The sequence below is a fragment of the Pinus tabuliformis genome, chromosome 3_1 (genome assembly GCF_031772625.1).
Source record: "Pinus tabuliformis cultivar Carrire ecotype Pingquan chromosome 3_1, CPIR1, whole genome shotgun sequence".
Classification (NCBI taxonomy): domain Eukaryota; kingdom Viridiplantae; phylum Streptophyta; class Pinopsida; order Pinales; family Pinaceae; genus Pinus; species Pinus tabuliformis.
In genome coordinates this window covers 241,844,968-242,133,325 of record NC_142301.1, presented here as the reverse complement: position 1 = coordinate 242,133,325, position 288,358 = coordinate 241,844,968, and positions in this window count along the sequence as shown.

Here is a 288,358-nt window from a genome sequence, read left to right as displayed (position 1 = left end):
GGTATCCCTTTGTGTCCTCTTTCCAATGCCACCAGTCTAACCCCAATTGGATTCTCCAATGAAGAGTTATGCCAAATCTCCCACAGTGACCTAATCATAGACTAATTCAGTAGAGCGAACTTGTACGACGTGCAACGTGTCCCTGTTTTGACCTTTGGCTCTGAAAAATATATACAGGAAACAACAATCTGTCCTCCTTCTGTACCTTCTTACAAAATTTCAATCCGATGCTTAGAAAGAAATTTATGATGATTTTCCCCAGGTCACCTGTTTGGAATGTAATTCAGGAGTCTACAAAAAGACCAACTTCCTTAGATCATATCTCCGTAAATATAGTGCGAAAAAATCTGAAATTTGGACCCGAGCTTCAGCATGACGTCTTCTCAAATGTTTTTTTTAGCTTCTGAAACGTCGCAAGAAAAAAGTTATAGCGAAAATGCCACGATGAGCTATTTGGAGCAGCGAAACCCTAGAATCCAAAGCTTTGATACCAAATGTTATGAAACCAGGTCAAGAAAAAGATAGAAAAGATAGATCAAAGCCTTAAAATTCAGCCTCTTCGAGGGGGCAACCTCCTTTACATTACATAAATGAACAATTCTTGGATGATTCAAATGAAAAAACCTCCTTTCTATATATAGGAGTCTAAGGAGTCACAATATAACCCAGCCTACCTAACAATAATAATATAAAGCCACAAAAATAACAATAGAGGGACTCTATGGAGCACAATAATAACAATATGGGGACAATAGGGGCACAAGAATATTAATAAGGGGTAAAACTACAATAGTAATGGGCTAAACACTAGTATTATAGGGACCCAACATGACCCCACCATCACTTTTCGCCTCACGTTGTTAAATCCCTTTCATCTTACCTTACATCCCACACACTACCCCGAGATCCGATGGCCCACATCACTCCTCGGACCTCATTTTCCATCCAAACTTTATCGGCTGGGGGTGGGGGGTCTGAAGTGGGAGGTTTTTGAAACTGCCATATTAAACTACTTTTCCCTCATTGTAGTCTTTCGAGACTTAAAATCTCGAAACAACTTACCACCTGAAGTTGCTCCCGAACACAATTTACATTTGACCATTTACCGCCACTCCAACGTTACTGTCCACGTCCGCTCCATGTCACTTCCTCTGTCCAATCAGTTGCCCCCTATCCGTCATTCATTTAACTCACAAGTCTTACAAATTTGTGCCCCATAGAACCCTTTATTAGGCTCGTTGGATAATTAATGAGGATTTAGTCGTTCGTCAAATAACCCAGCTCCATTTTTGTTCATTATAAGCCTTGTTCCTTCATGAATACCGTTACATAGTCTAATTCTAAAACTCAATTCTTCACCGGAGCTCTCATGCTTACAACCTAAATGACAGACTCATCTTTCAACCGAATTTGTCATTCTATTCATAACCAAGCCGACATCCAGGTCCCCCTATCTACTTTCAGTTATTCTATTTTTCTGTTATCACTGTGTTTAAAACCGATTCTTCCATTTCTATCACTTTCAACCTGTAATTCACTTAACAAGATGCCTCCTAAGGGAAAATAAATTACATAAATCCCAAATCCTCTTATTCATCCACAAGTTGACTTCCATCAGACTCCCCTGGTCGACAAATATTGCAAAATTATTGAGTCTTCCTCTTAATTTAGTTTATATGAAATTTACTGCTGGATGGAGGATCAATTAGTTGATTAGACAGATGAAATAAGACTTTGGGATTCCCACCTTCCCCACTACATTTTCCCTCAGATACATAGAGCACCTGAATTTGTAAGGAAATGCCATGACTCCTATGATCCCACTCAAAGAGCAATCATTTCACCCACTAGAGAAATCCTCTATTTCATCAATGTTGAGTCCATTGAAAAGATGCTGCAAGCCCCAACTATTGCACCAACCCATGCTTTTTCTCATGAAAGCCTGATAGAAGCTTATCAAAAGCTATATTTTACTAAATATCCTAGACTCTTGAACTTTTCCTGTGTATAGATAGTCCTCTACCAAAAATAAACTCTCGCTATGATTCATCCATGTTCCATGACAGAACCAAGCAAATCACCACTATTTTTTCCTATCTGCTTGGTTAATGAAGCCATTCTAGTTTTTTGTCAAACTTTTTTGTTGATTCCAAACCCATTGTTCTCTATAACTTTAGCCAAAAACTAGCTGAAGCCATACATGAACAATTTGTCCAGTTTAACACAGAAGAAGCATTCAAGTATGCTTCAGTATTTGTATACCTTTTTATATATTTTTAGGGAGACAAATGTCCATTCACCTTATAGAAGCTAGATGAGGAAGGCAACCAACAATCAGTGATCTTTTTGACTTCAATGGGAATGAAGGAGAAAGAAGAATTTACATATAAATAGTTCATAGAATTGTTTATTCATCTAGCTATTAGTCTTATGAGCAGCACTCCAGTACCAAGAATCAATGATGAAATTGTGAAAGTGTTGCATCTAGTTGATCAAGCCACAATAGGAGATTGGTATCTTTACCAAAAATATACATAAATCAGGGTTTATGGTTGTGAGCTTCCACCCTACAAACTACCCAAGTACCTCCCCATCAGAATCTTTGCATTGGAATATATTAGGAAGAGGTTAAATGCAGATGAAGTACACTTTGTGGCTACAAAGAAGAAATCAAAATTCAAGCTAAAAGCTCAAGTCAGTCCATTCATTTTCAAAACTAGAGTAGCGGGAGAAGAAGTAGATATGTTATTAAAGGAAATGAAGTTTGGTCTCAGTTTCACTTGGTCTTATGACACAATGGGAGTGATTTCTAAACGCAGGGTTGAAAATAAGTTTACTTCATATCACCACACAACCAGAACTGAAATAGAGAAGCACAAAAATCAGTTGGAATGGAAAGAAAACACCAGTCAAGAGGCTAAAGAGCAGGAAGTTTCTACTTCAAATCTACAAAATCCACTTGCATAGGAGAAGTTAGGTAAACGAGGAAGGGAAGAACATGATCCATCCCCTGCAACTGAAGCATCAAGCCAGGGCTTTAGGATTGTGCATAGAAAGAAGAGACATAGGATCTCTGTGATTGTTGGTGAAACAAATGAATCTCAGAAAATAACATTTTATGGACTTGGAGATACTTTTCTCTATACACAATCTGGTGAACAATCTACCTAGTCCCCAACTCATTCCACCACTTCTCAGGAACAACAGGTAATTCAGACAAGTGGAAGCATTTAGAAGAACAAGGAGGAGGACATCTTTCATTTTTTTGGTGAGATTAAAAGGAAGAATGAAGAATTGAAATTGAACAACTATACCAAATTCTGGAAACATTCCTCCAGCTCTCAAGCCAAAATTCTTTCAGTATTCAACTCTAAGAAGGGAAAGATACAGATGGCTTTCCTGCAAGCTCAAATTCCATAGCCCAGGACTCAGGAAAATTATCAGAAGCAATCGTCATTTGATTTTAATGTAAAATATGTACATCCAGTTGACCAAATTGAGATGTATAAATGGACTGGATAGATGATTTCTTCCACTTTAACTCATACTGCCATGATTTTGTCAAAGTTGCTTGTTACCTTGGCCAATACACAGTCAAAAATAAAGTTGGGAAAAGTTTCCTCACTGGCAAAGGACACCATGATCAAATCCTTGGAAGATCTAGTGTTGAAGATGGGGTATGATCCCTCAAATATAAATGCTGCAGAAGAGCTTATCAATAAGAAAAATGTTGAGCTCTCACCATTAAGGAAGCAACTCAAACTACCAACTTCTGAGGATCCAATGACCAAGGAGATTGAAGAAACCGAGACTCAGAAATCTAGCATGATGAAGCTCATCATGGAACAAAATCTGCAAATAAAACAGATGGAGGAGAAAATGGAAAAATTGGTCATAGAGAAAGAGGAAGCTGTGAAGAGGACTCAAATTCCAATGGATGTAGTTCCACTTTCAATAGTCTCTATAACCAAAGTTTCTACTTCAGGCACAACACCAACTATAGGTACAACAGAAGGAGTTGAACAACTTGCAAAAGTTGTTCAAAATCTGTCCATTTAGATAGTTGAAACTAAGAAATTGGAGGATGAATTGAAGGAATTAAAACATATGAAGGAAGTTGCAGATAGTTCACATGTAGCCGAGTTACAGAGGAAAAAAATTCAAATTGATTTTTTGCAGAAGGAAATCAAAGAGTCTTACCTTGGAAACAAACTAGGTTTGGCAAAGGACATTCTATGGGAAGATATTATTGAATCATTCAAGGATATCTGGCCCTATATCAAGATGATCTTTGATCAAGAAGACTTGTTGGAGAAAGCTCGAGAAGCTATTCAAACTATCTCCAAGGAAATTGAGGACATGCCAGAAGTTGCCACTGAGCTAATCAAGTTTTTGAATTTTAAAGACAGCTATGAGCTTGAAGAATTAGGTATAAATGACAGGACAACAACCATACTAGAAGTGGAGAAAATCATCATAAAGAATAAACTCATTCTTTAGTTGGAGGAAAAATGCAACAATGTTAATATCATAGTTCAAAGATTTTTTAGTAGGTTAGAACCCTTGACCATCAAGGGTTTTCCCTCTATTCTTGTGATAAATGACAAATTAATGCCCATTGAAGATTATGTTCAAAAGCATACAGAGGTAGGCACCAGTGCAGCTTCAGTTTCAAACATAAGAGGTGCAACAACACCAAGGGTTGTGTTGAATGCACTAAGAGATTCCTTTTTCATTCTAAACGAAATCATGCATATATTTCCAGCAAAACCTACTTTTTCTAAGTATCCAGAGATGAATGAAGTTTATAGAAGGGTAACTAAGTTATCTATGCCAGATAAGAAATGTTGGGAAGAGTTAGCTGATTTACTTGACTAAAATGGTGATCGAACAACATTCAGTATTTTCAGGAATAGTCATCACCAGTTCAACAGTACTCAGTTTTTCCCGCAACAGTCATCAACAACTCAACACCAAAATAGTGACAGATCGACTATCAGTTTATATTCCTGCTTTTGTATTTATCTATTTTTGTAAAATAGTTTAAGCTATTTTCTCAGTTCTAAGATTGTATAAATAACTCTCTTCCATGAGTTATTAAAGGTTTCACCCTTGAAGAAGCATTTCTAAACATTAAATGTACTTGACTTTTATGAATCATTAATACAAAAGCAAAGGATTCTGAATTTTGATTCATACAGTTTCATTTTTACTATAAGTTTTTTGAATTTTATTTCACAGTGTTTTCTTCATATTCTTATGTTTTACAAAGATAATCAGGTAGGAGTAAATGTGTTTCAATTTATTCCTATAAGCTTATGAAGTGATCATTTATAAAGAGAATGAATTATATAAACTGTTTGTTTAGTTAATTCCCTCTAAATCATAAAATCATAGGCATCTTTTGTAAGCTTATGCACATTTCGTTAAACCTTTTGAACATGGTTTAAAGGTTTTCTTACTTATGATTATTTAATTTTCAATTTGAAGACTGTGATAGTCATATCAACTCTCTCTTTCTTCTCACGACCATACAAGCTATGTCACTGTGTGAATTTTAATAGCAACCCTCTGTTTATATATTAATACTATTCAAAAGGTTAGGCATCATTGTTTTAAAAATGTTTCATACATTGATCCTCCAAATTAAAACATAATCCCCAAAACAAACATCTTAGATGCCCTGGAATGATAGTTGACCATTATCATATTAGAGATACAATAGGGCCGAACCAATGCACCGATTGCAACAGAGTCAAGAGTTCGCTTCGGCAAGATGTCACCATGAGGTGCATGCACACCATCACGGACAACTAAGCTTGGCATCAAATCACCACATTCACCATCACAAGCATGTCAAAGAGTTGGTCTCATCACAATGGACCGAGTGTCAGTGATGTCATGTAAGTCTTGCTCAAGCCATGTTGTCTCACATGAGTACATGTGCATTGTAATGTTGAGTCATGTCAAGTGTAAGTCAAGAGTCAATGGTTGGATGTAATAGTCATAGAGTAGGTGAAGAGTCATGAGGGTAGTTGAACTATCACAAAGGGGAATGTCAAGGTTCACCCCACCCTTGCTATAAATAGTCCCTCATAACTCATTGTAGAGGCTTTTGGTCAACCAAGCTTTTGATGAGACTATCTTGGAAAAAACTTGGATAGTATTGTAACTCACCTTGGCTTCTCCACTGTACAGAGCTAGTACATCTCCTTGGAGGAGCAGGCAGATGTGGATGTAACGATTCACTGATGGGGCTAGCAGGTTTACAAGGATGTATTGTATGATTGGAACTTACACTTTTATCTAATAAGAGCCAACACATTTTCATGCATATGTTGTTATTGTAGTTGGACTGCTCCGGTTTCCTTAATGATATATGTTGTTTAACTTACATATTTGTGTATGAACTGATTCACATGCAATTATATGAATCTTGTTGCAAATGTGTTGTGTATGTTGTTAATGCTGTCACCGTCTGTGTCAACTACTCTGTCAGACATCAGACAAAGCTTTCACATGACCCTTTCTGTAACAACCATTGCACTCATTTAGACTGACCCATTAGTGATGTATGTGTTATCTTACCTTGTACGTTGTGACTACCACATCCGAGTGGACTGCTCCGCTGGAAGCTATGTATGTCCTTTTGTGTTATGTGTTCCTAGTTCAGTTGGGACTGATCCTTTTCAACCTGGAACTCACCTTCACCCTTATCTCCCCCGTTATATGTTAGTACCTCTCAGAAACCTTCCTTGTCTCACTGCATCAGTGACACCCTTGCTACTGACAGAGTTATCTTACTTGCCTCTGTGCAACATCGCAGTCAAGGCATTACCTTACGACCCACTACTAGGACTACTACACCAAACAGTTTGAGGTCTAATTAGGAATTCTTACCAGGGAGATCCCCTTGACATGTTGGCAGGTTCAGCACTGTCAACAACATGAAAAACATTTTTTCTCGGTCCCAGAGGGAACCAATCAACTCAACTGCACATGCAACAGTCTACTCAGAAAGGAGGAAAAAATGTGCATTTCTGGGAGGGATTTGTGCAAGTTGCCCAAAGGGATTACATAATTTCTAGGCAAATCAGCTGACTACTGCCCAGGATTGCTCAATTTCTTGGCTGAGCAATCCTGGTAGGAGGAATCGCACAATTTTTCCAGTGAATAATAAGATGTAGATTTGCGCAATTCTGGAGCCCAACAAGCTGCTAGACATAATTGCGCAATTTCTGGAGGGAAGGTTGGTTCCCCTAAAAAATTATGCAATTTCTTGAGGGAGTTGCTTGACCTATAGCTACACCAAGTCCGGTGAAACAACTTGTGAGGGGGATGCAACAAGCTTTGATGGACAGACTGTCATTCTGGAAGAAATTCACTAAAGCTTGTGTACTTGACAAGACAAGGCATGATGCTGTCAAAAGGTTAGTAGGGAGGCTTCAAAACAAAGCTAAGGAAAAATTTTGGAGGGTGGTTGTACTGCTACAACAGGGTACTAACTCAATAGGGAAATATATCTCTTTGTGAGGAGGTAATCTAGGGACCTCAATTGGAAAAACATCTGCATATTGTTGCAAAACAGCGTAATTTTGAAGTAATTAAGTTGCCTTATATTTTGTTTCTCTACCAACTTCCTCATTCTTGGAAACTTGTATTGTAAACAATATGCATCCTTTCTTGTTGTCACATTTGGCTTCCATAGCAGTGATCAACTCCACTGATATGGGTTTCTTCTTGCCTTGAAAGACTCTTTTTGTTCCTTTCTTATCCAAGCATTTTATCGCTTTCTCGTAAAAATCTACCTTGGTCTAGTGTACGTACAACGAATCCATACCCAATAATATGCCATACCCACTTAATGGAAACACATTCAAGTGGGTTGTTGTGGGCATGTCAACGAGATCAATTGCACATGACTTTACCCAATGGATGATTCTTCTCCTTGTTCCCATTTCCAATTGAACCAGACAAGGTTCTTGATGCAATTCCTTTCCCAATCCAAACTTATCAACAAGCTTTGGGCTAAAATAGCTATAATTAGAACCTAGATCAATAAAAATAGAAGTAAATTTCTCTTGTAGCTTACCTTCCATCTCAATGATGGATGCTTGGTGATCTGCTTGGTGATTGTCCACTGCTACATAAATACTTGGTATACTCCAAGCTATTTCACTCACAATACTTATAACACCCTCCAGGGTAAATGTCCATATAAAGAACAGAATAGGAACATAAATACAATAAACATATTAGCCATCAAAATCCATATATACATCAATACATTTTCACATGAAAATGAAGGGAATGAATTTTTCATTAATGAATGCAATGAACCAACCAGTGATGGGACTACCACATTCCACCTGACCATAGATTGACTAAGCCAAGTCTCTCTTCAGCCAATCACCCTCGTGCCATATTCCAAACATGAATGTGGGACTCATAAAACACATCAAAAACACCAATCAATGTGGATGCTACCGAAGTTCTCCACCAACACCATGAGGAATTCGAGTGCCTCCTAGTCTCTTAGGCTTTATCGTGCATCCACAATCTAATCCAAGGATCACTATGTCCTACACTGAGACATATTCTCCAAGATTTACCATGCATTCCATCCAGAAATCACTAGGCCCAATGGAGATAAAATCCACCTCTTGGCTTTACTGTATATCCTGTCATTCACCAACAAGGATTCCTAGGCCCACCAAGGCACACAATTTGGCTTTACCACAACCCATTGTCTAGTTCAAGGGTTACAAGGCCAATAGCTTCATGCATGCTCAGTCCAGTGCGGGGACCACTACCACCATGTGTTTGTAAATTCGCAGATCCACCCCACTCACCTCCGAATCCAATCTGGTAATCCCCCACAAACCACATGAGAGAACCCATCTCATCAAAGCTATGAGGAAATTGCTAGGCTAAAAATATTGTCACACCTGGAAAGAACCATTCCATGGCAGAAAGGAAACACATGCAATCCCATGCATGCCAAATTTAGCAAGGAAAATGCACATGCAAGTTGATGCCTGTAATGAAGCTTATTGTAGCTGCTTGGTTCTCCCTTTCCCTGCTTGATCTTTGCTTCCTCTTGCCTTCTTTTCCTTTCTTGATTCAATGCCAAAGTGCTCCAAGAAATCTCTAACTGTCCAAGAGTACGAGAGAGAGAGAGAATAATGAGAGAAATCCAAAGCTAATGTGACAAAAGGTTACATAGACTAAGCTTTAGTCAAGGGCCTCCCAACTAATCCTCAAAAGCCATTTTATTAATGAGGCCTCTATTTTCTTCTTTTTCCATTATTTTCCTTCAATTTCCTCCTCACATGCAACCTGTGACCTTTCACCTTCCTTTTCTCCTAATTTCCATTATTTCATAAATAAATGTGCCAAAATACCTTTTTGCCTCTTTAATGCCTTAGCCATTGCCTTTTCCAATTTCCTTAGACATAAACAACCAAATCAACACCTGCTAGGATGTCTTGCCCATCGTTCGGCTTGGAATACGTGTCCCATCATCCGTGGTATTTATATATTTTTACATGGAATTTTCACTAGGGCTATTACAGAACCCTCCCCCTTAGGGGAACACCATCCTCTATGTTCAATGACACCTATAACCAACATGACTGGTGAAATAAAAACATACTGCCCATGGAGATTTATAACATAGCTCGTTGCAGTAGTTACAATGAATGACCCACTCAAAATGAAAACATCATGTCAACATGACCAGATAAAAACCATACCACATATTGGAGCTTTATAACACATCTTATTATGGTATTTACAATGATATACACATATACAAATTTGCTTAACCAACAAATAAATGATACGATGTCTATATCAATTAACAAGGGAATCAAGAGGCTCACACCTCCACCCTCAAAGTAACACTAGGATTCACCTCCTTCCCAGGAAGTACAGAATCCACTGCAAATTCAAATATGCAACCAATGTCAAGCACTATAATCCTGTGACACTTGTCCTCTCAATGAACAGTTACTGACTCATTGTTGTAGGACACACTCCCACTGTGCATTTTATTCCATCTGGCAATGTTAATGACCAAAACAAATACATCTGTGACATTCCCTTCTCTGCTACACAGGCCCTCGGGAATCCGGCCACCCCTTCTGTGTTGTCACTCAGCTTCCAAGTTTCGTGACACACCCATCCTGGGTAGTCCATCCATTGGAAAGGTTTCCTTACATCAAAAAATGCAAAAACCAAGGCATATACCTACCTCAACACATCATACTAGTCATAGCATGCTCATGGAAATTAATGGACACTATTAGGTACCAGTGTCCCACAATGGCCCTATTCCTGAAGTGCTTTACCAACATACTGCTTCCTATTTCAATTCCTTCGTTGCTACTACAAATACTTGCAGTCAATTTCGGCCACTCAACCGAGCATGTTCATGCATTCTTGTACCAAGCACATAACTTCTATTAGATTTAAAATAAATTGAAATAAATTCACATGATACCTCATTGGTAGCTCGTCAATAAGGTATATTTGCATTCTTATTCGCTTCCTGTCACAACAAGTCAAACTAGCATATTTGACGAAATCAACATGTATACACATATCACATCAGGTTAGCTCAAAATATAACCATCAAAATCATAAATGACATGTAACCATCATAAACCAAAATCATATATCACATACATAATAAAACTGAAATACAATACCGATACTTATCCTTCATCGATCCTTACTTCTGCCTTTGTTATTTATCTACACACATCAGATCGGTTGCCACACCCAACAACCACCCAGTGACTTCTCCTTAACCAGGTGCAAATATACATAGTGTGCATCACACACATACAACCACACATGCCATACAACACCATGCAACACATGCAACTACACCTAGTGTACGACACAACACAATATGTACACCTACATCCGATGTATAACGCAATACATGCACTTACACCTGATGTACAACATAACACAAATACGTGCCTAGAGTGCAACACAATGAATGCATATGTCATGATACCATGACTACACAATGCACATACATAATACCACATTCCCACAACACAACATGTATGACATGCACATAATACAATACATGCATCAGCACCATATGTATAACATGTACATAGTACCACCTGTACACTGCACCACCTGCAAAACATGTGCACAACATCACATGTGCATGACGCCACCTGAAAAATGTGTACACAACGCCACATGTACATGACACCACTATACAACGTGTACACAATGCCACATGTACACAATACGACACACACAGTGTTTATGTGACACCATATGTACATAGGATGACATGCACGACATGTACAAAACATTTCATGCTCATAGCACCTTATGTACACCATGTACATGGCACCACATTCTCACAACACCACTTGTACAATCACGCACATAACACCATATGCACATAGCACCATATGTACAACATGCACGCAACACCATGTGTACATAACATTGCATATCCAAAATGTACATAGCATCATCCATACATAGCACTGCATATCCAACACGCACATGGCACCATATGCACACATGCCACATATACATCATGAAGACAGTATAATATGTATACAAAACCCCATATGCAATATTTGCACAGCCCTATTTGTGCCATCCTGTACATAACATTACATAAATAATATGTACACATACTATGTATACACAACACCTCAAGCGCACACATCATAGATGGAACATGTACAACATATACAATGTATGCACAACAATAGTACCACACATCCAAAACCACAATGTCCTTACCAAGAAGTCTTGCTTCCGGTATCTCATCCATGCTTATCCTAGCATGCCGCAAACCACACTGCTTTCACTTTGCGATGTATCCTTCAACATTACATGTCATAACATAAACATAGGCATAACATAAGTATACAATACCAAATCATATCTACATGATACTGACCTCATACATTTTTCATGACTACTCTTCCCAAGTGATTCCTCATAAGACCACGAACCTCTTCATGTCATTCTCCTACATAAGAAATCATTCATCCACAAGAATGATCCTTGACAACCCTGTCAGACAGTAACATAAATACATGGATACGTACAAACATATATAAATGTTCTCATAAAACAATCATGATCCTATCAGACAATGACATACATATATACATGTATACATATATAAACGTCAACATAATCATTATCATAAAATAATTACCTGATAGAATAAGGTCTAGCTTAAGAGAACTTCCTTATTTATGCATAAGCATTGAGAGAAATAGTTCCCAACATAGTCAAAGCATATGACACCTTTGATCCATTTACTTTACCTTTTCTAGTTACATTTCTTGTGTCTGCATTGCTACTGTCCATTTACCACAATGGACGCAAACAATCCAACCGAATGTCATAATCTTACCTTCTGTTGCACTTACTCATGCACAAAGCTTCATCTGCGTCTTATATCAATGGTTGGGTACTAGACATCTCTCCCGATTTCCATCAACTTTCCTCTTTCCCAACCAATTCCCAAGAATGAAAACATAAAAGGTAATACAAGAAACAAACAAGAAGAAGACCATAAAAACCAATAACAACATGACTCTGCAAACAAAGTGGTATGGCCATACACTAGACATAAACAAATCCGCAAATCAAGCTCAACAATTCATAAAAGACCGAAAACATAGGACTAACAACAAACATCATGACTCAATCCCCATGGTTCCCAGGGAAAGCTCAACCCGAGCCTTCTTGAAGATTTCATGGTAACCTCTCTTGCCGCGCAACTCCCTGCATCATGATTTCATTAACACATAACTATTAGTGCATAAATAAACATAACACTACAACAGTTATCTCATCTTGTTCTGCCAAGCATGTTGCTTGCAGCTGAACACATCCACACCATCTCTCAAGGGACTCCAATGTTTTAACAGATCCACCTGTAACTAAAGACTAGCTAACATACCTGTCAGGTACATGTTCATGAATATAGCACATATCCACATAATGTCAGACAAAATCAAGGTTAAGAAGACTTCATGTGTGAAAGCACTCATTCATTCAAAATTAGGGTTTCCAAACATAGCCAAAGCAATTCTTGCCTAATTCCTTTATTTTACCTTTTTGCTTTGTTGATGTCACACCACCCAACTGTTAGCTATATAAACACATCAACTATTACCTTGTCATGTTAATACCAAGCATGTTACCTTGCAACTGCTCACACATGTCAACCACATGTTCAAAATATCAAGACAATCATATCTATTAATTTGAAATCAACTGTTACCAAGACTAACAATATTCATGTCATAATCCATAGTCAACTCATAGTCATCAGTCATAATACTACAAATATCACCTACTATACTCAAGTACATATATTTTAGTACAATCATATTAAAGCAAGATCATTTGAACAGATACTCATATTAAGAAATTCATCAATCATTCAACCACTTGCAAACATAACATGTTAAATAAATCAACTAGGCACCAAACACTGAATCACCAAATAGACGTTGTAATCAAATAACTAAGCACCAAATATGCGACATAAGGAAACTCATACCTTAATTTATATTAGGGGAGGCTATCTTGTCTACATAATAAAGCTAGGTTAGCATGATACAACTTCACAACATATCAACTCAAACATAAATCATGATATCTCTAACAGTAACTAACTAACATGTTCATGTCATAAGCTCATAAGCATTTTTCTTTCGTGAATAACAATCACATATGTATGATAAATCTAGATTAGTACGACACCATATAAAAAATATGTCGGCTCATAACTAAATATTGCAACCATAACCACCTGCATAGGCCAAATGAGGTTAGAACAATACATATAACATCAAGATCTTCAATGCAATGAACATAACCATCACGCATTTGACCAATCCAAATTACAACATCATGATCTTAATGAAGTAACCCTAATCATCAATTATATAGCATATAACAATAATAAGCTATATATCACGCTCATCAACAACATATAACCTAATCATCAGGTTATCTAATATAAAACAACAATAGCAATGCATACAACTACAAGTTACTATCATTCTTGACTATCTTACTCATGTGCATATAACTACACTAATTAACTAACATCTATCATGAATCTAACCATAACATCAAAAGGCATGTTCATAATTTAATGTATATAACCCTAATGCATATAATAATCATTAACCTACATACCTGCATGCCAAACACACAAACCTCTATGGCGACATGTCCTTACCTCGAGGTCCAATGTTGCAACTTCACTTGATGATCTACATCTCCTCCTCTATCTTAGCCAACATATTAGCATCATAACATCCAATAGCACTATGATGACCTAAATTGCATACAATGACTTCACAAGGCATGTTTGACCTACTATACATGCATAATCATTAACAACACCATACATGCATAACAACTACATATACACACATAAAAAATGAGTACCAAACCATATACACATCATTCCTGCTAGAGTCTAGTCATGAATGCATGACCATATCAACTACACAAACCATGACCTCATGCATGGAAACAACCATTACTCCATTGTACACATTGCAATCCGCAACCAACAATATGCATAAGAAATGCCAAACCAACTACCAATATGCATAACCGCATATAGTAGAACATAATCGATCAGTTCTTGTAATCAACCTACAAGACTCATTCATGTAATCAAAATATTCAAAAATGTAACCTAACATACAAGGATGTAATTAGGTATCATGAAATCAACATGTAAGCAACATATAATACATACACAGTTAGTCACATGTCCCAAAAATCAAGACATCAAGTCTTTTAATTTGAAATCATCTTTCACCAATACTAACAACCATGTCATAGTTCGCAATCAATTCACAATCATAGTCATAATACTAAAACTAGCACCCACTTGCACGCAAGTGCATATCAATTGTCTCAACACATATTGTGTTAGTACAACTGTATTAAAACAAGAGCATTCCTTGATACATTTTTACAAGCACAAACACATATCACACATTTAATCAAGCATTTAAACAACCTATAAGCATACCCCCTTACTATCCATGGTCCTCACTAAGGTAGAAGGAGAAAGCTACTATAATGGCCCGATATCCAATGTCCAGTTATGGAAATGGGATCTCCAAAGCTCTATTAAATATAACCACACTTGAAAAGAAATTGATTTTTATCTCTCATATATTTTGTATGAGATTAAGTCAAAACATTTCACTTATTCCACTTGTAACATAATAACTAAAAACATACCACTTTTCCATTTCCTTACAAGCAACTTTTCAAAATCCTTGAATGCAACCTTTCAAATTCCTTATACGAAACTCTTCAAATTATTTGCATGCATGTAGGCATAGATAAGCTACATCCATATTATCATACTACAATACTATCCCATCCAAAAAAAATAACATTTTCTTCAAATAACTACCATACATTTACATTTTCTTCAAACAACTACTATACTATTACATTTGCATGTAAACATTTCTTCAAACACTTTACATGCAAACTAATATAGCAAAGTATTTTCATACAAGTAAGCATATATCAACTACAAAAATACTATTATACATCAATACTATCCCCAACCACAAACAACATACTCATTGGGGCATTTTATCACACAATTTGTATGCAATTAATCACTAAACCGTTTAAGCATTTCATCAAACACTTTGCATGCAAACTAATATAGCGAATGATTCAATGCATATATCCTAAAATGTAGTAGTAAAATTTATGGAAACTGAACCATATGATCAATGGTATTTTCCTTCACTATGTTAAAGTTTCAACTTCTGAGATTTCATAAATGAAAAGTTATAACAAAATACCAACACAATCCTATTTGGTGCACAATTCTAGGAGTATCCAGAAAGCTCGACTTCCACCGTTCATATCTCCTACAATAAAACGAATTAATGTATGAATTTTTTATCAAAATATCAGTGGGATTTCCCCTCACTGTAGAAAACATTTCATCTCCTGAGAGTGCCCACAAGAAAAGTTATAACAAAAATGTCAGCATGACTTGTTTGAGGCCTGATTTTAGGAGCATTCAAAAGGCTCGACTCCCTCTACTCATATCTCATAAATATTGCGACCCAATATCTGAAATTTATACCACATAATCAGTGTTATGTCCCCTCAATGTGGACTTATTTTCAGCTTCTGAAAGCCTACAGAAGATAAGTTGTTGCAGAAATTCCAACATTACCTATTTAAAGGTGTATTCCGGAAGGTCATCTTCCTTAGATCATAATTCCTAAAGTGTTGTGAACTAATATCTAAAATTTTAACCACATTATTAGTTGGATTTACCTTCAATATGGACAATTTTTCAACTTTTAATATACCACAGAAGAAAAGTTATAATAGATAAGAAAGAAAGGTTTAAAATTTAAACCTTTGTTATTCATTTCACCTATGATAGAGCCCGTTCAATCCAAGTGTTTAAACCATTCTCTAATACCACTCCGTAACACCTCTGGGGTAAATTTGCATTAATCAACATAATAGGAACAAAAATACAATAAACATATCATCCATCAAAATCCATATATACATCAGTACATTTGCACATGAAAATCAAGGAAATGATTTTTTCATTAATGAAGGCAATGAACCAACAAATGATGGGACTACCACGTTCCACCCGACCATATATTGGTTGAGCCAAGTCCCTATTCAACCAATCACCCCTGTGCCATATTCCAGGCATGAATGTGGGACTCATAGAACACATCAAAAACACCAATCAATGTGGATGCCATCGGAGTTCTCCGCCTACACCGTGAGGAATTTTAGTGCTTCCTAGGTTCTCAAGCTTTACCATGCATCCGCAGTCTAATCTGGGGATCACTAATTCTTACACTGAGACATACTCTACAGCTTTACTATGCATTCCATCCCGGAATCACTAGGCCCAACGGAGATAAAATCCCCTCTTGGCTTTACCGTATATCCCGCCATTCAATGGAAAGGATTTCTAGGCCCACCGAGGCACACAATCTGGCTTTACCAAAACCCACAGTCTGATTTAGGGGTTACTAGGCTATTGGTTTCGTGCATGCTCAATCCAGTTCAAGGACCACTACCACCATGTGTTTTTCAATTCGGAGATCCACCCCACTCAGCTTCGAATCCAATCCGGCAATCCCCCCCAAACTACATGAGAAATTCCATCTCATCAAAGCTATAAGGAAATGGAAAGGCTAGGCTGAAAATATTGTCACACCTGGCAAGACCCATGCCATGGTAGGAAAAAAACAAATGCAATCCCATGCATGCCAAATCTAGCAAGGAAAATACACATGCAAGTTGATACTTGCAATGAATCCTGTTGTAGCTGCTTGATCCTGCCTTTCCCTACTTTATCTTTGCTTCCTCTTGCCTTCTTTGCCTTTATTTCTCTAATGCCAAAGAGCTCCAAGAAAGCTCTAAGTGTCCAAGAGTATGAGAGAGAGAGAGAGAGAATAATGAGAGAGCTCCAAAGCTAACCTGACAAAAAATTACAATGACCAAGCTTGAATCAAGAGCCTCCCAACTGATCCTCAGAAGCCTTTTTATTGATGAGGCCTCTATTTTGTTCATTTTCCATTATTTTCCTTCAATTTCCTCCTCAAATGCAGCCTATGACCTTTCACCTTCCTTTTCTCCCAATTTCCATTATTTTCATAAATAAATGTGCCAAAATACCTTTTTTCCTCTTTAATTCCTTAGCCATTGCCTTTTCCAATTTCCTTAGCCACAAATAATCAAATGAACACCCCTAGGATGTCTTCCCCACCATTCAGCGTGGAATACGTGTCCCATCATCTGTAGTATTTATATATTTTTACATGGAATTTTCACAAGGGTTAGTCCAACATTTTGCTGATGCATTAGCTGTTGGAAATAATACTGAGAGGGGGGAGGGGTGAATCAGTATTATCTAATTCTTTTAATGAACCTTCGTTATTTGATCTTTGAATTATATTTGCATGTCAGTACCATAAAATAATGTGCATGAACAAAGAAAACAGATAGTCACACCAAAGAACACAAGATGTAAGGTGGAAACCCAATGTGGGTGAAAACTGCCTGCTGCAATATGTCTCTATCTTCTTTCAAATTAGAAACTTCTTTTACAATGGTTTTGTACTGGTGCAGTCCTTTACCAGTACGCAGGCTACAACCTGTAGAGAGCTACAACTCTCTCCCGTTTTCCAGTCTCTCCTGGAAGGGAGCTACAACCCCCTACTTCTTTTCATAAAGCATCAGATGATCAACAAGTACATAACAGTTACAGTCCACTACAGATATCAGATCAGCAATAACAGAAGTAACCCAGAACACCTTATCAACAGAGAAATTCAATCAACAGAATATCTTAAGACAGAGACACAGTTTTTCCTTCTGTGGCCTGCGACCAGATGCAGTTAACCTTCTGCTCCCCTACGTCCACACGCAGATATCCTTCTGCTGCGCTGCGTGCCCACGCACTGTTCCTTTAACTGCTCTGCGTTCTGTTGCTTCAGGGACGCATCCAGAAACACTATCGCGCCGCGTCTTTCTGCTACAGGGACGCACCCAAAAACACTATCGCGCCGCGTCCTTCTGCTACAGGGACGCACTCAAAAACACTATCGCGCTGCGTCCTTTTGCTTCAGAGACGCACCTGAACCTTGATCGCTCTGCGTCCCCACGCAGATCTCCAGTCACTGAACTACGTCCCAGACGCACCTGAACTTCGTCTGCCCTGCGTCCCCACGCAGATCTCCAGATTCTGCACTGCGTCCCGGCGCGCTTTCCTTTCACTGTACCTGCGTCCCTTCGGGTATGAATGATTTCAAGACTTTAAGTGTAACCCAAACAGTCAGATCTACAGATCTGATCTTGCGCCAAAGGGATCTCAGTCCTTCAGTAGATTCGCCTTTTAGATCTAGACCAGATCTCACCCAATAAGATATTCAACCAAAGACATGCATAAACCAAATGATCTCCTTTGCTTTATATAGGCAAGCTCCTCCTCAAATCATGGAATAATACCACGAGCCGACACCATAATAACACAATACCGTCGGCTAGATACCAAGAGTAAAACACAAGAAACCCCCACGTGAGCTTTTCTCTGCCTTGAAATGTGTGCACTGGGTGGACGCACCTCCTGAATGGCTGGCCTACATCTCTGGACGCGGTCCCTGCAAGGTGTACCTGCGGGTACGCACCTTCTGAACTGATATCCTGCGTCCTTCTTATTTTTCAATAAAATGAGAGCCTTGTCATGGGAGTTGCCATCAAGTACAACATCTGTAACATATAGCCATACCAGAGAACATAATGCAACAATCTCCCCCTTTGGACTTGATGGCAACCTTACAATCTTCAGCTTCATTCTCCCCCTTTGACATCAAGGGCAAAGGGGTATGCTCCCCCTAAGATCATGCTCCTCCTGAAAATGAACCAGATCTGCAACAAAGAACCATAATCCACCATGAAAGAGATAGAGACATATTGCAGCAAGATCTCCTTCTGACCATCCTCCATAATGCCAACAATGCATTATATGCTCCCCCTGAACCTGTGAGCCAACCATGACTGAACCTGAGTCTGTTCTGCTGCCCTTTCTTCATATACGCGAATTTGCATCCTGTAACTCGCGTATATACGCGACTTGTCTTCATTATATCAGCGTATGCAAGATGGAATACTGAATTTCATCACTTTCAGATTCCCCTGTGTCTGTTATGTCCGCTATCTGAATTATGCCACACCTTTCTATCTCTGTCTTCTTCAATTCCTGCAACTGTGATGATGTATGGTCCTTTTGTTTTGAATTTTGAAATCTGCTCCTGCATTCCCTTGCTTTATGCCCATAGTTGTTGCATGTATAACATCTTACATTTTTCATGTTCCTTCTATCACAATCAATTGCTTTGTGTCCATATGCATTGCAGGCAAAACAATATCCTCTGAAATACCTGGGATGCGATGATCTGTCTTGAACCATTCTACTTCTACATCTGGCTGCAACATGTCCAAGATTATGACATACATAACATTCGACATTTTTTAGTGGAGGAAATAATCGTCTATCATAGTTAGGAGTAAAGGATCTTCCTTGAGGAATTTCTTTCCTTGGTTGTTCCTTGTTGAGCATTTCAGATTTCTCATTAGAGTTTCTTGCCTCATCTTGTGAACTAGATTCACCTTCAACATATTCATGAAAGCCAAGACCAGTCTTGATAGCAGGAGACCTTTGACTATTAAGAATATCATCCAAGACTTTAGTACTATCTTGAAATCGTAAAAGCTTATCCTTTTCTTCTATTTTACCTTTCAATATATTTACCTCAACTTGATGTTGTTCTTCCTTTTTCAGATATTGATTCCTTAGGTCTTCTTCAGCTTTTCTTCCTTCTTCCACTTGTCGCTTTAGTTTGATCACTTCATGTTCTTGATCTTCAAGATCTTCTTTGTTATGTTCTCTTGATTTTTTAAGATCTTCTTTTAGAGAGAGGGTCCTTGATTTAAGTTTCTGAATAGTTGTACTTTGATCCTTTACTATATCCTGCAATTGCTCCCTTACCCTGATTTCTGTCTCCAATTGTTCTTTTAATTTGGAAACTTCTTCAGTTTCTGCATTCTTCTCTTCATGTGCCATGAGACTTTTAATATCTTCGCTATTACTGGATGAAGCATTCTTCTTCTTATGTGCCATGAGACTTCTAATATCTTCACTATCATTGAATGAACTTTTAATATGGGTATAATAGCTTCTACCATCTTCTTCAGATATCTTTCCTTTGTTTTGAGGACATCTAGCAGCATAGTGACCAACTCTACCACATAGAAAACATTTGAAAGGTAGCTTACCTTTGAACCGTCCAGTTCCCCGTTCAAGATTCTTGACAAAATTTACCTCATCTTCTTCCTCTGACACTTCGAATGCGGCCTCTGGTGGTACCTCTTGTCGCATTTCAAAAGCAGTTAAGATCCCATGAAGTTGTGACATGGTGATTTTCTGCACATTCTCCTTTTCTTCTATGGCAGATACTTTAGAGTCAAATTTAGCAGACAGAGATCTCAAAACTTTTTCAACTAAGACAACTTCCTCAAATTCTTCACCCAAATCCCTCATACAATTCACAATCTCATCCATACGCAGGAAATAATTAGCTATGCTTTCATTATTACGCATCTTAAGAGTTTCATACCGGATTCTGAGAGTTTGAAGCTTTGCTCTTTTTACCTGATCATCTCCTTCATAGCTTGTGATGATTTTGTCCCATATTTCCTTAGCTGATTTGAAATGCATGATCTTCATAAATTCTGATTGAGTCAAACTACTTAATAGGACAGTAACAGCTTTGGCATTGAGCTCATATTGCTTTTTCTCTGCTGGATCTGTAGGAGTTGCTGATGGGAATTTGTATCCTCCTTCTACGATTCCCCAAACTTCTGCTCCAAGTGATTGTAGATATGCAGTGGTTCTTATCTTCCAGTGAGTAAAATTGTTCCCGTCAAAGACTGGTGGCCTGATGTGTGCCTCTCTTTCTGGATTAGCCATTCTGATGGATCTTTTCCTTCAAGCGATCAAGCTTCCTCAAAAGGACCTGCTCCAATACCAATTGTTGGAAATAATACTGAGAGGGGGGGGGTGAATCAGTATTATCTAATTCTTTTAATGAACCTTCCTTATTTGATCTTCGAATTATATTTGCATGTCAGTACCATAAAATAATGTGCATGAACAAAGAAAACAGATAGTCACACCAAAGAACACAAGATGTAAGGTGGAAACCCAATGTGGGTGAAAACCACCTGCTGCAATATGTCTCTATCTTCTTTCAAATTAGAAACTTCTTTTACAATGGTTTTGTACTGGTGCAGTCCTTTACCAGTACGCAGGCTGCAACCTGCAGAGAGCTACAACTCTCTCTCGTTTTCCAGTCTCTCCTGGAAGGGAGCTACAACCCCCTACTTCTTTTCATAAAGCATCAGATGATCAACAAGTACATAACAGTTACAGTCCACTACAGATATCAGATCAGCAATAACAGAAGTAACCCAGAACACCTTATCAACAGAGAAATTCAATCAACAGAATATCTTAAGACAAAGACGCAGTTTTTCCTTCTGTGGCCTGCGACCAGATGCAGTTAACCTTCTGCTCCCCTGCGTCCACACGCAGATATCCTTCTGCTGCGCTGCGTGCCCACGCACTGTTCCTTTAACTGCTCTGCGTTCTGTTGCTTCAGGGACACATCCAGAAACACTATCGCGCCGCGTCTTTCTGCTACAGGGACGCACCCAGAAACACTATCGCGCCGCGTCCTTCTGCTACAGGGACGCACTCAAAAACACTATCGCGCCGCGTCCTTTTTCTTCAGAGACGCACCTGAACCTTGATCGCTCTGCGTCCCCACGCAGATCTCCAGTCACTGAACTGCGTCCCAGACGCACCTGAACTTCGTCTGCCCTACGTCCCCACGCAGATCTCCAGATTCTGCACTGCGTCCCGGCGCGCTTTCCTTTCACTGTACCTGCGTCCCTTCAGGTATGAATGATTTCAAGACTTTAAGTGTAACCCAAACAGTCAGATCTACAGATCTGATCTTGCGCCAAAGGGATCTCAGTCCTTCAGTAGATTCGCCTTTTAGATCTAGACCAGATCTCACCCAATAAGATATTCAACCAAAGACATGCATAAACCAAATTATCTCCTTTGCTTTATATAGGCAAGCTCCTCCTCAAATCATGGAACAATACCACGAGCCGACAACATAATAACACAATACCGTCGGCTAGATACCAAGAGTAAAACACAAGAAACCCCCACGTGAGCTTTTCTCTGCCTTGAAATGTGTGCACTGGGTGGACGCACCTCCTGAATGGCTGGCCTGCGTCTCTGGACGCGGTCCCTGCAAGGTGTACCTGCGGGTACGCACCTTCTGAACTGATATCCTGCGTCCTTCTTATTTTTCAATAAAATGAGAGCCTTGTCATGGGAGTTGCCATCAAGTACAACATCTGTAACATATAGCCATACCAGAGAACATAATGCCAACAATCTCCCCCTTTGGACTTGATGGCAACCTTACAATCTTCAGCTTCATTCTCCCCCTTTGACGTCAAGGGCAAAGGGGTATGCTCCCCCTAAGATCATGCTCCTCCTGAAAATGAACCAGATCTGCAACAAAGAACCATAATCCACCATGAAAGAGATAGAGACATATTGCAGCAAGATCTCCTTCTGACCATCCTCCATAATGCCAACAATGCATTATATGCTCCCCCTGAACCTGTGAGCCAACCATGACTGAACCTGAGTCTGTTCTGCTGCCCTTTCTTCATATACGCGACTTTGCAGCCTGTAACTCGCGTATATACGCGACTTGTCTTCATTATATCAGCGTATGCAAGATGGAATACTGAATTTCATCACTTTCAGATTCCCCTGTGTCTGTTATGTCCGCTGTCTGAATTATGCCACACCTTTCTGTCTCTGTCTTCTTCAATTCCTGCAACTGTGATGATGTATGGTCCTTTTGTTTTGAATTTTGAAATCTGCTCCTGCATTCCCTTGCTTTATGCCCATAGTTGTTGCATGTATAACATCTTACATTTTTCATGTTCCTTCTATCACAATCAATTGCTTTGTGTCCATACGCATTGCAGGCAAAACAATATCCTCTGAAATACCTGGGATGCGATGATCTATCTTGAACCATTCTACTTCTACATCTGGCTGCAACATGTCCAAGATTATGACATACATAACATTCAACTTTTTTTAGTGGAGGAAATAATCGTCTATCATAGTTAGGAGTAAAGGATCTTCCTTGAGGAATTTCTTTCCTTGGTTGTTCCTTGTTGAGCATTTCAGATTTCTCATTAGAGTTTCTTGCCTCACCTTGTGAACTAGATTCACCTTCAACATATTCATGAAAGCCAAGACCAGTCTTGATAGCAGGAGACCTTTGACTATTAAGAATATCATCCAAGACTTTAGTACTATCTTGAAATCGTAAAAGCTTATCCTTTTCTTCTATTTTACCTTTCAAGATATTTACCTCAACTTGATGTTGTTCTTCCTTTTTCAGATATTGATTCCTTAGGTCTTCTTCAGCTTTTCTTCCTTCTTCCACTTGTCGCTTTAGTTTGATCACTTCATGTTCTTGATCTTCAAGATCTTCTTTGTTATGTTCTCTTGATTTTTTAAGATCTTCTTTTAGAGAGAGGATCCTTGATTCAAGTTTCTGAATAGTTGTACTTTGATCCTTTACTATATGCTGCAATTGCTCCCTTACCCTGATTTCTGTCTCCAATTGTTCTTTTAATTTGGCAACTTCTTCAGTTTCTGCATTCTTCTCTTCATGTGCCATGAGACTTTTAATATCTTCGCTATTATTGGATGAAGCATTCTTCTTCTTATGTGCCATGAGACTTCTAATATCTTCACTATCATTGAATGAACTTTTAATATGGGTATAATAGCTTCTACCATCTTCTTCAGATATCTTTCCTTTGTTTTGAGGACATCTAGCAGCATAGTGACCAACTCTACCACATAGAAAACATTTGAAAGGTAGCTTACCTTTGAACCGTCCAGTTCCCCGTTCAAGATTCTTGACAAAATTTACCTCATCTTCTTCCTCTGACACTTCGAATGCAGCCTCTGGTGGTACCTCTTGTCGCATTTCAAAAGCAGTTAAGATCCCATGAAGTTGTGACATGGTGATTTTCTGCACATTCTCCTTTTCTTCTATGGCAGATACTTTAGAGTCAAATTTAGCAGACAGAGATCTCAAAACTTTTTCAACTACGACAACTTCCTCAAATTCTTCACCCAGATCCCTCATACAATTCACAATCTCATCCATACGCAGGAAATAATTAGCTATGCTTTCATTATTACGCATCTTAAGAGTTTCATACCGGATTCTGAGAGTTTGAAGCTTTGCTCTTTTTACCTGATCATCTCCTTCGTAGCTTGTGACGATTTTGTCCCATATTTCCTTAGCTGATTTGAAATGCATGATCTTCATAAATTCTGATTGAGTCAAACTACTTAATAGGACAGTAACAGCTTTGGCATTGAGCTCATATTGCTTTTTCTCTGCTGGATCTGTAGGAGTTGCTGATGGGAATTTGTATCCTCCTTCTACGATTCCCCAAACTTCTGCTCCAAGTGATTGTAGATATGCAGTGGTTCTTATCTTCCAATGAGTAAAATTGTTCTCGTCAAAGACTGGTGGCCTGATGTGTGCCTCTCTTTCTGGATTAGCCATTCTGATGGATCTTTTCCTTCAAGCGATCAAGCTTCCTCAGAAGGACCTGCTCCGATACCAATTGTTGGAAATAATATTGAGAGGGGGAGGGGTGAATCAGTATTATCTAATTCTTTTAATGAACCTTCCTTATTTGATCTTTGAATTATATTTGCATGTCAGTACCATAAAATAATGTGCATGAACAAAGAAAACAGATAGTCACACCAAAGAACACAAGATGTAAGGTGGAAACCCAATGTGGGTGAAAACCACCTGCTGCAATATGTCTCTATCTTCTTTCAAATTAGAAACTTCTTTTACAATGGTTTTGTACTGGTGCAGTCCTTTACCAGTACGCAGGCTGCAACCTGTAGAGAGCTACAACTCTCTCTCGTTTTCCAGTCTCTCCTGGAAGGGAGCTACAACCCCCTACTTCTTTTCATAAAGCATCAGATGATCAACAACTACATAACAGTTACAGTCCACTACAGATATTAGATCAGCAATAACAGAAGTAACCCAGAACACCTTATCAACAGAGAAATTCAATCAACAGAATATCTTAAGACAGAGACAGTTTTTCCTTCTGTGGCCTGCGACCAGATGCAGTTAACCTTCTTCTCCCCTGCGTCCACACGCAAATATCCTTCTGCTGCGCTGCGTGCCCACGCACTGTTCCTTTAACTGCTCTGCGTTCTGTTGCTTCAGGGACGCATCCAGAAACACTATCGCGCCGCGTCTTTCTGCTACAGGGACGCACCCAAAAACACTATCGCGCCGCGTCCTTCTGCTACAGGGACGCACTCAAAAACACTATCGCGTCGCGTCCTTTTGCTTCAGAGACGCACCTGAACCTTGATCGCTCTGCGTCCCCACGCAGATCTCCAGTCACTGAACTGCGTCCCAAACGCACCTGAACTTCGTCTGCCCTGCGTCCCCACGCAGATCTCCAGATTCTGCACTGCGTCCCGACGCACTTTCCTTTCACTGTACCTGCGTCCCTTTGGGTATGAATGATTTCAAGACTTTAAGTGTAACCCAAACAGTCAGATCTACAGATCTGATCTTGCGCCAAAGGGATCTCAGTCCTTCAGTAGATTCGCCTTTTAGATCTAGACAAGATCTCACCCAATAAGATATTCAACCAAAGACATGCATAAACCAAATGATCTCCTTTGCTTTATATAGGCAAGCTCCTCCTCAAATCATGGAACAATACCACGAGCCGACACCATAATAACACAATACCGTCGGCTAGATACCAAGAGTAAAACACAAGAAACCCCCACGTGAGCTTTTCTCTGCCTTGAAATGTGTGCACTGGGTGGACGCACCTCCTGAATGGCTGGCCTGCGTCTCTGGACGCAGTCCCTGCAAGGTGTACCTGCGGGTACGCACCTTCTGAACTGATATCCTGCGTCCTTCTTATTTTTCAATAAAATGAGAGCCTTTTCATGGGAGTTGCCATCAAGTACAACATCTGTAACATATAGCCATACCAGAGAACATAATGCAAACATTAGCCTCTCCTTCTGTGATCCCCACCATAGGTCCAACACTTAAGTGGTTCTCAAACTTCAGACTTGGGTTGCGCTGACGTTGGTTGATGCACATTTTTCTTAACAACAACATTGGGATTTTGTTGAAACTGCCTAAAAAGTTCCTTTTTTCGCAGACCCCATTCTAAAGGAATGATAATGTTGATCCTATTTATGACTGCCATTAAGAGATTGTAAAAATGCATCCAATAAACAGAAATTAGCTAAAGAATTTCTTTAACCATTATAAGCCTACCTCCTAGTGTTGGCCATTTGTGCTCCCACTAGGCAATCTTCTTTTTAATTTTATCTACCATCCACTGCTAATCCCCCATCTCAGAGTTGTTAGGTTTCAAAATGAACCCTAAGTACTTGAAACCACCCATCAGATGCCTGATCCTAACACCAGAAAGGGCCACAATATGAAGTAACTCCTCCTGCCCCCACCACCCCCCCTTGCCGAAATGAGCTCTTAATTGTCTTTGTTCATCAAGATCCTAGAGGAATTTGTTGAATTTGGATAAAGTGTTGTGTATGTGTTTCCATTCAAAGAATTTGGACACACCGGCACAAAGGACATCATCAATGAAAATTGAGTGTGTCACTAAAATGTTTTTTGATACCTCATTGCCTTTGATTAAGACCCTATCCTTTGCCTATCGTACATATCTACTGAGAGCATATATAACCAAAATGAAGAGGAGAGGAGAAAGCATCCACCCTCGGTGTAATCCCCTGGAAACCTAAAAAACAGTTGGTTGACCATTAATTAGCACTGCTATATTTGCAGTTACACACACCATAATCAAGTTTATGTGACTGTGGGAAAAGCCAATCTTGTGTGGGACCACTATGAGAAAATCCCATTCAACACGGCCATAAGCTTTCATGAGATCTATTTTCATGAAACATGCGTTTAGATTGAGAGATTTGATGGAATGAATGATTTCCTATGTGATTGCCACTACATCTTGAATCCACCATATGATCTGATATAATCCTCTTAATTATATATGCAATTAATTTAGAAATCATCTGGCAGACAAAGTTACATAAAGAAATTAATTTCAATATAAACTTGCCCCATTCATAAGAAAAAATTAAACTACAACATATTTTTGACATAAAAGAATCTGTCTATGGGGAAAGTAGTTTTTCATTCCAATGGACAACACAAAAAAATTTGGAAAATCTCAAATGCAACAATTCGACTATAGCCCAAATTGTTCTCCACGATCCTAGACTCAGAGATAATAAAAATCTCTCATTATCAGAAACCAAATTTCTATAGCGACAATAGCATGCTATATTACCAAGCACTACTTGTAACTACATATAGTAACGATACTCGTGAGATCAAAAGTAATAACCATCATTAATGTAACTCACTATAGAAACGAATTGGTCTCAAGCTTTTCTTCTTCGTAAGATCTACCCTTACTTTCTATTTTAGAGATTTCGAGAGCAAGATCTGACCCTCGTAGAAATTGTATATCAGAATCAGAAAGAATGTAAAACCCTTCGATAGGGTTTTTAGGGGACATTCTCTTTCCCGTAATCTATCTGCATTTGAACAATGCCGAAGGACCACAGAGCACTGAAGGTATCTTGTTCTCCTATGACTTGAGAGTGTCACATTTTTCTTCTTATGACTTCTCTACCAAAAAATCCACCCATTTTTTGAACCGCCAGCATTATTTGTCAATTTCAAAATAGTTTGAACACCTCCCAACTGTGCCAAAGCAAGCGGCATTCCTGTTACGTAGCATGAATCTACCTTGGGACTGATAGAATCCCTTTTTTCTTTAATTTCATCATTGCATATCGTCTATTAGCTGGAGCGATATATCAATCACAACAACTTACTTCTCGTTTTATTAACTGCACCTGAAACCTAAACATTCTTAGTACAACAATTTAGCTTTCATGATCACAAAACACATCAAATTTTTTTATTATAATTCCTATTAAATCATATCAGATGAACAAAGAACGCACAAAGCAAATATTATCCCATTAGCAAACATGCATAGCTTCCTCCATTGCCTCCTTAGAAAGTATATGAAACTTCAACCAGATGAAGAGATTACGAAAGTATATGCAAGTTCAACCAGATGAAGAGATTAAGCGATATATAGGTGCTACAAAGCTTCAAAACTAAAATCAGTGTATAATGTTCAAAGGAATCGAATTTTGTAGGTAAATTTATTTTCAAGTGTAAAATTTAAGTAAAAGTCGTATCTTGATTTGACCCATTTACGAAATGGGCATATGTTAATTACATATAGCCATGCTTTCATATTATTTATCTAACTCTATATTGAACATGGAAGAAATTACAAACTTTTTTCATTTTGGGCAATAAACAAATAAAATATTTTAATATTAATCTATTTTTCAATTGCTTTATATACAACTTGACCATGGAAAATTTTAGGGTTTAATATTGGTAGGTGATTTAATTTCCCATCATTTTTCAAAAAAAAGATTAGCTAATTTCAACTTTTTCCAAAAAATATTAATCCAAATTTTATAGTTCAAAATTGTTTAGCTTGAAAATCACCAAAATTTTATATAGAGAATGGATAAAATTATTACAGATTTGAATAATTCCACAAAAATATTGCCCAGCATGTTAGGATTGCATATTGTGGATTAATGAGATTCACTTAAATTTTCTAAGCTTTAAAATAAATTTTCATCCTTAAAATTTTCCCAAAACTTTAATGAGCCTAACAGTTAAGAAACATGTTTTTTTATAATAAGTCACATGTTTAAATAAAGAGTGGGTTAAAAAATTAATAATTGTTTTAGAGATTTTATACTACTATCTTGACTTGATATAATTGCAAGAAACATGTTTTTTTATAATAAGTCACATGTTTAAATAAAGAGTGGGTTAAAAAATTAATAATTGTTTTAGAGATTTTATACTACTATCTTGACTTGATATAATTGCAATATTTCTTGCTTTGTAAAATGATTCAACTAACCACACTACAATTTGAATAAAAATTTCTACAATTTTAATTTTTAAATGTGTCTAACAAAGTTTATGGAAAATGGTTTTTAAATGTGTGACCCACAGTTTATGGTCATATCTTTGAAGATTTCTACAATTTCAGTGTTTAAATGTGTAACAAAGTTTATGGAAAACACATGGAGCTTTTGCTTGAATTTCAATAGCCAATAGCGTTTCCATTGCAATTGTGATCCATTCACGCTGCAGGATTATCCAACAATTTCCACGATTTCAGTTTACAGTTTCAATGATTGGTCACAATTTAGTAATTTCCAACTGATTTGTGATATGTACGTGAACATTTCTACAATTTGAGTTTCAGCTGAATTTTGACCGAAGATCATGGTTCCACTTTGCAAATGTGATATGTTCACACTATACGATATCTAACTTTTTTCTCGTAAGTATGTTAAGGTTCATATGAATAATGATGATACCTTGGAATTGAGAACGATGAAAACTAACATTATTAACTCCGCATACTTTCGTGTGTTGTTTCACACATGTCATTGAGGGCACTATAGTGTTGTGAATGTGCCTAAGACCATATAAGGCCTAGGATAGATCCTGACTAAAATGTATTTGTTTCTGGATTCCATTTTATTGGAAATTTTTGTGACGTGATTAAACTCATCTATTTTAAATTTTGAGTCCTTTTTCCCTATCCATTTTTGTAATTTGGTTAGACTTTTATAGCTCAAATTTAGTAGAACTCATGATTATGTGTTACTTTGGACATAAAAGTCTTATATGTAATTTTTTTAGAGTATAATTTCTAATTTGAGTAGTAGAGACTTATGCTGAATTATAATGACCGCTTAATACAAACATTGAAATATTTGATTTATAGTTGAGAGTAAAATGTTTTTTTGTTGTTGTTCTTGTGTGTTTTAAATACATGTCAATTGTATATTAACCAATGAAAAATTGCACACTTCCTTTATGCTTGGTACTTTAATTAAACTTAACCAAATATGTGTATTTAATTTTTGTTTTTACTGTATCTAACAATTTATTTATTAAAATTTAGTGAATATTTTATTTTTATTAAAAGGACATATGTAAACTCCACACTGAATGTAGAAGAAATTATATATCTTTCATATTGGGGTGTAGAATGCAATTTCTATGAATAAATAAATGAGAAAGATTACTCAATTAAAATTGGTTTGTATAAACTGAATTATCATACACTAAAATATATACATATTTTCCTAGAACAAGACATTTAGAGAAAACATATTTTTATACAGGATCATGATATATCCGTTAATCCTTTGAAATTTTTGATCACGATTGTATATCACTTACCAATCAGTTGAATTTTTGGCTTGACATTTTTTCTTTTCTCCTCGCATTTTTTTTATGGTTACTTTAAAAAAACATGTAATTTTAAGTTATGGAAATTATATGGTTTTAGTGATTTAGTCATTTCCCAAACACTAAATCAATCTTAACATTTAAGAATACAATTTAAACATAACATTACAAAGTCACCCAAAATCATATAACCACTTTCCACTTTTTCTTCCCCTCCTTAAAAGCTTTCTAGTCTTTCTTTTGCTTTGAACCACTTGTTTGCCATGGTTTTTTTGTCTATGTTTTCAAGGTACTATGCATATACATAAACCTTATTCATCATTCCAGGTTTGAACAACATCACTTGCTTTCAAAAATCACTGTGTAGACCCCCAAGACACTTTAGAAGTACATCTAGGTTTTTGGGAGAGTTATCCAACATTATTGTCATCTTCCTAAATTCTGTAGTATACTCTTGTACACTTTTTCATTATATCTTGCTGAAGTAATGATATCAGATCCACTGGTCCTCTACACATTTGTCAGGGTAGAATTAATACTTTATGAGAGTTTTGAAATCCTCCCACTTAGCTGTTAGAGGATCCCCCTCTAGGATAAGAGTTTCCATGTGGATTTCCCACCAAGTCAGAGCATGACCCTCTAATTTCAATCAAGGAATTCTCTTCTATATGGTGAACACTAAAATAAACCTCTAACTATTTCATCCAATGATTTAGATTTAGAGCATCTATGTCACCTTGACATGAATTGGTATTCACCTTTGCTTTCATCCTGAAGAAAGACTATGAATGATTCATGACACTTGAACTTAGTTTCTCTTTTTTAGGTTTCATAGATTCCTTTTATGGTTCTTTTGGTTCTTCAATTTTCCCTCCATTTTGATCTTTGCGTTAAAACCTCCATCTTCTTTGAATAGGCTGAGATTACTAGTTAGGGCTACCATGAGGAGGCTTCTATTACAATTTATAGTTATGACTTGCGCTTCCAACTGTAAAATCCTTTCTTCATCTAGATCTCAAGGGTTATCATAAAATAATTCATTAGCCATGGCTGAGGTTTTATGACTTTCTGGTTAAGTCAATATGATCCCATGTAGCTTCCCATAAAATACCCAAAGAAACATGGTACAATACCAATATGATCTATAAACTTCCATAGATATTCCACTTGATAGTTTGTTACAATAGATTTGTGGAAATAATCGAAATGTATATTATGCGTGGTTAATCCTTTTTAGGTTCCAGATTTGTTATTATTTTTTTTGTTATTATGCATGTAATAGATAATATGTAGAAAATAGATAGTGAGAAAATACAATCACTCACAAACCATTATGAATACCAAGATATGCTTTAGGAAACCCTTTTGGGGGAAAACCTAACTGGAAGGTGAGACTTATTTGCTCTCTTTTGTTTGGAATGAAAATGTTGTAAGTACAAAGGAGAAGACACTCTCTATGGAATCGTGTGAGGCCTACAACTTATGGGATGCTACAAAACACAAATCCTCTCTATTATGCTCTCTTTGTGGGTCTACACAACAACTTTTCTCTATTATGGAACAAAATGCAAGTAAATAGAATACAACTCATTTTCCTTGTAGTGGTCCAACTATAACATATAGCTATAGCCAACTAGGAGTTAAATTTGACACTTTCAACCCTCACATTAGTTACAACTCAACCCTTCTAGAGTATTTTACTTAGTTTCCATGTGGCTAGCCCATTTTCCATGAGTAATAGATGTTGACTTGGCTTGGCATCCTATCAAGTTATAGTGGTCAATAATAACAGGTAAATTTCAAGGAGGCTTAACCTTTGGCATCATATCAAATTATAGAGGTCAATCATGATAGGCCAATTTCGAGGAGGCATAATTTTTACAGCTGAATTTTGATTGATGCAATTCTTAGGCAATTGGAAAAGCCTTCAAATGTAGAAACATAATAAATAGATCACGTGTTAATTGGAAAAAATTTACCCACAAAACCCCAATTCTTTCAATTAAATCCCACTCATAAAATTACTCTTTTAATTTTTAAAGAGTAAATTGATTTCTTCACTTTTCTCACTTTAAAAACTAGGAGATAAGTAACCAATTATATAGTAATCCAATATAAACCCAAGGAAAAACATATTACCATATTTTAATTTAAAAATCCAAAAGAGTACTAATAAACTTACTAGTTTACTAGTTTAATTGACATGAGTGACATTGTAGGTAATAAACTTACTAGTGTAAAACATTGAAATGAGTAACAGTGTACGTAACTTAGGAATTTCAACCCTAAGGATTTCCCTGACTGAAGCTTTAGCCAAATTTTAGACTACTTCTAATTAAACATTGAAAATTTCAAAGAACAATCAACGCAAATATTTTCAATAACAGAAACAAGGGTCGCAATCCCGTCTTAATTTTTGATGGTTGGGCGTCTGGACTCGCAGGTGTCGCGAGTCGTGTATTTCCCGCGGGGTTTTGTTTCTATGCGTTAAGCTTTTACATTCGGTTTTCTTTCATCAATGGTTTTCTCTATCAACTGGTACTGGTGATTAACTATTTAAAAATCAAATCGGTCAAACCAGGAAGCTTCTTGCCCACGGTTGTATAACAGTGCACTGGAAATGACATTGTCAAACTATTTCACGTGGGATAAGGCTCTCCGATCCATGCCATTGAAGCGTTGAAAGCGACATTAATATTATTGGTTTGAATTTTGATCATATCGATGGCAATTTACGCATGCATTTTTGGTTTATGACGACTGCGAACAATTTCACAATCACATTGAAAAACTCAGGGACTAACACCTTAACTTGAAGAGCAAGAAAGACAGACTGCTCAAGAGCATTGTCATTCCGCAGTGACCAAATTAATTGCGGATATTATTTCAGAGCATTCAAAATAGAATGAAACACTTTTACAGCCAAATTTGCATCGTCGTATGTGATCATTCAGGAAGTATTACAAAGTAACCAGATGAAGTGGCATATTTCTATGTGGGTTTTTTTTTATTTTGTTGCGCGTAGTCTGGAAACAATAGAAATTACCATATGATTTAAAAAAAGAATTGGGAAAATTTTTGCTTCAGAATTTTAGGTGACTAAATTTGTTTAACAATGCTAAATCTATTTTGGCAAAATAAAAATAAAGACTCCCCCAATAGCAAATTTGTTTAACAATGCTAAATCTATTTATGCAAAATAAAAATAAAGACTCTCCCAATAACAAAAAAATAAAAAAATTATTGAACAAATTGTAACCTTGTTAAACGACGCCTAAAAAACATCCATTTGGCTCTCTAGTTCCTCTCGTTAACTGCACTTCACCTCCCTTGGATGAATTGGGTTGCATTCATGAACCTTGACGCTTTAAAATTTTTCACCTCTCTTGGATGAACTGGGTTGCATTCATGAACCTTGAGCCTTTAAATTTTTTTTGACATATTTTCATGAGTCTAGTTTTTTACATTATAGCAGAAAGAAAGAAATTATTTTAACTTCCACAAGGCCAAAACCATGATCATCTTTATTTCAATAACAGATTTTGAAAATATTTAAAAATAAAGAAAAAAAAAAAAAAACATAAAATAAAATACTGCAACATTTTCCTACAGAAGAAATTTTCATTGCAATCAAACAGAAAAGACCAAAAAATCTCCAATGTAATTCGGCTGCACTAGCGCATACCGTTCTCCACAATCCTAAACTCAGAGGACAATCAAAATCTCTTGTTATCAGAAACCAAATTTTTGTAACAACAATAGCATGCTATATTACCAAGCACTTGTAAATACATACATTAACGATACTCTTAAGATCAATGCCCATCCTTAATGAAACTCACTATACAAAGGAATTGCCCTCACATTTTATTCTTCATTTCAGAGATTTTGGAAAGACTTTTCTCTTTGTAAATCAGAATAGAGAGAATGTTAGAGATTTTGGAAACAATTGACCATGGTTGGTTATGGTTGAACATGATTGATATTATAAACCCAAATTAGTAATAAACCCAAGAGATTTATATTATGAACCCAAGGGAAACATAAACCCAAGGGATTATGAACCCAAGAGACTAATATTAAAAACACAAATTTGGTAAACCAAAATATATATATTACAAATACTAAAATAAACATGATTTATTTTCATGGTGAGATAATCCTTGTCACAATGCGACATTCAACCATGGTTTGCTATAATTGACAATGGCTAACCATCATTGATATTATAAACCTAAGGGAATAATAAACCCAAGGGATTGATATTATAAAATCAAAGGAAAAATAAACCCAAAGGATTAATACTAAAACCCCAAGGGATTATGAACCCAAGGTAATAGTATTAAACCCAAGGGCCTAATATTATAAACCCAACATTGTAAACCCAAATATAAATACTAAAATAAACATGGTTTATTTTCATGGTGAGACAATCATTGTCACAATGCAACATTCAACCATGGTTGGCTATGGTTGACAATGGTTGGCCATAATTGATATTTTAAACCTTAGGAAAAAATAAACCCAAGGGATAGATATTATAAACCCAAAGGATTAATATTAAAACCCCAACGGATTATGAATCCAAGGGAATAATATTAAACCCAAGGGACTAATATTACAAACACAACATTGGTAAACCCAAATATAAATATTACAAACACTAAAATAGACATGGTTTATTTTCATGGTGAGACAAACCTTGTCACAATGCAACATTCAAGCATGGTTAACCATGGTTGGCTATGATTGACAATGGTTGACCATGATTGATATTATTAACCTAAGGGAATAATAAACCCAAGGGATTGATATTAGAAACCCAAAGGAATAATAAACCCAAGGGATTAATACTAAAACCCTAAGGGATTATGAACCCAAGGGAATAATATTAGTTTGAAGGGACTAGTATTATAAACCCAAAGTATATAAACCCTAAGATAAATATTATAAACACTAAAATAAACATGATTGACCATCGTTGATTTTCATATTGAAACAATCCTTATCACAATTCCATGCTGGACCATGGTTGACATCATAATAAACCCTGGTTGACTGGGGAATAATAAACCTAACCGATTGAGATTATAAAGAGAAAGGAACAATTAACCCAAGTGATTTAGATTATAAAGATAAAGCAACAAAAAACCCACGGGATTAATACTAAAACCCCAAGGGATTATGAACCTAAGGGAATAATATTATAAACCGAAGGTATACAAACCCTAAGATAAATATTAAAAATACTAAAATAAACATGGTTGAATTAATAAACCCTAAGAATTAGTATTTTAAACTCAAGGGATTAATAAACCGAAGGGATTATTAATATTATAAACCCAAGGAATTAATAAATCCAATTGTTTAATATTAAAAACCCAACGAATTAGTGAACCAAAGGGATAGATATTAAAAACCTAAGCGATCAAGAAGCATAAAGGATTGATATTACAAACACAACAGATTCATAAAGCTGACCATAATTGATATTATAAACCCAACCTAATAATAAACCCAAGGGATTAATACTAAAACCCCAAGGGATCATTATGAACCCAAGCAAATAGTATTAAACCCAAGAGACTAATATTACAAACCCAACATTGGTAAACCCTAATATAGATATTAGAAACACTAAAATAAACATGGTTTAATTTCATGGTGAGACATTCCTTGTCACAATGTGACATTCAACCATGGTTGACCATGGTTGGCTATGATTGACAATGGTTGAGCATGATTGATATTGTAAACCTAAGGGAATAATAAACCAAAGGGATTGATATTATAAACCCAAAGGAATAATAAACCCGGGGGATTAACACAAAAACCCCAAGGGATTATGAACCCAAGGGAATAATATTAAACCCAAGGGACTAATATTATAAACCCAACGTATATAAACCTAAGGGAATAATATTAAACCCAAGGGATAAATCTTACAAATCCAAGGTATATAAACCCCAAGGGATTAATAAACCCTAGGGATTGTTAATATTATAAACCCAACCACATTACTAAATATGGTCTAAAAGCATCGATAATCATTAATAAACCTTATGAATAATATTACACCCTAGGAATACGAACCTGTAGATTAATGAACCCAATGGATTGATATTATAATCCCATGATAATAATAAAACCAAGAGATTAATACAAAAAAACTGAGGGATTATAAACTAAAGGGAATAATATTACACCCAACGGATTAATATTATGAACCCAAGGTATATAAAATCTAAGATAAATATTGCAAACCCTAGAATTATCATGGATGACCATGGTTGATTTTCATAATGAAATAATCATTGTCACAATGTGACGTTGACCCATGGTTGACCATGGTGAACAATATTTGATTTTCATATTGAGACAAAGTCTTTCATAATGTGACATTGGAACATGGTTGACCATGATTATAAACCCAAGGGATTTATATTAAACCGTAGGAGTAATATTATAATCCCTATGAATAATGTTTCACACTGAGACAATCATTGTGAGAATGTGACATTGGACCATGGTTGATGATGGTTTATTTGCATATTGAGAAAATCTTTGTCACAGTGTGACATTGCACCATGGTTGACCATGGTTGACCATGAATGATTTTCATATGGAGACAATCTTTGCCACAATGCAACATTGGACCATGTTTAATTTTCATATTGAGAAAAACTTTGTCACAGTGTGACGTTCAACCATGGATGACCATGATTATAAACCAAGGGGATTTATATTAGACCCAAGGATTAATATTATAAATCATATGAATAACATTACACCTTAGGAATAACAACCCTTAGATTAATAAACCCAAGGGATTGATATTATAAACCTAAGGGAATTGTCACATTGCGATGACGCTTGTCCCGCCGTGACATTGGATAGATCTTCGTACCATTCCAACATCACAATATTAAACCTAATGGATTATTGATTATTAAACCTCAGGAATTATTGATATTTTAAAACCAACGCGATTAATAAACCCAAGAGACTAATAATATTATGAACACAAGGAATTAATATACCCAAGGGATTAATATTATAAACCCAAGGGATAATGAACCGATGAGAATAATATTAAACCTTAGGATTTATATTATAAATCCAAGGGATTATAAACCCTAGATCAATATTATAAATTCGAGGAATTAAAAACCCTAGGATTATTATTATAAACCTTATGATTATAAAATTTTAGATTATAAACCCTAAATCCAATATTATAAACTAGAATATTAAACCCTAATTTATTCAATGTCATCATGCTATATTGAATAACTTGCAGTGTAGTGTGTCATTGTGACAATGATTCCTACAATGTTTTTCACATTGTGATGATGTTTGTCACATTGTGACGTTCGATAGATTTTCGTACCATTCTGATGTCACAATATTAAACCCAAGGGATTATAAATTCTTAAACTTAAGATATTATTGATTTTTAAACCCAACAAATTAATAAACCCATGAGACTAATAATATTATAAACTGAGGGGATTAATAAACACAAAGGATTGATATTATAAACCCAAAGGATAATGAACCCATGGGAATAATATTAAATGAAGGATTTATATTATAAACCTAGGGGATTATAAACCACACAGTTAATATTATAAACACAAGGGATTAAAAACCCTAGGATCAGTATTATAAATGTTACGACAATAAACTTTAAACCCAATGGATTAATATTATGAACCCAAAGGATAATGAAACCATGGGAATACTATTAAACCATAAAATTTATATTATAAACCTAAGGGATTATAAACCCTAGGATTAATATTATAAACCCAAGGGATTAGAAACCCTAGAAATAATATTATAAACCATACCATTATAAAACTTAAGATTATAGATCTCAAAACCAATATTATAAAACATAATAAACCCTAATCCCTTAATCCAATATAATAAATGAGAATATTAAACGGTAATTTATTCAATGTTGCAATGCGACATTGAATAAATTTCTACCAATGATTGTCACATTCTCACAATTCTTATCACACTAAGACATTGGATAGATTTCCATACCATTCCAACATCACAATATTAAACATAAAGGATTATTGATTATTAAACCGAAAGGGACTATTTATATTGTAAACCTGAGGGATTAATAAACCCAAGAAATTAATATTATAAACCCAAGGGATAATGAAGCCATGAGAATAATATAAAACCCTATTATTTACATTATAAACCTAAGGGATTATAAATCCTAGGATAAATATTATAAATTCAATGGATTAAAAACCATAAGAATAATATTATAAAACTTAAGATTATAAAACCTAAATGCAATATTATAAATGAGAATATTAAACCCTAATTTATTCATCACAATGCAACATTGAATAGATTACAATTTAATTTATAATTGTGACAATGATTGTGAGAGTGCTTGTCTTATTGCAATGATGCATGTCAGTATACTTGACTTATTCCAATGATGTTTGTGAGACTATGACATTGGATAAATTTTCATACCATTACAATGTGAGAATATTAAACGTAACATATTAGTAAACACAAGGGACTAATAATGTTATAAATTCAATGGATTAATAAACCTAAGGGATTAGTATTATAAACCGAAAGGATAATGAGCTCATTGTTTCACTATGGCTAACCATAGTTGACTATATGTGTCCATGTTCACCATGTCTAAACATCACAAACTATATTTTAAGTATGGTTGACAATTATATGTCTATGGTTGACAATTGTGTGACTATGGTTGATCTTGATTGACCATGGTTGACCTACATTTTCCATGGCTAAACCTAAGGTATTATAAAACCTAGGATTAATATTATAAACCCAAGGGATTAGAAACCCTAAAAATAATATTATAAACCACACCATTATAACCCTTAGGATTATAGACCCTAAAACCAATATTATAAAACATAATAAACCATAATCCCTTAATCCAATATAATAAATGAGAATATTAAACTGTAATTTATTCAATGTTGCAATGCGTCATTGAATAAATTGCTAACAATGATTGTCACATTGTGACAATCATATGAATGCAATATCAAATGGATATCATATGAATGCAATAAAAGTGTGAATGCAATATAAGTATGTGTTTCTCAAACAATAAATTTTGAATAGTTATATTAACTTCAATATAGAGTGTTGTGTGTATCACCTTATACACACAAACACAACAACTAAAACATAACATTTGACATTGACGTTAAGAGGATACAACACAAAACACTACAACACATCACAACGCAAATATATAGATTTAAGCTTCTGTTTATAATGTTCTACTTTATTAGATATATGAGATTTTTAACATGAGGTTGTCTAAAGTTAACAAATGTAATTTTATAAATGTCATTGGAGTATATAACTCTGTGTATAAGCATCAAATTTTAAGTAGTGGAATTGAAAATTAAATAGTACAATTGTCCAAGTCATCAATGTTAAATGTGGTTGGCTTGGAAAAGTGTGCTTGTATAAATTTTAGAACTTTGAAAATTAGTTTCTATTAAAAATGCAATTGTAGATTTATCAAACATGGAAATTTTTAAATGTAATTTTACAATTGTTATTATTTAAATGCATCTTCAGAGTGTGCTAAGATTTAAATTTTGAGATGGGAAATTTAAAATAAAGAGAAGCTCTACACATCCAAGTTTTAAAATGCAAAAATTAAATTTTGAAATGTGAGGTTGAAAATTAAATATATCAAAAGTTTTTACATAAAGAGTGCAGTAAATTTTTAAGGTAATATTTTGTTAGCAATTTTGTTATAAAATTATTATGAAAAAAATCACTTCATTAAAAAAATAAAAAATATTATTAATCTTTTAAGTTCAAAATAAATAATTTAAAAAACTGTTATTATAAAATGAATGATGGCAAAAATAAATTTAAAATTAAAATTTTAAAAACCAAAGCCATAGAAAAATAATAAAAAAAATTAAAAACTAAACCACAAAGCATGAGAAACACAATAAAAACACACACTCCTCCATGATAGCTTTGGCCATGGCTATCCATGAAGGTTGTGAGAAGGGGCAACCCCCTCTCAAAAAGAAAATGCTTGATTATATATCTATTATAGTTATTTTTTTCCTTTTTGAGGTTTACATCAACAATAATAATATAATTGTCTTCACCAATTACACTTCTTTGTCTTAACCAATTACACTTCATCTACTTGCTACTCCTATATGATTTGGACCTTCCATCAACTTTCGGGCTCCATGTACCTTGTCTAGCACAATATCTTACTCTTGTAAAAAGAATTTTCCATATATCTGTTTCATATCACAAGAGAATTAAATATTTAGTAGCAATTTTATTGTCAATTAATAAAAACAAAAACAATTACTTAAATATTCTTTCAAATCTAACTGTTATCCTATTGATCTATATCATGAATTGAATTACATTCTTGTGCACAACTTCCTTCTTACGTTTCAACTCTTCTCTGCTCTCCTCCTTAGTCTATCTGTTTCATATCATAAGAAATTTAAATGTTTATTAGAAATTTATCTTTATATAATAAATACAAAATACAATTAATTAAATATTCTTTCAAATCCAATTCAAAATAAATAAATGTGATACACAATAGAAATCTGGGCTTTATAAATTTCCCCAAACATTTCACATGAAATCAAGGGCGTTGTCCCTCTGGCAAAACCGTGAGCAGCACTCGGCAGAGGCAGAGGAGGTTATTGCAGAGCCTATTACCTTACGGGGTAACAGAGGCAAGAACAAAGAAAAAACCAGAACAGGGCCGCAGTTCAACATGAAGATGCCATGCCAAATTAAGTAACGACCCTTTTATGTGGATACCCTGTAACTTTTAACCACCTCACCCGCATTTTTTTTAGGGCCACGTGAGCAATGAGTTCTGAAAACTATAGGTGTGACTAGGTAAGTCTAATTAGGCATATAATAAATAACAAATGAATGGCCCTTATTACAAGCAGCTATTATAACAAAACTGACTGATGACTGGTTCATAATCTGATTGTGGGGCATTTCCTGTGGTAGACGTCTATACTTACCTACCTATGCTGGGCGCATTGCCTTGGAGTAAGCAAGGGCGCTGACCCTCACGCAAGTATTTGTTTCCATAGCTATGCCAACTGGGGTTGTGTGAGACCATATCTTTGAAATATATAGAAGCCTAATTACAGTGTGGGAGAACAAACTAATCCAGATAAACCCCAATTCTTTTAAAAGGTTTTCATAGATTTAAATTTTATCTGGTTTCTCTGAGAGAAAAAGCAAAAAAACGTATAGCCAAAAATATAACTCTACTCTATTAAAATCGAACATTATAAAAGAAAATAAACCTGTAACTATCCAAGAACATTGAATGAAAAGAAGCATTGACGATTATCCCCAGCTCTTAAATACAGTCTTAGAAATCCAAGGCATCAGAGATCATGGATTCTTTAAATTGGGTCTATGTTTACTTTACATGGAGTTGGAATACAAGGGAAAACTATAAGGTATTTAAACCTTAGTCTGTTTTATTTATGAATAAATTGTTAATTAGGGAAGCCATAATTTAGATTCTCACCTGCAATAGCAAAATCCATAGCATGCATTCCGCAATTATAGGCTGAATCTGTAATTCTGCCTCTGTACTCCAAACACAAAGCCAAAACAGGGAGTATTAGGAAAACAAATGTGCATAATAAAATGTTCCAACCACACACACAATTAATTCAGATGGTTCATTACAAAACCATCCTGAAATACAAATAAAAAATAAAAGGGTGCATACCTTGTCCCCTTAGGATCCCATGTTCTCTTCTCTTCTCTTTACCATCATCCTCCCTTCTAACCCCAACCAACTAGAGCCAACCTCCTCTCCCTCCTAACCCCAACAGGCTAGAGCCAATCTCCTCTCCTTCTCCACCCAGACTGAGAAAAGAAAACCAGAACCAAGCCAAAACAAAAATTCTAAAATAAAAGAAAAACCAAAAACCCAGAAAGAGATAGACACAGAAACAATTATTCAACTAAGCATGGCCATGCTTGAAAAACAACAAAAACAAAAAACAAGTGAAAACATTTAACAAATTCGGCTCTGAATTCTTCTTCTGCCAACCTAAAGAGCCTTGCCATGTGCAATCTCCTACTCACCCAACTCACAAATTCCAGGTAGTGGGATGGGTCTGTGGATTGTGAAGCTCCACGGTTAGCATCAGATGGAACAGTACCAAAGGTAAGGCCATAATCAGGGAAGCCAAGGTAAAAATTTGTGTTTGATTAATTGTATGTTAAACTATGAATGATTATGTCTTACAATTGTTTCTAGATGACATAAATTACATTTTACCTGAATCTTGCACATATGTCTAGATGACACTCTCGCTGACATGCGATTTGTCTCCTTTTCATCCTATGAATTGAAACCAACTTCTGATCACGCGACACAAAGAGAATATGAACAGGAGGCCATTACACAGCGACATTTATGACAAAGGCGCACAAGTAGAATCTTAACACCTAGTAGCATAATTGGAATGATAGGGCACCAAAACGTGTCCTCCAAATTTCAACATTCATACTTTTCATAATGCAAACAGACATCTTTTCAATGAGTGTTTGGCACTACTTTTTTAATTTATTTTTTTCTAATCTTTGATAAGTGGAGATAAATAAGAGCCACAGTAATTTTTTAATGAGCATTTGGCAAAAAATTAATTTAAATAAGATTTAAATACTTTCAATATAGGAGAGGTTATCACTTTCAATTTCAATCATTGATCAAGTGGCTACTGACATTTTTCACTTTACACTCTCACATCAGAATATTTAATTAACTTAGGCATTTCAAAAGATTTCATTGACCGAAGCTTTACTAAAATTTTAGGCTACTTCTAATTGAACATTGAATTTTTCAAAGAGCAATCAACAGGAATCTTTTCAATAACAGAAACAAGGGTCGCCATCACGTCTTAATTTTTGATGGTTGGGCGTCAGGACTCGCAAGTGTCGCGAGTCGTGTATTCCCCGCGTGCTTTTGTTTCTATGCATTAAGCTTTTACATTCGCTTTTCTTTCACTAATGGTTTTCACCATCAACTGGTACTGGTGATTAACTATTTAAGCTTCTTGCGCACGGTTGTGTAACAGTGCACTGGCAATGACATTGTCAAACTATTTCCCGTGGGGTAAGGCTCTCCGATCCATGCAATGGAAGTGTTGAAAGCGACATTAGTATTATTGGTTTGAATTTTGATCATATCTGTTAGGTGTATATTTCAGGTTTCAACTTACTCCCATCGCAATTTACGCATGCATTTTTGGTTTATGACGACTGCATTTTTGGTTTATGACGACTGCGAAACATTTGACAATCACATTGAAAAACCCAGGGAAACAGAGACTGCTCAAGAGCATTGTCTGTCATTCCGTAGTGACCAAATTAAATGTAGATATTATTTTCACAAATTAAGATTTCACTTTAGAATTTTCCACTATTTTCTTCTAGTCCAAAAAATTACACTAAAAACAACTCTAACGCAACATATTCCTGCTAAACAGATTTTCATTACAATCAAACATAGAAAAGACCAGAAATCTGAGATGTAATTTGGCTGCAGCTCATACTGTTCTCCACAATCCTAAACTCAGAGGACAATCAAAATCCCTTGTTATCAGAAACCAAATTTCTGTAACAGCAATAGCATGCTATATTAGCGAGCACTTGTAAATACATACATTAACGATACTCTTTAAGATCAATACCCATCGTTAATGTAACTCACTATACAAAGGAATTGGCCTAAACATTTTATCTTCCTTTCAGAGATTTTAGGAGCACTTTTCTCTTTGCAAGCTCTAGAAATTGTAGATCAGAATCAGAGAGAATGTAAAACCCTTCGATAGGGTTTGCGGGTAACCTTCTCTTTACCGGAATCGATCTGCGTTTGAGTGGTGCAGGAGGACAGCAGAGCAGCGGAGGTATCTTGTGTTCCTCAGACTTGGGAGTCGCGCATTTTTCTTCTTCTGAATTCTCTCCCAACGAATCCACCCTTTTTTCTGAACTACCAGCATTAGTTGTCAATTTTAAAATAGGTTTTTGAACACCTGCCAGCGGTGCCAAAGCAGGCGTCGTTCTATTTACCTCGGGACTGACAGAATTTCTTGTCTCTAGTTTTGCCATTGCAGGTCGTCTATTAGCTGGAGCCATGATATCAATCACGGCAACTTCCTTCTCCTTCTGTTGACTGCATCAGAAACCTAATTATTGTCAGTTCAACAATGCCGTTTTCACGATCACAGAACACATCAACATCTCTTACTGTAATTCCTATTAAAACGAATCAGATGAGCAAATAATACCCCACTAGCAAACATACGCACCTTCCTCTATTGCCTCCTTAAAAAGTATATGCAGCTTCAACCAGACGAAGAGACTAAATTATATGTAGCTGTTAGAAAGGCTCAGAACTAATTTATGAATAAATGAAGGCCGTGCATGAATAGATTAAGGGCGGGGATCGGACTTGATGACAAGGATTGCTCAACTAGAATGGGGAGTGGTTGAACGTAGAAAACAAGCGAACCGTTGGAACTTGTGCAGAGACGTCATTCTCCCTCACACAAGACAATTTCGCTAAATCATATTTTGCTTAATTAGACAAGAAACCGTGAACAAGAAAATTATAACATATAGAGGATCTTTTTCCATCTTGTCATTTTGATATTCAATGAACAAAATGGAAAAATAACGATTCCAATAATGTGATATTCAATAATCAAAATAAAATATATTCAATAATCAAAATGAAAATATAGAAATTTGGGTAGGAATTTCAAATTTGAATAACTTGTTAAATTTGATAGTTTAGGTAATTCTAAGACTTATTTTAGTCATTTTAACCAAAGATGTTAGACAGTTAGATTTTTTTTTGGGGGCTAACCCATAACAAACACGTCAAATTCTATTCCTGAAAAATCAATCATTACATTTTAATATACTTTGTATATCACTTATGGTGTCTAACCAGTTGACTTTTTTCCATGTACTTTTTATTTTTTATTATTTTAAGTATCAGAATTTTAATTTTATTAAAAATGGAAAACACCCACATAATACTAATGATAAAATCATTTAAAAAACACTTTCATACCATTTAAACTGAAGTTACTATGTCCCTAAAAGCATATCACCAAATTCTAACAAACAAAACCAACCATGAAAATATTAGCCATGTAAAAATATTAACAACTAAAGACCCTTGGGCATTATGGAATCCATTAATCCCATTCCATAGATTGTCGTTTTCCACTGTCCAATATATTCCCATTACGATGCTTAAACGCTATCGCTACATGAAGAGTAGTTAACAAATGAAGCGGACCACTCGCTTTACGTGCGTTCTGAGGTCTGAGATCAAAGAAGTACGATGTTTTCAAGTGATATTAACGGTTCAGTCTGATTCTGTAAGGGTTAACCAGCTTGTCATAGGGCATTAAATGCCCGGGTACATGCATGTTCTATAACAAAACATAATTCGTGGGCGATGGTTACATAAATTAAAAATAAAGGTGGTGTGTTATTTTGTTATAAAGCATGCATGTACCCAGACATTTAATGCCCTATGCCAAACTGGTTAACCCCGGAGGTTCAGTCTGCACCATTTACCATTTCATGTGAAAAATGAGGCCACACTTAATCACAAGTCGACGACTTACGTCTGGGAGAGTGGGAGCATTGGAATTGCGGAGGTCTGAGAACAGACGTACGACCCACTCGATTCACGTGCAAGGTCATACCGCAGATGCGTATGACGTTTTGAATGACATTGCCTACTTACCTTTCTCATTCATTTCAGGTAAGAAATGAGGCTAATGCTATTCACACGTAACTTGTAGTAGGTGGTTAAAAGTGGTTAGATTTGGATCAACTATAGTTTTAAAGACCAAAATTTAATTTGTTTTGATCTTTTCAAAGTGTTTAGACTCATTCTCAAGAGAAGGAAAAAAAATGTAATTTTTTAATTTTTAACAAGTAAAAAATATATTTCCAAAACCCACCAACTCACACTATGGATTGGGTTGGAGGATAGATTCAACTTAGACTATGGATTGGGTTGGAGGATAGATTGAGTTATGGGAAAAAATTATAATTTTATTCCCATTACTTTTCTTCTTCATCTAGAGATTGAAATCTTCTTTATTCAGGTTGCTTTTTATATTTTTTTGGATAGGTATACTTTTTCACAACATAAATTCTATCATAAACTTATGTTTAAATGATTTGAAATTTTTAATCATAAATTAAAACTGAAGTAGAATTGATTAATTGCTATCAGTGAATTTGATTATTAACCTTAAGTGCTGAATGTGGAAGACTCAAGGAAATAGTTGACTTAAGACTAAAATGATAAACTTAAGAAACATAATTAAGCTTGAATTTGCAGAATGAAACGAAGATACAAGAGAACAATATTGATTACGAAGTTCGTCCCTGATGGACTATGTCTTCGGGTCCGCTTTCAAGATGGGCGACCACTTTATTAGGATTGAATCCGAGAAGGTTTAATTACACAGCAAATGAACCAGACTGAATGTGCACGCAGACACTTCTGGTCTCTGTCAACAGAAAGCTCTCTGAAATAGCTTTCGAATGCCTGTCATGGTTCCCAATTCTGACTCACGATGCTCCCGTTACACTGAAAACAAAACAACCTATGACCTCCAGAAACTGCATACAAGAACTCTAAAACACTCCATTAACTCTTCAATGAGCCAAACTCTAGATGTACAACCCTGCAAATACACTCTAACCTCTACTGCCAAACTTTAGAATGCATGTCTCAATCTTGTCATGGTTGGACACCTTAGGGTTAGGTTGCCATGGCCTTCGAATTAATAATTGCATAAAAACAATTAAAAAACCAAAAATACCATAGTCTATCCCCCTGAACTGCTAGCGGTTATCAACTGACGCGCTGAACAAGCAGTTGTCATGTGACTAGGCTATAGGCTAACCACAGGCAAACACCGATGCAGGTCACCTTCAGCGGTTCCGCTAATGCTGAGCTTTGGAGGTTTCAATGTGACAGCTATCGGCAACAGTCACGATTTTCCTCCGCAGTTTTCTCTGCCACAATTAACCTGTAACCTCTGTCATTGTTAACACACCATTCACATGTCACAGTTGTTGTTTACATATCTGCCACGGTTAGACCCTGTCATCTCTGCCCAGTTAACACTCTGCTCAAATGCCCGCGGTTCTGACACAGTTTAAGGTTGCGGTTAAGGACCTGTGGTGTACTCCGCTGACTCTTACCCCATCATTAAGCCACCTGCTCATGTGGACACGGTTTCATTGCGGTTTGAGAGCATGATTAACTATTTTATTTGTTTTGTAATGTTTTACAAAGGTCCGAGAGTGGGTTTAGACTTAGGTTTAGGTGTTTAGGTTTGAATTACATGTTTTTCACCATAGCTTTTTTTAGGGCTAGGTTTTATTCATTAGGTGTTAGCATAGATTTATATAATGACTTAGGTTTAGTCTTTAGTATCAAAGACTTACACTTTTAAATAAACCCAGTACACATCGTTGTCACAAAATGACATCAACACTACATGACGAATCATGAACCAAAATATTGAATCAACACTACTGATGAAGACTGAACGATGTCGATGAACTGCATATTGACGATGAACTGAACCTGTGCAACTGATCTGATGAGATGCTCCTGGATCATTAGAGAATCTATCAATGTATTGGTGTATTCACCATTTTAAGTGTCACTTAATGTAAGCTCCCAACATAAACTTGGATTAATTATCTTTTTTAATCCCTACCTAAATTCATGTGTTAAGTGCGTATTTTGTCCTTGTTTATATGATTATTAACATGACATTTACTATCAATATTTAATGTGTTTAGATCTGTTCATCACCATAATGTAATTTCTTTAGTTATATTTGTATCCACTTTTCACTTTGCAGAAAATAAAACTACTCATGAGGTTTGAGTGTAAACTATAAATGTATTACAACCCTATCAACAAGATCAATCTAGATTCAATGCAAATGTGTGATTCAATTTCAAATTTAAAGGGAAAACAACCTCAACCCAAACAAATCATCATCTCTCTTTCTTTATGTTCATATAGTAGTGCCTCTCTCAAAAGCATCTCACATATTGAAAAATCTAATATGGTTCTAACATGTCTATGTAAACTTTTCTTACTATCTAAGAACATTTGTTTCCCTTTCAACCAACATAGTATATAGTTCATGACTTCCACATATATCACAATATATAGTTAGGGAAAAAACACATAATAAATACTAGAATGTAAATGCTTCAACAATTCACAAATCTGGTGTAGGTTTTGTTGGAAATAATACTGAGAGGGGGGACGAATCAGTATTATCAAGTCAATTATTTCCTTTTTCAAATTTAGATCATATACGCTACTTCAGTTAGTGAAAACCGCGTATATACACAACTATGTATAAGGAATCCCGTGTATACTATGCAAACTTATAATTTACTTTATCTGACACATGTTGATCATTAATCTGTGTATCAGAATCAAATAAACAGTAATCAGAAATAGTGAAACAGAGCAGAAGACAATCACACACAAGAACACAAGATACAAGGTGGAAACCCAATGTGGGTGAAAGCCACCTGCTGCAATTCATCTCTATCTTCTTTTTAATTAGAAACTTCTTTTTACAATGATTCTATACTGATGCATTCCTTTACTAGTACGCAGGCTCCAACCTGTAGAGAGCTACAACCCTCTCTCGTTCTCCAACTTCTTCTAGAAGGGAGCTACAACCCCCTTAGCTCTTGCACTAGCCAAGATACTAGTACGTAGGTTGCTACCTACAGAAGGCTTCAACCTTTTCTTTCTTCCAGGGACCACGTTTCATAAATTTTCAGACTAGATCCATGAACATTAATCAATCTTCAAGAATTTCTGCATCAAACAATCTCCTTTTCACCAATTAGAACTGAATCAAGTAGACACCTTTCTGACAGTTGTACCCAGAACACAGTAACAGTAATCACACACCAAATTCTGAACCCAGAACACTGCAGCAACAAATAGAAGTAGCTAGAACCCAACTCAAGAGATGTACACTACTTTAATAACCTGAAACCTGCGTGCATACGCTTCTATGTTTGGACCAACCTACGTATACGTTGTTTTGATTCACTGAACCAGCGTGTATACGCGCCTTCGCTTCACTGAACCTGTGTATAGATCTATAAAGGATAATTCACTTTTTCAAATATTCAGACACTACTTAACCCAAATTATCAGATTTATAGATCAAGCATGTGCCACATATAACAGATCAAAATCATACAAATATACTATTCCTCAAGCCTTAAGATTATGACCCTTCTCTTGCGCTAAGGTTCCTCCTTCATTCAGATCCAGATCTGCACCATAACCCCAATCACCAATATTGCAGATCTAGAACTCTATCAGATATTCAATTAATTCATATGATCCTTTGCCAAATGATCTCCTTCCTCTTTTATATTCTTAGGCCTTTCACAATACCACGGTCCAAAACCATAATAAAACAATACCATGGACCCACTACTTGGGATCAACACTTCTGACGAGATACCATGGTCCAAAACCATAGGTTCAAATACCAAGGACTAAATACCATGGACCAAAAGTAAGTTCTCCAACATATACGCGCTTTTCCCTGCGTGAAAGTGCGTGTATACACATACGTGCCTTTGTAACGTCTAACCCGCGTGTATACGCACCTTCGTCTAGGTGAACCTGCGTATATATCTTTTTCCTTCATTCTGAGAGCCTGTACTTAGATCTGTCACCAAAGTGAGTTTCCATCAAGGACAACACCCGTGCCATAGCTCTAAATCAATGCCACAATGCCAACAATCTCCCCCTTTGGACTTGATGGCAACCCCAAGATCCTCAAAGTCATTCTCCCCCTTTGTCATCAAGGGTAAAGGGTTGTGCTCCCCCTGAGTACATGCTGAAATATCTGCCCTGTTGTGATGACCATGCTCCCCCTGACTGTAGGCAAGATATGCAAAAATATGTTCTTCAAGAAGAACCATGACTTATACATCATAAAAGACCTTCCTATCACCAAAAGACTCAATACATACATCCATCATCCAACCAAGTGGGGATCATCCACCCAACCAAGTGGGGATACATCAGAAATTTACATATGAAAACCAAGTACATTACATCTTCATCTCAGGCATAGTGGGGAAACCAAAATAGGTCGTTACATTACCTTGACACCATAAAAGAGATACATGACTTAGAGACGAAATATCCATAGCAAGACTTATGAAAGTCACCAATAACTGATATCAGTAGCATCTGTCAATCACTATTCACATCAGCAACCATGTTTTCCTTCTGTTCTCCCTCTACATTTGTTCCACCTGAAACCAACAACAGTTGTGAATTTGAACCAAAATCTTCTAAGATAATGCCAACAATGCATCATTATAAGTTTATCTGCTCCCTCTGAACCTGTGCCAGATGGCCTCTATTAGACCCATATCAGACTATCTTCAACCAAAGCCTGTCCCTACTGATATCCATCAAGCCTCCATATATGCAACTGTATCTATATAAACTAGCGTATGTACATGGATCCTCTTCAGCCAACTTGCGTACAACCACTTTTCTCTAAAACAGACAAGTTTCAACAGCAGGATGAAGCATCAACTACTCCCAGCTTCTGTCTGAGGTATTCAAATGTCTCCCTGGGCAGTGGTTTGGTGAGTATATCAGCAACTTGTTCCTTAGAGGGAACATATTCCAACTTGACCTTTTGTTCAAGCACTTGTTCCCGGAGGAAATGATATTTGATAGGTATGTGCTTGGTCTTTGAATGCATAACTGGGTTCTTTGAAATGCTGATTGCACTTGAATCATCACATAAGATGGAAATAGGTGGTGTACAAGTGATTTGAAAATCTTGCAAGGTTTGCATCGTCCGAAGGAGTTGAGTGCAACAAGATGCAGTAGCCACATATTCCGCTTCAGCTGTAGATAGAGCAATCGAACTTTGTTTCTTGCTGAACCAAGATACTAATCTGGAACCCATAAATAATGCACCACCACTTGTGCTCTTTCTATCATCCATGCTTCCAGCCCAATCTGCATCCGTATAAGCATGAAGAGTGAGATTTGTATCTCTCGAATACCATAAGCCATAGTTTTGAGTTCCTTGAAGATACTTGAAGATTCTATTCACTACCTGAAGATGAGTTTCCTTTGGATTTTCCTGAAATCTTCCAACCATTCCCACTACATGCATGATGTCTGGTCGGGTACCTGTCAAATAAAGCAGACTTCCAATCATGGATCTATAGGTTGGTTGATGCACTGCTACTAATTCATCATTTGCACTGAGGCTGCATCCTGTCACCATAGGGGTACATACTGGTTTCGAATCTTCCATGCCATATTTCTTCAAGATCTGCTTGAGATACTTGGTTTGAGACAAAAAGATACTGCCTTCATGTTGTTGGATTTGTAGACCAAGAAAATATGTCAGCTCTCCAAGTAATGTCATTTCGAATTCTTTCTGCATCACCAAGGAAACGTTTTGACTCATAGCTTCTTCATTGTTGCCAAAGATAATATCATCTACATACACAACAAGTATTAGCAATTTGTCATTTTCATTTTTTATATAAAGATTGTTATCTGCTGATCCTTTTGAAAAACCTTGTTGATGAAGGTATTTGTCCAAACGGTAGTACCAAGCCCTTGGAGCCTGTTTAAGACCATAGAGAGCCTTTTTTAGTCTGCATACAAGATTTGGATCATTTCCAAGAATGAAACCATCTGGTTGCTCAATGTACACTTCTTCTTCTAAGTCTCCATTCAGAAAGGCTGATTTCATGTCCATTTGAAATACTTTGGACTTCTGAAAGCTAGAGAGAGCAAGGAACATTCTGATGGCCTCAAGTCTAGCAACGGGAGCAAAAGTTTCTTCAAAGTCTATTCCTCCTTGTTGAGCATACCCTTTACAAACAAGTCTGGCCTTGTTTCAAATCACTTCCCCATTTTCATTCAACTTGTTTTTGAAGATCCATTTTGTCCCTATGACATTATTATCTTTTGGTCTAGGAACCAACTCCCAAGTGTTATTCTTTTCGATCTGCTCAAGTTCTTCATCCATTGCCTTGACCCAGCATTCATCTTTGCATGCCTCTTTTACATTTTGTGGTTCAGTGGAGGGGAGCAAAGCCAAATAGCTTGAGGCTTCTGCAATTGTTCTTCTTGTTTGTCTACCTGCCTCTTTCTGCCCCAAAATTTGAGATTCTGGATGATTCTTCTGAACATACTTGGATGGAGTCTTATCTTCTGGTGCCTCTTGAGCTTCTTCTTCATCATAAGTCTGATTTGATGTTGAAGGATAGTCCTCATCATCTTCGAAATCTTCAGATCTTACTTGACTAGGAGTGTTTTCTTCTTCATCAATTACTACATCAATACTTTCAACAATTTTTCCAAGCCTTTTATTGTAACACTTGTAAGCTTTGCTGTGAGGAGAGTAACCAAGGAGAATGCCTTCATCTACTCTAGGTTCAAACTTGCCAAGATTCTCATCAGTATTTTTGATATAGCATTTGCTTCCAAAAATTTTGAAATATTTTACCGAAGGAGTCTCACCATACCAGAGCTCATGTGGAGTTTGAGTGTTGTTCACTCGGACATTCGTTTTGTTGAGAATAACAACTGCAGCAAATGCGGCTTCACCCCAGAAGGTTGCGGGAGTTCCAGACTCATCAAGCATATCACGAGCCATTTGTTGAACCGTTCTGTTCATCCTTTCTACTACTCCATTCTGCTGAGGAGTCCTAGCTGTAGAAAATCCCCTTCTTATTCCATGTTCTTCACAAAAATCAAAAAATTCATTCGAGGTAAATTCTCCTCCTCGATCAGACCTGAGGCATTTGATTCTGTGATCTGATTTGTTCTCCACCATGGCGTTGAATGATTTAAACTTTTCAAAGGCTTCGTCTTTGTGTTTCATAAGTCCTATCCAACACATCCTAGAATAGTCATCAATGAATAATATAAAGTATTCTTCTCCTCGAGGTGACCTTTTCCTAGAAGGACCACATACATCAGTATGGACAAGTTTAAGCAGCCTACTGGCTGATCCTTCCTTCTCAGGGAAGTTAGTTCTAGTTTGCTTACCAAACTGACATGATTTTCATATTGTATTGTTTGGAATTCTGATGTCTGGAAGACCACGAACTGTCTGGTATTTGCATGCTTTCCTTATCTGTGAGAAACTAAGATGCCCCAATCTTCCGTGCCATAGCCAGTGTTCATCATTCTTGCTTAGATAGCATTGATGTTGTCCTTCTTTGAATATGTATAATTTTTTTGGAGTTATTACGCCTTTGATCACTATTTTTCCTGTATCAAGATCACGAACACTACATCCATTTGATCGAAATATTACCTCAGTTCCTTGATCACACATTTGACTGACACTTAATAGATTATGCTTTAAGCCATCAACATACATGACATTTCCAGCTTTGACCCTTTCTTTCAACTGAACAGAACCTTTACCTTTTATGAGAGCAGGGGTGTCATTTCCAAAAGAGACCTTCTTCTCCTTCTCTAAGGCACTATATGACTGAAGTTTTTCTTTATCACCTATCATATGTTTCGAACATCCACTATCGATGTACCATTGATTTTCTTTCCCTTCCGCATATAAGGCTATACCACATCTTTCTGGTTGTGGTTCTTTTATTCTCCATGATTTGGCACTTGAGGCTTGCTCCTTCTGAGTTGTCTGCCGAAACCTGCTCCTGCATTCAGAATCTTCATGACCGAAATTGTTATAGATAGAACATTCTATTTCATTTTCAAGAGCAGAGAAGTTTTTGTAGGTCCTTTTCATGATCGCAGTCATACTCCTCTGTTTATGAGCTTCTCTAGTCATGATTGTCTTATAGGCAACACATTGAGGTACTTTGTGACCAAAGTTATGACAAGAAAAAAATTGGCCATTGAAAAAACTCTTGTGATTATCAAATCTACCAGCCAAATGATTGTAGTTCTTATTGACATCCATTCTTGAGGTAAATTGAGAAGGTTTTACCTGTGGCTGGTTGTAGCTTTTGTTTGTCCTTAAAGTAGATTGCCCCCAATTTACCTGGTAGTCTTTGTTCATTCTTGAGGTAAATTGTCCCTGATTTACCTGATGATTTCCATTGGGTCTTTGTTCACTTCTCCTTGCAGCATCAAGATAACTCTTGGAGGTAAATGGTTTCTGTGCTTGATTTGTTTCTTCATTATATCCCAGACCTGTCTTGATTAGTGGAGAGCGCTGCACTTTGATAATCTCATCTAAAGCGTCAGATCCTTTAACAAATCTAAGATTAAGAGCTTTTGTTTTCTCAATCTCTTTTCTCAGTCCCACAACTTCACATTCTAACTTTTCATGATGTTTTTCCTTTTCAACAAGTTGGAATTGTAGAGTATCTATGATCAAATTCTTCTCTTCTAAACAAATTTTGAGTCTAGAAATCTCTTCATAAAGACCTTCTTCATCTATAGAATCCACAAAATCATCATCTTCAAAAGCCATTAAAAGTTTATAATTATAGCCTTCTTCATCACTATTTGAAAGACCATCACTATCTTCATGAGTGTAATAGCTTTTCTTATTTACATTTTGTTTCTTGTTCCATCTAACAGGTTCCTTACCTTTGTCAAGCTTATCTTTATGAGGAAACTTGGCAGCATAGTGACCGACTCTTCCACAAGCAAAGCATTTGAAAGCTAACTTACCTCTGAATCTGCCAGCACCTCATTGAAGATTCTTGACAAAATTTGATTCTTCCTCTTCGTCTGACATATGTCCTGACTCAATGTAATCTCCTTTGCCTGAAGCCTTGAAAGCAACTTCTCTCATATCTGATGGTCCTCCTTTCCTCATTTCGTAAGCAGTTAGAATTCCGTGCAGCTGAGACATGGTAAGGTTACGTAGATTCTCCTTTTCTTCTATTGCAGAAACTTTTGATTCAAACTTAGGGGACAAAGATCTTAGAACTTTTTCAACCACAACAGCCTCTTTTATTTCTTCACCCAAATTTTTCATACAATTAACAATCTCATCTACACGAAGGAAATAGTTAGCCACACTTTCATCATTGTGCATTCTGATATTTTCATACTGAATTCTGAGGGTTTGAAGTTTTGCTCGTTTTACCTGTTTATCTCCTTCATAGCTCAGAACAATCTTGTCCCATATTTCTTTTGCGGATTTATACTGCATAACCTTAACGAATTCCGATTGAGATAAACATCCTAATAAAGTATTGACAGGCTTTGCATTTGTTTCATATTTCTTCTTACCAACCGAATCTGTAGGAGTTGTGGATGGAAAAGTGTACCCTGTATCTATGATATCCCAAACTTTTGTACCAGAAGATTGAGGATAGGCTGTGACTCTTACCTTCAAATAGACGAAGTTGGTCCCATCAAAAATTGGTGGCCTGATAGATGCTTCTCTCTCGTAGTTGCTCATGATGATGGATCTTCCTTCATGCGATCAAGCTTCTTCAGAAGGACCTGCTCTGATACCAATTGTTGGAAATAATACCGAGAGGGGGGCTGAATCAGTATTATCAAGTCAATTATTTCCTTTTTCAAATTCAGATCATATACGCTACTTCAGTTAGTGAAAACCGCGTATATACGCAACTACGTATAAGGAAACCCGCGTGTACTATGCAAACTTATAATTTACTTTATCTTACAGATGTTAATCATTAATCTATGTATCAGAATCAAATAAACAGTAACCAGAAACAGTGAAATAGAGCAGAAGGCAATCACACAGAAGAACACAAGATAAAAGGTGGAAACCCAATGTGGGTGAAAACCACCTGCTACAATTCGTCTCTATCCTCTTTTTAATTAGAAACTTCTTTTTACAATGATTCTATACTGGTGTAGTCCTTTACCAATACGTAGGCTCCAACCTACAGAGAGCTACAACCCTCTCTCATTCTCCAGCTTCTTCTGGAAGGGAGCTACAACCCGCTTAGCTCTTGCACTAGCCAAGATACTAGTACGTAGGTTGCTACCTGCAGAAGGCTTCAACCTTCTCTTTCTTCCAGGGACCATGTTTCATAAATTTTCAGACTGGATCCATGAACATTAATCAATCTTCAAGAATTTCTTCGTTAAACAATCTCCTTTTCACCAATTAGAAATGAATCAAGTAGACACCTTTCTGACAGCTATACCCAGAACATAGTAACAGTAATCACACACCAGATTCTAAACCCAAAGCACTGTAGCAACAAACAGAAGCAGCTAGAACCCAACTCAAGAGATGTACGCTACTTTAATAACCTGAAACTTGTGTACATACGCTTTTGTGTTTGGACCAACCTGCGTATACGTTGTTTTGATTCATTGAACCAGCATGTATATGCGCCTTCGCTTCACTGAACCTGCGTACAGATCTATAAAGGATAATTCACTTTTTCAAATATTCAGACACTACTTAACCCAGATTATCAGATTTATAGATCAAGCATGCACCACATATAACAGATCAAAATCATACAAAGATACTATTACTCAAGCCTTAAGATTATGACCCTTCTCTTGCGCTAAGGTTCCTCCTTCATTCAGATCCAGATCTGCACCATAACCCCAATCACCAATATTTCAGATCTAGCACTTTATCAGATATTCAATTAATTCAGATGATCCTTTTCCAAATGATCTCCTTCCTCTTTTATAGTCTTAGGCCTTTCACAATACCACGGTCCAAAACCATAATAAAACAATACCATGGACCCAATACTTTGGATCAACACTTCTGACGAGATACCATGGTCCAAAACCATAGGTTCAAATACCAAGGACTAAATACCACAGACCAAAAGTGAGTTCTCCAACATATACGTGCTTTTCCTTGCGTGAAAGTGCGTGTATACACATACGCGCCTTTGTAACGTCTTACCCATGTGTATACAGGCCTTCGTCTAGGTGAACCTGCGTATATATCTTTTTCCTTCATTCTGAGAGCCTGTACTGAGATCTGCCACCAAAGTGAGTAGCCATCAAGGAAAACACCTGTGCCATAGCTCTAAATCAGTGCCACAATGCCAACAGGTTTGTTCAAGTTCATCATAAACATATTGCATAGTTTTTCTTGGCTTTACACAAAACTATCTCAATGATTTTGTTTGGGATAAAAAAACTTGGATGTTCTTGATTAAGTTGATATATGAACCTACACCAAATGGACCTTTTAAATAAGAATCGTGATATTCTATTTTTCAATTTTCTAAATTATCAAATCCTTACTATGTTCATTCTCCTTTCCCTAATTTTATTCATCTTGAACTATTATACTCTCTCACTTTCATCTTCTTCTTTATAGAAACACTTGCATTAGTATGATGATACTTTAACTGTCAAATTCAAAATGTTCCTGAAATATCTTTCCCTCTACCTTAATGCAAGCCCAAGAGAAATGTTATGTATCCATTAACATAATTCATGTTATAGCCCTGAGGGTTAGCTCAATTGGTCAATTTCTAGGTACCTCACTGGTTGGGAGCTCATGGGGTCAATTCTTCTCGATGCCCTCGAAGCTAGGCTCTACTAGTTTTGACAATGGGATGTGACCCCTTCAGGTTGATCTACTCATATTTTTCACGGAAAAAAAAAAAAAAAAAAAATTATGAGATCTATGCAACAAGGATTATACTCTGAATACACATTTCCTTGCATCTTTTTCCATGGTTTGATAGATAAATTGAACAATCAATGTCCTCATAGTTGATGATCTTGATAGGTAACTTCCCTTCACTTCATGCTTGTATTAACTTTAGGAATTGTATAGGTCTTAGCCTATATATTAAGAAATGGATGGAATCCTAATACATCTATATGTTCCTAAATCCCTATAAAATAGGAAAGGCTCTCTTCATGGTTCATATAATGTTTTGATAGAATTAACACTCTTCAATAAAATGCGTCATCATTGGTTTATGACAATTTATTCTTCTCTTATCAGATTTACAACAAACATGGCTCCTATGGTTAAACATGAATGTTAAAAGACTAAAACATTGATTTAAAATTGTGTGCTCAATTATCATATGGATACAAAGAGAAAAATGCTCTCTGATACAAGGTCACAAAAAGGATTAATTATAACCTTCTCTCTAAAGCTTTACATTTCCATTTTTAATACTCTAAAATTCCTTCAAAGAGAACAAATATGACACGAAATTAATGATTTCTATTAATATTTAACATTTTAAAATTAAAATAATTCATTTTTCGAACTTGTAATTAGTTTACTCTTGTTAATTAAAGTATAAGTATTTTTCAACTTTTCATGATGGAAGGGTTGGATGAAAATAAAATCTTCAAATTAATATAAATATTAACCCTTCAAATTTTATCAATGAACAAATCCAAAGGTTTATACGCAACCTATTGCATTATTCAAGGCTATGTAGCCATTTCACCCAAAAATGAGGCCTTATGTGATCTGTACTTACCTTTATTCTTCACACAGGTTACTGTCCATATTAGTAGGATGGAAGGTATCGAATTGGATCATAGAAATATATTTAACAATCATATATTTTTCTTTTTAATATCCATTATTCAATAATTTCCTTTTTTGTTTATTAATGGAGAGGCAAATTATAACTCTTCTATGTTTCTTCTTTTTTAGTTGAAATCCAATAATACAATTCTTGCTGAGTTTGCTACTTTTCGTTACTTAAAATGGAGTTCCAAATGCATAAACTGAAAATCTCATGGGGCACCAGTCAATATTCATATTTAATAATCTGAATCCTCATTCCAACAATTTTTGGTGAGATTTTGAGCAAAAATGATTAGAAAATATACGTGGAAAGTAGAAGAAATGTAAAACATTTAGACTACATAGATTGGCATGGATGTGCCACATGGGTTAAAATACTTGCATTGTGAGAACAATATCAGTTACATTCATAATTACATAAAGTCAAATGAAATTCTTATAAGAAAAAACATGCATTTGCTACCACCTGATGGGAACTCACTATTGTGTTGGAGAATATGATGCCCAATATGTTGAGACATAAGAAAATTCAAACTCATAACTATAAACTCCCCTCCCACATTTACCCACTTTGACAAGATCCCCAGGGTAAACATGAGCTGAGAGTTACTATGGTATGATTCATCCTCCAAGTTCTAGTTACTAAAGTAGGGACGACTAACCAACAACTAACAACCATCCCTCAGGGATTACAGACCACTCGAGAGCCTACAAACCACCCTAGGTGATCAATCCCTAAGATGGAACTATTTTTCACAAAACAAACTCCCCAACAGCACCCAAAACAGTACATGCATGTGGTTGGGAGGCTATAACCACACCCATAAGCATGCCTGCATGCGGTTATGACCCAATTTCCTCAGTTTAGAGTGTGTGGTTGGGAGACCTATGCCACGTTTTTAGGAAAGCCTCCAGACCACTGCCCAAAACTGCTTATAACTTTCCATAATCATAATTAACATGATAACGAGGTTAGCCATACAAAAATTGAACAAGATCTTGACCAGAACATGTCGAGTACATGACACACATTTCGTCAAACATATGGTAAACATATATGTTACAGGTCATGAATGCATATCTGGTCATAAAATTTTGAACCTCATCTAAGAATCACTAAGAAGGCTCAATTCCCTTTCAAGCTAGTTGCGACAACACTTGTTAGCCCATGCATTCATCAACCATTCACTAAACTATCAAATCATAAACAAGAGTCATAACTATAGCACATCATATAATGAGGTATATAACCAAAATAACAACAGTGACAAATCATCCATAAAATCCTCACAATAACAAGTAATTGTGCTCATTATTTACATTAGAAGAATAAACCATATTAATTTATGCACAATCGAACCAAGTCAAGGACTTCTACGTACTACTCGACCATAGATCGGGATGAACCAAATATTTCTTTTAGCCAATCACCCCCATGCCATATTCCAAGCATGAATGTGGGACCTCATGGGATAAACCAAGAAATAATGAAACGGGGAATCCATATGTTAAACCACGTCGACCCTCAAGCTGCCATGATCTCACCAAAACTGGTCCTGAGATCACAAAACCAAACCAAGCTTGGATGCCTTGGAATTCCTTCACCATACCTTGAGTGATTTCCTTGTCTCCACCCACCTATCGAGGGCTTCCTGAAGAAAATCATCTCCACCCCCAACCCTATGGATTTTCTTGAGACCACCTCTCTCAGTTCCAAAACCTTATGGCAATCTAAAGCTCAACCAAGAATGAATCCCATCACACCATGGTTATCCAGGGAATGGCAAGGAAATGCTAAAACAACTATCAAACTAGGAAAACCCATGTCAATAAAAGAAAATGAAACAAATAAACAAATGAATGTACCATGAATTCACACTTTAACTTGCAAATCACACATGAAACCTGTTATCTCCAAAATCCTCTTGTTGAAGTTATTGATCCAACCTTCGCCTTGCACTCCCTTTCTTTCCCTTGCTTTCCCTTTGCTATCCTTTGCTTGCATTTTCTCTCCTCTTGGATCTCTCTCCCTCTCTCTCAATTGATCGAAGCTAAAACTGACAGAAGCTGTGAATTATTTCTCTGATGCCTTTTTATCATTGATGTCCCCTTTTTCTTCATTTTCCCTTCATTTTCCTCTAATTTCCCTTGCATGCAAATTTGTATCCCTTCACCTTCCTTTTCTCCTATTTTAGTTATTTCTCATAATTAAATTCTGATATTTCCTTCTTTGCATTTGTCAACGCCTTTTCCAATTTCCATATCCATTGATAAACCGCAAGTGATGCTCACTACAATGTTTGCCCAACATTCAACTTAAAATACGTGTCCCATGACCTTGGTATTATTTTTCCTTTATTATCCTCTATTACATGAAGCTTTAACCCAATTTTGTTATAATAAGTAATTTAATACCCAGTATTAATGAAAAATATTTTACGAGCATAGTCATATTAATTAAATAGCTGATAACTGTCGATGGGCATCAATCTATCATAAATAAAAAAACACTTAATTATACATATCATGTTGCTAAAAGTAAAAGAGTCGTAAAAAGTTACCAAAAATTTATCATTATTATTATTTTGTTGGCTTGACCCACAAGGCTTTGAACCTTGAATCATATTTCCTACATAATAGTTCATATAATGGCACTTGCTAATTCAACTGCACCCCATGGGCCAAATTATCACTATTATTAATTATAAAAAGAAGTATTATATAAATTAAACATACATACAATTAAAAAAATGTTATGAATTTCTTGGTGATGAAGATTCACCTGCACTTTACCATGGATATTCTTAATCTGTAAATGGTCTTTCCTACAACACCATGGGCCAATATCATGTCCTATCAATACCACATGCTCAAAAAACCATAACTCATTTCATATGAAATTTTTCTCATTAATCATTTTAATTAAAATGGAAAAATGGCGAGGATCATGGTGGAAAACCTAAAGCCTTCAACCATTTCCTTGTCTCTAAGGGATTTTCTGTTTCAAGATAATTCATTTCATCCAAAGATCCCTCATTTTGGTGCCATCATTGTAGATCTATTAATGAGGGGAATTTAATATGCCGCAAGGCTTTTCCCCTCTCCAAGGTGATGTTAACTCTTCAGATGTCTTAATATTTTTGGTCTTCGTGAGGCCACTCTCAGGGCTACCCTGTTTGTAGGTGAAAGCCACTAACTATGTCTCTACACCCATAGCCAGAATTCAAGATGAAACAATAATCCTTCTCATCTCAATGAAAATCTTACAAGTGGGTAAGTATCTTTAGGAAGGGATTTTCCTAAAATATTATGGTATAGAGAAGGACACATTAATCCTCCTAGTCTCAAGAATGAATAGAGGAATAGTCACAATCCTTAAGGATGCTCTAAATCCAGATATCTCAAAATTGACTCCAAAAGATCTCTTAGGGCCAGCCTTCATTGTAGAACAAGTACAAGATATTCCAAATCTGGAGGTGGAAGACTCCCAATCTAAAGTTTCTTGCTTTTTCTATGAGAAGAACACCATAATTTTTTGTTTTATTGGGATTTTGCCATGAAAATATGTTCTCCAAGAATGGGTGCATCAGACATTGTCCCTAAATACAAATTTGTGTTTTTTTGTTTGAATGGTTTCTTTGTGGTTTATTTCAAGAAATCAAGTGAATCGTCAAAGAGTCTTTAATTAAGGACCTCATTTTTGGGAATGCTCTGGGCTGTCCTTTGATCCATGATTTCTTGAATTTTGTTGGACATAATGTTTTCATTGATATAACATGTTTCATTGATGTCAAAGGGGATGCCCAAGGAAATAGCAATGTCATTCATGAATCAACATGATAGCTTTATCTCTTGTATGCCCTCAACGAGTGAAGTTAAAAGGTTTGAAGTTTCTTGAGTTTTTGACAAAGTTATGATGTCCTAATGAATCTATGGATGGTATGGTTGGATTCTCCTCTTCGCATTGAGACCTTTCCAAGGGTATGTCAAACTCTGAAAAACTCCTCATGGATGATAAGTTATGGCCATTTTAAGATCAACGTTAGTAAAATACCTAAACTATAGGGTAAAAACCCACTAACACCAAATTGGTTAAATAGTTTGCGTCTTCTAGGAAGCTTTATGGTTGAGTGGTAAAATTTATGGCAGATGACACATAAAATTGAATAAAGTTTACCATAGTTAATGGTCAAGCATATTTCTCAAATCAAATGGATTTGACAACTAGATGAAGAATTCAAAAGGAAGATGGTATTTCAACCTGCCTAGAGTTTAACCGCATTCTCTGTTAGGCCCCTATAATACTATTGATTCCCCCATTACTATTGTCACTGTATCCCTTATTGTTATTATTGTGCCCCTATTGTCCCCATATTGTTATTAGTATGCCCCATATTGTTATTGTTATTTTTTTTCCCTTATGTTATTACTATTATGTCGGCTTGATTATATTGTGACCCCTTAAACACCTATATATAGAAGGAAATTTTAGTCATTTGTATCATCCAAGAATTGTTCATTTGTGTAATGTAAAGGAGGTTTCCCCCTCGAAGAGGCTGAATTCTAAGGTGTTGATCTATCTTTTCTATCTTTTTGTGAGCTGGTTTCCTAACATTTGGTATTGGAGCTTTGGATTCTAGGGTTTCGCTACTCCAAACAGGTCATCATGACATTTTTGCATAACTCTTTTTTTGTGACATTTCAGAAGCTACAAAAAAAACCCATTTGATCTAAAATCATTTTGAACTTTGTGTCCAAATTTCAGATCTTATCTTGCTACATTTACGGAGATATGATCTGAGGAAGTTAAGGTTTTTGTAGACTCCCGAATTACATTCCAAAAAGGTGACCTAGGGAAAATCGTCATAACTTTTGTTTTGAGCATCAGTTTGAAATTTCATAAGAAGTTTCAGAAAGAGGATGGCCTTTAGTTTTCTGTGTATCAATTTCAGGTACTAAGGTCGAAACAGTGACACATGGAACGTTGTACAAGTTCGCTCTACTGAACTAGTCTATAATCAGGTCACTGTGGGAGATTTGGAATAACTCTTCCTTGGAGAATCCAATCTTGATCAGACTTATAGGGTTAGAAAGAGGACTGAAAGGGATACTTCAGGATGAGATTTCAGATATTTCAGATTCATAGTTACAGAAATACAATAGATTCAATATCGAGCTCTTACAAAGTGAAAAAAAGGTGTTTAGTTTTTTTTTTAAATTTTGCATAAGATTGGTTTGAAAAATTAGTTTGAAGGAATTCAAAGGGAATAGTGAAGAATTATTAGTATTAATTAATTCCCCGAAGAAAGAAAATGGAAACACCTAGTAAGAAACTTGAAAGCTCTAACATGACTCGTGAAGAAGAGGAAGAAATGCAACATGATATATCAAAATTACAAGACAAAGTACAACAAATTTCGCTCTCACTAAAGGTAAATGAAGCCAAGATGAATGGCGTGGACGCTAATATGAATGGAATGAAAGTTAAGATGGATGGCGTGGAACCTAATATGAATGGCATGCAAGTTAAGATGGATGGCGTGGAAGCTAAGATGGATTGCATGGAAGCTAAGATGAATGGAATGGAGGCTAAGATGAATGGCATCGACGATAAGATGGAAGAATTGAAGACAACTTTGAATAATTTGCTACAAGAAATGGTCAATAATGGTGAAAGGGTAGTAAAGGAAATTCATGATGAGAACAAAAGAAATGTTAACCATGATTTCATAGACTCTAATGTTGGATTTAAGACCCACCATGTTCCAAAAATTGATATGAGGAAGTTTGATGGCAAGGATCCCGGAACATGGATACTATAGATGGAGCAATTTTTTCGATCTCCATAATGTGAAAAACACACAAAAGGTACGTATTTCAACTTTATATTTGGAACCAAATTAGTTTTTATGGTATCGATGGCTTTTCTCTTGTAAAAAAATTGTCACTTGGGCAATTTTTACGGAAGAAATGATAGCACATTATGAGGATACAAAAAGCAACACCTTTTTTAGCCAATTGATAAATCTCAAACAAAAGGGTTCAATGATGGAGCACGTTGAGGACTTCCAAAAATTGAACGTAAGGGTAAAAGATATTCCAGAGGAGCATAGGATTGATGTGTTCATAGGGACTTTAAAGGATAATATCAACCATGAGGTTTGCCTTTGGGAGCTTGATTCATTGGAGAAGGAATTCAGGTTAGCGAGAAAAATGGAAAGAAAAATTATGGCAACTAGGAAGCCTACCACTCACACCTATAAAGATGGAAGTGTTGTTTCCCCTAGACTTCCACAACCTAGAAGGTTGACACGATAACAATTGGAAGAAAAAAGAGAAAAAGGACTTTGTTATAGTTGTGATAGCAAATACACTAAAGGTCATAAGTGTGTTGAGAATAAATTATTCTACATATATTGTGAAGAGGAGGAAGAAAAGGAACAAGAAATGTCAAAAGAAAAGGATATACTCCAGGAAAAAAACCCTAGATAAAGAAGAAATGAATCTGACCATATCTTGTAATGCATTGGCTAGAATTACCACTCCTCAAACTATCAAGATAGAAGGACATATCAAGAAGAAAAAGGTAATAGTGTTGATTGATTCGAGAAGTACCCATAATTTTATTCATTGTAAGATAGCAAAGGAATTGAATTGCTTCCTATATCCAGCACTAGAGTGTCAAGTGATGGTTGCAAGTGGAGGAACCGTAAATTGCTGTGGAAAGTGCCATAATATCAATCTATCCATGGGAGAATATGTATTGAAGAGCCCAATGCTTTCCATTCCAATGGGTGGTGTTGATGTTGTACTAGGAGTCCAATGGCTACAATCCTTGGGTACAATAGCTTTTACTTTTCAAGAACGTTTCATGAAATTTTGTGTGGAAGGAAAGGAAGTTGAATGAAGGGGTATTGCAAGGAAACCAAGAAAGATAATCAGCTCTAATAGTATGACAAAGCTTCTAAAGAAGGAACAACGAGGTGTAATTGCACAATTATGTTCGCTAGAGGTTCCCACATCAAAATCATCTATTTCTTCAGATCTCCAAAAAGTCTTGGACAATCATTCCAAGGTATTTGAGACTCCCAAAGGTCTCCCACCTATTCATGATCATGATCATGCTATTCATTTGATTCCAGGAAGTGTTCCTCCAAAAATAAGGCCGTATAGATATCCCTATGCCCAAAAAAGTGAAAATGAACGTATGGTTGCAGAAATGCTAGAGGCTGGTATAATTCAAACTAGTCAAGGTTCTTTCTCTACTCGAGTAGTATTGATGCACAAGAAGGATGGATCATGGCACATGTGTTCGGATTATAGGGAGCTCAACAAGCTCACTATTAAAGATAAATTTCCCATTCCTGTCGTTGATGAATTATTGGATGAATTGCATGGATCAATTTACTTCACCAAGTTGGATCTTCATTTAGGATATCATCAAATCAGAATGAATACTGAAGACATTTCGAAAACAGCATTTAGAACTCATGAGGGTCATTGTGAATTTTTGGTCATGCCTTTTGGCCTTACCAATGCACATTCTACATTTCAAGGTTTGATGAATTCCATTTTCAAACCCTTCCTTAGAAAATTTGTGTTAGTATTTTTTGATGATATACTAATCTACAGCAAGTCTTGGAAGGATTATGTTGAACATGTTGACAAGGTGCTCAAACTATTGGAGAAACAATTATATGCAAAAAGCTCCAAATGTTTCTTTGGAGTACAAGAGGTGGAATATCTGGGTCATATTGTATCTCATGAAGGTGTTAAGGTTGACCCTAGAAAAATTAAAGCCATTAAGGAATGGAAAATCCCCACATCCATAAAACATTTGCGAGGATTTCTCGTGTTGACAGGGTAATATCACAAGTTTGTTAAGGATTATGGGAGAATACAAGCACCTCTAACAACATTATTGAAGAAAGATTCATTTTCATGGACTCCAGAAGCAACAGAGGCCTTCAAACATCTTAAAGAGGCAATGTGCCAGGCATCGGTCTTAGCTACGTCGGACTTCACAAAAACCTTTATTGTGGAATGTGATGCTTCAGGAAATGGAATTGGTGTTGTTTTAATGCAAGATGAAAGACCCATTGGTTTCGAAATTCATCAAATCAAGGGAAATTATTTACACAAAGATATTTATGAGAAGGAAATGTTGGCAATACTACGCGCACTTAAGAATGGCAACCCTACCTAATGGGAAGACACTTCAAGGTAAAAATGGATCATGATAGTCTTAAATAATTTTTAGAACAAAGATTATCCTCTGAAGAGCAACAAAAATGGGTCACAAAGATGTTGGGTTATGACTTTGAAATCATCTTCAAAAAAGGGAAGAAAAATGTTGTGGCAGATGCACTCTCAAGAAAGGATGAGGATGTGGAAGCATTGTTGTGCACCATTTCTATTATCCAACCAGATTGGATAAATGAAGCAAGGGAGGAATGGAAGAATGACGAAGAAGTGTGGGCACTCATTCGAAAGATACAACAAGATCCCAGTACATTTGATACATTTAGCTGGAAAAATGATTCGTTATGGTACAAAGATCACTTATACCTATGTAAGAATTCCCAAATCAAACAAAAGATTCTTATGGAATTACACACTTCTCCCTTAGGAGGGAACTGAGGATTTTAAAAAACTTACCATAAGGTTAAGAAGGAATTTTTTTGGGATGGCCTTAAATCGGATATTCAAAAGTTTGTGGCGGAATGTTTGGTTTGCCAAAAAGATAAAGTTAAAACAATTAAGACCCCAGGTCTATTGCAACCTTTATCCATTCCAAGCCAACATTGGGAGGAGGTTTCAATGGATTTTATCACAAGTTTACTCAGGTTCGAAGGAAAGAGGGTCATCATGGTGGTAGTTGATAGACTTACCAATTATGCACACTTTTTTGCATTATCACATCCATTTAAAGCCAGTACAGTTTCTACTACATTTATGGAAACAATTCGAAAGCTACATGGAAACCCAAAGATTATTGTAATTGACAGAGATCCCATTTTCACTGGAAATTTTTGGATAGAATTATTTTCTTGTCTCAGTACTCAGTTAGCTCATATCTCATCTTATCATCCTCAATCTCATGGAAAAACTGAGATAGTAAACAAATGTTTGGAAGGATATCTTCGTTGCTTTGTATCTGATAAACAGACATAATGGGTCAAATGGTTGCCCCTAGTTGAATGGTGGTATAACACTTCCTTCCATACTGTAGCAAAAAGGACCCCATTTATGGAACTTTATGGATATCATCCACCATCCATCACATCATATTTAAGAGAAAATTCTAAGGTTCAAGCGGTGGAACATCACATCGAGCATCAACAACAAGTTCTCCAACTCTTAAAGGATAACCTCACTTTAGCGTAGCATAGAATGAAACAACAGGCATATCAACATCGCAGCAAAAGAAGTTTTGATGTAGGTGAATGGGTATTCCTATAGCTACAACCATATAAAAAAATGTCCCTCAAGAAAGCTAAGAAGGATAATAAATTATCACCAAAGTATTATGGTTCGTACAAGGTGTTGCAAAAGATTGGTACTATGGCATCCAAATTGGAGCTTCTTGCAGCTTCTTGAGTACACCCAGTTTTCCATGTTTCATGTTTAATGAAGGTTATAGGTGACAAGATCCCAGTTCAAACAATATTGCCAAAACTTGACGAGGAAGGAAAAATCATATTGGAACCAGAAGTAGTCATAGAAACAAGAACTCGAAAGCTACGAAATCGATCAGTTTCCGAGTATCTCATCAAGTGAAAGAACTTATCCGCTGAAGATTCCATATGGGAGGATGAGAATTTTAGATAGAAGCATCCAGAACTACTCAAGCATTGAGGACAACACTTTTCAGAAGGAGAGGGGCATGTTAGGTGCCTATAATACTAGTGATTCCCCCATTACTATTGTCATTGTATCCCTTATTGTTATGATTGTGCCCCTATTGTCCCCATATTGTTATTAGTATGCCCCATAGAAACCCACTATTGTTATTTTTGTGCCCTTATGTTATTACTGCTATGTCGACTTGATTATATTGTGACCCCTTAGACTCTTATTTATAGAATGGAGGTTTAGTCATTTGTATCATCCAAGAATTGTTCATTTGTGTAATGTAAAGGAGGTTTCCCCCTCAAAGAGGCTGAATTCTAAGGCGTTGATCTATCTTTTCTATCTTTTTGTCAGTTGGTTTCCTAACATTCTCTAGAAAATTAAATATGTGACATGTGGTAGAATACTAATGGGCATACACATGGAAAATCGTGGTTGGCTAGAAAGATGATGTGGTAATGATGTGGAGCACCTACACAGTTAGTTGTGACATGACAACTTTGATATATGGCGATTTGTGAATGGTCAAAGGTGATGATGTGGCATAGGAGGTGGATTGACAGATCATTAAGATAATGTCAATAGGGTGGTGTGGTACCACTAGGGACTACCACATGGTATGCACAATTGGAACATTTTTATTGGTGAAAGGAAAAAAAATGGGTGATACATGGCACCTCTCACAATCTGCCACATGGCATGATGACGCCATGCTGACATCATCATGAGAACAACCCTGGAACCATAAGGATTAAGTCATATGGTGTGGTCATATTACGTAAAAGGCTAAGTGTTAGTGTCACAATGAAGGTCACATGGTTGGTTATGTTTTAATATGGATTAAAACTTTGTTTGAAGGCATAATATATGTTAACTTGCATAAGACTTGATACCACTCGATTATTGTATATATATACGTTTGTGGGATCAAAATTGGATATAGAAAGATATCATGGAGAATGAAAGGAATATAAGTTTTGGGATTAGGTAACACTCATTGATTCTATGTTTGGAGCAGAGGTAAAATTTATCATTTGTAAAGGTTTTAAAAGTTCGACTATATATATAGGGGAATGAGAGTTTAACACCTTTTGGAGGCTTAAGGATCATCTATATATGGCATAAGGAGAGTTTAACATTCATGGTTATAGTTTCATAGCCTTCGTTCATTGATGATAATGGTTTGTAGTTTTATTGTTATGGTTTATTTCACTAGTGATATTTTTTTGTATGTAACATGGTTGATTGTATGATGTATATATTGAGGGGTGGATGCACTATGGAGACTGAGTCTCAGTAATGGAAATCTAACACATTTCCTCGTCATGGAGTTTGGTTGGTTCTAATTTTAATTTACCATAGATTGTATATGTTTTGCTTTCACCATGAATGTTGAGCCACACCAAACCTATGATTTAATTTCAAAGAATCTATGTCATCTTGATACATATTGATATTTACCTTTTCTTTCATCTTGAAGAGAGGCTATGAATGATTTGTGATGCTCAAACTTTACTACTCTCTTTTGGATTCCTTGGAATCCTCTAGCTCATCCTAATCCCCTAATTTCCATTTTGATGTGACCTCTACATTGGAACCTCCATATTCCAAAATAGCTCGAGCTTATTGGTTAGGGCTTCCATGAGGAGGCTCATATTATGGTTTATATCTACAACTTGTACTTCTAGTTGTGAAAACCTTTATTCAACTAGATCTTTAGGGTTATCATAAAATAATTCATTGGCCATGGTTGACATTTTATGAATTTCTAATTAAATCAATTTTATCCCAAGAAGCTTGATACAAAATACCCAAATAAAATTGTTTTGATACCAATATGATCTGTAAACTACCATATATATTCCACTATATAGTTTTTTATAACGGTTTTGCAAAAATAAACTAAAATATTTGATAAGTATGGTTAAATTATTTCTAGATTCTATATTTTTTATTATTCCTTTTGTTATTTATGCATGTAATAGATATTATGGAGAAAATAGAGAAAAATAATATACAAACACTCACAAAACATAATCAACACCATGATATGCTCTATGAAACCCTTTTGGGATAAAACCAAACTAGAAAGTGAGATTGCTTTACTTTATTTTGTTTTGAATGAAAATCACACAACTACAGAGAGGAAACTTTTTATGGATTTTCCCAAGACTTATGACTTGTGGGATACTATCGAAAACAAAACCCCTCTATTATGCTCTCTCTCTATCCACACTCAACTACTTTGCTGTATTATGGAACAAAATGAAAGGAAATACAATGGAATCACTTTCCCTTTGTCAAGGCTTAGAGTTGGGCATGCATTTAACTAAGTCACTTGCCATGGACAAAATCTCCATCGCACAACTTGTGATGAAGATATCATAGGAAATAAGATGAAAGAAAATGTTGAATGAGGGTGCACTACCATGAGGTGTCGAAAAAATGACACTTGGGGTTTCCATTGGGAACATGTGATCAGTTTGGTGGTATGATGATCATCAGTAATTGAACACCCAACTTGTTTGAGAAATGGAAAATAAAACATAAGATGAGTCCATGGGAGGCAACATGAGTGCCCCTAAGTGTGGCCCAAGGCACCCCTAGACAAGAGGTTGAATGAAGGAGGAAGTTGAAATGAGGCATGTTGGACGAAAAGGAGCGTGTCATGGTGGAATGAGTGATGGGTTGAATGTCCAAATGAGAAATTGAGATGGGCCAAGAGGTGTCAAAATGTTGGATAGATAAACCATAATGTATGTAGGACAAGTAGGGTGGCATGACATAAGAGTGCCAATCTGAGATAAGTGAAGGAATTTGGGTGGAAGGGCGAGGTTGGTCTGACCCAAAGTTACCAACCTATGAAGTGATCCAACTTATCATATGGAAGAATGAAACTTCATGAGAGGAGGGATGGTTAATATATATAGAGAAGCATCACATAATGGAATGAACAATCCAACAATCGAACACAAGCATAATCAAAGTCATTTGCGAAGGCTTGAATAGTGAGAAGGGTGAAGCAAGGGTACAAAGGAGCTGAGGAAGGGTCTTGGGGCATATGGTTGTGCATACTTGAGTGAACTAAGGTGCTAAAATAGAGTATGACGTGAATGGTGACATGGACTTGATAGGGTGTTAAGGACCCAATAGGGTGTTGATTTGACCCATCAGGGTGTTAGTGGGTGAAGGAAGGTTTTGTGGTATGTCATTTGAATTTTTGGTTACATATTCTTGCTGACATGTCCATTTTCTAGGGGATATATTATAATTGTGGTCTACTAATAAAATAAAAAGGTCAGAGGGCCATGCCTTTATGAAATTGTGCATGTGTATGATGACGTTGATGGTGAATTGATATATTTCATATAATGTCCATGTTTTTATATATGGAAGTTTAATTGAATCAGATGAGACAATAAGATTACTTGCACTATATCAAAGAGTTATGATATTCTGCTAAGAAATTAATGATATATAGATTATATTAGTGAACTTGCTATGAAGTGTAGTTCGAGTGGAATAACTATGTATTCCATGATCCACAGGTGAAACATATTGGTTTCACACACTCAAGGGATCGTGGTGCACCCAAAATGATCCTCGTAATCATAGGATTTCTTGGGGTTGTGACAGGTGGTATCTGAGCTACCATACATAAAATAAGATAATGTTTCTCTACACCACATGGAACTGGTATCAGAGCACACCATTCTACATATAGTGAGAGGAGATACCAATGTAGCTGGTGAATGGTTGTACCACATGAAGGTGGTATTAGAGTTGATATTTTTATTGCTATTTCTAAAGAAAGTGATGACAAATGAAGCAAGAGTTGAAGGAAGATTTGAGGGACAGTTTCCTTTTTGTTTGTAGATTATTGGGGGAAGGAGCTTTTGTAATTGATTTCTAGGAGGGAAAGGGTTTTTTGGCTATTGATTCTTGTTATAACTTGTAGTTGGAAAGGTTGAAGTGAGCCTAACTGTTATATGCCTAGGGGGGATAATATGGGGTACCAAGGGAGGTACCTAAGGTAATAATGTAATAATGGGATGGGCCATAGTAATAAATAAGGTGGTTAACCCATATCATGTAAGGGACCACAAGTAGTTAGTAATAATGTAATGGGCCCATGGTATTCGTTGATGGTATGAGAGAACCATGGTAATGACCCATGGTATTGTATGTATGAGGCCTATATAGAGGCTAGAGACTCCATGTCAAGGAATATAGTCAAGGATTATTGTATGAACATGCATATGGCTTGTGGAGTGTTCTCCTTCCTTAAGGAGTGAATGTATGGTGTTGCCCTACCTTAAGGGTTTTGACAATAAAGAATCATTTCTATCTATTTCTATCTTATTGTTTCTGGGTATATTTGCATTATCTTATATTTTTGGATCAGAGCTACAACAAGTGGTATCGGAGCACTTTCTTGGGCAAACCGTGGAGAATTTTTTTTATTTTTTGCAAGGTTTCGGGGGCGGCGAGTTTACAGATCAGATCTGTATGTTTTAGTGCAATATCTAGTAAATCTAATTGTAGATCTGGATTATTTGTGAAAAAATAGCCGATTTCAAAAAAAAAATCGGTTGAATCGGAGTCCGGATGAAGGAGATATCGCTGATCTAAAAATCAGTGGGGTTGCAGACAATTTTCAGGGCAGCGATTTTGTGGCGCAGATCTAGACGTTCTGGTACAAGATCTGAAAAATATAATTTCAGATCTGGATTCTATGTGAAAAAATACCCGACTTCAAAAAAAAATCGGTCGAATCGGAGTCCGGATAAGGGAGATATCGCTGATTTAAAATCAGCTATTTTTGCAGAAATTTTGGTGACGACGGAAGAATTGCAGCGCAGATCTAAAATTTTAGTGCCGGGATCAAGATTTCTATCACATGGGTAGATGCAGAATGATTGTTCCATTTCTGAAAATAGGTCATAATAGGGATTCTGAGCAATATTTACGAAATTGTGACAATTTCAAATTTTCGCCAAGTAAGTGAAATTTTTTCCAAACCTTCATGGCTTCTAGCAAGGAATTTTTTACAGGGAAAGATAATGGTCCTACTATTGAAGAATACGTAAAAAAATAGAAATCATTATGGAAAAACATTTGGAAATGGTGGGTAGTGGAGCAATTTAGAGAGGAGGCAGCCACATGGTGGGGATTACTTAACAAAACGAAGTGTTACAACCTGCCCGATGAAGAATTTGAAAAATTACTTTTAGACAGATGGTCTCATGCCAGAAAACAAGATAAGGAGAAACATGTGGGGCTATTTCACACTGGTATATCTTTATTGCAGGTTCATGGATTGATTCAGAAGGAGAAAATCGTTGTGTCTATAAATCGTAGTTGCAAGCAAAATCTTATAAGTGTTAATTTGGAAAAAAGATTGCAAGTTCCAGCAAAACACATTGAAACTGCACAGATTGATAATGAGGATGTTCAAGTGTATAAGGATTTGAAGATTTCTATGGATAAGTATGTGTTGCATGGTGATTTTTATGCTTCAGAGACAGATAATATGGATTTTGTTTTCGGATACCCATGGATGGAATCAGTGGGTACTATAAATATTAATGTGCAGAAGAAATTCCTAAAGCTCTGGTATAAAAAGAAGAAAATTACATTACACTATATTTCCATCAATAAACAGGTAGAGTCCACGGAGGTTGACGCAGAAGATGTTCCACGGACTGACATATCAGATGATGAGCCTTTGATGATCGACAATCAAACACAAACAGAGGCTGAAGCAGAAAAGGTTACAGGTACATCAGATGAGTCTAGCTCAGTGGTTGAAGTCATATTGGAAAAGAAGTCACCACAACGGGCACCACAACAGTGTGAATTAAAGAAAAAGCCATCGTGGGTTAAAACTTCAACATATCATCACCCACATCACCCCGCAAGACAACCGTTAAGATGGCAATCAACTAGCCACAAGGACAACAACCCCTGTATGATGGATAGCAAGGAGCCTAGATCCACTTACTACACATCAAAACAGAAGAGCTGCCACGGTCAACTTCCATCTCAAGCGAGTGAGGCACTAGCGAGATCGAGGGTTCACCTTCCTCTTAGATGGCTAGATGCACGTGCATGGTACGAGTGGACTACTCTTTTGAGTAGATCTTATTATTTGTGTTCTTCCCATGTTTCGGGGACGAAACATGCTTAGGGGGGTGGAATGTTATATACCTAGGGGGGATAATATGGGGTACCAAGGGAGGTACTTAAGGTAATAATGTAATAATGGGATGGGCCATAGTAATAAATGAGGTGGTTAACCCATATCATGTAAGGGACCACAAGTAGTTAGTAATAATGTAATGGGCCCATGGTATTAGTTGATGGTATGAGGGAACCATGGTAATGACCCATGGTATTGTATGTATGAGGCCTATATAGAGGCTAGAGACTCCATGTCAAGGAATATAGTGAAGGATTAAGGTCACATATGAAAGAAGAAGGCCACTATGGTGAACACTAGGACTAATCTAATGGACCATGATGGGGTGGTGTTGTCTGAGAAGGTCCAAGATATTAAGTTGACTTTAGCACAAATGGTACAAAGTATGGAAGGCCATGGAAAGGAGTTTGAAGAACCCTGAACATAAATTTTTGAAAGTAACGAATCTCTTGATGTACGTTCCCATTCCCTTGATTATTAAGTGAAACAATCATAGGATCAAGAGGATTGGATGAAGGACTTGGAATATTATATTAAGTCACTTGTGGAACTCACAAGGGATTAGGTTGATACCATTGTTATATTGAAGCAAGCCATAGGGAAACGTTCAAGCAGTTCAACTATGAAGGTGAAGTAGAAAGAAGCAGAGATGAATCATGGGACTAGAAAAACTAAGTGGTGGGAATTGTTTTGTTGAAAATAAAAACAAGAAATGTTAAAAATAATATCAAGAGAAATCCTAATTTAATTTGTCGTTGAACTAAATTAGGAATTAAATTGTAATTATATTATCATAACAACTTGTAGCAGTTAACTAAGTTAAGTTGACTTAGTTGGCTTAGTAAATTCGAGTTGGAAGTGTCTAGAGTCATGTAGAGCGATCCGTAAATTTTAGGTGCCTGGGTTGAGTTATTATTGATTTGTAATTATTTAATTCATCTTAACTGAGTTAAATTCAGTTAAACTAGTTCTAACTATTGGAGGAGCTAGTGAGTGGTCAAGTGAATTAAATTGGATTTAATTCACATACAATGATCAATCATATAATTGATAATTACTCAAAAATAACTCATGCATTTTAGTTTAGAGGAAGACCCACTTGAGATTAGAGTTTAGGGATAGTGTACGATAAGTTCTTAAATCATCTAAATTAAACTTATGGTGCATGCAATCAAAGGAAGGCCTATGGATGGATTGCGCAGTTATTAGTGAGTAATTTCCTAATTAAATATGGTATAATTCCCAACGGAACGACGCAAGAAAGTAGGGGCTTGGAAGGTAGCATATTTGGCTAAGTATTGGCTTGAGATGGTTTGTGAAGCAGTGAGATAGATTGTACTTGTACAAAGATTGTTCGAGTTGAACAAGAATTGTATTTTATTCTCAGATCTTCTGGTTAATGCAATATAAAAATAGCAGGGGTTTTTAGTTGTGGCTTTCCCCAAAACATTATTGAGTTATGTGTGATTGAAATTCTTCCTTTTGTTCTTCGTGATTTCATCGATCAATTTTTGTTTCTGCTGATGAGTAGAGTAGATTCAAGTCAATTGTTGTAGCATATCACAATCCAAAGTTTGAATCTACAATAAAATTCTACATGGTATCGGAGCTAGAATCACTATAGAAGAGGAGAATATGAGTTTGTTGTGCGGGTGAAATAGAATTTGTAGTTTCACACTTCAAAGCCAGGAGGATGTCTTTCTATGGTTTGTGACTTGAGTATGATGTTGAGGGTAGCTGGGATTACATAGCTTGGAAGGACATGATGGAGGCAGTGTTGGAAGAAACATGCTGAAGGAATACCGAGATCATGATATCCCAAACTCTCCAACATCCGATTCTAATGATCTAGCAGAATGGAGAAATTGTGTGGAAAAGGCTAGAAGGATTATCTTAGAAGGAGTACGAGATAATATTGTCTCGAATCTCCATGGTAAGAAAACTCCATTTGAAATGTGGAAGGAATTGATGGACCTGTTACAAAACAATAGTGACTACAGGAAGCTGGCACTGAAAGAAAAACTCAGAAAGGTCAATATGGAGAAGGGCGACTCAATTCCGAAGTACTTAACCAAGTTCACCCAATGTTAGGATGATCTTGGAAGTGTCGATGTTACTGCTGAAGAAGACAATCTAGTGAGCCTAACACTTCTAGGACTTCCCAAGGGCTAGCACATCTACTAGGAATCAGTTAATGGGAGGGAGAAGCTACCGGAGTCGGAGTCGTTGTGGTCTAACTTGGTGCAAAAAGAAAGCCAAGGGAAATAAGTCCCAAGGTGAGGAGGGTTGCAAGAAGAAAGACTTTTCCAACATCAAGTGTTTTCAATTTCACGAGTTTAGGCAATATGCCATGAATTGGCCACAAAAGAAATAAAGCAAGAAGGATACTGCAGCAATAACAACAGGTGAAGCTCTAGCTTCACAATTCGAACTTGATTTTTGCTATGAAACCAGCTCATGAAAAGATAGAAACGAGTGATCAATGCCTTCAAAATAAACATGTTCAAGGGCGCAACCTCCTTTACATTATAGAAATGAATAATTCTTGGATGATACAAACTACAAGACCTCCTTTCTATATAAAGGAGTCTAAGGGATCACAATATAATCAGAGCCAACATAAAAATAATGATGTAAGGGCACAAAAATAATACTAGTGGGCTTCTATGGGGCACAATGATAACAATATGGGGACTACATGGGCACAACGATATAATAAGGGGGTTGCACTAATAACAATAAGGGGTTAAACTAGTAGTATAGGGACCTAACATGCCCCTCTCCTTCAAAAAATGTTTTCCTCAACGCTTGAGTAGTTCTGGATGCTTCTGTATAAAATTATCATCCTCCCATGAGGAATCTTTAGCAGGTAAGTTCTTCCACTTGATGAGATACTCTAAAGTTGATCGATTTTGTAGCTGTCAGGTTCTTGTTTCTGTGTGTTGAAAATGCAACAAGATGATGGAGCTTAGTGGAAAGGAGTCACCTTCACTAAGTGGGCCCCCAGGCTATTTTTGGTGCAAAGTCTATTTTTAGACATATGGATCATGGTCTATGAGTTGCAGGATGCTATTTGTGGATGATTGGTCATGTTGGAAAAAATAGATGGACTTCTATTTTTAGACATATGGGCGGTTTCTATTTTTAGACTGCGAGGCTAAAAATGGAATAGTCGAATATTATTAGCTCATAATAATATTTGGATTATAAACATTATCTTATCCTCTTGGAGCACTTCAGTTCTAGCCATGGATGTGGCACATGCAGCTGTCAGAAGGAAATACGCTTTTCTTATGGGTCAGTTGAGCTATTGCATGATGGACTTCAGTTAGAACTCATGTGGTTGAGTTTCGATGGAGTTGATTGTGGAATTGATGGAGTTGTGTTCAGTTTGACTTGGTTAAACTAGTTGTATTTAGTCTAACTGCAAATACACAAGTGATGAGTGATGTGAATTAATTGTTAAATTAATTCACTAATTATTAACTCATAAAGAAACTAAAAAATACATCAGTTAACTCAATGCATGGACAGTTCAGTGGAGACAGGTGTTAGAGGATGAGATTGCTATCAGTTGTGACTATAGTTGTGCATGAGATCTTGCACAATCAATGGGATTGAGTAATGCCAATGAGGATTGCGTGGTTCAGCAAAGGAAATACGAGTTTTCTTCAACCATTCATCATTATTCTCATGCAGGATTGCGTAGTGGAGGCAGGGAAGCAGCGGGGGAGATTTGAACCTGTGATTGATTCAGATCTAAGCTAATTTGTGTGTAACAGGTGGAGATAGTACTGAGTACCTGTGAGGAGTATTGTACTATGTATTGTTACATGTTCTCAATCATTATAATATACAGATAGTGTGGGGTTTTCAGTTGTATGCTTTCCCCGGGTTACATACTGTGTTAATGTGCGCATGCGATTAATGTTTCATTGTTTTTAATTCCGCAAAATTGATGATCAACACAGAGAAGGTTATGCATATGCATGCATTCCGTAATAGTGTATAATCGGGATAATCTCTGTAAATAAGTGTCATATTATTCAAAATTTCTACACTGTGACTTCTTCAGGTTCCAATATGATTTTTGCTTCCTCGTCAAGTTCTAGCAATATTGTTTGAACTGGGATCTTCTCATTAGGTAAGGTCTCCATTTCTCAAGTGCATGTAGTCTTGCCAACATTTCCTTCTCATAAATAGCTTTGTGTAAATACTTTCCTTTGATTGGATGACTTTTGAAAGCAATGGGTCTTTCTTATTGCGTTAAAACATCACCAATTCCATTTCCCGAGGCATCACATTCCAGAACAAAGGTTTTTGTGAAGTCTGGCATAGCTAAGACCAGTGCTTGGCACATTTCCTCTTTAAGATGTTCAAAGGCCTTCATTGATTTTGGAGTCCATGAAAATTCATCTTTCTTCAATAATGTTGTTTTCGGAATTTCTTCAGTCTTCATTATGATTTGATGATATCCTGAATGAAGACCCAACTTGGTGAAGTAAATTAATGCATGCAATTCATCTAATAATTCATCAATGACAGGAATGGGAAACTTATCTTTAATAGTGAGCTTGTTTAGGTCCCTACAATATGGAAACATGCGCCATGACCCATCCTTCTTGTGCACCAATACTACTGGAGCAGAGAAAGAACTTTGACTAGGTTAAATTATACTAGCCTCTAGCATTTCTATAAGCATACGTTCAATTTCACTCTTTTGGGCATAGGGATATATGTAAGGCCTTATGTTTGGAGGAACACTTCCTGTAATCAAATTAATAGCAATGTCATGATCATGAATAGGTGGGAGGCCTTTAGGAGTCTCAAATACTTTGGAATGATTATCCAAAAAGTTTTGTGGATCTGGAGAAATAGATGATTTCGATGTGGGAACCTTTAGTGAACATAATTGTGTAATTACACCCCTTTGTTCTTTCTTTAGAACCTTTGTCATTTTGTTAGAGCTGATTATCTTTCCCAGTTTCCCTTCAAAACCCCTTAATTCAAATTCTTTTCCTTCCCCAAAAAATTTCAAGAAAATTTCTTGAAAATTAAAAGCTATCATACCCAAAGATTGTATCCAATGGACTCCTAGTACAACTTCTGCACCGCCCATTGGAATGGAAAGAATTGGACTATTAAACGCATATTCTCCCATGGATAGCTTGATATTATGGCACTTTCTAGAGAAATTTATGGTTCCTCCATCTGCAATCATTACTTGACACTATGGTGTTGGATATAGGAAGAAATTCAATTCTTTGGTTATCTTACAATGAATAAAATTATGGGTACTACCCAAATCAATCAACACTATTACCTTTTTCTTCTTGATATGCCCTTCTATCTTGAGAGTTTGAGGAGTGGTAATCCATGCCAATGCATTACAAGATATGGTCGGATTCTTTTCTTCTTTCTCTGGGGTTGGTTCTTGCTGTATATCCTCTTCCTTTGAAATTTCTTGATCCTTTTATCCCTGATATTTCATTGCTTGAACCTTCTTCTTCTTGACATGTCATTCTATCTTGAGAGTTTGACGAGTGGTAATTCCTTCCAATGTAGTACAAGATATGGTCAGATTCATTTCTTTTTTCTCTAGGGTTGGTTCCCAGTGTATATACTATTCTTTTGACGTTTCTTGATCATTTTCTTCCTCCTCTTCACAATCTATGTAAAATAATTTCTTCTCAGCACACTTATGAACTTTAATGTATTTTCTATCACAATTGTAACAAAGCCCTTTTGCTTTTTTTTCTTCCAATTTTTGTGGTGTCAACCTTGTAAGTTGTGCAAGGCTAGGAGAAACAACACTTCCATATTTATAGTTGTGAGTGGTACACTTCCTTGTTGCCATAATTTTTCTTTCCACTTTTCTTGCCAACCTGTATGCCATCTCCAATGAATCAGGTTCCCAGAGGCGAACCTCATGTTGGATGTTATATTTTAAAGTCCCTATGAAGACATCAATCCTCTACTTCTCTTGAATATCATTTACACTTATATTCAATTTTTGGAATTCCTCAATGTGCTCTACCATTGAACCCTTCTGTTTGAGATTTATCAATTGGCTAAAGAAGGTGTTGCCCTTTGTCTCCTCATAATGTGCTATCATTTCCTCCGTGAAAATTAACCAAGTGACAAGTGCTTTAGGAGAATAAAGCCCTCTATACCATACAATTTGATTCGCTTCTAAATATAAAGATGCAATACCTACCTTTTGTAACAGTTTCACTTCATGTAGATCAAAATACTGCTCCATCTGTAGTATCCAATTTACTAGATCCTTGCCATCAAACTTCCTCATATCGCTTTTTCTTGATTTTAGCATCCCGATCTTAAAACGACTGTCACTCTGTAATTTCAGATCTCCCATTTCTGAAATTGCATCCTGTGGTAGCTCTCTGAGTCCTCTTTCTAGTTCCGCCAGTCTAATGGAAATTAGATTCTCCAAGAAAGAGTTATGCCCAATCTCCCAAGATGACCTGATTATATACTTTTTCAGTAGAGAGAACTTGTATGAAGCAGCACATGTCATTGTTTCGACCTTCAGACTAGAAGCTAATATACAGAAAACTACAGGCCATCCTCTTTCTGTAGCTACCTACGAAATTTCCATCTGATACTAAGAGAGAAAGTTATAACAATTTCTCCAAGGTCACCTGTTTGGGATGTAGTTCAGGAGCCTGCTAACACCCTAACTTCCTTGGACCATATCGCCGAAAATATAGCACGATAAGGTCTAAAATTTAGACCCAAGCTTCAGAAATATTTTGGTTCAAATGGGTTTAATTTCAGAGTCTAAAACTTCATAGAAAAAAAGTTATAGCAAACATGCCACAATGACTTGTTTGAGATGGAAATATGGAGATTGCAAAAACCCTAACTTCCTTGGATCATATCTACGAAAATATATCGAGACAAGATCTGAAATTTGGACGAGAGGTTCAACCCGATTTTGGCTCAAACTGGATTTTTGTTTTAGATTCTGAAACTTTGTAGAGAAAAGTTTATAGCAAAAATTCCACGACGACCTGTTTGGAGCAATGAAACCCTAGAATCAAAAGCTTTGATACCCAATGTTATGAAACCAGCTCACAAAAAGATAGAAAAGAGAGATCAACGCCTTCAAAATAAGCCTCTTCGAGGGGGAAACATTCTTTGCATTACACAAATGAATAATTCTTGGATGATACAAATGACAAGACCTCCTTTCTATATACAGGAGTCTAAGGGGTCACAATATAATCAGAGCCAACATAAGAATAATAATGTAAGGGAAAAACAATAACATTAGTGGGCTTCTATGGGGCACAATGATAACAATATGGGGACTACATGGGCACAATGATATAATAAGGGGGTTTCACTAATAACAATAACGGGTTAAAATAGTAGTATAGGGACCTAACAATTTCACTCTCATTGCATGCATGGAAAGCACTGTAATGGGAAGCATGTGGTATCTCAACAATGGTTCCTCATTCCATATGATGGGGAATAGAGATCTTTTAAGTGACTTGGAGGAGAAAGACCTCAAGCAAAACATAGAGTTTGGAGATGATGGGAGGTACAGTGCGATTGACATCGTTACTCTTAATTTTCAGAGGGAGTTTGGATCCCCTCTAAGACTCACATATGTGATGTATGTTCGAGGACTAAATAATAATCTTGTTTCTATCCCAGTTTTGGAAGACTATGGTTATGATGTGTTTTTTAGAAAAGGAAAGGTTTTCCTTAGACACATCGCCATAGGACAGGTGAAACAATCAAGAACATGTATGCTCTTGAAGTACAAGATGCATGCAAAGCCTTGAGGAGCAAGGCAAAGGTTAGAGACTTGGTGGTTGAGAGGGAGCATGAATTACCTCTCAATGTGAAATGTCAAAAGAAACCTCAAAAGTAGCCTTAGCAAGTTGTGGAGAAGTAGAGACGATACCAAGTGGAGACATCCACTCAAGAAGAGATCTCCGGTAGGGGGAAATTTTGAGCTAAGTGGGAAGAGGGAGCACATGTAGCCATACCTCCAAGTGAGAGGTGGGGCGATGTGAAGCAATAGCCCCAAGAGTTCAGAAATTAGGCAGGATCCATTGAGGTGTTTTTTTTCTCGTGGATCATTACCTTGCTATGGGGGAATGTAATATTTAGTAGCAGGAGGATCGTTGTTAGTCATATATTGAGTAGTGTAAAGTAGTGTTGACAACAGAGTAGGAGGCTCAAGAGTAGAGTCAATAATATCACAATTTTCCCAATCGATAGTTATAGACACAGATGATTCAATTTATTTTATTTGGATGCTTTTTTATTGTAGATGTTGTAGTAGCAATAATGACAGTGACAAGTGTTGCATGCAGAACATTCCAAATGTACTAGATCAAGATAGAGTTGAATTCCTTTCTTATTGAGAGGTAGTGTTGAAAATAGCAACAAGAAAGTTAAAAATAACATCAAGAAAAATCCTAATTTAATTTGTCCTTGAATTAAGTTAGGAATTAAATTGAAATTCTATTCTCATAGCAACTTGTAGTAGTTAACTAAGTTAAGTTGACTTAGTTAGCTCAGTAAATTCGAGTTGGAATTGTATCTAGAGTCATATAGAGTGAAAGCTCAATTTTAGGGGCTCAGGTTGAGTTGTAATTATTTAATTCAGTTTAACTGAGTTAAATTCAGTTAAACTACTTCTAACTATTAGAGGAACTAGTGAGCGGTCAAGTGAATTAAATTGAATTTAATTTGCATGTAGTGATCAATCAGATAACTGATAATTCACTCAAAAGAAACTCATGCATGTCAGTTCAGAGGAAGACCTAGTTGAGATTAGAGTTCAGGGACGATTTACTATCAATTGTAGAATCATGTAAATTAAACCGATGGTGCATGCAATCAGAGGAAGGACCATGGATCGATTGCGCAGTTATTAGTGAGGAATTTCCCAATTAAATATGGGCTAATTCCCAAGGGAAAAACGCAAGGAATTAGGAGATTGGGAGGCAACATATTTGGCTAATTATTGGCTTGAGATGGTTTGTGAAGCAGTGAGATAGATTGTACTTGTGCAAAGATTGTTTGGGTTGAACAAGCATTATATTTTCTTCTCAGATCTTTTGGTTAATGTAATATAAAAATAGAAAGGGTTTTTAGTTGTGGATTTCCCTAAAAAAATATTGTGTTATTTGTGATTGAAATTATTCCTTTTTTTCTTCGTGATTTCATCAATCCATTTTTGTTTCTGCTGATGAGTAGAGTCGATTCAAGTCAATTGTTTTAGCCGATTACAATATCTAGTTTCAATCTACAATAAAATTATGCACTTTTGTTGGGATGCAGAGAAAATGCTAGAATAAATGAAAGGTTTTTCTAAAGAAATGAAAGTCAATGCAGTGACCATGTATCTCACAAGAATATTGAAACTTTGGTGGAGAACCCCAGTTGAGGACTTAGCAGTTGGTCGCATTGCAGAGAATATTGAGACATGGACAAAGCTAAAAGAGGCTTTGTATGCATAGTTTGGACTGGGGAATGACGAATTGGTGGAAATGGATAATTTGAGGTATATGAAACATACCAACAAGATCCAAAACTATATTAAGGATTTCTTAGGCCTTATGTTGGAGCTTAGGGATATGCATGATAAGGATAGGATGTATGCCTTTGTTAGAAATATCTATCCATGGGAAAAAAAGGGGAGTTGTGAAGCAAGAGGTCCAGTCTTGTAGAAACCATCGCCACAACAAAGACATTCCTTAATTACTAGGAATATTTTGAAGGATAAGGAGGAAGTGCAGATTGATAAAGGTAAGAAGAATAATAAGGATGCAAAGAAGGGGAATACTTCCAAAGAAGGAAAGCTAACAAGTGTAGCCAAAGAAAAAAACCCCATATCCTGTTGGATTTGTGGATAATATCATTTAGCAAGGAATTTCCAGATCAAGAAGAATGTGGCTACTTTGGAGCTATAAGAGGAGACTAAAGTTGGAACAGTGCAGGTAGTAGGGTCCTTGCTAGATTAGAGAGGGGACTTCAATATAACAGTAAGGATTGTCACCATCATTCAAAGTAAACAATATTTTTCTAGAGATATATATGGAGAGTTGAGCAACGCTAATTTAGATTATGTTCCCCCTTGACAAGTGGACATCATGTCTACTTTGACAAACAAGATATAGAAGAAGGATAAGAGGACAAGAAGATTAGAGTAGGTGAGAGAGACCACGATGGCAATAATGATTCAGAGGTTTGACCAAGGAGGCACACCTTGGAATGTTGAGGCTATGGAGAGAGATGGTACATTGACTTTGAGTGTGAGAGGTTGGAGATGGGAGCCTAATATTGAGAGGATTGTGGAGGAAGAAGAGTATAGGATAGGACTATATCCTCCTTTACTGACCTACATGAAGAGGAAGTATAAAGGGATGATTCCAAGAGATTATATTGGAGATGAGGGTGGAGGTCATCATGACCAACACTCCTTTTCATCTCATTGAGTCATGAGGAGATGGCTTGTTGTTGCAATTAGATGGCGAGTGGAGATCAAGAGGTAACCTAGGGTGTTGCCTCTATAACTACATATTGATGGAGTGATGATGTAAGGTTGAGGTTATTTCAATGTGAGACATGAGTTCTTTCGGAAATTGATGCAAGAATAAGATTAGCTATCTAATTAGCCAAGCCTCATGAGGGGATTCAACAAATACTAACATGCGAGAGAAATTCCCAAAGATTCAATCAGAGATATATCCTAAAGATGTTGCATCATGATGATGATATCCAATGGGAAATGATCAGAGGGTTGAAGTTGGACTATTGTCGGGATGAAAATAACTTTGAGTGGGGGAGGATGTTAGTCCCTAGAGTTGGGCATGAATTTAATCGAGGCACACACCATGGGAGACATCTACATCACACAATTCACGACAAAAATATCACAGGAAATGTGACAAAAGTGGATGTTGGGCAACAATGCGCTAACAAGAAGTGTCAAAAAACTGACACTTGGGATTTCCATTGGGCAAATGTGGGAGGATTGATGGCATGAGTGACCGAGCACCCAACTTTCCCAAGTGATGGGAAAGAAAACCCAAGATGAGTCCATGGAAGGTGACATAGTCCCTTTAGACATGCCCCCAAAAATGCCTAGACAAGTGTTCAAATGAAGGAGGAAGTCAGCTCAGGGAATGTTGAACAAAGATGATGGCATCATGGTGGAATCAATGATGGAATGGGTGTTTAATTTAGTATCCTAGATGGGTGGACAGATGTTGGACCAAGCAACCAGAATATTAATTGATCGAGTAGGGTGGCACGACATAAGAGTCTCGATCACGAAGAAGTGAGGGCTTTCGGGCGAGGTCAACATGACTCAAAGCACCAAACCTAGGAAGTGAATGAAATGTTATATGGAGAAATGAAACCACATGAGAGCAGGGATGGCTCATATATATAGATAGGAGTTACACGATGGAACGAGAAATCCAATAATAGACACAAGCACAACCAAAGTTGTTTGCGAAGGCATGAATGGTGTGAAGAGTGAAGCAAGGTAATGAAGGATTCAAGGGAGGGACTTGACAACTATGGTTGTATAGACTCGAGTGAACTGAGGAGATAAATTGTGGCAATGTGCGAATGGTGGCAGTGCCTCGACAGGGTGTCGACGAGAACTACCAGGGTGTTGAACCAATAGGGTATGTATTTAACCTAGTAGGGTGAAAATGGGTGAAGGAAGGTTATTTGGTATTTACTTTGTAGTTATGTCTATGTATTCTTATTGATCGAGCCATTGTCTCAAGGCTATATTGTAATTTTGTTATTTTAATAAAAGAAGAAAGCTGAAGGGCCATTCTATTATGAAATTGTGCGTGTGTATGGTGACCTTGATGGTGAATTTATCTTTCATATAATGTTCATGCCTTCATAAATGGAAGTTTAATTGAAGTAGAAGAAACAATAATGTTAATCGCATTATATCAAAGATATAATATTCCACTAAGTAACTAATGGTATAGAGATTATATAAGTGAAATTACAATGAGATGTAATTTAGGTGGAATAACTCTATACTCCATAATATAGAGGTGAAACACACCAGTGTCGCATACTTGGGGGATCACGGTGTGCCCAAAAGGCACCTCATAACCATAAGAATCCCTGAGATCATGACATCCTCATAGCGGATAGCGGTTTGGTTATCACACAGCTTGATAACCAACTAAGGTTTAAATTTGACCCATTCAAACCTCTACACAAGTTACGACTCAACCCTTTTAGAGTCTTCTTCATATTCCCCACGTGGCTAGCCCATTTCACATGAGTAATAGATGCTAATGTGGCACCCTAGAAAATTATAGCGGTCAACCATGATACGCCAATTTCTAGGAGGCATAACTTTTACATCTAAACTTTGATTGATGTGATTGTTGAACCGTTGGAAAGTTCTTCAAGTGTATAACAATTTCACATACTCACACATTTAAGTGGAACATTTTTATCCCCGAGAAAGGGTCATTTAAGATCTTAGACTGGCCCCAGAAGGTCTCACACCCTGATTCTCCAAATTGGCTCGTTTCTCTTATAAATTAATTCCTTGAAATTTTCCACTTTGAAAGTATCAACCTAAATACAAAATTGTTGCACCAAGAGGCACTATCCATCCCAATATGGGAGATATGGTGTAATGTATCAAGTCTTGTTATGTAAATAAAATAATAAAATAATAAAAATAAAAATAATCATACGTTAAAATAAAAATAACTTATTGACCCATGATATTAACCAATGGTATTGATGCATGGTATTCATGTGGAATATAACCTATTTAAAAGGGGAAAAACTCTTTAAAGGGGGGGAAACCAACCTAGATTTATCATAACTCTGAATCTACCAAGTGCAAAGAGTCTTGAGGTGCAAACATTTTTTTAGAGTGAAAATAGATTTCATCCCTCTAGACGCTTGGTAGATCTGAAGTTAAAATAAATCCAGGTTTGTATAATAATACAAACCAAATAAAAAATTATATTACCCAATTTTAATTTAAAAAAAAACATCAAAACAATGACAAATAAACTGCATAGTTCAAAACATTGAAATGAGTAACAATGTACCATTTAAGATACCATCACATCTAAGCATTTCAATTGAAAAACCCGTTTCAAACAACTTTTAATGAATAAAACTAGACTTGCCTCATTGCAGTGTTAGCCATATTGGATAGGAAATCAAATTCCATATGCGACTTCTACTTAAACATTGAAATTTTCAAAGAGAAATTAATGCAAATATTTTCTATAAATAACAAAAAAAAGGTTAGCCATTCCATATATCTTTCATGTTTGGGAGCAGGGATGGAATTTGATAGCCATTTTTCCCTTCATGGGGATTTTTGGCCATATTTGAAGTTTAATTTTTTTTAATGCCCATCACTAACAATGTGCTTGAAAGTGTGTAAAATGTATTTTCGAGGATTATTTTCTCATGAACACATCATTAATACCATATGGGAAATATAAGGAACTAGAAGCATATATATGGTTACAGAGAAAGTAGAGTGGGCTATGCGCGTCAGCAAAGGGAGTTCATTTAGATCAATTGAATTTGAGTTTTTTTGCCCCAAAACCAATTCATCTTTACATGTGTTGGTATCCTAAATTGTTTTATTTTCTACCCCATTTCCTTCAAAATCAACCTATGTTTTATCTCAATAAAATACCCTTCCTTCCTGCACTAGTACAAGATAGTTACCCATTCTTACACATGCTCATATTTTATATTAAGATTTATTTCAACACTTTATTAATAATTTTATATTGATTTCATGCATGTTTACATATCTCTTGTAACACATATTAATTTCCTAGAGTAATCATGGAACTCAATATTAATTATGAAGGAGTATGACTAATGTAGGTAGATTCCTACACTACCACGAGGACTGCCCGAGATTTCTGAGAAGCCAAATCTTCCATGAGGATGGGTCTCGATCCTTGACTCTTAGTTTAATTGTTGATGAATTGAAGCAGGATAACAGGTGGTGTGCAATCAGGGAATGTTTTCCAAAGTTAGGCTATGACTAAGTGAGATTCATGTGTATTATAACTGCTGGCCAAGTTTTGTATTTTCGGTTTCTAAGTTTGTTCAACCGAAAGGTATGAACAAGAAATGTCTATAATTAGTGAAAACGGCTAGAGCCTAAAGGATATATATAATATAGATATAGGTAGGAGGAGGCTGGTAGAGAACCATTGATTGTAATTTTGTTTATGTAATCCAGTTATCTCCTTAGCTCTGGAGCTGGACTCCTTTGTCATGTATATTTTCCTAATCAAGTAATACAAGAGAATTGCCATGATTTTCATACACAATGTCTAGTTTATCTTTGATGTATCTTTCGAAGTGTTGATCTTTTTCGTTCCTTAGAAGGGGAATGAGTTGGTTGGCTAGGGCCCAGCCAACCCAGCTCGTTTACCCCTCTCTGTTTCATTATTCAGAAAGAAGGTGTCGATATTTCATTTATAGCTGTGTGATGTTATAGTTTTAATCTTAATCTTTCAAGTTCTGATTTAAAATATCTTTTGTAGCTAACGTGTGAAATAGGTCCATGGTTTGAGAGTTAGTTGTTTTTATTTTTCTTATGAGATATCTTTCTTGCATTAATTTTATCCTCAATCTATGTTTTAACTAGTTTTTGATCTGATTGTGCAGAGCAATCTTTCCTACACCAGAATCATTCTTTTGCAGTGAATAGTGAATCACTTATCTACATATTGTTTCCAGTTATTATGCAAGTGAATGAATCCTTAATTTAGTAACTTTCTTCCGTATTAAAAGTATATCTTTAAAAGGATCTGGAAGCAGTTTCATAGAAATCATCATAAACATATTATACTTGAAAATAACATAAGCATATTTGAATGGATTAATAAAGTTAGATAACACCTACAAAACACTTAGACTACTGTTTTATTCTTTTGAAATGATTTTATTGCATGAATTTTATTTCCTTTGCAAGATTTAATGAATTGAAGCATTTCCTTTTTCACAGATAATTTACTATAGAAATTCATTTACAGTTGTAATTCCTTTCCAGCACATCTTTCAGTCTTTTCGAAAGTAATCTGGAAACTAGGTGAAGGAAGCTCTGCTTTGGTGCAAGAGCTGGTCTCTTGTCACAGAAACAGACTGCTCTAAGCCCTCAGGCTTAGAGAACCTTCACTAAGATATACGTCTTCAGTAAGGGAGGTCACATATAGTTTTTCACAGAGATATTGTACCTGCACTAGTGCAAGCATATTGTAACAGTGCAAGGACAGGTTGTTTGTGTGGAAGGAAGATTAGAAGGAAGACAGAATTCTGCAAGGGACCACTTGTCAAACTGTTAGCCATCCATTGGAAGATGAACATAGCATTTTGTTTCAACATTTAAGATTGTTTCCATTATGTGGAATTTCTTTACTTGATTTACATGCAAATTGTCTTTTACATTCCATCACTAGAGTTGCTTTGGTGTTAATTACCTTTTTGATTGTTTTTTTCCTAATTCTGCAAAGCATTTCCTTTAAGAAGTAGGATTAGAGATAGGAAAAGTTCATACCATTTCTGGAATTTCTTGTGCTTCATCTCTAAGTTTACAAAACCCTCAGGTTGACAATTAAGTGTTGAGGAGTTTGCTCAAGCACAATTCCTGCACCCAACATTTTGGCACCGTTGTCGGGGAGGCAATTTGAATTGGTAAGAATTTTCCATTTTTTTGCAATAGGGGTAAGTCTGCTATTATTTTTTTGCAGTGTGTTTCTACTGTTTGAAGGAATTTATAGGTGCCGATTTATTTTTTTGAAACTTGCAGTTTTTATTTGAATTTTGTTTTGTCATTTTTTGAAATGAATGCCTAAAAGAGGTAGGGGTCCGAAGCCCACTAGGGGCCAAAGAAACACTGAAAAATATGAAATCAAAACTCACATTGGGCCTTATTTTGTAGGCAGAAAGTCCAAACAAACTTAGGCCCATCACACAGGAACAGTCCACATAGGCCCTGGTAGCAGTGGTTCAGGTGTGACACAACCCATAAATGGGAAGAAGGGGACTATTGAAATCCATAGTCAACCTTCTCAACCTCTTAATAGCAGTTCGGGTGGAAGAACAACAATGGCATATATTGAAGACCATGCAGAAGGAAGTGGTGAAAATCAAGTAAATAGGAACAATCCACTTTCAGATTCCCGATTGTGGATCTTGATACACAAGTACAAATGAAAAACATTTCACCATCTTCTCTTCCTCGTTTTTATGGTAAGGTACATGAAGGCACAAACTGTTTCTTATTTGAGTTTGATATTTTGTATAGGAGTTATGATTATTCATCTAATGCCGAGAAGTTAAAGTTGTTTCCTACAACCCTCAAGGACGCAACACTCCACTAGTTCATGGGACTAGGAGGAAACATTATATCTTCTTGGGAGCAAATGAAGAGAGTGTTCTTGTCAAAATATCAGGAATATTGTAAAAATAGAGATATTCAAGATGAAATTTTTACTATTTTGCAAAATGATGATGAGACTTTAGAGGACTACTTGGAGAGATTCTTGTATATCCTTCAAAGGTCAAAGAACAAATTTGATCTAAGTACCATTAGAACCTTGTTCTTACGTGGGCTCACTGATGATGCTAGAAATAATTTAAATCTATTAGGACAAGGAGATATTGCTCAAAAGACTTTTGATCAGATCTGTGACTTGTGCAGGAAATTCTCGAGGAATCAATATAGATCCAGTAAAGGAATTCGGAATAAAAACAAAAAAATTAAATCTACTGATGCTATGATTATTGGATTAGAAAACAAAATGGACAATATGAAAATTCAAATAATGAATATTGTTAGTAAACAAATAGACTCTTTTAAGTTTCAACATAAACTTGTAGAAGAGCAAGAGATATTGTCTATTTTCTGTCCTAAATGTAGAAGAAAGCATCTGAGAGAATGTCCTCTAGATATTAAAGAAACTAATAAATGTGCAATTTGTACACATAACCATGCTATGGAATGTCCCTCTATACCTAGGTTGAAAGTTGTATTGGAAGGGGGACAACTTGAAGCCGAATCATTGCATGCTATGGGAGCAAGAAGGAATTGGCCTTAGGTAAGTGCAGGTATGGTTCCTGAATCTCCACCACATTTTTTGGTTATAATGCACATTCATATTCCTATCCTAACACTATTCACTCTGAGCATCGGCAGTAAGGGAATCAATATCAATATGGACAACCCCCCCAATCTTGGAAACAAGGATGGAGAGGGCCAAACCATTCACATCATTCACATAATTCCTATCATGCACCTATGCAATCATACCCTCCTACATATGCACCTTATCTAATGCCTCAACCATCATTTCCTCCGCTGAGTCAACCTATTCCACCATTATTGTTACCTCCACCATTTCGACCTTCTCGGTTGCCTGCTCAACCCTTACCCAACCCCAATAATAAAGGGTACAAATGATACATTCTATGGCCCCGCTTTCTTCATCCATATTTTAGACTATGCCAGTTGGAGTCAATGATCTCCAATTGAGATCAGGGAAGGTAGTAACCTTAGTGAATTAAAAGCATCCCATTATGATTATCGATGAGAAAGGAGAGGAGGAAACTCCTGACCATTCCGAAAAAGATGACACAATTCAGCCTATCCCTGTACATTTTGACCCCTTGTCATCTTCTTCCAACTGACCTCTCTATCTAGAGAGGTTAGCGGTGGAGAAGAAAGACCCCATTCCTGAGTCTAGCCTGGCTTCTGAGCTTAGGAACCTTTTCATAAGGGTACCTTTGCTCCAAGATATCAAAGAGATCCCCATTTCTACAAAAATCATTAGGGAACTCTATCTCAAGAAGCCAAGAAGGAGAAGATTGGAACCCCAAACCATTCAATTTGTTGGTAGAGCAGCAGAGTTAATGACAGGGTGTATGCACATGGAAAAATATACCGACCCCGGAAACCCTGTTGTTTCTATTCAGATAGGTGATGTTCTTGTCTCCAATGTACTTATAGACCTAGGAGCAGCCATTAATGTTATGACCAAGCAAACCATGGATCAACTTGGACTCGTCCATATTCATCCTACTCACACTGTGCTTGAACTGGCAGATAGATCTAAAATCAAGCTAGAAGGAGTATTGGATGATGTGGTCGTCTCGTTATATTCTTGGGAATATCCCACAGATTTCATTGTGCTTTATCCAAAGAACGTTGTGGGATGGAATCCCTTGATCTTGGTACAACCATGGCTTGCTACGGCCGATGCTTATATCATATGTCGTTCTGGTGATAAGTATATTTCCCATGGAGATTCCAAAAAGAAACTCACCCTATATCCACTCACTAGATCTATTTAGGAGCTCCAAGACACTTTATGGTCAGACTACAATAGTGATGAGGAGACTCAACCTATTTCCTTGATACATCATAATGTTGAGTCCTCACAGGAGGGAGAGATTCAAGACTTCCTAAACAATCTAGACACCATGCCTAATTTCGAGTCATTGAGTCAAATTTTTAGTCTAGATTTTCAGGAAGGATATGACTCTCTACCCCCACCATCACCATCTCTAGATACACCCTTATGTACTCTTGAGTCTGATACTACTCTTGTTAAGATTAGTCCATGTAAATCCTTGTATATCAGTTCGGACTTGGATCCTTCTCAGTGAGAGCAGCTTGTGAATTTGTTGCAAAACCATCTTGATGCATTTGCATGGGGTTATGAAGATATGAAATTCATCCATCCTGAAACTTGTACACACCATATCTATATTCAGGATGGAGCCTAGCCTTTCTGACAACCCCAAAGGTGAATGAACCTAGCTCTAAGAGACATTGTAAAAGAAGAATTACAAAAACTCTTAGATGTCGATTTTATCTATCCCATTTTTGATAGCTAGTGGGTCTCTCCATTATTATTAGTCCCAAATAAATATGGGAGATGGTGCATTTGTATTGACTACAAAGAATTGAATAAATCCACTCTCAAATATTACTTCCCCCTTCCTTTCATCAATCAGGTACTCGATACCCTCACTGGTAAGAAGTACTTATCTTTTCTAGACGACTTTAGCGGATATAACCATATACATATAGCACCCAAGGATCAAGACAAAACCACTTTTACATGTCCATAGGGTACATTTGCTTATCGAGTGCTTCCCTTTGGGCTACGCAATGCCCCAACTACCTTTCAGAGGGAAGTCTTGGCTATTTTTGTTGACCTTGAATGCATAGAAATCTATATGGATGATTTCTATGTGTTTGGTCATTCATTTCAGGAAGCCCTCAAGAATCTAGAAAAAGTGCTTCCTTGCTGCCAAGAAGCTCATCTCACCTTGAGTGACAAGAATGCAAATTGATGTGTAAGGCAGGAGTGGTTCTTGGCCATCTTATTTCTGACAAAGGTATCCAGGTTGACCCTACAAAAATAGAAGTCATTTTGAGTCTTCCTATACCCAAAACTCAAAGGGAAGTGAGAGGTTTTCTAGAACATGTAGGCTACTATAGGAGATTCATTGAGAATTTCTCAAGGATAGCTACCCCGCTTTTCTAACTTTTGGCCAGAGATAGTGAGTTTTCTTGGTCCACAACTTGCCAACGGTTGTTTGAGACATTAAAGGAAAAATTAGTTTAGGCACCAGTGTTGAGAGGACCAAACTGGTCCCCTCCATTTCATATTTCCTCTGATGCCTCAGATACTACTATAGGCGCAACTTTAGGACAAGAAGAAGACAAACAATCTTATGTTATTTATTTCATTAGTAAAAACTTGTCACCAGCTGAACTCAATTATACGATTACTGAGAAAGAGTTTTTAGTTGTAATTTTTTCCATTAATAAATTCATAAATTATATTATAGAATATGAAGTTTTTGTACATATTGGCCATTCCGCTATAAGATATTTGATAATTAAACCATTAATTATGGGTAGAGTGACTAGGTGGTTGCTATTATTACAGGAATTTAATATTACCATTGTTGATAAACTAGGAAAGTCAAATGTAGTTGCAGATTATCTTTCAAGATTAAATAATCCTGGTGAAGCAATTCCTATTGATGATGATTTTCCTGACGAACATTTTTTTGCTGTGTCAACAAAATCTCCATGGTTTACTGACATAACTAACTATTTAGTCACTAGAAAATTACCACCTCATTTATCCGCTCATGAAAAGCAGAATATCATTCAGAAAAGTGTTGCATATTCCTGGATCCAACAAGACCTCTTTTACACCAGAGCAGATCTCATTATCCATAGATGTGTAAGAGAGGAAGAGGTGTTTGATATCTTAAAATATGCCCATGACGAACCTTGTGGACGTCACTTTGTTGATAAGCGAACTGAATACAAAGTAGTACGAGATGGCTATTTTTGGCCTTCCTTGTTGAAAGATGCCAAATAGTATGTCAAGCGGTGTGATAGTTGTCAGCGAATTGGCCAACCTAATAAAACCAATGAAATTCCTTTATGTCCTCAGGTTATGCTTGAGCCTTTTGAAAAATGGGCCATTGATTTCGCAGGACCAATAAATCCTACATCATCAAATAAAAAGCATATTTTTGTTTGTACAGATTTTGTTACAAAATGGGCAGAAGTTAAAGTTGTTTCTTTTGGTACCAAAAGAGTTGTTGTTGATTTTCTTTTTACTTAAATCTTTACTAAATTTGTTGCGCCTAGATAAATTTTTTCTGACATTGGTTCACAATTTATTTATAATCTAGTACAAGGTGTGATGGAGCAATACAAAATACGGCATAGGAACTCTACACCGTATCATCCACAAGGAAATGGCTAGGTGGAGTCCACGAATAAGGTGATTGAGTCCATCCTCAAAAAGAAGGTGAACATGCACAGAAAGGATTAGGCTGACAAATTACCAGAAGCATTATGGACCTACTGAACCACTTGTAGAAACAGCTCAGGACACACACCATATGAGCTGGTGTACAGGAAACAAGTCCTTTTGCTGACAGAATTCCAGATCAAGACTTTCAGGACTGCAGTCTAATTGGGACTAGATCTCTCTAAAGCACAGTGGCGACGCCTTCTACAATTAAGTGAGTTAGATGAAATCTGAAGGGATCATGTTCAGCAAAACATCTTGGTTCAACAACAACGCAAGAAGTGGCATGACAAGTCCATTTAGAAGAAGCAGTTCCAACCAAGTGATTGGGTACTCCTTTAAGATTCAAGATTCAAACGTTTTAAAGGAAAATTCCATACACACTGGATGGGACCCTATGAGGTGGTCAAAGTGTTCGAAAATGGAGTGGTAGAAATCAAAACTATTGATGGACAGAATTATGTGTTCTTGGTAAACAGGAATAGACTAAAGGTATATTTTCAGCTCCTTACTAAAGGAGATTTTATGCAGCAAGTCCAACAGCCATTTGAAAAGGAGTTGGTAGGTGGTAACACCAACCCGTTGAAGAATTGATTCCTTCTTGTCCTTATTAAGAAAAAAATAATCAAATAAAATAAAAATAAAAAAATGACAAAAATAAAAAGCATAAAAAGAAAATAAATTCCTGTAATTATGAAAACCAGTTGATTGACATGATGGCCGGAAGATTGACATTCTAATAAAAAGGGAATGTTACTTGATTTTTAGATAGTTGGCTTCCACCAAGAAGAAGCAGGTTCACGAAACCGAGAACTTACCCAAGTTTGGGGTAACTAGCATGGACATTTTTATCCAAGTAAACACTTACTTCCCACTGCAGTTATTTTTCCTGCACCAGTGCAGGCATATTTCAAGGTAAAAAGATTGTCTTTCTTCTATTTCCCATTTTGAAATTTCCTACTATTTGTTTTCTAAATTCCCCAATGAATTACCTTCATCTTTCTTCTAAGAAATTACCCTTACCGGATTTCATAAAATCCCTCTTTTCCCTTAAATTGTTTCCCACATCCCGTTTTGTTTATCCCTCTTAGTGATATTGTTTTTGAAATACCTGCTGTAATATTCCTTCCCATTCTAAATTTTTTACCTTTTTCCCACTTCCTTATTTCCTCATAAATTGATTGCAGAATTTGATGTAGCCGATCCAGAAGGCATGTTCAAGAAACACTAAAGGATGGTGAATAATTTTTTCTTGTATAGTGAGGCAAATTTTTTAAGTCCAGCTACGGAAGTACATCCTATCAGAATCTTTGTTTGGTAAAAGTATCTGGTGCAGGCATAGCACAGTGCAAGCACAACAGTTCAAGGAGGTTTAGTGCAGAAACACAGTTGGTGTGAAAACAGTTTACACAGTCCTGGAGTGGTTTATCAGGAATATTTATGGGCCTGTACTTCCCTGAACATGTGTTAATATGTTATCTCATTCCATGTTTTAATTGTTGCTTTGTTTCATTATTTCCTAATCTAGGAACAAATCTTTAAAGTGCAAGGTGTGTAAGGTTTGGAATCTAATCTTCTTAATAAATGTTGAAGTATGTCTCTTTGAATTATGATGCTGGCTGCGGGATGGTACTACTGTCCGATAACCTGCACACCCTCCTTGAAATGATTCCGCACTGCCTGACCATTATTAGCTTACCCACAATCCAATCATTGTAGCCATTGCGCCACTGCCGCCTATACCGCCATTGCATCCAATCATCACGATTCACCCATAGTGGGCTGACACGAATCAATACTTGATATGGGGGGTGTTCCATCATAGCCAGGTGAGTGGGTCTGAAAAGACAAAGGGTGATGAACCTCCAGAATAAAACTCTCGACGAACGTTGGAGTCACTCAGAAATTCCTTCGAGGGTGTGAACATAGCGAAGTAGAGTGTGGTTCGGAATGGTGCCTGTGAGGAATGAACCGCTGTCTTTGCAGGAAATTAAACAAACCGCCGAGTACAAGAACAGTCTTGAACTATTGTAAGAATCTCGGTTCCTGCCATTTCTGCAAAATTTTGACGGGTTCAAAATGGTGGTGGCATCAGAGTTTGCATGGATGTTCAAAGAAGGCCGAGCCAGGGTCGGGTCGTTAAAATTGAAAATTATAGAGGAGTTCATCTCACAAGCCATAGGCTTGCGACTTACAAGGGAGCATTGGTTTAAAAAAGAGTGGCTTGTGAAGAACTGTTGGCACTGGTTTGTGGTCGATAAGAAAATTAAGGCCGATTAGAGAAAGGGACTTCCATAGACCACCATGGTCAGAAAGTGGTGAGATTTATTATTTATATTGCAGAAGTTTGTAACCAGAGAACGATGCTATACCTTGGCATTCGTATACTACCTCAGATTGCTGTTTCATTTCAAGGTAGCAAAATTGATTAATTTTCTCGACTTCTTGCTCAGAAGCCTTGAGAATATGGTGAAAACGGTGCAGAGTAGCAGTGCAAGACAGTTTTCAAACAAGCTCTGCCATCACGGGCTTATTACAATTCTGGTCGAGAAAAAGTTAGAAGAAAAGGGGATAATGTGGGGATTGTTTCTGAAAGAATTCCAAGCAAGGGGTGTAGAAGACTCTGCTAGCAGTAGTGCAGGTAAGAAGAGAAAGGCGGGGACATTGTCTCTTGCCAAGCGGCAAGGTAAAAGTTCACTAGTGCAAGCAGAGAAGAGGATCCTTGAGAACGCTCCACCCACGACAAAGAAGAGGAAGACTAGAGCCTCGATGAGGAGGAAAATTGTAGCCCAAGGGATGAACCAGTCGAGTTCTCCAATCGTAATCGATGAGACAACCCAAAGTTCCCCCACAGTCCATAATCTCTCAGTGCTTGCAAACACAGTGGCACACACTGTGGAAGATGAGGAGAATGCAAAAGATGACCTCCTATTGTTAAAATTTGTTAGCCAGCTAAAGAGCAGAAAGATGACGTCGACACTGCATACTGTTGAAGTGAAAGCATAAGAGAATTAAGAGGAATAACATGTAGAGGGTCTTGATAATTTCAGGGAACCAGAGGTAGAAACTGTTAATGATTTTGAGCGTCAGGGCACTAAAAACCATGCAGTTTTAGGAGGTCAAGGTACTGAAGACCTTGTGATTTTTAAAGGTCAGGGTATTGAAGACCCTGCAGTGTTCAAAGGATAGGGTACTGAAGTCCCTGCAGTTGTGGAAGAGCGAGGAACCAAAATTCCTACTGATTTGGAAAGAAATGGTGTTGAATCCCCTGAGAAGCCGAGAGAACAAGGTGTAAAAAACCCAAGGAATTTAGTGCACAAGGCACAGAGATTGGTGAGGGCATCAAAACCCTCAATAATGAGAAAACCCCGAGTATAGAAACCCTCGGCGATGTTATAAAGCAGGATTTCGATAGCCTTGACCTTGATGATGATAGGACTTGTTTCGAGTCCGTGGCAAAAAAGACATTCACACCCGAAGATCTTAGCACAACACCCTCCACTCTTTTCCTCAATAGTAGAATAGTAGATTTGGAGCAAGAAGTCCATGACTTGGAGGCTTTGAACAAGGTCATGAAAGAGCAGAGTTGGTAGAAACAGAGTGAGGTGGAGTTACTTACAGATGTAAAGAGGCAGAAGCAACAACTAAAGGTATGGAGGTATCGGGCTTCCAAATGCTATAGACGCCTCAAGAAGGTGACTAAGTAGTTGTAAAATGCCCGAGACAAGAAACCAAAGATAGTAACGGTAGGAATAAACATTGAAGTTCAGGACTGAGGAGCTGAGCATTCATTTTTGAAGGTTTTTTACAGAGGTAAAACATTGTGTGAGGACACACAATAGCTTAGGGATGGGAGGATATTGGTATCCTACATTTCCCTATTTTCTATCCCATTTCCATTTGCACTAGTACTAGATAGTTATCCATTCCTGCACATGCTCATATTTTATACTAAGATTTATTTCATCACTTTATGAATCATTTTATATGGATTTCATGCCTATTTACATATCTCTTGTAACTCAAATTAATTTCCTAGAGTAATCATGGAACTCAGTATTAATTATGAATGAGTATGACTACCGCATATAGATTCCTGCACCGCTACGAGGACTATATGAGATTTCCGAGAAGCCAAATCTTCCACCAGGACGGGTCTTGATCCTTGACTTCGATTTTAGTTGTTGATGAGCTAAAGCAGGATAACAAGTGGCGTGCAAGCAAGGAATATTTTCCAAAGTTAGGTTACGGCCAAGCAAGATTCATGTGTATTATAACTACTGGCCAAGTTTGTAGTTTCAGTTTCTAAGTCTGTTCTACCAAAGGGCCTGAACAAGAACTGTCTGTATTTAGTGAAAACGGCTAGAGCCAAAATGATATATATAATATAGATATAGGTAGGAAGAGGCTAGTAGAGAAACATTGATTGTAATTTTGTTTATGTAATATGGTTATCGCCTCAGCTCTGGGGCTGGACTGCTCTGTCATGTACGTTTGTCGAATCAAGTAATACAAGAGAATTGTCATGATTTGCATATACAACGTCTAGTTTATCTTTGATGTATCTTTCGAAGTGCTAAGCTTTTTCATTCCTTAGAAGGGGAAGGAGCTGGTTGTCTAGGGCCTAGCCAACCCATCTCGTTTACCCCTCTCGCTTTCATTATTCAGAAAGAAGGTGTGGATATTTCTTTACAGCTGTGTGATGTTATAGTTTTAATCTTTGTCTTTCAAGTTCTTATTTAAAATATCTTTTGTAGCTAACATGTGAAACGGATCCGTGGTTTGAGAGTTAGTTGTGTTTATTTTGTTTATGAGATATATTTCTTGCATTACTTTCATCCTCAATCTCTGTTTTAACTTGTTTTTTATCAGATCGTGCAAAGGACTCTTTCATGCACCAGTGCATGCTGTTGCCTGCACTTTAGCTTAATCATTCTTTTGTAGCGAATAGTGAATCACTTCTCTGCATATTGTTTCCCGTTACTATGCAAGTGAATGAATCGTTAATTTAGTAATTGTCTTCGGTATTAAAAGTACATATTTAAGAGGATCTAGAAGCAGTTTCATATAAATCATCATAAACATATTATACTTGAAAAGAACATAAGCATCTTTGAATGGATTAATAAAGTTAGATAACACATGAAAAACACTTAGACTACTATTTGATTCTTTTGAAATTATTTTATTTCATGAAGTTTATTTCCTTTGAAAGATTTAATGAATTGAAGCATTTCCTTTTCACAGATAATTTGCTTGAGAATTTCATTTACAGTTGCAATTCCTTTCCAGCAGATCTTTCAGTCTTTTTGAAAGTAATTTGGAAACTAGGTGAAGGAAGCTCTGCTTTGGTGCAAGAGTTGGTCTCTTGTCACAAAAACAGAGTGCTCTAAGCCCTTAGGCTTACAGCACCTTCACTAATACATGATTCTTCAGTAAGGGAGGTCACATATACTTTTACATAGACATACTGTACCTGCACTAGTGCAAGCATATTATAATAGTGTAAGGACAGGTTGTTTGTGTGGAAGGAAGATCAAAAGGAAGACAAAATTTTGCAAGGGCCCACTTGTCAAACTATTAGCCATCCATCTGAAGATGAACATAGCATTTCATTTCATCATTTAAGATTGTTTCCCTTGTGTGGAATTTCTTTACTTGATTTACATGAAAATTTTCTTTTACATTCAAACAATAGAGTTGCTTTGGTGTTAATTACCTTTCCGATTGTTTTTTGTATGATTCTGCAAAACATTTCCTTTAAGAAGTAGGATTAGAGATAGGAAAAGTTCATACCATTTCTAGCATTTCCTATGCTTTGTCTCTAAGTTTATGAAACCCTCGGGTTGACAATTAAGTGTTGAGGAGTTTGCTCAAGTGCAATTCCTGCACCCAAAAACATGCATGGTATAATCGTTGATACCCCATTAGGGTTGGGTCATAGGACCAATATTAAAATTAGGAAATATAAGAGTACCAACCATTTTTAATGATAATAGGGGTTGAACCTTTAATAATAAGGGGGCCTCAATGATTCTCGGTAAAACATAGTGATTATTATCAAAATGGATTTCACTGTGATTATAATAGTATGAAAGCGCAACATGCACTTTGATTGCATTGGGTGGGCTCATTCATGGATGGATTGATCATAACCTCCTTTTGTCCCTGCTTCACTTTGGGCTGAGTCTAGGAAGAAAATATTTCGTTTTTTTTTACCCGCAGCAAAAAAAAAAAAACAAACAAACAAACACTTCCCTTTACATAGTCCTTGCTCATACATAAATAAACTAAAAAGTAGTCCCCTAAATAATAATATAGGGTTATTTGAAAATGAAATCATACGCCAACTACTTGTTACAACTACCTAAAACAGCCACCTTGTCTTCCTAATCTCCGCCTTAGCGATAAACAAGAATCTGCAAAGAGGTGTATGTGACCAACACAATAGACCAAATCCCTCGGTCACTAGATAGGAATGGTACCCTATATCAATAACGTAATGGACAGTAGTGGAAATGGTGAATAATAATCATATTAATCATGGCTAAAGAAGAAAGTTGGTTTATCTCCCATCATAATAACCCTTCAAAAATAAGTACCTTATAACAAATGAGAAAGCTACAATGGGTTATCATATGTTAGAATGCAGGGGTATTTTGAAATAGATTCAACTAGAACATATTTTTAAATCTTGTTTCATAGAGCGAGTTTTCAGAAAATGGAGATGAGCCTATTATTATTATTTAAGGGCAAGCATAAATTGGCATCACAGATATTGCTCATGCTTAAGTAATAATAGGGGGCTTCTCTCATAAAAATGTAAAAAATATGGTTTATCTATCTATAAAAGTATCCCTTTTGTCTCGCCCCACCATAAATAGTATACCTCTTCAATGACATTCAGAGATGGAATTTATGCTTTCAGGTGCCCCATGTTATTTCATACATTCTCAATTATTCATCCATACAGTCAATGCTTCATAAAATATTCACTCGAACATACTCGAAGGAAGCTCTCTCAAAATTTCTGGAAAGTGTTATCGACTGCACCACATGAATGGTTGGTAGATTACCTATTGATTTCATAGGCCCAACAGACTGTTCTATGTTGTCGCCACACCAAAGTATAGGTGTCCCCATCTTGAGTTTCAACTTAGATTAAAAACTAATCATGTTAATAACATTGGGGAAAAAATATTTTTATGTTCTTATTTGTATACTAATCACAAACATTCATATAATTTTATAACAGTTACTTCAAGGTCTCCCAAAATATAATAAAATGTTAAAACCCAATTGTTAGCCAGATTTTATTGAAAAAAAATAAATGTATAAGTTTTGAATGAAATCATTAATATAATCCCGCAATCATTATTTAAATTTTTAAAAAATATATTTTAAAAAAATATTTTTTTTTTTAAATTTAAAGAAATTAAAAAAATAAAAATAAAAAATTAATTAATAAAAAAACATTAAACGTTTAAATATTATTAATTATTAAAAAATTATATCTTAATAAATAGAAATATGAAATTAATAGAAGTATATTTAATATTAAATATTTAAACCATTTGTCGATTTAATTTTCTAATACTAAATTATAATAATATATATTTATATTTATTGGGTTAAAATAGTATAATCTAAGTAGACAAAAGTATATAATAATGATGATTATTTATTTGGTTATGAGATTAAAAAAAGATTTTATATTTATATTAAAATATTGAGACTTTTGTCAAGATTAGTAGATTTTCTGAAAATGAAATATAGTGAAATGTTGTATGAATATATGTTGGATATTTTAAGAGAGTGTTTCTATCTTCAATCTGTCACAAAAATATCAAATTATTTCATCCCATAATATTTTGAGACTTTTCCAATACCCACTTTCATCCAAGATGGGTGAACATTTATTCTTATTACAAAATAATTTATTTTAATTATAATTAAAAAAATAATCTTATTTTTTCAAATTAAGATTCATCACCTTCTATGTTCAATGAATATAATTTTTATATAAATATCTTTAATATAAATAAAATATTCATGTTCGAAGATAGAAAATTGGAAATGCTCAATTACAATCATATATTTATAAAATATAATATTATTAAGTGTATAATAAAATTTAGATTTTAAATAATAAAATATTATTAATAAGTCAAACCAAGATTCAAGATTTAATAAGTCATTTGTGAGTTATGGTCATTTTGATTTTTCACTTATGAAGTTTTTTAACATAACTATGTTATTGAAGCATAATGTTTTTAATCAAATGCTTATTGGTGAAGGGTTAATTTATTATGATCACATCACTTTTGAAGGGAAAAATTTTAAACATAACGTTCATACAAATCCAAAACATCAATTTTTTTGTATGACAGGTAAAAATAAATCTAAATCCCCTTTGCCCATCAAATCAAAATTTTATGATGGTTTTGTATTTTTCATGCCTTTAATTTTACGATTTACGCAAATTTATGAGCGTCGATTTCTCCTTATGGAAACTCTCTTTGGAACTACTCTTACATATAAACTTTCATTAATCTCCCTCTAAAAAAATATTTTCATTTTAGCATTTTTTAACGAAAATTTTATTTAATATACACTTGTTAATAAAGTACATTTTTTAATCTTTGAAGGGTTAAATGAATTTCCAAATGAAATGAACAACATTTCAAATTTGAAGGATGCTCACCACACCTTCTAAGGAATCCCATGATAGTGAATATTTTTTAGATTTTTACAATTGAAAATAAAAATTTCAAGAAATCCCTACCCAATTCAAGGAAAAATTGACCAACAAAAAGATGGCTAGAAAAGGGGAAAAACTCTTACTACTCCTTTAAACTGCTAAATTAACCTACTTGAAAAATCATGATAAAATAAAAAATCAGCTTCTAGCCTTTTATGCCAAATCTCATCACATCACAGTAACATAAATATATTTTATGTATATAACCGTTTAATAATGAACTTAGAGCAGGGGCATGAAAAAAAAGCTTATGTTGAAATTATTTTATTCGCCCTATTTTACGAGAAATATAAATGTGTGTACACAAGAAAATTAACTTAACCTTTAAAATTTAAATAAGCTTTTATATGTAGAATTTATTTTATCAGTCCCATTTTATAAGAAATATAAACACATGTACACAACAATTTTAAGTTAATCTTTAAAATTTAAATGAACATTTATTTAAGAAACCATGTGTCTCCTTTATTTGCATTATACAAGTTCTACACTGTACATTTATCTAGGGAACGATTTATTTCGGTAGACGATAATAAATATAAGAAGTTTTCTTCTCTTGAAACTTCCTAGATTCAAGATCTAAGGTTAAAAAGAAGAACCAGAAGTTAAGCCACATTACAACATAAAACAACTTTTAATTCAGAGGAGAGTCTGGTTGAAATTAGTTAGATATTTTATGTCTTATGGTATGAATGGTGCAAAAAATGTTTGAACAAAACACCATAATAAAGACAACAGAGACACTCACTTGATTTTTCACTTAGAGACTCATGAAATTATAACTTAAAAAAAAACAAGAAAGTTGTTGTACATGTGACCCTTGCTGTGAGATTGGAAGCATTGATTCCTTGAGTAACCTCTTTAGTAGTGGAGGCCAATCCAGTCCCACTGGAACCAACCTTTCCTGTTACAAAAGAAATAAGTACCATCATTAAATTAAACCCTATAGTGAACAACAACAAATCGTTGATGAGAATAGGATTCTATTAAGAAATTTCCACTATAATATGATCCTTGTATATCAATCTCAAATTCACATCAACGCTCTCCTAACGAATGAAACAAAAAATACGGTTATGAAATATATGGTCTGGCAAACCCGAGATAAAGAATACATCGAATGAATGAATTTTCTTACTCGTCCAACATGGATGAAATTCACTAACAACAATCTTTAGTTTCCAAACAAATTCTCCTCTTCTTTAATATTCCCACTCTTCTGAAATGGATGGACCCTTACTCTGCACACACTCTTTACACTTCCTATGTAAACACATACGAGTTTCTATATATAAAAAATCCATACCACAACCACCAACACGCTTCATTTGCCTACCTACTAGCTTTGTACCCATTTAGGCTTTAAGATAATTTAATGCAAGGCAACAATAATTTAGTTTGGGGGCTAAATACTCTACTAATCTCTCCGTTAAGAGCACATAAATTCATTAAATGTGCAGCGTGCTATAACTGCACTTTTATTACCAAGGTTCAATGTGACCATTTTTGAAGAATTTATGTGTGATATTATGAAATTGCTGATTTTGAATCCTGGAAGTGGGAACTTAGTAGGATGATGCCACGATGGTAGGAGAGAAAAAAATTACTAGCAAAATGATATTGCGCTTCAACAGGTACCACAAATTATGATTTTTTTAATTTCATTTTGAACGTCATATTGATAGGTTGTCCATTTATTAGACCCCTCAAACTTGACGTTTAAAAATTTCTATCACCTGTCAAATAAATTTTGAAACATGAAAAACGTCTTGTAGGATGTCAAATTCTAGCCCTACATGTGGGACGCGTGGTTTTATCTCTATGTTTGTGCAACAATGCATGCCTTAAGCTTTTGCATTCGGTTTTCATTCACTACTCGCTTTCTATCAACTGGTATTGGTGATAAGGCCTGGAATTTGACATCCTACATCACGTATTTCATGTTTCAAAACGTATTTGACCAGTGATAGAATATTTTCAACATCAAGCTTGATGGGTCTAATAAATTGATCCAAGTGGCTCCAGAAAGACACATAGGACAAAGAGAGTTTATGAATTCTTGAAAACCAAAGTGTTCAGAATGATGTAGACCTAGGACCGGAGTGTAGATCTCATCGTCTTGATCATGGAGGTGTGAACGGAACTTCAATCCGAGTCTAGAGGATGAAGTTATCGCGAAAAGAGTTGCCTTGGTTCCTTTGGAAAAAGGAGTCTTTTCCTCTTAAAATGGGTCTAAAAGCCTTATAAGGCAAATCACAATTGTAGGGTCCAAAGGGGCGGACTCAAGGCAGGCAGACGGGAATCCCCAATCAACGATCTCTGATTAATCAGAGTCGGGGGTATGCTATTGGCGATATCGGGGACTTAAGTCATGCGATCGGCGATCAGTGTCGGTGATCAACGTGGGCGATCAGTGTCAGTGGATGCTAAAGGCAGGACCCCTGGGTCATAGCGATGTGATATGTTGATGGCGACGTGCAATCTCAACTGTCGGATCAGAAACAGATCAATGACCAGGATTAAATCGATGGTCAGGAGATCGACGATCCCAGATACCAAGGGGCGATCTGATAGTGACATGCGATGCAATCTAGACCGTCCGATCAAGGAACAAATCAATGATCCAGATCTAATCGGCATATCAGCGATCGGCAGATCATCGTATCGATGATCGACAATCGACGATCCCCCAATATACAGGGCCATTGACAGAGCGATATGCGATTGTGATATAGCGCAAACCCTATGGGTTTATGGACCCGATTTAATCAAAATTTGAAGTCCGGGGTTTTCAGTTTTTTATTGTTTCCATGTGTATTTCAGTTTAAATGGAAAAAGGCCTATTTTTAAGGTTTGTTACGCCCGCCAATCCATTCGATAGAATGGCTTGTATTCTAAACAATAGACCTTTGATTTTTAAGTGGCCTTGTTCCAAAAATGTGTTATCAAACATGATGAGTGACAGAGAGCTGAGGCTAGGGAGAGCCCGAGAGCCTGTGCTAGAGAGAAGGCCCAAGAGCGTGAGTGCCAGAGAGTTAATGATGAGGCTGCGCCCGACGGAGAGATGCAGAATGAGAGGGCCAGACAAAACCAGAGATATGCTAGTTCACTTAGCGAAGTTTGAAAGCTAGAGCGCTTGAAAGCCAAAGTTCCGCAGAGGCGCAGAGCCATAGAGCGTGAACGAGGCAGCATGAGAAGGTGAGCCAAAGAACCAGAAGGTCAGGCAAAGCCGCAGAGTTGTAGTGACATAGCCAGAGTGCTACAAAGCCACATAGCCAGAGAGCTACAGAGCCCGAGAAGTCCAGAACAATCTTCTTCTTGCAATCAATACTGTGCAATCAATGTTTCAGCAAGCTTCAGCACGATGACAACTTTTGTTTCAGATGCCCTAATTGTGAGATCCAGAAAACTATGGATGCAAGGGGAGCTGAAGTCCAAATGGTAATGGCCTGTGCCTACGCATCGACAATGGGAACAACGTATTCAGGGTGGATTTTTTTTGCTAAAGATATGAGCATCCACCTCTTTAGATGGCTTTGTAGTGAGGTATATGATTATTGTTCATGTACTTCTTCTTTATACATTATGTTGCATGGATCCTTGATCGATATTGATGCAGAATCATGTTTATTACATGTTGTCATGATTCCTTCCTTGATTTGATGTGAAATCTTCTATGTGATGTACTTGCTCTCATAACTCATTATGTTCTGTTTTGAGATCCCTTATTGCATGTTGTTGGGATACTCGTGTTGTCGTCATGCATGTTTTGTTTTGAAATACCTTTTGTGCCATGTTGGCAGGAAGTTCATAATGCATGTTTTTGTGTCACACTGATAGGATTCTTTTGATTAAGAATTCCAATTGTGGAATATCTCTTAGATCCACTCCTGTGTGAGGGAAATTTTCCTTGTATGATCGCGACATCATCTCTTGTGTACATCACATTTATTGACAACACTTAATGAGCAGCCTACACCATCTTGAGACTGGGGCCCAGAGACGTAGTCCCTCCTCGACGAACTCCATTATCAATGTCTTATGTTTTCATGTGTTTCTGATTATTATGTTCCTATTCTTTTCCACATGTATATGTATTCATTAATGTTCTTTTAAAATTCAAATTAACACATCAAAAAAGTAAAAGGTCTTGGAAGGGTCCTTCGTCACACCTGGACCTGGATCAAGTGGTATCATAGCAGTCTTTGCGTTGATGTGAATTGTAGTGTGAACAACAGAGAATGAAAGGGCAATGTATGAGACCATGCTCAACATTTCCAAAAGAGTGGAAATTGTGTATGAAAATCTACAGAAAGAGACAAAGGAAAGGGAGCGATTCCAGCTACAGTTGCATTTCACAGAGGAGGCCATGGAAGAACTAAAGCAAAACAAGCATAATATTCAAACAGAGAATGATGAATTGAAGATGCACCTACATGAAGAGAAAGTGGAAAAACAAAGTTTGCTACGATAGCTACAAGTAAAGGACGAGGCCTTGGAAAAACTGCAGTGAGACCCATGTGAGGTAAAAAGTAGTTCTCCATCTTCATGTATGTTTCGTGATAATGATTTTGTTGTTTTTGAAAATCATACCACAAGAATTGGCTCCAAATTGTTGAAGAGAATGGGGTATGAAGGAAAAGACTTGGGCATTAATGTCCAAGTCATTGTTAACCCCATCAAAGTAGAGGAATTACCCCGTCAGGCAGGACTTGGGTATGTCAGGAAATAAGTTGGGGAATCCGCTACGATAGTTAGCGAGCCACCAACAACAAATGATGAGCAGCCCTCATCAGTTCTTTCCAAATCGAAAGAGGAGGTAAAATATGTTGATTTCCTTTCAATTTGATCTTCTCATAGTATGATTTTTGTTGGAGATTTGGAGATCCAAATTACAGGGAAAAACATGAGGTTCCTTACAAGGACGAGGCACGAGGAGAAAGAAGAACTTGATGTTAATAACCAAGGCATAACTCCACCTTTGGAGGTTGTGCATGAACATCCATTTGCAGGCTCGAGATACACTAAAGGAGAATGGTCGAAGGTGTTAGATTCATCCGAGACATCGTCGAGGAAAGAGAATGATGGGAAAACATCCCCATCATCCCATGGCAGTTTCCATTGCAGGGAGAGAGCTGAGGCAAGCTCTCATCGCCATACTGACATCAGAGACAACAAAGGAAGGTATAACCATTTTCAATCTTCGAATGTTCATTTTGATTATGATTATGTTGTTAGTAATGAATGAATATCAAGACATCGAAAAACATGTACCTTTTGTGGTTTACCTAACCATACCTTTTCTAAGTGTTGGAAAATAATGGAAGCACTCATGAGGCATGAAAGACCCTCTGAACAGCATGAAAAGAAACAAGTTAAGTAGATATGGAGGAAGAAAGCCTACTACAGTCATTGCGACATAAATGGACATCAAAGAGTCACTTGTTGGAAGCTCCATCCAGAGCAGCACCTTAAAGAGAAAGCGTCGATGCATGAACCAGGAAGAGTATTGTTTCGACAAGAAAAATCACCACAAGGAGGCGACCCATTCGCCGTGATAAGTGAAAAATGGCTTCTAGAAATGTTGTCGTTTCATGGTCATTCTTTTGTAAATAATTTGTTGCATTTTAAAGTGTAAAAGTGATGATGTGTTTCCATCAATTAGTCAGCAACAATGATGTTTGGTCATGTTTGAGTTGTATTTTGAGTTGCATGTTAAAAATCTGAAAGTGATGTTATGTTTCCATCACTTGTCGAAACAATAGTGTTTAGCCTTATGTATGTAAATCATTTGTTGCAGTGATGATGTGTTTCCATCACTTGTTGAAGCAACCATTATAGATTGGCGTTGTTGTCATAGCTCGGGTATTACGCCCATCTTAATGTAAAATTGACCACCGAGTATGTGTTATAAACTCATGGAAAGTGTGGGAGGTTTTGGGTCATTAGTTGGTCATGTCACTCAAGCATGTAATTTGCAAAACAATGTACTACAGGATGCAGAGGTAGCAGGTGTCATTTCATCGCTTAAGGTTCCGAAGAACAAAGGTGAAGGAGATGGAAGCGAGACCTTTTTAGGACGCTTGTGATGCAAGCAGGGTATAGAGAGAGTTGCAGATTATTTTCCATGCTTTTGGAGGACGAAAATCTCCTCAGTGGGGAGGATTGGTCCAGGTGACTCCAGAACGACACATAGGACAAAGAGGGTTTATGAATGCTTGAAAATCAAAGTGTTCAGAATGATGTCGGCCCAGGAGCAGAGCATAGATCTCATCGTCCTGATCATGGAGGTGCGAATGACACTTCAATCCGAGTCCAGATGATGAAGTTATCACGAAAAGAGTTGCCTTGGTTCCTTTGGAAAAAGGAGGCTTTTGTTAGAAAATTATATATTACAAAGCAATGGAACACATAAAGTATTACAGAAATATAAACACAGAAAACACATAGAACAAGAGAGACACATATATACTTGGTTCACCCAGTTTGGGCTACGTCCACCCTGAACAGCTAGTCCTTCCTTTTTATTATCCAATAAAGTGAAGAGACACAACCTACAACAGTTCCATTGTAATATCCTATATTTTCTCTCACAGTCTCACCTATCTGTTTCTCGCTCTGAGAATACACATGTATATCACAACCTCAATACAATACCCTCATACAAAGAGAGGGGTTGCCTTCTACGGCAAAAAACCCTAAACTAAGCATAAATTATACCGTCAGATCATCCACCTAATGAACGATCCATATTGACTAGAAATTACTATACTTTTACAAGGCAATTTTACATATATTTTTAGATTCGGGGGTGCTGCCCCCGAAACTCCCACCGTGGGATCGCAGGCCTTTAGACCCCCCAACCAGGGGGGATGGGCCCCACCGAACCCCCACAGGGTGGGGACAATTCCCCCCCACACCCCCTGCGTGGAGGGGTGTACAATCTTCCTGGGGTATATATCCGGCTGAAACAAAGACCTCTAAATAATCATGCTCCACACCCAACAAATTTTCCTCTAAGAATGGCTCTAAACTCCTTATAAGGAAAATCGCAATTGGAGGGTCCAAAGGGGTGAACTTAAGGCGGGTGGATGGGAACCCCCGATCAGCGATCTCTGATTAATCGGAGTTGGGGGCATGCTATCGGTGATATCAGGGACTTAAGTTATGTGATAGACGATCGGCATCAGTAATTGGCGTCAGTGATTGGCGTCAGTGGATGCCAAAGGCAGGACCCCTAGGCCATAACGATGTGATATGCCGATGGCGATGTGCAATCTCAGCTGTCGGATTGGAAATAGATCAATGACGAAGATTAAATTGGCGGTCGAGAGATCGACGATCCTAGATACCAAGGGGTGATGTGATAGCAACATGCGATGCAATCTAGACTGTCTGATCAAGGAACAGATCAATGGTCCAGATCTAATCAGCATATCGGCGATCGGCGATCAGCGATCCCTCGATATACAGGGCCATTGATAGAGCGATATGCGATTGTGATATAGCATAGACTCGATGGGTTTATGGACCAGATTTGATGAAATTTGAAGTCCAGGGTTTTCAGTTTTTTAGTGTTTCCACGTGTATTTCTATTTAAATGGAAAAAGGCCTATTTTTAGGGTTTGTTGCGCCTGCCGATCCATTCAATAGAACAACTTCTAATCTAAACAATAGACCTCTGATTTTTAGGCGGCGTTGTCCCAAAAATGTGTTATAAAACACGATGAGTGATAGAGAGCCGAGGCTGGGGAGAGCCTGAGAGCCTGTGCTAGAGAGAAGGCCTGAGATTCTGAGTGCCAGAGAGCCAATGAGGATGATGTGCCTAATGGAGAGACGCAGAATGAGAGGGCAAAAAAAAACCAGAGATATGCTAGACACTACCGCAGGTTCACTCAAAGAAGTTTGAAAGCCAGAGTGCTTGAAAGCCAGAGCATCGCAGAGTCGTAGAGCCACAGAGTGTGAACGAGGTAGCGCGAGAAGGTGAGCCAAAGAACCAGAAGTTCAGGCAGAGCTGCATAGCTACAGTGACATAGCTAGAGCGCTACAAAGCCAGATAGCCAGAGAGCTACAAAACCCGAGAAGTCCAGAACAATCTTCTTCTTGCAATTGATGCTGTGTGATTGTTGTTTCAGCAAGCTTCAGCATGTTGACAACTTCTATTTTAGATGCGCTGATTGTGAAAGCCAGAAAACTATCGATGCAAGGGGAGCCAAAGTCTAGAAGGTAACGGGCTGTGCCTGTGCATCAACAATGTGACAACGTATTCACGGTGGATTGGTTTTTCTAAAGATATGAGCATCCACCACTTCAGATGGCTTTGTAGTGAGGTACATGATTATTGTTCATGTACTTCTTCTTTATAAATTATGTTGCACGGATCCTTGATTGATATTGATGCATGATCTTGTTTATTACATGTTGTCATGATTCCTTACTTGATTTGATGCAGAATCTTCTATGTGATGTACTTGCTGTCATAACTGATTATGTTATGTTTTGATATCCCTTGTTGTATGTTATTGGGATATTCTTTTTGTCATCATGCATATTTTGTTTTGAAATCCCTTTTGTGCCATGTTGGCGGGATGTTCATCATGCATGTTTTTGTGTCATATTGATAGGAATCTTTTGATTGAGAATTCCGGTTGTGGAATATCTCTTAGAGCCACTATTGCGTGAGGGAATTTTTCCTTGTATGATCGCTACATCATCTCTTTTGTACATCACCTTTATTGACAACACTTAATGCAGCGGCCTAAGCCATCTTGACACCGAGGCCCGGAGACATAGTCCCTCCTGGACAAACTCTGTTATCAACATCTTATGTTTTCATGTGTTGATGATTGTTTTGTTCCTCTTCTTTTCCGGATGCAAATTTATTCATTGATGTTCTTTTAAAATGCAAGTTAACACATCATGAAAGTAAAATGTCTTGGAAGGGTCCTTCATCACACCCGAACCTAGATCATAAATGGATGACCTGTCAATCTAACGTTCGAATTCAAATTCAACCTGTCATAATTTGTGGTACCTATTAAAGCACAATATCATTATGCTAATAATGTTTTTTCTCACCTACCCTCCAGGCATGACCATGTTAAGTTCGCACTTCAAGGATTCGAAGTCAATAGTTTCATCATATCACATGGAATGTCTTCAAAAATTGTGACATTGGACCTTGGTAATAAAAGTGCAGTTATAGCACACTACACATTTAATAAATTTATGTCTCTTAACGGAAACATTAGCATAGTATTTAGCCCCCAAAGTAAATTATTGTTGCCTTACATTAAATTATGTTAAATCCTAGATGGGTACAAGGCTAGCGGGAGGGAAAAGGAAGGGTGTTGGTGGTTGTGGTATGGATTCTTTTATATATAGAAACTTGTAAGTGTCTATAGAGGAAGTGTAAAGAGTGTGGGGAGAGTGAGGGTCCATCTATTTCAGTAAACTAGGAATATTGAAGAATATGGAATTTGTTCGGAAAGTAAAGATTATTGTTAGTGAATTTAATCCATGTCGGATGAGTAAGAAAATTTATTCATTTGGTATATCCTTCATCTCGGCTCTACCAGACCATATATTTCATGACCATATTTTTTTTCCATTCTTTAGGAGGGAGATGATGCCAATTCGAGATTGATATATGTAAGGATCATATTATGGCAGAAATTTATAAATATAACCCTATCCTCATCAAGGATTTGTTGTTGTTCACTATAAGGTTTAATTCAATGATAGCACTTCTTTCTTTTGTAATAGGTTGGTTCCAGTGGGATTGGATCAACCTCTACTACTAAGAAGTTACTCAAGGAATCAATGCTTCCAATCTCACAACAATTGTCACAAGTATAACAACTTTCGTGATTTTTTTAAGTTATAATTTCGTGAGTCTCTAAGTCCACAATCAAGTGAGTGTCTATGTTGTATTTATTATGGTTTTTTTTTCAAACATTATTTTTACCATTATAGCATAAGAAATAATATATCTAACTAATTTCAACTAGACTCTCCTCTGAACTAAAAGTTTCTTTATGTTGTAATTTGGCTATACTTCTGGTTCTTCTTCTTAACCTTGGACCTTGAATCTAGGAATTTTGAAGAAATGAAAAATTATTATATTTATCATCATCTACGGACATAAATGGTTCCCTAAATAAATGTATAGTGCAAAACTTGTATAATACAAATATAAAAGTGACACATGGTTTCCTGAAAAAAGGTTTAGATAAATGGTCATTTCAATTTTAAAGATTAACTTAAATTTGTTGTGTACATGTGTTTATATTTCTTATAAAATGGGGCGAATAAATAAATTCTACATATAAATGGTCACTTAAATTTTAAATATTAAGTTAATTTTGTTGCATACATGGATCGATATTTCTCATAAAATAGGGCGAATAAAATAAATTCGACATAAGCTTTTTTTTTCATGCCCCCGCCCCGAGTTCATTATTAAACGATTATATACATAAAATATATTTTTGTTACTGTGATGTGATGAGATTTGATATAGAAGGTTAGATGTTGATTTTTTATTTTATCATGATTTTCCAAGTATGTTAATTTTGTAGTTTAAAGGAGTACTAAGAGTTTTTCCCCTTTTCTAGCCATCCTTTTGTGGGTCACTTTTGCCTTGAATTAGGTAGGGATCTCTTGAAAATGTAATTTTCAATTGTAAATATCTAAAAAATATTCACTGTCATCGGATGCCTTAGAAGGTGTGGTGAGTAGCCTGAAATTTGAAGCGTTGGTCATTTCATTTGGAAATTCATTTAATCCTTCAAAGATTAATGGTTATAAAAAAATTACGTTATTAACAAGTGTATATTAAATAAAATTTTAATTAAAAAAATATTAAAACCAAAATAATTTTATAGAGGGAGATTAATGAAAGTTGATATGCAAGAGTAGTTGCAAAGAGAGTTTCCATAAGGAGAAATCGACACTCACAAATTTGCGTAAAACGTGAAATGTGTAAGACACAAAAATTGGAAACCAAACTAAAACACATGTTAATTGATTTCAATGAATAATGTACAATGTGTACATATTAATACATACAAGAAACCATTGAATTAGTTTCCATGTCTTCTTGTACCCCAATAACTACTCACCATAATACAAGCTAACCCAATGTTTAACCCTGAGGATTAGTTTTCTAACATTCCCCCCTTAATCTGAAGGGATGTACCAAACTGCAAGAATGAGTGATCAAAATGCATAAGTGCATTTCAACCAAGAGCTGAATGTCTCTCAAAAAATGGCTTTTAAGGATGACCACAAACCAATGTGGGAGAACTCAAGGTCTCAACCAACACCAACATTGGAACCTTCATAGTAGTTCTCAGAACACTAAAAAATGTGGTTTTAAGGTGACCACAAAAACTAGAACTATCATAACAGTTCCTCGAACAATTCCAAACATGGAAGTGAATGTTCACAATCAAATAAATCAACTCAATTAGAAAACACTGAAGCCTCACAACTATGGCTCTAACTGGTATAGGTTGTGGCCCAAGCTCAATGTAGATGTCCAAATTAGGCTCGCTTGACATCTTGAACTCGAACCTGTAGTAGACCATCAACAATTCCCCCTTTTTTGAAACAGGGTGAGAAGTATTCTACATCACTACAAGGCTGCTCATCACTCTCTAACATATCCTTCGGTATGACCTGTAAATATTCTTGTTTGTTTTCGACCAATCCCAAGAGGCAATCCATCCAAAATTTTGTTGCTCTCTTGCAGTAGTCTTCTTTCTGAAATATCTATTTGTATGGTGATTGTGCTTTCCAAAATGCTCACATGGGTTAAGATCAAGACATTAATATTTTACATGACCAACTTTGTTACACTGTTGGCATCGATCAACTTGTTTTGGAACAACACCATCCAAAAATATAGCACTTCGAAATTGTATTGGTTAGAAACATTTGACATGTGAAAAGGTACATCTAGGAAATTATATACCAAACCAGTTATGTTTTTATTATGATTAATCTCTTCCCATGGTATTATAAAATTTTTGGTAACAACAAGCTTCACATCTATATGCAAATGACTCTCGCATACACTTGCCTGGACATGACTTTCCGTTGCACCCAAATTTGATCTTGAAATCACTTTGTTACTCTAATCATTTTCTAACTAATGATCAGGATCAAATAAACTATTGTTCTGAACAAGAACATGTTCAGAATTCTTGTTTTGTAATTCATGTAGTTCATCTCACTGAAACTGAGACTCTAGCTCCAAGAATTCAATTTTTCTTTTAGCATTTTTCCAACATGTTTAGATGTCAAAGAGCATGTCCTTGCTGATTTGGACACAATTATGAATAGTAGACAACATTAAATTGTTCAATAACTGTAACAAATCATCGACTTTGGCCATTTTCTCCAGCAACCAGGTTTAAAAAAAGGAGTGTCGACTACCACCGAAAATGCACCGAATGCAAATGAGTTTATAATGATTTAACTAGGTGTTAGGTTCAATCGAAAATGCACCTGTTTACAACATAATTTCAACAAAACATTCATCAATTTTTGCAAAAAAAAATGTCGTCTCTTGCTTCCCAACCACTGTAGTGAGTATCACAACCTCCAAAATTATCTTCCCTTTTCGTTTTGTAAAATTATCAAGCACAAGGATTTGAACTTGTGACATTTAACACACAATGTAAATATATACGATTTTCTAACCACACTACCTTATTTACAAGTTCAATTTCATTGTGAATTCATGCATCCCAAATAATCCATTTTTATAAACACTCAAACCACTCTTGATAATTCTCCTTTCCACTGAGGACAATGCCTATGGAAACTATTGAAGTCATAATTGTTTTAGAACCAAACAAATTCTTCAAACAAATCCTTTTCAAATATGTGTAGTCCTCTAAAAGAAAATATAAATCCCTTTCTAATTTTGTTTTAAATAAAAATTGGCTTAGTGATTTGATGGTGGGTTCTAAAAATAATCCAATAGAGAACTAGGTTCAAATCTCATTATTTCCCTTTTTCATTTTCTCTTCAACTTTTAAAACTCATTTCTTAAACTTTAAAAACTCATTTCAAATCAAAACAAACTTGTCCTTAAATATTTCCACCACTTTTAACTTCAAGACAATTACTTTCATAATTAATCGCTTTTACTTCTACTATCTCATTTCACCTTTCTTTAACCATTTTCTTTTTCTTAAATATAATAAAAGAAATGAGAATTATTTTCTTTAATCACAATTTTGATACAGTTTCCATTCACTTGATACTCACCAACTTTTTCTCCTATTAACTTTCATGTTTCATGTTTATCTATTTCTTTCTCTGTTCACTTTGGCCTTTTTGGATCTGTCTACTTCCACACAAAGATGTTGATTCTGGAATTAATATAAAATATATAGGAAATGTATTCACCAGAGTGATTAACTCCCTCCACCATTGTTTATTTCCAATGATAACACAACAAGAATATTATATTATATTTAATTCTTTAATTTTTATACCTCCATGCTCTATGTATAACCATCAAGTTTGAATTTCATTGAACCTTGAAGTAATACCAAAAATCAAAGAAATATATTCCTTGATCTAATATTCTTGAAAATACCTCGTATAAAATTTTAAAATTTTGTGAATTTTGTTTCACTACTTTTACCCTTTGTTAAATCTTTGCCACATTTTTATCACCAATTCCAGCATGCAAAATGTCTTTAAAATACCCTTTTAACCTCTAATGTCCAGAACATTTTATTTAAAAAATTCTTCTTTCCCACTTTTCGACTGCATTTTTTTTTTATCACCATGCCTCTATGCCACTCTTCCTTTTTAGTTGAATATTAATAAAAAAATCCATTCAATTAAAATAAGAATTCCTACCATTTCTTTATACTAAACCACTATTTCTCCATTACAAACTTCTCCAGGTAACTGGTTCTTCTTGCTTCAACATAGATTCCACATTCCTTTTTCTTCTTGCTTCAACATAGATTCAACATGCTTTTTTTCCTTTTAATTCAAATATGCATCAAGCTCTCCACATGTTCTTGGTCATCTAGCTTTTTTACAATGCCATAGATGGACTACTCGAAAGGGTTTCAAAGTCTGTAAAAGGAGGGGTGCCCAGGAATACCACAAAACAAGTGGCTCAACTCAATCAACATAATCGATAAACCTCTTCTTTGATACCACTGTAACACAAAAAGCTTAGAAACCAAACTCCAACGTATATTAATTGAGTTCAATGAATTATGTACAATGTGTATGTCATATTAATACATACAAGAAACTGTTGAATTAGTTTCTAAGTCTTCTTGGAGTCCAATAACTACTCACCATAATACAAACTAACCCAATCTTTAACCTTGAGGATTAGCTATCTAACAAAATGAAAGGCATGAAAAATACAAAACCGTCATAAAATTTTCATTTGACGGGTAAAGGGAATTTGAAATTCCAGGCCTGCTAGTGATTAACTATTTGAAAATCAAATGTATCAAACCAGGAAGCTGCTTGCGCACAATTGTATAACAACTCATGGGAAATGACATTATCAAACTATTTCCCATGGGAGAAGGCTCTCAGATCCACGGCATGGAAGCATTGGAAGCGACATTAACATTGTTTGTTTGAATTTAGATCACATTTGATGGTGAGTATTTGAGGTTTCAAATTACTCCCAGAACGATTTATGCATGCATTTCTCATTTATGACGACTTCTAGACATTAATTCATAATCACATTAAAAAACATAGGGAAACTAGGATAGGAACTTATCTTAACTAGAAGAACAAGAAACACAATCGTCTGGAGACTGCGTTGTGTCTCTCTACTGAGGCCACAAATTCGTAGACAATTAAAAAAAAATGATATAGGAGTGTTTTTTTTTATAGTGGAAATAAATTCAGCACCAATAGAAACACCTAGGCACCCAAAATAACAAAAATCATATCAAAATTTCCACCATTTTCTGGGGCAATTTATGGTCTTGTTAGACTAAATTTTTGTATTAATTCCTATCACTCAAAATAGAGTTGCATGCGACTTTTTACAACCAAATTTGCATTTTCTATATGTCGTTATGTAAGTAATACATGGAAAGTTACACGCTTAAATGGAATATCCGTATGTTAAGGCTTTATTTTTATCAAGTTGATATCATTAAAAATCCATTTGGTTATGAAGCGATTCTTAGGAGCTGCAATTCACCTCCATTGGATTAACTAGTTCACCTTCATGAGCCTCGATCATTTAAACTTCTTTGACATATTTATATTCATATGTTCATGGTTTTTTGCCATTACAATATTGGATTTACAGAAGTAATGCCAAACCATTAATTTAGATTTTATTAATTTGAACTGAAATAAACTAAGAGAAATATGTTTAAAAATCCATTTGGTTGTGAATGACTCTGACGATCGGACATAAGGACAAGGATTGCTCAACTAGAATTGGGAGTAGTTGAAAATTATAAAACAAGAAAATCGTTGGAACTTGGAACTTGTGCAGGTACATCATTCTTCCAAACATAAGATAATTTTCTACATCATATTATTTTTTTCATATGGTGGGAAAATATATCATAATTCAGTTTTCAAGCCAGCAGTGAGGACAACCATCTCTCGCTACTATTTGGGATTGGAGGCTACCTCATCACTGTTATTCAAAGAAAAGCACGCCACCTGAAATAATCCGTTGGTGGTCTACAAGGAGGCAGGCTTTCTCTTGGACCATTAACATGTTTCTTTACTAAAGTGAGATTAATAGACATGAAAATATTTACATATTTTCTTGAACAAGATATTTATTATAATACTCAAAAGTTTATAAGAAGATTTTTTCTATCATATGGTATGGAATAAATAAAATGGAAAAATGATAAATCAATTATTTTACTTTTTCTTTTTCTTTTTATTTAATGGTAAACTACAATTTTCTTAAAATCTAAAAAGAATATAATAAATAAATTATAATTTTTTATAATACGAAAGGTCCAATAATTTTCAAAACATTTTAATTTTATTTTCACATTAGAAAATACAAACAAAACCACCCATGAAGATATTAACAATGTAAAAATATAAACTATTAAAAAGGCTTTAGCATTAATCCCATTTCCATAAATTGTCATTTTTCCTTGTCGAGTATATTCCCATGACGATGCTTGAATCTTATACCATTAAATCTTGATACCATGCGAGAAGGATGTCGCTAAATGAATGCCATGTAACAAATGGAGTGGCCCATTCGGGATCAAATAAGTACGATGTTTTCAAGTGATATTAACTATTCACCCTACATCATTTACCATTTCATGTAAAAAATGAGGCCATATATGATCCCAAATCCATGACTTATGTCTCAAATGATAGATGGACAAAGGAGGAAGGACAAATGGATAGAGGAGGAAACAAAAATTTATGCACTTAGAAATGTAAGTGACTACTTAACTGCTTGATTCGATTGTTTAAAGGTAAGGTATATGATTATTAAGAGTAGAGACTGTTATGAACAACTATGCTAATATTTAGCTCTCACACACATGATTTAAACATCACTGTACTTGAACAACTGATTTTAGCTTTCTAAAAAAAATTGAAACTAATAACTAACTAGATTTGATAACTTGAACTAGACTCAATCACTTCAATTATAAGGAGAGATTATTCTCTAATACTCCCCCTTAATCTCGACCACTACTACCTACTTTTCTAAGTATTTTCTAGGCTTATTAAAACACCAAAGTTTCCTCTATGAAACTCAAATATGTCTTTTTCCAATGGCTTAGTGAATATATGAGTCAATTGAGCATTCAATTTACAAGGCTCTAAATAAATATCTCCATTTTTCACAAGTTCTCTTCTAAATGGTATCTTGTATCTATATGTTTTCTCTTTTGATGGTACACATTATTATTTGATACTATGATGGCCGAGTTGTTTTCATAATATGTTGTTGTTGATCCTTATTGTTTTTGTTGAAGTCCATCCAAAACTCTGTGTAACCATATTTCTTGACACACTGATGTTGTAGCTACTACATATTCTACTTCTACTGATGAAAGTGTCACAATGGGTCACTTCTTAGATTCCCATGGGATTAATCCCAAACGAAGATGAAATACATAACTGAATGTTCTTTTACTATCATCCAAACTTCATAAAAAATCAGTATTAGTGTATCCAACCAAAGCCTTCTTTTCTATGTTTGTATACAATATTCCACAATTTGTAGTTTCTTCCTTGTATCTTAGAATCCTTTTGTCATCTTTCCAATGTGAGTCTTTTGGTGAATTTATAAATCTTTAATTCAAACTAACTCCATGCATAATATCTGGTCTTGTAGCTATGAGATACATAAGATTTCAAACCAATATTTTGAACAGAGTTGGATTTACATCTGAACTTTCATCATCCTTACTTAGCTTTGTATCTATCCCAACTGGCGTAGGTGCATGCTTACAACTTTCAATTCTAATTTTCTCAACAATTCTTTTGCATATTTATATTGACAAATAAAATTTAATTCCTTTGATTGTTCAACTTTTATGCCAAGAAGATATTTTATAAGACCAAGATCTGTGACTCCAAATTCTTTCTTCATTCCTACTTTAAACTGATATAGATAAATATCACCTATATAAATCATATCATCTACATATAAACAAACAACCAAAATTTTCCATGCTAATTTACCTTTGTATACAAAGTTGGTTCATTGTTGCTTCTGCTAAATCCATTCCTAATCATATAATTGTGAGTTTTACTATATCAAGCTCTTGGATCGTGTTTGAGTCCATAGAGTGCTTTCTTCAATCCATAAACTTTTCCTCCTTCGTGACCTATAACTTCATAAACTAGAGGTTGTTGCACATAGATTTCCTCTTCTATAATTCCATTTAAAAAGATGATCTGACATCCATCTAATACACTTTCCACTTATTCTGAGTTTTTATTCCCAAGACTGCTCTTATTGTATCAAACCTACTTACAGGAGTAAAAGTTTCTCAAAATTCTATTCTTAGTTGCTATGAGACCCATTTTGCTACAATTCTTGCTTTAAATATGTCAACCTCTCCTTTTTCATTCAACTTCATCTTGTAGACTCATTTCACACCAATGATATTTTTATCTTTATGTAACTCAACCAAATCCCAAGTATCATTTTTCTCTATAGATTCTATTTCTTTGTCCATAACTCTCACCCAATTATCATATTTTTTTATCTTCTTCAAATGATGAGGGTCGAAGTAACAATAATGCAAATTTTGAACTTCTATCTAAGTCTTCATAAATATCTTACAAAATTCTCATTTTTCTCTTACCATTACTTGATATATTACCTGATTCATATTCATGAGTATTACAATCTATTGAACATCTTGATGATCCATGTTCAAAATATCGTGGATTCCTTATTCATGTGTCTCTAATTAGTTTCAATTCCCATGATCTTGTTGTTCATTTTTTGCTACATCTTCTTCTTCTATGTGCAATGTTGTGCGTCAATAGTTTTGTCTACACTCCCATTCCACGACTCTTGTTCTTTGAACACTACATATTTATTGATTATAGTCTTTTTTGTGACATGGTTATATAATTTATATGCTTTTGAATGCTCAGTATACCTAATAAATATACACTTTTGACTTTTATCATCTAACTCACCTCTCAGTTTTCTAGGTACATGCACATATATTATGCATCCAAACACTCTAAAATGAGATACACTACAAGGCATACATAACCATGTTTCTTGTGGAACTTTTTTCATCACGCTTTTTGTAGAAGATTTGTTTAGCACATAAACTGCACATGCAACTACTTGTGCCTAGAACTCATTTAACAATTTTCTTCCTTTCAAAATACTCCTTGTCATGTTCATAATAATTTTATTCCTTCTCTATGTTACACCATTCTACTGCGGCGTATATCTGGTTGCAAATTTCCTTCTTATTTTGAGCTATTTTCAATAAGCATGAAATTACTTCAAATCATATTCTCCACCACAATATGATCTCAATACATTGATCCAACGATCACCCTGCTTCTCTACTAGGGCTTTAAATTCTTTGAATTTTTCAAAAGTCTCAACTTCCGCTTTAAAAAATAAATCCATGTGAGGAATTAATAACATCAACCAAGAAATTGGGTCTACATGGGTCCACACAAGTTAGTATGAACCAACTCCAGTGGCTTGTTTCCTTTGTCTGCAATTCCATTGGGAAAATTTTTGCAGTGTTGCTTGTTGGCATTATGATGCATGTGTTGTACTTGATGGCAACCCACTCATAGAAGAATAGCAAGTTCTTAGTAAGCTTTGCCATCAAGTCCAAAGGGGGAGATTGTTGGCATTATGGCTAAAGTGTTGTCCTTGATGGCAACCTATACAGGTAATGGATCACAGTACAACCAGTCAGTCGCAAAGATTAATGAGTAGTCTCTCGGATTGGAAGAAAATAAGGGGTACGCAGGTATACCTTACCTAAGGTGCGTACACGCAGGTATATCTTACATAAAGTGCGTACATACACGCGGTTATCCTGTTCATGAGGTGCGTACCCCCAGTTCCTTATTTTAAGGAAAAGAAAAAGCACACGTGGGGTTTTCTTATGTTTTACCCTTGGTATTTAGCCGACGGTATTGTGTTATTATGGTTTTGGCCCGTGGTATTGATCCATGATTTGAGGAAGAGCTTGCCTATATAAAGCAAAGGAGATCATTTGGCTTGAGTATGCTTTTGGGTTGAACATCTTATGAGAGCTAGATCTGAAATATTATGATCTCTTGGGAGTAATGTCTAGATCTAAATAAGGCGAATCTACTGATGAATTGAGATCTCTTCGGCGCATGATCAGATCTGTAGATCTGACTGTCTGAGTTATTCTTGAAGTCTTGAAATTATCTATGCCCGAAGGTACGCAGGTATAGTGAAAGAAAAGTGCGTACATACGCTGGGACGAAGAGTTTCAGGTGCGCCGGTACGCAGGCACAGAAGGGTTGCAGGTGCGGAGGTCCGCAGGCAGTTCAATGGACACAGAGCGTAGGTAAGCAGGTGAGCAGTTGAGTACAGTGCGTACGTAAGCAGGTGAGCAGTTGACTACAGTGCGTACATAAGCAGGCGAGCAGTTGAGCAGAGTGCGTACTGTAAGCAGGCAGTACATGGGTGAAGCTGCTTACTTCTCTTAAAATCTCTGTTTATCATTTTTATGATCTGGGTTGTTGAAGTGATGTTTGGTTCTGGTATTATGTTCAGATAACAACAGTGATTGAGTGAATGATTATGATTAACTCCAGTTTTGATAGATGAATGGATCGGGTTCATAATGACTTATCTTCATGTGATCTGATGGACTAGATCTGGTTGATGACTCATTTGTATATGTATGGATCTAGTGCTTGGGTGATTCAGAAGCTTGTTTATGTTGTTATTGGGTCCAGTATGAAAATTGGATGAAATGTGGCCTTTCAGTTTATGTGTTGTGCTTTAGTGTATCCAGTATGAAAATTGATGAAACGTGGTACCTGGAGGAGAGAAGATTGTAGGTCAGCACCTACGTACTAGTATCTAAGATAGTACAAGAGCAAAGGGGGTTGTAGCTCCCGTACTGGTATAAGACTGCACCAGTACAAATATTGTAAAAGGATTTTCTTATTAAAGAAGATTGAGATGACTTGCAGCAGGTGGTTTTTCTCCCGCATTGGGTTTCCACCTTATATCATGGTGTTCATGTGTGTGCTTATGTGTGATGATCTATTCTCTATTACGGCATCTGTTATCTGATAATATGGTTGATAATGTTCTAATGCACTCATTGAAGATCAATTAACTTAATCATAAGAAGTTGTGGAAGTAGCATATATGAATCTCATTATGGAAATGAAAAAGTTTTATTAATGTGATAATACTGATTCACCCCCCCCCCCTCTCAGTATTATTTCCAACAATTGGTATCAGAGCAGGTCCTTTGATAGAAGCTTGATCGCTTGAAGGAGATCCGTGGAACAATGGGAAAGAAGCTTAAGAAGAAAGCACCTAAGAAAATGAAGTCATCTCAGAAGAACTATGACAGTGGAAGAATCGATTGGGGATTAGGTATAAGAAGATCTTCAGATTCAGAATCATTATCAGGTATGAATATATTATCCTCTGATGTTCCAGCTATCTTTCCTTTTGGAAGAGATGAAAGTGATAGCGAAACTACTGAATTTGCTCTTATGGGTGAACAAGAAAGATATCAAATAGAGGCAGAATTTAAAAGGCTGACAGACAAAATTAGAGATCAACAATATCTATTGAACAAAAGGGAATGTGATTTCAAAGAAGAAGCTACCAAACTAAAGGCCCAACTAGAAGAAGGAAATAAGGTAAGAAAGCTACTCAAGGACAAGGAAGACCAATGTCAAAAATTGCAGCATGAAGTGACATCATTAAGAAAAGAAGTCGACGAAAGAAGCACAACCATCAAGAAACTCAAAGATAGATCCAGCTACTATGAAAATCTTGAAGCTACAATCCTCTCACTAAAAGGAGATCTTGAAGAATCAAAGAAGCAGAATACAGATCTACTCCAAGCTATTGCAAAACAAGAAAACGAAGTCACCAGCTTAAAATCTCAACTAGAATGTGCCTTCCGAGTTCGTCAAATGCAGCAGGATCTGAATGAAGAACAAGAAAAGGAGATTCTCAAACTAAGGGAACAAATGGAAGAAGGAAGAAAAGCTGAAGAAGATTTGAAAAGGCAATCTCTTGAAAAGGAAGAACAACTTCAGGTTGAGGTAAATATCTTGAAAGGTAAAATAGAAGAAAAGGATAAGCTTTTACGATTTCAAGATAGCTCTAAAGTCTTGGATGATATTCTTAGTAGTCAAAGGTCTCCTGCTATAAAGACTGGTCTTGGTTTCTATGAATCTGTCGAAGGTGAATCTAGTTCACAAGGTGAGGCAAGGAACTCTAAAGAGAAATCTAAAATGATCAACGAAGAAATGAAAGATCAATCTCATCATCAACCAAGGAAAGAGATTCCTCAAAGAAAATCCTTTACTCCTCCTATGAATAATGTTGAATGTTATGTATGTCATAATCTTGGACATGTTGCAGCTAGATGTAGAAGAAGAAGAGTTCAAGATCATTATGCAGACAAGTCATCTCAATCAAGGTACTTTTATGGATATTGCTTTGCTTGCAATATGTTTGGTCACAAGGCTGCTGATTGTTACAGGAGGAATATGAAACATGTAAGATGTTATGCATGTAACAAGCTTGGACATATAGCTAAGGAATGCAGGAACAAAGTATGGGCACCATATCAAAAGGAGAAAATGTCATCATCATGCTTGAAGATATGGAGGAAAAAGGAAGTATAGTCAGAAAAAAGCGGCACAGCACAACGTACTGACATACCAAAATCAGAGGGAGCTCAAAGTACAAAACTTCAGTGTCCTGAATCTCATATGCAAACTCCATAAAGGGAAGTCGCGTATATACGCGAATTGGATACTACACAATCGCGTATATGATTGTTTGAAGAAAGGCAGTAGGGAAAGTGAAGTTGATCTATGAAGTATAATCTCTCGAGCACATGAACAGATCTGGGCATCCGTCTAACTGTGGCACACTTGTATTCGGCCCTAATCGGAAGTACGCAGAGCAAAAAAAGGAGAGCTGCGTGGGTACGCAGAGCAGAAGAAGGAAATCTGTGTGGGTACGCAGAGCAGAAAAAGGCGAGCTGCGTGGGTACGCAGTGCAGAAGAGGGAGACCTGCGTGGGTACGCAGAGCAGAAGAAGCTCAGGTGCGTACGCACAGAAAAAGTACGCGGCGCGATTGGTTCTATGAGTGCGTGCTTCCAGTAGCAGTGCGCGGCGCGATAGTGTCTCTGGGTGCGTACCTACAGTAACAGTACGCAGCGCGACTTAAGAAGCAGTGCGTGGGTTCGCAGTGGAACAGAAGGCTCTCTGCGGGTATACGCAGGGGAGGAGATGGAGAAGTGCGTGGCTACGCAGGACAGATAAAGCACAACTGCGTACCTGTCTTAAAGCATTTATTGGCTGACTCTTCTTATTGATATGCATGATCAGATCTGACAGATAGCACCAGTTTAGGGGGAGCATATGTTCTTAATGCATTGTTGGCATTATGGTCCTTGGTGACGATGCTTATGATTCATCTTGCTATGAGTTGTTCACATGATCAGATTTGTGGTTGATTCTCTAATGGTGCTTGCATGGAATCTTTATTGTTCTTGGCACATATATGGATGAGGATTGTTGGCTGGATACATGGATGATTATTCAATATTGCATTGTTGGAGACTTGATGATGATGAGATCTTACCTATATGATGATAGGTTGTTTCATACATATGTTGATTGATGCAGATGCTTCCATTTGATGACTCTTGGTTCATGTAGATCTGATGGTTATGAATGAGTTGATGCAGACGTACCTTGCTGTTGACAGTACTATGAAGCAGATCATACAGTGCTGTTGCTGATGTTTATCTTAGGTGATTGGTCTTTATGTAATAGTGTGTCTCTATTGTAGATATCTCTTCAGGTCATGTAACGGCCTATGTTTCGCCACTATGCCTGGGATGAATGATGTTATCATATGTAAACTTTTGTGATGAATGTATGTATTGAAGTCTTTTGGTGATAGGAAGGTCATTTATGATATATAGAGTCATGTTCTTCTTGTAGAACATCCTTTTGCAGACCTTGCTTACAGTCAGGGGGAGCCTAAGAATGAACAACACTATATAGCAGAGCAGACATTTCAGCTTGTTCTCAGAAAGAGCATGATCAGATTGGTGCACCATGACATATACAAAGGGGGAGCTCATTCAGAGATTTCAACAGGTACTCAGGGGGAGCTTATAATGCATTGTTGGCATTATGGAGGACGTACAGAAGGAGATCTTGGATGCTGGTCTGATTATTGCTGCAATCTATCTCTTTCATGGTCTGCATTGTTGATGCATCATATTATTGCTGAACCTCTTCTGATTGATGGTACAGGTTCAGGGGGAGCATGTTCTTAGGGGGAGCATAACCCTTTGCCCTTGATGTCAAAGGGGGAGAGTGATTTGGTGTTGTTGCCATCAAGTCCAAAGGGGGATATTGTTGGCATTATGATGCATGTGTTGTACTTGATGGCAACCCACTCATAGAAGAATAGCAAGTTCTTAGTAAGCTTTGCCATCAAGTCCAAAGGGGGAGATTGTTGGCATTATGGCTAAAGTGTTGTCCTTGATGGCAACCTATACAGGTAATGGATCACAGTACAACCAGTCAGTCGCAAAGATTAGTGAGTAGTCTCTCGGATTGGATGAAAATAAGGGGTACGCAGGTATACCTTACCTAAGGTGCGTACACGCAGGTATATCTTACATAAAGTGCGTACATACACACGGTTATCCTGTTCATGAGGTGCGTACCCCCAGTTCCTTATTTTAAGGAAAAGAAAAAGCACACGTGGGTTTTTCTTATGTTTTACCCTTGGTATTTAGCCGACGGTATTGTGTTATTATGGTTTTGGCCCGTGGTATTGATCCATGATTTGAGGAGGAGCCTGCCTATATAAAGCAAAAGAAAATCATTTGGCTTGAGTATGCTTTTGGGTTGAACATCTTATGAGAGCTAGATCTAAAATATTATGATCTCTTGGGAGTAATGTCTAGATCTAAATAAGGCGAATCTACTGATGAATTGAGATCTCTTCAGCGCATTATCAGATCTATAGATCTGACTGTCTGAGTTATTATTGAAGTCTTTAAATTATCCATGCCCGAAGGTACGCAGGTACAGTGAAAGAAAAGTGTGTACATATGCTGGGACGAAGAGTTTCAGGTGCGCAGATACGCAGGCACAGAAGGGTTGCAGGTGCGGAGGTCCGCAGGCAGTTCAATGGACACAGAGCGTAGGTAAGCAGGTGAGCAGTTGAGTACAGTGCGTACGTAAGCAGGTGAGCAGTTGAGTACAGTGCGTACGTAAGCAGGTGAGCAGTTGAGCAGAGTGCGTACTGTAAGCAGGTAGTACATGGGTGAAGCTGCTTACTTCTCTTAAAATATATGTTTATCATTTTTATGATCTGGGTTGTTGAAGTGATGTTTGGTTCTGGTATTATGTTCAGATAACAACAGTGATTGAGTGAATGATTATGATTAACTTCAGTTTTGATAGATGAATGGATCGGGTTCATAATGACTTATCTTCATGTGATCTGATGGACTAGATCTGGTTGATGACTCATTTGTATATGTATGGATCTAGTGCTTGGGTGATTCAGAAGCTTGTTTATGTTGCTGTTGGGTCCAGTATGAAAATTGGATGAAATGTGGCCTTTCAGTTTATGTGTTGTGCTTCAGTGTATCCAGTATGAAAATTGATGAAACGTGGTACCTGGAGGAGAGAAGATTGTAGGTTAGCACCTACGTACTAGTATCTAAGCTAGTACAAGAGCAAAGTGGGTTGTAGCTCCCTTACTGGTATAAGACTGCACCAGTACAAATATTGTAAAAGGATTTTCTTATTAAAGAATATTGAGATGACTTGCAGCAGGTGGTTTTTCTCCCGCATTGGGTTTCCACCTTATATCATGGTGTTCATGTGTGTGCCTTATGTGTGATGATCTATTCTCTATTACGGCATCTGTTATCTGATAATATGGTTGATAATGTTCTAATGCACTCATTGAAGATCAATTAACTTAATAATAAGAAGTTGTGGAAGTAGCATGTATGAATCTGATTATGCAAATGAAAAAGTTTTATTAATGTGATAACACTGATTCACCCCCCCCCTCTCAATATTATTTCCAACATTGCTTTACAAATATTTAACACTCTTAGGTACTATAGGGTTCTTGAATGGGAGGTAATCCTCTAACCATCCCTTTCTGCTACAATAATATCCAACCAAGAAAATGCAAATGTCCAAACCAAAAGTGAAATAACTAATAATGATCAACACATGCAACATTTTGAGCAAAATAACTGACATGATTTCTGTAATTCATGACCAAAGGGAAAATTTTGTTCTTCATCACTTGCACTTTCACTATCAGTTATTTTCTTGGAGGTTTGTCATATATGAGACAATTTTGTCCCTCAAAAATAACTTTGTATCTTTTCTCCATTAATTGACCAACACTGATTAGATTGTGTTTTAGACAGGAAACATAGTATAATTTTGAAATTGTCTTCGAGTCCCCTTTCTTAGTCAAAAAGTTGACCACTCTTTTTCCATATACATCCACAGTCTTGTTGGTCCCCAATTTTACCTCTTTCTTAACCAATTCATCCATATCTCCAATCAGATTCTTGTTGCGAGTCATGTGGTTACTACAACCATTGTCTAATAACCCTATGTTATCAAAGGATTCATGCATTGTATTACAAGCCAGGAATAGGGAGTCACTATTTTTTGTAGTTACATTTTCTCTCTCCTTTCATTGATGAGCCATTTTCTTACTACAATCACATGCATAGTGACCAAATTTATTGAAATAATAAGATCTCATATTTGATTTATTGAATCTTTGATTTTTTTAAAGCTTTTGTTGTTGTTTCCACTCTCTTTTTCTTTCTCTTCTTTGTCATCTCTCTAATTTCCATTTCTTCCACCTCGACCTCTCCCTCTTGATCTACCTCTACCTTGACCTCTATCTCTTAAGATAGAAACCTAGCTTTTAAAATCAGTTTCTATGGAGGAATCCTTATTTTTGTCTATCCTTGCCTCATGGGATAGAAGTGATCCCATCAAGTCATCAACTGATAGTGTTTCGAAATTGTTGGCCTCTTTAATACCTTTTACTACATCATCAAATTTAGTAGACATAAATATGCAATTTTTTCAACGACTGTTTGATATTTAATCTCATCACCATATAATTTTAACTAGTTTTTTCCCCTTGGAAAAAATCGTAATTTTCATTATATTAAGGAAAATTACATGTTGTAAATGTTGTTCGCATATGCAGTTTAAGAGGTTGTATGCCTGTCAAGTAAAAAAAGTAGAATATATAAGTTCTGCATGCAGGGAGACTTTGTCTTCAAATATGTTCCTGTATTGGTTTTCAAAAAATAATATTTACTCTGCGCAGAGAGTAAGTGTCTGTACATGTAACTGAGATAATATATAAGCCTGATAGTAATTAAACAGTAAAAAAACATATCATATAGAAACGGGCTCCTGTTGAGCATGTGCTGCATGGTCCATAAAGGGGCGATGATAATATTGGTAATGATCACCATCCCTCTGTTCCTGAATCATCCATGTGTCACGTGGCCTGACCGCTGCCTCTTTGGAAAGTTTGTTAGCAAGTGTGTTTCGTTCCCTGTATCTATGACAACATATAAAATTGTCAAAAAAAGAAATGTATCTATGGACATCATCCAAGATGGGCCTCAGAGTGAAAGCATGACAGATTGTTGTTTTATTGATCTAGTTGCAAACAATTTTTGAGTCCCTAAACATTTGTAAATTTTTGCAATGTTTTTCTATAGCAAACTGTATGAGATGCTTGGCTGTGATGAGCTCTGCATAATTATTTGTGCCTCCTCCTAGTCCCATTTGTATTTGATAGTGATGGGAAATAGTTAAGTATAGAACGACACCACCCCCACACCCTGCTTCTTGCACAGATCCATCAAAGTATGCCGAAGGCTGGGTGTGATCTATGTTTTCTGGAGTAATATGTCTAGGGGGTGTATTTTCATCATCCTCTAGAATTTTGCTATAATATGCCAGGATTCATGCAGAGATGGTGGGCCAGTGAGGGGTTGTATCCTAAAAGATGAGGCAGTTTCAGGCGATCCAGATTCCGCAGCAGATAAGGAGGGGAAGGTTCCTGGCTTTCGACGGGGATGCTGATGTCCACCAAGTGGTCCATACCTCCCTGATAGATCGACCCCTCCATGAGCTCTGTGAGGGGGTGTGCGGGAGAGTATTATTCCAAAGATCAGCAGTGATGGGGCAGGTGAGAAATAAGTAGTCCACCAATTCTAAACTATCTTTGCATAGGCAACACCAGAAGGGCCCATGTTGTCCTCTCTTGGTCAGATTATCTCCGGTGGGGATCCTGTGTTTTAGAATTGGCCACATGAGTAGTTTGGTCCTAGGGGGTTCTTTGAGTTTCCACATACCTTTCCACCATATATCAACTTGCTGCAGTTTATGAATGTTAGCAAGACATAGATATCCCTCTTTGGGTGTGTACTGGCCATTTTTTGCATGTGCCCATATAATCTCACCCTCCCCTTCCAATATTCTTATATGATATTCAGTTAGAGCAACTGTGTAAACTTCCCAATGGTGATTCCATTGTTGAGGTATGAGCAGACTGTGGGCAGATTTCCATGCTTGTTGGATAAAGGTGGATATCTCCATGTCCATAATGTGACTGATGTGGGTGATGCCAGAGTTAATGAGGTGGAGCTTGATTTCTTCTGGTAACTTGTGTGCATTTCCACATCCAATCCAAGGGTCAAGCCCAATGCGAACAAATGTGCCAGCTTGAATTTTTTAGGTGAGCCCTTCTCGAATCAGTGGCATAGAATTTAGTACTACTTTCTAAATGATCGAGATACCTATTTTGTTCCAGCTTGTCTGTCTCACCCAATCCATCAAGTTTAGTGGATATATGTATTTGGAGGAGGCTACCTTAGTCCAGGAACTATTTTTGGTGATTAATTACCATCCTAGCTTCGCTGCGAGTGCAGAGGAGAAATATTCCAATTTTTTAATACCCCAACCTCCCCATTTCTTTGGGATGGTCAGCAAATTCCATTTTTCCTATGCAAAAATCCTCCCTAATTGTTTGTCTTTCCACAGGAATCTGCAACAGAGGTTTTGTAATCTCAATAGGATTCCTCTTGGTATCCAAGCTAGGGACATCCAGTACACCGGTGTGGCTTCAAGAAAAACTTTGATGAGAACTAATCTTCCGACCCTGGAAAGATACTTATGATACCAGATATTGAGTCTCCTTTCTAGCTTAGAGATCAACCATGTCCAATCAGCTATTTTGTAGCCAAGTGGTTTCAGCTTGTAGCCCAGGTATCTAAGTCCCTCTTCCAACTGTAACAGGGTGAAAGGAAACTTGTGTAGAGCAAACTAGACCTCATGAGGGGAGCAGTCAGATACACTGAGGGTGGAATTTGAGTTATTGATGGCCATACCTGTTGTAATTTGGAATAGGGCTATAATATGTTGTAAATTAGTCAGATCTCCACTTCCACTGTTGAGGAAGATCATAACATCATCCACAAAGAGGAGGTGTGTTATCATGCACATGTCTGTGATCCTGATTCCCATTATCCTTCCTCTGAGGTGCATACCATTGATAAGTCTATTGAGCCCTTCCATTACCAGTAAAAAGAGCAGGGGAGACAAGGGGCATCCTTGCCATAGGCCTCTTTCAGAGTGGAAGAAAGGAGATGATGCTCCATTTGTCAGGACACTAAATGATATATTTGTGATACAACACATAATCCATTTTATAACCCCAACTGGAAATAATAAATGAGTTAGGAGCATTCTGATATATAACCAACTTACCTGATCAAAATCCTTTGATAGATTAGCCATGAAGATCATACCTTTAATCTTGTTTATCTGTATCAAGTGCAAAACTTCCCAAGTTGTACCTATCACTTCATGTATCTAGTGGCTTGTAGAAAAGAAAATTGCTCTGAGGAGATGTGGGTGGAGAGTATGGGTCAGAGGTGATTTGCAATTATTTTTGAGATGATTTTATAAATGCATTTTCACAGGGATATGGGCCGAAAGTCATTGAAGGTGGATGGGTTGTCTGATTTGAGAATGAGGGCTATGAATGTGGAGTTGATGGCTCCATGAATGCGGCCAGACTTCCTGCATTCCTTTATGACCTTGAGTAGATCATCTCCAAGGATTTCAAAGAAAGACAAATAAAACTCCACTGACCAGCCATCTAGTTCAGGACTCTTGTCCCACTTAATCCATTTTAGATTAGCCTCCAGTTCCCCAAGAGTAACTTCTCTGTTTAGTTCCATAGCATTTTATTGGTCGATGAAACTTGGGAAGAGTTGTGCTACTCTTATGACTTCCGCTAAGTTGCCATTGTGGGGGGGTGATAGATCTTATTAAAATGAGAAGTGGTGAGAGAAGGCTAGTTGATGTAAGGTATCCACCTCATTTCCTTGCTCATTAGTCAGTTTCTAGATAGTATTGATTACCTTTCGTCCATTTGCAAATTTTTGGTGGAATTTTGTGTTATCTTCTCCCTCCTTCAACCATATTTCTCTACTCGTCAATCTCCATGATTCCTCCCTATTTTTTAGAATGTTCTCCCTCTTTGATATTAAGGAAGTGAGTTTATCCTTTTGTTCTCTTGTTAGAAAAATCCCTTTGTATTCTTCCTCCAAATCAACAATTTCTGATTCAGTGTCTCTTAGATTTTGTTCTTCTTATTCTCTCTTATTATGGGCCCAAATTTTTGATAACTTCTTAAACTCTTTTAAATTGCTGACAAAACCTTCAGTAATGTTCCTTCCAATAGCAGGAGGGTGAGTCTTCCAGTAGTTTGTGAGCAACTGGGTATAGGTAACATCCTTCAACCAGGAGGAATTAAATTTGAAGGGGGCTCTAGGTTTACTGATGCCTCCCGGAATATCAACGAATATTGGCAAGTGATCGGATATTCCTCCTTAGCCTACCCATTGTCAGTAATTAAGGCTTCTCTCCAACAAGCGTTCCTTGATGAGGAAGTGATCTAACCTTCTTGCAAGTCTTTCCACTCCGCATCTTCTCTTTCTCCAAGTCGAGACCAACTTTGTAGAGGGGATATCAATATAATTGTGGGTCTCGAGGATGTTTACAAAGAAGGCAGATAGGGGGTTGACCTATGCATGGTGCCCCCAGGATTCTGAATAGCCCATAGAGAAGTTAAGGTCCCCTCCCAAGATGATGTTGTCAAGTTACAGGATATCTGATGACAGTAGATGCTCCTAGAAGTCTTCCCGATGATGACAAGGCCCATAAAAGTTTATCAGTAACCAGCTCGGTGGAGAATATGGCAGCCCCTATGAATGCAAAGCCTCCCCAGATGCTGTGCAACTTGATAGAGCGGGGATTATATCCTAGGGCGATTCCCCCTAAATGACCATTTACATCAATGGCTTGGAAGTTCCATCCGAGAAGCATGGATTCGAGGAGGTGAGATATGACATCGCCCAATACCAATGTTTCTTGTAGGAAGACCACATCAATCGGTTCAGACTTAAGGAGCCTACGGAGAGCTAGTTTTTTCTTGGGACTAGCAATCCCTCTACAATTGAAACAGATCAGCTTCATGGGTGAGATGAATCCAGGGTATTTTATGCTCTAAGGACCCTATCAAGAGTAAGTTGACATCCCCTGGCAATCTCAATCCCTGCTTGTTGTTTTTCTTTGGACAGGGAGGATGGTCATCGTCTGGGGAGCTTCGAGGGGGTGGGGAAGGCACCAAGCCAATGCCGATGGAATCAGGGGCCGAGGAATGAGAGAGGGAGCAGAGGTGGTACCTATGGGGGAGGGGGCCATTATCAAGGGAAGTTTCAGGTGGCTTCGCCTTTGGAAAGGAAGGGGGGTACATGAGAAAATAGGGGGTGAATTAAAAGTCATTCAAGGTGAATGGGGGGAGGTGGCATAAAACCAGAGCTTGGTTGTAAATCCTTAGATATATCCATACAATCAGATGACTTTGAAAATATTACTGAGCAAGGTTCAGAAAGTGACATACCCAAAGAAAGCGTGGCTCTAGCAACCGCCCTTGACCTAGTCAATGTTGGAGAAGGACATCAGAGAGGTGCTATTTCATGCTTCTTTGGTGTTGCGAGGCCGGGCTAGTTCTAGCTAGATGAGGGGTTGTGTGCTCCGATTCCTCAATCAGAGTGGAATGATCAGCTCGTACCCTTTGATCCTTTGTGGGAATTGTCTTCCCCTTATGCCGAGTCCTCGATTTCCCAAAAACAGGGAAATATTTGAAGAGGTGACCTACTTTGTGATAGTACCTACATATAAATGGAATCCCCTCATAATCGAGGATCTGGGTTCGTGTGTAGTTCCTCCAGAGTAGGGTAATTTTCTCCTGCAACCCTCCTCTGATGTCTAAATGAACCAAGATCCTTGCATAGGCCATGACACCAATGGTGAGATATGATCTATCATATTCCAAGAAGGTTTAAATGGTGTTTCAGATACGCTTGAAGATGTCCTCGGTCTAGAATTGAAGTGGCAGGCTAGGAAGGTGAACCCATAGAGGCCCCACCCCAAGCTGTTCTCTATCTGGGTCAAATAGCGGGATTCATCTCCTTAACATTATAGGGGCCTATTCAATATGCCAAAAGGAGGACAAAACCCAGTTTGTATGCTCTACTCACGCGAAATGCAGTGCGAACCAGCTGTGGACGAAGGTTTGAACGAAGGGAAATTCTGCCAGATGTTGTCCCCATATTTCTGCTACCCATTGTTTTGATCATGTCGCCGAGTAGTTCCTTCCCCTTACTCTCCCCACTAAGACTCACGTAGCCATGTCCATGGTTTCTTCCCATTGGAGATCTTCTTCCCAGTTGATGATTACATCTTGCACCTTTGATTTCACACACCTTAGTCATTTTTCGGGTCTAGGCTCCGCGACTGAGGCATCCTCCTGTGATCCGTTGCAGGGAGGGTTAGATGGCTTAAGGTTTAGGGGATTTAGGTCAGGGCCAGAGGGGAAGGCATCTGAAAGAAGTGGAAAGTCTGTGAAGCTGCCAGAAGGGGGAAAGGATGCTGGAGCCAAGATGGGGGTATTCAGATGAGGTAGAGTCACACTTTGGATTGAGTGAGAGGGGTAATGTGACCCTATATATGGTTGGAGGGGAGGGTGCCCGGATGAGCCAAAAACAAGGTGAAGGCCAATGCACCGGGCCACAAATTGCATGTAGGTCAGTGACGAAGGAGGAGTGGCGAAGGCCGACAAAGAGGGCAGTGCCTCGGGTAGATTAATGACCGTGCATGATGGAACAATGATCAACGGTAGTGGAGCGATGGCTTCAGTCAGGTATCTGCTAAATGGGAATAATCCTTCTGTATTTGTATGCCTGCCAAATATGGAAGTACCCTCGAGGGGGTCTTTCGAATAATCAACTAATTTTGTCTTCATTACTACTCTGAGGGTTATGCTAGCTATTGTTATATTCAAGGATAATGGTCACAGTGGGGGACCAACAGCTGCAAAAACATTAAATGGTATGTGCTCAAGCATGGTCGTGGGGAATATGATCAGGTGTTCAACGGGTTAATGGATGGGCATGTGAACGACATTCAGGAAATAGGATAAAATTGTCAGGATGGTGGACGGGCCTAGCCTAGGATGCAGTCGAGGTAGCACCACTGGACTGCAGTAACCCTATCACGTGTCAGGGTTTAGTCACATCGGGGTTCCCATCCTCATAATTTTAACTAATTTACAATGGTCCAAACCCAATTCATGAACAAATTGATATTCTTTGCTTCTTTGATTTATAGGCTTTCAAATTATCTCCTACTATTCTGCAACATAACAATATTTACTTTGGTCATACCTTGCTAGTCCATTGCCAATATCTCCCTTGTTGTCTTTATTGATTTCGTGGTCATGATTTTTTGGAATACCACTTCATTCACTGCTTGTTGGTTAAGATGCAATGCATGTACATTCTTTTTTTTCATTTAACCTCAACTATTCATATTGTACATTTGTGAGAGCTTGTTTCTCTATATTATATACAGGTATATCCAGTATTGACATTATCCCTAATGTCTTAAGCTCATAACAGAGTCTCCATCTTAGTGACCCACATATCATCACTCTTCCTTGTGAGTTGTGGGAGCTATGACTGAACATAATCTTTGCTTGTTGAAGCCATGTTGAACTCTTCAAAAATAAATCTTCATCTTTTTCAAAATAATATATATATATATATATATATATATATATATATATATATATAGCTTTAAAACTTTTTAATATACCAAATAAACCCACTAAAAATTATTCTAAACCAAAGATTTTTTTAATGAGTGAACATTACCCAAAAAAATTGCCAAAAGTACTAATTGTTAATAAATCCTTTTATTCTAATGACTGATATGATCCAATGTCTTTCTCTTATAGATGTGTTAAAGAATTACATGCATAAATTGTAGCTTAACATAAAAATTTAATGTGCAGATGAGAGAAGAGGAGAAACACATAAAGCATGAAAGAAGACAACAAGACTTGATAACAAAGTTCATCCAACTTGGACTACATCTCCAGGCCCTGCTTGATCAATCAATAGGCCTTCATTCATTAAGTGGAATGAGAAAGAAGAGTACAAGCATCAATTAAAAAAAATGAGTTTTATACCTCCATATTGAAAAATGGCCGAAAAATGCAGAACTATGAAGGAGAAATGGAAAGCGCCATTACGTTCGTGGCGTCGAAAAATGCTAAAACCATATACAATTTGTCAAATCTGACAAAGTGAAAATCTGGCCCTCCTGCAAAATCTTCCTGCAACTACGTGTGCTCCCTCCTCTGCCTGGGCGCACTGATAAACTGTGTTTAAATAATAAACAGTGGGCGGAAATCACAAGAATTCCATTTGGTGAGTTGGTTTACGATCAGTTTGTTATGGAGGAGGTTGGGCAGTCAAACCCCACCTCCTCCTTTTTTTACATACCCAAATGTTTAATTAAAAAAAAAGAGGTCGGTGGGTGGAAGGTTGGTGTAGAATTCCTGCAGAAACTCCGATAGATCTAGAATTCTAGTTAAATTAAACACAAGTAATTTGTTGATATTCAAGAGAGGGCAGAAAGAATTTGCTCCATAAAATCAATGTATTAAATTAATGAACAATAGTAATACATGAGCAACCAAACCTCTAATCCCAAAGGAAGGTGGTTATATAGAAATTTCCAAATCTAGAAAACTAGGAAAAAACTAGTAAAAAACTAGATAAGGCTAAGAAAAGCTAAAGGGAGGCCTAAAATAGCAACAATGACTCAAGACAACCAGGTCCAACTACCAGCCATGAGGAAAGCATGAGGAGGGGAACATTTCCCAAGGAAGCAACTTTAAAACATGCTAAAATGGTCCGGGGGACCAAATCCCTTGATTTAAGGGGGAATCTTCATGTGGGGCGCCAATCCTTAAATAACTCAAGTGGATGAGGTTTGGTTAGGTGTGAACATGCACTTAGATGTCTAAATGGTTTAGGAAAGTGTTTGGACAAATATTTCCATAATATTAAGCCTTTAAAGGCAAAAAGCAAGGGAAAGTTGGTCCACCGAGCTAGTTTACCAAAAACCAAGTGTGAACATGATTTTTAGTGCATGTGGCTAAGTCAAGGATACATAGGCTAAAAAATAAATGTAGATGTTAGGATTATATTACAACACCCCCCCTCCATCCTAACTCACTTATCTAAATTGAGTCCCGGCGAAGATTCCATGTTAGGTACTCAGGTACAATAAATAAAAGATCCTCATAAAATGAAGAAAGGGGGAAAGCCTCATGGGAAAATGCCCCCCAAAAAAGAGGAAAAAAGGGCTAAGTGGCTAGAAGGGCCTACTCAGCTGTCTCGACCACTCCAAGCATAGTGCTCAGTTTTGAAAATTTCTTTTGAGTGAAATACTTGGTGAAGATGTTTGCAACCTGCTGCTCAGTGGGGCAGTACTACAGTGATATGACTCGGTCACAGATCAGCTCGCGGATGTAATGCATGTGAATCTTGATGTGCTTGGTCCTCTTCCTCTGAATTGGATCAATCAATATTTGAATGGATCCCTGATTGTCACAAAATATGATAGTTGGCAGTGGATACTGAATACCAAACTCAGAGAGAAGCCCCCGCAACCAGACAGCCTGTGTAGTTGCATTCACTGCACCTCTATACTCTGCCTCAGTTGTAGATAAAGCAATCGTGGATTGATTCTTGCTAGAATAGCAAAAAGGCCATGAACCAAAGCTGAAAACATAACTAGAGGTGGACTTGCAGTATGTACCATCACCAGCCCAATCAGTGAAAGTGGGCAATCTGCAGCATAAAAGATACCAAAACTTGAAGTACCTTTCACATATCTAAGGATTCTCTTTGCAGTTTTCTAGTGAAGCTCATGGGGCTCTTGAATATATATGGAACAAACTCCTATTGCAAAATATATATCAGTTCGGGTGTGAGTAAGATACAATAAACTCCCAACCAGCTGTCGATACAGTGTACTGTCCACCAAAGGTGTGGTACCCGCATCCTCAAATCTGATCCGCGAAAGAAAGGGATGTGTTGTTGGCTTCCATTCTGTCATCTAAAAGTGAACAAGTAGATCTAGTGCATACTTATATAGTGCCATCTTGATCCCTGAAGTAGACTGAGAAACTTCAAGACCAAGAAAGTAGTGCAACAATCCCAAATCTGTCATGGAAAATCGATCGTGCAATTATAATTTTATCGAATCAATAGCTGAGGTAAGGTTCCCTGTCATCAGTAAATCATATACATAAAGTACTATCAGAAAAACGGAATCATCATGTTGCAGCAAATAAAAATTCGGATCAGATTTGCATCGAATGAATCCAATGGAAAGCAGGAAAGAATCCATCTTTGCATACCAGACTCTAGGAGTCTGTTTTAGGCCATACAAAGATTTCTTTAATATGCAAACAAGGGAAGAGTTATGAATGTATCCCTGTGGCTGCTCCATATATATCTCCTCCTTGAGATATCCATGAAGAAATCCACTCTTCACATCCATGTGATGAACTTCCCATATGCAAGAAGCAGCAATGGCTAAAACTAGTCGAATGGAGTCCATTTTTGCAACAGGTGCAAATGTCTCTAAGTAGTCTATGCCATGTACCTGTGAGTATCCTTTTGCAACAAGTCAAGATTTGTACTTGCTGATCTCACCATATGTAGCAATATTTGTTTGATAGATCCATCGGCATCGAACAAGCTTTCTTCCTTTCGGAATTGGAACCAAGTCCCATGTGTTGTTTTCCATGAGAGCATACTCTTCATCCATGGTAGCCCCAAAAGAGGGTTTCCAATAGCCTCAGAGTGTGAATGTGGATTTGAACCAAGTTTCATATAGAAATGTATGGTAAGCAATGGTTTGGTGGCATCCAGGGCTTGAGGAGCCCCAAAAAACTGTGATCTAGTCCTTCTCGCATCCGCAGGATCACCAACTAGTTCACCCACATCTTGCAGGGTTTTCTCTGCCCAACTTGGCAGCAAAGTTGGAGCAGCCATGACCTACTCCTCATCCTTCGAATCAGACCCAGGAGGCTTATTTGATGGCTACTTTCTAGTTCTCGAAGAAGTTTCAGACTCCTCCTCATCCGTGGCAACAAGCGGTTCCTCGGCAGGTTCTGTTGAAAAATCATGCTGTGATTCTTCTTCAAACTTCACACTTCGAGCTACAAGAAACTTTTCATTGTGAGAGTCCAGCAATCTATATCCTTTGACAATGTCAGGATATCCAACGAATATACATTCAACACTTTGAGGCTTCAAATCCTTCCTCTTATCTGTTAGAATCTGAGCCCATGGTTGTGAACCAAAAATGCAAAAGTGCGACACTTTTGGTTTCTTACCGGTCCAACATTCAAATGGAGTGGTGCCTTTGAGTGCTTTGTGAGGAATGCTATTCTGAATGTATGTTGTACAATTAATAGCTTCAGCCCATATCTTAGGAGCTAATGATTTGGAATGTAGCATACAATTGGACATCTGTTTTAACAACTGGTTTTTCCTCTCCGTGACACCATTCCATTGTGGTGTATATGGCACTATGTGTTGTAGCTGTATACCTGCATCAATACAAAGTTGCTGCACATCTTTGTTGACATACTCCACCCCATTATTAGTACAAAGTATCTTAATTTTACACCTAGACTCATTCAGCAAGTGCTTTAAATTCTATAAGGCATTCAAATACTTCCGATTTTAATTTTAGAAAAAATACCCAAGTAAAGCGAGAGAAATCATCTATGAATGTGAGTACATATCGAGCCTTACTAATTGAAGGCTCCAGGAATGGGCCCATGATGTCATTGTGAATCAGCCCAAGAGGTGAAGAATCTCTCTGTGCCTTCCCTTTGTCAAAATTTTTCTCCGGATGCTTGCCAAGAATGCATCCTTGACATACACCGCTTGTGAATTTAATTAGCGGGCAATCCTTCTACCATGTTTTCCTTGCCGAGTTGATGCAAGTACTTATAGTTTAGATGGCCAAATATTTCATGCCATAAGCTTCTAATATCATTAGATTGTTACAGAAATACAATGCTAATATATTTAGTAACAAAGTGGGAGAAGAAATACAAACGAGAACCGTGATCTGCAATTCCATGTGCAAGCTGTCAGCCCGTGGAGATGTCGGTAATCACTACAGAGTCCACAGTGAACTCCACCTTCCTTCCAGAGCCGGAATGAGTGATATGATATATCGAGAGAATATTTGCAGATAGTGAGGGAACATGAAGCACATTTTTGAAGCATCCCTCTTCAAGGTCTACAATTCTTTCTTCACACACCTTTGCGAGTGTGGCATCCCCCAAGTAAATTGGGAATCTAGTGCTTTCTTCGATGGAGGAAAATTCATCTTTTGATGCATCCATATGGTTCAATTCACCTGAATCAAGTATCCAAGATGATGGAGTGGATGTGACAGCCATTAGAGCATGACCATCTCGTTCTCTCCCTCTCCCATCTCCGGTTCTGTGATCATCCTTCTCCTTTGCATTCTTGGGCATGATGAGATTGTGCTGCTGCAGTTGCTTAGCCATGTCATCGATTGTTTTCCTCATGAAATTTTCTTCGAGATGAAAACCTTCGGAATAGTAGCTGAAAAGTGTTCTTTCCTTATTCTTCGTACCCTTAGGCAAAGAAGATCTCTCTAAAGATTGTACAGGTCTCTCCTTCTTCGATTCATTAAATTTACCCTTCCCTTTTTGCTTGTCTCTTCCACTGCTCTTTGGAGCATTAGTAGCTGCAAGTGCTTGGTTCTTTGAATGCTTTATGGCACCCATTTGGACTAACTTAGCTTGCTCTTGAGTCAATCCTACAATAAAGTCATTCAATGGAGGCATTTTCCATTTTTCCTGAGTCAATTTAGATGATTGAAAAGATGATACAAAAAAAGAATATTCAAGGCCTAATTTCGAGAGAATCGAAAGGATGAGTTGATCTTCCTCTTTCTTGACTCCACATTCATCAAGTTCAATGAGGAGGGACTTAAACTTGGTGAAGTATTCCTTCAGGTTGCTGAAATGAGTTGTACTGAGGGATATGAGTTCATTCTCTAGTTGATGCACTCTCATTTCATCCTGCTTGCCAAATAGTCCTTCCAATGTGGTCTAGACTGCATCGGGAGTAGTGGCTCCGCTGACATGAAAGAGGAGTTCTCTAGAAATTGATAGGCATATCATCCCAATTGCTTCATCTAATTTATTAAAATACTTTATCTTCTCTGCTTCAGAAGTCGGTTCAGTCTCTGTTCCCATTGTTACCCTGTAAAGCCCTTTGCTTCGAAGGAGCAAAGTGATCTCTGTCTTCCATTCGAAGTAATTGAAAGGATTTAGAATGAGTTTTGTGCTCTAAGAGATATGATCCATTGCTTCTTCCTGTGCCTCCTGATGATCTATACCTGCAAATAATATCGTGTACAATCCACTAGATTCGAACTAGCTCTGATACCATGTAAAATTCCTGCAGAAACTCCGATAGATCTAGAATTCTAGTTAAATTAAACACAAGTAATTTGCTGATATTCAAGAGAGGAGAGAAAGAATTTTCTCCATAAAATAAACATATTAAATTAATAAACAATAGTAATATATAAGCAAGCAAACATCTAATCCCAAAGGGAGGTGGTTATATAGAAATTGCCGAATCTAGAAAACTAGGAAAAAAACTATTAAAAAACTACAAAAGGCTAAGAAAAGCTAAAGGGAGGCCCAAAATAGCAACAATGACTCATGAAAACCTATGCCAACTATCAGCCATGAGGAAATCATGAGGAGGGGTGCATTTCCCAAGGAAGGAAACCTTAAAACATGCTAAAATGGTCCAGCGGACCAAATCCCTTGATTTAAGGGGGAATCTTCATGTGGGGCGCCAATCCTCAAATAACTCAAGTGGATGGATGTGTGCTTAGGTGTGAACATGCACTTAGATGTCTAAATGGTTTAGGAAAGTGGTTGGACCAATATTTCCATAATATTAAGCCTTAAAGGCAAAAAAAGGGGAAAGCTGGTCCACCGAGCTAGTTTACAAAAAACCAAGTGTGAACATCATTTTTAGTGCATGTGGCTAAGTCAAGGATACTTAGGCTAAAAAATAAATGTAGATGTTAGGATTATATTCTAACAGTTGGGTTCGTGCCCCAAGGGTCGGCCCACCTTTCCCACGTCATTTTCAAATGTTCACTGGGAGGGGCCGGGGGTAGTGGCCTGCCCCTCCACATATATATGTCACGTAGATAAGGTTGGGGTGGCGGGGTTGGTGGCTCGCCACCCTTTTTCAATATTTTTTTTGTTTACATAAAACGATATGCCCTTTTTGAAAACCCTTTTTGAAAAATTGGATTTTTGATGGAAGGAGTCGTTTTAACTAGGCGATAATTTCGTCTGAAATCTGGCAAGATTTGGCTGGATTCCATCTTCCAGAAAAGTTCAAATTGTGTCTTTGTTAATCTTGCCGAGTCAGCAAAAGTCAACCCAACTTTGACTGCCTCTATCTTTCTCATCCGGACTCGGATTGGAGTGTCGTTTGCACAATTGGAATCAGGGTGACGAGCACTTTGATCTGATGTCAAGTTAATCATCTTTCCACCACTTTGAATTTTGAGCCTTTTCCATCCCATTGGTGTCTGGAGATCCACTGGATCAATCCTCCCCATTGAGGAGCTTTTGGACCACCAAAAGCTTTATCATTCAATTGGAAAGTGAAGGAATTGTTCCCTCACTATTTCTTTTTCCAGCCATTTTTCCTTGCTTGGGTGCATCCCCTTGAAACCAACTCAAAGGTATTCCACATCTTCCCGTCGTGAAGTCCTGGTCCTTCTATCAAGGATGATGTCGTCAGGTAACTCATCGATATACTCTGGTGTAAAGTCATCAACTGTACGAATTGTGCCCACCTCTTCGGTGTCCATAATCAATGGTGGCTCATACAGCTTTAAGTTTTCCACATTCACCACGGAGTACATTTGCATATATATCAGCAAATCGAGATGGAAGGCATTGTTTCCAATATTCTCCAAGATGGTGAATGGTCCATACCGAATTGGTTGCAACTTCTTCCCTTCTCCCTTCATCCTTTCCTTACTGATATGGAACCACACTTTGTCACCCACTTGAAATTGATGGTCGACTCGGTGTTTGTCATGTCAAGCCTTGTACTGGGCTTGAATTTTCTCCAACTTCTCCTATACTGCTTGGTAAATCAATTGGATCCGTTGAATGAACTACTGCGCTTTGTCCCCATCATCACGCCCACTGGAGTCATCATCCCTTCCAAAGACCATATCGAAATGGTCTTTTGGCAGGTAGCCAAAACATGTCTCAAATGGTGAACAATGTGTAGATGAGTGCACTGCTTAGTTGTAGGAATGCTCCACATATGGAAGATTCTCATCCCACAACTTAGGATGTTTCCCACAATAGCCTCGCAGCAAGTGTACCACGGTGTAGTTGACAACCTCTATCTGTCCATCAATCTGTGGATGAAATTATGTGCTTCTTTTCAACTTGGTGTCCATCATCTTCCACAAGCTGGTCCAAAAATTTTAGATAAAGCGAGAGTCCCGATCTGACACAATCGATGTGGGCAACCCAAAATGGACCCAAACATGATGAAAGAAAAGATAAGCAGTCTGCTCTATAGTGATCTGCTTTTTACAAGGCATTAAAATACACATCTTACTAAAACATTCAACGATGACATACAAATAGTCGTGACTTTTCCTAGACAAAGGAAAACCTCTTACAAAATCCATCGACACACTTTCCCATGGAAGACTTGGAATAAGAAGTGGTGTGTAGAGCCTGAGTTTTCTATTAGAGGGCTTTGAAACAGAACACATCACACATCCCTTTACATAGAGAGTCACAATGTTCTTCATATGAGGCCAAAAACAAAATCTTTGTGTCAACACCAAAATGACTAGACACATGGGAGGTGTGGGCCTCCCAGATTACATGTACCCTTTCTCCTGTGGGTATGCATAATTTTCCAAGGTGATACAATAGTTTCCCCTACAAGTGATAGTTGTCCCCCTCTGAACCATGGGTTAGTTTTGCATAAATCCCCTTAAATTCATCATTGTTAGCATATTGTTCAGGATAACTTTCAAAAGATAACGACGCATTATGTAAAATAACATAAGCAAAAATAGGAGGGCGAGATAGCATATCAGCCACTTTGTTTCTAGTGCCCTTCTTATACTTTATTACCAGATGAAACTGCTGAAGAAAACCCATCCACCTGAAATGACAAGATTGCTACAACTTGGTTTGTGACTGAAGATACTGCAAGGGTTGATGATTCTATGGATGATGGTTTCCTTGTCGATCAGGTAGTCTTTCCACTTTTTCACACACTGGACCAAGGCATATAACTCCTTGTCATAAGTGGGATAGTTTATCATAGCCTGAGAGAACTTCTATGAATGGTAACATATTGGCTTCTTTTGCTACATCAGTACAACTCCCATGGCATATCCATTCACGCCTGTCTCGATCTCGAATGGTTGTTGGAGATCTGGTAAGGCCAAGACCGGTGTAGTGTTGTTCCTTTCTTTCAATGTTTCAAAGGACTTCTGTTGCTTTCCTCCCCATTGAAAGACTTTCTTTACACTTGTCAATGCGTGTAAAGGTGCTACAATAACAAAGAAATTGGCAATAAATCTCCTCTAAAAGTGTATTGCACCCAAAAAGCTACGAACCTTGGTTACACTAGTAGGCTTAGGCGAATTTACAATTGCTTCAACTTTAGAAGGATCAATTTTTAGCTGACCATGACCAATAATATGACCTAGGTAAACCAAAGTGGTTTTCCCAAATTCACACTTTGACAATTTTACATAGAGTTTTTCTTTTTTCAATACATCAAGCACTTTCTTAACATGGCATACATGTTCATTCCAACTTTTACTAAAGACAAGAATATCATCTAGATATACAATAACAAATTCATCAATAAAAGGCCTAAAGAGATCATTCATGACCCTCATGAAAGTGGCTGGAGCATTGCAAAGTCCGAATGGCATCACCATCCATTCAAACAACCCATGTTTGGTCTTGAAGGTGGTTTTCCACACATCATTTTATGCAATTCGGACCTAGCCGTGATAACCACTACGTAAGTACAACTTGGTGAAATAGATAGCATTATTTAACTGATCTAATAAATCATCTATGGAGGGAAGAGGATAACGATTTTTCACTGTGATTTTGTTTAGTGCTTGGTAATCCATGCACATCCTCCATGTGCTATCTTTCCTCGACACTAAGACAATCGGTGATCTGCATGAATAAGTGCTCAGTTTGATGACACCTTGGTTCAATAGTTCCTGCACCTGCATTTTGATCTCCTCCATCTCAATGGTTGACATCCTGTACATGCCAATATTTGGTAAAGGAGCGTCATGCTAAAAATGAATCTCATCTTGGATTTCCCTCTTCGGAGGTAATCCCCTTGGTTCTTAAAAAATCTCATCATAGTTAGAAATTAATTCACATAATTCCTTTTTATGCACATGATCACAACCCTGGAAAGGATCAGATAATTCTGCATCTTTCCCCTTATAACCATAGGCATGCAACCCTTACTAGAATTCACCAACCTCTTCATTTGTCCTGCACTTACAAGGCTGGCAATAATTTTAGTTTGATGAGCCCTTACAATATATTATACCCCATCTTTTGTCATTTGGTATCTGTTTTCATGAAGGAAGAAGATTGCCTTTCTATCATATAGATATGGACTCCTTAACACCATGCCACAGATATCCAATGGTATCACATCAAGTTTTACCTCATCCACTAACTTAGAAGCAATCACAAATTTAACCTTGCACTTCTTACTTACATTCATTTTTTCTTTATCATGTATCCATCCAAGTGGGTAAGGTTTTGGATGTGGTTTTATTTCCAAACCTAGCTTCTTTACCAAGGACTCTGAAATTAAGTTTTCTTGGGATTCAGTATCAAATAGAGTTTCCACTTTTGCATGATTTATGATAACTCTAATATGAAATAGCTCAATTCTATTTCGTTCATTAGGAACAGACTCATCTATTGAACTAGTGCCTTCATGTGATTCAAAATTAACATGAGGTGCAAGAGTACCTTTTGTTCCTACCGCTATGATCAATGATTCATATCCTGAATCAGATCCATGGTCTTGCTGCACAGTTGCCACTATCTTCTGCTTGCCTTTTCCACCATACTTCTTTGGTCTCTTTTCCAGGTACAATTTCCAACAATGATCACCATCATGACCTTCCTTTTTGAAGTGAGTGCAATAAGGTCATTCTCCTTCATCTTTCTCAGTTGATGTTGTCCTCTTCTCCTTTCATTTTCCTTTCACTTTGGGTTTTCCATTTGGAGGTTTGAAAGGTGGTTTCTTCAAATGATCATCTCTTTCATTTTTTCCCCTGTTCTCAAGATGGATGGCTTTTACACTGGCCGAGTCAATAGTAGTTGGTTCAAACAATAATAATGAATGTCTAAGGTAACTATGTAATGATCCAATATACTTAGTTACTACTTCACGTGAGTCAAGTGCAATGCCCAAATTAAGTGTCTGTTTTCTAAATTCATTTGTAAAGCTTTGAACATCCTGGCCTCTACCTTGCCTTAAGTGTTGCCAATCCATTAAGGCTTTTTGTTTGTAACCCAAGGGTTAAAATTGTTCCTTTAATGCAGAAATGAAACTAGGCCATGAGGAAAGAAGATTACCCACACTCTTATTGCTTCATAATTTTCTCTCCCACCAAATGAGAGCGGTGCTACTCAGCTGAAGAGAGGCTAGCTGCATCTTTGCCTCGTCATCTTCAATCTGCTGAATCCTGCAGTAGAGTTCAATCTACCTAATCCAGTTATTAATCTTTTCTACATTACTTTCATTGTTAAACATGGGAAGATCAAATTTGACATCTAATTTAAAGAAAGGTTTCTTAGATGCATCCCTTGAATTTCTATGATGATGGTGATGGGAGGAAGAAGAACTGTCACTTGTGGAAGGAGACGGAGGGGGTTCTTCTCCACCATTTCCATGTACTGAACCTTGTTCTTCTAGATTTCTCTCTTCTGCATTCTCCAGCCTTGAAAGCAACTAACTGGCATTTTCTGCCATTGTATAGAAGGTTTTGCGGCAATTGTGCTACTCTTCATTACGAGCCTCTTCATCTGCCATGTTTCTCCTTTGATGTACACGCCCCGCTTCGGGATCAACAGACTTTATTTTCCCTTCGCCTCTTCAGAGCTTGTTTATTGTTAGCATACAAACATGCAATTCACATCTGAAAAGACCTGCTTTGATACCACTTGATCCAAGATCTTTCACTTATAGATGTGCTAAAGAATTACATGCATAAATTGTAGCTTAACATAGACATTTAATGTGCACATGAGAGAAGAGGAGAAACACATAAAGCATGAAAGAAGACAACAAGACTTGATAATGGAGTTTGTCCGACTTGGACTACGACTCCAGGCCCTGCTCAATCAATGGGCAGGGCTTCATTCATTAAGTGGCATGAGAAAGAAGAGTACAAACATTAATTACAAAAAAGGAGTTTTATACCTCCATACTGAAAAATGGCCGAAAAATGCAAAACTTTGATGGAGAAACAGATAGCGCCATTGCGTTCGTGGCATTGAGAAATGCTGAAGCCATATAAAATTTGTCAAAATCTGACAAAGTGAAAATCTGGCCCTCTTGCAAACTTTGCCTTGAACTACATGCACTCCGTCCTTTGACTAGGCGCATTGATAAGCTGCATTTAAATAATAAATGGTGGGCAGAAATCACAGGAATTCCACTTGGTGAGTTGGTTTACAATCAGTGTTTTACGGAGGAGGTTGGGCAGTTAAACCTCGCCTCTTTTGTTTTTTACATACCAAAATATTTGATTAAAAAAAAAGAGGTTGGTGGGTGGAAGGTTGGGTCCGTGCCCCAAGTGCCAGCCCACCTTTCCCACGCCATTTTCAAATGTTATATGGGAGGGTCTAGCGGTAGTGGCCCACCCCTTGTCACGTGGATAAGGTTGGGGTGGTGAGGTTGGTGGCCCACCACACTTTTTTAATATTTTTTTTGTTTACATAAAACGTTATGTCCTTTTCGAAATATCAAATTTTTGACCGAAGGAGTCATTTTAACCAGACGACAATTTTTCCTAGAATCTGTCCGGAGTTGGCCAGATTTCATCCGTTGGAAAAGTTCAAATTGTGTCTTTGTTAACCCTGCCCAGTCAGCAAAAGTCAACCCAACTTTGATTGCCTCTATCTTCCTCATCCAGACTCGGATTGGAGTGTCATTTGTACCATTGGAATCAGGGCGATGAGAACTTTGATTTGACGCCAAGTTAATCATCTTTCCGCCACTTCAAATTTTGAGCCTTTTCCATGCCACTAGTGTCTGGAGATCCACCTGGATCATCTCACGACATTGTAGAAATTCCACTCCAAAGATCCTAAAATTATAGCAATGACAAGAGTTATGGCTCACTTTAATTAGGATGGGATGAATCACTCACTTCCATGTGAATGCAACATTGGTAGTTTACACACTTAGGGATTCGACCCTCACTTTGTTCAGAAAAAAATCGACAAGCTACATTTATCGCTAGGTAGGAATAGAGACCAAAACACTTGCTCACACATTGTGACTCACTCCTTTGATATGATGGTGGCTACGCATGTTTCTCACTTCCTTAAATAAGCAAGACTCGTGGATATCCTAGCTCCTCAAATACTCTAAATCATCCTTAGCTTTGATACCAATCCAATAGATGGATAGAGGAGGAAACACAAATTAACACACTTGAAAACATGAGCTACTACTCAATTGCTTGATTTAATTTCTCAAAGGTACATAGTTATAAAGACTCGAAATCACTATGAATAGCTATGCTAATCTTTAACTCACACACACATGACACTCTCATGACTGAAACATAGATGACACCTGACTAACAACTAATTTTATCTTTCTAAAAATAACTCGAACTGATAACTAACTAGACATGATGACTTGAACTCGACTCAACGACTTCAGTTAATGGGAGAGATTATTCTCTAACATCAGAGCATTGGAATTTCAAAGGTCTCAGAGCAAATGTAATACCCACTCAGTTCATGTGTAATGCCTTGACACAGATGCATTAGACATTTTGAATGGCATTATCTACTTATCTTCACTCATTCATTTTAGGTAATAAATGAGGTGAATGTTATTCACATGTAGTATAGAACCTTACAATAATTAGTTTATAGGTCGTTGGATTTGAATCAAAATTCTTTAATTTTTCCAAAGGGTTTAAATTTAAATTTATTTAGTAGGGAAAAAACCATCTATCAAAATGTAAGTTTTTAAAATCACTTGTCTTTACCAAGGGAAAAAACCATTTTAAAAAAACCCAACAACTTACAACTCTCCTAACTCTTATATGCTTAACAAGAATCACGCCTTTCATATTATTTCAACATTGATGTGAATCCTAAGAAAAAAATTGGATTTAATATCCATTACTTTTCTTCAACATCTAGAGAATAAAATCATCGTTATTCATGATGCCTCCCCATTCATTGATATGGTGTGCCTTTACACAACAAAAATTCCAACAGAAACTCATGCCGAGAGAATCCTATGAATATACTTATGTATCCACCATTTTAAGTGTCACTTAATGTAAGTTCCCAAGACCGACTTGGACACATTATCTTCTTGAATCCCCAATTAAATTCATGTGTTAAGTATGTATTTTATCCTGGTTGATATCATAATTAGCATGACATTTAACATCCATATTTAAGGTGTTTAGATCCCCCAGATCACCATCATGCCATTTCCTTTTTTATTTTTGTCTCTCTTATTCATTTTTCAAAAGACCAAATAATTAGTCATGGGCTATGGGCATAAATTGTAATGGAATTACAAACTCATTATTAAGATTCAACAAGATTCACTACAAATGTGCGGTTCAATGACAATTTTAGAAATAAAACAAGATACATTGATTAAACCCTAGGAAATTAATTCGTCTCTCTCTCTCTCTCTCTCTCTCTCTCTCTCTCTCTATATATATATATATATATATATATATATATATATATATATATATATATATATATATATATATATATATATATATATATATATAGATATATAGATATATAGATAATAATTACTCTCTCTAAAAGCATCTAACATATTTACAAATTTAATATGGTTATAGCATTGCTATCTAATATATTCTTATGAATTGGGAATATCTATTGGAATCTTAGCCAGGAATTATATAGTTAATGGCATCCACATTTATTGCAATAGATAATTAGGGGAAAATCACATAATAAATACATGGAAATAAATCTTTCAACAATTCACTAATCTTGTGCAGGTTTGATAAGCTCATCATAAACATAATGCATAGTTTTTGTTTCCTTCACAGAGAATTATGTTAAAGATTTTGTTTGGGATAAGAAAATCCATTAAGAATAATGATAACTTGTATGTTCTTCATTATGTCTAAGTATAAACCTAGACAAAATGGCCTTTCTTAATATTACAAAACCCAAATTTTGGATTACAATAGTAGAAATTGTGACATTATATTCATTCAATTTTTGGTATCATCCAATTCGTTGCTATGCTAATTTTCGTTTTCTCAATTTTATGCATCTTTATCTATTATATTATTTCACTTTCTTCTTCCTCTTTCTAGAGCCTCTTTAAAGAAATGTTGGCATTGGTAGGAGGATGCTTAAAGTATTAAATATTTTAGAATGCTCCTTGAATACCCTTCCCTCTACCTTAATTCAAGCCCAATAGAAATCATATGTATCCTTTACATCTTTAATGCTTGAAGCAACATTTTTGATGCCTCAATGAGATTCTTATGTATGATAAGGAGAAGGAATCGTAATTCATGTGTAACGTCCCTGGTGAAAATTCCATGTAATAAATGCTAAAAACAATAACCATGAATGAATGGGACACTTATTCCAAGCTGAATGGTTGGCAATACATCCTAGGGGGTGTTCATTTGGTTGTTTATGGATAAGGAAATTGGCAAAGGCAATGGCTAAGGCATTAAAAGGCATTTTGGCACAAGTATTTATGAAAATAATGGAAATTAGGAAAAAAGGAGGTGAAAGGTCACAGGTTGCATGTGAGGAGGAAAATGAAGGAAAATAATGGAAAATCAAGAAAATGGAGGCCTCATTCATAAAAAGGCTTCTTAGGATCAGTTGGTAACCTTTTGTCAGTTTAATGTTGGATATCTCTCTCATTATTCTCTCTCTCATACTCTTGGATACTTAGAGATTTCTTGGAGCACTCTTCGAGGGTGTGGCATACTTGGATTCTTGGAGTAAGAAGGCAAAGGAAGAGTAGGAAAGCACAAGAAGGCATCAGTATCAGTAGCTACATCAGATTTTCTTGGAGGTACTGAGTTGCATATATGATTTCTTCACTAGTTTTGGCATGCATGGCATATGCATGTGGTTTCTTGGTTGTGATCTGTCATTGGCATGGATGATTTCTTGGACCAACAATGGTTTGCCTAGCCTTGCCATTTCCTGGATAGCCATGGTGATTGTGGGTTTACTGTTATTGTTTGTTTTTGGTTGGTTCTCGTGTTTCCTTAGCTTGGGCTGAGTTACTGGTCCTGGAGCCTTGGTTGGACAAATGCTCTGGAGCCCTGCACCATCTTGGGTTGAGTTACTAGTCCTAGAGCCTTGGTTGGAGAAATGCTCTGGAGCCCTTGGTGGGTTGAGCTACTAGTCCTAAAGCCTTGGTTGGACAAACACTCTAGAGCCCGATATAAGCTGTCGGTTGAGTTACTAGTCCTGGAGCATCGGTTGGGAAAACAATTTGGAGCCCTAGAAGGCTTGGATAGAGACCAATCCAATGATGATTCTATGATGTTCGACTGTGAGGTGGAATCACTATTTGGTGGGTTGAGGTGGATGGCCTCTTGAATCCCTAGATGATTTTTTATTGATGTGCTTTAAGAGATCCCACATTCATGCTTGGAATATGGAACTAGGGTGAATGAACTAAGAGAGGTTTGGCTCAATCATTCTACCCTCGAGTGGAATATGGTAATCCCATCTCTGGTTTCTCCATTGCATTCATTAATGGGAAATCCATTCCCTTGATTTTCATGTGTAAAGGTACTGATGTATTTATATATTTGATGGCTAATATGCTTATTGTATTTCTATTCCTATTATGTTGGTTATATGCACATTTTATGACAACAACTATGTATGGTTCTTAGTGTGTTTTTACTTGTATATAAATGGATAATGTGTCTATGACCTAATAGATGATAATGCAACAAATGGCATGAGGGAACAATGGCTCAAAATGACTCTCAGATAAGTATGAGTTCCCTACACTTAACTCTATTATTTAGACCTGTAGATTACATGTCAATGATATATTTGATGAAATGCCTGTCATGGATAGTAGGGATCCAGTTAAGGTCTTGAACAACTATTTTCTTTAGTACTTTCAATTCCATGTTACTTTACTGATTTGAAGAGATGGGTTAGTTTTGGGTAGTGTCCTAGTCTCTGAACCTGAAAAACTGGCTTAAATCCCAGGGTTCCTGGCACAACACTGACAATTTTGGTCCACAATCGTAGGCATGTAGTCCTGTGAGAGCGAATTTAGGTTGCTAGTCTCTTCCTTGCCCATAGCATGAGAGCGACTATGGCCCAAGAGACCTAAAACAATAGTGGGACCTAGGGATAGGCTGTCTGAGTGGTTGGCTTGTCATGGTGTGTTTCCTTCGGTTCCAGTTCCTTAAGGTGACTTCGGAGGTCGAATCATATCATATTGGCATCTCATCGCATGTTTACCCCAACAACCCGATTGCTTGGGTAGATTTGGGAGGAGGGTGTTAGAGAGTGATATCGAAGCATGGTTCACACCTCAGACTAGATGGGCTATGCGTTGGTCATGCATGCATGTCAATTGCATGTGTGTCTCATACACTTATATACTTATTAACATTGCTTGATGTCAGATTAGGGTAGTAGTATGGTTATCATGGAGAATTTATTATTGATTTCATGAAATGTATTTGAAATGAGTATGTGACTAACTGTGTATGGATTACATGTCTCTTACACGTCGATTTCATGGTACCTACTTACATCCTTGTAAGTTAGTTTACATTTTGAATATTTTGATTACATACATCAGTCTTGTAGGATGATTATAAGAACTGATCGATTATGTTCGACTACATGCGGTTATGCGTACTTGTAGTTGGTTTGGCATTGCTTATGCATATTGCTGGTTTCATGTGGAAGTGTGTATAATGGAATAATGGTTGTTATCATGCATGAGGTTATATCATGAATTTTTGATATGACCTTGCATTGATGACTGGATCCTAGTTAGAGTAATGTTTGTAAGTTGATACATTTACTCACATATGTCTATATGCTATTACGATTATGTTATACATGTATCATGTTTTTGGTAATCTTGCAGAAAAGGTATCCTCCCCAAGTTATGCTAAGGTACACGATTTATTGTGATTGGTTTATCTGATATACTATGCCTTGCAGGAAGAAATATCAAATGGCTAGCAAGATGGTTGAATATTGAGACTCTCCTTATGAATCTAAAGAGCAGTATGGTGTTGTGAACCCTTCCGATTTGATAGTAACACTGAGAAGTTTAAAAGAAGAGATAAGGAGTTGTAAGGCATATAATGACAGAATCACGTAGTCACAAGAAAATTTAGTAGAGGTAAATGCAGTAATACTTCAGAGCTTGCAGGATTTACACCTACAAGGACCACTATGGATCGGTCATTAGCAGGAGGAAAAAACTAATGGGGAATATGGAAACAGGTCTCATAGTAGATAGAGGTCAGATAGATCTGACACCATCCAATATGGGCGATTGTTGGAGACTCATTCATATAGGCACTATGATCGTCAAAGGTATCATCCTTACAAGAGGACTGATAGGGGGTATTTGCTAGATGAATTTAAGAAAGCAAATCCACCTACTTTTGATGGGGAAATGAAGAAACCATAGGACGTAGAGGCATGGTTTCTTGGCATGAGGAAGTTCTTCAGGTTGCATGAATACGCAGAGAACATGAAAGCTAGAGTAGCTACCTTTAGTCTTAAGGTAAAGCAAACATTTGGTGGGAAGATGTGAAGAATGTCAAGTGTATTCATGAGGAATATTTCTCTTGGAGCGAGTTTGAGTGGCTATTTAAGAATAAATACTTGTTAGAATGGTACTTTGATGACAGAGCAAACTAATTTTATGAACTAAATATGGGTTCCATGACAGATGATGAGTACACTAGCAGGTTCTTGGAGTTACTGAGGTGTGTGCCTTACCTCATAGAGGAGAAGGCGAAGATTCAGAGGTTCATTAGTGGATTACCGGTTGCATTCAAATAAAGGATTGAATTCGATGAGCCTAGATCATTGGAGGAGGCCATTCAAAAGCTAAAGCATTGCTATGAGCAATTGAAGCGTAAAACTGAGACTAAGCCATACTAGAGAGGTAATGAAAAGAACAAAAGAAAATGGGATAAAAAGCGAGAAAGGCTGCAGGGTACATATAACAAGGAGAATGTTGCACCACCTAAGAGGTTCAATGCATCAGATAGAGGAAAGGGACATAGAGTTGAAGAGAAGAAGAAGGATGGATGTTGGAGGCCCATAGAGTTTTGGACTTGTGGAAAAGGTCATCGCACGAGAGATTTTCCATCGAATCAGGGTGGTATATGCCTGATATAGAGTGCACAGGAGGGGAGGCACAAACTGTTAGGGATATAGGCTAGATCATTCCTCGTATCTATGCAGTTATGGACGACGAGAAAGTAGAACATCAAGCATCTACCATTGAGATGGATGACAAGCTTTGTGATCAAGTTATTTCTATTTTGATTGACCCTAGACCTAATTATAGCTATGTTAGTCCTAACTTGGTGGATAAGTGTAGGTTGAATAAGGAGTTCTATGCAAAGTCTTGGTTAGTTCAGTTGGCTCTAGGTACGAAGAAACAAGTTGATCATTAAGTAAGATCTTGCACATTTGACTTAAATAGTATGCCTACCGCAACACATTTGAATGTTTTACCATTGGGTTCATACAATATGTTGTTGGGCATGGATTGGTTGTAACTACATGGAATGAAGGTTGACTGCTATGACAAGGCTATTAAATATGTTGATGACAATGGAGAACCAAGAGTCTTATACGGTAAGAAGAAAGCTACATCGATTAGGATGGTGACAGCTATGCAAGCAAAGCATAGCCACAGGAAATGGTGTAAGCTATTTGCAGTACATATTTCTAGTGATAAGGGTAATGAGGTTGAGGATGAAAATGTGTTGAACAAGTACTTGGTTTTACAACAGTTCCAGGATGTATTTCTTGAGGACATTACAGAGTTTCCACCTTATAGGGAGGTACACTTTTCTATTGATTTAGTGCCAGGGGCAGCTCTGACATCGAAAGCACCTTACAGGATGAGCACACTTGAGTTGGTTGAGTTAAAGTTGCAGCTGAAGGAAATGTTGGACAAGGGGTACATTAGGCCAAGTATATCACCTTGGGTTGCACCAGTATTGTTTGTGAGGAAGAAAGATGGTACCATCAGATTATGCACTAATTACAGGCAATTGAACAAATTGACTATCAAGAATAGATAACCTTTTCCGAGGATTGATGACTTGTTTGATTAGTTGAAGGGAGAATTAGTGTTCACGAAGATTGATATGAGATCGGGATACCATCAATTATGCATCAAATAGGAGGACATTTACAAAACTGCGTTTAGGACTAGGTATGGGCATTATGAGTTTTTTGTTGTTCCATTTGGCTTAACTAATGCTTTAGATACATTCATGTGTTTGATGAATAGTGTGTTGTGTCCATATTTGGATAAGTTTGTTATTGCTTTCATTAAAGATTTATTGGTATATTCTAAGAGTGAGGAAGATCATTTCGAGCACTTAGTAGCAATGTTGAGGGTGTTGAAAGAGCATCAGTTGTATGCTAAGCTCAACAAACACAACTTCTTTCAGACTAAGGTACACTACTTGGGACATGTTGTCTCCAAGGAAGGAATTGTAGTAGATCTAGAGAAGATAATGACCATCATGGAGTGGGTAGCTCCTAAGAGTGTGGATGAGGTGAGATATTTCATGGGTATGACAGGCTACTATGGGAGGTTCATCAGGAACTTCTCGCATATTTCTTATCCCATCACATCATTGCAAAGAAAAGGTAAGAAGCTCGAATGGACCAAAGAGTGTGAGACTAGCTTTGAGAATCTTAAGCAGTTGCCAACACATGCACTAGTACTACAGATTCTAGATTCAGACAAAGAGTTTGTGGTATGTACATATGCTAACAAGAGAGAGCTTAGTGGAGACCTTATGGAGGATGGATAGGTGGTGTTATAGACATTTTTGTGCCTCGCATCATGGAGCATGGAATGTCAATAATTACAGGGATCCTCAGTCCCTAAACATGTTGTTCTTACCCCTAAAAGAACAAGGTCATCAAACAACAGCACTTCCAATTAGTTCTCCACCTGAAAACACTTCAAAACAGGCTTATTTTGGATCATGTCAGCTGCTTAACTGAGCTTCTGCACTGTAATGCAACTGTCCCACTCTGTACCTGCGCTGGAAGTCAAAAGTAATGAAGGCTACCTGCGCTGGGCGAGATTGGCCAAGTGGCACAGTCATCCTGCAAGGTGTCAACTGCCCAGGAAGCTTCCAAACTGACACTTGGTTCATCAGATTCGCCTTGTGATGAGTAAGAGGTACTTGATCACCATGTGTAAGCAAGGATCTCCAAGTGGACTCAAGAACTGAAGATTAACTGAAGAGGGAGAGGACACTAGTCAGCTCTATGCCAGCCTCAAGCTGACTCATCCTCTCTTCTTCTCTCCTATATATAGAGCTCTTCTATGAGGTCTAAGGAGGCTGGAATTTTGTGTAAAGCAAGGAGGTGCTGTTGGATTACAGTTAGAGCTATTGGGTGATTGTTTTACTAGAGGTGAAGAGGAGAGTTCTTGCTGCTGGGGAGGTGCTGCTGGATTGGAGCCATCATTGGTTGTAACCTTCTCAGAACCCTGTTACTTCTATCAATAAAGTTTTGCATGTTCTCCTATATACTTGTATTGCATTGATGTATTGTATTTACATGTATATTTGATTCACTCTAATCCATGCATCAGTTATGAGTACTTGTATCTTGTAGTTTCCTCTCTCGTTTTGTGCAGGGCTTGTGTGTAGCTGGACCGGCAAAGAGAGCAAGGAGCTGGGAACAAGAGACAAAGAGAGAGGATCAAGATCGACTAAGCGAAGGATACCAGGTTGGTTGATCATTTCTTCCCCCTCTCTGTACTTTCATAAAGGAAAACATCGAAGCTTTACTTTCAGTTGTTGCTAAAGACTGTCACCTTTAGAGTAGGGATAGGGTCATCCGCATCGGATGCTTTTCCTCACAACAAACTGGCGACTCCGCTGGGGAGCCTAGTATCTTGTTGGTGTTTGTAGTATTTTGCTATTCGTTTCTTGAAGAAAAGAGTACCAAATCGAAAAGCTTTTGACTATATCAAAAGCGAAGTAGAGGGTCTGCTACTCTTGCTCATTTACTGAGCAAATTCAAGATTTGAAGAGCTTATCTACAAAAGACTCTTTACTCTTTGTGATAGATCTTCATCCTCTTGATCATCCCTTAGCCTGTACTTGACCTATAGCTTTTTATTTCAGCAAAAACAGTGCATTTTTGAGCTTTTTATGACCCGGAATTCTTTGTAGACGAAACTCTCGTGAGTCAGTGCAGGCTGTCCACAGGCAGTCTACATTACAGCGCAGGTACTCCCTTCGGGAACTGCGCTGAGAGTCAAACTGGCAGACTAGAACCTGCGCTGGTCCAGTTAGCCAGTGTCTTGCTAAGGTTTCCCTTTGTGTCTGAGCCCTGTTTTCACTGATTTTTTACTGATTGCTTGCTGGTCATTGTACTTGCTATAAACCATTCTCCTTGACATTATTCCGCCTCAGTTGTGTGATGAAACTGTGAATGTTCTTTCAGTATTTCTTGTTTCAGTTACAGTTTCCCATTGTGAAAAGCGAACCGGTATAGCTGTGGCCTCTTAGATCCTGAACTGTAAAAGTGTCTTTGTGATCTTAAGAGCTAGTTTTATTACTGTTCATGGCTGTTTGAGTTTGTTTGTTTTCCATCTTATGGTTTGAATTCATATATTTTTAGTGTTGAAACAAGTACCTGTAAGGTGTCTTTTCATTTAGACGAAACTTGTTTGTTTACGCTTCAAATTGAATTCGAAAATTACACAACAATTTCCTTTTGTCTACATCAACATTAAGGGAAAAGAAAAGAAATACATGCATCTTGCATTTGCATTTTGGATAAGTTTGCGTGTCTGATCTAGGAGAAAGTGCATTAGTTTGTGCTTTGTGCTCTGTGTGGAAAGATATTGTTTTTCTCTCCCCTCAGTAGCTAGGATTTTCAAAGCTAAAAAGATTGTAAAAGCTTGCTTATCATTTTAGCTGCATTTAGGAATTTGTACCAATACAACTCGTGGTGATCCTGAAAGACAAACTGTTAAGCAAGATCAACATTAAAATAAACCCAATTTACATAACAACGCTTTGTAACATAACGCAAACATCTAGAGGTCTAGGTAGAGACGTGTTCCGGCGTCGTTAAACGTAGTGACTATCGATCTCTACGAAGGTGGGTGATTCCTCCTGAGAGTCGGTGGCACTAATACGGACTTGTGCTCCCACGTACCGTCGCGTATATATTGGGAGACCCCTATAGGCATTTATCTTTTATCCTTAGGAAACCATGTCGGCCGCCCTACTGATCGCGATGCAGTGAACACAGCATTCACGAAGATCGACCACCCGTACCGTAAAACGTATTCTGTGGTTTCGCGAAAAGTTTGGCACACCCTCTGCCTAGATCTCCAGAGCAGTTTCTTTTGGTCTTTTTCAAACTCTATAACTGAAAAAGTCCAACCGAGCATTTGTCACTTCGGGCTCGTTAATACATCGAAGGCGACTAGAGTCATCTTTAGCTTTTTCTCGACTCTTAAAACATGAAAAAGCAAGTTTGTGTCTAAAGCGTCGTTATAAAATTTATTTTAAGCGGAATAATCATCACCCTTCCCTCGTTGATCTTCGAAGTTAGTCCACCACAAGTGGAAGTTCCTGTAAAATCGCTAAGAAATCTTTTGGATAGACTAGATATGTCTGAACAACCGTCGACATCTAGGACTGTGTCGTCCGACACAGCAGCAGCAGAACCTCCTACTGCTACTCCAACGATGTTCGCTGGTATACCATCTGTCCCGGCAGGTTGTCAACAACGAGCCGGAGTCCCATCAGGGACGATGACATGGTTAGTTCCTATTTCTTCATCCGGATTATCATCTGGTATTTCTTATGTTGAAACTCGCCAAATTGATCCATTTGGAGGTCAACCTGGGCAATCGATCCCCTTGAGTTCCGGATTGATACCATATGGGGGGCAGTATGCCTTTTCATTACCTCCTCCGGGAGGATGCCCATCCGTGAGTTCACAACAGAGTTCAGGTCAAACTGGAATTACATCCAGCAGTTGGGTACCAATACTGCCTCAACAACCAGGAGTTGTATATTCTATGCAACCAGTCCACCCTGTGTCAAATATTACCACCACACCTGCTGTGGCGAATGTGTCGCAAGTACAAGCATTACCTGTTGTAATACAACAACCTCTTGGCTTAGCGACTCAATCGCAAGCTCAGGGTGGTGCCTCCTTATCTGGAGCGACTCAGGCTCAAACAAGTACTGTGACTCCTCATCCTGGTCAATCATCCAGTATTGGTCAACAGCAAATGGTCCAACAACCAGAGCTGCTTCAATCTCAACCACCGCCTTTCCAGCAATCATATCAAGGACCTGAGCAACAAGTCTTTGTAAGTAATGGGCAACCATACTATAATGGTTACGCCCATCAACCTTGTCAAAGTTGTCAGCATAATGCTGGTCTGCAAAGACCCATTGCTCAGGCGATACCATCTTATCCTGGATATGCTTCGCCTAACCTGAACCAACAGTTGCCCTTTGTAGCAACTCTAGAATTACCAGATCTAAACCGGCTGACGAATGATCCAATTGCTTATGCCCCTTGGTGGCCAGCGATTCCGCATAAACTTCCGTCAGATATTCCTAAATTTAATGGAAATCCGGGTGAAGACCCGTCGAATCATGTGATGACATTCCATCTGTGGTGTTCGTCGAATACCTTGAATGATGATTCGATAAGGCTTCGCCTTTTCCAGAGGACATTGACTGGTCCGGCAGCTAAATGGTATATTGAATTACCTAGAGCCTCTTTCGACAATTTTAGTTCCCTAGCCACGACTTTCTTGACCCATTTTCAATTACCAATAAGGTATGAAACAGGAACAGAACTCCTTACCAACTTCAAGCAGACAACAGCTACTCACATATCTGATCATATACATGAGTGGCGACGTCGTCGTAGGATGGTGAAAACTTACGTTCCCGATCAGCTGTTAGCTGAATGGTTTATAAAGTCGTTACTTCCGGCTATAACGGAAGATGTGGCCAAGGGAGGAGTCGTAACAGAGGAGCAAGTCATTGCTCGTGCTCAATATTTAGACTTAGTATATACTCAGTCGGGCACGCTCTACGACAAAATACCTGACGCCCCTAGACCTGAATTTTCAATTCCTCCCCCTCCTGGATCGAATACTAACTCTCACGCCAGTAATGGCGTGACTGGCAAACGCAAAATTTCTAGTCAAAATGCAAATGAGCGACTTCTTGCCTCAGAAGTAAATGCCATGTCGACCGACAAGGGCAAACAACTGAAGCAACCAGGGGGAAAGAAGATAAAGAAAAGGAAAGGGAGACCCCCGACAGGGTGTCATATATGCGATGAGGATCATTGGACGAAAGATTGTCCACATATAGCTGAAGTTAAGAAACTCTTCAAGAGTTCAAAAAACCCAGCAGTATTGACTGATCCGTTTCCTAATCCAGGTCAAAATATGGTTGCTAATCAAAATGCTTCCAGATCCCAAGTGCTTATGTTGTCTACCTCGAAGCAACAGAATAATGCTTTGACAAGGAGTAAAGATTACAGGAATCCAAAGCTGTCGAACAACAAGGTTAATGAACGACCTAGTAGTTCAACAACAACTTTGAACGAAGTTGTGCCACCCATCGTTCCTGAGCCAATGATAAAGTCGCCAAAGGGAGTAGTACACAAATCGACATTTAATCCTCGTGACAAAAGAGCACAGAATTATAATATAGTAAAGGACCTGGCCCAATCGCCGTCCACTATGTCGACCCTTGAGGTACCACAAAATCACCCCTCCCAAGAGCAAGCTTTATTATCAGCAATAGGTGGGATTGGCCCAATGGATTCCAATCTTGTGGCCTTTGACCATAAAGGATATGACCCTCAGTTACCAGCTCAACTAGCTTTCCTTATTCAAGTGAAAACCCTCAACAAAGTTGTTCATTGAACAATCATTGATGAGGGGGCATCTACATGTCTTATGTCGATGAGTTGCTGGAAAGAATTAGGCTCACCACCCTTGTCGAAATCGTCAACGACGTTAAAAGCATTCGATGGACGATCATACACTCCATACGGGATTTTAAGTAACTTGCAAGTTGAACTGGGGGGCAAAACAGTAGGAATTGATGTTGAAGTAATTGATGGAAACCTCGATTACAACATCCTACTAGGAAGGCCCTGGATCTATGCCATGGCCGCGGTTGTGTCGACCTATTTCAGGAGGATTGCATTTCCCTCCCAAGAAGGAATTACAATCGTCGACCAACAAACTTTTCTCCCCAACAATTCACAAGTTACAGGAAGCATTCCAATGATCCATGCAAGGAATCATTTTTTCCAAAATATCGGAGTAGGTTTCCTAAAAGACCCTGCCTTAATGGGTACTTTCGCCCTACCGCCTACAAGTAATCTGGCGGAAGTGGCCACAGTGGAAACCTACAAAATGAAATCTAATCCAATCTTCTGGTTGGATTCGGAGGATTCCTAGATATTTTGTCGGCCCCGAGGATAGTTCCTATTTCAGGTCAACCTCGTTAAAAAATAAAGCTCCGAGGACGGTTCTTATCTTGTGTCAACCTCGTTAAAAAATGAAACAATCCCCTCTTCAAATCTCAAAAGTGAACCTTCATTCCAATCACCAAGTTGAATGCAATGAAGCTTGGGGGGCATGCACCTCGATTTGAAGACATTATGCTGGGGGCATGCAAACTTAATCGAGCAGTTTTAGCACATGGTTCATGCTCGTTAAAAAATAAACGCAAGATCCGAGCAGTTTTAACGCGGTCTTCATGCTCGTTAAAAAATAAATAAAAGCAGTGAGCAATGTTCCCTCCAGAGTTTAAGCTCATTTTTATCTAAAAAAAGAACCTATCCCGGTAAATAACCTTTTGAGATCGTAAATCCATCAGCCATAAAAGCCTTGGTCGTGTTTGTGCACCGTCACCTCCACTTTTCATTTGGCCGATCATTCACCTCCATTTGTGTGTTTACCTCTTTTGAGAAACAGCTGCGAAGAGTGATTTCACCTAGCCATCCTTGTGACACTGCCGTGATTGGAGAATTCCAACCTGTACCTGGAATCTGCTGCTATCCCTGTTTATCACTCGTTCCTCAAAAGACGAGTCTTCTTTGAGCTCTTTTCATCTGACTCGTAAAATATGAAAAGTTTGCCGAGTTTTGGCCTTCCAGCTCGTTAAACGACCGGAAGAGCTATCCCTCCTCTAGATTTTAATCTTTTTTGGACCTGAGGGATTATTGCACAAAAAGATCGAGCGCTTGTCTTGTTCGGCTCGTTAAAAGTACTGAACACTCATCCCTTCTGTATTGTTTTATACTTTTTCGGACTTAAGGGATTAGATGACGAAAAAGGAATTTTGGAGTTAACTTTCTGTACCTTTTCAGACTCTCTAAAAATGAAAAGGACCGAGTTTTCCTTGTCGTTAGACTCGTTAAAATGATTAAATAGCGACAAACTTGTCTTTAGACGAGAACGAGTTTCCCTATCGCTAGGCTCGTTAAAACATAGCGATGGGCTTGCCCGAAGGGCAGGTTATAGAACAAGCATATGTTATCCTCCTCAAGCTTGACAAAAATAAAGAGGTACTGGTCAGAAATGACTGGGGAAAAATTGGGAGAACATCAAAGCTTAATGGTAGCAAGTCGCTCTTGAACATGACACTTTTCCTCCGTACCACATCGGGTTGGGTTGTTTATTTCACCGGTCTCATCGCCATGGTCTTCGCCAAACCATCCACATTTTGGGGTAATGCTACCGATCCATCGCATCAGTGTCGTTATATGTTCAAGAGAGGTCATTCTGAAAGTGTCAACCGTGTCCCATCCACTGCCATACATTATCCTTCATCCATTCATGATCGCCACCCTGAATCATATGTCACAGTTTGTTTTCACCTCCACTAAAATCATTAGCTCCGTTCCGTGTCATTGATGTGGGATTCATTAAGGCCCTCCTTTGACGGATCGCTTCTTGTCGACTTCAGCTCATTATCCAAGAAGTTGATCTAGGAACAACCCCATCAGTACTTTGAAGCTTGCATGCCTCAATGGCAAGTTTCTCACTTCCGGCGACAGGTATACATCAATGACCTTCGACCAGAAGATTTTGCATGGCGTTCGACGCCAAGTCCTTTATTCATGCCACGTGAATTGTACTGCAGTACCTTGAGGGTCATTATCATTATCGGTGATTCCTCTCGCGCTTGTTAACGGTTTTCATCATTGACCGGTAATCAAGCGATGTCTTTCCATGTTCGACTTCAGTGCAATTCTCACATGGATCGACTTGTACTTAGAGTGAAGATCGAACGAGTTTGAAGACCCCGGATCTAGTTTCATCCATCCGGGCTGCGAAATATATTCAGGAAATATAAAAACATTTGTCATGTACATCATTGCAGCAGATGATCATCCTATTCAAAGGATGATAATTTCAGCAGAGAATTATCAGTCTACCATCAGACGATCGTCTGTTCTATGTACCAAAATGTATTTATAAAGCTGAGCATGGGAATGCCCGCCTCAGCTAGATCATGAGAATAATGATGAATGAAAAATAATGTATTGTATTGTATTGTATTACAGGGCACTCTCCTCAGTACTGGAACGAACTTCGGATCCTCTAGATAAAGCATTTCACCCGATAAACGGCCTCATACTTTAGGGGGCAACTGTTATAGACATTTTTGTGCCTCGCATCATGGAGCATGGAATGTCAATAATTACAGGGATCCTCAGTCCCTAAACATGTTGTTCTTACCCCTAAAAGAACAAGGTCATCAAACAACAGCACTTCCAATCAGTTCTCCACCTGAAAACACTTCAAAACAGGCTTATTTTCGATCATGTCAGCTGCTTAACTGAGCTTCTACGCTGTAATGCAACTGTCCCACTCTGTACCTGCGCTGGAAGTCAAAAGTAATGAAGGCTACCTGCGCTGGGCGAGATTGGCCAAGTGGCACAGTCATCCTGCAAGGTGTCAACTGCCCAGGAAGCTTCCAAACTGACACTTGGTTCATCAGATTCGCCTTGTGATGAGTAAGAGGTACTTGATCACCATGTGTAAGCAAGGATCTCCAAGTGGACTCAAGAACTGAAGATTAACTGAAGAGGGAGAGGACACTAGTCAGCTCTATGCCAGCCTCAAGCTGACTCATCCTCTCTTCTTCTCTCCTATATATAGAGCTCTTCTATGAGGTCTAAGGAGGCTGGAATTTTGTGTAAAGCAAGGAGGTGCTGTTGGATTACAGTTAGAGCTATTGGGTGATTGTTTTACTAGAGGTGAAGAGGAGAGTTCTTGCTGCTGGGGAGGTGCTGCTGGATTGGAGCCATCATTGGTTGTAACCTTCTGAGAACCCTGTTACTTCTATCAATAAAGTTTTGCATGTTCTCCTATATACTTGTATTGCATTGATGTATTGTATTTACATGTATATTTGATTCACTCTAATCCATGCATCAGTTATGAGTACTTGTATCTTGTAGTTTCCTCTCTCGTTTTGTGCAGGGCTTGTGTGTAGCTGGACCGGCAAAGAGAGCAAGGAGCTGGGAACAAGAGACAAAGAGAGAGGATCAAGATCGACTAAGCGAAGGATACTAGGTTGGTTGATCATTTCTTCCCCCTCTCTGTACTTTCATAAAGGAAAACATCGAAGCTTTACTTTCAGTTGTTGCTAAAGACTGTCACCTTTAGAGTAGGGATAGGGTCATCTGCATCGGATACTTTTCCCCACAACAGGTGGTATGTTATGAGCCCCAGAAACTAATGAGCACCAGAATAACTATCCTACACAAGATCTCGATTTAGAAATGATTATACATGCACTGAAGATGTGGAGGCACTATCTTCTTAGAAGGTGGTTTGTGCTTATGAGTGATCACATTAGTTTGAGGTGTTTGTTTGAATAGATGAATCTGGATGCTAGGCAGGCTAGATGGTTGGCCATGATCAGTGAGTTTGATTTCGAGATCAGGTACATCAAAGGAAAGGAGAATAGAGTGGCAGATTCTCTTAGCAGGTGGGTACAAGTGATTCACTTAGTAGCTATGAGCTCTTATGGGACAGATTTAAAGGACAAGATCTTACGAGTAGGATAGAAAATGTCAGATATATGGAGATTGTGTACAAGTTGCAATAGAGTACAGGTACAGGTACATGTGCAGGTGATATTATAGTTATAGGTACAGGTGATGGCATAGGTAAATATACAGGTAGTGGTACATGTACAGGTTTAGGTGCACATGGATTGGATTATTGTCTTACAATAGATATATTGGTCAGGTTTCGAGACAGGATATATGTATCGGATAAAAGTGAAGTCAAGAAGGTGATCTTGATGGAGTTTCATTCAAAACCGTATTAAGGTTGCCCAAGTTATCAGAAGAATCTCAAGGTAGCACAAGATAGGCAGAAGAGTTATGCAAAAAGGAACAGGTTGTTCAAGGAGTTTCAGGTTGGGGAACAAGTGTACTTGCTCATCAAATTGAAGAATATCTCCTTGCAGATTGGCTCATTTGCCAAGTTGGCACCATAGTTTTGTTGACCCTTGAGTATCATTGAGAGGATTGGGCCAGTAGCCTATTGACTTGCACTGCCTCCAACAATGAAAGTCCATGATGTTTTTCATGTATCTTTTCTTAAGAAGTATGTTAAAGATTTTGATCATGTGATTGACTGGTCTATATTGCAGCTGGAATTAGATGGAGAATTCCAGTCAGAGCATCTTTGTATATTGCAGAAAAAGGTTCGTATTCTCCGAAATTGAGCAATAGAGCAAGTTAAAGTGCAATGGAAGCACTTTAGGCCCGATGAAGCTACATGGGTTATGGATGATCAGATGTGGGCTATGTATCCTTCCTTGTTTTTTGGTTGAGGCGAAGCAACTTGATATGGTGGTTTGGTAGTTGCTTTATGGTGATATAGTATTTGATTTATGTTGGTTTAGTAGATGCTTTATGGTGATCGATATATACTCTATGATGGTTGATATATTCTATATGATGTTTTTGATATATGTCTATAGATGATGTTGGTATATGTTTGGTATATGTTTTGGTATATGATTTGGCATATGTTTTGGTATATATATTTTTTGATGATGTTGTTATATGTACAACCATGTATGGATGTAAATATAGTAATGAGCTATTTTATAAAGCTCCACTATGCGGTATGGGTGTTATGTTATTATGATATGATGTGGTTATGTTATCATGATGTTATGATGTCATATGAGTTGGCACTCAATAGGATGATCATTGTAAATACCATAATGATTTGTGCTATAAAGCTCCACAATGTTGTATGTTGTCATGATGTTATGCCTTGAGTGGATATTTCTTTATAACTACTACATCGAGTTGTGTTATAAAGCTCCATGAGTAGTATGTCTTCTTTCATCTGGTTGCTGAGGTATATGTGTGATTGAACACCAAGGACAGTGTCCCCCAAGGGGGAGCGTTATGTAACAACCCTAGTGAAAATTCCATGTAATAAATGGTGAAAACAATAACCACAGATGAATGGAACAATTATTCCAAGCTGAACGTTGGGTAAGACATCCTAGGGGGTGTTCATTTGGTTGTTTATGGCTAAGGAAATTGGAAAAGGCAATGGAAAAGGCATTAAAAGGAATTTTGGCACATTTATTTACGAAAATAATGGAAATTAGGAGAAAAAGGAGGTGAACGGTCAAAGGTTGCATGTGATCCAAGTTGACTCAACTCTCGGATTTAATCAATATCTTTTACTTCTGTGATGTTGTTAAAATTGAATTTAAAAGAGCATAAAGGAACATCTATGCATGTTGTAAAGAAGAGGGAACATGACAAGAATCAACAACATAAAACAAGAGATGTTGATAATGGAGTTCATCCAGGAGGGACTACATCTCCAGGCCCCGGTGTGAAGATGGTGTAGGACGTTGCATTAAGTGTTGGAAAGAGTGATGATGTACATGAATGTGTTTTCTATATCATGCAAGAAATATGCCCTCATGCAGCAGTGGCCCCAGGAGATGTTCCGCTGCAAGAACTCTCATTCACAAAATGACTCCGATCAGCATGACATAGTTTCACTTATGATAATAATGAGCATCCCACCAACATGGAATTAAAGGGATCTCAATTCAAACTTACATGGCGACACATGAGTATACCGTCAACATGGAGTCAAAGGGATCTCAATCAAAACATGAAAATAAGTACATCTCACATCAAGAACAAAACAAGATCCCACATCAAACATCAAACAAGGATCTATACAGCACAATGCATCTCAAGCAAAGAGAAAAATATGTGCATGATAACACTACATATACCTCACATCGAGGAGTTATCTAAAGAAGAGGATGATAAACTGTTGGATATGGCTGTACCATCAATCTCGTGGCGTTGAATATCATGGAAATGTTTGCTCACACATTGAATGCTAACACCTACACTCCACTTTGAAAAGTGGTCGAAAAATGTAATTATCAAATGGAAAATATGATTACACCATCAGATTCATGGCGTCGAATAGTGTAAAATCAACTGTCAAATTTCTGAATTCTGACAAAGTGAAAATCTGGGGCTACAGCAATATTTTAGATTCCCCTAGATTCCTCAAAGATTCCCTCCTTCAGGTTATATGAAGATCTACTGCTCAGATCAAAATTATATCTACACCATCAGGTTCGTGTCACCAAGAGGTGTAGGATCGACATCAATTTTGTCTAATTTGGACACTTTAAAAATTTCGCCCTCCTAAAAGTTGGGCTCAATCATGGTTCTACCTGCCTCTGCGCCATGCTCATGGTTCCACTTGCAATTCATTAAAAAATTGTCTCAAACTCCGCGATTTGCCATTTCCTCCACACATTGAGGAAATGATGGTTTAGATATTATTTCAGCAGCAGACCTCCCAACATAGTCCGTTGGCACATTGGTTAAAACAGTCGAGTGGTTGAGGAGGGGTCGGGGGATCAAATCTTGCCCCTCCCAAATTCAACGTGCATATAATTTTTGGCACGCTGCATAATATTTTTTTTACACAAGATTCGTAATGGTGTTTTGTTTTAATTTGAGGTGTGAGGGCACTCGGGAGGTGGGCCGGCCACACCGGCTGGGCAGGTTCAAGCCCCACCGCCCTGAGAGTTCATGTAATGGATGGAAACCATATTATGGTGGGGGCATGGGCCGGGTCCACCAGAGGTGGCCCTCACACCCAAATATAAACATATATGTAATGTATAATGCGGGTATGGTTGTTGGGGGTCCGACGGGGTCATGGCTGCGGGCCATTTTAATTATAAAATTTGTTTAATATAGTTTGGGTCCCGATGGAGGTGGCGGAGGTCATGGTCCGCCACCTATTTAATATGTTTTATTTTTATTTTTTTCTAATAAAATACCCATTGCTTTGATTTTTTCTAATATAAGGGATATTAGACAAATTAAGTATCCAACAAATTCGCCCGCTCCTCGGGAGCCAAATTCTATGCCTGAGACTCGGTCAATTTGTAGGACCATTAAACCTGGCCCACATGCCAACTTTGACCAAAAATGTAACTGGATTTATCTCCCTCATACGAGCTCAGATTTGAATGTCGTTCACACTAGTGGAATCAGGGCGATGAGAAATTCAATTTGGTGTTGGCTTGGGAGCATTCTGACCATTTTGGATTTTGACCCTTTCTAAGTCCTCTAGGACTTTTACATGTGTCTCGAGCTGCCTAGATCAATCCTCCCCACTGAGGAGCTTTGGTCATCCAAAATCATGAAAATAATCTACCATTTCCTTGTACCTTGTCTGCACTTACAGGTATCTGATAAGTCACCCTTCCTTCTCCTTCACCTTTGTCCTTCGGAGCCATAAGAGATGAGCCAACCCCTACAACCTCTACAAACATGTAGTGGATTTTTTTGCAAAATACATGCTTAACATACATGAACAACTAATGACCCAAACATCCCATACTTTCGACGAGTTTATAACACATAATTGGTGGTCAATTTTACATCAAAATGGAAATAATACCCCAGCTACAAAAACATGGCCAACATCTCAGTGTTGCTTCAACAAGTGATGGAAAACACATCATCACTGCAACACATGATTTACAAAAATAAGGAAAAGCACTAGTGTTTATTTAACAAGTGATGGAAACACAACATCACTTTCACATTTGAAAAAATGAATCACAAAATAAGACCAAACATCATTGTTGGTGCAACAAGTGATGGAAAACACATCATCACTTTTATAGTTTAAAATGCAACAAATGATTTACAAAAGCATGACCATGAAAAGTTAACATATCTAGAAACCACTTTCACTTATCAACATGAATGGGTCATCCCCCTGTGGTGGTTTTTCTTGTTGAATAACTATTTCAACTAGTTCATGCAACGTTGCTTTGTCTTTAAGGTGCTTCTCTAGATGGAGCCGCCAACACGTGGTTCTTTGATGGCCACCTCTATTGCAATGACTGCAATAAGTCTTTTTCCTCCAGATCTGCTTTACCTTCTTCTTTGCCTACTATTCAGAGGTCTTTCATGCCTCATCTTTTTTCATGCTTCCATTCTCTTCCAGCATTCAACAAATGTATGGTTATGTAATCCACAAAAAGTGCACGTTTTTTGATGCCTTGTTTTTCATTCATCATTAACTGATCAGGAGCTCAGGACCAAGTGTCGTAAAGTGGTCAAAATAGAAGTGTTCAGAACTAGTTTGAACCTAAATGAACGGATAGATCTCGTCTTCCTGATTCCGGTGCCGTAAACGGTTCGGAAAATGGTTGCCCTATGAGAAAGTTATGCCAAAAAGAAGAAATGTCCAATAACATTGAAATTTTGAATTTTTTTCAAAAAAAAAATAAAATAGAATATTCCTGGAATATTCTAGAGAATATTCTTTTTGGGCAGCGAATGGCAAGCTGCCACGTGGCAGTCCTAGATGGTGCCACATGCCCCAAGGTGACATCAGCAAGTTCGGATGGCGTATACCAAAAGGCTTGGGTGGTGGAGAGCTTCGATCCCACGACCTCCGGGACACTAAAGGGACGTCTTACCGTTGGGCCAAACAGGTGGTTTGTGTTTGCATAGCGGACCAAACACTATTTAAATGTTAAAATGGTTTTGGGCGGGAAATGAAGGGGTCCAGCCCCTAAGCGCCATCCCCATACACATGACCAACATGCCCAAAACCATGGGCCTAAACCCTTAACCGCCAGCATGCTATTCAATGCAGCTTAACCACCGCCGGAATTTTTGGTCACATGCCCATTAATCACAAGCAGTTAGACTGGCGGGATTTTTGGTGGAGCGTGAAATTTGGGTGGTCCCGCCATAATTGGCGGGCCTATCTGGCCTCCAACTACAGTTAGCTGGAGTGATTCTAGGCCAAACTGGAGGAAATCTTTAATGAGCCATAACTTTGGCTAGGAAAGTCCTTTTTGGATGATTTTTTTTTTATTTTTGGTATCTTAGACCTTCTGAAGCCATTGGCATAGGTTTCATAGCCATATGAGGTCATTTGTAGGTGATTTTTCTTCGTGGAAGTTCCAGGAGCCACCAAGGCCAAATCAGTTTGGGAGTTCCATTGCGAATTGTGCAGCCATTGAATGTGGAACGAAGGTCCATTATGAAGGAATTCAGCATTATGAATCCATTTCTATAGCTTGTTTTACCTGTTGAGGCATTCTTCTCACTGTTTAGCTTCAGGGAAGCTTTCAGGGCCACTAGGGTCATTTCAGTGCTTGAGCTGTTTGGGGGCTATGTTCATCCATTTTTGGTGATTCAAAAGCCTATGTCTGCTATTTTTGACCTTTTGAGTCTAATGGTAGAGGTTTTAGAACCAATTGAGGTCATATTCACCTCAAAATTCTCCATTCAAGTTTAAAGGGCCACTAGGGCCAATTGGGGAAAGTACTGTATAAGGTACAATTTCACTATTTAGTGTTTGGGAAAGAGCATGTTTAGCTAATTCCTATCTTCTGATTCTATATCTATAGTCAGATCTATCTTTCAAGACACTCATATTCTTGTATTAGCCTTTGTATAATTTTTAATACAAGAGGACAAGCCTAGTTTGAGAGGCTTGGTCCAGCAGATGTAGCCCAGAAGGGGTGAAATGCTTTATCATTTTGATGTCTTTATTTGTTGAAGATGATATGCTAAACAAAATTGATATAAAGTGTTAAATAGAAAATATACATAACTTGCATACACACATAATCACCTATTCAGCTGCAGAACGTTATTTGTCTTATTCCGCAAGGCATCAAACTTCAAGTATGTGTATGTCAAAGACTTCTAAGTGTTTACTTCGTTATTTCTTTAGGCAGAGCCTGTAGAGGGCCAGGTAGCCTCTGGAACTCATCCTCTCTTTAGAGGTGACATGTCCGGTGAATGCCCCTACAGTCTATCTCTGTATAAGAAATAAGAAGTTTTCAGATTTTCAGAGGTCACTTGGAGTGTATAGCTCACATTTGAAATTATGGGAAATGGATACCTTGCACCCTTAAACAAGTACATTCCATTTTCAGATCATTAACAACATGATTATAATCAAACTGAACATTCGAATATCGAGACGTGTTATACCTTTCCTTGTTGTCTCTGGTGTAATTATGGCGATGAGAACTTGCCTCGGCTCTTTCACTGTAATGGGTGCTGCAATGAGATGATGGTGATGTGTTCCCATAATTCTCTTTCCTTGATGATTTCGACAATGTCTCAGAAGTATCTAACACCTTCGGGAATTCTCCTTCGGTGTATCCCAAGCCTGCAAATTGAGGTCTCTGCACAACCTCCAATGGTTGAGTTATGCCTTGGCTATTAACACCAAGTTCTTCTTCCTCCTTGTACCTCGTCCTGGTAAGTAGCTTGATGTTTGTCCCTGTAATTAGTATCTCCACATTTCCAATAGAAATCATACCATTTGAAGATGAAACTGAAGGGAAATCAACATCTTTTACTCCACTGTTGAGTTGCAAATAACTAATGAGGTCTTCTCATCATCTATTGTTGGTGGTTCACTCATTGTCTTGGCACATTCCCCAACTTCCTTTCTGACATACCCAAGTCCTGTTCGACAGGGTAATTCTTCTACTTTGATGGGATTGAAAATGCCTTGGACATTAATTCCCAAGCCTTTTCCTCCATACCCCATTTTCTTCAACAGTTTGGAACCAATTCCTGTGGTATGATTTTCAAAAATAGCAAAATCATCATCAGGAAACATACATGAAGATGGAGAATTACTTTTTACCTCACATGGGTCATGCTGCAGCTTTTCCAATGCCTCGTCCTTAGCTTGCAGCTGTCATAGCAAATTTTGTTTCTCCTCTTCCTCTTCTTGTAGAAGCATCTTCAATTTAGCATTATCTGCTTGAAGACTCTAGTTACTATGCTTCAGTTCTTCAAGGGCCTCTTCCGTGGCTTGCAACTTAAGCTGCAATCGCTTATTCTACTCTATATCTTTTTGTATAGCATCATACATTATTTCCACCTTTCTGGACACCCTGAGCATGGTCTCATACATCACTTTGTCATCCTCCATCGCAGCACGTTCCATTGTTCACACTCGCAATTCACATCCACGCAAAGACTGCTCTGATACCAAACTTGATTCGAGTTGACTCAATTCCTGGATTTAACCAAGACCTTTTACTTCTGTGATGTTGTTAAAATTGCATTTAGAAGAGCATAAAACAACATATATGCATGTTGTAAAGAAGAAGGAACATTAACAACATAAAACAAGAGACATTGATAACGAAGTTCGTCCAGGAGGGACTACGTCTTTGAGCACCGGTGTGAAGATGGTGTAGGTTGCTACATTAAGTGCTAGAAAGAGTGATGATGTACATGAATGTGTTTTCTCTATCATGCAAGGAATATTCCCTCACGCAGGAGTGGCTCCACGAGATGTTCCGCTGTAGGAACTCTCATTCACAAAAGGACTCCTATCAGCATGACATAATTTCACGTATGATAATAATGAGCATCCGACCAACATGGAATCAAAGGGATCTCAATTCAAACATACATGGTGACACATGAGTATCCCATCAACATGGAGTCAAAGGGATCTCAATCACAACATGACAATAAGTGAATCTCACATCAAGAACAAAACAAGATCCCACATCAAACATCAAATAGGGATATATACAACACAATGCATCTCAAGCGAAGAGACAAAGAAGTACATGATCACAATGCATATACCTCACATCGAGGAGTTATCTAAAGAAGAGGATGATAAACTGCTGGATCTGGATGTACCATCAATCTCGTGGCATCGAATATCATGGAAATGACTGCTCGCACATTGAATGCTAACACATGCACTCCACTTTGAAAAGTGGTCGAAAATGTAATGATCAAATGGAAATTTTGTTTACACCATCAGATTTGTGGCGTCAAATAGTGTAAAATCAACTGTCCAATTTCTGAATTCTGACAAAGTGAAAATCTAGGGCTACAGGAATCTTTTAGATTCCTCAAATATTCCCTCCTCTGGGTCATCTGAAGATCTGTTGCTCAGATCAAAATTCTTTCTACAGCAGCATGTTCGTGTCGCCGAGAGGCATAGGATCGACATAAAGTTTGTCCAATTTGGACACTGTAAAAATTTCGCCCTCATGAAAGTTGGGCTTAATCATGGTTCCACCTGCAATTCATTAAAAAATTGTCTCGAACTCCGCACTCTACCTTCACCTCCCCGCACTGAGGAATTGAGGGCTTAAATATTATTTCTGTGGTATACCTCCCAACATAGTCTATTGGCACATTGGTTGAAATATTCGAGTGGTTGAGGAGGGGTCGGGGGATCAAATCCCGTCCCTCCCAAATTCGGCATGCATATAATTTTTGGCGCACTGCATAATCAATTTTATAAACGAGATTTGTAATGGTGTTTTGTTTTAAGTGGAGGTGTGAGGGTGCCTAGGAAGTGGGCTGGCCACACTCGCTGGTCTGGTTCAGGTCCCGTTGCCCTCGGAGTTCACATAACAAATGGCAACCATATTACAGTGGGGGCATGGGCCGGGTCCACCGGAGGTGGCCCGTCCACCCCAATATAAACATATATGTAATGTACAATGTGGGTATGGTTGTTGGGGATCTAGCGGGGTCATGGCCACCAGCCATTTTAATTATAAAATTTGTTTAATATAATTTAGGTCCCAATGGAGGTGGTGGGGGTCATGGCCCACCACCTATTTAATATTTTTATTTTTATTTATTTTTAATACAATACCCATTGTTTTGAATTTGTCTAATATAAGAGATATTAGACAAATTAGGCATCCAACAAATTCGCCCACTCCTCAGGAGCCAGATTCCATGCCTGGGACTCGGACAATTTGTAGGACCATTAAACCTAGCCCACATGGAAACTTTGAATGGCTCTATCTCCCTCATACGAGCTCAGATTTAAGTGACATTCACACCATTGAAATCAGGGCGATGAGCACTTCTATCTACTGCTAGTTTGGGAGAATTCTGACCACTTTTAATTTTTACCCTTTTTGAGTCCTCTGGGACTTCTGTATGGGTCTGGAGCTACCTGGATCAACATCTGAGGAGGAAAATGAAGGAAAATAAAGGAAATTGAAGAAAATAGAGGCCTTATTCATAAAAAGGCTTCTATGGATCAGTTCGTAACCTTTTGCCAGTTTAGTGTTGGAGCTCTCTCTCATTATTCTCTCTCTCATACTCTTGGATGCTTCGAGATTTCTTGGATCATTCTTGGAGGGTGTGGCATACTTGGATTCTTGGAGCAAGAAGGCAAAGTAAGAGCAGGAAAGCACAAGAAGGCATCGACATTAGCAACTACATCAGATTTTCTTGCATGTATCGAGTTGCATGTATGATTTCTTCACTAGTTTTGGCATGCATGACATATGTAAGTGGTTTCTTGGCTGTGATCTATCATTGGCATGGAGGATTTCTTGGATCGACAGTGGATTGCCTAGATTGACAATGGATTTCTTAGCCTTGCCATTTCCTGGATAGCCATGGTGATTGTGGGTTTACTTTCATTGCTTGTTTTTGGTTGGTTCTCATGTTTCCTTAGGTTGGGTTGATTTGCTAGTCTTGGAGCCTTGGTTGGAAAAATGTTATGGAGACCCTTAGTTGCACAAACACTCTGGATCCTGTTATAAGTTGTGGGTTGAGTTACTAGTCCTAGAGAGTGACTTTAGGTTGCTGGTCGCTCCCTTTCCCATAACATGAGAGCGGATATGGCCCAAGAGACCTAAAATAAAAGTGGGACCGAGGGACAGGCTGTCTGAGTGGCTGACTTATCTTTTGAGGGTTCTATTGATGATGCTAGATTTCTGTATGGTGTGTTTCCTTCGGTTCCACTTCCTTAAGGTGACTTAGGAGGTCGAATCATATCATAGTGGCCTCTCGTTGCATGTTTACCCCGGCTGGCTAGTTTCTTGGGTAGACGTGGGAGGATGGCGTTACAACATGTTACCTTGAGATTAATGAAATAGAGATTATACTATAAATCCTCCATGTCATTCATTTTTTTGCATGGTTTGAGAGAAAGTGAATACTCAATTGCTTTACTAAGAATAACATGGTGGTGAATACTATATTGGCCTTAGGAATTATGGAGGTCTTAGCCTATGTAATAAGAAATGGATGGAATCATACTACATTTGCATGTTCCTCTAGCCCTGTAAAACAAGAAGGATCACTCATGCTTCTTATAGTGTTTTGATAAAATTCCCACCCTTCAATAAAGGCCTCAAGGTCTATGACAATTTATTTTTTTAATGAGATTTGTAACAAATATGACCCATATGGTTAAGCATGCTTATGATATGGTGGACATACTGATCTAAGATGGAGTGCTAAATCATCATATGGATATAGAAACACAAATCTTTTTTATATGAGGTCACAAAAAGGTTTTATTATGACCTCGTGTCTAGAGATTTACATTGTTACTTTTAATACTTTGAATTTCCTTTTAATAAAATACATATGGTTCGGTACTAATAATTTTTATTTTTTCAAATAGTTTTTAACATTTTAAAGTTTGGAAAAACAATATTTCGTTTAGAATATTTCCTTTTTGGAACATGTACTTAGTTTACTCTTTTTCAATTGAAGTATAAATATTTTACAACTTCTCATCATAGAAAATTTGAATGAAAATAAACTCTTCATCTTAAAACAAAGATTAGTCCTCCAAATTTAATTATTAATACACCACCCACTGCAATATTCAATGTTGTGTATCCATTGCCCCAAAAAATGAGGCTTTATATGATATTTACCTACCTTTAGTTTTCATATAGGTTCCCATCCACATCAATAGGAGGGAGGGTGTTTAATTAGATCATAGAAATATATTTAACACTCATATTTTTTATAATTTCCATTATTCAATAATCTTCTTGTTTGATTGTTAATGGAAATGTCAACTCTAACTCTTCTATGTTTTGGTCCTTTTTTGTTGGAACCTAGTAGTACACTATTTTGTAAAATGGACATTTTTGTTTACTTGAAATGCATTTTTGAATGCATAACTTATCGAGCACCACTTAGTCCATAAATTTAACAATCCAAATCCATATTGCAACAATTTTTTGGCAAACAAAACTCATTTAAAGGTATATTGGAAAAAATAAAAACATAGAATATTTAAACTAAGTTTTACTGAAAATTATCTTCAACTAAATTTTGTGAACATAGATCACCATGAATGTGGTATATGGGCTGAAATACTTGTCTTATGACAACCATATTGATTACATTTATTATTACATAAAATCTAATGGCATTCTTGTGAACAAAAATGTACAATTACTACCATCTAACTCACTGTTGTGTTGGAAAATATGTTGCCCAATTATTGAGACATAAGAACATTTAAACTCATAACCACTATTAATGAAAAATATATTATTAACATCAAAGATATATAGTTTAGTTTTTTTTTTCCACGAAATGAGTAAGGTTTCTATTAAAATCTATGCTAGGACACAAGTATATGGGAAATTTGGTACATTACTTCTTGCAGGGGATCCCCCAAAGAGGGACTACCAAGTGTTTAATGGAGACTAAAATGAAAAATTAATGGTACAAAAGGATGAAATACATTGATTTTACAAAATTGGCTTAGCATAAAAGCACATTTACAATATGAGATCATTAGAAAAAAGGAGAGAGATCTTCTTCCAGAGGCCTATTGAGATCTAGCTGCAATTTGCCTATGGGCTGGCTAGATGTTGTGCTTGTAGAGTTCTAGTTTTCATTTTCCTTGATCTAGAACTTCAAGTCTTTTAGTTGCCTCGTAGGGCGCCAATTTCATCATCTTGGCATGTTATTTTAACTTTGAGGGAATGAATATCATCCATTAAGAGAGATGGAAGTTTCAGTCTATTGGTCATATTTTCTCTTAATGTCCATATGTTCTAGTTGTAGAGCTTCAGTTCTCTATTAGTAAATTTTACGATTACTATTTTCTTGGCTACTGCTACTAATTTTTCTTTCTTGGAAAACCTTGTTAGATTGTTGGAGAAAAGGAGCGAGGTGTGAGAGAGGATGGGGCTGAATGGAGTTATATGTCCAATGAGAGGGCTACCGCATGAAGTAAAAATGACAACTATGGTCCAAGGATAGGTGACAACATCGTGAGAACTGAAGTGTAGTGGCCACATCCCACAGGGGGGAGTAGGGGGAATACAAATTTTTTCTAGGTCAGAGAAAAACAAGCCACAAAGGTAGATAAATAAAGGGAACTTGCAATTAAAAGGGCAAGGAATCCAAGTAACATAGAAATCTAGAATAACATAAATCACGTAATCATGAGATCTACACAATCGGGGTTCCACTTTAAATCCTATATGTCATTTATTTTTTGCATGGTTTGAGAGATAAAGTGAGAAATCAATGTTCTCCCTAAGAGTAACATACTTGGTGGTTTCATATCAATAATTTCCTTTCAGTTTGTGTTTGTATTGGCCTTAAGAATTATAAAGGTCTTAGCCTACATAATAGAAATGGATGAAATAATACCACATTTACATGTTCCTATATCCCTATAATCCAAGAAGGATCTCTTCTTGCTTCTTATAATGCTTTGATAGAATTACCACCCTTCAATAAAGACCCCAAGGTCTATGACAATTCATTCCTTTTTAATGATATTTACTATGAACATGATCCTATGGTTAAGTATGATTGTGATATTGATCTAAGATGGAATGTTCAATCATCGGATGGATATAAAAAACACAAATCCTCTTTGATACATGGGTCAAAAAAATGTTTGAATATGACCTTGTGTCTAAAGCTTTACATATTCACTTTTAGTACTTCTAAATTCCTTTAAAGAAAATATATATGACTCACCATTAGTGATTTTTATTCTTTTCATTAGATTTTAACATTTTAGAATTGGGAAAACTAATATTTTATATAGAATATTCTATTTTTGGACCATATATTAATTTACTTATGTCAAATGGAGTACAAGTATTTTGTAAATTTTAATTATTCAAATGGACTACAGGGATTTTGTAGCTTTTAATCATTCAAATGGAGTACAAGTAGTTTGTAGCTTTTAATCATGCAAGTGTTGAATAAAAATAAACTCTTCAACTTAGAAGACAAATAAACTCTTCAACTTAAAATAAAAATTCACCCTTCAAATTTGATCATTGAACAAATCCATAGGTTTATTCACCACCTTATTTAGTATTCATTGTTATGTAGCCTTTGCCCAAAAACTCGGGTCTTCATATAACTTTCCATTTGCGTGAATACGAGGGAGCCACATGAATAAGAGGGAGGGCGTTGAATTGGATCATAGTAATATATTAAAAAAAAAAAAAAAAAAAAAAAAAAAAAAAATTAAGCATATGGCTTGAAAGTGAAGGTAAGCGGGCTAAAGGCCAAGCAAGTTTCAGAAGGCATCACTCAACAATAGACCACCTTGTTACGCTTAGGATCATTGCGGATGAATGTCGTAATGATAAATCCAATTTATTTTGTTGCTTTTTAGACTTTAGAAAGGCTTTCGATACGGTTCCTAGATACAACCTTTGGAATAGGTTAGAAGAGCTAAAGGTTCCTCTTGAGTTGAGAGCTGCTGCTATAAGGTTATACGAGAATGTAATTGCCAAGCTAAAGAGTAATGAGAGGTGGTCGAAAGATATTAAGTGTAACATTGGAGTTAAACAAGGTTGTCCCCTCTCCCCTACCCTATTTAGCATTTACATCGATAAGCTCGAAGGCTATTTAGAAGAAGCAGGATGTGATGGCACGATCTTAGCTGGGATAGTCGTTATTCTTCTTCTCTATGCTGACGATATTGTTCTTTTGGCAAGGTGCCCTTCTGATCTTGATAAGCAACTCAAGCTTCTTAAGGATTTCTGCTCTACCATGGGTATGACTGTTAACACTGACAAAAAAAAAGTTATGATTATCAAATCCAAGAAGGACACTTACGCTAATTTTATGTATGACAATAATACTTGGAGGAAGTGTATTCTTACAAGTACCTAGGAATTGATATCCATCACAAGCTCAACTGGAACCATAACATTGAGAAAAGGATCAATGGGGGCTGGAAAGCTTATTTTGGTCTTGAAAATAATTGTAAAACAACAAACCTAGTAATGTGAGATAAAAAGAAGTTCCTCTTTGAAACTTTAGTCACTCCTGTTATCTTATATGGCTGTGAGGTTTGGGGTTGCAGCATCTCCAGAGAATCATGGAGAAAGATTGAGCAAATCCAGAAGCGTTTTATAACTTATAACCTGAAAATTAAAAGTAATACACCCTATCCTATTCTCCTTATAGAAGCAGGTCTTTCCCCTATTGAGAGCCTAGCTATGCTTAGGTTTCTGTTGTACAAGCACAAGCTCAATAACATAGACGATCATAGACTTCCTAAGCTAGCTTTAAATTCCAGCCGAAACCACCTAAGGCTCAACCGAGGATTGCATAAAGACACAAGGGCCTGGTTAAACTATTGGGAGATCAATTAGAATGATGCTTTGCAAAACATAAATAACATTAAAGATATTGTTACTTCTAAGTTCAAAGAAAAATTGTGGTGTGAGAAAGATTTAGCGTCTAAAAGAAAATTAAGTTATTATAAGAAGGTCTTCAACCCCACCCTTGAAGATCAAAAGTATCTCTCTATTTTAACTAGCTCAAAGAAGAAAATTAATATAGCAAAGATTAGAACGAATTCTCATGAGCTCCATAGTGAAACAGGTCGTTGGGCAGTTCCTAAAAGATGGAAAGGATCTGCCATATTTGTGAGAATAGGAGCATCGAGGATGAAAACCACTTCCTCTTAGAGTGCCCTGCATACAACCACATTAGATCTCAATTTCACAATCTTTGTTACAACACTGACCTTCCTAGCCTTTTACAATGTCAAAATAATAGTGAGCTCGGGAGGCTTCTCTCCAAGCTTTTTGAGCATAGAAATAAAATCTTAAATCAAAATAAATAATTTGTTTATTTAGGTCCGATAGATCATTGTTTGATCTCAGCGGACGTTAACCATCATCATCATCATCAACAATCATATCTATCTATCTATCTATATATATATATATATAATTCAATACACATCTTGTTATAGTTGTTAATGGAAAAATGAAGTCTAATTCTGTATATTTTGTTTTTTTATATTAAAATCGAGTATATAATTTGTTGTCACATTATTATTATTATTATTTTATTGAAAAACACTTTTGAATACCTAAACTAAAAAAACTTATGGAACACCACTCAATTATTAAATATGTTTAGAAAACACTAAAAACATAAACATTTTAACTATGTTTTAATAAAAAAGTATCCTCGGGCTAGATTTTGTTGACATAAATCACCATGCATGTGACACATTGGCTGAAACACTTGCACCATGACAACAATATCAATTACATAAATTTCAATGACATTCTTGTCAACCACAACGTGCACTTACTAGCATCAAATGACAACTCAACTCACTATTGCGTTGGAAAATACGATGCCCAATATGTTGAGACATAAGAAGATTCAAACTCATAGTCAATTTAACATCGATTATTAATGAAAAGTAGTATATTAACATAAAATATTAATAAATATAAGAATTCCTATTGACAATTTATTATCCACTACAAATACCAATATAGCAGTCAAATCGGTCCTTATTTAGCTGTGACACAACGTAACAACTTGATGTGCTGGTGCATGGGAACCATACTTATCCGCTCAATATCCGTATGTTGTTACCCTCGTTAACTTACTATGTAGTTTTTTTATCCTCTTTATTAACTTAATATGTAGTTCTTGTGTTGGTTTAATACTTGAGTCAATACCGGTAGCCATAGATAACATTAGTTGTTAACTTGAGTCAATACCGGTAGCCATCTTTTACGATTTTGGTGTCCCACCTGCCAAGTAAACCATATATCTTGGCGCGTTAGAATCATCGTAAAAGGCAGTAGCCCGTTGACCACAATTAATGCACGGAACAATGATCGAAGAAATCGAGAGGAGTGTCAAAGTCATCACATCGAAGGCGTAACCATTATCGATTGAATTTTCGAATATTTGGAAATTATTTTATTCTAATTTAATTTCGCTCATTTATTCTTTAACGCATATATTAATATTTTACTGTTATTCTAACAATTATTTTATTATTCGCCGGATGCGGGTGCCACGGGCGAGATGGGACCGCCACCTGGTCACCATGCGCGGTACCAAGTTTAAGTTGGGCATTCACTGCAAGCAGCTGTCGGGGATTGCAAGCGTGGGTGCTGTTGAGGGAAGGGACGGCAATTTAATGCCTGGTCCGGATTACAGCCTTGGTTGCTGTGTGCAGTTATGGCAGGCGAGGGCCGAGACGTTGCAGAGAAGCATAAATACAATGAAGGTAAGGAATATTTTGCAGTGGATCATTTACAGTGGGTGGAATTGGGATTATGGTTGTCAGTTTCCGGAGGTTTGGCTCAAGGCGCCCCCGTTGCACTTGGATTTGGGAGCAAGCCTGCTAGCGTGGGTGACGGGTGTGTTTCTGTTCACCCTGCTCCGTTTCGCTATCTGGTATCCAAGGCCACCATGGTCAAGCTCTGGCAACGCCTCATCAGCCGTCGAGGCTCTGGTAGAGGCGGAACTTCGCGCCCATCCGTCGACAATGTCTCTTCTCGCTGTTGCCGCTGTTTATGTCACCGAGTTGAAGAAGCTAATCCCTTGCAATTGTGCCAGTTCATGGATTCTGGCAATCCTGAAGCGGGTTCCAATCCTCTTCCTGCGTTTGGAACCGCGGTTTTCTCCTTTAACAACTCCCAGGCCAATTCGCGCATTAATGCCCATGTCTCTGTCCTTTTTCTGGAAGAACCGGTGGAGGAGGTTGGGGAGCAGCCCCGCCCACAGCTTCATCAGGCTGAGAGCTCCAGGGCTGCTGAAGGATTGCCGGAGGACCGCCCGAGGCCAGACATCGACCCTCCAGCGACTCAGCCAGCGCCTTCGTCAAAGAAAGCCAAGGCCGATTGCCCCCCCCGGAAGGATTGTGCTGGATATATGAGGAGGAGCCGGACGATTAGTCGTCCACTCGCTCACTCTCTTCCGTGTCTTCGATGCTCTGATTTTGTTATGGAACGTCAGGTAAGCCGCTATGGCAGCTGGTATGTTTTGAATGTCTCTGCTTTGTATGCGAATTCTACTGTTCAGAGTGTCTCCACGCCCCTGCGAGGGAGTTTGATGAAGATTTTCTTTCTCTCTTCCACGCCCCTGAATGGAATGACTACTTCTGCCCTCACTGTTACACTAAGGTCTAAAGCCCCTGCGTGGGCATTCAATTTCTGTGGTAGCGCCCCTGCGTGGGTGTCTGGTCTCAAGGATGCTGCCCCTGTGTGGGTGACTTGTTTTCATGTCAAGGCCCCTGCGTGGGTAATCAATCTAGTGGTGTGGACCCTGTATGGGTGGTTTTTTGAGCACTGTAAGTCCAGAGTGCCATCCCCGGCCTCTGGCATATGACTTCATGGCTGTAACCGTTTTTCTGTTTTAATGTAAATAATAGCATAGCATAGTATTAACGAGAAAAAAAAAACAATTATTTTATTATTTTGATTTAAATTTTAATGTATATATTAATATTTTATTGCTATTTTAATGATTATTTTATTGTAAATAATTGTCTTTCGGATTAATTATATTATTAGGATTTGGTCGATCTTTTGAACCAAGTAATGTGGTTCATCCTGAGGGTATGGTGAAAAAATCATACAATCTTCAAGAATAAATAATAAATCAACTATTAAAAGCTTATTATATTTATTAATATTATTTATTTTATTGTTATTCTAACGATTATTTTAATATTTTAATATTATTTACTAATAGTTTTTTTTTTTTTTTTGTAAGCTTCGGCGGGACCCATCTCATTTTTACAACTTTTTTACAACATTTTACAACCTCGCAGGATTCGAACTTGGGTGGGGGGTGTGAAAGCCATCCGCCCCAGCGATTACATCATGCACGTCATGTGCAATATTATTTACTAATAGTTAATTTGAAACTTTTTTTATGAAATAATTCATAACACTGTTTTGTGACCATTTAATTCTCATATTTCTGACGATGGGTGGAGTGTCCACTGAAACGTTGAATATGATTAAAAAATCATCTACCGTTGAATATGATTAAAAAATCATCTACTTTCTCTCAATATAAATCACTGTGGAATACACTTTCTCATGTGAATTATGTTTAGTAGAAAAAAATAAAATTCTCTCCATATAAATAACTTTCCAAATATACACCCTCCCATATAAATTATGTTTAATTAAAAAAAATAATACAAAAATAAATTTAAAATTTAGAAAAGAACTTTGGAAAATTGATAAATATTATGTTCATTGCATTCAGAAAAATGAGTTTATCATTTTAAATTCACATTCCATACGAATCTTAATCTAAATTAATGTTATATCATTAATAACTAACAATTATAAAATCAAATCAAGATTATAAATAATTTATAAATTATATGGTTACCATAAACTTAATTATTATTATAATCCAAATATGAATAAATATAATCACATATACAAAGATATATACGCTTATGTAATTAAGATATTAAAAACATATATTAGTGAACTTATGTAATTAAGATATTCAAAAACATATATAATTCACTAATATGTAAATTATTTAACATATTTTCCAGGCTATTTTTAATATCATTGTAATTTTATATAGTTTAAATTTATTATTTTTTTATTATTTCAAAGATTTATAAATATATCTATAATATAAATGTATTAATAATGTTATTTTTAAATACATATTTTTTTAATTTATTATATTTATTTTTATTTTTGATTAATAAAAATTATATAAAATTCCTTAATTATTATAAATATTCATCATACCAATTGAAAAAAAAATCACGAGCAATTTAAAGACATGATCTTAGAACAAATAATTAACCCTAACATATTATCATGATAAGATATATATGAAGGAACAATGTTATCGAAATTACCGACCATTCAAGTAGAAGAAAAATAATTACGGACCATTCAAGTACAATGCACGTACGTGAAATTTTGCACTCTATAAAATATATATATAATCTTATATATATATATAAAAGATTAGGATTGTTCACTTCTCTTTGGATAATAAAGAGTAATATTAATAATTCTAAATTTATTGAGAATAATAATTAATATTTCTTCAAACTTGTGGAAAAACATTGCATATATATTGTTCAAACAAACATTATAAGTTTGATAATTCTAAAGTTTTTGAAAATAATAATTAATATTTTTTTAGATTTGTTGAAAAATATTGTATATATATAAATTTATTAGATATTATTTTTTGGGATTCAATTGTGTTAAGTAAGTTATTTATTTATGATCATTGGGATTCAATTGTGTTAAGTAAGTTATTTATTTATGATCATTTTTATGAGAGGTAGTTGTAAGTGATTAATTTCTCATGATTTTTTAATAGTCCACTCAACACTTATTGCATCTATATCTTCTACCAATTCTACTTGATTTTTGAGTACCAAATCCTCTATGGTCAATATAACCTACTACTTTGTGTACTAAACCAACATGGAAGGCTCATGGAGTTCTAGAATTTCCATATTCACCACTGAGTATATATGCATATATAGAGATAGACTAAGTTCTAGGAATTATTTCCCACCTTTTTCAATATCTCATAAGAACCATACTACAAAGCCATCTTCTTCTTACCAAGACATTGTAATATTTCTTTCTTCAATTGTAATAAAAAACGATCTCCCATTTTGAATTATTTCTTAGTATGTGTGGATCATGTCAAGCCTTGTAATTTCCCGGTGAATTCCTCAATGTCTCATATACTTGCAGACATACTTCACAAGTTTTTTCAATAAAATTCTCTACTTTCAATGCTTCTCATATGATTTCTCCTTGCTAATTCCTATACATATACAACATCCCAGGTTGAAGGTGGAAAATACTTAAAGATATCTTCTAAATGGGACTTATTAGTAGAAATATGTGTTAGGTCCCTATGATACTGATGTAGCCTCATATTGTTATTTTTGTGCCCCATAGAAACCCAATATTGCTATTGTTGAGTCATTACATCATTATTGTTATGGAGGCTTTAATTATATTTTGACCCTTTAGACTCCTGTATATACCAAGGAGGTCTTTCCATTTGAATCATCCAAGAATTGTTCATTTATGTGATGTAAAGGGATGTTTCCCCATCAAAGTGGTTCATTGTCTAGTTATTGATATATTCTTTCTTATGTTTATGTGCTATTTTGATCTAATTATACAACATTTGGTATCAGATCCCTTAGTTCTAGGGTTTTTCTTCTTTAAATAGGTCATTGTAGAATTTTCACTATAATTTTTCTTTTTCCGTGAAGTTTCAAATAGTGAAATGTTTACCACGTTGATATGAAATCATGATGAACATCTGGTTACAATTTCAGACCTTGGTTCACTATATTTTTGAAGATATGGGCCAAGGATGTTAACGTTTCTTTCTACTCTAGAATTCAATCTCAAATAGGTGTCTTGGGGAAAACCATCCTAATTTTCTCTTCAAGAATAAGATCTGAATTTCATAAAAAGTGACAAAAGTTGCACAAAATTTTAGTTTTTTAGGTATGATTTTTAGGGTCGGAGGCTAAAAAAGTGACATGTGGCATCCCATACAAATTTATCTTGAAGAATCAAATCTCAATATACTTGGTGGGGTTGGAAAGAAGACACAAATGGCTAGCTCAGGACACAATTTCAGACCTTGGGAGGCCGAACTCACAAAGATACAATAATTTCAATTTCAGCTTTGTCAATAAGTTTGAAATGAAGCTCTTAACTTAAGGTGTATATTTTTAAATTTGCATAAGTTTTTCTTGAAAAATAAATTCGAAGTGATTTAAAGGGCATAATGAAGTATAGATATCATTAATTGGTTCAAAAATGCCTCTCAAACAAAAAAATTCCACACGCATTAAGTCCTCGTAAAGCTCCACTAATGCACATGAAGAATGGAAGAAATGCAACATGATATATCAAATGTAGGTTTTAACCCTATACATAAATTACCTGCAAATGAATTCTTCAAACATAAAAATATACAATGGCGAGAACATAAAACAAATATATATAGATATTTTCCCTTAGATCCTAAAACTGGGACAACCAGATTATTTTTTCATCATTTTCCTTTCAATGTTACAATACATATATATACATGTCAAAGAATTCATAAACCCCAATCCACTAACCGAGGTTTAGAACCATAGTTCCTTTGACTAGATCTACAAAATACCATAGGAAGACAACCATCACGCCCAAAACCATATGCAAAACCCATGCACAAAACCATGCGTAGGTTCGCTCACCATCTTTGGGTCTCCTCGCCATCCTTGTGTCCACCCAACTATTATTGTGTCTAAATATTTTTTTTCCTAGGGCGCTGCCCATGACCCCATGCAAGGGGGCTACCGCCCCTGTGTTAAATCCCTGACAAGGGGGCGCTACTGCCCCCATTGTGACCCCCCTGCTGCACCCAGAACATCATACATTGTGTGGTGCTAGTCATGGAAAGAATATAACATGTACCCAACATTCTCCCACTTATTGTTTTCTTTCTACACAAGGGGTAATAAGAGAGATTAGTCATTGGTCCAGGCCTACATCGTCCATTATTTCTCTACATCAAGAAAACTTCTTAGTGCTCACAAACTTTGCCAGTGCATCTGCAACATTATTCAAAGTGTCCACTTTTACTAGAAATACCTCTTTGCCCTCAACCATAATGCTCACAAAGTGATAGTGAACATCAATGTGCTTTGTCCTCGAATAATAAGCAACGTCCTTTGCAAAAAAAATGAACTTTGGTTGTCACAGTCTATCCTTATAGCTCATTGTACTAACCCCATACTTGAACATAATCTCTGCAACTAAATTGCTTCCTTGCTTGCATGAGTAGTTGTCATGTATTCAAATTTTGTAGTTGAAAATGCCACTACATATTGCATCTTGCTCATCCAACTGAATGTTCCTCCAAATAGGTTAAACACATACCCACTTGTAGGTGTTCCCTCATCTATATCTCTAGCCCAGTTTGCATCAAAAAAGCCACGAATGTCCAAAACTATATCTAATCTTGGTATTCCTTGGTAGCACAAACCATAATCACAAGTGCCATACAAATACCTAAAAACCCGCTTCACAGTTGTAAAAAGCTCCTTCCCTAGTTTTGACATAAACGTGGTCAATACTCCTACTACATGTGTAATGTATGGTCTAGTGCAAACCGTTGCTTACATAAGGCTACCATCTGCACTTGCATATGGAACATGGGACATTTCTTCTTCATCTTCATGTGCCTTGGGTGTTGTTGGGAAAAGTATCCAATACGGAATGACCCTATCCCACTCTAAGGGTGATAGTACCTCAGCAACAACCGAAGCAAAGCTATCTAAGATTTCTTCTTTATGAAAGTAAAATAGGGGAGAAAGAGATCCACTAACCGATGTCTTCCGCTAATGATTGATCCAATCTTCTCTCCTTGCTGCTTGCTCCTAGCTCCTTGCTCTTTCACTGGCCCAGCTACACAAAGATCCTGCAAAAAGGCAAGAGAGGGAAACTACAAGCAGCATACATTCATAATTGATTCAAGGATTAGAATAAATCAAATACACAAGTATAACAATACACCATTGAGACACATGTATATAGAAGAACCTCAAATGCTTTATTAATGGAAGAAGTAAAGTTCAGGAAATGATACAACCATAAAAGGCCCAATCCAGCATCACCTCCCAGCAAAAAGAAATCTCCTCTTCACCTCCTTCAAGCAAATCACCCAATAGTTCTATACTCAAACCAACAGCACTTCCTTACATTCACAAGATTCCAACCTCCCTAGACCTCATGAGAGAGCTCTATATATAGGAGTTTTGGAGAAAGGATGAGTCAGCTTGAGGCTGGAATGAAGCTGACTAGTGTCCTCTCCCACTTCAGTTATTCTTCAGTTCTTGAGTCCACTTGGAGGTTCTTGCTTCCACTTGGAGATCTAGACCCTCTTACTCATCACCAGTCGAATTCTCTGATCCAAGTGTCATTTTGGAAGCAACCTGGGCATTGACACCTTGAAGAATGACTGTGCCACTTGGCCAAACTCGCCCAGCGCAGGTAGCCTTCTTTGCAGTTGACATTCAGCGCAGGTACACAGTGGAGCAGTTGACATTCAGCGCAGATGCTCAGTGGAGCAGTTGACATGATCCAGAATTAGCTTGTTTTTGAGTGTTTTCAGGTGGAGAACTGATATTCAGTGCTGTGGTTCGCTGACCTTGTTCCTCTAGGGGTAGGAACAACATATTTAGGGACTTTGGATCCATTAGATTATTGACATTTCATGCTTCATGCTGTAAGGCACAAAAATGTCTATAACAGTTGCCCCCTAAAGTATGAGGTCGTTTATCGGGTGAAATGCTTTATCAGGAGGATCCGAAGTTCATTCAATCGCTGAGAGGTGACCTGTAATACAATACAATACATTATTTTTCATTCTGCTTTCACGATCTAGCTGAGGCGGGCATTCCCATGCTCAGCTTTATAAATTCATTTTGGTACATAGAACAGATGATCGTCTGATGGTAGACTGATAATTCTCTGCTGAAATTATCATCCTTTGAATAGGATGATCATCTGCTGCAATGATGTACATGTCAAATGTCTTTATATTTCCCGAATATATATCGCAGCCCGGATGGATGAAACTAGATCCGGGGTCTTCAAACTCGTTCGATCTTCACTCTAAGTACAAGTCTATCCATGTGAGAATTGCGCTGAAGTCGAACATGGAAAGACATCGCTTGATTACCGGTCAATGATGTAAACCGTTAACAAGCGCGAGAGGAATCACCGATAATGATAATGACCCTCAAGGTACTGCAATACAATTCACGTGGTGTGAATAAAGGACTTGGCGTCGAACACCACGCAAAATCTTCTGGTCGAAGGTCATTGATGTATACCTGTCGCCGGAAGTGAGAAACTTGCCATTGAGGCATGCAAGCTTCAAAGTACTGAGGGGGGTGTTCCTAGATCAACTTCTTGGATAATGAGCTGAAGTCGACAAGAAGCGATCCGTCAAAGGAGGGACTTAATGAATCCCACATCAGTGACACGGAACGGAGCTAATGATTTTAGTGGAGGTGAAAACAATCTGTGACATATGATTCAGGGTGGCGATCATGGGTGGATGAAGGATAATGTATGGCAGTGGATGGGACATGGTTGACTCTTTCTGAACAACATCTCTTGAACATATAACGACACTGATGCGATGGATCGGTAGCATTACCCCAAATGTGGATGGTTTGGCGAGGACCATGGTGATGAGACCGGTGAATGAAACAACCCAACCCGATGTGATACGGAGGAAAAGTGTCATGTTCAAGAGCAACTTGCTACCATTAAAGCTTTGAGGTTCTCCCAATTTTTCCCCAGTCATTTCTGACCAGTACCTCTTTATTTTTTTCAAGCTTGAGGAGGATAACATATGCTTGTTCTATAACCTGCCCTTCGGGCAAGCCCATCGCTATGTTTTAACGAGCCTAGCGATAGGGAAACTCGTTCTCGTCTAAAGACAAGTTTGTCGCTATTTAATCATTTTAACGAGTCTAACGACAAGGAAAAATCGGTCCTTTTCATTTTTAGAGAGTCTGAAAAGGTACAGAATGTTAACTCCAAAATTCCTTTTTCGTCATCTAATCCCTTAAGTTCGAAAAAGTATAAAACAATACAGAAGGGATGAATTTTCGATAACTTTAACGAGCCGAATAAAAGAAGCGCTCGACCTTTTTGTGCAATAATCCCTCAGGTACAAAAAGATTAAAATCTAGAGGAGGGATAGCTCTTCCGGTCACTTTAACGAGCTGGAAGGCCAAAACTCGGCAAACTTTTCATATTTTACGAGTCAGTTGAAAAGAGCTCAAAGAAGACTCGTCTTTTGAGGAACGAGTGATAAACAGGGATAGCAGCAGATTCCAGGTACAGGTTGGAATTTTCCAATCACGGCAGTGTCACAAGGATGGCTAGGTGAAATCACTCTTCACAGCTGTTCCTCAAAATGGGTAAACAATCATATGGAGGTGAACGATCGGCCAAATGGAATGGAGGTGGCAGGTGCAAAACACGACCAAGGCTTTTTATGGCTAATAATTTTACGATCACAAATGGTTATTTACCGGTACTGGGTTCATTTTTTAAAGAGCTCGAATGCGCCAAAACACTGCTCAATCTTATGTTTATTTTTTAACGAGCATGAACTATGTGCTAAAACTGCTCGGATCTCGCTTTTCTATTTTTTAACGAGCATAAATTCCGCGGTAAAACTGCTCGATATACCAGTCATAAGATAAGAAATGTCTCCTGTAAGATCCCATTTTTTATAGAGCTCGCGCCTCACATAAGCTATGCTCCCTCTCATCCTTTCTTTATGCAAGTTCGGAAACGGCTAATCCCAAAAACAGATAAATAACCGCTCTTAGCTTACACTCCAAAAGGTTTGCATGCCCCCAGGTATAAGGTACAATTTCAAGGCTGCCCCTCCTCTCCCCCACCTCTGCTTTTCTTTGGGTGTTCACAGCTACTTGTCGTCTTGCTAGTCTAATGTTAACGATACTTGTCTTCTCGTTATTTTTAACAGGTCTTATGCGGTACTTGTCTTCCCATCAGCCTAACTTTTGACAGCTCTTTTGCAAGATCGCAAGAGAACAGCTACTTGCGACAAGAGAGCAGCTACTTGCGACAAGAGAAGAACACTACTCAAAGACAAAACATATGTGTTATTGAGGGAGGCTTGCCTCTTTCTGGTTACCCAAAGATTGTTTTGTTAACTTCTTCAAACGAAAACATTTCTTCGGCACTGTCTACCGAAGTAGACAATGGTGAATGACCTTTGTCAAACAAGTGACCTTGACAACAGAATCTTATTCCAGAACAACCCCTCTTCCAACCACGGACGGGGTACGGACTAGTCATATTCTCTCGCGGAAATTCTACCTTCTACCCAAGGTTTCCTCTGCCCGAAGCAGACCAGGATGCATGCCCCCTGGGTTCCAGTCCCATCTTTCCGAATCACTCGCACTCATCGGGAAGGAGGACTGGGGGTGGAGACATTTCTTGATTGAATAGACCATTCAGGGTTGGTATGTGACTATTTGCGATGCGTGATCCCGGAAATGAAAGTTGGTCTACGAGCTTGACCATCCTTCCTTCGTGTGGAAAACACATTACTCTAAAGAGTGAGGAGACTATAGCTCCCATGCAATATATATAGTCTCATCCAAGGAGTAGGTTATAATCCAAGGGTCCTTGAACGACCATCACGTTCATTTGAACGGTCTTCCCTTTCAATGTAACAGGCACATTGGGGAGGACCCCTAATGGTCGACTGGTTCCTTTATCAAAACCCGAGAGATTTCTTATCTTAGGTAAAAGCGTCAGGGAACCCAGTGCTGTCCAAGCAATAGAGGAAAGGATACTGACAGATGCCCCTTCATCAATGATAGTTCCAACCATTACCATTCTGTAAATTTGGACTATAATTCTGAATGGTATACTGGCTGGTAACCGGGGTCTGCCTAGTTGGTTCCAATCAAAGGACACAACCAGGTTGCTTGGTGGTGGGACCGAATACACGGCCGGGTATGACCCTGACGATGTTCCTTCCTGCAATAAAGGAATGGGCGCATTGCCCTGATGCTCATCAGAGTCGGTGTTGATGAAAAGAATCTGGATGGTGTCATCTTTATTCTCTTCAGTGAGGGTGTCATTTGAAGATGAATCTTCATTGACGGTGTCATTTGAAGATGAAACCTCTGAAGGCAGAACCGGGTCAACTGCCGTTTCGACCTTTAGACTTTCGTCTGGTCTGGATTCAGTAGGTTCATTTTCAATGACTGACGCTTCAGCTGACCACTTGAGCGGGCCAGCTGTATTTTCAACCAACGAAGGACTTGGCACGAGTTTTTTGTATCCAGGACGAAGTCTCAACGGTGAAATCGGGCGATCTTCCAAAACTCTCTTCGCTTCGTCTAAGAAGGGACAACGGTGGATGGCGTGATCGCCTTCACACAGTCTGCAGGGGGATCTTGCTCCTCCTCTTTGTCTTGAACCTTCACTTTCGCTGGTCGACGGTAAGCATTCAACATGGCTATCAGAGGTTGATGCTCCCGAATTGTGCAAACGAGGAGACTAGTCCCTTAGTATCCGGGGAATACAGGGACAATCTCTATGGAAGTGGCCTCCTTTACATATGACACATGGCGATTTAGGCCCGGTCTGTGCTGTGTGTGGATTTTTGTCAGATGTCTTTTGCTTGCCCCCAGTCGCCTTAGGCTCCTTCTTCTTATTCTCTCTCTTCTTCTTCTCCTTCTTCTCCATGGGAGCTTGGCTTTTGCCATCTCTACCTTGCGAAGATGAAGGATTGGAGGAAGAGTTATAGGAAGTAGAGGGCTGGTGGGCAGCTCTAGACTGATCTAACTGTTGACTCGACTGTTCAAGAACCATGGCGTTCTGAACTACATTGGTTGAGAATAGCCAAATTGGCAGGCCAATTGTCAGTCCTGGAAGCGACAATGTGGCCATGTGGGGCGCACCAACTTCTCCCCAAGAGGAGAAAGGACTAGGATTCCCATCATGTGGAATTCCTTGGTTGGGGCGTTCCATGTTTTCAACCTACAGATCAACGGAGGAATAGGAGGTGATTATGTTCCGTTTAAAATAAATTTTATAACGACGCTTTAGACACAACTTGCTTTTTCACTTTTTAAGAGTCGAGAAAAAGCTAAAGATGACTCTAGTCTCCTTCGATGTTTTAACGAGCCCGAAGTGACAAATGCTCGGATGGACTTTTTCAGTTATAGAGTTTGAAAAAGGCCAAAAGAAACTACTCTGGAGTTCTAGGCAGAGGGTGTGCCAAACTTTTCGCAAAACCACATAATACGTTTTACGGTACGAGTGGTCGATCTTCGTGAATGCTGTGTTCACTGCATTGCGATCAGTAGGGCGGCCGACACGGTTTCCTATGGATAAAGGCTTTGTTCCTATAGGGGTCTCCTAATATATACGCGACGGTACGTGGGAGCACAAGTCCGTATTGATACTTATCGCTTCACCGTGGAGGAATCACCCAACCACTCAACGCTAAGACATCACGTTTAACGACGCCGGAACACGTCTCTAGCTTAGACCTCTATGTGTTTGCGTTATGTTTCAATGCGTTGTTATGTAAATTCAATTTATTTTAAGGTTGATCTTGTTTAGCAGTTTGCCTTTATGGATCACCACGAGATGTATGATAACACTCCTAAATGCAGTCTAAGATGATAAGCAAGCTTTTCAATCTTTCAACTTTGAAAATCTTAACTACTGAGGGAAAAGAAAGACATCATCTTTTCACACAGATCATAGAGCACACACTAATGCACTTTTTCCTAAATCAACATGCAAACTGTCAAAATGCACATGCACAATGCAGGTATTTCTTTTCTCTTTCTTAATGTTGGTGCAATACAAAAAGAAAGCTGTTGTATAACTTTGAATTCAATTTCAAGCGAAAGCAAACAAGCTTGTCCAAAACCAAAAGACACCTTAAGATTTACTCGTTTCGACACTAGAAATATATGAATTCAAACCATATGACGAAAGCAAAAGCTCAATCAGCTATGAACAGCAAACAAACTAACTCTTAAGATCAAAACGACACTTATCACAGGTCTAGATCTAAGAGGTCACAGCAAGACTAGTTCACTTTCGTTATGGGAAACTGCAAATGATACAAGAAATACACAAAGAACAAACACAGTTTCTTTATACAACCGAGGCGGAATAGTGGCAAGGAAAGTTGGTTTCAGATAGGTACATTGACTGGTAACAGGCTGCAAAAACAAGGATGAAAACAGGGCAATAAACAGCAGGGAACCCTAGTAGCACTAGGCAAAACTGGTTCAGCGCAGGTAGTACACTAGCAGTTTGACCTTCAGCGCAGGTAGCCCCTTCGGGAACTGCGCTGAAATGCAGACTGCCTTCACAGTGCCTGCACTGAAGAGATAAACTTTTGTTTTTCTCAGTTTCCGGGTCACAGATTGCTCAAAAATTCACAGTTTTTGGCCAAATCAGAAGCTATCAGTCAAGTACACACTAAGGGATGAAAAGGAGGATGAAAAGCTATCACTAAGAGCTGTTCAGAGTCCTTGTGGATCAGCTCTTCAAATCATAAACATGCCCAGAAACTGAGCTAGAGTAGCTGCCCTCTACTTTGCATTTGAAAGATCCAAATACAGTTCGATTCGGTACTCCCTGTGTTTATGAAATGAATAGCAAAAACACAAACAACCAACAAGATACGATCCCCAGCGGAGTCACCAATTTGTTGTTGGGAAAAGTATCCAATACGGAATGACCCTATCCCACTCTAAGGGTGATAGTACCTCAGCAACAACCGAAGCAAAGCTATCTAAGATTTCTTCTTTATGAAAGTAAAATAGGGGAGAAAGAGATCCACTAACCGATGTCTTCCGCTAATGATTGATCCAATCTTCTCTCCTTGCTGCTTGCTCCCAGCTCCTTGCTCTTTCACTGGCCCAGCTACACAAAGATCCTGCAAAAAGGCAAGAGAGGGAAACTACAAGCAGCATACATTCATAATTGATTCAAGGATTAGAATCAATCAAATACACAAGTATAACAATACACCATTGAGACACATGTATATAGAAGAACCTCAAATGCTTTATTAATGGAAGAAGTAAAGTTCAGGAAATGATACAACCATAAAAGGCCCAATCCAGCATCACCTCCCAGCAGAAAGAAATCTCCTCTTCACCTCCTTCAAGCAAATCACCCAATAGTTCTATACTCAAACCAACAGCACTTCCTTACATTCACAAGATTCCAGCCTCCCTAGACCTCATGAGAGAGCTCTATATATAGGAGTTTTGGAGAAATGATGAGTCAGCTTGAGGCTAGCATGAAGCTGACTAGTGTCCTCTCCCACTTCAGTTATTCTTCAGTTCTTGAGTCCACTTGGAGGTTCTTGCTTCCACTTGGAGATCTAGACCCTCTTACTCATCACCAGTCGAATTCTCTGATCCAAGTGTCATTTTGGAAGCAACCTGGGCATTGACACCTTGAGGAATGACTGTGCCACTTGGCCAAACTCACCCAGCGCAGGTAGCCTTCTTTGCAGTTGACATTCAGCGCAGGTACACAGTGGAGCAGTTGACATTCAACGCAGATGCTCAGTGGAGCAGTTGACATGATCCAGAATTAGCTTGTTTTTGAGTGTTTTCAGGTGGAGAATTGATATTCAGTGCTGTGGTTTGCTGACCTTGTTCCTCTAGGGGTAGGAACAACATATTTAGGGACTTTGGATCCCTTAGATTATTGACATTTCATGCTTCATGCTGTAAGGCACAAAAATGTCTATAACATTGGGACATTATTCAGCAGATAATTTTACACCTACAGGAATAGAAACCTCACTAGTTTACTATCTTGCATATCAAGCCTCTGAAATATTATCTCAGCATATTTCCTATGCCTTAACCAGAGCTTCCTCTTTGCCCAATCTCCTCTAATTTCCATGCCCAAAATATAGTTTGCAACAAAAAGAGCCTTGATGTCAAATTTAGAAGACAAATGGGTCTTCAAAACCTAGATAATTTATTTGTCATTTCCAATCAACAACATATCATCCACATACAAGACAAGATAAATAACATGGTCACCAATTAATTTAAAATAGACACAATAATCCACTTTGCTCCTTGTGAATCCAATTCCCCATATATATGTATCAAATTTCTAATACGACATCCTTAGTGACTGTTTTAACCCTGTTGGAAATAATACTGGAGGGGGAGGGGGGGGGGGGGTGAATCTGTATTAGTCAAATAATAACTTTTTTTTTTCATACTCAAATTTATATATGCTACTTCAATGAAGGTAACTCACGTGTACACACAACTGTCTTTAAAGAAACCAGCGTATATCCAACAAACTTATGATTCAGTTAATTCATCATATGTTGATCTTTAATCAGTGCATGAGTACTTCATTAACCATATAAAAAGTAACCATGTGCAGTAATAACATAATAAACCATCACACATAAGCAACAAACATGAACACAAGGATTTAAGGCAAAAACCGAATGCGAGACAAAAACCACCTGCTGTTGTCTTATTTTAATATAACAAAAACATGTTTACAATATTGTACTGGTGCATACTGATACCAGTACGCAGGCACCCAACTGCAGAAGGCTACAACCTTCTCTCGTTCTCCACCTTCTGTTGGAAGGGAGCTACAACCCCCTAGCTCTTGTACTAGCCGATATGTTTACTAGTATGTAGGCGATGTCGTACATAAGGCTACAACCTTCACTCGTTCTCCAACTGCTACTGGAAGGGAGATCCAACCCCCTGATCAAATCACCAGCCACTACTAGCAGGAAGCTTCGACTTCCTCAATGAAGGCTCCAACCCTCAGTATCCTCCAAGGACCAAGTTTCATAAATTTTCATACTAGATACTCCTGGTACACAAAAAAAAAATGTAGGCCACGTTTCATCAAATTTTCACACTGGACCCATCAGAAACTTTGAAGCTCAAAATCAATCACAACTACTATACATCTAGCAAATACATCTGCATCAATGAATCACTGAAACCCAATCATCAATCTTTGATATAACTAAAACCCAATCATCAATCTCTGAATCATCCATAACTGAATCAATACACCACTGAAATCTTTGACATACTGAATCATACAATCACTGAAACCTCTGACATACTGAATCATACAATCCCTTAAAACTTTGACATACTGAATCAAACAGTCATTGAACCTCTGACAAAACTGAATCAACCATTCATTCATACTTAATCAAATTCAACCAAACAATTGGAATAGATAGATCATTGTAACCAGTACACATATCTGAACCCAGAACACTGCATCAACAACCAGAACGAATTGTAACCTCAAAAGCCATGTGTCAGAATGTATATGCCCCTTCAATGAAGCCAACCTGCATGTATACGCAACTTCCTTTAGCCCAACTTGCGTATACCTCTAAAGATCATAAAACCTCGGAACCACAAACTGTACTAATCACTGAAGATCTATTGTCATATTACAGAGTTCTAAACAGATCGTAACAAGGTTCACCCTTATTTCTCAATCAGTCAATCAACTAGACTCAATTTCCTTATACGTTCAGTTCTACTTTCAGATCTAAGAAGACATCATTGAAAAACAATAGTAAAACAACAACCCTAATAGATCAGTCATCCCTGAACATCAAGCTTTTCTTTTGCATATGCTACTTGGAAGAGTTGAACCAGTGTGTATACACACCTTCACTAAAGCGAACCAATGTATAAATCTGAAAATACTTACTTATAACTTCGCTGCAATTCCCGACTTCAGACATACCCAGATCATTACTTATAAAGGATAAAATGTGTGTTAGAAATCAGATCTAGCTTATCCATTATCAGATCTCATAATGATAAGTCATTATGATCCTGATCCATCATTAGATCTCATCCATCATCAAACACTCAGGTGCATACTTAGTCTATATCAAGCAAAGCATCAGAAACCCATAACATGCATATTTTTCTTTGATCTAACACTTCATAAGATATTCATTTCTTGTGCACTTAGCCCTTTGATTTTCTCCTCCTTATATAGTTTTAGCCTTTCTCAATACCTCAGACCAAAACAACACTTAGAGACTGTGGTATTCTTAGGCAGGATCAAATAACCGTTACTCCGCTCAATATTGTGGGCTAATACCATGGTATTCATCCTTGGTATTCTTTCACCTTAATTTCCTTAATTTTTCATCACATACGCACTTTCTCTTTTATGAAAGTGCATACATACGTATACGCTCTTTTGGTACAGTGAACCCACGTGTACATGCTCTTTTTGTACAATGAACCCGCGTATACAACTTAACATACCTGAAAATGTCCTTTTTCTTCAACTTCTTGATTCTGATATGTAGTCCTTTGTTCCTTCATCCTATTATTTTGTACCATTACTTTGTTCCCTCTGAATAGACCTGTTATAATGTGATTTTCCATTGTACATTACTTCTGAACTGATTCCTTTGAACTGCCCTGCATTTTGTCACATCTGTAAACACAACTGCCATGCATTTTGTCACATCTGATATCTCTCCTGTAGATTCATCTAGTTACGTAGATTCATCTAGTTACCATATACAAGTGAGTTGTTCTGCTACAAGTGGGTTGCCATCAAGTACAACACATGCATCATAATGCTAACAATCTCCCTGTTTGGACTTGATGGCAACCATATTGGTGTTGATTACTGCAAGCTGTAGAAACTATTAGAGATAACAATCGACCCAAAATACTCTCCCTTTGGCATCAAGGGCAAAGGGCGGAGGAAGATACTCTCCCCCTTTGGGATCAAGGGCAAAGGGCTAACCAAAATGAAGACTTCCATATTTGAATAGCTGAATATGAACATTGATCATGCTCCCCCTAGGCACATGCTGAATTCTCTGATTAAACTCCCACTTTTTACATGTTGAGATGCACTATACCGTCCATGCTCCTGCTGAGCACATGCAGAGCCTGCAAAAATTATTTTCCAAAGGAATAACATAACTCTATAACTCAACTATGTGAGTATGACCTTCCTATCACCAATGACTCATACATACATCAATCTCCCATCCAAGTGGGGATATGCCAAATTTGACTCATCTACCCAACCAAGTGGGGATATACCAAATGTTTATACATGACTAAAATATAACAATTATTACATCATCCTTCCAATGCATAGTGGGGGTATAAATTACATCATATGACCAAAAAGGACTCATTAAAAGACTATGACAGACGGATACATATGATTACATCATGAGTCTTTACATGACCTTTACAGCAAATGATATACATGACATTTATAACAAAGACCAAAGATCTAAACAAGACCATGATAGTCATCAACAACTATCATACAACATATATGATCTGCACCATAAGCATCTATCAGCAGCATCCAGACCAGCAACCTGTATATGTCCATCATCAGTTCCCAAGATATGACAATGTAAATATCATCAACCTGTGACAAAGTATGTCACATATAGATATCAACTCATCCTCTTGATCTCATCAAGATCAACTTGCTCTGTTTCCTTAGTAGAAAGAGCCTTATCATAACCTTCCATGAATCAATAAGGCATATTTCATATCTCCAAGTAGTAACACAAAATCATACAAATCATATCATATGTATGTGAAAACACCATAGTAATCATCTATGATCATAACATCATAATCAAGAACTGCATGATATTTCCACAAGAGCCCTCAATATATCAACCATGTATCATCACTAGGGAACATCCCACATCTGATATTCATTAATCATGATAATCAACATATGTGAGTATCAAACCTATCATCATAAAGTAAGAATGCATCATGATTATGTGACTATGTAAGCCATGTCTCTGAATATCCATGTCTTCAAATAGCTATGTCTTCATGAGACTTGCAATAATACTATTCTCTTGGCCAACCAACAATATTTATCAATATGCAACTTAATCAGTCATCCATGTATCCAACATAATGTGTGTCCATCAAAGAGATAGCAATATGTATCTAGAAAACCATGAGCTCATAGTGATTTGTCAAGCTTTCTTGATACCATCAACAACAATAATCCTCAACCATGTGAGAGCCAAGAACTATAGGAATCCTGCATCATAACTGCACCATATGAATTTATCAATCTTTGAAGGCATGATGACAGCAGTATAAAAGAAATGAATGGCTCATCATCAAATAATGAAGTTGTGTACACAAGCTTTGTACTTCTCCTTGTCCTTATGAAGATCACCATGTAAGCAACATATATGAACTGTATGCATTATCAAATGTCATCCATAATCACCCATAAATCGGATCTGAATAACAACTATGTAATCCTAAGCAATACAAGTATCATCATAATAGGAAACTCATAACCGCAACATAGCATGATGTATCATTTAAACACTTTAGCCACATAAGAATCATCACCATCATTAGGTACCAAAGAATTCTAAACATAATGCCAAGAATGCAATATTAGAAGCATAGCATATTCTCCCCCTGAACCTGTGCCACCTGTTCATTGTCTGATCTGATCATTGCATATATTAGTAAGAAATATCAAGGCCTCATCATCAATCAGATATACATCAAGTCATGAACAACTTATGAGGATCAAAAGCACTTCTAAATAACATCCATAGGATGTAGTCATCAATCATCAAGACAAAAAAGATAATTGATAATTGTCTAAACCATACCAAATCATTTTTCTGATTTTGTCCCACTGCTTCTTCATCAAACCAACATATACGCGACTGTGGAGCTTCTAACTCACGTATATATGCAAATTGTATTCATGATAACCGCGTATGAGAATTAGAACACTGAAACTTCATACTCTCAGTTTCTTCCGAGTCTGTTCTGTCTGTATACTGACCTATGCAACACATTTCTGGTTGTACTTCCTTCTTCTTCCATACATTGGAGTGTGATGATATTTGTTCCTTTTGGTATGTTGGCCGAATTTTGCTCCTGCATTATTTTGCTATATGCCCAAACTTCTTACAAGCATAACATCTTATGTGTTTCATATTCCCTCTATAGAAGTTAATGGCTTTGTGACCAAACATATTGCAAGAAAAACAATATCCCTTAAAGTACCTAGAAGTTGATGATCTTTCTGTGTGATGGTTATTAGCTTGAATCATTCTACTTCCAGATCTGGCTGCAAGATGTCCAGAATTATGACATATAAAACAGTCAACATTGTTCAATAGAGGAAAGAACCGATTATCACTTCCATAGTTAGGGGTAACTTATTTTCTTTAAAGACTTTCATTCCTTGGTTGTTGATGGGGTTGACCTCTTATCTCCTTGTTGAGCATTTTAGATTTTTCACTAGATTTCTTTTCTTCAGTTTGTGAGCTAGATTCACCTTTAACAGTTTCATGGAAACCAAGACCAGATTTGATGGTAGGAGACCTTTGACTACTAAGAATATAATCCAAAATCTTAGTACTATCTTGAAATCGTAAAAGTTTATCCTTTTCTTCTAATTTACCTTTTAGGATATTTACATCAACCTGATATTGCTCTTCCTTTTCAGGATACTACTTCTCCATGATTTCTTCAGCTTTTCTTCCTTTTTCCACTTATTGACTTAACTCGAGAACTTCATTTTCTTGTTCTTCAAATGCTTGGAGTAGTTCTTCATTCTGCTTATTTGAATTTTTGAGATCTCCTTTTAGAGAAATGACCATAGCTTCAAGACCTTCATAGTAGCTAGTTCTTTCTATAAGTTCCTTGGTTTTTGTGTCCTTTTCATTCACTTCATTTATCAATGATGTCACTTCATCCTGCAGCCTTTGACTTTGATCCTCCTTTTCTTTGTACTACTTCTTTATTCTGTTTCCTTCCTCCATCTAGGATTTTAACCTGGTAACTTCTTCTTTGTAGGCACATTCCCTTTTACAAATTAGATCCTTTTGATCTCTAATTGTGTCGATGAGATTTTTAAATTCTACCTCTATTTGATTTCTTTCTCTTTCACCCATAAGAGAAAATTAATTTGTTTTTCCGTCACTTTCATTATCTTCAAATGAACAAAGAAATGTATCACCAGAGCACAACAAATTCATACTTGATAGTTCTTTTTTTTGTTCATCTTTATTCTGAGGTGATTCAGAATGTGAAGAGTTTCTTCCACATAAAGGCCAATCGTCTCTCCCACTATCACAATTCCTTTGAGATGTCTTCTTCTTTTGAGGTGCTTTCTTCTTTAGCTTCTTTCCCATTCTTACGACGGATCTCCTTCAAGCGATCAAGCTTTTGTCAAAGGACCTGCTCTGATACTATTTGTTGGAAATAATACTGGGGTGGGGGGGGGTTGAATCATTATTAGTCAAATCAATAACTTTTCCTTTTCATACTCAAATTTATATATACTATAATTTCAATGAAGGTAACTCGCGTGTACATGCAACTATATTTAAAGAAACAAACTTATATCCAACAAACTTATGATTCAGTTAATTCATCATATGTTGATCATCTTTAATCAGAGTATCTGTACTTCATTAACCATATAAATAGTAGCCATGTGCAGTAATAATAGAATAAACCATCACACATAAGAAACACACATGAACACCAAGATTTAAGGTGGAAACCCAATGCGGGACAAAAACGACCTGCTGCTATCTTCTTTTAATATAAGAAAAACTTGTTTACAATATTGTATTGGTGTAGACTCATACTAGTACGCAGGAACCCACCTGAGGAAGGCTACAACCTTCTCTCATTCTGTAGCTTATACTGGAAGGGAGCTATAACGCCCTAGCTCTTGTACTAGCCGATATGTTTACTAGTACGTAGGCGCCGACCTACATAAAGCTACATCCTTCACTCGTTCTCTAGATACTACTGGAAGGGAGCTCAAATCCCCTGATCAAATCACCAGCCACTGCTGGTAGGAAGCTTTGACTTCCTCAATGAAGGCTCCAACCCTCAGTATCCTCCAGGGACCACATTTCATAAATTTTCATACGGGATACACCTGGTACACAACAAAACAATATGTAGGCCACCTTTCATCAAATTTTTACACTAGACCCATCAAAAACTTTGAAGCTCAAAATAAATCACCACTTTTATACATCCAAAAAATACATCTACATCAACCAATCACTAAATCAATATTTGATATAACTGAAAGGCAATCATCAATCTCTGAATCATCCATAACTAAATCAATCAATCACTAAAACCTTTGACATGCTGAATCAAACAATCACTGAAACCTCTGACATACTGAATCATACAATCACTGAAACCTTTATAGAAAATGATATACATGACATTTATAACAAAGTCCAAATATCTAAACAAGACAATGATAGTCATCAGCAACTATTATACACAATATATGATCTGCGCCATAAGCATCTTTCAACAGCATCTAGACCAACAACCTGTATATGTCCATCATTAGTTCCCAAGATATGACAATGTAAATATCATCAACCTATGACAAAGTATGTCACATATAGATATCAACTCATCCTCTTGATCTCATGAAGATCAATTTTCTCTGTTTCCTTAGTAGAAAGAGCCTTATCATAACCTTCCATGAATCAATTAGGCATATGTCATATCTCCAAGCAGTAAAACAAATTCATTCACATCATATCATATGTATGTGAAAACACCATAGTCATCATCTATGATCATAACATCGTCATCAAGAATTGCATGATATTTCCACAAGAGCCCTCAATATATCAACCATGTATCATCACTAGGGAACATCCCACATCTAATTAGCATTAATCATGATAATCAACATATGTGAGTATCAAACCTATCATCATAAAGTAAGAAGGCATCATGATTATGTGACTATGTAAGCCATGTCTCGGAATATCCATGTCTTCATATAGCTATGTCTTCATGAGACCTACAATAACACCATTCTCTTGGCCAACCAACAATATTTATCACTATGTAACTTAAGTAATCATCCATGCATCCAGCATAATGGGTATCCATCAAAGAGATAGAAATATGTATGTAGCAAATCATGAGCTCATAGTCATTTGTAAAGATTTCTTGATACCATCAATAGCAATAATCCTCAACCATAACTGCACCATATGAACTTTATGTATCTTTGAAGGCATGATGAAAACATCATGAAAGAAATGAGTGGCTCATCATCAAATAATGAAGTTGTCTACTAAAGCTTTGTACTTCTCGTTATCCTTATGATAATCAACATATGTGAGTATCAAACCTATCATCATAAAGTAAGAAGGCATCATGATTATGTGACTATGTAAGCCATGTCTCGGAATATCCATGTCTTCATATGGCTATGTCTTCATGAGACCTACAATAACACCATTCTCTTGGCCAACCAACAATATTTATCATTATGTAACTTAAGTAATCATCCATGCATCCAGCATAATGGGTATCCCTCAAAGAGATAGAAATATGTATGTAGCAAATCATGAGCTCATAGTCATTTGTAAAGATTTCTTGATACCATCAATAGCAATAATCCTCAACCATATGAATCAATTAGGCATATGTCATATCTCCAAGCAGTAAAATAAAGTCATTCACATCATATCATATGTATGTGAAAACACCATAGTCATCATCTATGATCATAACATCGTCATCAAGAACTGCATGATATTTCCACAAGAGCCCTCAATATATCAACCATGTATCATCACTAGGGAACATCCCACATCTAATTAGCATTAATCATGATAATCAACATATGTGAGTATCAAACCTATCATCATAAAGTAAGAAGTCATCATGATTATGTGACTATGTAAGCCATGTCTCGGAATATCCATGTCTTCATATAGCTATGTCTTCATGAGACCTACAATAACACCATTCTCTTGGCCAACCAACAATATTTATCACTGTGTAACTTAAGTAATCATCCATGCATCCAACATAATGGGTATCCATCAAAGAGATATAAATATGTATGTAGCAAATCATGAGCTCATAGTCATTTGTAAAGATTTCTTGATACCATCAATAGCAATAATCCTCAACCATAACTGCACCATATGAACTTTATGTATCTTTGAAGGCATGATGACAACAGCATGAAAGAAATGAGTGGCTCATCATCAAATAATGAGTTGTGTACTAAAGCTTTGTACTTCTCCTTATCCTTATGAAGATCACCATGTAAGAAACATATATGTATTGTATGCATTATCAAAAGTCATCTACAATTACCCATAAATTTGATCTGAATAACAACTATGTAACCCCAAGAAATACAAGTATCATCACATAGGCAAGTCATAACCACAACATAGCATGATGTATCATTTAAATGCTTCAGCCACATAAGCATCATCACCATTTGATAAGAATCATTAGGTACCAAAGAATTCTAAACATAATGCCAACAATGCAATATTAGAAGCATAGCATATTCTCCCCCTAAACCTGTGGCACTTGTTCACTATTAGATTTTATCATTGCATATATGAGTAAGAAATATCAAGGAATCATCATCAATCAGATATACATCAAGTCATCAACAACTTATGAGGATCAAAAGCAATTCTAAATAACATCCACAGTTTGTAGTCATCCAATCATCAAGACATAAAAGATAATTCACAATTGTCTGAACCATATCAGATCATTTTTCTAAGTTTGTCTCACTGCCTCTTCATCAAACCAACATATAAGAGACTATGCAGCTTCGAACTCGCGTATATATGCGACTTGTATTCATGATAACTGCGTATGATAATTAGAACACTGAAATTTCATACTCTCAGTTTCCCCTGAGTCTGTTCTATCTATATACTGAGCTATGCCACATATTTCTGGCTATAGTTCTTTCTTCTTCCATACCTTAGAGCGTGATGATGTTTTCTCCTTTTCATATGTTGGCCAAATTTTTCTCTTGCGTTCTTTTGCTATATGCCCAAACTTGTTACAAGCATAACATATTATATTTTTCATATTCCCTATATAGCAGTTAATGGCTTTGTTACCAAACATATTGCAGGAAAAAAAATATCCCTTAAAGTACTTGGAAGTTGATGATCTTTCTATGTGAAAGTTATTAACTTGAATCATTCTTCTTCTGCATCTAGATCTACATGTCCAAAATTATGACATATAAAACATTCAACATTGTTCATTAGAGGAAAGAACCAATTATCACTTCCATAGTTAGGAGTAAATGATTTTCTTTGAAGACTTTCTTTCCTTGGTTACTGATGGGGTTGACCTCTTATCTCCTTGTTGAGCATTTCAGATTTTGCACTAGAGTTCTTTGCTTCAGTTTGTGAGCTAGTTTCACCTTTAACAGTCTCATGAAAACCAAGACTAGATTTGATGGTAGGAGACCTTTGCCTACTAAGAATATCATCCAAAATCTTAGTATTATCTTGAAATCGTAAAATTTTATCCTTTTCTTCTAATTTACCTTTTAGGATATTTACCTCAACCTGATATTGCTCTTCTTTTTCAAGATACTACTTCTGTTGATCCTCTATTTTGTTCTTATTAATACCATCTTCAATCCCCATTTTGACCTCCTTTTGACACTATGGAACCTATTTCTTGGCTATTTTGCTATCCTCTCATGATACCAATCCCTATTCGAGGTAAACCTTTTTATGGTTGCATTTGGCTATTTGTTAGTGGATTTAAGCAGATGTAGGTAGCTAATTACTAAAACTAACTAATTATTATGATCAAGTGTGGATTCCTTAGCAAATATGTACAGGAAGCTAATAGAAAGAAGCAGCTGATATACCTTGGCTCCTTACTACTGTACTCAAACGTATATTTGGATTCGGTACTCAAACTATGCAATGGATAAGTAGTCATGCACTTCTAGATGATGGGATGTCGCCAACCTTGTAAGGAACACATTTGATCCCAAGATCTTCATTCTCTTTTCTCTAGTTACAACATACACCAAGTTTAGGAATTGGCTATAAGTTGTTGGACCAATTCGGACAAGCTTTCGAACCTATTTGCTCTGGGAGAAGTCGACTTGTTAAGACTATTATAAATTACTATTGTTAGTTCAGTATTTAACCGTACTTAAATGCCTATAAAGGCAGGGGATGTAATATGTCAAGTTAGTGTTAGAAACTGTGAAATACTTTGCCATGAATGATATAACTCATCTTTGATAATATTGAAATGGTTTTGTTCTGAGTTTGAGAGTAAGCGTTGATGGATTGCTGAAGATAGTCGATTGATTGCATTTGAGATTTCCTTTTTACTGTAAGTTTATCTAGCTCCCAAGTGTGGCTAGGGCCCACCCATCTGGGTTGCTTTGTATATTGCAGATAGAATCATTGTGTGATTAGTTACGGTTCGTTTTACTTGCATTTCAAATTAGTTTGGCTTGACTGTATGTGAATTGCATTCATTTGGTTGTTTAAAAGAGTGTAGATGCATTATTGTTCTTTCATTCACTCGTTTCCATAATTCATAGTTGAACCTTGTGTGAACCTTGCTTTGATTTCATAACAGAGCATGCTTGCTATTGTATTGAGTTATAATCAGCCGAGACATGCTATACAATCACCTAATGAGTGAAACGGATGACCTATGCATTAAAGACTACTGTGATTGTTTGATCAATTGACTCTATTCGGTGAATTCGAACCAATTAGGAACGAGATTTTTCTGGCTATCAAACTACTCTGCATTCCCTCAAAGAACTGGAATAGATTGACTTTGCATTTAAATTATCTTACAGGCAATCATAACAGAACTTTTGGTCTAGTTTTGAGAAGTTTAGATTGAAGATCGCTTTCATAAAATGGTGGATGAACCTTTATCAGTTAACTCTGTTTGATGAATAGGCCCTAGGATTATAGAGTGGGTTGAGTGGATTGTACATAACACACCCGTGAGTTTTTCAATGTTTACTGTGAGTGCATTAAGTTTAATGGATAGATAATTTCTCTGTTTTGAGTATTGATTGATTGCATTGAGTTTAGTAGACAAGGATTTTCCCCTGTTTTGTGTGAAGGTTAACGTTATTATTCGTCTAGATAAACAATTCCTTTTTCTTTGTGAGGAGATTGATTCCAGTTTGCAAGAGTCAGGCATCAATTAAGATTTCAGGCGACAAAAAATTGGCTCCAAATAAGGTTATGTACCAGTAAGGGTTGGTGTAGTTACAGTGGAGTCTAGAGTACAATTTTCTAAGGGTTGTTTAGTTAAATTGTTAGATATCAGATCAACTAAGGGTTTGAGTTGTTTTCATCAGATTGAGACCTGTAGATTACTTAATTGCAAGTGTAATGACAAATTAGTAAGGGATAGAGTAATTACTTCAGATTAGTACTTAAACTTTCAAATCTTTGTTAAGAAGATAACCACCCATTAGGTAGAGATTGATTGTTTGATTAAGCTTCTATCAACATAGATTGCTTGCTTGCCTAAGAATTGAATTGCCATAGACTGCTTAGTTTCTTTAGGAAGGAACTCTGGTTTGTTAAAAGATTGAATGGTTATTATTATAGGCTTTGTTTGCTTGAATATTGAATTCCATTTTATCAGTTGAGACTCATAGCTCAGTTGTTTGTTGAGTTCAAATTTGAATACTAAGGTTCGTAAAGAATTTTTGAAATCTCTAGATTTAATTTGATTGTTGGGTCTGCTTTTGAAAGCTAATTGTTTGTAAGTGTTAGTGTGTTATTACTCCACGAATCATTATCAGGAAGTGTTAAAACTCTAATTTAAACTTGAACAAAGAAAGCGCAAGGCAACTCATGTTTACGAACCCCAGGTTGACAATTAATATTAAGGGATTAAATCTGACAAATTAATCTCTCAACATTTTGGCACCGTTGCTGGGGAGATTATCATTTCTTATTCAGGTAATTATTATCATCTAAGTTTCAGGGTCTTGCAGGGATGTCAGAGGGCGGAGAGAGTACATTAAGACATGAATGAACTCTCATCAGTTGCTCCAAAGTCTGACTGATCACTGATTGTCCTTGAATATTCATTTATTCCCTTTATCTTTATGTGTAGGAGTGCAGGTAGACCTAAGGATAGTAAGGGTATATTTATTTCCAGTTCTAGATTTCCTTCAACTTTTGGATCAATTAATATACCTATTCTCACCACTGCTAATCGATATGCAGGATTGAGACAAGAAGGAGGAAGTGTTAATGTTAACATGGTTTCATACCAGGAATTCTTAGAGCAAGGACAAAGGATCATTCAACATACTATCTATGACAACCCAGTGGAGGAACTAGTAGAACAACAAAACCTTGTGGACGAGAAATCAACCAACATATACCGTGTTCCATTACCCCTAGGCCACCCCATAATAAAAAAACCTCAGCGGGTGCCGGTCACAGAAATGGATTACTTGGATGGAGAGGATAAACACAACGAAGAACTTCAAGAAGAGGGAGAAGGCCCTCAATGCAACGGGAATCTCTTTGGAGGAGGAAAACAAGGCGAGGAAGAAGTCACCTTTGGATTCCCCATCTTAGACGTGATACGTGACATCACAATGAAGAGCATTCCAATGGCATCTCTCCCATTGTTCTATGGTAAATCATATGAAGATCCTGATGCCTTCCTTTTTGAATTTGATATTCTATGTCGCAGTTATAATTATTATGATGATGCTCATAAATTCAAACTGTTTCCCTCCACATTAAAAGATGTATCCCTTAGGTGGTTCATGAGTCTAGCACAACACATGATATACACATGGGATGACATGAGATAAGCTTTTCTTAAAAAATATCAAGACTTTTGTAAGAGTAGGGACGTCAATGATATCCTTAGGATGCAACAAAATGAAGACGAAAATATAGAACAGTATCTTGAACGGTTCCTATACAATTTCCACAAATCTCGTGGGTCAAACCTAGATGAAAAGACTATCAGAACTCTTTTCCTAAAAGGCCTAAGAGATAATTGTTTTCAAACATTAAATCTACTCAGTGGTGAAGACAATTATAAAAATCAATTTCCTGAGGTCATTGAGCTGTGTCGCACTTACTCTAGAAGCCAAGCCAAAATAGGTAAAAAGCTTCAGGAACTTAGAGACAGTTCTAGTGATTATGTGCAAAAGAAAACTGCAGCTAGTGCTGTTACAAGAGTTGAGCTAGGGAACCTATTAGAATATTTTAAAACTGACATCCTAAACATAATCAGCGACTAGCTCGACACCATGAAAATTGAACAAAAGCAGGAAGCGAGAACGTAGTCATGGCTGTCTTTTGTTCCAAGTGTAGGCATAAACATGCAGAAAGGGAGTGTCTGTTAAACACCATCGAAGTCTGTGGAATTTGTACCTTAGAACACCCAACCTAAAAGTGCCCATCACCTCCCAGCTTACAAGCCATCTACAAGGGGAGTGCTGAAACTATCGACCAATCAAAAGCAACCAAGAGACCAACCTAGAGAGGCCAAAGTCAGGATGTGTTCCTAGATCTAAATCTTCAAGGTTATATCCATACTCAGCCATGGACCTTTCCCGCATCCTACCCTCCTTTGATTGCTCAACAACTGCAAAATGCCGCTTGGGGCCAAAATTGGAGGTCAACCCATTATTTCAACAACTATCAACCTCCACCTCAATTCTATGCACCCTATCCAAACATGCCAAGTACTTCATATAATCCATCCAAACAAACATATCAGCAAGCATATAACCCTAATATGTATGAACAACCTATGCTGATATCACCTCCTTTACATCAATTGTTACCTGCACCTACTAACACCTCATCTTTGTAGGCACCAACCACCATAAACCCCCCATGACCAACATTCCTGCCTGCACAACCTGTACCTAACCCTAATCATAATAGGTTACCTCAACCTGTGCAAAACATAGACATACAACCCTTTCCTACATACATGATCACTGCCATCCCTGTAAGCAAAATTCAATTACAATCAGGAAGGACAATTAAGAAAGGAAAATTAGCTGTCGTCATCTAGGAAGAGGTAACCTCCATGTCATCTAAAAATCATTCATCAAACAAGAAATAACAACAAAAAGAAGAAGAATCACTTGAACCACCATACCTGAAAAGACTGCTAGTAAAGAAAGAGGAAGTCCCACTTGAATATGACCTAGAAAATGAACTTAGGAATGTCTGTATTGAAATCCCACTTTTACAGGAAATTAGAGACATTCCCATATACACTGAAATTGTCAAGGACCTCTGCATTAAGAAGCCAAGAAGAAAGGGGCATAAGAACCAAAATGTCAAAATCACGAGTCAAAGGTCCACAATGATCTATGACATGCCTGCCAAATATAATGACCCCGAGAATCCCATTGTCACTATTGAAATAAATGGAGTACATCTTCCTAACACCCTGGTAGATTTAGGAGTGGCCATAAATGCAATGACTTATGAAACAATGATGTCGCTAAAGCTACCTTGACTGAAAACCACCCCTATCCTCTTAGAGATGGCAAGTAGATCCATTGTCAAACCAATAGGATCCTTGGAATATTTAGTAGTCACTATTGCCTCTTGGCAATACCCTATATATTTTATAGTCATTTCTCCGAAAACCTCCAGACCTGGACACCCTGTGGTCCTAGGAAGGCCACGACTGGCAACTGCTAATGCCGTCATTAGATGCAGGAATGGGGAAATGATTATTTCAAATGGTTCTCACAATAAAACATTGTCCATCTTTCCACCTGCTTAGACAACTGCCGAAGTACCATTATGGCTCGAAAGCCCATATGGAGACGAATATTTCATGTTCCCCTTGTTAACAATAGATCAATCTAGGGGTCTCTAGGAGCATTCTGATGAGCACGTTTTGCAGCAGTTCTTAGAAGATAGCTCTTGTATCAATTATCCTATCGCTTTTAATAATTATCAACATCCGTTTAGTGAGGAGTTTCAAGAAACCCATTACCTGGCTGTCTTTGCCTCATTTGTAGCAATGGAGGAAAGTCATGAGCTCACCATAGAACCGATGGAAATATTCAAAGGGAAAATTTTACACATCGGTATAGGATTGAATACAGAACAAAAGAAGCAGTTGATGAGTATGGCTTGTGAACAAACACGAGCATTCACATGGGGTTACTTGGATATGAGAGGTATACATCCAGACATTTGCATCCATCATATCTACAAGAATGAAGAAATGAGACCTGTTCGGTTACCACAAAGGCACATGAACCTAGCATTAAAAGACATTGTTAAAGAGGAGCTTCAGAAATTCCCCGCCACAGATTTCATTTACCCCATTTCTGATAGCAAGTGGATATCACCCTTGGTAGTAGTTCCAAAGAAGAATGGAAAGTCATGAATCTACGTCGACTACAGAGAATTAAGCAAAGCCACATTGCATGATTATTTTCGATTGCCTTTCATTGATCAAGTTCTCGACACGCTTTCAGGTAAGAAATATTTTTATTTTCTAGATGGTTATAATGGGTATAATCAAATTCAGATAGCTGAAGAAGACTAGGGAAGGACTACTTTCACATGCCCATGGGGTACTTATGCATTTAAAGTCCTTCCTTTTGGTCTTTGTAATGCCACTACCACCTTCCAAAGAGCTGTGCTTGCCATTTTCTCCGATCTGATCCATGACTATGTGGAAGTCTATATGGATGACTTCACACTCTATGGGGACAACATTCTACAGGCTTTGGAGAATCTAGAAAAGGTATTAATCCACTGTCAAGAAGCTGATCTAGCCCTTAGAAGAGATAAATGCAGAATGATGCAAATTAAGGGAATTGTTCTAGGCCATCATGTGTCAATTGAAGGGATTCAAGTTGACCCAACAAAAGTCAAGGTAATTTCATGTATCCCTATTCCGAGCTCGCAAAAAGGGGTAAGAAGTGTTTTAGGTCACGCAGGATATTATCGATGATTTATTGAGAATTTCACTAGAATTGCAGCACCATTATTCCAGTTGTTAACTAAAGATGCTAACTTTGTGTGGAATGTTGACTGTCAACGGGCTTTTCAGGTACTGGAAGAGAGATTATCAACCGCTCCGGTGCTAAGAGGACCAAATTGGTCCTTACCTTTTCACATTTGTACAGATGCTTCAGACACTGCACTAGGAGTAGTTTGGGGAGAAAGGGAAGATAACTTTCCCTATGCCATTTACTTTGTTAGCAAAAATCTCCCTCCCACTGAATTAAATTATACGATTACTGAAAAATAATTGTTAGCTGTTGTGCGTGCTATAGGAAAGTTTAGACATTATATTACTGGATATGGGACATTCGTCCATACTGACCATTCTGCTGTTAGATTTTTAATGAATAAAACTATTACTAACGGTAGGATTACTAGATGGTTGTTTCTTCTACAAGAATTTAACATAACTATAATTGATAGGCCTGGAAGAGACAACTTGGCAACTGATTTCTTATCTCGTTTGAATCTTACACAGGGAAGCAAGCCAACGCCAGTGCTTGACGAATTCCTAGATGAAGCTTTATTTTCCATTTCTACTATTACTCCTTAGTTCGTTGGTGTCGCCAATTATCTGGTATCAGGAAGACTTCCTCAAAACATGTCAACCCGAGAGAGGCACAATATAGTTCAACGCAGTGCTAGTTACTCCTAGATCGAGGGAGATCTATTTTATACAGGACTAGACTTTATTATGAGACGATGTGTGTGGGAGGATGAAATGCACGATATATTAAGTGCCAGTCACAACGAGCCTTGTGGTGGCCATTTCACCGACAAAAGAATAGCATATAAAGTTCTCCATACCAGATACTATTGGCTGACCTTATTTAAATATGCCAAGAAGCTTTTTCTAAGTTGTGATGCTTTCCAAAGAATGGGGAGACTAGTTGCCTCCGATGAAATGCCTCTTCAACCACAAATTTCTATTGAACCATTTGAGAAGTGGGCCTAGGACTTCGCAGGGCCCATCTCCCCAATGTCAAATAGGACAAAATGCATTTTAGTATGCACTAATTACGTCACCAAGTGGGTGGAGACCAAACCATTGTATTCTACCACTGAGAGGGTAGTAGTAGAGTTTTTGTTCGAAGACATCTTTACAAGATTTGGGGTGCCTCGTGAAATTGTCACTGATCAAGGGATGCAATTTACATCAAAGATGGTCAAGGAACTCATGGACCAATATCAAGTTAAGCACCGCAAATCGACCCCCTGCCACCCCCAGGCTAATGGGCAGGTGGAGTCCACGAACAAAGTGTTGGAATCTATCCTTATGAAAACAATTCAACTGCATCACAAAGATTGGGCAAAAAAGTTACCAGAATCACTTTGGGCTTACCAGATCACTTGGAGGAATGTGACCAGACACACAACTTACGAATTAGTTTATGGCAAACAAGTGCTCTTGTCCATCGAATTCCAGGTTAAAACATTTAGAGCTACTACTCATTTGGGCATGAATTTAAATGAGGCTCAATAAGAGAGATTGATGCAATTGAATTGTGGGTGGAGACCAAAGAGCCCGATGGCATTACCAATTAATTAAGAAGAAAATCTTTCGTCCAGGTGACTGGGCCTTGTTATGCGATAGTAAGTTTAAGCATTTCAAAGGTAAATTTTTCACTAGATGGTTGGGACCGTATGAGGTAACTGAAGTCTTTAATAACGGTTCAGTTCGTATTTGTACTATCGATGATGATAAGGTTTCTTTTGTAGTAAATGGCCATCGGCTTAAAGTTTATCAATAACACTGTCACGTGATCATTTTTTTGCAGGAAGTTCGATAGGATCTAGGATTGGAACTTATTCATGACAATAATCAGCCCCTTGCTAGTTCAGTTGATTAGTTTTATTTTCTATGTATGTATTTACACACACACACACACACACACACACACACACAGATATATATATATATATATATATATATATATATATATATATATATATATAGCTATATCTATATATATATATATATATATATCTATATCTATATATATATATACATATATATATATATATATGTATATATATGTATATATATATATATATATAGATACATATATATATATATATATGTATCTATATATATATATATATATACATATATATACATATATATATATATATATATATATATATATATATATATATATATATATATATATATATATATATATATATATCAGTGTGCTGTCACTTTTTATATCTACAAGCGGTCCTCCCCATAGCCCATGTAGAATAAAGGAGGAATCCACCAAAAGGATGTTTATTCCTTTATCCAAGTCTAGTTGATTATCTAAGGAAAAGGAATGTGTGGAGTCTTCTTTGGAATCCTTCAAACTCTCTAAATATGAAGCTCCCGAGCATCGAATGATCCAAGCTTGTAAATGAAATGGACCAGTATTAGTCTAGTGATTCCTTAAGCATAGAATTATTCTTTTTCGGGCTCAAGGAAATGATTACGGAAAGGAAACCTGTGGAGTCTACTTGGGCAATTTAGACTCTCTAAATAAGAATGCCTCGAGCAATAACTACTTTAGGCTCGCTAAAATAATAAGGTAGTAGTAGTACAGGGATCCTCTGGGTTGTAAATATTCTTTTTCGGGCCCAAAGGAATAAACTACGTAAAAGAAGCCCCCTTGGAGCTCTCTTCTGGCCATTTCTAGCTCCCTAAAGAAGAAATGCCCCAGGCAGCTATCATTCCAGGCCTGGTTAAAATCCATGGATTGATAAGTAGTCTCCTTTTCTCAAATAATTGAGCAGTCTGACATTCAATCTGAAGGTTCCAAAATCAGCGCAGACAGTCGATATCTTATACTCTATTCAGCTCCATTTGTTCTTTCATAAGGATCTCAGAATTTGATTCCACATATTGTGCAAAGATACCTATGTTTCATGTTTTGATCGAAATATGATGTGTCATTTTCTGTTAAAGGCTTATGTTCTATGCTCTGTCCAGAATGCCACTCATATTGCATACGAGAGCCCTAAGATCTTGCCTAAAAATTGGGGCCTATAACCACACAGTGCTGTCACAATATGTGAAAGAAATTTCTTGTATCATAAACCGAATCATCTTGTTTTGTTACCACGCTTTGATGAGTCAGGGCCTGTCTTCAAAAGCAGACAAGAACCGATCAGGGCTACCAACTCACTCTGAGTTTAGTACAGGTTCATGGCATCATTACCCAATTTGTCAAAGGTACAATATGGCAATCCTCCAGAAACAAGGCAGCAGGCACATCATTATAGAAGGCGTGGCTTTAGCACATCAATTGCACACTTCACACAAATCATTTAAGTGGTAAAGGTAGGCACTTGTATTTCGCTTAAGTTTAACTGGCAAGTAGTTAAAATGTTAATCATTGAAGGGCACCTCTGAATCTATCCTGTGAACATCATGATCATACATCCTATTACCTCACCTGTCTATTCCCGATCTCGTAAACACTTATCCTCCAGCATGATCATAAGACATCACCCCGATCGCCATGATCTATTCTTACTATCATGACTTCTCGCCCGCTTGATCATTAGTTCATGACACCCTCTGTCATCATGGTAAAGATGTGTCATCTCATAGCCAGAATGCTCACACGCTCCATCCATGGATCGCACACTGCAACCAATTTCCCATGCTCTAAACCAATCGAAGACAGGATTATCACAGCGTAGTCAATCGAAGAGGGATAATAAGATACAAACAACACAGTCAATTGAAGAAAAGGGTGAGTTCAACAGAACACAGGCACCATGGGAGCAAATAGACATGAACCGACTTTTGTTCAATTTTTGCACAGTCCAAAATATGAACAATGTAAGGGAAGTCTAGAGGAGAAAGGATGGATGATCTTTTTATGAAAGTTTTAGGGCTATAACAATCAAGTCGCAATGGCATTTGCTAGAAGTTTTAATGGTGAGCATGCCCAAGTTGGTGACGTCAACTTCCTCATCACAGAAGAATCAGTGAGCCAGGCTATTAGGCCACCAGTGGTTGGTGAGTGATTTCAAGGGTGACCGATTAGACATACTGAACTGCACTGTGTTCCTAAAACCAACCTACAGGTCAATTAGTTGGACGAAGGGAGTGCTTCATAAATGAATAGAAGACCAATGGCATCCACTCTTGACAATGTTACAATGCTTTGTTACCTATGAAGGAAGGTTTGTTGTTCTATTGCTTTATCATATCAGGCTCATGGTTCATTTTGTTGAAGACAAGCCAGTAAACATTCCTTATTTCCTAACATCAAGCTTGCATAAAATGGAAAAGGGTGTACAGTCTTATGGGAAGAAGCCCAAAACTACATTGTATCATCATAGTTTAATCAAAATTTTACTGGTTGCCAAGCTTAAGAAACAGGAGCAGTCATGGGAGGACTTCCTCATTGAGGCATTCCCTGGATAGGAGACACAAATGAAGGGTAGGCAACGTACAGTGGGCTGCTCTTTAAAAATCAACGATGCCATGCCCCCATCTAAGTCTGAATGTTCACCTACCCATTCCCCTATCCCTGGTTCCGAACCCCATCATACAGCTATAGATAGTTTAAACGATGGCACAAGGAAGGGTTCAGAGGAACTTCCATTGGGATCGCAGTGAAATAGGAAACACGATCAGGCAAAATTCACCCAGCCGTAATTAAGCTCCATGTCAGAGAGAAACACTTCGACATCTCTAGTCGAGCCCTCTGTCAAACCCAGAAGCACCACCCATAAGGCCAAACATCGGTGTCCCCTGTTCCCCTACAACACTCCCTCAATTCCCGTAGCTGAAACCTCAATTCAAGGCCACTGTCAGACCCGCTGCATGGCTCCTACCCTATTGTCCAATGTTGAATGCACTGGCCTTATGCATATCCCTATTTCGTCTTCCTGTGACGATGATCCTCTGAAATCCAAAATGCCCCTTGAGGAAGAGGCCACTGCTATGACTAAGCTTAAAATTCCTAAGGATATTTCTCGGGATCTGGAGGCTTTGTCTCCCACGAGACCAACAACAAGTAAAGACACTACACAATCTATTCCGCATTAGTCATCCAAGAAACCAAGAGGTAAATCATCGGGAGGAAGTACCTCACAGTAATCAACAACCCCCACTAAAGCCCCCACACTGGATGCTGAAGAGAATTTGAAGATCAGGCTTATTAAGGTTTGGAAGACAATCACCAAGCTTAGAGAGAGAGCAAATAAATATAAGGTTTTATTTCATTTTGTAAAATAGGTAAATCAGCAAGTTAGGGTCTCTAATATGAAACTCTATGCCCAGAATGATGCCTTGACTAGGAAAAATAAGCATGTTCTGAAATGGAAGGCAGACCTAAATAAGCCTGTTAGACGATTGAATGCAAAGAGATTAGCACTGCAATTTCAAAAGTGTTCGCCACCTATCTGACAAGGGATCGAGGTTTTAATCAAGACTACTGGTCTCTAACCACAGTCTTATTTAGTTGAATGCAGTCTCCTTTTTGTTGGATGCATGAGGGCATGCATCAGGATCGGCGTGGGAGGATGTTGATCCTCTATTTTGTTCTTATTAATACCATCTTCAATCCCCATTTTGACCTCTTTTTGACACTATGGAACCTATTTCTTTGCTATTTTTCTATCCTCTCATGATCCCAATCCCTATTCAAGGTAAATATTTTTATGGTTGCATTTGGCTATTTGTTAGTGGATTTAAGCAGATATAGGTAGCTGATTCCTAAAACTAACTAATTATTATGATCAAGTGTATATTTCTCAGCAAAGATGTGTAGGAAGCTAATGGAAAGAAGCAGCTGATATACCTTGGCTCCTTACTACTGTACTCAAACGTATATTCAGATTCGGTACTCAAACTGTGCAATGGATAAGTAGTCGTGTGCTTCTGGATGATGGGATGTCGCTAGCCTTTCAAGGAACGCATTTGATCCCAAAATCTTTGTTCTATTTTCTTTGGTTATGGCATACAACAAGTTTGGGAATTGGTTCCAAGTTGTCGAACCAATACGGGCAGCTGTTCGAACTTATTTGCTCTGGAGAAGTCGACATGTTAAGACTGTTATAAATTACTATTGTTAGTTCAATATTTAACTGTAATTAAATGCCTATAAAGGTAGGGGATGTAATATGTCAAGTTAGCATTAGAAACTATGAAATACTTTGCCATGAATGATATAACTCATCTTTGATAATATCGAAATGGTTTCATTCTGAGTTTGAGAGTAAGTGTTGATGGATTGTTGAAGACAATTGATTGATTGCATTTGAGGTTTCATTTTTACTGTAAGTTTATCTAGCTCCCAGGTGTGGCCAGGGCCCACCCATCTAGGTTGCTTTGTATATTGTAGATAGAATCACTGTGTGATTAGTTACGGTTCATTTTACTTGCATTTCAAATTAGTTTAGTTTGACTGTATGTGAATTGCATTCATTTGGTTGTTTAAAGTGTGAATATGCATTAATGTTCTTTCATTCACTCGTTTACATAATTCATAGTTGAACCTTGTGTGAACCTTGCTTTGATTTCAAAACAAAGCATGCTTACTATTGTATTGAGTTATAATCAGATGAGACATGATATGCAATCACCTAATGAGTGGAACGGATGACCTATGCATTGAAGACTACTGTGATTGTTTGATCAGTTGACTCTATTCAATGAATTCGAACCAATTAGGAACGAGATTTGTCTGGCTATCAAACTAATTTACATTTCCTCAAAGAACTGGAATGGATTGACTTTCTATTTAAATTATCTTATAAGCAATCATAACATAACTTTCGGTCTAGTTTTGAGTCGTTTAGATTGAAGATCACTTTCATAAAATGGTGGATGACTCTTTATCAATTAGCTCTGTTTGATGAATAGACTCTAGGATTATAGAGTGGGTCGAGTGGATTTCACATATCACACCCGTGAGTGTTTCGATGTTTACTGTGAGTGCATTAAGTTTAATGGATAGATAATTTCTCTGTTTTGAGTATTGATTGATTTCATTGAGTTTAGTAGACAAGGATTTTCCCCTGTTTTGTGTGAAGGTTAATGTTATTATTCGTCCAGATAAACAATTCCTTTTGCTTTGTGAGGAGATTGATTCCAGTTTTCAGGAGTCAGGCATCAATTAAGATTTCAGGCGGCAGAACATTGGCTCCAAATAAGGTTATGTACCAGTAAGGGTTGGTGTGGTTACAACAGAGTCTAGAGTACAATTTTCTAAGGGTTGTTTAGTTAAATTGTTAGATATTGGATCAGCTAAGGGTTTGAGTTGTTTTCATCAGATTGAGACCTGTAGATTACTTAATTGCAAGTGTAATGACATATTAGTAAGGGATAGAGTAATTATTTCATATTAGTACTTAAACTTTCAAATCTTCGTTAAGAATATAACCACCCATTAGGTACAGATTGACTGTTTGATTAAGTTTCTATCAACATACAATGCTTGTTTGCTTAAGAATTGAATTGTCATAGACTGCTTAGTTTCTTTAGGAAGGAACTGTGGTTTGTTAAAAGATTGAATGGTTATTAGTACAAGCTTTGTTTGCTTGAAGATTGAATCACTATCATTATAGATTTCTTGTTGAGCGATGAATAAACTATTATCACAAATAGGAAGTCTGGTACCAACATTTAGGGGTTTGATTGAGTAAGGTTTTGTGTGCAAAGAATTCCATTTTATCAGTTGAGACTCATAGCTCAGTTGTTTGTTGAGTTCAGATTTGAATACTAAGGTTTATAAAGACTTTTTGAAATCTCAAGATTGAATTTGATTGTTGGGTATGCTTTTGACAGCTAATTGTTTGTAAGCGTTAGTGTGTTATTACTCCACAAATCATTATCAAGAAGTGTTAAAACTCTAATTTAAACTTGAACGAAGAAAGCACAAGGCAACTCATGTTTACGAACGCCAGGTTGACAATTAATATTAAGGTATTAAATCTGACAAATTAATCTCTCAACAACTTCTTCATGATTTCTTCAGCTTTTATTCCTTCTTCCACTTGTTGCCTTAATTCTAGAACTTCATTTTCTTGTTCTTCAAATTCTTGGAGTAGTTCTTCATTCTGCTTATTTGAATTTTTAAGATCTTCTTTTAGATAAATGACCATAGCTTCAAGACCTTCACAGTAGCTGGTTCTTTCAATAAGTTCATTGGTTGTTGTGTCCTTTTCATTCACTTCATTTCGTAATGATGTCACTTCATCCTACAGCATTTGACTTTGATCTTCCTTTTCTTTGTACTGCTTCTTTATATTGTTTCCTTCCTCCAACTGGGCTTTTAACCTGGTAACTTCTTCTTTGTAGGAACATTCCCTTTTATCAATTAGATCCTTTTGATCTCTGAGCTTTTTAAAATTTTCCTCTATTTGATTTCTTTTTCTTTCACCCATAAGGGAAAATTCAGTTGTTTCGCTATCACTTTCATTATCTTCAAATGAACAGAGAAATGTATCACCAAAGGATAGCAAATTCATACCTGCTAGTTCTTTTGCTTGTTCATCTTCATTCTAAGGTGATTCTGAATCTGAAGAGAAGGCCAATCTTCTCTCCCACTGTGACAATTCCTTTGAGATGTCTTCTTCTTTTGAGCTGCTTTCTTCTTTAGCTTCTTTCCCATTTTTAATACAGATCTCCTTCAAACGATCAAGCTTCTATCAAAGGAACTGCTATGATAACAATTGTTGGAAATAATACTAAGATGGGGGATGAATCAGTATTAGTCAAATCAATAACTTTTTCTTTTCATACTCAAATTTATATACGCTACTTCAATAAAGGTAACTTGCATGTAAACACAACCATGTTTAAAGAAACCATCGTATATCCAACAAACTTATGATTCAATTAATTCATCATATATTGATATTTAATCAGTGCATCAGTACTTCATTAACCATATAAATAGTAACCATGTGTGGTGATAACAAAATAAACTATCACACATAAGAAACACACATGAACACCAAGATTTAAGGTGGAAACCCAATGCGGGACAAAAACCACATTCTATTGTCTTCTTTTAATATAAGAAAAACCTGTTTACAATCTTGTATTGGTTCAGACACATACTAGTATGTAGGAACCCACCTACAGAAGGCTACAACCTTCTTTCATTCTCTAGCTTCTACTGGAAGGGAGATACAACCCCCAAACTCTTGTACTAGCCGATATGTTTACTAGTACGTAGGCGCTAGCCTACATAAGGCTACAACCTTCACTCATTCTCTAGCTGCTACTGGAAGGGAGCTCCAACCCCCTGATCAAATCACCAGCCACTACTAGTAGCAAGATTTGACTTCCTAAATGAAGGCTCCAACCCTTAGTATCCTCCAGGGACCATGTTTCACAAATTTTCATACTGGATACTCTTGGTACACAACAAAACAATATGTAGGCCACATTTCATCAAATTTTCACACTAGACCCATTAGAAACTTTGAAGCTCAAAATCAATCACCACTGCTATACATCCAGCAAATGCATCTACATCAACCAATCACTGAATCCCAATCATCAATCTTTGATATAACTAAAACCCAATCATCAATCTCCGAATCATCCATAATTGAATCAATCAATCACTGAAACCTCTGACATACTAAATCAAACAATCACTGAAACCTCCAACATACTAAATCATACAATCACTGAAACCTCTGACATACTGAATCAAACAATCACTGAACCTATGACAAAACTAAATCAACCATTCATTCAAACTTAATCAAATTCAAGCAAACAACTAAAACAGATAGATCACTGTAACTAGTACACAGATCTAAACCCAGAACACTACATGAACAACTAGAACCAACTGTAACCTCAAAATTCATGTGTTAGAATGTATATGGTCCTTTAGTGAAGCCAAACTGTGTGTATACACAACTTCCTTTAGCCCAACCTACGTATACCTCTAAAGATCACAAAACCTGTGAACCACAAAATGTACCAATCAGTGACATTCTGCATATATATTGTCATATTACAGAGTTCTAAACAGATAGAAACAAGGATCACCCTTCTTTCTCAATCAATCAGTCAACGAGACTCAATTTCCTTGTACATTCAATTCTACTTTCAGATCTAAGAAGACATCATTGACAAACAACAGTAAAACAACAACCCTGATCTGCTAGATCAGTCATCCCTAAACATCAAGTTGTTCTTTTGCATACGCTAGTTGGAAGAGCCGAACCAACGTGTATATGCACCTTCACCAAAGTGAACCAACATATAGATCTGCAAATACTTACTTATAACTTCGCTACAATTCCCGACTTCAGAAATACCTAGATCATTACTTATAAAGGATAAAGCACATGTTAGTAATTAGATCTAGCCTATCCATTATCATATCACATAATGATAAGTCATTATGATCCTGATCCATCATTAGATCTCACCCATCATCAAACACTCAGGTGCATACTTAGTCTAGATCAAGCAAAGCATCAGAAACCCATAACATGCATATTTGCCTTTGATCTAACACTTCATAAGATATTCATTTCTTGTGCACTTAGCCCTTTAATCTTCTCCTCCTTATATAGTTTTAGCCTTTCGCAATACCTCAGACCGAAACAACACTTAGAGCCTCTGGTATTCTTAGACGAGATCAAATAACCATTACTCCGCTCAACATTGTGGGCTAATACCATGGTATTGACCCTTGGTATTATTTCACCTTAATTTCCTTAATTTTTTTATCCCATATGCGCTTTTCTTCTATGCAAGTGCGTGCATACGTATACGCTCTTTTTGTAAAGTGAACCAATTTATACAACTTAACCTACTTGAAATGTCCTTTTTCTTCAAATTCTTGATTTTGATCTGTATTCATTTGTCCCTTCATCATATTCTTTTGTACCATTACTTTGTTCCCTCTGAGTAGACCTGTTATAATGTGATTTTCCATTGTACATTACTTCTGAACTGATTTCTTTCAAATGCCCTACATTTCTTCAAATCTGTAAACACAACTTCCATGCATTCTGTCACATCTGATATCTCTCCTGTAGATTCATCTAGTTACCATATGCAATTGAGTTGTTTTGCTACAAGTGGTTTTCCATCAAGTGCAACACATGCATCATAATACCAACAATCTCCCCCTTTGGACTTGATTGCAACCATATTGGTGTTGATTACTACAAGCTGTAGAAACTGTTAGAGATAACAATCAACCAAAAATACCTCCCTCTTTCACATCAAGGGCAAAGGGCGGACCAAGATACTCTCCCCCTTTGAGATCAAGGGCAAAGGGCTGACCAAAATGAAGACTTCGATATTTGAAAAGCTGAATATGAACATTGATCATGCTCCCCCTAAGCACATGCTGAATTCTCTGATTAAACTCCCCCTTTTGTACATGTTGAGATGCACTATACCATCCATGCTCCCCCTGAGCACATGTAGAGTCTACAAAAAATATTTTCCAAAGGAATAACATGACTCTATAACTCAACTATGTGAGTATGACCTTCTTATTGCTAATGACTCATACATACATCAATCTCCCAACCAAGTGGGGATATATCAAATTTGACTCATCTACCCAACCAAGTGGGGATATAAATTACATCATATGACCAAAAAGGACTCATTAAATGACTATGACAGATGGATACATAAGATTACATCATGGGTCTTTACATTATTTCATTTTCCATCAACATCGTATTCATTATTTATGCAAATCCATTTTTTTGAAGTGTATATGGAGTAGTCCTCTTCCATTCTATACCACACTGCTTACAAAAGTATTCAAATTCCTTCTTACAAAACTCTCCACCATTATCTGTCCTCAAAACCTTAATATTATTCTCTGTCTAATTTTCGACCAGAGGCTTAAATTAGTTAAACCTATCATGGACTTTGGATTTCTTCTTGAGGAAATATATCCATGTATTCCTCGAGAATTCATCTATAAATGAGACATAGTACACAAAATTACCCAGTGATGGAACCAACACATGTCCAAACACATCACTATGTACAAGCTCTAATATCCCTTTCACCCTCTTAGCACCAGAGGGGAAAATCACCCGATTTTGCTTCCCATATACACAATGTTCTTAGAAATTGAAATCCAGTGAGACAATAGACATACTTTCTACCATATCATTACCATGAAATATTTGAATGCCCTTCTCTCTAATATGTCCAAGCCTTTTATGCCATAGCATGGTCGTTTCTCCAAAGACCACTATATTTTTTGCTCCACTTTCAAGAACCATAGAACTGTTACACCCATCTATAACAGTGCTACCTAGAATCTTGTAAAAATTTCCAATCCGAACTCCTCGAATCAATACCAGTGCTCCCCAAACCACATTTCATGTATCTTTCTTGAACATTGTTTTTACACCTACATCAGCCAGATTGCTTCCAAAAATTATTTTTTTGGCCAATGAAGGAATATGCAGAACACCGGGAAGTGTTCTAATCCTTCCACCTTACAACTTCAACTTGAATTTTCAACATCCAGTAATTCTATCCTTCCTGTCATCCCCTAAGAATACATCACCACAATCATATTTCTCGTACTCACAAAACCACTCCTTATGGGGAGTGAAGTGAGAGGATGCAACTGAGATAATCAACCATTCCTCATGATATACATGTGTACTTGAAGAGGAATGAAAGGACACATCCCCACCTTCATCTGAGGTGGTTTTCACCTTTGTAGAAGGAACATAATCACATCCCTTTCCTTTGTCTGGATTTTTAGATCTACAATCCTTTTTGTAGTGCCTTTCTTTTCCACATTTCCAACATACCATTACAACTTTTCCTTGAGATTTAGATCTCCCACTTGAGGACATATTTTTGTTTCTGTTCTGGTACTATCCTCTTACAGACAAGGCATATCCATTTGACTCTCCATATTTTTCCTTCTCATCTCTTGTGATAACAAGGATGAGACTATTTCATTCAACTTCAAGGTAGTTGTATTGCTACATATTTCAACAACTAGAATATACCACGAATCTAGTAGATAACACAACAAACTGATGCACTTATCTTCGTCTAGAATTTTAATATAAATAGATAACAACTAGCTTACCATAGTTTTAAAGGAATTTAGATGCTCTTTCACTGTGTCTCCATCCTTCATCATCAAGTTATACAACTTTTTCCGTAGGAAAAATTTGTTCACTAGAGACTTAGATCAATACAAAGTCCCTAACTTGTCCCACAAAGCCTTTTCCATAGCTTCCCTTGATAGATTCAATAATATTGAATATGAGAGACACAATTGTATTGTGCTCTTTGCCTTCCAATGTAAATTTTCCCAGTCTTCTGCTGACATTCCCGTTAGTGTCATACCTAGATCTACAATGATCCACTGATCTCTATCCACCAGCAAATCCTTGATCTTGATCTTCCATGGCTCAAAACTTTATCCATTGAATATATAGATCTATATCTTTCCACTATTGGCCATGTCCTTTCACCACAATAATCGATTTTGTAGATATCCCACTCTAACACGGTGTACCGCAGGCCCGAGAAAAACCCCTTAGCAACAAAGGAGTCCCCATGAATATGAAACTTCTCTGATACCAAATGTAGGTTTTAACCCCATATAGAAATTACCTGTAAACAAATTCTTCAAATAGAAAAATATACAATGGTGAGAACATAAAACAAATGCACATAGATATTTCCCCCTAGATCCCAAAACCAAGACTATTAGATTGATTTTTCATCATTCTCCTTTCATTGTTACAATACATATATATACATGCCGAAACATTCATAAACCCAAATCTAATAACGGTGGATTAGAACATAACCATAGTTCCCTTTGACCGGATCTACAAAATACCATGGGAAGAAAACCATCATGCCCAAAACCATGTGAAAAACACATGCACAATACCATGGATAGTTTCACCCACCATCTTTGCGTCTATCCAACTATTAGTGAGTCCTTATAAAAAAATAATTTTTGGGGCGCTGCCCCGGACCCCATGCAGGGGGGCTACCATTACACCCAACACAAGATACAACATGTTGGGCTACTAATGGAAGGAATATAATGCATACCCAACATAAAAATTATAGGAACAAGTGCGGAAATATTTTCTATCACAAAGAGAAACAAAAAATGAATTGGAAGCTAAGATATATAGCTTAGAAGCCGAAATTGAAGTTTTTAAGGTAGTCATGGAAGGTTTCACAAATTTTCTACAAGAAAGGCTTCTTAGTTGTGACAAGGTAGCTCATGAAACTCGTGATGAGAACAAAATGAATGTGAATCATGATTTTGGATACTTTAACTTTGTGTTGAAGACCAACCATATTCCAAAGATCGATATGAGGAATTTTTATGGAAATGATCTGGTAACATGGATAATACTGATGGAACAGTTCTTTAATCTACATGATGTGCAACAGACACAAAAGGTACACATTACATCTTTCTATTTATAACCTAATAAGTTTGTGTGGCATTGATGACTTTGTTATCGTAAATGACTTGTCACTTGGACAATATTAATGGAGGAATTGATAGAAAATTATGATGATACAAAGAGGAATACCTTCTTTAGCCAATTGATAGATCTCAAATAAAATTGTTTAGTTGTGGAACACATTAAGGACATCCAAAAACTAAATATCAAGGTAACTAATATTTCATAGGAGCATTTGATTGATGTATTCCTAGGGAATTTAAAGGATAACATCCAACTGGAGGTTCACCTATGGGAACCTAAGTCATTAGAGAATGCATTCAAGGTGGCAAGAAAATATGAAAGAAAAATTATGGCAACAAGGAGGTCTACCACTCATAACTATATTTATAGGTATGTATTGTTGCTCCTAGCTTCCCACAACCTACAATGTTGAAATCACAACAATTGGAGGAAAAAAGAGCAAAAAATATTTTTTACAATTGTGATAGAAAATAAAGTAAAGGTCATAAGTGCACTGAGAATAAATTATTTTACATAGATTGTGAAGAAGAGGAATGAAAGGAAAAATAAACATCAAAAGAAGAAGATATACACCAATAACCAACCCCGGGGGTCAAAAAATAAGAAATGAATCCGACCATATCTTGTAATGCATAGGAAGGAATGACCACTCCTCAAACTCTCATCTTAGAATGATATATCAATAGGAAAAAGGTAATAGTGTTGATTGATTGAAGTAGTGCCCATTTTTATTCATTGTAAGAAAGCCAAGGACTTGAATTGCTTTCTATTTCTCGCACTAGAGTGTCAAATGATGGTTGCAAATGGAGGAATGATAAATTGCTCAGAGAAGTGCCATAATATCAATGTAACCATGGGGGAATATTTGAATAGTCCAATTCTTCCCATTCCAATGGGTGGTATTAATGTTGTATTAGGAGTCTAATGGTTATAATCTTTGGGGACAATATTTTCCAATTTTCAAGAACTTTTCTTGAAAATTTTCTTGGAAGGAAAGGAAATTGAATTAAGGGGTATCACAGGGAAACCTAGGAAGATAATCAAATCTAATGGCATGATAAATCTTTCAAAGAATGAAAAATGAGGGCTAGTATCACAATTATGCTCATTATATGTTCAAACATCTAAGTCATACATTTCTCTAGAACTTCAAAGAGTCCTTGACAATCATTCCAAGGTATTTGAGACTCCCAGAGGTCTCTGATCTAAATTCATGAAGGAATAAAATAAAAAATATATATATAAATAGAAACATAGAGCTACAACAAAAGAAAAACTTTAATTCATTAATAACCAAGTACTGAAAATTGTTTACATGCATAATGGAAATAAACTAGCTCAGGTGATGGTAACTTATCTCTAAGAAGAGATATGGTGGCCACATGCCTTCTGAACTATGTTACAATGAGGCCGGATGGCCTTTTTATTATTGATAATTAAGGAAAACCCCTAAACATCCAAATACCTAACCTTAGGAGATGAAGCGCCAAAAGTTTGTGTGCCCCGTTGCGGTTAGTTGGTAAATCAACTTCCCAGGGTAACTTTGGCATACGATCTCCATTTGACACGTATGAAACCTCATTAGAAAGATCTATCTAACGAATACAAATTTTGAATACAAACCCCTGCCGTAGGATATGGTTTTTCCCGCTAAAAAAAAACAAAAAAACATCATCTAAGGCCTCAACTTATGGCTTCGGAAGTTTAGGATCAGAAAAACTGTTAAAAATAGTAAATTGTGCTACAATTAAGGAAACAAAAATAAATAATGTTGGGGGTTCAAGTGGAGTAGGTGGGTGGCCACTGATATCCATTTAGATAAGTTCTCCCCCCTTAGGTATCAATGGCCCCAATTGCATTGAGTGCGTGCATGAGATGGGGAAACATATACTGAACTTGATCCTTAGTGAACCACTTTAGCTGGTGGAGGAGCTAGCCAGCTTTGATAAATCAATACTATTGGATCCTCTATTTGCGAGTGTTCTTGATATATGTGTCCATGATCCGATCAATTATGGCATGTTCAATTAAGTTTTGGTTGAGCTCTGTTGGTGTCAACTGCTTAACAATGTCTGATATGTCCAACAATAGTGGAAAGTATGGACAAAGGTAGTCCACATTGATGAGGTTGATGATTTGTGTGGATGATCGTATCCTTGTCAAGAATATATGTTTCCATTGTCGGAAAGCTTTCATGATGGAATACATCTCTTTATCATAGGTGGGGTATTTTCAAATTGTATTGGAAAGTGTATCACCTTGATAGGCCACCAAATTCACTTACTGGGTGAGAACTGAACCAATAACATAGTTAGAGGTGTCTGTCTCAATTTCAAATTGTTTTTGTAGGTCTAGCAATGTGAATACCGGTGCAAAGGAAAGGCAATGCTTTAGCTTGATGAATGCCTTCTATTGGGACTTGGACGGAAAAAACTTTTCTTTCGCTCTACCCTTGGTAACTTGAATCAAAGGGCAAGTGATATGAGAGAATCCCAACATGAACCTCTGATAAAAATTGGTAAGGCCCAATCTTGAATGACATGGATATTAGCCAGATCCACATGCATGCCTTGCTCATCAATGATGTAACCCAGATATTGGACCTGGTTCATTCCAAAGGTGCATTTCTCCAACTTAGCACATAGTTTGTGTTGCCACAGGGTTTGGCACTACAAGCAAAAAGCCCTGTAGCAAAGGCTTTTGTAGAAGCCCCCATAAAAATAGCCCAAAAATCCGTTTGTAGTGGAGATGACTAGAAGAGTTAGGTGGGCGGATGTTTTACCGAATGTTTTTTAATTGTTCATCTATAATACACAAATGCATTGGTGCTTTACTATACACATACGCACTAGTGCTTAATAGCACATGGTGCACCGTGGAACATTTATTTATTTTCTAAATAAAAAAAGTAACGGTATGCTAAGTACAAAAATGCATCTGTGATTATAATACTAGATAGCATGGGAAAAGCGTTAAATTTACAAAAATGTCAGCCGTAGAATTCATTTTTCCCTATCTAGTGCTATACTCTGTTGATGACTCGATGCTAAACTAGTACACTAACGCCCATGTGCGTACATAGTATAGTGCACCGTTGTGGAATTTTTAACTTAAAAATTGTGGTGCACTTATTAGATTATACACACTAGTGTAGTTAATTGAAATAAAACCCCTAGTTCTTAGTAAAGAGTGATACATCGTGGAAGCACTATTTTTCATATAAATAAAAACAATGATGTGCCACCCATATAGCATTGGATAAAGGTTACATTTAAAAAGTGTTGGTCCTAAAATTATTTTCACCATATTGGTGATATATTCCCATGAAGCATCAGTGTTTTTCATGTATTAAAATTCCTTGATGCATACTTAACAAGATAACCACTATAGGGTTTTTAATTTAAAAAAAACGTAGTGCTCTTGGAAATAGTACGCACTGATGTTGTTACAATAGTGCACCAAACCAAGGTTAAATAAAAAGAAAACCTATCAGCTGTAAATTTCATTTTTAACATTTACATCATTGTAGAGCTTTGAATCACCGGTGCCACTCTTTCCTTACTTAAGAACCCTACCATTAGTGCTTCTCTTTCTCACCATCCTTCTGTCCCATGCTCAATCTATGGCCTTTGAATTTTCTCAAACAACGGTGATATTTGTTTTTCTCATTTACGTGTCAATTATGCCTCCCCAACAAGAAAATTTATAGGTAATGTCTATGTTTATCTCTAATTTAATTGTTTAGATGATTAGAATTGCAAATTAAGTCATTTTTTTCTTGCGTGGTGCATTCGACAGGTTTCACTCGCATTGGTAGAAGTGCACCCTGTAAATTTACAGGGTACACCACAATTTGGTGTGTGAACCTAACACACTACAGCGCTGTCAATCAAAATGCACTAGGAAAAGCTATAAATTGTATGTCGGTGCGTATGTTTTTAAGTTACTCCTGATGCATTTATATTTACCGAACACAATGCAAACATAATATTAAAACAATATAGCATGTTGCGTTCAATATCCTAAACATTTCGTTTCAGTGTGAAAAGGTTATATATATACATCGATGCATACGGTTGTCTCAACACACCGCATTGAAAATGTATATATGCGAACCAAAGTGGTGCATCATATTTATGTATGCACTGTTGTCAGTGCTTTCCAATTTGATAGTGAACAGATGTAGGTGCATTGTTGTTTTTTCCGCACACCGGGGATGTTTTGTTTCTAATTGAAAGTTATATGTCCATATTTATAAATACATTTTTCATTTAATATTTTTTTTTTATGTTTTATGTATGAGGCCGATGTATTTTATATGTCAATCATGTACCAAAGATGTCAAAAAAGGCAGAAACAATAGAGAAAGAGAAAATGGTGGATCAATACAATGTGATCCGACCATGGGAGGCACAAGAGAGGGAGAGATATTTATACCCTTACCCTATTAGTGAAACGACCTGAGTTCACTTCAGGAATTTAGGCTTCCTTAAGTACTATGAGGAGGCTACATCCCTAAAGGCAAACTATGGCTTGTTGGCACAATTGATCCTTCAATGGGATGTCAAACAATAATCTTTCCCTGTTGGTCTTGACACATGGTATAGGCCCTCTAAGGAGGAAATATATTTTATCATTGACATATCGAGGAGAGGAGGATTTTCCCAAGTTCCTTGATGTCCCCTACAGTGTTGCAATAGAGAGTTAGACTGTCTACTCTCATAGATATGTTTGGGGTCATGTAGTGCATCCAACATATTTTCAGGTGTTTGGTGGAAAACTATGAATTTCTTTTTTTGGTGCACAAGTAGTTAGGTGCCTCTCATTATTAGTGAGTACCATTGCACACTATACTAGTGATTGGTGGCACATTAGTTTACCTCTTTTGGTTTATGTCGATTCTTTTATAGAGGCGCGATGTATCAGATGGTATACCATTTTTTGTGGCAGATTTGTAGCGCTTTAGATAGATGTCGCGATATGGTACATGGGAGGACAAACTTCCCTTTCGCTCCAAAGTTTTTTGTTTACTTTTGAGAGGTTTTCAGAGATAAGGCCTACTTTTTACCATCACCCTCATAGGTTGATGAGTGAGGTGTGGATGCACATGTGGGGTGAGATGATGCCCAAGAGGAGCCTTCCGGAGTATCCATCCATGATTTCTGTCTAGGAACTGACACTTCTGGCCAATGAGGCTAATCAATTGTTGTCTTGGTGTTGTGTTCGTACGTAGGGATGGATTGGAGATAGTGTCCCATCATCCTCTTCACACCTGATGAGCCTACAGATGATAGAGGTAATATTAGTGTTTTCTCTAAATTAATCTAGTTTCATTTTATTGTCTTAATTAATTAGAATAAAATTTAATCTAGCAAGTTCTTTAACTTATTTTATTAAATTGTTTAATGAAATTCTCTAATTATTTTTATGTACTATGTATTTTATAAACATCATCACATTCATTAGGGCCATGCCTCCTCCCCCACCGGAGGGATCAAATGTAGAGATGGGCGAGGTCACATTGGGTGAGGAACATCCTCAGATGCAGAGGGGCATAGGACTGTGGGCTTGTAGGGATGGTCTTAGTTTTAAGATGGATTATTGCGATTGACTGTCTAGAATTTTTGTTAACGAGGGAGTCTGCCCTGCGAGAGCTTGAGACATCAAGGCAGATATTAGGCTCCTTGATCTCTTCAGGGTCTGTCCACACGATATGATGAGTCTTATTTGTCATATCGCTAGAGCTAATAGGATATTGGCAATGAGGAAGGATGGGCATGAAACAAATATGTCACGTGAGTCTTCATGCAATACTACCTTGTCAGATCATAATAATGACGGTGGTGGCCATGCTTTTGGTAGTAATACCCGATCGGATCATGGTAAGGGTGTCAGTGATCCTTCTGGTACTACAATCCCATCGGAGCATGGTCAGGTTGTCGATGATCCTTTTGGTAGTACTCCACCTCCTCATCATTGACCTTATGATCACATCTCAGTGTTGGTGGAGGTGCCTCATGCTTCTCCTGAGAGAGTATACTAACCACCTTCTCCTCCACCTCATAGTTAAAATGTTAAGGGAATACATGACCATCCATAATATTTTTCTACAGACGTGACTGCCGTTACTACCTCTGTTGTATCAAATATTTGATAACAATCATTTGACTTGTATGTATGTATATATATATATATATATATCTATATATATATATATATATATATATATCTATATATATATATATATATATATATATATATATATATATATATATATCATTTTTTTGTTCATTTTGATGTACTTAATTTATATGTCGGTGTTGATGTGTATATTGCTATGTCATTTTCGATATGTTCTTTTAATGTGTTTGCAGATAGATGTGTATGTGATAGCAATGATTTGACATGAAATGTATATTTGAGGATGTGTGTGGTGATGATGTTGGACTACAATGCTTGTGTTTTGTTAGATGTGATCACGATGATGATGCCCTATTAAATTATTAGATTTGTGTGCTAGCTAATGACATTTACATGTGTTAGAGGTGTATATAATTAGATGATGATAGTGAATTTGAATGTGTATCTTAGATGAGGAAAAGAACTGAGGCGAACGGAGCTAGGGTTTAGTGCAGGAAGAAATAGGAGGAGCGAGCTGACAACAATGGAGGGGCTAGGAGGAGTGAGTTCTACTCCCTCCTACAACAACGTCGTATCAAACAGAAGTAGGGAAATGAGTTTGAATGGATTCAGGAAACCCTTGGAGGCCGGAAAAAAGAAGACAGACTCAAAAGAACTGGAAAGTAGCAAAGCCGATGAAAATGAAGAAACTCACAGGGCAGTCAGAAGGGAGGAGAGACCAAAGGACAACAGTCAGAAAAATGTGTACAAATCTGTAGCAATACCCTATAAGCCCAAGTCTGCCATCAGACCCCGGGTGGTTTTGAATGATCCTATACTACAGGAGCACAGAGATCACATGGCGACTTATGATATTATATGAAAGTTTATGGGTATATGGCCCACAGAGAAGAATTTGTACATATGGATAAGAAACAACTGGAAACCAAAGGGAGATATAACTTTGTATCTAGGGTCCAAGGGTTTCTTCGCAGTGGTTTTCACCAGCCCAGAGGACAAAGACAGAGCGTTTGAAGGAGGACCCTATTTCTATGCTGCTATAGGACTATATATGTTACCCTGGGTAATGAACTTTGTCCCGGAGTGAGAAACGTTCACATCGGTCCCAGTATGGATAAGACTTTACTCCCTACCTCTAGATTATTAGCTACCTGAATCCTTAAAAGATATAGGAAATAAATTAGGACATTTTCTAAAAGTATTAGAGGCAACTCTACGAGGAAAATATACCTCCTTCGCACGAATATGTGTGGAAATGGATCTATCGGGAGCACTCTCGGATGAAGTTGTCATAGAAGTTTATGATGAGGAATGGGTACAGGCGGTGGACTATGAACATGTCCCTTTTAGATGTCGGAAATTTCATGAACATGGGCACCTTTTTAGAGACTGCCCACAAAACAAAAGGGAGGATAATTCGAGAACCAACACAGGCAAAGATCCTGAAGGATTCACTAAGATGGGAGGCAGAGGGAAAGGAGGAGGAAGAAAGTACCAGAAAAAATAGAGTGAAAACAAACTAGCAAGTCACAACAGTTTTGAAATTTTAGAAGAAGAAGGGGGGAACATTGAAAAGGTTGTTACACTAGACAACCATCCCATAGAGAAGGAAAAGGAGGACAGCATGGAAATAATACAGGAAAACAGCGAACAACAGGAAACCATACCAAACAACATGGAACTAAGCAGGGACCAAGATATGACCCCAAGTGAAGTTGGGACAGAGGACTAAGAACTACATGAGATTCTTGAGAGGGAGAATCTTGATCTAGAAAAATTCTTAAATCAGGGAACCAACAAAGGGATAGAATCCCTACCACAAGAGGAGTTTGACAGAGTACAATAGCTCTTCCTCTGGAGATCTCAGACAAAAGCCTCAGGAATCAAAAGAAGCCATGAAATCCAGGACCATAGAGGGGTCAAATCAATGGAGGAAATATCAGGACACTCGGAAAAAAACCCAGGTAGGAAAAGAGGAAGAAAAAGACAAAATGAGCTGCTAACAGAGTGTGGAAAGCTCATGATCAACTCAGGTAAGATGAAAGATCTCACTAGTTACTCATTCAAAAACCCATCATTATGAAGCTCACAACCTGGAATATCAAGGGTCTAGGAATTAAAAGGAAACAGAGGAATCTTAGCAACAGATTAAAAGAAGAAAACCCAGATATGGTGTTCATACAGGAAAAAAAATGTTCAATAGATAAAGTCTGGGAGATACATAACAAATGGCTCAGTAAATATGAGCACCTAGAAGTCAAAGGCAATAACACAGTGGGTGGGATTCTTACTCTTTGGAATCCTCAGAAATTTGGCATTCTGGATAAGGAAGCATCTAGGAACTACCTTTCAATGGTTATCCAACCTTTGGGTGACAAGGAAATCTATATGGTTACAAATGTCTATGGTCCTCAAAAATCTGAAGACAAACTCAAGCTTCTCACCTCACTTGAGGAGCTAAGGGAGAGACACCCAGTAATGCCCTGGATTCTAGGTGGAGATTTCAACATGATCAAATCTCTTATGGAAAAAAAAGGAGGAACTAGAGTAATAGGAAGAGACTCTATTGCCTTCCAGAACTTCCTAATCAACTTGAGGCTAGTGGACTTAGAAACAGAAAATGGAACCTTCACATGGAACAATAAGAGGGGAGGAGCTTCCCAAGTTGCCTCAAAACTAGATAGATTCCTCATCTCGGAGAACCTCTTCCTCTCTGGACCTAACTTGAATGCTTTTATCCTTCCTTTTGGAGGGTTGGATCACTGGCCGATTCAGCTAGAAGCTTCTTTTATTGGAACTCCAAGAAACAGACCTTTCAGGTTCGAAAATGTTTGTCTCACTCACCCTAACTTCATCTCCAATATTGATAAGTGGTGGAAGGAAGATTTACCTATTCAAGGCATGAAAATGTTCATTCTGCAACAGAGACTAAAACACATTAAGGTCAAACTCAAAGATTGGAACAAAAGTGAGTTTGGAAATATTTTTAAAGCCAAAAGAGAAGTGGAACAAAAGCTATAGAAAATTAACCAAATTCTTATCAAGGAAGGCTTCACTGAGGATAGGAAATTGCAAGCTGACTCTCTCCAACAGGAATGGGACACTAGATGTCAGTAGGAAGAAATCTTCTGGAAGCAGAAATCAAGAGTGCAATGGCTTAAAGAAGGAGAAAGAAATACAAGGTTTTTTCACAAATCAACCATGGAACATCGGGCTCATAATCGAATCACAAAGCTCATAGATCCTCAAGGGAAAGAGCTAAGCACACAAAAAGATATGGAATCCATTCTGGTACAACATTTTCAAAATATAGTAGAGGAGCCTATCTTAGACAAATCACTAGCTATTAAAATATTTACATAGCATATTCCAAAACTGGTGACCAGGGAAGATAATTATAATCTCAACAGACCAGTGATAGAAGAAGAGGTAAAAGAAGTAATAAATGAGATGCACAATGGGAAAGCTCCTGGACCGGATGGTTTCAACGTTGAATTCTTCAAGGCAAGCTGGGAAATAGTCAAACAAGACATTCTAGAGGTGGTGGAGGACTCAAGAATTTCAAAAACAATCCTAAACACCTCCTTCATAGCCCTAATTCCTAAACAGGATAAAGCAATGACTCCAGATCGATTCAGACCCATAGCCCTATGTAATGTAATATACAAAATCATCTCCAAAGTTATTGCAAACAGACTCAAGCCCCTTCTTCCAACTCTTGTGTCGGAGGAGCAAACTGGATATGTGGAAGGAAGGAAAATTCTCAATAACATCATTCAAGCTCATGAAATAGTGCACTCTCTCAAGAATAATAAGCAAGCAAGGATGATCATTCAACTAGACCTAGCGAAAGCTTATGACAAACTAAGCTGGTTATACATCAAAGAAGTTCTAATAGCATATGGATTTGACCAAAATTGGATAAGATGGGTTATGGCTTTGGTAACATCTGCTAGCTTTTCTATCCTTCTCAATGGTTCTCCATCCAGATCCTTTCGACCCTCGAGAGGTCTTAGGCAAGGAGATTCACTCTCTCCCTTTCTCTTTATCCTTATGATGGAAGGATTAGGCAAAGCGATTACTTCTGCAAAAAGGGAAGGCACAATCTAGGGTCTCAAGCTCACCCAGGATGGAGACTCTCTGACTCATCAGCAATTTGTAGATGACACCATGTTATAGAGCATATGAACGGTCAATGAAGCCAAATCTTACAAACAAATTCTGCAAGATTTTTCTTTGGCAGCTGGTACAGAGGTAAGTCTCTCAAAATCTAAAGTATTTTTTTTCAATACAAATATTGCCATTCAGAGAAACCTCTCCAGAATTCTCGGCTTTCAGAGAGACCATCTCCCCTCCAAATATCTAGGAATACCTCTCACTGAAAAACCTCTGAGCAAGGAAGTTTGGGAGCCATTGACTAACAAACTAAAGGACAAAATTAGCAAATGGACAAGTAGATCTTTAAATCTAGCTGGCAGGCTCGTTCTCACAAAGGCGGTCCTGCAATCTATTCCAATATATATGTTTTTGGCTCTTCCTATCCCTAGAGGAGTAGCCTAACAAATCAGAAACATGCAAAGAGATTTTCTTTGGGGAAAAGGGGAGGAAAAAAAGTAACCGGCTCTGGTAGCTTGGGACGAACTTTGCAAACCCAAACCTCATGGGCGTCTAGGTCTCCATGACCTGGAAACTCTCAAAAAAGTTCTGGAGGCCAAGCTTTGGTGGAGATAGCTGAAGGAATCAAGAAACCCATGGGCCAAGCTCTAGAAACAGAAATATGCAAAGGACTGGCAAGAATGGGACCTGATCAAAATGACAGGACATATCCAAGGCTCCCATATTTGCAACAATGCTTGGGAGAATAGAGCTTTAGTTCAGAAACATAGCTTCTGGGAGATTGGAAATGTAACCTTGCCCAGTTTTTGTTATCACTCAGGTTGTCCTTAAAGCTCCTTAAAGGATACGGCCGACGTAACCACAAACCAATCTTTGGACTGTAGGTCCTAGCCTACCTGTAATCAGAGAGGGCTCTCTCTTTATAATTTAGCTTTGTTTTGGGTTGATTTTAGGCTAGTTATGATTTTCTTCGGTTTTGTTTTGATTTTGCTGGGATGGAGGATTCTTTCAAATAGAGTTGGGATGCATAGTGTGAGAAGTTCAAACCATTGGGCATGGAGTCGTGGATTAGGCTTGCTGTTGCGTTTTCTTGGTCACAAGAGGAATACAGAGTAGGATAGCTATACATAAAACAATATCTAGCTAGAATAAAGATGGAACGAAGGTCAGTGAATGAAAGGCAACTAAGTAGCTCTCATTATGCCAACAGAGGGAAGGTGAATGAACATTTATATAGGAGCAGTCAAGGATTCCTAAACAACATTCATATATGAAGGAACTAGCGTAAATATGAGCAAATCAGTATTCATATTTAGGACTAATTCAGAGGAAAACATAGATAAATCACAGAAATTGAGAACAGAATACAATTAAGTGAGCTCTGAACTATTCTTTCTTTCTGCTATTTAGAAAGTGAAACAATGATGGCATAAAACATATAAACTGTAAACATAGATAAGAAACACTTATTGGGCTATGTAGAAGCATTAGGATTCCATAGTCACTCTTCAGTCATTAAAACACAACAGTTAGTTCATCTCCCAAACATTCCAGCGATCTTTGATTATAGAGACTCTCGGAAAATACAATGCAAGTCTAGAGGAAGTTATCGACCAACCAACCCTTAAAACAGTGCAGAGGGTGGTTTAAATAGAAAATATTTACAAACATCCCTTGAACAGGTGTCAAGGGAGAAAATATCTCAAAATATCTATCAAAACAGATTCAAAAGAGATCTGTGCAATAACTGCTTCTAATGCTAAGTTGTGCTGGAAATAAATGCAATAAAATATCTAAAAACAGGTGTTCATGAGGGAGCAGCCTCATCAAAATGGCTCTTTAGGGCTGCGCATGGTCCTGCAGCTTCAAAAATGGACTAAAAGAGTTCCTTGAGCCACGAGCTGTCCTCTGTGTGATAACTGTGTAATTAAGGAAGCAGCGCTGCTTAAAAATGCGACTGGGACCATTTACTTGTCATAAATCTGCGTTGAAATCCTTTAATCTGCCTTCAACTGGTCCTGTTGCCTTAAATGGCCAAAATCCATGAGTTGGTGAGCCATTACAGCTCAATGATGCTTTGCTAGATCCGCTGGGGCCATTTTGAATTCATCTGCTTTGAACCGTAATTCTGATACTCTCTGCCGCTTTCCTGATACTCTTTGACATGCACTTGAGCCTTCTCTTTCCTCTGATACACTTTACGCTGTCAAATCACCCCTTTTCTACCTTTTAATGCAAAATTAACTGCTGCAAAGGTTCCCGTGGCCTTTGGAATGCTATCGGTGCTCTAGTCGATCAAAACTAGCCTTAAACTTTTTGAAAAGTGGTGCAAAAGGAGGAAAAAGCATTGCCAACTGTGCCGAGGCCGAGACTGCCTATCTGAAGCAAAATTGGGCCTTGGAGGGATCTCAGAAAGCTTAGGGATGCATGAATTCCCTTATCGGGAGCGGGGCGCGGGCATATATGTGCAAATATGAACAAATGCCGCCTTTTCTTTTACACAGAAAAAAGACCAATTTCTATGTAAAATTCGTGAAAAACATAGGCGGGAGCGGCACTGTAGTGGAGATTAAATCCTGGCCGTTGGATCGCGCGAAGGCAGATCCAACGGTTGGCGATAACTCGCATCAGGGTAGACCATTGGTCCCAACACATAAAACCTCCGAATAGCGATGAACCTGGTGGACCCGAAATGCTTATATGCCCTTTCTTTATGGAGATCGGGTCCGGTCCGTCGGCGATTTCATATCGGCGGATTTTAACAAAATCAATATGCAGACCCGAAATCCTTTAAAACTGCCCTTTAATATTTTTCGGCTCCTGGATATAGGAGCACACAGTGCGGACCCTTTCGGACCCGATATGCCTTTATGCCGCGCTTTATTACTTTTCGGCACTGCTGGTCGGAGCCATATAGGAGTGATGCGATTAAATATGGGCCGTTGATCTCTGGGCCTGAATGGGCGGCTGAGATTAACTCGACAATTCGCTATCGGTGGGGTCATGGGGTTGCCACATAAAAACACCGAAACCCATCAGACCCGATAAGTTATACAGGCCCTCTTTATTTTATTTCGGGTCCGACCCATCGGTGGGACCCAAATCGGCGGTTTTAACAGTGGAATGGGTCCGCGGACCCGAAAACCCTTAACACTGCATTTGATAACTCATCGGCTCCGCCAAATCGGAGCAGTATATGGGGCGATGCGAAGTGGGGGGCCGCGCGACAAGATCTGGGCTGTCAGATCTGGGGCCCGATCCAACGGTCCTAGATCCGTCGGCGGATCGGCAGTCGGAGGGACCAGGGGGGAGCATATATGTGATCGCCGAACTGCGCGGACCCGATATTCTATTACCGGTCCACTTTATATGTTTTCGGGTCCGGCCCATCGGCACTATGCCCCATGCCTTGAGACTTAGCCATTTTCACTTATATATGCCACTGCCCCCTCCCGATAGCGATATCGCATCGGAGGAGGATCAAACAGATCTTTATCTCATCGGAGCATGCTTTTTATGAAAAGGCAAGGCAAATGAATTTGGAGGGGTTATATATGATGTTTTAAACATATGATTGCCCCCTCCCGATAGCGATATCGCATCGGAGGGGGTTCAAATGAAACTTTGTTATATCGGACCCATGTTTTTGTGAACTGCCAAGCCTTTTGGGAAATCGGAAGGGTTCCTTTATAGTTTGGCATGGATTCTAAGGCATCGGAAGGGGTCTAATAGCCAAAAAAGGGAGGATTTTATCCTTTTTTGAAGGTTTTTCATGGTTTTTGCATGGTTTTTGTATTCTTATGCCTTGGAAGGAGTCTAAAGGCACTTAGGGGGAAAGTGATGTGGTTTTGAGAGGGGTTTGGTGGCCAAAGAGGGTTTCATGCCTTATAAAGGCAAACCAAGGCCAAAGAGATGATTTTTATACATATGAAGGGAAACTATGCAAAGGAATGAGTCCTTATGCATTTGGAAGATGGTCAGAGGGGTCAATGAGGGTTCTTGCTGAGTTTCAGATAAACTTACCAATTCCCAAGGATGTATATGGTTATTTTTCAACCAAGGGGAGGGGATAAGTATATAGGGGAGTTATAGAGATAGTTTTAGTAGGGGAAGGGAAAAGAGATAGGGAGTTACATAATAAAGTTAGTAGTTAATATGATAATGATGAGAAAAAGCGCTAAGAATGAAGTCTTAGGCTATCAATGGGGGAAAAATGACTGATAGAAGAAGTGTGAACATTCCTTTAGTGAAGTAGATCTTCACCAAGGTAGATGATATGGAGAATGATGAATCTAAGAGGTATCAAGCAGATCTTGACCTCTTTAGGGGAAGTTAGTGAGTGATTTGGGAAAGAGGGAGAAGGGGAAGTTAGACATGCATTTCCTGAAGTCCTCCAACTGAAAAATCAGCTTCAACTTGTGATATGATGGATATAGCACTTGACAATATGAAATGGATCACAAGCCATGATTCTGCAACCACAAAGCTACCTACCCAGCCTATTCACCTAACATTTTCTCTTCTTTTTGTTTTGGGTGCACTTGAACTAGCATACCCAGCTTTTTGTTCTTTTCTTCTTGCTGTCCTCCTATCTACAACTACACTTATTGCATCCAGGGGCTCAGATTAAGCTGTTGAGCACCCTTGTTTCTCTACCTATCTACAAATCTGCGAAGATTAAGCTGTTTGGACAGATATTTATTCTCTATATTCTACAACAGGAAATTGAAACCTAGGGAGGCCAAGATTAAGCTGTTTGGACCTCCCTTAGCCGAAAACTCATCAAAATGGATCAACTCATAAAAAATGGAACACAGCAGTGGCATTTAGACTAGCACACTCTCATGGATACTTCTTTGGCCATCTGTAGCAAATATGGAGCATTGGAGGAAGCACAGTATGGCATATTTGGCATGTAAAAATGTCGATCATGAAAGATGATTAACCTGCTGCAGTAGGAGGCTAACAGTGGCTCCACTTGGGGATGGCTTTTCCTTGTGACAAGCCAAGAACAACAGGTCAGAATGCCTTGATCCTCTGTAGTTGCTATTAATTGAAAATCTCTTCCATGCTAATTGCTGAACGACTAGAACTTTAACTTCTGAATGCAGCACTCCTCCTTATTTGAAACACTATGAAAAATAAAGCATCGTTTGCTTTCTTCTGCATGCTTGATATTGCATACATTTTTGCTTGAGAACTGCCTTGTGAAATAAACATAAAAAGGGAATAAAACTGGAGCTCTTCTTTTCTTGTCTTTGAAAGGGGGCTGAAGTAAACTGAAAATCCTCCTTTCTTTTGATAGTGTTGACTTGAAGATTACAAGCTGCAAACAACTTCTCTTTAACATAAATCACTGTTATATGACAGCGTTGCTCTTGCTGTTTTGCTGAGATTACTGCAGAGACAGAGATTAAAAATAGAGGACTTGCATTGGCTGTGTCTTCGCAAACTTTGTTGCTGCTCCTCTAACAATCGGACTGTTTATACAAAATAAAAACAAAAGTGCTGATATATACAAATATCAATGTACAAAGAGATATTTACAAAGCTGCGTTATGTTCAACAAAAGGGATCATGATAATGCTTCAGCATACAGCCATTTACAGGGCCTTCTTCACCAGTGCTGCCCTCTACAGTTTTGAGGAAATATGTGTTATTTCCCTGAATAGCAAAAATAACAAATGGCCCTCTCCAAAGGAAATCGAATTTTGCATGATTTCCCTTGTCTTCTCTTCGTGAGTCCCACCTCAGAACTTTGTTGCCAACACAGAAATTCTCAGCCTTAGTTCTCTTATCAAACATCCTTTTGAGTTTTTCTTGCATAATTTGAGCTCTGTCATAGACCTACTCTCTTGTCTGTTGCAAATGGATTGTTTGGTTTATCCTCCTTTGTATATCATTTGGCTCAGCCTGAATCTCTTGCAGTAGCTTGATAATAGGAATGCCCAGTGATGAAGGAAATCTGGCCTCCATGCCATATACTAGCTCATAAGGGCTCATCCCAATGGATTTCTTGGTTGATAATCTGTCTGCCCAAAGGGCATTGGTGAGATTTTTATGCCAGTTCTTCTTTCTTTCTTCCAAGGTCTTCTTAATGATACTGATCAAGCTCTTATTAGATGACTCGGCTAGGCCATTACCTTGAGGGTAATAGGCTGTGGAATGGCCTAAAGTGATATGGAATTTATGGCAAAAATTGATCATATTTTTGGATTTGAAAGCAGCGGCATTGTCAGTGATGATCTTCTCAGGGCAGCCAAATCTAGACAGGATATTGTACTCAAGGAATTGGATAATGGTGGTGTCATTGGCCTGCCTGCATGGAATGGCTTCAATCCACTTGGTGAAATAGTCAGTGGCAGTTAGAATCCACTTATGCTGGCCTGAGGAAGAGGGATGAATTTCTCCAATGAGGTCAAGACCCCATTGTTGAAAAGGCTTTTCGGTTGAGATGGGCTTAAGAGGCAAGGGCAATAACTTTCTTTTGCCGTCAAAGATTTGGCATTTGTGACATGAGATAGCTAACTTCTTTACATCTGCAAACAAAGAGGGCCAATAGAAACCAGCCCTTAAAATTTTATCAGCAGTGGACTCCCAATATAGATGTCCTCCACAGTCCCCTGCATGGAATTCTTTCATGACATTATTAGTTTCATTCATGGTCAAACAATTAAGCAATTTCCTTCATGATTCTTCCAAAATAAAACACCATCTAAGACACAAAATTTCAAAGCCTTCATTCTTAAAAATCTCTTCTTGGTCCTGGACAATCCTGGGGGAGCAAACAGGTTTAACAATACAAAGCATATATCAACATACCATGGGGATTGCAGAAAGGTGTCACTGATCTGTGGAGTCGCCAGCTCCTGTTCATTGTCCAGTTGGTTGATGTCTAAGGCTTGAAAGTTTGTTTCAGACATCAGTTTGGCTAAATCTTGTCCCTTTATTAGCTTGGTTGGTTTTATTTCTATGTCATACTCAAGAATGTTAGCAATCCACTTGCCTCTTTTGCCTTCTAATCCTTCTTGGGTTAATATGTCTTTTACAACAGCATTTGGGACATAAGCAGTCACGTGTGAATATAAAATGTAAATTCTGAAGTCTTTGATTGCTTTAACAAGGGCATAGGCCTGCTTCTCCATGATTTGGTACTTCAAAGGGGCATCTCTTAAGGCTCGGCTGAAAAAAGAAATTGGCTTTTCATTTCCTTGGTCATCCTTTTGCAACAGGACAACAACTATGGTATTATCAGATGCAAATGAAAATATGATAAAGTCCCTATCAAATTGAGGACTTGTGGGGACTGGGGCTTGAGTTAAGGCAACTTTGATACTTTCAAATGCTTGCTTGGTTTCAAGAGACCATTTTACCTTGGCATCCTTTCTTAACATGTTGCTCAACAGTCTTATCAACTTGGGATAAATCTCCTTAGGAAATTGATCTTTCCTAGGAATGCTTGCAGCTCTTTTATGTTTCTTGGATATGGGATTTGCAATATGGCTTGGATCCTTTCCGGATCAATTCTAATCCCGTCTTTTGAAATGATATGTCCAAGTAATTTTCCTTCTTCAAGGCCAAAGAGAGACTTCTTGGGATTCAAGGAAATGCCATATTTCCTACATGTGATGAATATTTGCCTTAGGTGTTTGAGGTGCTCTTTATCAGATTTGGAGAAAGGGGTAAGATCATCAAGATAGACAACCAAGAAATCATGGATTTCCTTGGCAAATGCAATGTCCATGGCCCTTTGAAAGGTGGCACCTGCGTTCTTTAGGCCGGAAGGCATTTTCACATATTTAAATGTTCCCCACGGTGTGGTAAAAGCTGTCTTGTCTTGGTCATCCGGGTGAATCAGTATTTGATTAAAACCTGAAAAGCCATCTAGCAAAGAGATTCTAGATGACCCCACTACTCTTTGTAGGATTTGGTCCATTTTGGGCAATGGGTAGTGGTCTTTAAGGGAGACTTGGTTTAGGTTTCTCAAATCTACACAAAGCCTAATCTCACCTGTTTTATTTCTTGTGGGAACAAGATTGGATACCCATTCAGAAAATCTAATGGGTGCTATGATACCTACTTCAAACATTCTTTTCACTTCTTTCTCAATTAAAGGGAGAAGCACAGGATTGATTCTCCTTAGTTTCTGTTTGAAGGGCTTTTGATTTGGCTTTAAGGGAATGGTATGTTGAATAATTGAGGTGTCATAGGACTTCAAGTCCTCATAACTCCAAGCAAATACATCTTGGAATTCTTTGAACAAATCCACATACTTTGGTTTTTGATCAGGAGGCAAAGATTTAGACAGTTTGATCATTTTGGGCTTCTTTGCTGTTCCAATGTTGTATTCTTCTATGGCAGTGTTTATAGGCTGCATTTTTGGCTTTTTGGGCACATCATTTGCATCAAACATGTCTTCTAGTGGAGTGAGGCCAACCGGGAGAAAATTGTCCTTTAGATCAATGATTTCAGCCTCTGTTTTGGCTATTTCCTCCAAATGCATCTGTTTCAGCTCTTCTATGTTTTCTTCATCAAAGATGGTTGGCTGTAGCAATTTTCTAGATGTTTCAACTGTTACTGTTTGCTGGATTTGTTTTATTGCTTGCAGGGGATCATCCATGGCATCCATATCAATGTTTAGGCCTGAAAACTCATGCTGTAAGGTAAGAAAATTGTTGATTTGAGCATTATCCTCAAACACTTGCCAATCATTAATGTTATTTGGGACAGCAGGCCTATGTTTTATTTCAGCAGTGAAATGGTGATTTGGCTCAAAGGGAAGCTTGCATGTACTAGCAAAAGTAGCTAGGCTGTGAGCATGCATGTCATGATTTCTTGAAATCTTGGCAAGCTTGGATTCAGTGAATGTATCAAGTATTGTAGTGGCAACAGTCCTATAAGCTCTTAGCCTTCTATCATTGGTAACAAAGTTGCCTTTCATTTGTTGGATTACTAGGTCTGAGTCACATAGAATGGAAACTTTGGCAGCTCCTAAAGCTTTGAGCACCTTAAGGCCTAAGAGGAGTGCCTCATACTCAGCCATGTTGTTGGTGCATTTGAAATTCAGTCTATAAGCATGACCCTATGCATGGTTGTTATGTGTATTGTGAATCCATATTCCTGCCCCTGCTCCTAACTTGTTAACAGAGCCATCAAACTCTAAATACCATGTGATTTCTTGCTTGTGGTTGACATTAAGAGTTTCAGTCATTTTAGGATTGGGCAGACCTAGGTTTTGTGCTTCATGTGGTTCTTCTTGTATGCTGGTTGCACTGACTGTTTTGACAGTTTCCTGGGTATGAGCAACCGATTCATCATTGATGTGTGCTTGTTGTACTAAAGCCATAGGCTTATCATCAGTTGGAGGACTTGTTTCATCATTAAACAAAATAAAAGAATCCATATCAGAATGGATTGAATAGATAGGGAAATTCTGGGGCTTTTCCTCACTACTTACCACATACTTCATCAGTGTTTCTCTATACAGTCTCTTTGGTTGCCCAAAGACTGAAATAGTGGCATAGGAAAGGTCTAATTGGAGAGATCCTTGGAGTTTTGCACCCCAAGATCTTGACAAGAGCATGCCGTACTTTGGTGGAATGTCAGCAACCACCACATCCATGAGGATTGTCTTGTTTGGGTATTGGACTAAGGAGACACACAAGTCTTTGATAAGGCCTAAACATTTGACCTGACTTGAGTCAAAGGAGAATAGATCTTTGTAGGGTCTTGTGACATCAAGGTTTAGCTTCTCCATTACAGCTTTGGGCATAAGGTTGTGTGAGGAACTTGAGTCAAACATTGCATTATGTAAAACTTTATCATGTATGTGCAGACTAACATAAAAGGGTAGAACAGCTCCATGTGCTGATTTGCCATCAACTTCTGGACCAAAAAGCAACTCAGGTGTATCATCTAAAACATTCACATCATCCCTATTCTCTGGCATTTGCAGTGATCTTTGGATTTGTTGCCTATACACATCATGCTTTGCAAGTCCAGATAAGGGGATGGAAATCTTAAGTTTGCTTATTTATGCTTCTAAGTTGAATGGTTTCTCCAATGGAGTCTTTGTGTTGGCAATAGCAGATTTCCCCTTTTCAAGTGTATTTTCTGCGTTTTCCTCTTGATTATCAGTGTTATGGTGAGTGATACCTCGCGATATTTCTATTTTGGGAAGGCATTTAGGAGTGCTGTTCAAGTTCTCTTTCGAGGGAGAAGGTGGCAGAGGCTGATCAATAGAAGGCTCTATGTCTGTTATGTCCTCTATAGTCACTTGATGCGGGTTTGGGACAATTATATCAGCTGTTTCTGTTATAATAGCCTTGCCTCTAATTTGGTTGGGATGTTTGCCCTCCTTTGGTTAAACTCTTTCGGGCACATCTATGGTTCTTGTCCTCAGCTTATACTGTTTGTGGACTTCATAAACAGTTGAATCATAACCTTGTTTAAAGTCAAAAGACTCACCAGACTTAGTCTGAAATTGATTTATCTCATGGTCATCTTGGTCTTCTTGAGTTAGAAAACTTTGTTGTTCACCCTTCAAATCTATTAAGTTCATGTGAGTGTCTTCTATGGGTTCATTAGAAGTGGATGCCTCTGTGTAGTTTTCTTGAAAAGGAGGTCTTATATCATGGTCTGGTCTAGACCTACCAGCGTTTGGATTTTGAGTTTTTCTGAAATTTAGGTTCCTTATGGTATTGGGCTGTTTCCCTTCCCATGATGATTTCCTCTCAACACTCTCTACTCTGTCTCCTAGCCTGTGCATGCCATTGATAATAGCATCTAGCTTTTGATCTAAGGCTGAGGGCTCTTCCTTGAAGGTGGTTCTTCTCTCAGTTCTAGCTCTGTTTCTTTTGGAAATTAAATTTGCCTCCACAGTGGCAGCCACATTTTGCGCCTCTGCAAGGGTTCGTGGAGCCCTTTCTTTTAACTAATATGCCATATCAAGGCCGAATCCATCAGGGAATTTATATAAGGCAAGGTTAGGTGGGGGCCTTAAGTTTTGTGGGATAGCATTATAAACGCTATTGAACCTTGCACAATAGTCCAAGACTGTTTCTTGTGGACCTCTTTTGATTGTATCGTATTCAGCTTAGTATGTGCAAGGGGTCTTTCTTTTTCTCCCATCTGTTGATAAATGACTGGTATAAGGCTTCTCGGTCTGCTATGGAATTGGCTGGAAGTGCTCTAAACCAAGTCCTGACATCACCTGACAAACTTTGGACAAAAATATTCATTCTCACACCATCATTGTTAATCTCATAGCTTTCAAAGTAATCCTGCATTTTCTTTGTATGCTGAAGGGCTGTGCAAGCACTTGTGCCATCAAAATAATTTATTTTGGTCTGGTAATCCTGAGGCATAGCCCCGGGATTTGCAGGCAGCTGTAAAGGTGCATATCTATTCGCCATGTTGGCAGGGATAAATGGAACAACAGGGATAAACGGAACAGCTAGAACAACTGGGATAATAGGAGTAGTAGTGGTAGTATGTTTAGTGAATGGAGGTGTGGAAGGAGTGCTTTGAGAGGTGGATGAAGAACAAGGGGAACTAGGGGTTGAACAAAATAAAACTTTGACAGGGGTTGGGCCATAATGTGGGTGAACTGCTTCAGGACTATTATCGGCAAAATCCTCTCTTCGCTCTAGCTTCCTGAGGTTCCTTGGGATTATATTGGGATTTTCAAAAGCTGCTGGGGGATTTGGGTCTGGATTTGACCTTGTATAACGTGAATTCTTTTTGGGAGCCAGCTTCTAGCTTGTTTTTTGGGGATTTTCTAAGAATGTATGGGTTAGAAAGAAACTTTTGAAGGTCTGGTTCTTTCCCAGTGGAGCTTTCCAACTTGATTTGTGAAATTATCTAAGGATGGTCCCCAGCGGAGTCGCCATTATGTTATCACTCAGGTTGTCCTTAAAGCTCCTTAAAGGATACGGGCGAGGTAACCACAAACCAATCTTTGGACTGCAGGTCCTAGCCTACCTGCAATCAGAGAGGGCTCTCTCTTTATAATTTAGCTTTGTTTTGGGTTGATTTTAGGCTAGTTATGATTTTCTTGGGTTTTGTTTTGATTTTGGTGGGATGGAGGATTCTTTCAAACAGAGTTGGGATGCATAGTGTGAGAAGTTCAAACCATTGGGCATGGAGTCGTGGATTAGGCTTGCTGTTGCGTTTTCTGTTGGCATTATGATTCAAGTGTTGTCCTTGATGGCAACTCACTCAGAGGTTGGTACAGGTGATGGCAACTTAATCAGAGGACAGATCTTAGTACAGCATGCCAAGAAAGTTCATACACACAGGTTCGTTAAGCCCAAGTCGCGTATACAAGCAGGTTCACTATATACCAAGTCGCGTATACGCAGGTTCTCTATATATCAAGTCGCGTGTACACGCAGGTTGGCTTCAGTAAAAGAGCGTGTATGTGGAAAAGTACCTTTGGTCCGTGGCGGTTAGTCCTTGGAAGTTGTGCCTATGGTTTCGGACCATGGTGTCTCGACGGGCGTGTCGATCCCTCGTTTTGAGGCTGATGGTATTGTGTTACTATGGTTTTGGACCGTGGTATTGTGAAGTACCTAAGGCTATATAAGGAGAAGATCATTAGGCAAAGGAGCAAGCATTGGGTGTCTGACGAAGTGAGAAGATCTGGTATTGCTGGTTATCTGTTCGGGACACTTGGCAAGAGTCGGATCTGACAGCGAAGGTATAAGTAATTATTTCTAGATCTGCACGCGGGTTGCCTTTGGTGAAAGCGCGTATACATGCGGTTTTGGTACAGTGAAGTAGCGTATACATAATAAGATTCGATATTTCAGGTTGCTGCTGATTCTGGTGGTTGTTGCAGAGTTCTGGGCTCTGGTTTGGGTTCTGTGATCTTGATGACAGGGTTTCAGTGATTCAGTATTGGGTTGTTTAATGAATTATGATGCAAGTATAAGTTGATGATTGTATTGCAGTAATGTTTGTTGTGTACTCTTGGATCCAGTCTGAAAATTGATGAAACGTGGTCCCTGAAGGAAAGAAGGTTGTAGGGTCATCACCTACGTACTAGTAAATGGATCGGCTAGTACAAGAGCTGAGGGGGTTGTAGCTCCCTTCCAAAAGTAGTTGGAAAACGAGAGAGGGTTGTAGCCCTCTGTAGGTTGTAGCCTGCGTACTGGTAAAGGACTGCACCAGTACATTGTAAAAGAAGTTTCTTATTAAAGAAGAGAGAGATGAATTGCAGCAGGTGGTTTTCACCCACATTGGGTTTCCACCTTATATCATGGTGTTCATGTGTGTGGCTCTTGCGTGATGTTCTGTTCTGTTATTCTGCACCTGTTTACTGTTAATATGCTTAATAATGTTCTGATGCATTTACTGAAGATTAAGCTAACTGAATTATAAGATCTTTGGATATACGTGAGTTTCATTAGACATAGTAGCATGTACACGCGGGTTCAATTAATTGAAGTAGCGTATATGTTTCTGAGCATGAAATTGGAAAGTTTTTTTCTGATTTGATAATACTGATTCACCCCCCCCCCCCCCCTCTTAGTATTATTTCCAACAATTGGTATCAGAGCAGGTCCTTGAGAGGAAGCTTGATTGCTTGAAGGAAAAGATCCATCAGAATGGCTAATCCAGAAAGAGAGGAACACATCAGGCCACCAGTCTTTGACGGGAACAATTTTACTCACTGGAAGATAAGAACCACTGCATATCTACAATCACTTGGAGCAGGAGTTTGGGGAATCGTAGAAGGAGGATACAAATTCCCATCAGCAACTCCTACAGATCCAGCAGAGAAAAAGCAATATGAGCTCAATGCCAAAGCTGTTACTGTCCTATTGAGTAGTTTGACTCAATCAGAATTTATGAAGATCATGCATTTCAAATCAGCTAAGGAAATATGGGACAAAATCGTTACAAGCTATGAAGGAGATGATCAGGTAAAAAGAGCAAAGCTTCAAACTCTCAGAATGCGGTATGAAACTCTTAAGATGCGTAGTAATGAAAGCATAGCTAATTATTTCCTGCGTATGGATGAGATTGTGAATTGTATGAGGGATCTGGGTGAAGAATTTGAGGAAGTTGTCTTAGTTGAAAAGGTTTTGAGATCTCTGTCTACTAAATTTGATTCTAAAGTATCTGCCATAGAAGAAAAGGAGAATGTGCAGAAAATCACCATGTCACAGCTTCACGGGATCTTAACTGCTTTTGAAATGCGACAAGAGGTACCACTAGAGGCCGCATTCGAAGTGTCAGAGGAAGAAGATGAGGTAAATTTTGTCAAGAATCTTGAACGGGGAACTAGACGGTTCAAAGGTAAGCTACCTTTCAAATGTTTTCTATGTGGTAGAGTTGGTCACTATGCTGCTAGATGTCTTCATAACAAAGGAAAGATATCTGAAGAAGATGGTAGAAGCTATTATACCCATATTAAAAGTTCATTCAATGATAGTGAAGATATTAGAAGTCTCATGGCACATAAGAAGAAGAATGCTTCATCCAATAATAGCGAAGATATTAAAAGTCTCATGGCACATGAAGAGAAGAATGCAGAAACTGAAGAAGTTTCCAAATTAAAAGAACAATTGGAGACAGAAATCAGGGTAAGGGAGCAATTGCAGGATATAGTAAAGGATCAGAGTACAACTATTCAGAGACTTGAATCAAAGATCCTCTCTCTAAAAGAAGATCTTAAAAAATCAAGAGAACAGAACAGAGAAGATCTTGAAGATCAAGAACATGAAGTGACCAAACTAAAGCGACAAGTGGAAGAAGGAAGAAAAGATGAAGAAGACCTAAGGAATCAATATCTGAAAAAGGAAGAACAACATCAAGTTGAGGTAAATATCTTGAAAGGTAAAATAGAAGAAAAGGATAAGCTTTTACGATTTCAAGATAGTACTAAAGTCTTGGATGATATTCTTAATAGTCAAAGGTCTCCTGCTATCAAGACTGGTCTTGGTTTTCATGAATATGTTGAAGGTGAATCTAGTTCACAAGGTGAGGCAAGAAACTCTAATGAGAAATCTGAAATGCTCAACAAGGAACAACCAAGGAAAGAAATTCCTCAAGGAAGATCCTTTACTCCTAACTATGGACGTGATAGACGATTATTTCCTCCACTGAATAATGTTGAATGTTATGTATGTCATAATCTTGGACATGTTGCAGCCAGATGTAGAAGTAGAATGGTTCAAGAAAGATCATCGCATCCCAGGTATTTCAGAGGATATTGCTTTGCCTGGAATGCATATGGACACAAAGCAATTGATTGTGATAGAAGGAACATGAAAAATGTAAGGTGTTATACATGCAACAACTATGGGCATAAAGCAAGGGAATGTAGGAGCAGATTTCAAAATTCAAAACAAGAGGACCATACATCATCACAGTTCCAGGAACTGAAGAAGACAGAGACAGAAAGGTGTGGCATAATTCAGACAGCTGACATAACAGACACAAAGGAATCTGAAAGTGATGAATTTCAGTATTCCATCTTGCATACGCTGATATAATGAAGACAAGTCACGTATATACGCGAGTTACAGGCTGCAAAGTCGCGTATATGAAGAAAGGGCAGCAGAACAGACCCAGGTTCAGTCATGGTTGGCTCAGGCTCAGGGGGAGCAGAACAGACTCAGGAAATGGTTCAGTCATGGTTGGCTCACACTCAGGGGGAGCATATACTTCAAATAATTCATTGTTGGCATTATGGTTAGAAGTGGCTGATGAAACTAAATGATACATCTTGATCAAAGGAATAGTATTGCAGGCTGACGCTTATGGTACAGATCTGAATGGCTGGTCTTAGAACCTGCATCTGCTCAGGGGGAGCGTGGATAGATTGGTACACTTTGGCATAAACAAAGGGGGAGCCAAATCAGAAACTTCAGCATGTACTCAGGGATAGTATGGACAATAGTATGGACAGCAGAAGGTATACCAAAGAAGAAAATATCTTGGTCCGCCCTTTGCCCTTGATGTCAAAGGGGGACAGTGACTTGGTGTGGTGGTTGCCATCAAGTCCAAAGGGGGAGATTGTTGGCATTATGATTCAAGTGTTGTCCTTGATGGCAACTCACTCAAAGGTTGGTACAGGTGCTCAGAGGTTGGTACAGGTGCTCAGAGGTTAGTACAGGTGATGGCAACCTAATCAGAGGACAGATCTTAGTACAGCATGCCAAGAAAGTTCATACACGCAGGTTCGTTAAGCCCAAGTCGCGTATACAAGCAGGTTCACTATATACCAAGTCACGTATACGCAGGTTCTCTATATATCAAGTCGCGTGTACACGCAGGTTGGCTTCAGTAAAAGAGCGTGTATGTGGAAAAGTACCTTTGGTCCGTGGCGGTTAGTCCTTGGAAGTTGTGCCTATGGTTTCGGACCATGGTGTCTCGACGGGCATGTCGATCCCTCGTTTTGAGGTTGATGGTATTGTGTTACTATGGTTTTGGACTGTGGTATTGTGAAGTACCTAAGGCTATATAAGGAGAAGATCATTAGGCAAAGGAGCAAGCATTGGGTGTCTGACGAAGTGAGAAGATCTGGTATTGTTGGTTATCTGTTCGGGACGCTTGGCAAGGGTCGGATCTGACAGCGAAGGTATAAGTAATTATTTCTAGATCTGCACGCGGGTTGCCTTTGGTGAAAGCGCGTATACACGCAGTTTTGGTACAGTGAAGTAGCGTATACATAATAAGATTCGATATTTCAGGTTGCTGTTGATTCTGGTGGTTGTTGCAGGGTTCTGGGCTCTAGTTTGGGTTCTGTGATCTTGATGACAGGGTTTCAGTGATTCAGTATTGGGTTGTTTAATGAATTATGATGCAAGTATAAGTTGATGATTGTATTGCAGTAATGTTTGTTGTGTACTCTTGGATCCAGTCTGAAAATTGAGGAAACGTGGTCCCTGAAGGAAAGAAGGTTGTAGGGTCAGCACCTACGTACTAGTAAATGGATCGGCTAGTACAAGAGCTGAGGGGGTTGTAGCTCCCTTCCAGAAGTAGTTGGAAAATGAGAGAGGGTTGTAGCCCTCTGTAGGTTGTAGCCTGCGTACTGGTAAAGGACTGCACCAGTACATTGTAAAAGAAGTTTCTTATTAAAGAAGAAAGAGATGAATTGCAGCAGGTGGTTTTCACCCACATTGGGTTTCCACCTTATATCATGGTGTTCATGTGTGTGGCTCTTGTGTGATGTTCTGTTCTGTTATTCTGCACCTGTTTACTATTAATATGCTTAATAATGTTCTGATGCATTTACTGAAGATTAAGCTAACTGAATTATAAGATCTCTGGATATACGCGAGTTTCATTAGACACAGTAGCGTGTACACGCGGGTTCACTTAATTGAAGTAGCGTATATGTTTCTGAGTATGAAATTGGAAAGTTTTTTTCTGATCTGATAATACTGATTCACCCCCCCCCCCTCTCAGTATTATTTCCAACATTTTCTTGGTCACAAGAGGAATACAGAGCAGGATAGCTACACATAAAACAATATCTAGCTAGAATAAAGATGGAATGAAGGTCAGTGAATGAAAGGCAACTAAGTAGCTCTCATTATGCTAACAGAGGGAAGGTGAATGAACATTTATATAGGAGCAGTCAAGGATTCCTAAACAACCTTCATATATGAAGGAACTAGCGTAAATATGAGCAAATCAGTATTCATATTCAGGACTAATTCAGAGGAAAACATAGATAAATCACAGAAATTGAGAACAGAATACAACTAAGTGAGCTCTGAACTATTCTTTCTTTCTGCTATTTAGATAGTGAAACAATGATGGCATAAAACATATAAACTGTAAACAGAGGTAAGAAACACTTATTGGGCTATGTAGAAGCGTTAGGATTCCATAGTCACTCTTCAGTCATTAAAACACAACAGTCAGTTCATCTCGCAAACATTCCAGCGATCTTTGATTATAGAGACTCTCAGAAAATACAATGCAAGTCTAGAGGAAGTTATCGACCAACCAACCCTTAAAATAGTGCAGAGGGTGGTTTAAATAGAAAATATTTACAAACATCCCTTGAACAGGTGTCAAGGGAGAAAATATCTCAAAATATCTATCAAAACAGATTCAAAAGAGATCTGTGCAATAATTGCTTCTAATGCTAAGTTGTGCTAGAAATAAATGCAATAAAATATCTAAAAACAGGTGTTCATGAGGGAGCAGCCTCATCAAAATGGCTCTTTAGGGCTGCGCATGGTCCTGCAACTTCAAAAATGGACTAAAAGAGTTCCTTGAGCCACAAGCTATCCTTTGTGTGATAACTGCGTAATTAAGGAAGCAGCGCTGCTCAAAAATGCGACTGGGACCATTTACTTGTCATAAATCTGCGTTGAAATCCTTTAATCTGCCTTCAACTGGTCCTGTTGCCTTAAATGGCCAAAATCTGTGAGTTGGTGAGCCATTACAGCTCAATGATGCTTTGCTAGATCCGCTGGGGCCATTTTGAATTCATCTGCTTTGAACCGCAATACTGATATTCTCTGCCACTTTCCTGATACTCTTTGACATGCACTTGAGCCTTCTCTTTCCTCTGATACACTTTACGCTATCAAATCACCCATTTTCTACCTTTTAATGCAAAATTAACTGCTGCAAAGGTTCCCGTGGCCTTTGGAATGCTATCGGCACTCTGGCCAATCAAAACTAGCCTTAAACGTTTTGAAAAATGGTGCAAACAGGAGGAAAAAGCGTTGCCAACTGTGCCGAGGCCGAGATTGGCTATCTGAAGCAAAACTGGGCCTTGGAGCGATCTCATAAAGCTTAGGGATGCATGAATTCCCTTATCGGGAGCCGGGCACGGGCATATATGTGAAAATATGAACAAATGTCGCCTTTTCTTTTACACAGAAAAAAGACCAATTTCTATGTAAAATTCGTGAAAAACATAGGCGGGAGCGGCACTATAGCGGAGATTAAATCCTGGCCGTTGGATCGTGCGAAGGCAGATCCAACGGTTGGCGCTAACTCGCAATGGGGCGGATCATTGGTCCCAACACATAAAACCTCCAAATAGCGATGAACCTGGCGGACCCGAAATGCTTATATGCCCTTTCTTTATGGAGATTGGGTCCGGTCCGTCGGCGATTTCATATCGGCGGATTTTAACAAAATCAATATGCGGACCCGAAATCCTTTAAAACTGCCCTTTAATATTTTTTGGCTCTGGGATATAGAAGCACACAGTGTGGACCCTTTCGGACCCGATATGCCTTTATGCCGTGCTTTATTACTTTTCGGCTCCGCTGGTCGGAGCCATATAGGAGTGATGCGATTAAATATGGGTCGTTGATCTCTGGGCCTGAATGGACGGCAGAGATTAACTCGGCAATTCACTATCGGTGGGGTCATGGGGTTGCCACATAAAAACGCCGAAACCCATTGGACCCAATAAGTTATACAGGCCCTCTTTATTTTATTTCGGGTCCGACCCATCGGCGAGACCCAAATCGGTGGTTTTAACAATGGAATGGGTCCGCGGACCCGAAAACCCTTAACACTGTATTTGATAACTCACCGGCTCTGCCAAATCGGAGCAGTATATGAGGCGATGCGAAGTGGGGGGCCGCGTGACAAGATCTGGGCCGTCAGATCGGGGGCCCGATCCAACGGTCCTGGATCCGTCGGCGGATCGGCAGTCGGAGGGACCGGGGGGGAGCATATATGTGATCGCCGAACTGCGCGGACCCGATATTCTATTTCCGGTCCACTTTATATGTTTTCGGGTCTGGCCCATCGGCACTATGCCCCATGCCTTGAGGCTTAGCCATTTTCGCTTATATATGCCACTGCCCCCTCCCGATAGCGATATCGCATCGGAGGGGGATCAAACAGATGTTTATCTCATCGGAGCATGCTTTTCATGAAAAGGCAAGGCAAATGAATTCGGAGGGGTTATATATGATGTTTTAAACATATGGTTGCCCCCTCTCTATAGGGATATCTCATCGGAGGGGGTCCAAATGAAACTTTGTTATATCGGTCCATGTTTTTGTGAACTGCCAAGCCTTTTGGGAAATCGGAAGGGTTCCTTTATGTTGAAGCCCCGAAAATCGGGTCGACAACAAGGGGGATACCCACCCGGTCCGGACCTTGGTTGGAAGCTCCTTATTCGTTTGGTATAGCAGGTCCGAATGGGGATAATGGGACCGGTTTCCCAATCTAAGGGGTGTGTGTGTGTGTAGAGTTGGATGATGCTGATCTAGGAGTACTTAAAGCTAATTTAATTGAAACCTCTAAACTAACTCTATGCTATTGTAATCTAATGAGAAACAACACATCTGATCTACGCTAACCCGGGGTGTATTTCTTCTATTATGCGATCTAAAAATATTTCGAACAATAACTGGTAATAAAGATCATTCAGCTATCTAAGAATAGAAATCAATTAAGATAAACCACTATGCATAAAAAGTTAAGCAAAACAGTTGTGAACAACATATCGCATAATAAGTTATTCATATATCAAACACAACTAAATGGCTCCACCGTACAGAACTGCCAAATGGTAACCCACACATTCATGCATTAAGATATAAACAACTGAAAACTGTATATCACTTTAAGAATATAAGCAGAATTGGTCAAGAGATAAAAGTACCATTTATGACTAATCCTACTCACAAGCTTCAAGCAAAAATGATTTATCTCTACTTCTTTTAACATTTACTAAGAGTACAGAAGTGCAACATCAATAGCAGACATCAAATGCAAACATTAATAAATCTCGATCCATCCATTCATCAAAACCTCCTCTGAGGGTGCAGAAGTGCATGTTCCGAGGACAAGTTTTTGACAAATTTCTGGACCCCTCTCCAAATGCAATGAGAAGGGTTAAAATACTACTTCCTAATTCTAATAATAGTATTTTTACAAAATTTAGGATGCGATTTTCAAATGACCATCCTTTTTCTAATCTAATTAAAAGAAAAAACAACATTCTAAAATAAGGCTACTTCTGAATTTGGTCCTTAAAGTTGCAAGTGTTCATCATGGGCTTGAGGAAAGTCGGCTGACTGACTTCTGCGCTGAGCTCGGCTGCGAAAACAACATCTACGAGAGCTGGAACTACTTTTTCGGCTGCGTTTGTGATGCATTTCACCGTCATCCATTGACTGTGTGGTTTGACCAAGTATGTCCAGTAACATTCCCAATTCAACCTGTTTAATGCTTGGATCGCTTTTCCCTTTGCCTGCGCTTTCTGCTTCCATTCTGCTTCCAGTTGTAACTTATTTGGTAGGTACCCCGGGGTGGTCTCTGTGATTAAATTGGCCCTGTGTAAATTCTCATTTACACAGTCGATAAGAATGCTTGCCTGTGTAGCCGCTGTCTCCGCTGCTCGCTCCGCCTGCCTGATTTGATCGTCCCATTTATTAAAGAGCAATTCTTTATGATTTTCGTTTATCCTGGGTGCACCTGCTCTTTTCAATTCATCTTCATCCTGCCAAGTTATGTATTCCGTCACCCGTCTGTCACTCTGATCATAGTCACTCCGCATGTCTACCACTTGATTGGTGATTTTATCGCTCAGCTCGCAATAGTGACTCCACTGTGATATTTTACGTCCCAACTCTTCCTGTTGCTGCAGTAGTTGCTCATTTAAGCCAATAGATTCTGAAATAAATTCTGCCAGCTTAGGCTCAGCATTTCCTGTAAAGTCTGCAATTGTTTTCCTTTCTCGTCTAGACTTCTTTGATAGCCTATCTGCATCTGCTGAAAGTCTTCCTGCAGCTTCTCGAGCTGTTTGGAAGCTTCAATATTAGCATTGGCTTGTTGCAACTGTCGTTGTAGTAGCTGTATTTGATCTTCTTGTTCTTTCAATAGTTGCTAAACTTCCGATGCCTTGTCAATAGTTGCAGAAGCATATGCTCCTGCGATCTGAGACAACTTAGTGAGATTTTCAGTCGGGTTATTGTTGGGGTCTTTCCATAAGACGTCCAAATGTTCAGCATCTTGTGACAATGTATTTTCTAGTTTTCTTTTCTTCCTCTGTCTCCTTACAACCGCTTTGTGTTGGGGACTATAGAATACATCCAGTGGGGGAATTTCTTCTACATTAAGTAGAAGCTCAGAAGGTGGAGCGATAGGAATGTGCTCCGTTTCTGTGACACTGCTGACTATGGTCGAAACCACTTCTTGCACTACCTGTGTATTGTTCACAGGTGTTTTTGGGGCTCGCCCTTCAAGATTGATCAATTCATTGAACGTTTCCCATTCTTTGTCCAGTTCTGTTGTGACGAGTGGTGCTTCGATGACAGGAGGGGGGACATCTCTTGGCGGGGAGGCGATAACTTGCTATTGCGACATTGCACTTGACTGAGATGTATCTTTAGTTGTTTCTTCATTTTTTCCTTGGTCGCATCCAGACTTTTTAGGATGTTCAGGTACTCCTTGCGCAGCGTTGGATTTAGATCTGGAAGTGCTAGAGTTTTCACTGAGGCTAATGCTTGGAGTTGGTTCTCTAGCAGGCAGTCGCAACTTCTTTAGAGGAACACTGGCCAGCCTTCTTTCCCTGTATAACATGAATCTTTGGAGGTCATATGGAGACAACCTCGACCGAGCTTCCCGCAAAATTTCTTGGAGTGAGCTTCTACTCTAAAACAAATCATCAAACGAATCTTTCTTTCCAATAAATACTTTTATTTTGACGTTCGTTGTGAAATCTTGGGCAACATCATTTGGGTCAAATGGCCTTGCTGGGAATTTAAATAATTGTAGACACGTCACATTCTCCACTTCGGTGAAAGTGTGTCCTACATCGAACAATGAGAAGGCCCCACAAGCTATAGGAAATTGAGGCCATATGGCCTTCTTTTTGTCCTTTAGGTCTTTGGTCAGGCTGCCTTCTGAACAGGTTTGATAAGCAATTTCTCGAGCCAAAAGTTTATCAGGGATATATAGAGGTAGGACATGTGGAGGTACAATGCTTCCAAACACTCTAATATAGGTAAACCACTCTTCTCCGAACCATCTTGCGATGGGGATGATGTCTATTTGTGCCTCGGGTGAGCACCTCGGGGGGTCTTCATCATACATTATTCTATACAAGGGCAAAATAAGCCCGTGGCAAATCTGATAGAAGTGAGGGACGAACTGAGAATCCCATAACACCTTATGATAAACATGGATAGGTAATGGGTCTTGGGTAGTCCATTTCCAACCCATAATGGGAAATTTAGACACATAACAAATAGAATCCATAACATATGCAGACAAATAAAAAGGAGGATAGATCCTTTGAGACAAGGATCTTTTAGACCGGTTAATTGATAACAGCTGTGTATAGATTATCAGAAAGGATCTTGGCCCAATCCATAATATTGGCGTTTGTGGCAGCATCAATTAATGGTAGCCATTCAGACAAAAACTTATTGATATCCGGCATCCCAAATAACCTACAAAGCATGGCCGCAGCAAAATAATTCGGAGAGGTGAGGGAACCAGTACTGTACATACCGTTTTTGTCCTTTTTGAGCGGCTCCTATTTTCTGGACCAATCTTTGGTGGTCTCTGATAGGTCTGGGTTCTCTGCCGCAAATTTCTTAACGAATTGTGCATTGTAAGTTGCCTGCGGTTCAGGAAGATGATACATAAGCTTCAAATCTCGCGCAGCGAATGATCCGATGAGCCCGTGTCCTTGAACCTTGAATTGTCTGTTGTTCATGTCTGCATTGTTAAGTATCCACTTGATCATATCCGTATATGGTAGAATTTTGGGTCTTGTTGCTATTCTGTGAAGAAATGAACATGCTAGCTCCTCTAAGGACACCTCGGAAGAGCGTTGTGAGCCCGCGACAACATCAACCTTCATTATTCTAGGTTTTCCTCTTCAAGCAGCCTGTACATGCTTTCCCATGTCGATATCCCTGCGTCTCTGTTAAAGGCTGTGTCTCTATACAAAGGCGCCATCTCCTTCGTCTTTTCCTTCGCTTCAGAGCTTTGAGCTTTATTTTTCTTTCCCATTTCTTCCTGCGTTTGGGTTTGAATCATCTTAGCTCTTCGTTCCTGCAGATTACGAGTGAAATGGAAATGACTGATCTAGAAAGGTGATGGGAGAGTTTTAAATGCAACAGATGTATCAAATATGCCACCTTACGTGAAGTAATTCTCTACAAAGGCACACGTCTTTAATTCATTTAATAACTGACAACTAATTCATTTACTATCATTAAAAGCGCATGATTTTGAGTCAGATTATGGTAAGTGGCTTTTCTTTGAATGGCGTTCCCGAAGGATTCGTAATGAAGTGATTTATGATTTGCTTACCTAACCTCGCATATCGCGCCATCGCAAATCACACCATCACAGATCGCGAGAACGCAATATCGCAGCGATCGCAACATCGCAGATCGCAGAAGTTTGATGTTTGCCAAATCTTGCCGGCTCATTTCTGCGATATGCGATCTTGCAATCGGTGTTATTGCAGATTGGTAAATCTTTAAGTTTTTCCTTATGAGTATTACTTTGTTGCGACGTGATGTTATACTTAACGCGAGGGTCTTGCACATACTAATATTAAAGAGAAATGGAGGCATTTCCTATATTTTTTGCAACGCGACTTTAAAGATTTTCTCCTTATCATAGACTTAGGTTTAAAATATTCAAAAGACCTACCTAAGCTTATGATGTTAACCTTATTTTGAGGAAAGGAAACTCTTGTTCTTCCTAAAAATTAACTAAGGGTCCCCATTCATTTAGTATTTTGGTCAACACTTAAATGAACAAAAAGGGGGGGTTGTTGCCGGCCACAACAATTGGTGATTCACTTGTGAGAACCAGTTACCTCTGATCTTCTATTGACGTTTTTCAAACTTCCGAAACAAAATTTTTTCTCAGAAAACTTAAACTTTATTATAAAAAGATAAATCATATTATACTTCAAACTGTCAATGATGTTTTGTTTCAACCTCTTTCTATTTTAATTACTTGCATCCTCAGCTTGTCCTTGCATTTACATCAGCCATTACTTGGTCTTGTGAAAATTAAAATAAAGTCTTCCCTGTGTAGTAGCCTCTTAAATATGCTCCTTTGTCGGAAGTAGAGCCTCTGCTGCCAGCAGGCGTCCATAGCCTCGACAGGGTTACCTATTACCTAGTAATGATCCTTTATCCTGCTTAAGGCGATCCACAAGTTTTCAGAGAAAAACCCATTTTGACACTTTTTTCCTTTTTCCTTTTTTCTTTTTTATTCTCTAAAGAACAATGTCTTGGTTTGGTGGCCAAATTATGACACAATCATTCACTTTATTTACACTTTTGCTGAACAAGCTGGCTCGTGATGAGACCCCTTGTCTTTTGATTGCAACAATCTTGAGTCGTTGCCCTGTTTTGGTGGACAGTATTGGCAAAGTCAGCAAGTTATAATATCTGTGATCATGATAAGCTGGCTCGTGATGAGACCTCTTATTCTTTGAGATATAGTGTTTTTTTTTTTGGATTGTTCCTCTGAATGCTGCGATTTCCTTTAGCAGGGAGGAAGTCAAATTTTCTTTCCTTAAGAAAGTTCTGGACGACAATAATAGAGTTGTTTGGAAATGGCTGTTTCTACAGAGAATCTTTATTTCATTATTGATACCTTTCATTGTACTGACATAAAACAATTTCTTCACTAAGATAGCTTTCTTCAAATTTCTTGGAGTTGAATCTAGTATCATATCTGAGTTAAAGTTCTATTGATAATAAAGATCAAGTTTTCTAAAAGATTTGCTGTTCATAGAAGCAGAAGTTCAAAATCCTTGATAGAGAAAAGGTGTCTTTAGTAAATGTCAAATGCTGTTAACCATAACAAATTTTATTATGGAGAAAAATATTTAACGAAATGAGAGGTAGACATTCCCTAGGGTATATACAGAATAGGGATAATCTCTTCTCTTATTTTGTCTACCAACTATTAAAAGTAAACCTAATAACCTAGCTAAATTACTCCTACTCCTATTCTAACTATATACAGAAAACTAACTAGGTGAAATGATATTTCCAATGCAGCCATCTTTTCATTTTTATTCCTACATGTTACACAGTAATTTGTCACCATCCCTGTTACTCCTCTTGTCGTACTTTGGAGGACTCATCCCGGGAGTTATAAGAAGTGACAAAGTCTAAAAACACTTGCATTATGTTCCCCTGAGTATGTACTTCATGTTCCCTGAAGACACCTTCTACAGATTATCCCTGAAAAGTGCTCTTTTTCCATTGGCGCAGGTCCACAGTATCTTACCCGCGCCAATCATGGAGATCCTCAAAAGAGGGTGCGACCATTGGCGCTCTGTCTTAGAGCAACAGTCGCGCCAACCAAGTTTGGTCATGCTTTTTGCCTTAACACACGCCCGACTGTTGTTTCCTTCATTACATGGAGCTTTTTGAGGATAAAAAATCAGTCTTATGTCGAGTTCTATCCTATCTCCATCCTTAATGGCTTTTGGGGATAATGTTAATCCACAATAGGTGTCCCGGTTCATTGTATCGTCCTCCCTTCTTCATCTATATAAGCTTGTCTCTATGCATTTGACAAGCTAGTCATGGAGTGCTAGATGTTGAGTTCTTGAGTCCTTGGAGGAATGCTAGTTGTGGTTATCATGAGTGATGATGAATGCTAGAGAGGTTATGCTGCTGGAGAGGAGATACATTGCAAGACACATATAGTTGCTCGCCCAGCCAGGAGAGGTTCAACGTCAGAACCTTGGTTGTAACTTTTCCTGTTTATTATTAATTAATGAGCGACTGCTATTATAGTTCCAATCTCATTGTCTATTATGGTGACGTGTTGATTTATTGCCTTTCTGACTGAAATATAGTTGTGCCTTGGTAGTTTTTATGTTGGTATCTGTCTCTTCCTTTGCATGTGCAGGTGTTCGTTTATGATCTGCTGGAGCGAGGGAGCGGGAATATCAACTCTGCTTCAACCATAGCGTTGGATTCCAGGTTGGTCTTCTTAATTCACCTTTAATGCATAACTAGGAACTTGTGTGGCAGCGTGGTTTGATTGTGGCTAGTTCTGTTTTAGGCTAGTGGGATCGCCTCTGTCCGCAGTGGGGATTTACCTATCCAACAATTTGGCGACTCCGCTGGGGAGAAGATATTTGGAGTTTGTCTTGCATGTTAATTTTCTTCTGCTTGCTTGAGTGAATGAGCTTCCTGGGTCAGTTTTGAGTCTATTCTTTAATGTTTGACCCATTTGAGCACTGTCAACCCGACCTGAGGTCGTATTATTTATTTTTCTAGCTGGCAAGCTTAATTGGCGCGGTTATTACTCTGACAGTTGCGCCAGTTGGTGCATGTTGCTCAAAAGCAACTCACGCCAATCCTGTGGTAGCGCAAGTTGCAGGCTGACAGTCGTGCCAGCCCTGTAAATTTTGCCTGTGTGTGAGTGGAAAGCTCTTTCAGCCTCTTTTTATATCTCTTACAGCCTCTGGAAGTGTGTTGAACCTTTGTTTGACTGGTTTAGCCTTTATCCTTCAGTTGTTTGCTTATTTCTATTGATTTTCGTCTCAGCCCTAGAACATCTAGTGACTTTGCATGTCTAGCCTTCTATGGGAAGTTTCGATCTCTTGATTATCTAGTCAACTTGTTGGTTGTGTTCTGCACCGATCCAGTGATTTGTTAAAGCTTGATCTTCTATACTCTGAGTGATTCACTTCTAGCCTCTTTGGATTTTACTTGACTTCATTCGAACTTAGATTACATGGTTCATTGAAAGTCTTTGTGTTTTTCCTTGCTTACATAGTTCAATTTGGTGTCTCAGAGTTGGTTCTATTTCATTGAGTGAACTTGAATTGTGCATATCTCTTAAGATTTGTTTAAATGCATCATGCCATCTTAAAGGAAAGAAAAACAAAATATCTTTTGCATCATATTAGTTAGCGTTTATTGTTATTTGTTGCTATTAAAAAGAAAAAGAAAGAAATTTCATTTCTTGTTATTAGCTGCATTAGGATCTTTGTTGTTTGTTGAGTGATCATTTCGTTTGTGTAAAGATCTCAACCCTCCTATAGATTGAATTCATCGAATCAAATGATATAATTTTGGCATATAGTTTGCATTTAAGAAGTTTTCGAGATATCACATACGGTAGGACCAAAAAACTGAAACATAATCAAAGATAAACTTTAAAATAAACCCAATGAACATAACAACGCATTGGAACATAACGCAAACACTCTAGAGGTCTAGGTTAGAGACGTGTTCCGGCGTCTTTAAACCTGGTAGTTTATCGTCGAGTGGTTGGGTGATTCCTCCATGGTGAAACGATAGGTGCCAATACGGACTGAGCTCCCACGTACCGTCGCGTATATACGGGAGACCCCACTAGGCTATTATCCTTTATCCATAGGAAGTCGAGTTTGCCGCCTTACAAGCCGTAATGCACTGAACACAACATTCGAGAAGATTGACTGCAGTACGGGAAGTCCTTGGTTTTCATCTGATTGCCAAGGTGTATAAGCAGTTTTACGGATTGTTTGGTAAACCTTTTACCTAGAGTCTCCAGAGTAGTCACTTTTGATCCTTTTCGGACTCCCTAAAAGAAAAGGTGCCTTTGAGCGTCTTGTCACTTCGTGCTCATTAAATATTCGAAGGAGACTAGAGTCATCTTTTATCCTTTTCTCGACTCTTAAAAAATGAAAAGGTTAAGTTCAGTGTCTTAAAATTTATTGGCCACGATAACATCTACCCAATTAGATTTTGTTTGCGTTAGCTTGAGTAGGACTACTTCTCGTTCAATGGTAGCCTTCCCGGCACCCACCGGCCAACGTGTTCCTCCTGATGGGAACCCTCGTCCATTTCCTTCTGTTGGAAATGTCGGTGTTCAGTATATCGCAACATTGTCTTTGCCTGGGTTGACCATTGGTTTACCCGTATGGTTGTTTTCGAACTCGGTGGTCTCGAGTGTGATAACTCCTGTTCCACCACCTCCTCCACCCGAACAACACCATGTTGATTCTAAGGTGGACCCCTCCCCTTCTTCGCCTATTGCTGCGTCCTCATCTTCTACTTCGCCTGGTGAAACCTTGGATTTCAGTAACCGGGTGGCTAAGAAGAAGAAGAAGAAGACCAAAAAGAAGAAGTCTCCTAAGGGAAAGGTCGCATCTACCACGAAAATATTTGAAATGGAACCACCTTCTGCTCCTCCGCGGAAGGCTAAGTCTCCTTGTTGATTATGCAAGGAGGACCATTTTCTTTCGGATTGTCCTGGTATTCCCAGGATCCTAGATATATGGTCCCGTGACCCGACTCACCCCTTGTCATCGCAGATCGATGATAACTTATCAGTTGGTAAGAGAAAAGGGAAGGTTCGTTTCCCTTGTCGACTTTGTGAAGGTAATCATCTCCTTCGCCTTTGTCCACTTATGGATGAAGCCTCCCGTCTTTTGGAAAGTCTGTCAGCTCCCTTACCCCAGCTACCCGCTAGATATCAACGTCTTTTTGCAACTGCAGATCATCTCTCCACTAACCAAGTGATCAAACATGATTCCTCTTTGGTCTAGCCTTCTCTTCCCGAACCTAGCTGTGTTCCGCCTGTTCTAGACTAGTTCCTGGTTGGAATGAGTGTTGATTTACATTCATCATCTACGCACCACTTTATCATCAAGGATGAACCACCTGAGTCCAAACCAAACGAAAGTCCAAAGTTCCAGATTACAGTTGACCCGGTCTTTCAAAAGGTCCAGCTTACAAGTGACCCGGTTTTGCCTACAAAAGTTCCGTCCTTAGATGATCTTACATCTGAATCCAAACCAGACAAAAGTCAAAAGGTCCAGCTTACAAGTGACCCGGTTTTGCCTTCAGAAGTTCCCTCCTCAGATGATCTTACATCTGAATCCAAACCAGACAAAAGTCAAAAGGTCCAGCTTACAAGTGACCCGGTTTTGCCTTCAGAAGTTCCCTCCTCAGATGATGTTATCACTGCAAAGAATGAAGACCCCACCGTCCAAATTCTATTCATCAACATAGACTCTAATGATCAAGTGAGCATCCCTCTCATTCCTTCGCACCAGGAAGAAAGTCCATCAGAATCATATCCGGCTGTCTATCCAGTCCCACCTCCAAGCAACCTAGTTGTTTCCTTCAATTGGGATCAACTAGGCAATCCTCGGTTACCAGCCTCCATACCATTTCGAATTATAGTCCAAGTCTACCACATGGTTATGGCCGGTACAATTATTGATGAGGGATCTCCTGTGAGTATCCTTTCTTCAATAGCTTGGGAAGCACTTGGTTCCCCACTGCTTCTGCCTGAGATGAGAAACCTTATAGGTTTCCATCGAGAAACCACTCGACCTTTAGGAATTCTTCCCAATGTACCTATCACATTAGAAGGGAAGACTGTTCAAATGGGCGTCATGGTAGTCCAAGGTCCGTTAGATTACAATTTACTCCTTGGACGAGACTATATTTATCGCATACGTGCAATTGTGTCCTCACTCTTCAGAGTAATGTGTTTTCCGCATGAAGGAAGGACGATCAAGGTCGTAGACCAACTTTCATTCCCCGGTTCACACTTCACATATAGTCATCTGCCATTCCTAAATGGTCTTATTTCCACAGGAAATGCCCCAACATCCACTCCGTCATTCTGATGACGGCAGCTGACCCGGGCGCGTGACTGAGGCCCCGGGGGGGGCATGCATCCTCCTTCAAAATCGAGTCTTTCCAAGTAAACCTTCATTCCATCCACTCCGTGAATGCCATGAAGCTTGGGGGGCATGTACCTCGATTTTGCATTATCATGCTGGGGGCATGCAAAAATTTAATAAGCATAGTTTGTTCGTTTCAAGCTTGTGTAAACATGAAACTGAATCCAAGCAAAGTTCTCCATGGTTCAAGCTTCTGTAAAAATGAACCCATACCTGATTTACATCCCGTGATTTCCTTTTATCTGCTAAATTCTGCTAGATGAGCCTTGGTTGTTTCATCCCATCGCCACCATCTCTTTGGCCGATCATATGCTTTCACCTGGTTGTTTATCCTTTCCTGAGGAACTGCAGCGATGAGTGGTTTTATTAGCCAACCTCTTAACCTTTACATGTTTCGAGCGAGTTCCACCATTACCGGAACCAGTTACTACCCTTTATACCACTTGTTCCTTCAGGACGAGTCGCCTTTACACTCTTTTCTGACTCGTAAAATATGAAAATATTGCCGAGTATTTTTCCTTTTTGACTCGTTAAAGAAAATAAAAATGAAGGTCCACTTTCAGCTCTTTTCTGACCATTTAAAGAGGAAAAGATTGCCTAGTCGCTCCTCTTGACTCGTTAAATGTTAATAAGGGGCGGTCGTTTTAAGTTCTTTTTGTCGACCGTTAAAACATAAAAAGATTACCGGGTTTTTGTCGTTTCGAACTCGTTAATGGTTACGAAACGACGTGGTTTTGACCACTTTTTTACTTTTTCAGGTCGAAATCACTAATTATGAAAAGTACTCCTCGATCATAATGATCGGGCGGTTCTTTCGGGTATTATTTTATACTTTTTCGGGCCCGAGAGACACAACTTTACGAAAAAGGACATCCCTGGAGTTTCCTTTTCTGCTGTCTTTTCAAACTCTCTAAACATGAAAAGACGTCGAGTTCTTCCTTTGTCAGACTCGTTAAAACTTAATGACATCGGATTTTGTCACAACACAAGCATATGCTATCCCCATCAAGCTTGTTAAAAATAACTTGGGTACTCGCCAGAAATGGCGGGGGACAAAGAGAATTTTTTGAACCATAATTATTACCGTGACGGCAGTATGTCGCTCTTGAACATTGCACTTTTCTGCTTTCATGTCCAGGGTGGGGATATCTCATCTCATATATTTCACTTGCTTCCATAGACTTGGGTACCTTATTTTACCTCTCATCCACTCATTGCCTCGTCATTATGACCTTTGATACATTGATGTCAAATACTGCCGATTCCATTAATGTGCCGCCGATATGTTCAAGAGAAGTTGACCTCTGCAAAGAAACAACCTTCCTCTGATAGTTCGCACAATCTTGATTCACAACATTATCTCTCTGTCTCGTGTCGATGATGTGGGAAACATTATGGCCCACCTTCGATCAAGGTCACTTCCTGTCGACTTCAACTCATTATCCAGGAAGTTGATCTAGAGACTCCTTTCCGGTGCCTTGGAGCCTGCATGCCTCAATGGCAGGTTCTTCATGTTCGACGTGAGGTTTTCATCATTGGCCTCCGATCGAATGATTCTACGGGTGTTCGACTTCAGATCATTAATTCACACGCCGTAGATTGTACCTATAGTACCTTGAGGGCCATTGTCATTATTGGTGGTACCTCTCGCGTCTGTTAACAGTTTCCACTATTGACTGGTAATCAGACGATGTTCATGCATGTTCGACTTCAGCTCATATATTCACATTCTTGAACTTGTACTCTTGTTCGGGTCGAGATGGAGCGCAAGACCCTGGATTGTGTCTGTTGTAATCCAGGCGTGATTCTTGATACTTGACTCATTCACTAGATGGCTGCGACCATACCTGAGTCAATTCGTTGATCCTAACCAGATGGCTGCGTCCATACTATGGATCTAGATTATTTATGTACTCTCTTATGGATGGCTGCGACCATACCACGTACATCATGTAATTGAACTATCAGTCATGTCTCTTAACACAGATCCTCGGCGGCAGCTCTATATGTGTTCTTGTGTGTTCTTGTAAAGCATTTCACCCCTCTCCACCTCTCGGACCTCATGCTTTAGGGGGCATCTGTTACACAGTAATTTGTCACCATCCCTGTTACTCCTCTTGTCGTACTTTGGAGGACTCATCCCGGGAGTTATAAGAAGTGACAAAGTCTAAAAACACTTGCATTATGTTCCCCTGAGTATGTACTTCATGTTCCCTGAAGACACCTTCTACAGATTATCCCTGAAAAGTGCTCTTTTTCCATTGGCGCAGGTCCATAGTATCTTACCCGCGCCAATCATGGAGATCCTCAAAAGAGGGCGCGACCATTGGCGCTCTGTCTTAGAGCAACAGTCACGCCAACCAAGTTTGGTCATGCTTTTTGCCTTAACGCACGCCCGACTGTTGTTTCCTTCATTACATGGAGCTTTTTGAGGATAAAAAATCAGTCTTATGTCGAGTTCTATCCTATCTCCATCCTTAATGGCTTTTGGGGATAATGTTAATCCACAATAGGTGTCCCGGTTCATTGTATCGTCCTCCCTTCTTCATCTATATAAGCTTGTCTCTATGCATTTGACAAGCTAGTCATGGAGTGCTAGATGTTGAGTTCTTGAGTCCTTGGAGGAATGCTAGTTGTGGTTATCATGAGTGATAATGAATGCTAGAGAGGTTATGCTGCCGGAGAGGAGATACATTGCAAGACACATATAGTTGCTCGCCCAGCCAGGAGAGGTTCAACGTCAGAACCTTGGTTGTAACTTTTCCTGTTTATTATTAATTAATGAGCGACTGCTATTATAGTTCCAATCTCATTGTCTATTATGGTGATGTGTTGATTTATTTCCTTTCTGACTGAAATATAGTTGTGCCTTGGTAGTTTTTATGTTGGTATCTATCTCTTCCTTTGCATGTGCAGGTGTTCGTTTATGATCTGCTGGAGCGAGGGAGCGGGAATATCAACTCTGCTTCAACCATAGCGTTGGATTCCAGGTTGGTCTTCTTAATTCACCTTTAATGCATAACTAGGAACTTGCGTGGCAGCGTGGTTTGATTGTGGCTAGTTCTGTTTTAGGCTAGTGGGATCGCCTCTGTCCGCAGAGGGGATTTACCTATCCAATACTACACGTATGTAACTTTCAAACATCAGCGTTAAGAACAAAATTTTCCTTGGACTGTTAATGTTGGATGTGGAATAAGAATGTGTAACTTCAGTTGGAATTCTGTCTGAACTCTCTTTCTCATGAAAACTTCTTTCCAACTGGATACCTATTGGATCATAAAAATCAGGATGAATTTCTGTTATGGATTAATTATCTCATAATAGGAAAGATGACAAGCCAGGTTGCGAATATGATTTTTTAGTTTTAATGGCCTGTAACCTACTGTGGGTTGAAGTTGAGCTTTTAGCAATTTCTTGTAAAAGGAAAGTTTCCATATATGAATCACTAAATAAATTAATGAAGAATAGATGGAAATTTCTGGAAAGGGATTTATCAATTGGCGCGAATTGCCGGTAAGTTTCGAAAGGTACTTTCCTTTGTTGATAGTGTTTTGGATGCCAAATAAGTTTTCTAAGGAAGTCTGATATTGATTGATCTTGGAATTGAAAAAGTTTTATACTTCCTTGACACGGTTTAGCTTTCCAAAATGGTAGCACATCTTTCGAATGTTCCTTGATAAGATGCTCAACATGCCACAGTAATCTATCAAAAGTGTGAAAATTTAAAACACAATCCGATTTTGTACAAAATGAGTGCAAGTGAGAAAGAAAGAACTGATTATCTGTACAAATAGTGTTACAGCACAACTGGGATTGACTTGGAATATCTTGTTTTTCACAAGAACTAGCCAGAATTATGGGATCCGAGCAATTTCGAATTCCGTCTTGTGAATCAGAAGACAAGTTATGATTGTGAACAGGCATGGAGGTTTCCTCATGATATGAATCATAGATCGGGGTATTGTCTTGGATAGCAAAATCATGCAAATGATCTTTTACTTTGAAATGAGGATTGAATGATACGATTTCTGAATTAGGATATCTCTCATTATCTGAGCTTAGTTGAGTTACTTGGGATAAATCAAAAACATCATCGTTGTCAAAGTAACTATCATAAATGATTTTACAGGTTTCCCTAGATTTCTCTTTTTCGTCATATATTTTCAGACAAGGAAGGTCAAGTGGTTCTTGTTTGAAAATGGTCAAAGGATGTTCTATAGCTATCCTTTTATCTTGAAAACCTAATGATGACTCATTTGAATAATCCTCTGTTTTTTTTGAGATATCTTTAATATTGAGAGGGGAAAAATTATCATCACTAAAAACATCAGGATAAAGAGAAAAATGTGATTCTGGAACAATGCATTTGAAAATCTCATCATGGAAAAATCTTTGTTCATCAGATTCATCATAGACATCGGGCTTTGGATCATACCTTTGTGTACTGATACATTTTGAAAGAGAAATAGTTTTCTGTTCTAACCTTGGCATTTGCATTTTTTGATTTGCAATGATATTATCTGACCTTGTATCAAAGTCATCTCCTGGTTCCAAGGTAGGCTTTCCTCCAGCATTCTCAATTTTGTCTTCTTGCATTAGAGCATGCATGACTCCTAGGCTTTGGGGACTTTCTTCATCATGGCTGATCTGTATATTCAACTTGGAATCCTCATTCAAATTAGAAGAAAATGAGATAAAGCTTGAACTAATTTCTGCTTGATCAGACATAGGAGGCAAGGAATACTCAGCATAATCTGAAGATTCTTCATCCATGAGTTCACTTTCAAGACCATACTTTAGACAATTAAGATGAAATCACATATTAAAATCCCTAACAGATTCATCTTGTTTCCGTAGATAATCAATTTCATCATATACCTGGTCATAGTCATAACAATCAAATTCAAAAATGAAAGTCTTGACGAATTGGTCCCAGCTGTGAATTGATGCAACTGGGAGGGTTCTGCACCATTTTCTAGCTTCCGCCATGAATGTAAGAGTAAAAATTCTGCATAAAACGCCTTCATCAATCCTTTGAATATCCAAACTTGAAACTCCTTGAATAAATTGAAGAGCATGATTAAAAGCAGAAGAATTATTCTTACCATTGAATTTTACCTGAGACAAGAGTCTTACCACTTCAGGTGGAGTGTTGGAAGAGGTAGGAACATGGATGCAACTCCAAATAGGAATTTTATGAGCAGGCATCCTGATTCAAATTTTACAATTGAAAATCATTCCAACAGACACTATGTTCAGGCCGTCCTTCTAGCGCCAAATATGTTGAAGCCCCGAAAATCGGGTCGAAAACAAGGGGGATACCCACCCGGGCCGGACCTTGGTTGGCAGCTCCTTATCCGTTTGGTATAGCGGGTCCGACTGGGGATAATGGGACCAGTTTCCCAATATAAGGGGTGTGTGTGTGTAGAGTTGGATGATGCTGATCTAGGAGTAATTAAAGCTAATTTAATTGAAACTTCTAAACTAACTCTATGCTATTGTAATCTAATGAGAAACAACACATCTGATCTACGCTAACCCGGGGTGTATTTCTTCTATTATGCGATCTAAAAAGATTTCGAACAGTAATTGGCAATAAAGATCATTCATCTATCATAAGAATAGAAATCAATTAAGATAAACCACTCTGCATAAAAATTTAAGCAAAACAGTTGTGAACAACATATCGCATAATAAGTTATTCATATATCAAACACAAATAAATGGCTCCACCATACAGAAGTGCCAAATGGTAACCCACACATTCATGCATTAAGATATAAACAACTGAAAACTGTATATCACTTTAAGAATATAAGCAGAAATGGTCAAGAGATAAAAGTACGAATTATGACTAATCCTACTCACAAGCTTCAAGCAAAAACGATTTATCTCTACTTGTTTTAACATCTACTAAGAGTACAGAAGTGCAACATCAGTAGCAGACATCAAATGCAAACATTAATAAATCTCGATCCATCCATTCATTAAAACCTCCTCTGAGGGTGCAGAAGTGCATGTTCCGAGGACAATTTTTTGACAAATTTCTGGACCCCTCTCCAAATGCAATGAGAAGGGTTAAAATACTACTTCCTAATTCTAATAATAGTATTTTTACAAAATTTAGGATGCGGTTTTCAAATGACCATCCCTTTTCTAATCTAATTAAAAGAAAAAACAACATTCTAAAATAAGGCTACTTCTGAATTTGGTCCTTAAAGTTGCAAGTGTTCATCATGGGCTTGAGGAGAGTCAGCTGACTGACTTCTGCGCTGAGCTCGGCTGCGAAAACAACATCTACGAGAGCTGGCACTACATTTTCGGCCGCGTTTGTGATGCATTTCACCGTCATCCATTGACTGTGTGGTTTGACCAAGTATGTACAGTAACATTCCCAATTCAACCTGTTTAATGCTTGGATCGCTTTTCCCTTTGCCTGCGCTTTCTGCTTCCATTCTGCTTCCAGTTCCAACTTATTTGGTAGCTACCCCGGGGTGGTCTCTACGATTAAATTGGCCCTGTGTAAATTCTCATTTACACAGTCGATAAGAATGCTTGCCTGTGTAGCCGCTGTCTCCGCTGCTCGCTCCGCCTGCCTGATTTGATCGTCCCATTTATTAAAGAGCAATTCTTTATGATTTTCGTTTATCCTGGGTGCACTTGCTCTTTTCGCTTCATCTTCATCCTGCCAAGTTAAGTATTTCGTCACCCGTCTATCACTCTGATCATAGTCCCTCCGCAAGTCTACTACTTGATTGGTGATTTTATCGCTCAGCTCGCAATAGTGACTCCACTGTGATATTTTACGTCCCAACTCTTCCTGTTGCTGCAGTACTTGCTCATTTAAGCCAATAGATTCTGAAATAAATTCTGCCAGATTAGGCTCATCTTTATGCATTTCCTGTAAAGTCTGCAATTGTTTTCCTTTCTCGTCTAGACTTCTTTGATAGCCTATATGCATCTGCTGAAAGTCTTCCTGCAGCTTCTCGAGCTGTTTGGAAGCTTCAATATTAGCATTGGCTTGTTGCAACTGTCGTTGTAGTAGCTGTATTTAATCTTCTTGTTCTTTCAATAGTTGCTGAACTTCGATGCCTTGTCAATAGTTGCAGAAGCATATGCTCCTGCGATTTGAGACAGCTTAGTGAGATTTTCAGTCGGGTTATTGTTGGGGTCTTTCCATAAGACGTCCAAATGTTCAGCATCTTGTGATAGTGTATTTTCTAGTTTTCTTTTCTTCCTCTGTCTCCTTACAACCGCTTTGTGTTGGGGACTATAGAATACATCTAGTGGGGGAATTTCTTCTACATTAAGTAGAAGCTCAGAAGGTGGAGCGATAGGAATGTGCTCCGTTTCTGTGACACTGTTGACTATGGTCGAAACCACTTCTTGCACTACCTGTGTATTGTTCACAGGTATTTTTGGGGCTTGCCCTTCAAGATTGATCAATTCATTGAAGGTTTCCCATTCTTTGTCCAGTTCTATTGTGACGAGTGGTGCTTCGATGACAGGAGGGGGGACATCTCTTGGCGGGGAGGCAATAACTTGCTGTTGCGACATTGCACTTGATTGAGCTGTATCTTTAGTTGTTTCTTCATTTTTTCCTTGGTCGCATCCAGAATTTTTAGGATGTTCAGGTACTCCTTGCGCAGCGTTGGATTTAGATCTGGAAGTGCTAGAGTTTTCTCTGAGGCTAATGCTTGGAGTTGGTTCTCTGGCAGGCAGTCGCAGTTTCTCTAGAGGAACATTGGCCAGCCTTCTTTCCCTGTATAACATGAATCTTTGGAGGTCATCTGGAGACAACCTCGACCGAGCTTCCCGCAAAATTTCTTGGAGTGAGCTTCTACCCTGAAACAAATCATCAAACAAATCTTTCTTTCCAACGAATACTTTTATTTTGACGTTCGTTGTGAAATCTTGGGCAACATCATTTGGGTCAAATGGCCTTGCTGGGAATTTAAATAATTGTAGACACGTCACATTCTCCACTTCGGTGAAAGCGTGTCCTACATCGAACAATGAGAATGCCCCACAAGCTACAGGAAATTGAGGCCATATGGCCTTCTTTTTGTCCTTTAGGTCTTTGGTCAGGCCGCCTTCTAAACAGGTTTGATAAGCAATTTCCCGAGCCAAAAGTTTATCAGGGATATATAGAGGTAGGACATGTGGAGGTACAGTGCTTCCAAACACTCTAATATAGGTAAACCACTCTTCCCCGAACCATATTGCGATGGGGATGATGTCTATTTGTGCCTCGGGTGAGCACCTCGGGGGGTCTTCATCATACATTATTCTATACAAGGGCAAAATAAGCCCGTGGCAAATCTGATAGAAGTGAGGGACGAACTGAGAATCCCATAACACCTTATGATAAACATGGATAGGTAATGGGTCTTGGGTAGTCCATTTCTAACCCATAATGGGAAATTTAGACACATAATAAATAGAATCCATAACATATGCAGACAGATAAAAAGGAGGATAGATCCTTTGAGACAAGGATCTTTTAGACCGGTAATTGATAACAGCCGTGTATAGATTATCAGAAAGGATCTTGGCCCAATCCATAATATCGGCGTTTGTGGCAGCATCAATTAATGGTAGCCATTCAGTCGAAAACTTATTGATATCCGGCATCCCAAATAACCTACAAAGAATGGCCGTAGCAAAACAATACGGATGGGTGAGGGAACCAGTACTGTACATACCGTTTTTGTCCTTTTTGAGCGGCTCCTCTTTTCTGGACCAATATTTGGTGGTCTCTGATAGGTCTGGGTTCTCTGCCACAAATTTCTTAACGAATTGTGCATTGTAAGTCGCCTGCGGTTCAGGAAGATGATACATAAGCTTCAAATCTTACGCAGCGAGTGATCCAATGAGCCCGTGTCCTTGAACCTTGAATTGTCTATTGTTCACGTCTGCATTGTCAAGTATCCACTTGATCATATCCGTATATGGTAGAATTTTGGGTCTTGCTGCTATCCTGTGAAGAAATGAACATGCTAGCTCCTCTAAGGACGCCTCGGAAGAGCGTTGTGAGCCCGCGACAGCAGCAACCTTCATTATTCTAGGTTTTCCCCTTCAAGCAGCCTGTACAATCTTTCCCATGTCGATATCCCTGCGTCTCTGTTACAGGCTGCGTCTGTATACAAAGGCGCCATCTCCTTCGTCTTTTCCTTCGCTTCAGAGCTTTCAGCTTTATTTTTCTTTCCCATTTCTTCCTGTGTTTGGGTTTGAATCGTCTTAGCTCTTCGTTCCTGCAGATTACGAGTGAAATGGAAATGACTGATCCAGAAAGGTGATGGGAGAGTTTTAAATTTAACATATGTATCAAATATGCCACCTTACGTGAAGTAATTCTCTACAAAGGCACGCGTCTTTAATTCATTTAATAACTGACAACTAATTCATTTACTATCATTAAAAGCGCATGATTTCGAGTCAGATTATGGTAAGTGGCTTTTCTTTGAATGGTGTGCCCGAAGGATTCGTAATGAAGTGATTTACGATTTGCTTATGTAACCTCGCATATCGCGCCATCGCAAATCGCACCATCGCAGATCACGAGAACGCAATATCGCAACGATCGCAACATCGCAGATCGCAGAAGTTTGATGTTTGCCAAATCTTGCCGGCTCATTTCTGCTATATGCGATCTTGCGGTCGGTGTTATCGCAGATCGGTAAATCATTAAGTTTTTCCTTATGAGTATTACTTTGTTGCAACGCGATGTTATACTTAACACGAGGGTCTTGTGCATACTGATATTAAAGAGAAATGGATGCATTTCCTATCTTTTTTGCAACGCGACTTTAAAGATTTTCTCCTTATCATAGACTTAGGTTTAAAATATTCAAAAGACATACATAAGCTTATGATGGTAACCTTGTTTTGAGGAAAGGAATCTCTTGTTCTTCCTAAAAATTAACTAAGGGTCCCCATTCATTTAGTATTTTGGTCAGCACTTAAATGAACAAAAAGGGGGGGTTGTTGCCGGCCACAACACTTTATAGTTTGGCATGGATTCTAAGGCATCAGAAGGGGTTCGATAGTAAAAAAAGGGAGGATTTTATCCTTTTTTGAAGGTTTTTCATGGTTTTTGCATGGTTTTTGTATTCTTATGCCTTGGAAGGAGTCCAAAGGCACTTAGGGGTAGAGTGATGTGGTTTTGAGAGGGGTTTAGTGGCCAAAGAGGTTTCATGCCTTATAAAGGCAAACCGAGGCCAAAGAGATGATTTTTATACATATGAAGGGAAACTATGCAAAGGAATGAGTCCTTATGCATTTGGAAGATGGTCAGAGGGGTCAATGAGGGTTCTTGTTGAGTTTCAGATAAACTTAGCAATTCCCAAGGATGTATATGGTTATTTTTCAACCAAGGGGAGGGGATAAGTATATAGGGGAGTTATAGAGATAGTTTTAGTAGGGGAAGGGAAAAGAGATAGGGAGTTACATAATAAAGTTAGTAGTTAATATGATAATGATGAGAAAAAGTGCTAAGAATGAAGTCTTAGGCTATCAATGGGGGAAAATGACTGATAGAAGAAGTGTGAACATTCCTTTAGTGAAGCAGATCTTCACCAAGGCAGATGATATGGAGAATGATGAATCTAAGAGGTATCAAGCAGATCTTGACCTCTTTAGGGGAAGTTAGTGAGTGATTTGGGAAAGAGGGAGAAGGGGAAGTTAGACATGCATTTCTTGAAGTCCTCCAATTGAAAAATCACCTTCAACTTGTGATATGATAGATATAACACTTGACAATATGAAATGGATCACAAGCCATGATTCTGCAACCACAAAGCTACCTACCCGGCCTATTCACCTAGCATTTTCTCTTCTTTTTGGTTTGGGTACACTTGAACTAGCATACCCAGCTTTTTGTTCTTTTCTTCTTGCTGTCCTCCTATCTACAACTACACTTATTACATCCAGGGGCTAAGATTAAGCTGTTGAGCACCCTTGTTTCTCTACCTATCTACAAATCTGCCAAGATTAAGCTGTTTGGACAGATATTTATTCTCTATATTCTACAATAGGAAATTGAAACCTAGGGAGGCCAAGATTAAGCTGTTTGGACCTCCCTTAGCCGAAAACTCATCAAAATGGATCAACTCATCAAAAATGGAACACAGCAGTGGCATTTAGACTAGCACACTCTCATGGATACTTCTCTGGCCATCTGTAGCAAATATGGAGCATTGCAGCAAGCACAGTATGACATATTTGGCATGTAAAAATGTCGATCATGAAAGATGATTAACCTGCTGCAGCAGGAGGCTAACAGGGAGGATAACTGGCAGCAAGAACCCAACTTAAGTAGAGAAGGACTAGATATTCTCAAAGAGGAAACTGTTACAAAGGAATTAAAAAGGTCAGTGACTTTTGGGATAAGACAAGGAACAATGACAAATGGAGAGCATGGAAAGTACCAGTTTATAGTGAAGAGACTCCTCTGAAGACCCAGGCTGAAGCTCTTGCTACAATCCTGGAAAAGAGGAAAATTTTGATCTCTACTTTCACAGATAAACTTAGATGGGGACGAAGGAGTGAGGGCAACTTCAATCTCAAAGAAGCCAAAGAAATTACCACTAGTTACAATATTTCAAACCCGGATAAAATTTGGAAGGACCTATGGAAGCACCCTCACTGGATGAAAATCAAGCTGTTTATGTGGATGGTTCATCACAAAAAGATTTTGAGTTGGAAAAATCTTAGAAAGAAAGGTTTTGTGGGACCATCTAGATGCCAGTTATGTGGTATCCAGGAAGAACGAGAGATCACCTTCTCAGCCTCTGTAGCTTCACCTCAACCTTATGGAACTAGGTTGCCTCTATCTTCAAACAAACTGATAGGGATGAAAACGACATCTCCAAAACCTTAAAGAATTGGAGGAAAAAACTTTCTGAGAATGAGACTGTCAACACAACCTAGACATTGATACCAGGCTTTCTAATCTGGAATGTCTGGAAAGAACGCAAGAACAGAGTTTTCAGTGATAAATCTAGCCCACCCCAAAACATAATAGCTCAACTCTTAAGGCAACTCAAAGAATCTATAAACACCATTCAGAAGCAACCTCCTGAGAATCTTCCATCACACCAGGAGGCTCGCATTCTTCTACTTTTGGGCCTTCAGAAGCTGGTCCCCCAGGGCACAATCCGGATTGCAACACATGCTACAATGAGGCAGGATTACTGGCACCCCCCCCATGGCTACTTGAAATTCAATACAGACGGAGCCTCAAAAGGAAACCCTGGGGTTGCGGGGTATGGAGGAGCTATAAGAGATGACAAGGGGAATATAATAGTCATCTTCCACAGTCATTTAGGGAATGCTACCAACAACATGGCGAAACTAATGGCCATAGAGCAGTGCTTAGAGATTCTGAGAGATCTCAATATGATGAACTCCATAATAGAAGCTGATTTTGAATTAACAATCAATTCTATAAAAAAAATAGCAAATGGCTCTACTCTAGAGAAAGTCTCGAACCACTGGAGACTTTTGCAGGTCTATCATCATATTCAATCGCATCTAAGAATCCTGAGAACCCTAAGTTTTGTACATGTGCGTAGAAATTCCAACAAATTAGTGAATCGACTGGAAAATGAAGGGGTGCTCTGTAAAAATGATCACAGTATTTACAAGTGGGAACTAACACCCACAGGGAATTTGCGAGAGGAATGCCACAATCTGGCGTGCGTAGACAATGAGCATTATCACAGTATGAGGGAGACGCAATAATTGGGCAATTAAGTGAATGGCGGAAAAGGGTTCATCAAGCAGAAGATCTTAGCATTGGTGTGGCGGAAGCTTTCTAATGGACGGAAGGATGCGGAGAAAGAGCGGTTTCCTTTCTCAAAGAAATCAAAGGTCAAGAACTTTAGTGGTTTATTAGGTGTTCCCAAGACCCCAAGCGGTTTTTCATGGTTTGCCTCTGATGCCATTCATCAATCACCACGTGGCAGTGGGCGGAGAGAGAAAACTACCTATATCAGGTGAGTTATCCTCGAGCTTCTTCTCTTCCCGATATTCTCCTCAACTGTCGGATTCGGTAGGAGAAGATCTATGGCCTCTGTTCATCGAGGTAGTTGGACGCATTATCCTCCAAGCTTATTGTGATCATCATGGTGGTTCCTCGGTTTCAGATCTCAAAGTTGCATGGGATTTATTTCCTTGGACGGACTTGATAGAACCCTTGAATTAGGTTTATTTTCCTTTCATGTCCATGGATTTTGTCAATTGGTACACATTTTAAGTTGCCGTTCTCACCCCCCAACCGTGTGTTCATGGAGTTTTGTGGAACTGAGGCATGATTTTTTAGGTTTGGCGGTCACCGGCTACTCTCGTTGACTTTTGGCCAGGATTTGTAAGATAGTTTTGTAATTTTTTAGCCATTGAATGATAAGGAAACACACTTGCTTTAGCAAAAAAAGAATGTGTATCTTAGATGACGTTTACATTTGTTAGATGGTTATCATCATGATTTTTATTTTTATGAAATAGTATTTATTATAGATTATGTATTGGTGAACTTGTATCAAAATTTAATATATGAAATTACATGCAAAATGACTTTAAAAAAATGCAAAGATATTCTTATAAATTGCAAAGTTTAGTATGGTTCAAACTATAATTGTAAAATTACCAAAATTATTTTTCTATTGCTTAGACAGTTCATTCATATTTATTCTAACCTAATTAGTAAAATATTTCAAAACTCACAATGAAAACATAATTAAAGGTAAAATAATTTAGTTGGTTCTTAATAAGACAAAAATGTGTAACTCATTAAATTTTTAATATAAAATATTAATAATAATAAATTATTCAAATATACATTTTAAACAATGAAAAATTACACTATGGTTGATCTATATATAGAGATAGAAAACCATGATAGATCCATCTCAATCATAGATTTATGAATCGCTAAAAGAGATTAAAATCTTTTGACATGTACATCTTTTTTGAAGTTTTGAATTCTAAAACGAGATTTACATATAATGAGATTCAATCCATCTCGACTATTGGTAGATCTATTATTACGATGGATCTATATTCATTTATAAAATTCAATCTATTGTTAAATTTAAAAAACTTAAGTTAGAATTTTTTGTAATTAATTTAGATTTAATATAACTTAAAAAATTTAATTTTAATAAAATTTAATTTATCACTAAAGTTATAAGATTTCAAGCAATTTAAATTTAATATTTATAACAACTCTTACCAATTTAAATTATAAATTTCTCTCTCTAAAGATGAGGATCAAGAAATGTAAAATGAGGTTTGTGGAGTTACTTGTAGTTGGCGATTTGCGCTATTTAAATTTCTCCCTTAAAGAGACAAGCAAACTTTTTTTTCTAGTATCAAAGATATAACATTTTGGTACTATTTTGGTTCTTTATTTGCTATTATGGTTTATTTTTTTTTTAATAATAAATATCAGTTAAATAATACAAAAATCATACTATATTAGATTTAACTTTCTGACAAATAATATATTTTGTTATTTCTTACTGAAAAACTCAAGAAATATTATTTTTTCCACATACTTATCACGAGATAGTCATTAAAATTCATGTTTTCATATTTCTCCTAGCTAATACTACATTATGTTTACAATGCTAAAGACATGTCCACTTTAAATAATTTACTTATAAATACATAAAAATAGATATTTATTTTACATAATTTAAATACGAAAGAAAAATGCATCACCAAGTATATTAGAAAGTCAAACAAATGCCTCTTAATCACCATCACATTATTTATCATTTAATTCTTAGCCATAAAATATTTATTAATTCAAATTTTATTTATAATTACCATGGAAAAGATAAGTAAAAAAATTCCATTATCCATGATGAGAAAATTAAAACCTCTCATGCATCCATGTAAGCCCATTTGTTTCTCTTATGGTCCATAAAAATATGTAATCAACGTTTTAGAATGCATAAGCCCTCCTTTTAGTTTCCATAATGTTCCAAGAACTGGAACTTAAATACAGTAAACATGACTTTCCCTCTCATATCAAGAATTTATCATACATATTAATACACAATTTTTTCATTGTTAAAGTCCTCATAGATTTATCACTACATGATTTATATTGATTTATAAACTTGAAGAAAAAACATGTGAATTAATTAATAAACCAATAAGTATCTAAATCTCGAATAAATCTTCAATGTTGTTTCGAAATCCCTTATTCTCTCATTTTGGTTATATTCTTCTCATTTTCCTATTTAAGAATGATTTTCACCTTAAATCGTTATTATCATAGATATTGTACAACATGCTTTAAACTGCATTTATATTTATGGAGATATGTTGCATAGTGAAAATAAGTGAGGTTATTTTACTATACTAAAAAACTTTGACGATGGTTGTAGTAGGCCTTCTAATGCACATCTATAACACAAATATGTTTTTCCTTCTCCATTTTCTATCACTTTGTGAGTTATTTTAGATTTATACTC